This window comes from Heptranchias perlo, chromosome 9, assembly GCF_035084215.1.
Source record: "Heptranchias perlo isolate sHepPer1 chromosome 9, sHepPer1.hap1, whole genome shotgun sequence".
Lineage (NCBI taxonomy): Eukaryota > Metazoa > Chordata > Chondrichthyes > Hexanchiformes > Hexanchidae > Heptranchias > Heptranchias perlo.
The window spans coordinates 60,145,818-60,434,175 of record NC_090333.1 but is presented as its reverse complement, the minus strand read 5'-3'; the positions used below and the strand labels follow the sequence as shown (position 1 = coordinate 60,434,175).

The following is a 288,358-nucleotide window of genomic DNA, read 5'->3' as shown; positions in this document are numbered from 1 at the left end:
ACACAATGTAATGCCATCGGTGCATCATTAACACAACCTTTGTTCCCTCTTAGTAGCATGCCAAATAAAGGTGTGCAACATATAGGAATGGAGGTTTTAATATGACCCAAAAATGAGTTATGACAAAATACTTTGGTGATGTGGAGCAAATACATTTTCATCATTTGAAAAACTATCAGTAAATTAGGATTGTGAATATATTGAGGAATATACTGTTTTACTGAGGAAGAGTATCTTACTACACATATTTTAAAACATTTACAAATTATAGTTTGATGAATTAATATTTTATTTATTTATTGTGGTGATAATGATCCTTTTGTAGGTTGAAGACTTTCAGAAGTGCCTTAATTCTAGATCAGTTTCTGTAGAAGATCAACAACGGGTAATGTATTTGCTAGTCAATTTTGAATATGCCTACATAAAAAGTAGTGTTGGAATAATAATAAGCATTTTGGTAGTCACAACACAAAGACTATTTGCCAAAACTTGCTTATTAATATATTTCTGAATTGTACATAATATTTTCATTCTATGTAAAATATCAGAATTGATATTTTCATAAAATACACTGCAATATTATATGAATCATAAGTTTATATTATATTATTAAATTGTTACTATAAACAATTATAATTCAGTTACAAGTATACTTATGTTAATTTAAATTTAATGATAATGTCTCCTATTTAAAATACATTTGTTCTTAGCAATGCATGCCAAAGCACATGGAAAAAACAGTACTAAAAGAAGTCTACCAATATGCATATTACATTTATTTGATAACATAATAAAGGTAAATAAAGAGCCACAAGATTTAAGTTAGGGTCCATAATAGTCCCAACAGCTATAGTGGTGGATGTGAGGGTGGAAAGGACAGTAGGACAGTTTGTCGGCCTATGAACATAATCTAAACACATTACATAACTGGCAAATGGAAATGAGAATTATAGTCTGTATCATAAGTGCAATTTTTAATTGTGAATTTCCACTTTACAGGAATTTAAGGAACTGAGAGATGGCCAGGACAAACTAGAAAGGATCTATATTGCAACTAAAGAAGAGCACCGCAGTCTGCAGCAGCGCCGCTATCTGGACAAAAATACCACTGTTGGCGAGTTTGACCCAGATAGGTTAGATTTAATAAAATGGGATTTGACACTTGTAGCAAAATTCAGATTTATGCTCCTTAATGGGTTAATTATGATTTTGACAGAATTTAGAAATCATTGTAAATATTACTGCGATATTGATCATTTTTCTTATTGTGAAGAAACATCATTTCCAAGTTTATTTAAGTAACAGGAATTTTGAACCAATGTGTTTATGAATATTGCAAATTAATATAAAATATTAATTTAGGTGAAGATCACGGTTAAAATAGATTTGAATATAGTAGTTTTCCACTTATACTTGAACAGGCAATTTATTTGTCATGTAACTGAATGCAGTAACAGTTCTGCTATAGAGAAATTACTACTTGATATTCAAAATATGAGCACTAATCTTTCATTGTTTACCCTATATCAGGAATGAAGTATCTCACATAAATCAGTGGAAACCAGTGTCTCCACTAATTTTCTCACCTCGCTATCTCCTCCAGCTGGGGTTTGGTTGACTCCTTGTTGTGGTACAAATTCACAGGGGCTGGACACCAAACTGTATGTTGCCCAAGTAGCCATTTTTATGTAAGCGAAGACAGTAACTGTCATAAGGGTACTTGATCGCGTGGGGATGAGCATCATAACTAAATGTATTTTTGCTCTCAGCGAACACCAAAGGGGTTATAGGGAATCTGGCCAATTTTATGCTCCCTAACTAGGGCCAAATGTTGTACCCTTATCCCCATCCTAACTAAGGTCAGATAACTAAGCACAGACCTTGGACTGAACCTGGAACTTTCCAGATTTGTAGGACTCAGCCATTCACTTTAACCAGCAGAACCATCAGGGAGCAACTATATATGTTTATTCAAATCTCTCACTGTAAGTTGCAAGAAATATAAAGTCTTCAATTTTAATTCCAGTCAAAGATTTAGTACAAGATAAAATGCATAAAGTCAAATTTCATTTGTATAAACCCAATCAATCAATATTTCTGTTCTTGATAATTGAACCGTTTACTATAAACATTTTTGGAAATTATCCACAGAGCAGTTATTTTAATATTAAAATCAACGTTGTCTCTAAATTTACAGTTTTTGGAGCAACATGTGAAATTATATTTTGCATATCAGACTGGGCTATGGGTTCAAATCCAGACCATTCTGATACTGTTGAAAGTCTCTCTGCTTGTAAAGTTCCTATATGAAAGTCACAATCCAGAACCTAATAGGCATAATTGCACAGCACAAAACTACCCCATAATTGTCAGCCTTACTCAGAAAGGCCAAAGGGTGACTGATGAGAAAAACATCACACTGGTGCAGTAGAGGCTGCTTGTCTGAAGGTGGGGCTGAAGCACATTGTTGGAGCAGAGTGCAGTCAGTTTTCCTCTGCATTTAACTGTCCTGAATGTACCATTCCTCAGAACTAATATTCCTCACTTGATGAGCATAAAATTCACAATTTAAAAATATATTCTTTTATCTTTTTCTTTTTCTCCAGAGAAATTGAAGGAGAAATATTTAGAATAGGAATGCAACTGGAAAATATAAAAGAGAAAATTGATGAAGACATTTGCAATCAATCAAGCCCACTCAATTCTATCTTTATGTCTACTCCACTCTCCACCCCTGAGTCCCTGTCTTCTGAGCATGCAGTTTATTCTGAGGTAAACAGTGTATTATTGAATCTGTTGCTCTTTAAAAGGTGAGGTAGTAACATACCCAAATTCACACACTATTGCAAATGTGGCCTCACAAATCATCTATATAAGGTTAGGATAACTTGGTTTAACTTATAATTAAAACATCTTTGTGATCCATCCTGTTATTGAATAGAAAGAAACAGGTTTGGCACTGTAATGAGAGAGTTAATAATTTATTAAAGAACTGATCCAAACTAGATGGGTTCAGTGACATTGTCATCATTCCTTACTGTCTTATGTTATAATCATAGAAGAACCATAATGTTTGTAGCACAAAACGAGGCCATGCAGCCCATTGTGTCTGTGCCAGCTCTTTGTCAGAGCAATCCAAAACCAATCCCATTGCTTTGAACCATAGACATTTATAGCGCAGACGGAGGCCTTGGTGCCCAAGAGAGAGGCCATTCTTTTGTGCCCTTTCATACTCATGACAGTTCATTATGGTAAAGACGTGTGATGTATAGTTTTGTCCTTAAATTTTAACTTTAATAATTAAAAGTGAGCATATTTGTGAATCCTAAATTAAAGATCTGATTTTCACTGTTGACTAACAAAATATCTGATTAACACCGTCAGTTTCTGAAGCATTCAAAATTTCCCATAAAGTGTTAAAAATATCAAAACAATCCATTCATCATATAAGACTTGGAAAGCAAGTGGATTGTCAAAATTACAATAATAATGTGAAAAAAGTAAAATTATTACATTTGAATGAATACTGTAAAACTTAAAGCAGCCTTGCATTTCAAATATTAGAAACAACGCCAAAAAGGCTTGTAGGTTTGTGCTACAATTGTATCTTATTCTTAAATTTGAGTAACTGTGTCTTTAAAATGCCATTTTCTGTACAAATTATCAGCCTTCTGACCATTTCCTCTGTATTAAAGAGTCCCATGGCTGCCGTTACTCAGGAGGGACTGAGGGTGGGACTAGAGGCCAGCTCAGTCAGTTACAAAAGTGTTGTAACACAGGATAGTTTTCAGGTGGAAGTGATGCCAAAGCAGAACAGTAAACCACCCTTACTAGAAGATAGATACAACCACATCCCACAGAGGTAAGAAGTAGTTTTTTTTTTCTAAGAGCAAAATTTAATTTGTTACAGGACCATGGTCATTAGCAGAAAAGGTTAAGGAGCAGTCAATTGAAGAAATCCTTTTAAAATGCCAAAAAAATAAGAAAATAATTATCTGAACCCTAATAAAGTCACATCTATGATACAGTTAACTAACTGATAGTGAAATTGCTTTCTCAGATAAATGAGACAAAAGTGACATAGCAAAATTTCTATAGAGATTGTTTGCTGGCTGCTTTATTTTATTAAGCCTCTGCCTTCCCACCTCTCTCAGTTCACATGCAGTTCAGTTTCCTGACAGAGACCTGAACAAATGTTCCAAGATCCCAGCACAGTTACAAGACAAACTAACCAGACATTGCTGTGTGCCAGTAGCATCTATATACACAAAAGAAGATGAAGGTTGTAGAACAATCTCAGAACCAGTGACAAATGCTAATGAAAACCAAATAGAGCAGGATCCTCGAACACTTGAACTGTGAGTAAAATGCACAGCCGTAAATTTGCATTTTTATAGTTTTAGAAAGTGTTATATATTTGCAAAGGAACGTTAGTACATAGAATTACATAAAATTTACAGCACAGAAACAGGCCATTCGGCCCAACTAGTCTGTGCCGGTGTTTATGCTCCACATGAATCGGGATACACTTAAATCCTGATAATCATGAATACATCAATGAAAATGTCCCCCTGCGAAGCCAAAACCTCCTTATACAGCTCCACTGTTAGGTATAGGCAATACTTTATACCCTTGGGAATTTTCCAATTTGGTCGGTTCTCCTTTACATAGAATTCCTTTACATAGAGTTACATAGAACGTAGAGCACAGAAATAGGCCATTTGGCCCAACAGGTCCATGTCAGTGTTTGTGCTCGACACGAGCCTCCTCCCTCCATACTTCATCTAACCCTATGAGCATATCCTTCTATTCCTTTCTCCCTCATGTGTTTATCTAGTTTCCCCTTAAATGCATCTATGCTAGTCACCTCAACTACTCCTTGTGGCAGCGAGTTCCACATTCTCACCACTCTCTCGGTAAAGAAATTTCTCCTGAATTCCCCATTGGATTTATTAGTGACTATCTTATATTTATGGCCTCCAGTTCTGATCTCCTCCGCAAGTACCCACACTCTTTTTCATCCATTTGTCATTAGAATTAATTACGCCTGCCGTAATTATCAAAAACACCATGTTTTTAGTCCTTTGGAGTTTTTTTTAACGAAGTCAGCATTAAATTAATGCTATAAATTTATGTTAATTAAATGAATGTATTAAATTTATATTTAGACAGTAAATATTTAAACACCTTACTTCTAATTCAATGAAAAGTTATTTGTTGTTTGTTATATTTTTGTAATTTTGTATCCTCTTGGAATTATCCTATATAAATAGTTTAATGACACCATTCCTACAAGTGCAAGCTACAGTCTACTCTTAATTCAAAGTTGCTTAATTCATGTTATTTGATGATATAATTTTTGCATTAAATTCCCACTTTGCTGTGTTATTTACATTGGATTTATATTCAATAACTTTGAATTATCAGGAGTAGACTGTAACACTAAAATCCCCAGGGATGCAGGAACTGGTTAATCACATTCAAAAAGTCATAATTTGGAAAAATAAAAGTTTAGATTTTAACCTCATACTGCCTCTGGATGAGCTAGAAAGTACAATTTTCTTTTGGTACAAAATTGGATGAAGGTTAAAGTTCCTGTGTGACATTTACAACTGAAGGTGCCTTAAGAAAAATAGATGAAAGTAGAAGGATACCGGACCACAGATTTTAAAAGTAGCATTATATTCCAATGTCTGCAGTAGGAAAATATACAGGTCCCCTGTGGCCCAAAAGCCCCGATGTATAAAAAAATAGTTACAATTAAAAAGTATCTGCAGGGACCACTTTCAGAAGCAATTCATTCTATAGGTAATCTTGCTGAATATCTAAGTACTGTAAAAATCATGTTAATTAATCTTTCTTTGTCTGTTATAGGCAATCTCCTATATTATCAACAAAAGCACCATCAACCCTGACTGAGAATAACCTTCATTCTTCTGCTTATCCACCTGATTTATCCATGAATGAAACATTAGAATTACACAGCACTTCATTCCAGGGACAGGAATTATTGAATGAACTTAAGGTGTGCATGCCATGGAATGCCATTTATTCATTAGTTACTCGCATGCCCTGAGCACACAGGGTAAACTGAGCAATCCTGTGCTCCCAGTGTGGTACCTTGCTCAAAGGCCGTATAGGTCAGAGACAATACAGTAGTGATAATTTACCAATCTGTGTTGTTTTCAAGGGAGGCCACTGCTAGGAGCGTGGTAGTGCAGAATTTACCCTAGAATGTAATGGTGAATTCAGGAAAAATTAGATCCTCTAATGACTTTTACGTGTTGACTATTCTTGGCATGTTCATTTGCTAAGAATGTTGCTAAAAAGGACCTTTGGGAGGCAATGTTGCCCTGTAAAGCAAGCATCTTAAACATGACATCAGAGGCCCAAAGCGCACGGAAGTCTGTGAATTCTAGGGCATGCAACACATGTAAATTATTAAATAAAAAGAGAAAAATCTGGAAATAGCAGGTGAGGCAGCATTTGTGAAGAGAATAGACAAGTTAACATTTCAGGTGTAGACTCTTCATCTGAACTGGAAGATATGGATGAACACCAACTATGACCAAGAAAGTGGTAGGTGACCTGTTCTTAAGATTAGGTGCTGCTCTGAAGCAGCCATTAGATGGTGTAAAAGACCAACATGGGATGAGTGTCCCTTTGATTTTTTTTCCTCTATATGGAAAAGCACCCGGCCTTTGTTCATTGTCTTCACATTGTGTTATAGTTGAACTTAGTAATGTGGTGAGTCAAACCTGTGTTCTACATGCGAACATACAAATTAAGAGCAAGAGTAGGCCATTTGGCCCCTCGAGCCTGCTCTGCCATTTGATAAGATTGTGGCTGATCTGATTACTTTCCCGTCTACTTATTATAACTTTTGACTCCCTTATTAATCAGGAATCTATCTAACTCAGCCTTTAAAATATTCAATGACCCTGCCTCCACTGCTCTCTGGGGAAGGGAGTTCCACAGACTCACGACCCTCTGAGAGAAAAAAATTCACCTCATCTCCGTCTTATATGGGAGACCCCTTATTTATAAACTGTGGCCCCTGGTTCTAGTCTCTCCCACAAGGGGCAACATCCTCTCAGCACCTACCATTTCTAGCCCCCTCAGGATCTTATATGTTTCAATAAGATCACCTCTCATTATTCTAAATTCTAGTCTATACAGGCCCAACTTGTCCAACATTTCCTCATAAGATAACCCCCTCATCCCAGGAATCAGTTGAGTAAACCTTCTCTGAACTGCCTCCAAAGCAATTATGTCCTTTCTTAAATAAGGAGACCAAAACTACACACAATATTCTAGATGTGGTCTCACCAATGCCCTGTACAACTGTAGCAAAACATCTCTACTTCTATATTCCATTCCCCTTGCAATAAATGACAACATTCCATTTGCCTTCCTAATCACTTGCTGTACCTGCATACTGACTTTTTTTGATTCATGTACTAGGACACCCAGATCTCTCTGTACCTCAGAGTTCTGCAATCTCTCCATTTAAATAATATACTGCTTTTCTATACCTCCTGCCAAAGTGGACAAGCCACATTTTCCCACATTATACTCCATCTACCAAATTTTTGCCCACTCCTTTAACCTATCTATATCCCTTTGCAGACTCCTTATGTCCTCTTCACAACATACTTTCCTACCTACCTTTGTGTCATCAACAAATTTAGCAACCATACATTCGCTCCCTTCGTCCAAGTCATTGATATAGATTGTAAATAGTTGAGGCCCAAGCACTGATCCCTGTGGCACTCCACTCGTTATATCTTGCCAACCTGAAAATGACCCATTTATGCCTATTCTGTGTTTCCTGTTAGCTCACCAATCCTTTATCCATGCTAATATGATACCCCCTACACCATGAGCTCTTATTTTGTGTAGTAGCCTTTGATGTGGCACCTTGTCAAAAGCCTTCTGGAAATCCAAGTACACCACATCCACAGGATCCCCTTTATCCACGTTGCTTGTTACTTCCTCAAAGAATTCTAATAAATTAGTCAAACCACGATTTCTCTTTCACAAAGCCGTGTTGACTCCACCTGATTGCATTGAGATTTTCTAAGTGCCCTGCTATAACCTCCTTAATAATAGATTCTAGCATTTTCCCTATGACAGATGTTAAGTTAACTGGCCTGTTGTTTCCTGCTTTCTGTCTCCCTCCTTTCTTGAATAGAGGGGTTATATTTGCTATTTTCCATTCTGATGGGACCCTTCCAGAATCTAGGGAATTTTGGAAAATTAATACCAATGCATCTACTATCTCTGCAGCAACTTCTTTTAAGACCCTAGGATGAAGTCCATCAGGACCTGGGGACTTGGCAGCTTTTAGTTCTAATATTTTTTTCAGAACCCTTTCCCTGGTGATTGTAAATATTTTAAGTTCCTCCCACCCTTTCACCTCTTGATTCACAATTATTTCTGGCATGTTATTTGTATCCTCTACAGTGAAGACGGATGCAAAATAACTGTTCAATTCATCCACCATTTCCTTATTCTCCATTATTAATTCGCCAGGCTCACTCTTTAGAGGACCAATGCTCACTTTACTTACTCTTTTCCTTTTTAAATACCTGTAGAAACTCTTACTATCTGTTTTTATTTTTCTAGCTAGCTTTCTCTCGAACTCTAATTTCTCCTTCCTTATTATTCTTTTAGTCATTCTTTGCTGTTTTTTATATTCTGTCCAATTTTCTGACCTGCCACTAATCTTCGCGGAATTGTATGCTTTTTCTTTCAATTTGATACTATCTTTAACTTCCTTAGTTAGCCACGGATGGTACGTCCTTCCCGTAGAGTCTTTCTTTCTCACTGGAATGTATCTTTGCTGAGTGTTATGAAATATCTCATTAAATGTCTGCCACTGAATCTCTACTGACCTATCCCTTAACCTAAGTTCCCAGTTCACTTTAGCCAGCTCTGTCTTCATGCCCTCATAATTGCCCTTATTTAAGTTTAAAACACTAGTCTTAGACTTACTCCTCTCCCTCAAACTGAATGTGAAATTCAATCATATTGTGATCATTGCTACCTAAAGGCTCCCTTACAATGAGGTCATTAATTAATCCTGTCGCATTACACATTACCAGATCTAGAATAGCCTGCTCTCCGGTTGGCTCTAGAACGTGCTGCTCTAAGAAACTGTCCCGAAAGGACTCTATGAACTCATTTTCCAGGCTACCTTTGCCAATCAGATTCTTCCAATCTATATGTAGATTAAAATCACCCATGATTATCGCTGTTCCTTTCTCGCAAATCCCCATTATTTGTTCCTGTATACCCTGTCCTAAAGTGTGGTTACTATTAGGGGGCCTATAAACTACTTCCACAAAAGACTTCTTGCCTTTACTATTTCTTATTTCTACCCAAACTGATTCTACATCTTGGTTTTTACAACTAAGGTAATTTCTCTCTTACACTCATGTCATCCTTAATTAACAGAGCTACCCCTCCACCTCTTCCTAGTTTTCTGTCCTTCTGTAATGTCAAGTATCCTTGAATATTCAGGCTCCAGCCTTTGTCATCTTGCAGCCATGTCTCTGTAATGGCTATCAGATCGTACATATTTATTTCTATTTGAGCTGTCAATTCATCCATTTTGTTATGAATGCTATGCACATTCAGATACAAAGCCTTTAATGCTGTCTTTTTACTATTTTTACAATTTTTTTGATTCGTTCATGGGATGTGGACAGCGCTGGCGAGGCCAGCATTTATTGCCTATCCCTAATTGCCCTTGAGAAGGTGGTGGTGAGCCGCCTTCTTGAACCGCTGCAGTCCGTGTGGTGAAGGTTCTCCCACAGTGCTGTTAGGAAGGGAGTTCCAGGATTTTGACCCAGTGACGATGAAGGAACGGCGATATATTTCCAAGTCGGGATGATGTGTGACTTGGAGGGGAACGTGCAGGTGGTGTTGTTCCCATGTGCCTGCTGCCCTTGTCCTTCTAGATGGTAGAGGTCGTGGGTTTGGGAGGTGCTGTCGAAGAAGCCTTGGCGAGTTGCTGCAGTGCATCCTGTGGATGGTACGCACTGCAGCCACAGTGCGCCAGTGGTGAAGGGAGTGAATGTTTAGGGTGGTGGATGGGGTGCCAATCAAGCAGGCTGCTTTGTCCTGGATGGTGTCGAGCTTCTTGAGTGTTGTTGGAGCTGCACTGATCCAGGCAAGTAGAGAGTATTCCACCACACTCCTGACTTGTGCCTTGTAGATGGTGGAAAGGATTTGTGGAGTCAGGAGGTGAGTCACTCGCCGCAGAATATCCAGCCTCTGACCGGCTCTTGTAGCCACATTATTTATATGGCTGGTCCAGTTAAGTTTCTGGTCAATGGTGACCCCCAGGATGTTGATGGTGGGGGATTCGGCGATGGTAGTGCCGTTGAATGTCAAGGGGAGGTGGTTAGACTCTCTCTTGTTGGAGATGGTCATTACCTGGCACTTGTCTGGCACAAATGTTACTTGCCATTCATCAGCCCATGTCTGGATGTTGTCCAGGTCTTGCTGCATGCGGGCATGGACTGCTTCATTATCTGAGGGGTTGCGAATGGAACTGAACACTGTGCTATCATCAGCAAATATCCCCATTTCTGACCTTATGATGGAGGGAAGGTTATTGATGAAGCAGCTGAAGATGGTTGGGCCAAGGAGGAACACCTGCAGCAATGTCCTGGGGCTGAGATGATTGGCCTCCAACAACCACTACCATCTTCCTTTGTGCTAGGTATGACTCCAGCCACTGGAGAGTTTTCCCCTGATTCCCATTGACTTCAGTTTTACTACGGCTCCTTGATGCCACACTTGGTCAAATGCTGCCTTGATGTCAAGGGCAGTCACTCCCACCTCACCTCTGGAATTCAGCTCTTTTGCCCACGTTTGGACCAAGGCTGTAATGAGGTCTGGAGCCGAGTGGTCCTGGCAGAACCCAAACTGAGCATCGGTGAGCAGGTTATTGGTCAGTAAGTGCCGCTTGAAAGCACTATCGACGACACCTTCCATCACTTTGCTGATGATTGCGAGTAGACTGGGGCGGTAATTGGCCGGATTGGATTTGTCCTGCTTTTTGTGTACAGGACATACCTGGGCAATTTTCCACATTGTCTGGTAGATGCCAGTGTTGTAGCTGTACTGGAACAATTTGGCTAGAGGCGCGGCTAGTTCTGGAGCACAAGTCTTCAGACCTACAGCCGGGATGTTGTCGGGGCCCATAGCCTTTGCTGTATCCAGTGCACTCAGCCGTTTCTTGATATCACGTGGAGTGAATCGAATTGGCTGAAGACTGACTTCTGTGATGGTGGGGATATCGGGAGGAGGCTGAGATGGATCATCCACTCGGCACTTCTGGCTGAAGATGGTTGCAAATGCTTCAGCCTTCTTTTGCACTCACGTACTGGACTCCACCATCATTGAGGATGGGGATGTTTACAGAGCCTCCTCCTCCCGTTAGTTGTTTAATTGTCCACCACCGTTCACGACTGAATGAGGCAGGACTACAGAGCTTTGATCTGATCCGTTGGTTGTGGAATTGCTTAGCTTTGTCTATAGCATGTTGCTTCTGCTGTTTAGCATGCATGTAGTCCTGAGTTGTAGCTTCACCAGGTTGGCACCTCATTTTGAGGTACGCCTGGTGCTGCTCCTGGCATGCGCTTCTACACTCCTCATTGAACCAAGGTTGATCCCCTGGCTTGTTGGTAATGGTAGAGTGAGGAATATGCCGGGCCATGAGGTTACAGATTGTGGTGGAATACAATTCAGCTGCTGCTGATGGCCCACAGCGCCTCACGGATGCCCAGTTTTGAGCTGCTAGATCTGTTCCGAATCTATCCCATTTAGCATGGTGATAGTGCTACACAACACATTGGATGGTGTCCCCAGTGCGAAGACGGGACTTCGTCTCCATGAGGACTGTGCGGTGGTCACTCCTACTAATACAGTCATGGACAGATGCCTCTGCGACAGGTAGATTGGTGAGGATGAGGTCAAATAGGTTTTCCCCTCGTGTTGGTTCGCTCACCACCTGCCGCAGGCCCAGTCTGGCAGCTATGTCCTTCAGGACTCAGCCAGCTCGGTCAGTCGTGGTGCTACCGAGCCACTCTTGGTAATGGACATTGAAGTCCCCCACCCAGAGTACATTCAGTGCCCTTGCTACCCTCAGTGCTTCCTCCAAGTGGTGCTCAACATGGAGGAGGACTGATTCATCAGCTGAGGGAGGACAGTAGGTTGTAATCAGCAGGAGATTTCCTTGCCCATGTTTGACCTGATGCCATGAGATTTCAAGGGATCCGGAGTCAATGTTGAGGACTCCCAGGGCCACTCCCTCCTGACTGTATATCCACTGTACCGCCACCTCTGGTGGGTCTGTCCTGCCGGTGGGACAGGACATACCCAGGGATGGTGATGGAAGAGTCTGGGACGTTGGCTGAAAGGTATGATTCTGTGAGCATGGCTGTGTCAGGCTGTTGCTTGACTAGTCTGTAGGACAGCTCTCCCAATTTTGGCACAAGTCCCCAAATATTAGTGAGGAGGACTTTGCAGGGTCGACTGGGCTTGGTTTGCCTTTGTCGTTTCCAGTGCCTAGTGGTTCGATGCCGGGTGGTCCGTCCAGTTTCATTCTTATAATGACTTTTTTTAGCGAGATCGTACAACTGAGTGGCTTGCTAGGCCATTTCGGAGGGCAATTAAGAATCAACCACATTGCTGTGGTTTCTAGCCTTATCTGCCGGCGCACTCTTAAGTTTGCATGCTCTGTCCCTTCTTGCCACTCTCTGATTATCATTTTCCCTATTGCTACCTTGCTTCATGCCTTGTCTTCTTTCTTTAATTTATCGCATCTTCCCTTAATTGATCCCTCGCCCCCACTATTTAGTTTAAAGCTCTTTCTATCGCCCTAGTTATACGATTCGCCAGAACACTGGCCCCAGCACGGTTCAGATGAAGCCCGTCCCAACGGTACAGCTCCCATTTTCTCCAGTACTGGTGCCAGTGCCCCATGAATCGAAACCCATTTCTCCCACACCAATCATTGAGCCACGAATTTAACTCTCTAATCTTATTTACCCTCTTCCCTCATCCTACCTATGTCGTTGGTACCTACGTGGACCACAACATCTGGATCCGCCCCCTCCCACTGCAAGTTCCTCTCCAGCCCAGAGCAGATGTCCCGAACCCTAGTACCGGGCAGGCAACACAGCCTTCTGGATTCTCGTTCTCGGCTGTAGAGATGTGTGTCTATCCCCCTGACTATACTGTCCCACTACTACCACTACATTCCTACTAACTCCCCCCGCTTGAATGGCATCCTGTACCATGGTGCCACGGTCAGTTTGCTCATCCACTCTGCAGCCCCTGCTTTCGTCCATACAGGCTGCAAGCACCTCAAACCTGTTGGACAATTGCAAAGGCTGAGGCTCCTCCACTTCCACCTTCTCGACCCCCTTACCTGCCTTGCTCGCATTCACACCCTCCTATCCCTGACCATTGACCAATTCAGACAACCCTATCCTAAGGGGTGTGTCCACCTCCTGGAAACGAGTGTCCAGGTATCTTTCCCCCTCCCTGATGTGTCGCAGTGTCTGCAGCTCAACCTCCAGTTCAGTGACTCTGAGCTGAAGCTCCTCAAGCCGCAGACACTTACTGCAGACGTGTTTGCCCCCGATCACACTGGCGTCCAGGAGCTCCCACATTCTGCGGTCGCTACACATCACCTGCCCTGCCATCTTTATTATGTGTTAATTCATTTATTTTTCTTCTTAATTAAATTTCTAATTTATAAACCCTACTACTCCCAATAAGCTTTACAACTACTAGTAAACCTTCTACTACGACTAAAACCTTACAATTACTAAGTTACACTTGTTTTGAAAGTTGAACGAGTCAAATACTCACCAACCAATCACGTGTTTCCCTCTGACGTTTGGATTTTTCTCAGAACGTGGTGGGTGGGTTCTGACTGGCAGCGACTGAACTCCCGCTTTCTCCGCGCTGTTTATATCCCCGCTCTGGTCTCGCTCTTTCCCACTGCTAGCCATGTACCGTGCTAGGGTTGCCAACTCTGGTTGAACGTATTCCTGGAGGTTTCATGACCTGACTTCCCGCCTTCAACCGCCACATCCCCATGCTGCTGCCATTGGTCGCCCCACACGTCCATCCTTGTGGCGCGCTGCCTTCCCATGGCAATTGGAAAGTACCCAATTCTTACCCGATTGGATGATGCTCGACTGTCAGTTAAACAGCTTTTTTTCCCATCTCCAATATTTTTATAACTAATTATTGAAAATGTTCAAAGAAAATCAAAAAAATGCACAATTTGTTTTAATGCCCCAGTGATCTTTCTTGCTCCTGTATTGCTTGCAGCAGAGTCCAGGAGATTAATCTTTAAATTCTGGAGACCCCAGGACAATCCCTGAAGGGTTGGCAACCCTATACCATGCTGAGATTAGAAAGTTACCACTTGGCAAATCCATGTCCTATCATTGTCTGACACAATACATTCGTAAATCCAACTTGATCTGCTACCAGCTTGACTCTTCTCTTTAAACTTTTAACCTTAAAAGCAGGGGTCACTACATTTGTTATGACATTTGTTGGGGTTGTATTCTGTAGAGTTTAGAAGGTTAAGGGGTGATCTGATTGAAGTTTATAAGATATTAAGGGGAACAGATGGGGTGGATAGAGAGAAACTATTTCCGCTGGTTGGGGATTCTAGGAGTAGGGGGCACAGTCTAAAAATTAGAGCCAGACCTTTCAGGAGTGAGATTAGAAAACATTTCTACACACAAAGGGTGGTAGAAGTTTTGAACTCTCTTCCGCAAACGGCAATTGATGCTAGCTCAATTGCTAAATTTAAATCTGAGATAGATAGCTTTTTGGCAACCAAAGGTATTAAGGGATATGGGCCAAAGGCAGGTATATGGAGTTAGATCACAGATCAGCCATGATCTTATCAAATGGCGGAGCAGGCACAAGGGGCTGAATGGCCTACTCCTGTTCCTATGTTCCTAGAACCATACAGAGTTCTGGATAGTATGTGGATTAATCAAGTACAGTTTATGTAGATAAAAAAATCATGATTTACAATAATCCTGTCCTCAATGTACAATCAAATCTCAGTAGCAATTGCTTGTCAGCCTTGAATTGATTAAGTTTCAAAATCAATGCCATATTAGTTACAATTCTCTATTCAGGCATGAACTACTTTAAAATGCAAAGCTTTTTGTTTCTAAAATAAAATGCATTTCAAATTAATTTTGTGCTTAACCAATGTATGGTTTTGTATATTCCATTCATAGCAGCAGATTCTTTCGCCAGACAGTGGGATTGCTGGATTAGAAGGTAGCAGACCCACCACAGCTACACGAACACTGGATTCTGAACAACCACAAACAGAAAGGTATTTATAGAGTTCACTAAGAAAATGCATCTCCATGTGCATTATAGATTCAGATCTATAATCCTTGACACAGTTACTCCAGATTAATGCATTTAAACAGAGTAACCAATTATAAAAATTGGAAGAGATCTATTACACCAGATTTCTGCCCTTTCAATTTTCTGGTCGCATTTTGTATTGGAGTCCGGAGTGCTGACCAGTTTGCAGTTCATTGTATTATAATTGGGCCCTGATGATGTAATTTAGACAGCCACGCAATTTCTTTGTATAATGTCTTAGTCACCTACCTGCCCATATAAAATGGCCGTTCGATGCTACTGGGGACGTACTATTTGTGAAAGTGCATTTAAAAAGCCCCATGATAAGATTTGTAGCATTGTTTTGATGCTGTTCCTGAATTTATTTCTTGCTTTTTGTTGTATCTTTCTTCTTTCCACATTCTGCTTTAGGAGGATTTGTGATAAGTGTTCTGGCATTGTCATTTTTTTGTTGTGCCCACCGTATAGGGACAATGCGTTTCCCAGTGGGAGTTCCTCTTATGTTTTTTTTAGAAGAGAAAGATTAGCAATTTGGGATACCAGGCAGAGGCAGACTGTGCTCACCTATCATTTATAAGCAGAGGTACAATTACCTGCTAATGACCACATAGAACTGGCTACGCAAACTCTGGACCAGGAACCAGTCTAATGCAGTAATAGTGAGCTACAGCCTCAAGTCCTCCTCCTTCCAAACATCCTGCAATGTTATCCTATAAATGCAATACTGAACTCTGACAATGTATTTTATACTTGATGTTAAAAATCAATCCCAATTGTGTTATATGCTGTTTGAAATTCAGCGTATCGTACATATGCATAGTGCATAGAATCATAGAAAGTTAAGGCACAGAAGGAGGCCATTCGGCCCATCATGTCCATGCCAGCCGAAAAAGAGCTTTCCAGCTTAATCCGGCTTTCCAGCACTTGGTCCGTAGCCCTGTGGGTTATGGCACTTCAAGTGCACATCCAAGTACTTTTTAAATGAGTTGAGGGTTTCTACCTCTACCAACTATTCAGGCAGTGAGTTCCAGACCCCCACCACCCTCTGGGTGAAAAAATTTCTCCTCAGCTCCCCTCTAATCCTTCTACCAATTACTTTAAATCTATGCCCCCTTGTCACTAACCCCTCTGCTAAGGGAAATAGGTCCTTCCTATCTACTCTATCTAGGCTCCTCATAATTTTATACATCTCAATTAAATCATCCCTGAGCCTCCTCTGTTCCAATGAAAACAACCCCAGCCTATCCAATCTTTCCTCATAGCTAAAATTCTCCAGTCCTGGCAACATCCTCGTAAATCTCCTCTGTACCATCTCTAGTGCAATCACATCTTTCCTATAATGTGGTGACCAGAACTGTACGCAGTACTCTAGCTGTGGCCTAACTAGTGTTTTATACAGTTCTAGCATAACCTCCCTGCTCTGATATTCTATGCCTTGGCTAATAAAGGAAAGCATCTTATATATTTTTGCTGCATTGCTGCAATTTTCTTCATGAGCCATTTTGACACATAACATGATTATATAAACAAAAAACTTTATTTATAGTATCAGGTACATTGGGCCTGGCACTGGGAGCTCACTAGGAGGGACAGGACAATATAGAATTGAATCCATATTTTTAACAAAGCTTTTGTTTTCTTTGACTGTCCTGGAGGTCTAGATTCTTAAAGAGTCCCCTTCAAATTGACACACTTTCCTGCTTTCTTATATATGGAAAACTCCCATTATTGTATTAGAAGTAACCAGATGGATTTTTTTTTGTTGAATTCATGTCCTGATCAAGGTGATAGGCGTTAATGTTGGGAATGGAACTTCTCTCCCTAGTTTTAGTATTCAGATCAAACAGTACAGTGGATATCCTAGAAAATTTGAAGGGACTGAAACCCCCTGGGCCTACGTCAAGCCCAAAATGGTCAGAGCACTCGCAGTGTGCGCCAGAAGCCAGATGACCGAGACTCGTCTGAAATTGGGCCTCTGATCTCGGGCCTCATCTGAGTAATTCACCAATTTGGTGACGCTGGCAGTGGTGAGTCCTGTGTTGGGGGTGGGGGGGGCGAAGAGAAGGGAAGGCGATCGGGAGGGGAGCAAGCATGGCAGGCAGCAGCCCACATTAGTGCTGTGGAGCCATGAGCAACACAATAAGGTAAGTTAAAAAGAAAAAGCTTACTTTTTTATTGCCAGCCTGCAGCAGTCCTTTAAAACGACCACTGGTTAGGCCGCAGAAAGAGCCAGAAAAACTAAGCGGCACATGATCTGCTCAGTTTCTGACCAATTTCAGAGAGGGGTCCTTAAACAGGCATTAATTATATAGAATTTACAGCACAGAAACAGGCCATTTGGCCCAACTGGTCTATGCCAGCGTTTATGCTCCACACGAGCTCCTCCCATCCTACTTCATCCAATCCTATAAGTGTATCCTTCTATTCCTTTCTCCCTCATGTACTTATCTAGCATCCCCTTAAATGCATCCGTACTTAATTAACATATGCAAGGGGTCTAATGCCTGTTGAAGGTGGTCGCCAGAGACACCTGAATATCACCTGAGCATGTGGCATTGGACGTATTTCAGGCATCCTTGGGGTGTAGAACATAGCCCTGCAAAATTGGACGTTTTTGCCCAGTTCTGCACCTGAGAAAGGAACAAAACAAGGTCTAAATTCACCCTTAGTTTGTTTAATCTGTGACTTATTAGGTTTCTTAATATAATGACATCTTCTAAATAAATGGTTAAAAAAAATCTGTAACTTAGAATGAAAAGCAAAATACAGCGGATGGTGGAAATCTGAAATAAAAACAAAATGCTGGAGAAGCTCAGCAAGTCAGGCAGCATTTGCCTGACTTGCTGAGCTTCTCCAGCATTTTCTGTAACTTAGAATGTTTCTTGTAAGTATTGTAATGACAGACTAAGGCTGTAGTCCTTACCTATGCACCAGAGAGGTTGTTTCCTTTGAACAATTTTAACTGATTAGTGTGAAAGTATTTTTCTGTTTTCTTTCTTCCGATAATCCGTACCTTGTACACTGAGGAACTGATCATGTTTGTAATGTGGAAGGTACCTTCCCATTTAGACAACCAGCTATCCTCTCCGTCTGTGAAACGGAGTACCATCACCTTGTCTTCAATCCATTTTGATACTGACAAAGGGTAAAACACATTGAACAATGATGTTTTGTAGATATACCTCAAAGTGATACTCACCTTCAATGAGTAGAATAAATGGGAGGTCTAAATTAGTACATTTGAGCTGTCAAAGTTTTAAATAGTACAGTATTAATTACATGCAAACACATTTTCTTTTTTTAAATGACTTTTTGAAACTCTATTCAGATACTCAAGCTTTTGTGAAAGAATGACCTCCTTTAAGACAAAATCGCATAATGCAAACAGGGAGTCTTCATCCTCTTACACAAGTGAAAATATAATTGAAGAGGATAATAACAAATTACAGCAGTTACTCCAGCTGGCTGATCCATCTGGCTGTACCATTCCATTCAACTGGCTTGAGCCCGTCATTGGTGTAGCTGATCCTGCAGTACAACAAGGTAATTGGGCAAAAGGAGACAGCGTTCACTTTTAAGATAATGGCAGTCAAACGTGGACTATTTTTTGAAGCATTGTGAAATATTCTGTTTGCTGATGCTTTCTGGTATATAGTTTGAATCATTCAAATTAATTACATATGTATCACAGTCTTATCTACAACAGAAGTGAAACCTCAGAAAATCTTGACTGTGGATGTATCAAAATGGCACTTTAGCATGCTGTGCCAAGAAAGCTGTATAACCTGAGTGGATAATGTCAAATCATTAACTTTGCCTATTAATTATTAATTTCTAGTACAATACAATGCCAACAAAATTCAGGTATGTTTTACAATGTGTAACTGGATTAATAAAAATACATTACTTCAAACTACAGACATAACTGCACTTTTTCTTTTATACTATAAAGTGTTAGCTTACAGAGAAAGTTACAGAGATTACATATGACAATTACTGTTAATTTTTAACATTAATATTGTACACGTACAGCAAAATAAATGTGACTAGTTCATGTCACAAATTAGCTTCTTTATTGCATCAGCAAGTATGCAGATACTGGCTATTTGTGTTATTTTAGTCTTCTCTATGGTAACTTACTAAATACTAATCCCTCTTGTGTTCAGAAGAGCTTCTTATGGTTTTGCACCTTAAAGAGTGAGCTTCATCATTACTGTAAAGAAGTGGTGAAAAAATCATTTCCACTACTAGAGTAGGGTAGGCAGAAATTTTAAAGTAGATTGTCTGAGTAGCCACCCAATTCAGGAATAGTGTGCAGTGTAGAGTGATCAAAAAGAGGAACGGGAAAGAAAATAAATGTCCTAAGAATATTGAAAAACTAATGAATTTTCACGTACCTTATGTACTTCAACCTCAAGTGGCAACCTTGAAGCAAGACCTTCTTCAGCACTATATTAGTTCTCACATTAACAAGTCTATTATATTCTATTATTGGTAACCAAGTTTCGTATAATATATTTAAATTATTATTATAGGAGATGCTTTACTGGACCTGGACATTCTACCCGAGAGCTCAGATGATCACATACCGCTACCAATCCCTCGACAGTGTAAACCTAAAGCGTTTCTACAGCAGACTAACTGCGGCACAAAAGAAAATGAAGATTTATCTCAACCATGGTCTACAAGAAAGTAAGTGGAAGATTGTATCTAAATTTAAAATAAATCAAGATAAATTAAATGTACTTATGAGCAAATACATTTTGTATTATGCCAGTTAAATAAAAATATAAACCATTTTAATTTTAATTTTTATAAGCATTCCTCGGTTAGTGAATCAGTAGTCTGGTCGGAGACTTCAAGCAACAATTGTATTAATGTGGGAAATTTTAAATACTTAATTAACTGGAAATATATATCTGTATAATTAATCCTCTGCTTCTTGTGATCTTCAAATAATTAGTCCATATTGAATGATTACACTTAAATACAGATAAGCAAGATTGAAGCATTTTTCTGTTAGATTCGGTTACCAAAATGCAACATCAAAATTCTAGTTACAATTATTGTTTAATGTATTTTAATGCATATAAAAGCTATCTGCAAAACTGGAGTAGACAGACATGTATCCTTTCTGATTTGTATAGCCCTTAGTAACAAGACACACAGAATAACAAATATATTGCAAATGTCAATTTATCTATGGAATGCTTAAATGAGTTTGAATGCAGCGTTTTTTGAAGAAGCATTGAACTTGATGGGACATGTTATGCATGGTGCAGTCCAATATGTGTATGTCTGAGTAGCTATTTTTATGTGCATCTTCCCAGATTAACAACTTTCTTAAATTGTACAGAAGTCCCCAGAATTTAACCCGGTTGCTAAATAGGGCTTCAAAATGCAGAACACTCCATGTTGCGGGGGGGAGGGGGGTGTGCGCGGATGGGGGGAGATAAGGAAACAACTGGGATGTGTAATTAGACTACCAAAAGGTATTTGAAAAGTTCCACACTTAAAATTAATAGTTAAGCTCAAAGCTGTGGGGATTCAGGGCAAAACTTGGGAATGAATAAAAAATTGGCTGGAGTGTAGAAAACAACAGTGGAGTAATGTCAGGTTGGAGTGGGCGGAGAACTGAATGGGGTGTTGAAGTGGGCAGGTGCAAAAAGGAGTCTCCAAAGTTTAAAGATTTTCAATTATACAGAAAACATACAGTATCTTTAAGGAGGTAATGCAGTTAGTGTACTTATGTAAATAGATTTATTGATCTACTTATTCTTTTCCTTTAGTGAAGAAATCCTAGAGCTGCAATATGAAGTCTCAAAACTCAAGCAAAAGCTAGAGGAAAGTCTTTCTAAGTTATCCAATGAACCTAAGACAAAAGAGATCTCTGAAACTCTATCACAGGAACAAAGATATAGGACCACATCATGTCGTAGAAAGAAAGCTTCATCTACAAGGTAAAATTGTTATTAATATTTCAGTGCTTCTATGAAAAATATGGGTCTGTGTGAGAAATCCCTGGGTTAAGATTCTTGATGCACAAGGTGTTGTATCATTGGTGGCTGCTGGTGAATGTTTTGATTATGGGATTCATTTTTTATATTAAGATTTTTACACTTATTTTACATTTAAAACATTTTCCTTCTAACAGTAGAAGCATGGAGGATGTTAAATTAACCACCAATAGTTTAAAAGGCCATAAAAGAAGGCATTGTACCTGGCTAAGAGCAGATGATGATGCTTCAGATTATGAACTAAGTGAGTGTTTGAAAATCTTACATATTATCATATACACATGTGGATTGGTCACACTGTAGTTATTTTCCCAACATAAATTATTTGTATCATGAGGATTACGTACCTTATTTCTCATTAAAATATTTGTAATGCAAAAATGTGATGATATTTTAGCAGAATCCATTGATTTCATAAACTGAATTGCTAATTCGTACTTATCATACTGGAGATATGCACTTTTAAAAACATAGGGCCCAAAATTCTGTTTTTTTTGGGGGGGGGCAAAAGTGGTGTAGTTCTGGTGTAAGGGACTAGAATTTGGGGCACAAGTCAGATATGCCACAGTTACACCCGTTCTAAAATATACACTAAATTTCAGTAGGAGTAGCTGGTGGTAGAAGATACCTGCCCCAAAAGTGGACAGGATAATGAGAGCAAAATCAGTTGTCCCAGAAATTCCCCTATTAGCACCTGAATTGCACCTGATTTAAGTTAAGACTGCAGAAAAGGGGGGTAAGTTACCCACATGATTCAAGGCTGAGATAGATAGATTTCTGGACTCTAAGGAAATCAAGGGATATGGGGATCGGGCAGGAAAGTGGAGTTGAGCCATGTTCTGATTGAATGGCAGAGCAGGTTCGAGGGGCTGTATGGCCTACTCCTGCTCCTGTTTCTTATGTTCTTATGATTTGTCAAACCAGGAAGTGGTTGAGTTCACAAGCTTTGAGTGTCCATAAACTTTGTCTGAAACATCAGCTTTGACTAAAGCAATTAGAAAAATCTTTTCTCAGCTGTACAAATAAGAAAGGATTGTGCAAGCTGCCTTTCAACAGTTTCAGGCAGGGAACTCTTTTGCTTCCCACCTTTGTATCATGGAGTCCTTACCATGAAATTCACTATTGTCAGAATGATTCGACTCGACTCCAGTTGGATATAGTGATACTTTATTAACTTCACACAAGGATCAACACATGCAAGTGTGTAAGTTTTAGTTAACAGTACAAAACAAGAATTATATTACCCGTTCCGTTCTGGGTACAAAGTGTGTCCGCTTCTCGCTCCTCTTCTACATTAACAAAGTCTCACAACACCTCTTCCGCCCCCCCACCCTGTTATGCCCCAAAAGAACAGAACTGCAGCAAAATACATCCAATCAAGTATTTTCCCAAATACTCCCTATGATTTACCCAATCATATGGATAACACGTGCTTGTCCAGATGGGACAGTGCCTTGTGACCCCCTTATCCCTCCTTATTCTTAGCACAATGTTTCTCAGTTCCTGCAGTTGATGAATCATCCTATAGGTCTTGAAGCTAATGGGAGTTAGAATCATAGAAAGTTACAGCACAGAAGGAGGCCATTCGGCTCATCGTGTCTGTGCTGGCCGTAAAAGAGCTATCCAGCTTAATCCCACTTTCCAGCACTTGGTCTGTAGCCCTGTAGGTTACGGCATTTAAGTGCACATCCGAGTTCTAATTGAAGGAGTGGAGATGCCATTATGGTCCCCTCCCCTAATTTGCAATAACAGGATACTAATGGCTGTTAGTCATCCTGTAGCTGCAGTAAGTTAATTCAAAAGCAGTCTATTTGGTGACACAGAAGTTCGAGCTAAAGCCTTGACTATTTAACCCTTTCGAGCCTGGTACCCCTAAATACCCTCTAAACTAATATTTCCTTACACTCTGGACATTCCGTATATTTCCTTTCAATGGAGGCAGAACAGTTGCAAGAGAAAGAAAGAAAGAAAGAAGTACACAGAATAACACTACACCAATCAGGAGTTATCCTTCCATCAGAGTCTACAGACCATACTGCTCCCTCAATGAACAGAACCCCAAATATACGATTCTGCAGTCTGACTTCTTTAGTGCCTCTGCTCCTCACTGTCAGATCCTCCTTTTACCTCTGACTCCTCCAGATCCCTCATGTTGTGTCTCACCCAGTGAAAAATCCTTGTCAGAACTATCTACATCTCCCTGGATAGATTTCTCTGGGTTGGTGAGTACGGCAGAAAGGGTGAATGATGGCTTTGGTGGTAATGTAGCTGGTTGGTCAAAGGTGGAAAACGACTTGCCTCTTTCATCCCTCTCCTCCTCAGTGGCATCTCTCTTTGGGTTATCTGGAGGAAAAATGAAGAGATATTGTAATGTTATGCAGTGATTGTGACAGTTCCTCTTTAGGTTTTAAAGCTCTCCAATCATGTTTCTGATTACTATGTTTACACTCCCAAACCACTATACAAACTTGCAGCTGCCACCGGCTCTCCTACATCTCCTTCCCCAATATGGCTGCAGGACCGTCAGCGCTTCTTCCTCATGAGGTATCATATTGTTCAGGTGCCCACCACCCATGGCCTGAGATTTCCAGCAGCTATGGGCTACCTTTTCCTGTGAGAGAGAAAAGACAAGAGTGTTGCAGTGAAGGCTGGGCAGTCTTTTGTTATATAGTGATACTTTATTAACTTCACACAAGGATCAACACATGCAAGTGTGTAAGTTTTAGTTAACAGTACAACAGTTTGACATAATCAGGTTATTTGAGGGGCAAAAATCAAGAAAGGACAGGTGTTGTGAGTTAGGGAGGCTTTGCTTATGCATTGCACACTGTGAGGGGAGGTGCATTTGTAGGTAGCAGATAACATAGGATAGGAGAAGGGATCAGAGTAGTATCCTAGAGCACTGTGTGGGTAATGAAAGATGGAGTGCCACACATATAAAGATACTCCACGGAAGGGTTAGGGGGAGCCGGTCGCTTACCTTGGTCATTCTGGTGAGGTTGTTGAGCTTCTTCCAACAGTCAAGGAGGTGGCGATCACTGCCACTGCAACTTCCTCCACAAAGTGTGCATGACATTTTTCATGGGTTTCCTGCCCTGCCGCCGAACAGCTCCTCCCTCCTGCTTCATATCTCTGTAAAGAGGGCATCCAGCTCAGACTCCCTGAAATTATCTGCCCTTCTCTTAGTTCAGGCTGTCATTACTGTCTTCCAGATTTCTTGCTTCCTGCAGTGCTGCCAGTTCCCCTTTGAGCAGCAGCAGGCTTTATAATCCTGCTGCTGTATAGATGTCCATCTCTCCCACCATGGCAGCCATTCACGGCCTCGGAGTCGGACTTCCATCCATCACTGAAGCACTCTGCCTCGGTTCCAATGGCGCCATCGAAATATCGTGCTCGCAATTCACATTTCAAAAATGCCACTGCATGCATTGGGGACTGTATGCCAATCTATCAACTGGGATTGCAATATAGGAATATACAGATTCTGTCATAGAATTGAAACTTCAAGGTAATGGAAGCATGTAGTGTCACCTTGTGCTTTGCTTAGGTCCATATCCCCATTGCAGCATTGAACCTTCATATTCACACATAACGTATGACCAACATAACATGTGACTGAATATGTAGAAATAAAGCACTATATCCCTCAATACATATAACTTAAAAGTTACTTTTTATAATCTCATATATACGAGTAGTAAATTGTACTTTGTTTTAATATAGGCAGCGAAATGGAGGATCTTTTGTTTTCTGACACACAAATATCTGTGCGCACAAAAAAAAATTTATTAGAGACACCAAGAACAGTTCATCATAGACGAAGTTACTCCGAAGGCCACGAATCAAACAGGACCTGGTTAAAAGGTTCACATAAAGGTAATATTTATTCATAACTCACCAACAGTGAGCCTTAAATTGTAAATAACAAAGGATAATGAATAAAGTAGAAATAATGAAAAGTATTCCATTTTAATGATATAGTATATTTAGTATACAACAAAAACTGCTATTTTATTGACTGTTTATGGAGAAGCAGTTAAGTGAGGAACTAAACCATTCCACTGAATGGATGATAAATAAAAGTCCACATAACTGCTAGCTGAAAAAAATATTTTGCAAAAGAACAGAACAGTAATGGATACATTAATAAAATAGTGGGGAAAGTGTGTACGCAAATTGCAGCAGCTGTTTTATATTTATTGATTTATCTATCTAACACAGTACATTACTTTTGTAGATGTTGTAGTTTAGCTGTAAAGCTGCATGCCTGTGAAACATGTGAATGTGGCTGGCATATGCCACAAGCTGGTGTCAATACACTTGTGAGCCCTGATTTTAACTCTGGACGTGGGGCAAGCATCAGACTCATCTGGCTCTTTGACATGAGGCCTGGGCCATTTTAACTCTTGGGCCTAGTTTCAATAGGTTAGGTCTGACTCCCGCCTGAACATGGCACCAAAGCTCCTCCTGGTCCACAAACAAAACTTTAAAAAATAAAACTAACTTACCTTTTCGGCTTTCTTCTGGGCTTGCTGCTCCTTGGTGCCGGATTTCCCTGATAAGGTCAGCACCAGGTGCCAACCTCATTGCTGCAGGTTAAAATGTCGTATTAGCCTTGAGATCTTGACTTTTGACCAAGGAGGTCCTTGCCTGCCTGGGGCAAGGGCCTCACATGTTACCTGAAATGCACCTGTTACAATGGCGTGGTGCACGTTCACAGCGTGGATCCGATGAGTGCCATGCTGACTATATTTTAACCCCCGCATGCCCCATTCTCCTCAGGTATGGGGAGGTTAAAATCGGAGCTGAGATTAATACTGGTTTCTGTTGCCATTTTCTAAAAAGTACTGGAATATACGTTTCATCTGGCAAGCCCAAGTCAACTAATATGCCTTTAACTTTAGGTTTCTATCAAACAAAAGGGAGTTAATGTTAGGAAATAAGCTAATGTTGAATAATGTTATTGATAGTTGGATGAGTAACATCTTAATTGGCATCCATCGAATGTATTCAATGTACTTGGTTCAGATCGCTGAATCAAGTTATCTAATTCACATCTAAACATAGGCAAAACTGACAAAGAATGGCTGACTATTTAGCGTAGGAAATGCAGTTTTCTTTAAAAATGGGGCTTCATTTCAGTATTGTTTCAAAAGATTTAGAATGACATTTCTGTGGCTGAATTTACCTGAGTGAGTCAGTCTGAAGCCAGCAGAGAGACTGCACTAAGTCAGTCACTCTGCAATAGTGTTTTGCCATGTAAGAAGTGAACAAGCATGACTACATTTAGAGATAGCCAAAAGAGAAGCATCTTTGTCGCTTTAATATATTGAGGAAAATAGTAAAGCATGAATAGATTGTTTTGTATGGAATTCTGTTCATTTACCTGTTTTATCTAAATAAATTGTCTCTTGGTTTATAGCCTGATCTTCTGTCTGATAGGTTGTTTAATCATTACGCCTACTGAAGGTAGCACATGGTACATTTCAATAAGCCAAAGTACAGTGGCAAAGATTCTCTGATCAATTCCTGGATCTAGCTATCATTTTTCTGGATATTGAGTAGGTAAAAGCACACTTCAGTTCATAGGGAACACAAAGTCTTAAGGGAGTGTTTGGATATGCTGAACCCAAGTAGAATATCTAGCATAAAAACACAAAATACAACAGGGCTATCAGTCATGGTCTTGACATTGGTGCTGGTATGACTTTTCTGACTTGACATTACTCTAACCACCAGCATCTTCTAACCACTGAATTTATACTAAAAATTATGCATGCTGATAAAAAATACTTTTTTACTTCATAGGTGTTGATAAATTACACCCACAAATCAAATTTAGAACATCTTTATGATATCAACACCCTTGTGTGTTCCGCATGCACTTTATGTAAAAATAAGCAAAAGACATAATAGATTGTAAAACAATATTTTTGATGAATTGTTGTGCTTGTTAAAGGATGTGGAGATGCCGGTGATGGACTGGGGTTGACAATTGTAAACAATTTTACAACACCAAGTTATAGTCCAGCAATTTTATTTTAAATTCACAAGCTTTCGGAGATTTTCTCCTTCCTCAGGCAAATGTTTCAAGATCTCCTTGAAGCCTACGCATTTATACATGTTAGTGCTGGAGGATAGAACACCTTTCCTCTTTTAACTGTTAACATCCAGCATTCTCATACCAGAGTACAGCTTCCTGTACTGTACCTCAACAATGTACCTTAACATCAATCTCGGAAGAGCACCTACGCACCACCATAAAATACATTTATGTAATATTTCTATTTCCCATTCTGCCCATCTTCTCAGAGAGGGTGAAAATATAAAACCATTTAGTGATGAATTGTGGGCAGTTTTGAGCTGAGAGTTGAGAAGTGGCTTAAGACTAGCCAAACTCATTTCATTTAGAACATTTCTAGCTGGCAGACAAAGTAGACTTTCGTCCTATCAGTCAGAGCTGGATACAAACTCAGATTTCAAAGGTGAAAAGGCAATGTTGTAATCTATTGGAACAGATTCCAGCACAATTTTATGATGGAGTGATTATTAATATTTCATTTAACAAAGCAAACTATCTCAATGGTTTTTTTGTATCAACAGGCTTATACTCATCATCAAATGGACAGAATTTGCATAGAAGGAAAACGAATACTTGTTTTATGTGCAATGAGAATGCACCTTGTAGTGAGTACGAGAAAGAATAACCTCGTTAATATATGAACACTACCAATAAGTAGAATTTGATATATCACAACTCTTTGTGGCTATTTAGCAGCAGAAGTGGGATTATTGCTTTTTAACAAAAAACCATGAATTTAAGGAGGAATCAAGTGATCAGATTCTTGAAGAATTTGTTTTAATTTGGATTAACTGCATGAATGTTGAATATTTATTCATTCTTTAGATTTGCTACTTTCTTTATTAAAAATATTTTACGCATGTTCCTGTCATGCCCAGCTTGCTTGAAATATGCCACATGCAACATCAACTTACACTCGTATAGCATCTTTAAGCAACATTTCCCTCGGAGCATCACAGGCGAGGAGGAAGATGGAAATTTTGGGCACTGAGAGCAGCGTTAGCAGAAATGACCAAAGATCCGGCCAGAGATAGGTCTAAGAGCTATTTAGCAATGAAGCAAGGCAGAGGGATTTTTGAGAAGAATTCCAGATAATAGGGCCATAATGGCTGATGGCTCGGCTATAGATTATGGAGCAGAGGGAGGTGGGGGGAACACAGAGTAATCCAGACTCAGAAGCAAAAGGTGTTAGCTGAGATGTAAGATTGTAGGAGGTTGCAGAGCTATGGTAGAGTGAACCCGAGGTAACAATTGCCTCCTATTTTACAGTAACCCTGTGGCTGGAATTTGAACAGTATTCTCATTAAGTAGCCTACTTAAATATCACATATGCTTGTTAGACCAACTTCTTGCAGGTTAAAATGATCAATTCAATATTTTTACAATGAAATGATTAACAAAAATATGTAAGGTATATACTACTCTGTACAAAATGTTACAGTATACAGAATCCATTGAAGTTTATGTCTGCTTTGACCACGTTTCCTTCCGTAGAAAATAATCTGCAATCTACTGACACAAAGGCGTAAATTTTAACCCCCAAGAACAGGTAGATTGGGGGGCGGGTGGGGCAATACAAATACTCAGTTTTCAGAGCGGGACCACATCCCGGCTCCAACGCACCTACTTCCGGGTTTGACCCAGACGCGTTTGGATGCGCGTGCGCTTCTGACACCTGGAAGAGGCGGCGGGCCGATATTTAAAGGGCCAGTTTAGGCATTTAAACCACTTAGGAAGATTAACTTTTTGTGTATTGAGTTACACAAACTATTTTAACTTCTCCTGAACGTGTCTCCTGTGGCTTCTGAAACACACCATGGAAATGGAGGTGAGTTGCAGCCGACCCTCATTTGGACCTTTAAACCAGTGATTGACACGTAAATAAAAGGTGAGTTTTTGCAGCAAGGCAATCAGTTCTCTCAGACAAACCTTTGGCTCGGAGTTCTTTATGTTTGGACTGAGATTTCTTTGTTCACACTGAGAATTCTTGTGTTCAGACATCTTTACCTACATTTTGGATCCCCTCAAACTGACAACATCAGGTTGAGAGACGCAATGGATTTATTCTATAGTACATCTGAGGATGGGGCACATCACTATCCATGACAGACACGGCGTGCAGTTCTGGGAGTTGCAGGTCCACAAGACAGATGTGCGCCACAAGGACCTGCAGAAGAGCAGAGAGAGGACCAATGGAGGGACCGAGGTTGCAGGAGGCACTACCCACGTAATAGGGTGTACAGGCAGAGGCTGAGCTTCCTGGACCTCTATGAGGAGCAGTGTCTACACAGGTTCAGATTGAGTCGCAAGATGGTTGCAGACATCTGCATGCTTCTTCATGCAGGACTGCTTCCAGCTGGGCCTGGTGGCGACACATTGCCCATGGTACTAAAAGTAACCACTGCCCTCAATTTCTTCGCCCCCACATCCTTCCAGGGCGTCACCAGTGACATCTCCAGGGGCTCTCAGTTGTCTGCACGTAAGTGTATATGACAGGTCATGGATGGCTTTTTTGCCAGGGCATAAGAACATAAGAATTAGGAGCAGAAGTAGGCCATATGGCCCCTTGAGCCTGCTCCGCCATTCAGTAAGATCATGGCTGATCTTCGACCTCAATTCCACTTTCCCGCCCGATTCCCATATTTCTTGATTCCCCTAGACCCCAAAAGTCTATCTCTCTCAGCCTTGAATATACTCAGCATTCACAGCCCTTTGGGGTAGAGAATTCCAAAGATTCACAACCCTCTGAGTGAAGAAATTCCTCCTCATCTCAGTCTTAAATGGCCGACCCCTTATCCTGAGACTATGCCCCATAGTTCTAGACTCTCCAGCCAGGGGAAACAACCTCTCAGCATCCACCCTGTCAAGCCCCCTCATAATCATATATGTTTCTATGAGATCTCGTTCTTCTAAACTCCAGAGAATATATGCCCATTCTACTCAATCTCTCCATATAGGACAATCCTCTCATCCCAGGAATCAATCTAGTGAACCTTTGTCGGACCGCCTCCAAGGCAGGTATATCCTTCCTTAGATAAGGAGACCAAAACTGTGCACAGTACTCCAGGTGCGGTCTCACCAAAGCCCTGTACAATTGTAGCAAGACTTCCTTACTCTTGTACTCCAGCGTCCTTGCAATAAAGGACAACATTCCATTTGCCTTCCTAATTGCTTGTTGTACCTGCATGCTAACTTTCTGTGTTACTTGTACGAGGATACCCAGATCTCTCTGAACACCAACATTTAATAGTTTCTCACCATTTAAAAAATATTCTGTTTTCCTATTCTTCCTACCAAAGTGAATGACCTCACACTTCCCCACATTATACTCCATCTGCCACCTCTTGCCCATTCACTTATCCTGTCTATATCCCTTTGCAGACTCTTTGTGTCCTCCTCACAGCTTACTATCCCGGCTATCTTTGTATCGTCAGCAAACTTGGATATATTACACTCAGTCCCTTCAACTAAGTCATTAATATAGATTGTATTATTAATATAGATCCGACTACATCAACTTCCCCTGCGACGACATCAACCAGACTGACAGGGCAGTGGGTTTCAACTCTCTGGCTGGCTTCCCATGGGTACAGGGCGCAATTGATTGCACACACACACAACAATCCGAGGACCTGCACATGAGCCAGAACTATTCATCAACTGAAAGGGATATCACTCCATCAATGCTCAGCTGATTTGCGACCACTAGAAGAGATTTCTGCAGGTGTGTGCCAAATTCCCTGGCAGCTGCCGTAATTCCTTCATTTTGCACGTGTCCAACATCCCAGCCCTCTTCCACGCACAAGACAGACTTAAGGGCTGGCTCCTTGGAGACAAGGGATACGCCCAGACGTGGCTCATGACACCTATGAGAAACCCCATCAACGAGGCACAGCAGCGGTACAACGACAGTCACATCACCACTAGGTCTGTCGTTGAACAAGCCATAGGAATGCTGAAGATACCTGGATCGATCTGGGGAAGCCCTTCAGAACTCATCAGTGAGGATGTGCGGAATAATAGTCGTGTGTTGCGTCCCGCACTACATCGATCAGCAGAGAGGGTTACAGGTAGAGGACCTCGAATGCGCTCATGAAGCATCCTCATTTGCTGACAACATTGAAGAAGACAAGGAGGAGGGAGGAGGAGGATGAGAAGAAGGAGGAGGAGGATAATAATGAAGATGATGATGATGACGACGATGGGCAACCTATCACCAGAGCAGCGGCTGCTCGTGATGCCGGGGAGTCACTCGTATTGAACAGGTTCGCATAATGAGATCTGCAAACTGAAGATAGTGAACTACTCAGATCGCTGGAACAACCACCAACACTGGCCCCCTTCCCCCTCCTCCACTTGCACAAAACAGTCCTTTAACCACGTATTCACCCACTGTTAACACGCCCAATGGGTGGCATCAAGTCTTGGCATTCATGATGAAGCACATGAAAGCGCGCTTTCACAAAAGGGACTCAAGAATGGACTAGACATGGCAATGGTGGTGAGAATCATAACATTTAACATGCATGTAAGAGAAACCAAATATAAATGAAAAACATGACATTGTGACAGACACCCTTGTGCATACCCTCGGTGATTACAAAACTTTAGCCTTCCTCTTCCTAGCGCTTCTACATAGTTCCTCCCCTGTGGCTTCAGCAGAGGTAGTGGCATGTTGCTCAGGTCCCTGCCCCGACTGCTGAGATGCTCTCGGCCTATAACCTCTGGGTTTTGGAGCCCATGAGGGCCTCACCAAAGACTGCTCCACCTGCGCCTGTGCAGGGGCAGACTCAGCCATCGGGAGAGGAGGCAGCATTATGGGTACTGGTTGAGGGAGGGGGGCAACGGGTGAGGCATGGGAACGCTTTGAGTGGAGTTCCCACTTCCATGTCCCCTTTTACCATCATCTCTCTCCTGGGCCAGCGCAACATCACTCCTACCTCTCTGCTGGACAACAGCTTGGAGCACATCTGTGACGCATTCCAAGGGCATGGCTAAAGTATCTGTCTGCCTGTTTAAGGCGGCAGACATGTTGGCATCCTGAGTCCGCACGGCTGTTATCATGGCCTGAATGGACTCATTTGTGAGCCGTGCTTGAAGTTCAATGGAGGCTGCCATTCTCTCCATCACAGACATTCCCGCACTTACCTGTGCCACCATTGTACTAATGCTAGAGGTGGACACCTCCATCCTCTCCGCCATTGTGAAGAGTCTCGTACCTCGCAAAGGTGCAGCTGTACCTCTATCATTCTCATTCTCAACGATGGCCCCCGGGGTTCAGCATCTGCATCCAGCTGAGCAGAGTTTGGAGAGGAGTGTGCCCCCCGACACGGACTCTCCACAGCTGTCCCTGCTACCAGTGTCAGCAGGTGACAACCCAACTACCTGCCTAACAGGACCAACCAAAGTGCGAGTATCTGCGCTGATGCATGGCTGTTTATGATGTGATGGTATGCCTTCAGAGGAATGGAGTTCCTTTGAGGAATCACCCTCTTCCATGGCGCGTGCCTCTTCATCGATCCCTGTAAGAGAACATAAAGCGATATTAACAATTGTCCCAGAAGTTATTTTGCAATGAGCATACTGAGGTGTGCAACAGGTTAATCATTGATAACATCAATTCATGATGTGAAGGATATTAAAGTTCTGTCACCAGCCGTTTGTGGGTAGCCAGTCTCGCCATCTCCGACAGCCAGGCATTCAACCGTGCGACTGAGCTCCAAGGCCTCCTCCTCTGCCTCTGTCAGGGGCACTATTTGTGGTGGCCCCCTCCAGCCATACTCCTCTCCCGTGCATTTAGCGTTCTCTTCTACAAGGGGAGAAAGAACAGATGCAAGAGTGAGTGAAGGTGACATGGTCACCCAATGGATGCATTGCTTTGGGTGAGGCTGCCAATGAAAGAGATGCATCAGAGGGTGAGTATCAGACAGATTCATCACATTGCATCAGAATTGGGGTGAGTGGGTTAACAAATGGGGAGGTGAGGAAGTGCACAGAAAGTGAAGGTAAGTTGATAATGAGACTTCAAGAGAAGAGTCGTTAAAGTGGGATGCTGCCTTACTACTTTGGTGCTCCATATCTGCAAATTCCTCCTTTCTCCCTCAAAATCCATGGTTGCAATGACCCTTTAAATATTCCAGTTCCAAGCACGTCATTCGGGTGCACGGTACGCCTGCTGCATAGCTTGGAGATGCAAAACCCGGAAGTTACATTAAGGGCCTTCAATTGAGTCATGATTGTTCGAGCAAACACATGCAAATTTTTTTGGGTTTCCCACATGACTATTCACCCCCCTGCTGAGTTCCTGCCACCATGTTAAAATTATGCCCAAACAGTCCAATAACCTGTATACCAGCATCTTTCGATTCTGTGATGTCTTCCTTTATAAGAATAGTATTACAAAGCTTCTTCATCCTGACTTACATTTTTAGATTACCTTCTTACTCAAGGCCTCTCATATCTTAGTCAATCTCATGAACGAGTCAACTTTCCATATTTTCAAGAGTGTCTCGAGATCCTGGCCTTGAGATCCTGGTAATGTGCCAGGGAGAAGGAACAGCAAATCCTTTCTGGTAATTATTTTAGCTACGGGAACTTATCCGATGCCTCCATAAGAACTCATCAGTCATCACATCAGTCCTCAATTACGTTTATAATATTAAGCAGATTTATTACACAATGAACAAGTGAATAATCTAAAAATAATATAATACAATTATCTATTTACAATAGATAGTGTATTATCTAACTCCTTGAATGGAAAAAAATAAAAGTTATAGTTCATTGCTAAGCTATACTTTGATATTATATAACTTTTTTATATATACATATATATATATATATATATATATATGATCCTTTTCTTTTTTGTAACCTTTTCTGACTACTAGAACTAGCTAGCTACCTTACTTTTGCCTGTGAAGATTCCAATCAATTCCGTTACTTTCCACTAACTCAGCTTGATGAACAGATCTGGGGGTGAGATTGGTCTTCGGCTGTAGTTCAAAATGGTTGGTAACAAATCGGCAGCTTTTTTTACACCAACAGCCCCCCGCACAATTTTCTTTTCCATCAGAAGCTCCGACCACAAATTTTTAATCCTCCTTAGATATGCAAATTGTGCCAGCAGACTAAAGAGTTGTCAGTCTTAACACCTCTGTACAAGAGAAGGATAAACTTAGCGAACTCTTAGAATTAATAATTTTAAATAAAATTAATGAGCAATTAGAAATGCGTAGATTTGTTAAAGGCAAGTTGTGTTTGGCAAATTTAATAGAGTGTTTTGAAGAAGTGACTGGTTATATAGACATTTCTTTGTTGTTACAGCATGGAATGTTTTGTCACAGGAAATAATTGAGGCATCTTTAAAGGGACGCAGAGGAAGATATAGCGCTATGGGAAGAAGCATGGCAGTGGTATTAGTTTTGGGTTGGTCTAGCACAGACACAATGGGCCAAGCAGCCTGCTTCTGCGCTATGAACTTCTCTAACTGACTGCCATGGCTTACTTGGTCTTTCATAAGTGATACTCAGATTCAAAAATAATTGGCTGTCATACATTTAACTGAACAAATCACACAGTTTAGAAACATAGAAAATAGGAGCAGGAGTAGGCCATTTGACCCTTCGAGCCTGCTCTGCCATTCAATATGATCATGGCTGATCCTCTATCTCAATACCATATTCCAGCTCTCTCCCCATACCCCTTGATGCCTTTCGTGTCCAGAAATCTATCTATCCCCTTCTTAAATGTATTCAGTGACTTGGCCTCCACAGCCTTCTGTGGTAGAGAATTCCACAGGTTCACCACCCTCTGAGTAAAGAAATTTCTCCTCATCTGAGTCCTAAATGTCCTACCTCGTATCCTGAAACTGTGAGCCATTGTTCTAGACCCCCAGCCAGGGGAAACATCCTCCCTGCATCCAGTCTGTCTAGCCCTGTCAGAATTTTATACGTTTCAATGAGATCCCCTCTCATTCTTCTAAATTCGAGTGAATACAGGCCTAGTCGACCCAATCTCTTCTCATAAGACAGTCCTGCCATCCCAGGAATCAGTCTGGTGAGCCTTCGCAGCACTCCCTCTATGGCAAGTATATCCTTTCTTAGTTAAGGAGACCAAAACTGCACACAATACTCCAGGTGTGGTCTCACCAAGGCCCTGTATAATTGCAGAAAGACATCCTTGCTCCTGTGCTCAAATCCTCTTGCAATGAAGGCCAACATACTATTTGCCTTCCTAACTGCTTGCTGCACCTGCATGTTTGCTTTCAGTGACTGGTGTACAAGGACACCCAGGTCCCTTTGTACATCAACATTTCCCAATCTATCTCCATTTAAATAATACTCTGCCTTTCTGTTTTTCCTTCCGAAGTGGATAACTTCACATTTATCCACATTATACTGCATCTGCCATGTACTTGCCCACTCACTCAACTTGTCTAAATTGCCTTGAAGCCTCTTTGCATCCTCCTCACAACTCACGATCTCACTTAGTTTTGTGTCATCAGCAAACATGGAAATATTACATTTGGTTCCCTCATCCAAATCATTGATATATATTGTGAATAGCTGGGGCTCGAGCACTGATCCCTGCGGTACCCCACTAGTCACCGCCTGCCACCCCAAAAAAGACCCATTTATTCCTACTCTCTGTTTCCTGTCTGTTGACCAATTTTCAATCCATGTCAGTATATTACCCCCAATCCCATGTGCTTTAATTTTGCACACTAACTTATTAAGTGGGACTTTATCAAAGGCCTTCTGAAAATCCAAATACACCACATCCACTGGTTCTCCCTTATCTATTCTACCAGTTACATCCTCAAAAAACTCCAGTAGGTTTGTCAAACATGATTTCCCTTTCATAAATCCATGTCGACTTTGTCTAATCCCGTTGATATTTCCTAAGTGTCCTATTATCACATTCTTTATAATAGACTCTAGCATTTTCCCTACTACTGATGTTAGACTAACCGGTCTGTAGTTCCCTGTTTTCTCTCCCTCCTTTTTTAAATAGTGGAGTTACGTTTGCCACTCTCCAATCTACAGGAACTGTTCCATAATCTATAGAATTTTGGACGGTGACATCCAATGCATCCACTATTTCCATGACTACCTTTTTTAGTACACTGGGATGCAGATTATCAGGCCCTGGGGATTTATCGGCTTTCAGTCCCATTAATTTCTCCAGGACTTTTTTTACTAATACTAATTTCCTTTAATTCCTCCTTCTCACCAGGTTCCTTAGCATTTCTGGGAAGTTATTTGTGTCCTCTTCCGTGAAGACAGAACCAAAGTATTTGTTTAATTGCTCTGCTATTTCCTTGTCCCCCAATATAAATTCTCCCATTTCTGACTGTAAGGGACCTACATTTGTCTTCACTAATCTTTTTCTTTTTACATACTTGTAGAAGCTTTTACGGTCCACTTTTACGTTCCTTGCAAGTTTACTCCCATACTCTATTTTTCCCCTCTTAATCAATCTCTTGGTCCTTTTTTGCTGAATCCTCAGGCTTGCTACTTTTTCTGGCAACTTTATATGACTCCTCTTTGGATCTAATACTATCCTTAATTTCTTTTGTTAGCCATGGTTGGGCCGTTTTTCCTTTTGTGTTTTTGCGCCAGAAAGGAATGTATAACTGTTGCAATTCATGCATTTGTTCTTAAATGTTAGCCATTGCCTATCCACCGTCATGCCTTTTAATGAAGCTCCCCAATCTATCATAGCCAACTCACTCCTCATACCTTCGCTGTTTCCTTTGTTTAGATTTAGGACCCTAGTTTCGGATTGGACTACTTCACTTCCCATCTTAATTAAGAATTCTATCATGTTATGATCACTCTTCCCTAAAGGACCCCGCACAACAAGATTATTAATTAACCCCTTCTCAGTTTGTGTTTGTCCGAAAGTAGCTTTGTTCCTCCCTCAAAGCCTACAGTTCAAACTGTCTTTGTAACACTTGTATTGGAATTCGGCTGGGGCAGGGTTTGTTTTTTTAAAAAACTGCAGCTGGCTTTAAAATCCCTATGTATTGTGATTGGATTTAAAGGGACAGCCACCGAGCCAAACCTAGACTAACATAAATACTACACTTTTGACACATTGACATGCTCAGAAGGATAAAATCAACTATATCTGTCAACCTAGTCCAGTTTTAAAGATACTTTTCCCCAAACTTGATTAAATCGAATATCGAATTACAAAAAGAAAAATAAATTGCAAATGCTGGAAATCAAATAAAAACAGAAATTGCTAAAAATACACATCATGGCTGCCAAAGACACACCCTATACATTACCCTACAAAAGCACTTATTTCTCTTTAGGGGCTTGCAGTTTCTTTCAGTTTTCAGTTCTGAACAAGGGTTTTTTTGTTTACGGATACTAATTGCCCCGCTGTGTATTTCCAGCATTTTCTGTTTTTATATCAAACTAATAATACCATTTTTCCAACAATAAGACCAATCCTAAACATAATTTATAGTGAAGCTTTATTTTCTCAGCTAGTTTGAGTTCAACTAGCCTTGTACTTCAAGAAGTTAATTCACAACAGTGAGAACTTTCATACCAGTATGATTGAGAAACAAACCAAAACTTCAGATATAAACATAATTAAGACAATGATGATACAGTCTGAAAGATTCAATTAAAAGAAGGACTCAGATAAATATTCAACACGTGTTCTTAAATACAACTAACAGTGTTGATGGCTATTTGCACTGCAGCTGGCATAATGATTAGAAATCCACAAACTGACATGAACCACAAGTCAAATTAAATTTCTAAAACTGATTTACACTGATGCTTGTTTAGCTCCCTACGTTTACACTACTTAATCTGGCTCCCCTGTAGACCCATGAGTAACATGGTGTATGATTCTACCACTGAGAAAGAACGAATTTAAGGAATTAATGAATATTCAACAGTCGAGTTAATTTATGTTGGGAAAAATTAAATTTAGAGCTATTTCATTCTGTTGAAATGATCCATTGAACAATATTAGGATTATTCAGAGAGATGACTTGGAGACACCATCTACTCATTCTGTTACTCTTACATCTTTTACTACACAGAACTCCTCTCTGAGAGATCTTCACGACAAGGTAGACATGGACTCACTTCTACTGTTGGAATTTCATCTACTGCAGCAAACAAATACACTAAAATGTTAGCATCCATTTCTCCAATAAGGTGAGTGTTACTGGATGATGAATAAACAGTATGATTAGTTTTATTTTCATAAAGCCACTTGAAATTGAAAACTCAAATTGAAGTTGGAGAATCAACAAAATGTTTAGAATGCTGATAAGTCAATTGTATTCCTTTAGCTCATTTCAAAAATTAATTTACTCCATGAACAAACTTTTCTACCAGACTTTTGTGAACCTTGCTCTTTGTGACTTTGTGACTCTTTGTTTCTTTTAGGTATGATGCCATTGAGTATCCACCAATATCAGGTGTCTCCAGAATTTACTATTCACCTACGTATGAAATAGTCAAAATAGGATCACAGTGTTTACCCAACCAAATCTGTAGCACTAAGTCTTTGCTGAGAAATAGCATTGATAATAGCACCGGTAATCCACAGGTAAGCACCCTACTGAACTAGAATGGAATACGAGATATGAGACTACTTAGCATTAAAAAGTTTCCCTCTGTTCAGTCAACTCTATAAATATGCTTCGTGTCTTCACTGAGGAGGCGTCCAAACCCACAATGCTTTTACCCATAGAAGTATGAGTATCCTGAGTTTTCTAGTTCAGTTTATGATCAAGAGGCAATCAAGAGGTGACCAATTTAAATTGGATCATGAACGTACTCAATTATTAGTCTGGGGTATCCGATGAGCAATGTGGCAGTAATCACTAGCCTCGATGATACTTCCTGGTCTTGCTGCTGATGCTGTTCTCCCTCACCTCTGGCAATGCTACTGCTGCTTCTGGGTCAAAAGTTGCGGGTATGGCCAACCATTGTAGGGACAGGTTCAAAGGTACGCATAGAGTCAGGGTCAGGAGGAATGGGTGATCACCCCTTCTTAACAAATTCTGCTTTAACCACTGTCCTTTAATGTTCTGAGTTAAGCTGGGTAATAATGGGAAGGCATTGATTGGAGAGAAAATCATCCCTTGACTATTCTCAAGTGTCTTCTAGCAACTTGTTCAGAGTGATATTAGTAGATGCCTAGGAGCAGGCCTTCTAACTACCCTCTTAGCCACAATAGGTATCAGAAGTAGGTTGACAAGGGGCAAAAAAGGACAGGAAATATTCACACCCAAAAACGAAACCAGATCAGTGCATGAACTTCATTTATCTCATATTTCATGAATGAGATTTGGGAAAGTAATCCACTCAACATGGATTTGATTTTAACGTCAGTTAATTTAATGTATCTGTCTTTCGAAACTATTCACCCTTGTAATACAGCTACATTTGTATATTGGGCTTAACCAGGAAAAATATACCCTTGTTACAATAAGGGCTCTGACTTGGGTGTAGCATCTCAAACACAACAGCAACCCTCCTGTTTCCTCAGACTTGCAGTGAACAGTGCGTTACCTTAAATTTTCTTTTGACCCCGGATCAGCACTTCAGAACTTCAGCATTAAATCATCTACTTGGGTAGAGCTGGAGTAATTCAGTAGGATGTCTGTGTGATACTCTATAAAAGAAGTTCTGTGCTGAATTGTGCTGCAATCTGTGAATTCAGGTAAAAGAAAATATAATTCTAAACAGCATTCACAAACTCCAAGCTTTAATCATTGATCATACTAAATGAGATAAGGTTGTGCTGCAACTTCTGATTCAATTTCTATCTCACACTAGATTATTCTGCACTGTTTCTCTGAAATACAGCATGGACACCACTGTACAGATTTCAGAAACTTTGTTTTACTTTGCAAATAAAACAAGCCCCTCATCAAGACATTTTGTTTCACATGGGGTATAACTATTTTAAAATAAGCTTAAAGGCTTGTGGAAATTATCCAGTATTATTTATTAGGTGACCCTTTATGGGCAACTCAAAGGGGGTAAATTTGGATAGCACCTACAAAGCTGCTGATGTCATTCAGTAGAACCATCAGCCAGAAGAGATATGAAATTTGACAGGTAAATCTTAGATGAAATGATTTGGTGCTGATCAAAAGGTTCATCCTCTTCTTAGAGCACAACTGGATCACAGTCTTGAGATACATAAGAGGATAGCAAGTGTGGAGCTAGGCTACCTCCCTTCATTCTTCAAATTATCTGCCACATACCAAATATACTTCTACATATTTGTCATATTTGAGGAAACTTGTGTAGTGCTGCTATTGCAAAGGGAGACAGATTGACAAAATTAAAAATGTATATAAAAGATAATACTGTACTTTTTCTAGGCAAACAAACTGGTAAACAGTCTCAGGGGAAGGGTCATTAAATAATGCAGGAAGTCGGTGAATCATTTGGATAACTCAGTGCCATCATGATCTCAAAAGGGATTATACCTTCACCAATCTATTTTGATCACTTGAAGAATGAGGAAGACCCCAGCAAGGGAAGTTATATCTTGTCCTGAATGTTGAGAATACTATTAAAATATTTTGAAGTATGGTCATTAGTTTTCAAAAATAGTCAGGTAACATCATGCAGAAAGCCATCCAAAAATATTTGGATAATATCAGGCACTGAATTAACTCAAGTATTGATTGTTGATTTGTGGAATTATAACTAAATTTAGTATTATGAATATTTCAAACTATCTTAACTGGCAATGTTTTCTAAACCCAGATTTCACATTTAAACATGACTTTGGACAGAGCAGTAGAGGCTGCCAATAGCATGAAGAAAACTACAAGGAGGATGGTTAAGATCTTGTCTGCTGACTTGGCCAAAGCTGAGTACTATAAATACTTGTATGATTTCTAATAATTTCCTAGTATCGTAGATTAGCCCAGTCTAGTGGGGTGCAATATTAAATATCAGAATCTTGTAATGTCCAGAATAGGAACAAATTGTTTTTTCTTGCGGAACAGATTCGAGGGGCTGAATGGCTTACTCCTATGTTAACTGATGCACTAATTTGCAATATTCAGGGCTACAATTAGACAATTGTTTTGAACATTTTCATCATTGTTCCAGTTGTTCTCAATAACCTTTTGAGCCGTAATACAAAACTTTTCAACATGTGTCTTGGACTTATTGAACACCAATAAACAGAGGTGGCTCATCAGGTCAGACAAGTGAGGCATTGCCTCACCTAGACTTCGAGTGGAAGTTGTAGTTGTGTCTCAGACTCGGAGCAACTGACAGTTCTGTTTGTTTCTTGGACTCTGAGTGGTTGATGGTTCCCCCTTTGATGATCAAGTAGCTCCCGGTACAGTCGTTTCTTTTTTTTTGCCGTTTTATCACAAAACTGCCTGAAAATGACAGGCAGATTTCCGGCTTGTGTCCTGGACTGTGCACAAAGGGCCCGTTACCATCGTAACAAGATGGTTTGATTAGGCATGCATAGCTTATATCTCACCTGTCAAAAAGATCACCAGCCATCACTGTCAGTAATGAAGAAGACAACTCTAAACATACCCATGTAAATTAATACCATTACCTTCCTTGCTAGAAAGCTCACCCTTGACCTCTTCAACTAATGCCCCATTTCTTAACCTCCCTTCCTCTCAAAGGTCACTGGATACATAATCACCACTTGGATTTGTGCTCATCTCTCCCATCTCTTGTGTTCAAATGTTTTCAGTCAGATTTCTGCCCTCTCCATAGCACAAAGATTGCCCTGATCAATGATCCTCTGTGATTGTAATTAGAGAGCGTTATCCCTCCTTGTCCTCCCCAACCCCTCCATTTGACACGGTCGACTATGCCATCTTTCTCCTCCTCTTTACAGTGTATCTCCGTTGTACCACCCTCACTTGATTCTACTCCTTCTTGTCCCATCATAGCCTGAACATCTCATGCAATGGCTTCTCAACACACAGTCACCTTGAGAGTGCACTCAAGCTCCATCCTTAGTGTCCTCTTATTCGTCATCTGCATCACCACCACCACCTCTGACTCCACGACCATCACAGGACACCAGAGCACTACAGTGTGAGTTTAATCTTTAAAATAGTGAGCAGCTTTAGGAGGCCTCTTTAGAATCTCAGTCCCAAGGTGCAGTAAATATACCAAATTTTATATAAAAACTAAAGAGAGAAACAAGATTATTTTTATACAGTATCTGTGATGAAAATAAATTAAAAGATTTTTCAGGAAGAAAATAATCAAGGAAGGTTGTGCAGAATGCTGCATTGAGATTCCTCACCTTAAATTGTACTACATAGAGAGGTCCTTACATCCAGTGATACTCTACACTTAGTATTCAGTGAGGCAAAAGATATTGAGGCACTGTTACAAAACTCAGTTGTGAATGTTTCTCATTTCCTTTGTGTAAAAATGCTCTGGTTAGAAGCATTTGCTGCAAAACAATTTGTTTGACATGTTCATCTATTAACATGTTAATACTTGAAGATTATTCTATATATTTGTTTTTGTCAGACTTGTTTTGAAATAAACAATTTTGGTAAAGTTTGTCATTTAATAATATCCAGTCTGTTTCTTTTTTTCTGTGCCATATCAGTAATAACTGGTCATAGAATTATTAAGAACAAGGGAAAAAAGTGGAAGGACGTTATACATTATGCCTTGAAGGTGATAGCATTACCTTAATTCCTATGGTGGCACATGAATATTAGAAGCAGTTCATACATTTTCAACACAAGTAGGTCTGCACTCAGGTACTGTCCCCTCCTCTTCAAATCTGCCATCATCAACCCCTCCTCAAAAAACCCACTCTTGACCCCTCTGTTCTTGCAAAGTACCGTCCCATCTCCAAGCTCACTTTCCCCTCCAAAGTCCTTGAATTTGTTGTCACTTCCCAAATCCGTGCCCATTTTTCCGCAACTCCAAGTTTGAATCCCTCAAATCAGGTTTTCGCCCCTGCCACAGTACTGAAACGGCCCTTATCAAAGTCACAAATGACATCCTATGTGACTGTGACGGTGGTAAACTATCCCTCCTCACCCTTCTCAACCTGTCTGCAGCCTTTGACACGGTTAACCACGCCATCCTCCTCCAACGACTCTCTTCCATCGTTCAGCTGGATGGGACTGCGCTCACCTGGTTCCATTTTTATCTATCCTGTTGTAGCCAGAGAATCACCTGCAGTGGCTTCTCTTCCCACTCCCACACTGTTACCTCTGGTGTCCCCCAAGGATCGATCCTTGGCCCTCACCTATTTCTCATCTACAGGCTGTCCCTCAGCAACATCATCCAAAATCACATCAAGCTCTACATCACCAGCACCTCTCTCGACCCCTCCACAGACTCTGATTTGTCACATTGCTTGTCGAACATCCAGTACTGGATGAGCAAAAATTTCCTCCAACTAAATATTGGGCAGACTGAAGCCATTGTTTTCAGTCCCCACCACAAACTCTGTTCCCTAGCCACTGACTCCATCCCTCTCCCTGGCCTCTGTCTGAGGCTAAACCAGACCTTTCACAACCTAGGCATCCTACTTGACCCTGAGATGAACTTCTGCCCCATATCCACACCATCACCAAGACTGCCTACTTCCACCTCCGTAATATCGCCCGTCTCTGCCCCTGCCTCAGCTCATCCGCTGCTGAAACCCTCATTCATGCCTTTGTTACCTCTAGACTTGACTATTCCAATGCTCTCCTGGCCGGCCTCCCATCTTTCACCCTCCATAAACTTGAGCTCATCCGAAACTCTGCAGCCTGTATCCTAACTCGCACCAAGTCCCGTTCACCCATCACCCCTGTGCTCACTGACCTACATTGGCTCCCAGTCCAGGAACGCCTCGATTTTAAAATTCTCATCCTTGTTTTCAAATCCCTCCATGGCCTTGCCCCTCCCTATCTCTGTAACTTCCTCTAGCCTTATAACCCACCGAGATCTCTGCGCTCCTCCAATTCTTGCCTCTTGCGCATCCCCGATTTTAATCGCTCCACCATTGGCAGCGTGCCCTCAGCTGCCTAGGCCCTAAGCTCTGGAATTCCCTCCCTAAACCTCTCCACCTCTCTACCTCTCTCTCCTCCTTTAAGATGCTCTTTAAAACCTACCTCTTTGACCACGGTTTTGGTTACCTGTCCTAATATCTCCTTATGTGGCTTGGTGTCAAATTTTGTTTGATAACGCTCCTATGAAGCGCCTTGGGATGTTTTACTAGGTTAAAGGTGCTATATAAATGCAAGTTGTTGCTGTTGTTGTACTCTGCTACTGGTTCTGGTATTATTGCTCTGCCTTTATTGAAACAAGTACCTCATATTTCTTCGCCAGTTTCCCCTGGAATCACTAGCCTAGTTTTTCTGATGTGAATGCAGTTTGAACTTAAATGGTTATAAGTGCTTTTTAGACAGATTCAATTGAAGTGGGCTTTTTGCAAGCAATTTTATGAGGTCAGCTCATCAGCATAACCCCAGGTGCAGATTTGAACATTTGCAGGAAACACACTTGTGATGGGAGCAGAAAATAGTGTATAAGTGAAATTTAAATGAATGGGGACAATTAAAAGGGAGAGAACAGGGTGACACAAATTCTGAAAGCCAAGGCTGAAGGGAGCGAAAAAAGCGTGGAAGCAAAAATGAAGTAACAGAAAACCCTATGGGAATCTGAGCGGGGAGTCAGAAGAGAGTAAAGTTGAAAGCAGCAAGAGAGGGGAGGACCCAGGGGAAATTTACAATACAAATTGTACAAATAGTTGTTCAAGAACAAATGAAAGGGAAAAGCATAGAGCAGCAGAAAGAAAGTGTACTTTAGGCACTACAGATAAAGTGAAAACTAGAAGGCGTAAGGCGATTAACCTAGCATCAAAGCTGAAGGACAGGCTAGGGTGTGTGGCCCAACCAAGAGTTCTATATACAAATGCACGGAGTATAAGGAATAAATTAAATGAACTACAGGTTCAAATTCAAATTGGATAGTATGACACGATAGCTATTACTGAGACATGGCTGCAGGATGGTCAGGATTGGGAACTAAATATACCAGGTTATAAGGTCTAAAGGAGAGATAGGGAAAATGGAAGAGGGGGAGGAGTATCCTTAGTGATTAGAGATGAAATCACTTCAATGATAAAGGAGGATATAACGAGAGGTAAGCAGCCAACAGAGACCTTATGGATTGAATTGAGAAATAGGAAAGAATCTAAGACTGTAGTGGGAGTTGTGTGTAGGACCCCTGGCAGCAGCTCTGAAGTGCTGGATTGTATAAATGCATAGATTAGACAAATATGTAATAAAGGCATAGTGGTCTTAAGGGGGACTTTAGCCTTCACATAGATTGGGAAAAGCAGACTAGCAACTGTCAGAAAGGTAGTGAATTTCTTGAGTGTGTCCGGGATAGTTTTCTACAGCAGTATGTCCTAGAGGCAACAAGGGGGCAAGCCATACTAGATTTAGTAATGAGTAATGAACCAGATTTAGTTAACAGCTTAACTGTGCGTGAACATCTATCCAATAGCGATCATAACATGATCGAGTTCAATGTAGTGTTTGAAAGGGAAAAAAGTGAATCAGCTGCTAAGATTCTAGACTTGGGTAAGGCCGACTTCAATGGGATGAGACAGACTGTCCACAGTAAACTGGGCAAATCTGTTAATGAGTAAAACGACTGATGATCAGTGCGAAATGTTTAAAGAAACATTTAACGTGATACAGAATCGGTTTATACCCCTGAGGGCAAGAACCCTACTTGCCAAAAAAAAACAGCCATGGACAACTAAAGAGGTAAGGGACAGTATAAGACATAAGGAAAGGGCATACAAAAAGGCAAAAAATGGCACAGATCCTGGTGAATGGGAAAGATACAAAGATCAACAAAGGGTCACAAAACAGATAGTAAGAGCTTCAAAAAGAGAGTATGAAAAGAAACTCACAAGGGATATCAAAACCAATATGAAGAACTTTTATAGTTATATTAGGAAAAAGAGGGTGGTCAGGAGCAGTGTTGCCCTTTTAAAAACTGAAAGTGGGGATATTGTCATTGATAATGGAGAAATGGTGGACATGTTGAATAATTACTTTGCGTCAGTATTTACAGTAGAAAAAGAGGATAGCATGCCGGAAATCCCAAGAAAACTAACATTGAATCGGAGACAGGGACTCAATAAAATTAACATAACTAAAACAACAGTAATGAAGAAAATAATAGCACTAAAGAGAAACAAATCCCCAGGACCAGATGGTTTCCATCCCAGGATTTTAAACGAAGTAAGTGAGAACATTGCAGATGCCCTAACTATAATCTTTCAAAGTTCTCTAAATTCAGGAACCGTCCCTCTAGATTGGAAAATTGCACATGTCACTCCGCTTTTTAAGAAAGGAGAGAGAGGGAAACCAGGGAATTATAGACCAGTTAGCCTAACATCTGTTGTGGGGAAAATGCTGGAGTCTATAATTAAGGATAGGGTGACTGAACACCTCGAGAATTTTCAGTTAATCAGAGAGAGCCAGCATGGATTTGTGAAAGGTAGGTCATGCCTGACAAACCTGATTGAATTTTTTGAAAAGGTGACTAAAGTAATGGACAGGGAAATGTCAATGGATGTTATTTATATGGACTTCCAGAAGGCATTTGATAAAGTCCCACATAAGAGACTGTTAGCTAAGATAGAAGCCCATGGAATTGAGGGAAAAGTACGGACTTGGTTAGTAAGTTGGCTGAGCGAAAGGCGACAGAGAGTAGGGATAATGGGTAGGTACTCACATTGGCAGAATATGACTAGTGGTGTCCTGCAGGGATCTGTCTTGGGGCCTCAATTATTCACAATATTTAATAACGACTTAGATGAAGGCATAGAAAGTCTCATATCTAAGTTTGCCGATGACACAAAGATTGGTGGCATCGTAAGCAGTGTGGATGAAAACATAAAATTACAAAGGGCATCGATAGATTAGGTGAATGGGCAAAACTGTGGCAAATGTAATTGAATGTAGGCAAATGTGAGGTCATCCACTTTGGACCAAAAAAGGATAGAACAGGGTACTTTCTAAATGGTAAAAAGTTAAAAACAGTGGATGTCCAAAGGGACTTAGGGGTTCAGGTACATAGATCATTGAAGTGTCATGAACAGGTGCAGAAATAATCAATAAGGCTAATGGAATGCTGGCCTTTATATCTAGAGGACTAGAGTACACAGGGGCAGAAGTTATGCTGCAGCAATACAAAACCCTGGTTAGACCGCACCTGGAGTACTGTGAGCAGTTCTGGGCACCGCACCTTCGGAAGGACATATTGGCCTTGAAGGGAATGCAGCGTAGGTTTACTAGAATGATACCCGGACTTCAAGGGTTAAGTTATGAGGAGAGATTACACAAATTGGGGTTGTATTCTCTGGAGTTTAGAAGGTTAAGGGGTGATCTGATCGAAGTTTATAAGACATTAAGGGGAACAGATAGGGTGGATAGAGAGCAACTATTTCCACTGGTTGGGGATTCTAGGACTAGAGGGCACAGTCTAAAAATTAGAGCCAGACCTTTCAGGAGTGAGATTAGAAAACATTTCTACCCACAAAGGGTTGTAGAAGTTTGGAACTCTCTTCCGCAAATGGCAATTGATGCTAGCTCAATTGCTAATTTTAAATCTGAGATAGATAGCTTTTTGCCAACCAAAGGTATTAAGGGATATGGGCCAAAGGCAGGTATATGGAGTTAGATCACAGATCAGCCATGATCTTATCAAATGGCGGAACGGGCTTGAGGGGCTGAATGGCCTACTCCTGTTCTTATGTTCCTGTACTTGCCTATGTGCAGGCAAGTACTGATGCAATCCAGTATCTGACACCCCCCCACCCCCCCCAGTTTGATGACACGGTGGAGGTGGTGCTGCTTGAGGTGGTTGTGGGAAAGTTTGCCCTTTTTGCCACTCCGTGGTACCATCCTTATAGGTCAGCATTACAGCCTGCCTGAAAGAGGCAGCTGACTGGTACTGTCGCTGTCTATGCAGAAGTCTTAACCGCAGATGCACAGCTCTCCATCTGGTTCTTTGCCAACCAGGACCTTGTGAAGTCAGTTCCCTGCAGTTGTTGCCAGGTAAGTACAATTATACTGCAGGTATGGTTTATAGCTTGTTGGCAGTGTGGCTAATCATACTTTGTTGGCTGTTGATTACCCTGGCAGTACTATTGAAACCATGGCATTACTGTGATTAAGGTGTTTGCAAGGAAGCATCCAACATTATGGTTAGTCAGACATTCATACATCTTACTGATGCCAGCTTCTTTTTGGAATAGGAACCTCCACATGCACCAGTTATCTGCCAAAGTGAGGTATGTGTACTTTTGTCTCTAGGGTGTACAGGTACGAGGTCACAGAACACCTCTCAAGCAGTCTGACTTGCCTCACATTCTTCCATTGGTCATTCTCTTCCAAATACCTCAGATGTGGGATTCTTGCTGGGAAACCTCTTGAAGCCAGAAATAATGCTGGGGGCAAAAAAATTAGAACAATTGGCACTAAAACTTAGTGGAACCCAAGTGCCAACAGAAAAAAAAGTTAAGGCATGGCTGAAATAAACTTACCTTAACGTTACTTAGCATTACCTCGTAACTGTGGACACCCATTTTATGTGGTCACAACTACAAATGGTTGTCCTGTATGATCACATATTGGGAAATAGCGTGCAGGATGTCCCCATCCCAAAATTATTATTTAAATGAAGCTCTCGCTTGGTTGAGGTGGGTGCTTCTTACATCATCGTTCCCTGCTCACGTGACGTAAAGTTGGCGGAGATCCTGTGTTACAGAGCATCGTACACTTTTCCGATTGGGATTTGCCTGCTTTACATCTGGAAATTGAACAGACATGACCGTGACACCTGGGGAGGTCCAGTTACACATGTGCTAGCAACACTCAGTTGCTTGCCATTCTCTGTGTGAGCCTAAACTGAGGGTTTGCATGTTATTTGACTTTTGAGACCCACCCTGTCTGTCCCACACGCTTTCCAGCAGGAATCATTGGAAAACAATCAGGAATGAGAACCCTGCTGGGTAGTGACTTCCTTCTCGTTATTTGATTTACCAGCTTCATTTATTTAAAGATCAGAACAGACTGTATCTTTTAATCAGAAGATCAAATAGGTTAATTTCAATGAATGAATTAGCACCATCATGCTTTGATGTAAAAGAAATAGTTTAATCTATGGTCTAGACTTTATAAGTGGCCCAGTCATGCAAATTGATCATATCTGTCAGGATATGCAACATTGTATGTTGGGATATCAGTTCAATAATTCTAAATATGTATGAAATGTGGTGACGTGTGTCCAGAAAACTACTTCAAAAAGGAGCTTAGCAGAAGCCTGGAATCCAGCACATAAAAGGTTGAAACAACAACAACTTGCATTTATATAGCGCCTTTAAGGTAGGAAATCATCCCAAGGTGTTCGTAACAAGAGTCAAGTTCTTCTAATATTCTGCTGCTTGAAAAGCCAACAGGCTGTATTTCATTCCCAGCTTCAGTGTTAAGCTAGCTGTGATATCAACTTGGTTACAGAAAATTGTACACAAAGGCAAAACCAACCGAATTTCATAGAATTGTACAGAAAAGTCCATTCGGCTTAGTGCACCCTTGTCAGCTCTCCGATAGAACCATCCATTTAGGTCCATTACCCTACCTTTTCCCCATACCATTTTAAATTTAACTTTAAAAAAAATATTTATCCACTTCCCTTTTAAAAGATATTGGCCCGGAATTTGCTCCTAAAACAACAGAAAGCTGAACAGTGCTCACCGTTATTTAAGGGCATATGGAAGAGCAACTTCCAGCGAGTGCACATACACAGTCAAACATGCAAATCCGGAAGTTGCTCCAAGGGATTCCCTGCTCATTTGAAAGCTGCACAGGAATGACAGCTCGCCGGTGAAATGAATGGACCAGCGCAAAGTTGCTGCACTGCCCAGCTGGAAATGAACTAATCTACATAGAAAAAGGTATGCTGGGGTTTTTTTAGGTCTAAACTAACTTTTAACGGCATGGTAAGTCTTAATGACTGCCAAACAACCTCTCTGGCACTGAAAATTAACTTTTAAAAATGTGGGTCTCATTCCTTCTGATTTTAATTGTTGTTGGAGATTAATAAAAAAAAATTCAATTTTTATATCTTTATATCTCTTTCTCTAACTGATTCTACATTCAATTAACTGTTATAGCTTTCACTTCCTGGTTCTGGCTTGTCAAGGATGCTTCAACCTGATTGGTTGAGGGGACAGAGCGCTCCTTTCCCCGCTCACAGATTCCCGGGAGAGGATGCTGCACTTTTTGCAACTCACCATTAGAGGAAGTTCCCGCACTAAAGTCCATGGATCGTTTGTGGGCAAATTTAAATCTAATGAGTGGCGGGTGCCATTTGTTCATCACTCAGAGCAAATGCTGGGCCATTAAGGATTTTGTTTCCACCACTGTTACTGATAAGGCATTCCATATCCTAACAACCCTGTGCATAAAAAAATTGCCATCAGAAACTAAGATTTTAATCAAAATTAAAGGTGACATTTAATGTTTCATCCAAAGATATTACTACAAAGGTCAAATGACCCCTTGTACATTTTCTTGTTCTATGTATGTTTCTGCCAAATTTCTGTGCTTCCTATTAGTAACTGCAAATTAATTTATTATTTGCTCCAGTCTGTATACCTCTGGTCTGTGTGTATTATCTATCATTTTAAGGACAGTTTGGTAGTGCAGCATACGAATACTAAATCCAGTAAGCAGATAACTAAAAACAGGGTAATTGTTAATCCTCAAATACTTAGCTCTGCTAAGGGAAGATTAAGAAAAGTTGGAGACCAGGTCACTTACGGGAACCACTGATATACTATATAATTAATCAGGATACTAGGCAGCTATCTGTGAATTTCAAAACTTTAATTTAAGCAAGGAAATCAGATGACATCCTAAGTGATTCTTCTGAAATCTCTACACCACATATCTTTTGATAGGACCATTTAGGATGACACTGCGCAAGATGGCTTTCTAGAACAGGTTTTTGAATGCTTATGGTGTATAATTAAATGATCATTACCAGCATTTTGAGAAGGGGAAATTATTTTTTGAAAGGAGGAATTAATTTAGTTAGCAGAACAAGGCATCCCTATTGGAACTTATTGGAAAAAATTATACATGAATGCTGAAAATTTGAAAAGGTAACAGGTTGTGTAGATAATTATAGCTCAAGACATGAATCACCACTCATACTTGCTTGAAAAATAGCACTGCAATTACAAAGACTGAACAGAGGATGGTGCAGCAATCCTTCCAACATCATCTGAAACATCCGATATCTAGTTAAAGTCCGACCGAAATAGTCCGTGTTGATTTTTTATATATATATGTGTGTGTTTGTGTTGTAGCCATACAAACTTTAGAGTGGGACTTAATAGCAAAACCTGGGAAAAAAGTAATGTTACTTTTTAAAAAGATGCAAAAAAGTGCAAGAATCATTTTTAAAGATTTAAAAAGTACCCTTAACTAAAATAAACCTATTATTTTGTACAAGAACAGTATCAGAATTCAGACTTATTAAGTTACAGATCAACTCATCCCACACAAAAAGCCCTGAGGAAGTTTTGTAACCAAGTCCTCTTGACTTCCAACAATAGTTTGTAGTGAATGAAAACAATAGCACCTGTAATTACATTACACTTACGTACTTTCTTCAGTCAAATCAAGACAATACATTTTGTGCTCTAATATGTCTCATTACATATCAGATTACTGTAATTTTAAAGATGCCTATCATTAAATGAATGCATTTATTCATGAGACTAATAATTCTGTTGTCAATAGATTCTATACTGATCTATCCCACCTGCTCAATGGATTTTGTGTCATCTAGGCCAGGAGTTGAGTTCCGGTTATCACTCCTAAACTCTGATATTACATCTCCAAGCCAACAAGACCTATTGGTCATTTAATTATACACCACAAGCATTCAGAAAGAGTAAAGAGAGCCATCTTACGCAGTACCATTGTACACTGTGCATCACATACATAATTTTACAAACAAGGGATTAGAATGTAGCCATGTAGTAGTTTCACAAGAAACAGAAGCACCTAGTTCTCTTGGAAATTTTGCTTCAAGTAATGTTGTTTACTCGAATGAATGAAATTCATTTAAATATTTTATTGCATATTGCAGAACACCGTGGAGCTCCTTCACATTATAACAGAAAATATGAGAACTGTAAGCATTAAGTACACGAACAAGTATTAAGGCAGCATGTCTTTCCACAAATTTCACATTAAAATGGACTCCATAAATTTCTATGCACAAAAATCTAAATTTGAACCTGTTCACAGTCCTTTAAATCAATGACATCTTGCATTATAATTGACAGCAGATAATCCACCGACAATGCACATTTAACATTTATCAGAAAGTTAAAAAATTTACTGAGATTATATACCTACTTAGAAATGTAAGTTTAATCTTTTTTTCTCCCAAATTCTCCCCTCCTTTCCTGAGTGGTGGCTCATGCTGGGGGTAGCACTCACCAACCACTGGTACAGTACTTCATTCAAGGGGCTATGCTTCATTGGTGATACCAGACAGCAAGTGTCTTCAGGCTTTGACCACAGAGAGCAGACACAACCAAGCCCGGCCCTCTCCTCACATGCTTCTACATATGTAGACTCTCCTGCAATGAAGGTAAGGAGATCACTTGATGACAATCAGGTGGGAACCCTGTTTAAATTTTCCAATTTCCTGGTCCGAGGTAGTTCAGACCAATTGCTGTACTTCCTAGTGCCTTTCCAGCTGAGATTAGCAAACTCAACATTGACCAGAAATTGAACCTGGCGTGTTACTGGTCTTTGTGGCTCAGTATAACACTGGCTGATGCATTTACCCATGGAGCCATTGAAAGTGCAGTAATTTGAGTTGAACAGAAATATTCATAAAATAAATCCAAATCTTATGTTTGGCCACATTTCCAGACATTTATCTAAGATTAGGAAATGCTAATCTCAGTGGGCCAATTTCAGTGGGATGAGAACCGGGTAAATTGGAACCAAAGATTGCCAGGCAAAACTGTAATTGAACAATGGGCGGCCTTTAAGGATGAGATGGATCGGGTACAGTCTAGGTACATTCCCACAAGGGAGAAAGGTAGGGCAACTAAGGCCAGAGCTCTCTGGATGACAAAAGAGATAGAAAGTAAGATGAAGCAGAAAAAAGGGGAGTATGACAGATGTCAGATTGATAACACAAGTGAGAACCAGGCTGAATATAGAAAGTTCAGAGGGGAAGTGAAAAAGGAAATAAGAGGGGCAAAGAGAGAGTATGAGACTAGACTGGTAGCCAACATAAAAGGGAATCCAGAAGTCTTCTACAGGCATGTGAACAGTAAACAGGCAGTAAGAGGAGGGGTGGGGCTGATTAGGGACCAAAAAGGAGATCTACTCATGGAGGCAGAGGGCATGGCTGAGGAACTAAATGAGTACTTTGCATCTGTCTTTACCAAGGAAGAAGATGCTGCCAGAGTCTCAGTAAAAGAAGATGTAGTTGAGATACTGGATGGGCTAAAAATTGATAAAGAGGAGGTACTGGAAAAGCTAGCTGTACTCAAAGTAGATAAGTCACCCGGTCCGGATGGTTGCTGAGGGAAGTAAGGGTGGAAAGTGTGGAGGTACTAGCCATAATCTTCCAAACATCCTTAGATATGTGGACGGTGCCAGAGGACTGGAGAATTGCGAATGTTATACCCTTGTTCAAAAAAGGGTCAAAGGATAAACCCAACAACTACAGGCCAGTCAGTTTAACCTCAGTGGTGGGGAAACTTTTGGAAACGATAATCCTGGACAGAATTAGCAGTCACTTGGACAAGCGTGGATTGATTAGGGAAAGCCGCACGGATTTGTTAAAGGCAAATCGTGTTTAACTAACTTGATAGAGTTTTTTGATGAGGTAACACAGAGGGTAGATGAGGGTAATGCAGTTGATGTGGTGTATCTGGACTTTCAAAAAACCTTTGATGAAGTGCCACATAATAGGCTTATCATCAAGAATGAAGCCCATGGAATAAAAGGGGCAGTAGCAGCATGGATACAGAATTGGCTAAGTAACAGAAAACAGAGAGTAGTGGTGAACGGTTGTTTTTCGGACTGGAGGGAGGAGTACAGTGGTGTTCCCCAGGGGTCGGTATTAGGACCACTGCTTTTCTTAATATATATTAATGACTTGGACTTGGGTGTACAGGGCACAATTTCCAAATTTCCAAATGACACAAAATTTGGAAGGGTAGTGAACAGTGAGGAGGATAGTAACAGACTTCAAGAGGATATAGACAGGCTGGTGGCATGGGCGGACATGTGGCAGATGAAATTTAATGCAGAAAAATGTGAGATGATACATTTCAGTAGAAAGACTGAGGAGAGGCAAAATAAACTAGAGGGCACAATTCTAAAAGTGGTACAGGAACAGGGAGATCTGGGGGTATATGTACATAAATCGTTGAAGGTGGCAGGGCAGGTTTAGAAAGCAGTTTAAAAAGCATGCAGGATCCTGGGCTTTATAAATAGAGTCATAGAGTACAAAAGCAAGGAAGTCATGATGAACCTTTATAAAACATTGGTTTGGCCACAACTGGAGTAGTATGTCCAGTTCTGGGCACCGCACTTTAGGAAAGATGTGAAGGCTTTAGAGAGAGTGCAGAAGATTTTACTAGAATGATTCTATGGATGAGGGTCTTTAGTTATGTGGATAGACTGGAGAAGCTGGGGTTGTTCTTGGAACAGAGAAGGTTGCGAGGACATGTGATAGAGGTATTCAAAATCATGGAGGGTCTAGACAGAGTAGATAGAGAGAAACTGATCCCGTTGGTGGATGGAAGGGTCAAGCACCAGAGGACATAGATTTAAGGTGATATGAGGAAAAACTTTTTTACACAGCGAGCGGTTAGGATCTGGAATGCACTGCCAGAGGGCATGGTGGAGGCCGATTCAATCATGGCATTCAAAAGGAAACTGGATAAGTACTTGAAAGGAAAAAATTTGCAAGGCTACAGGGATAGGCGAGGGAGTGGGACTAGCTGGATTGCTCTTGCATAGAGCCAGCGTGGATTCGACGGGCTGAATGGCCTCCTTCCATGCTGTAACCTTTCTATGATTCTAAACGGAATGCATTGTCATATATCTGCCATCCTACTTTAACCACATTAATTTAAATACTCTGTAAACTCAGTGCTATTGAATTTGAATGAGAGTCCCTCTGATAAGCAGTAATTTATACACTAAACATTTTAGAGCTATTGTTTTTTTATGTCCCCTTCATCATTCTTGTGCACTTTGCTAAACTTCTGTCTAAATCAGAAGTCAAGATCTGAGGCAGAATAACCTCATTATGTACAGATGGGATTTTAGAAACCATAATCTAAAGGGAAACGAGTAACTAAGGGATATTTGTTTTGAACAGTTTCTATAAATCCCCAGCAACCACTGGTCTTAGACTACATCCTATAAAAGAAAAATAGGAAAATTGCAGGAAATTGGTTACAGAATTTACAAAACAGCATCCTATTATTGCCCAACAAAGGCTTTACAAACTTAATGGAAACAACTTAATGACATCTTTTGCAATTTTTGTTTCAAAAGCCCTTTACATACTAAATATACAGAGGTTTTCCATTGTTTTACAATTATAGAAATGCAAATTAACATCTTTATAAGAACACTCAATTAGATTAAAGCGTTTCAGTTACTTAGCTCATTTTCACACTGATCACAGCAAAACCATACATCCTGACATATATGAGAGCAAAAGGTTATGATAAAGTTGTACAAGACAATGGTTAGAGCTACTGTTTTTTTGTGTCCCCTCTATCACTCTTGTGCACTTTGCTAAATTTCTGTCTAAACCAGAAGTACAAGATCTGAGGCAGAATAACCTCAACAAGTACAGATGGGATTTTTATAACGAGGCACCTAGAAATACACACTGTACTGTGAATCTTTGCAATTCTCTACCCCAGAGGGCTGGGGATGCTCAGTTGTTGAGTACAAGGCTGAGATCGATAGATTTTTGGACTCTAGGGGAATCAAGGGATATGGGGATCGGGCAGGAAAGTGGAGTTGAGGTCGAAGATCAACCATAATCTTATTGAATGGCGGAGCAGGCTCAAGGGGCCGTATGGCCTACTCCTGCTCCTATTTCTTATGAGAAACTGTAGTCAGGTGTCAGCCTTGGCTATGATAAATGTAAGGAATCTTACAACACCAGGTTATAGTCCAACAGTTTTATTTGAAAATCACAAGCTTTCGGAGCTTTTGTCCTTCGTCAAGTGTGTGAAGGTTTGATGGAAACCTTCACACACCTGATGAAGGACGAAAGCTCTGAAAGCTTGTGATTTTCAAATAAAACTGTTGGACTATAACCTGGTGTTGTAAGATTCCTTACATTTGTCCACCCCAGTCCATCATCGGCATCTCCACATCTTGGCTATGATAGCACTCTTGCCTCTCTGAGTCAGAGGGTTATGAGTCACCTGGGCAGAATTATAGAAGATGACAAGGACATGGCAGAAGAGTTGAACAAATTCTTCGCAACTGTTTTTAACTGAGTGGGTTGGATCTCTCCCTTGTACATCAGATAAAACTAAAACTTGAATGGGTTGCTTACACATCTTGAGGGAAATGGTGCAATATAAATTAAAGGGGCTCAAGATGGAAAAAGTACCAGGGCCAGATTTAATTTATCTTAAGGTACTGAAGGAAATGCCTGAGGTTGTTAGTGATGCCCTAGTAAATATTTTCAACTGTTCACTCCAGGACTTGAGCACATAATCTCAGCTGACACTCCAGTGTAGTACTGGGGATGTGCTGCACTGTCAAAAGTGTAAAAGATCTCCTAGCTCTACTCAAAGAAGAGCAGGGGCATTCTCCTGCTGTCCTGGTCAATATTTATCCCTCAACCAACACCGTTTATCTCATTGCTGTTTGTGGGACCTTGCGGTATGCAAATTGGCTGCCACATTTCCTTACAACAGTGACTACAACTTAAAAGTACCTCATTGACTGCGAAGCGCCGTATAAATACAAGCTCTTTCTTTATGAGGAGAGACTTGAGATACTGGGACTATTTCCGCTGGCGCAGAGAAAGCTAAGAGGAGATTTAATAGGTTTTTCAAATTATATAGGGCTTTGATACGATAAATAGGGAAAGACTATTTCCTCTGGTTGGGAAAGTCAGTGATGTAGGAACATCAGTTTAAAATAATCAGTAAGACACAGAGGAATGGGATTAGGACAATTTTTTTTTAAACCATAGAGAGAACATGGAATACTTTGCCACGGGGAGTAGTTGAGGCAGAGACCAGTGCATCTTTTAAGGGAAGAGATAAACATTTGAAGCAGAGAAAGATACCAAGAGAGGAAGATAGATCTGCTGCTATGTAATCAAATCACTACAATAAACAATAAAGGGAAGTTAGCGGTGATGGTAGATTTCAATTATCCACTTATAAAGTGGACAAACTAAGGACAAACACAAGAGACAAGAACCATCCGGGAACAATTAATGATGTAATCAATGATTGCTTCTTAATTTAGCATGTGAAGACCAGCACAGAGGGGATAATAACTTAGCTTTAATGTTCACTAATAAGCCACAGTTGATAGGTGACACAAGAACATCTTGCTGATTCATACCAATCCATTATAAGATTTAAAATATAAGACTATAGAAATTTAGGAATAATAGTATTAATGATGGTAAATTTTCAAAAGACTCAGTTTACAGAAATAAATGGGAGAAGGAGCTGGATGAGGATTATTACAACGTGCAAAAGAAATGGGACTTTTTTTTAAAAAAAGAGTAGTGTATGATTAGAGAAAGTCACAATGGGACTTAGTAGGCTTTTTAAGGACTTTAATTAGGCAACTTTCACTTAAAAATGAGTAATAATCTTTTGGATAGAAGTATAAAAAGCAGTTAACATTAACAAAAAGAAATGACAGAAACTAAAATTAATCTAGCAAGAATAGTAGAATATAGTGAAAAATAATGAGAAAGCATTTTTTTTGCTTATGTTAGGAGTCAGAGGTCAGTTGGAGAACGAATAGGACTGTTACAGAGTCACATGGACAGAATTATAGAAGATGACAAGGACATGGCGGAAGAGGTGAACAAATTCTTCGCATCTGTTTTTAACTGAGTGGGTTGGATCTTCCCCTTGTAAATCAGATAAAACTAAAACTTGAATGGGTTGCTTGCACGTCTTGAGAGAAATGATGCAATATAAATTAATGGGGCTTAGGATGGAGCAAGCACTAGGGCCAGATTTAATTTATCCTAGGGTACTGAAGAAAAGAGCGAGGTTGTTAGTGATGCCCTAGTAAATATATTCAATAGTTCACAGGGAACAGGGGAAATGCCAGGTGATTGAATATGGTACCCTTATTTAAAAAAAGGATTAAAATCACAACCTGGTAGCTATAGACTGGTGAGTTTAACCTCAGTGGTGGGGAAATTAATGGAAAGCATCATTAAAGATGCTATTGAGATTCACCTGGAACACTCTGGCTTGATAGGGGATACTGAACAGAAAACAGAGATTATGTTTGATAAACCTGATCCAGTTTTTTGGAAGAAGCCACTGGAATGGTAAGATCAGAGAGATCCAGTAGATGTCATGTACTAAGATTTCCAAAAAGCTTTTCAATAAAGCACCACGAGGGATTCTGTGCTAAATTTAAGTCTTATGTTATCAATGATGATATTGCAACATTGATCACAAAAAAATTGGCCAAAGGACCATATACAAAGGGTAGTTTTAAATGTGGCCACTTCCCAATGGGGTCTGGTCACTAATGGGTTAGCCCAGGCTTCAGCACTGGGTCCCCTCCTGTTTATTATGTTTCTTAATGACCTGGAGCAGGTAATAGATAGTAGTTAATTTATTTACAGATGATAAATTGTGTGGTAGAGTCATAGCCTTAGAAGTAAATAGATTACAACTGGATTTGGATAGATTAAGGAAATGGGCCCAAGATTGGTAAATATCCTGCAATGTTTGCAAGTGTGCAGTAATGCACATGGGTGCACATTGAGTATATTGTTTAAACTGTTATACTCTATATCTAAAGTTGACAGTAGAAGGGAGGTTGGAGTGATCCCTAAAGGTTCAAGCGCAGTGTCAGGTGGCTGTAGCCAAAGTGAACAGGGTCCTGGGCTATATTGCCCAGATGGTTCCGTACAAAACTGGGGTCATGACATTAGGGTTATATAATGCTTTGGTGAGATCTCATTGGGAGTATGGTGTACATTTTTGGTCCCCCCCCACCACCACCACCTCAAGAAGGTGCTGGAGAGGTGTAGATTTATTCAGGATCTGATTCAGGGCACCAATAATATACAAGTAAATAGATTATTTGAGGTAATGGGGCCAGGTGGAACTAGGGGCCACCCATTTAATTTGAGAAAGCAATGAGGGAGGTTGGATGTGAGAAAGTTTTATTTTTCTCAGTATTCCAGAGGTTGTAGTGAGGTCCGACTCTTTTCACTCCTTCAAGGTGTTAGACGCATTTTTGGAAAACTATGAGATTGTGGCAGGAAGAAAGATTTTGGGTAATAACCAGCACCTTGGGGTCTTCTGGGGCTTACCTGATCACTTATGAGGGGATGGAGAGGAATTTTTGACAAAGGCTCCTTGAATTAACTACAGGTTTTTTTTTAAATTTTGCTGCTTTTTGGAGGTGGGGGGGGAGGAAAAAGAGTGGGGAGACAAGAATAAGTCCCATAAGAAGTGGGACAAGTGCATATGAGCTTGATGGCCTTTTAAGAACATAAGAAATAGGAGCAGGAGTAGGCCAATCGGCCCCGCGAGCCTGCTCCGCCATTCAATAAGATCATGGCTGATCTGATCCTAACCTCAAATCTAAATTCATGTCCAATTTCCTGCCCGCTCCCCGTAACCCCTAATTCCCTTTACTTCTAGGAAACTGTCTATTTCTGTTTTAAATTTATTTAATGATGTAGCTTCCACAGCTTCCTGGGGCAGCAAATTCCACAGACCTACTACCCTCTGAGTGAAGAAGTTTCTCCTCATCTCAGTTTTGAAAGAGCAGCCCCTTATTTTAAGATTATGCCCCCTAGTTCTAGTTTCACCCATCCTTGGGAACATCCTTACCGCATCCACCCGATCAAGCCCCTTCACAATCTTATATGTTTCAATAAGATCGCCTCTCATTCTTCTGAACTCCAATGAGTAGAGTCCCAATCCACTCAACCTCTCCTCATATGTCCACCCCCTCATCCCCGGGATTAACCGAGTGAACCTTCTTTGTACTGCCTCGAGAGCAAGTATGTCTTTTCTTAAGTATGGACACCAAAACTGTATGCAGTATTCCAGGTGCGGTCTCACCAATACCTTATATAACTGCAGCAATACCTCCCTGTTTTTATATTCTATCCCCCTAGCAATAAAAGCCAACATTCCATTGGCCTTCTTGATCACCTGCTGCACCTGCAAACTAACTTTTTGATTTTCTTGCACTAGGACCACCAGATCCCTTTGTACTGTAGTACTTTCCAGTTTCTCGCCATTAAGATAATAACTTGCTCTCCGATTTTTCCTGCCAAAGTGCATAACCTCACACTTTCCAATATTGTATTGCATCTGCCAAATCTCCGCCCACTCACCCAGCCTGTCTATATCCCCTTGTAGGTTTTTTATGTCCTCCTCACTCTCTACTTTCCCTCCCATCTTTGTATCATCTGCAAACTTTGATATGTTACACTCGGTCCCCTCCTCCAAATCATTAATATAGATTGTAAAGAGTTGGGGACCCAGCACCGACCCCTGCGGAACATCACTGGCTACAGGTTGCCAGTCCGAGAATGTACTATTTATCCCAACTCTCTGCTTCCTGTTAGATAACCAATCCTCCACCCATGCCAGAATATTACCCCCAATCCAGTGACACCTTGTCGAATGCCTTCTGGAAGTCCAAATACACTACGTCCACTGGTTCCCCTTTATCCACCCTGTACGTTATATCCTCAAAGAACTCAAGCAAATTTGTCAGACATGACTTCCCCTTTGACAAATTTGCTCGAGTTCTTTGAGGATATAACGTACAGGGTGGATAAAGGGGAACCAGTGGACGTAGTGTATTTGGACTTCCAGAAGGCATTCGACAAGGTGCCACATGAGTACAAGGTGTACTCATCCTGAGTACACAACGTACAAAGATATGGAGAAACCAGGGCAGTAGGAACAGTTTTGGATTACTCTAGCAAAGGGCCAGTACAGATATTAGCTAAATTGCCACCTTCTTTGTTGTGAACATCTCCAGTTTTATGATTTAGCAAGTAAAGCTAGAGAACAAGCTACGCCTGTACTGTGTTACATACTATGCACTTCTTCAGCTTTATACCTAAACAAGCCTATTTATTTATTATGCACGCCTGCAATCATGATTCTCAGTTTTGAGTAAGGAGTAGTGGTTTACTTGTGGTCGAAGATTGAAAAAAAACAAAATGAAAGTTTAAATACTTTGTGCTCCTGAACCAGCCATGACAAGTAGAGCAGCAAATAGTCTTTAAACACACTATTGGTGGCAGCAACATTTTAAATCCTGTCTGAATGCAGAGCTGAAAGCAACAGCCCCCTCCTGCCATTTGTCTAAATATTTTGCACACTATCATTTATTTTAAAATGTGAGACTGCTGATAAAATGCAGGTCTAACATAAAAACGTTTCTCCCAGGCCGTGCAATGGTTTCCAACGGAGACAGACAAGCAACATGCTTTTTCCCCATTGCTGCCCTCAAACCAACCAGGAAGAGGTGCTTATAATCAGATTGGTCCTTATAAAGAGCCTCTGGTGAATTTTCTTTAAATTTTCCTTCTCAATCTATAAAAATGATTCATCCATTTTGCAACTTCCCCAAACACTGCTGAGATAAAGAACTCAGTGTGCAGGAAATGCAGTCACAAATCCATGTCACACCACTCCCTGGAACAGTATATTAGCTCACTAATGTGCTCTGTGGTGCTGCTCAATTAACATTTCCAGTCAACAGAAATGTACCCTTCCTAAATGTACCCTTCCTAAATATCTCATTAGATAGTTGAAAGTGGACACAACGTATTTTATTCAATTGTTCAGGTTCAGTTTCACAGAAGGTGCTCATGTTATTACAATAACACACAACGTCTATGTAGTTTTTAGTTTATTAGCTAGTCAGAAGACATGTATTGGATTCAAAACATTTTATACTTTGCACAACAAAATGTGAAGATCATCCTTAACACATTCCCATTTCTAACTGTTAAACAAAAAAAGGCAGTTGGAATAGGCCTATGCATATAGTTTCAACACCTATAGGTAGAATTTCCTCCTGCCCTGCCCTGCCCCCCAACCCCTTATTTTGCTTGTACACTAGTGTCATGTTGGCACAGCTCAGAAAAAGACTGTATATTCTGGACAGTACATAAATGGATTAATGCCTAAAGGATGCAATGTGCATTGTATTATACATATACCTCATGGTACAACTTTATAGATTCCAGGTAATATTGTAGCTCATGAGCATTCCTATTATGCTGGTGTTGTGCTGAAATAACATTTTGAATTGCAACCAGTTCTAAATGTGTTTACTTGGCAGGGTTGCATACTTTAAATCATTTTTTTAAATGTATACTGGTTTATTCCAAAATAAACTTCAAAGTTTCGACAAGGACTTAAGGCTTTTGCAAAAACATTTATATTGCAACAGCATTACACAGAATTTGTTTTTTTTAATAACCAAGTAAAGTTGCAAATTTAACAATTTTATTCAAGACCCATGTTAGACATAAATATATATATTGGACAATATATTCAAAACACTGCTATAAAATGTACAAGAACTACAATCAACATAAATCTCAGAAAAGAATCCCATATAGTGATCACTTTAAAAATACACATGCATTACTAATGTTAGCCAGAGTTATGAATTAGAGTATGACATCCTTTTGTGTACAATCCATGGCAGTAGGTCTAAAGTAGAAATACTTTATGCCAATTTTGACTCTTCCAAAGCCTTAATTTACAGTATTAATATTTTAATTACATTAGGAACTGTGCACTGGTCAAATAAAAGCTGTGTTCCCATTTAACAAAATATTTTAGGCAAACAAGATGAATTGCACAGATTCTTATTGTGTTAAATCCGTGTCTTTCATGTTAACTGAAGTCTATACAAGTAGCTGGTTTTAATTCATACGTGGCACTTTCATTTGTTCAATTTCTTCAGATCATCTAGTAGTCTTGTGGGTGTAAGAATATGAGTTGACCCTTAGGGATAAATATATAAGTTAGTTTCAGTAACTGCGTGTGATACCCTATGTACTTTGGTTTAAAACTTTATTACACTTTAACCATACCCAGATTATTTTCCCGCTCTTGCAAAAATATTCACTATATATTTGCTTTATGCTTAAATTAGGTCACAATGGATCAAAGATAAAAGCTATAATTTTACTGTCAACACTAGGATAAAGCAAATAAAAACAGAAAATGTTGGAAACACTCAGGGCAGGCAGCATCTGTAACTTCATATGCATATGCTTGAGCTGCTGAGCGTTTCCAGCATTTTCTGTTTTTATTTCAGATTTCCAGCAGCCGCAGTATTTTGCTTTTGTACTAGAATAAAGCAACTACCTAAGTACGGAAGGTAAAACTGCTGTTGAATAAGAGATTTTAAAGTACTTACCAACAATTACTTCATAAGACTTATTGGCCCGAGAAACTTCATATGCACAGCGCATCTCAGAGTAAGTTACACCTCCTATTATGAATATAATTAGTTTTAAACCACTTCTGCGGTCATCTTGGAGATTGCTTTTGTTCCCCTGACGAGCACTAAGCAGGAAAGAATAGTTAACATCTGGTGCACGAATACATGATTTTTTTTGGTCTAGAACTTAACAGTTTGAAGAAATTAGGAAGTTCTGTTTGCAGACTTTTCTAGAATGCAGAAAGATTCTGGAGTATAACATTCTGAATAGTTGAAGGTACTCATCACAAAATACCCTTCGACCTATTGAGGTCAATCAAATCCACAGCAGATTATATGTTTCCCCTTATAACAGGAAAGGCATTTATCTATCCAGATTTTTTTTTAAATGTATAAGATTAAATTTCCAAATCAAGATATTGTAAAGCCCAACTTCACTACGAAGAGGCACATGCCCAACTCCTGAGCATTAGCTCAAAATCACCAATGAGAGAGATCGGGGAAGAAGGAAGGGCACTACACACTTCTTGGAACATTTCCACCCCAGCCCATTAAAGGCCATGGACACATCCTGTCAAAGATGGTCAACAGAACAGCTACACTTTGAAATGTCGAGAGGTTTCTTTTGTCCATATATTCTAACGGTTTCGTTAGAATTCTTGCATCACTGAATTGCAAAATTTCAGTCCAAAAATATTACGTAATAAAATTCTGTCCAAAAGTTCTTTGGCAAACTTCCAATTCCCCTTTCATTAAAAAAAACACATAACTAATCCATCACAATGCATCGGCAGCCATTTTAAAATAGATACATCTGAAACAATAACATATAATCGTTAAATAGATGGGGCAATAAAAAGTGTTATAACATTTTCTTTGTCACTAACGCACCTTGCTGAAGGCTAAATTTATAGGAACATTTGATAAATTTGTAAGTAACAATTTGCTTTCTTTTCATGTCTTTTGTTAAATCTTTTTCAGCAACTTCAATAAAGTTAACAGCTTAATTGTTAAAGAAAATCCATACCTTACAGCTCCTGAACCATTCCAAGCAGCACTACAGCCTGAGCAATGTGGCCAATCCTGGGAATCAAGCTTGTTTGCAATGGAATCCTGTACAAAAAAAACTCAACTTAAATACTGTTGTAACGTGAATGATGAAATAGTGTTCAATGTTCTTAGATTCCAAACAGACACTAAAATATATGGTAAAAGCAACTGGAATGGTTAGATAGGTATAGTACAGATTAGGATTGCTATTTGCAACACAAGTATACAACTTTATCTTGAACTATTGACTGTTTGAAAATTAACATAGGACCAGGATCAGGCCATTCGGCCCATCGTACCTGCAGTGCCATTTTGTTAGCCGTGACAGCTCTTCATCTTGTTTTTAACCTCAATTCCCTTGCCTTTTTTTATATCCCTTAATACCCTTACTTCCCAAAAAAACATTTACCTCCCTTTTAAGTATTCTGCATCTATGGCCTTTTAGTCAGTGCACTCCACATTCTCACAATGTTTTGTCTGATATTTTTTTCATAGATTTGTTTTTAACCAGCTTCATTTTAAGTATTAAGTTATGCCCCCTTATTCTGATTCCCCTACCAATGCCTTTCAATGCTTTAAACACCCCCATAGGATCTCTCCTTAACCTCCTCTTTTCTAGACAATTTAACACAAGTTTATCCAGGTCCCATTGAATCTAAATCCCTTCATCCTGGTGAATCATTGCTGGACTCCCTCCATGTCAGTACAAGAATGTTATCAATTGGAAAAATGCTATGTTGACAAGATAAACTTAAGCTATCTATGTATCTAATTTTGTTGGTACATCCCTTGGACCTTAAATTTGCCATTCTTGCAGCAGAGCGAAAAACACAACAATGAGGTGAAAATAATTACAAATTCTATCTTGCACCAAGTTACAATTAAAAGTATTACTGCAGATCATCTTTTGGAAAATTTCAAATCTACATGAAAATGATTTGTGGTAGTTAAAATATATTGCTTCCAGAGAGACTGAGACTAAAAACTGATGGGCAACTTCTCCCCTCTCCCCCAAGACACTAACTCTCTAGAACCGTGGTCATTGAAGAGATAGGAAAGACCAGACTGCCTTTGGCCTTACTCAGATCAGTCATGGATCTGCCAAAAAAATTGGCAGGCAAGATGCAAAGCCTCATCCTTGGTGTCCATTTTACCTTTGAGAAATTTAGACAACCCACTCCAAAACTGGACAGTCCAGTTCAAAACCAGGCAGATAGCAACTCTATCTACAATCCACACGTGGATACAGTTCCTATTTAAATTACGATTTACGTCCAAGTTTCATTGTTCCAATTTCTTACTTTAGACAGAATACACAATGAGGATTCCTTGATTGGAACAATATTCTTCTTATGACACTGATCATAACTTACTTACAACTGAGTTGATAGAATCATAGAATATTACAGCACAGGAGGCCATTTGGCCATCGTGCCTGTACCAGCTCTTTCAAAGAGCTATCCAATTAGTCCCACTCTCCTGCTCTTTTCCCAATGCCCTGCAATTTCTTCCCCTTCAAGTATTTATCCAATTCCCTTTTGAAAGTTACCAGAGTTATCTGGTTTGTTCTACTCAGAACATAAATCATGTCCCCCCCCCACCCCCAAGCTTCTGTGTACATATTCTCTTCCTCTATTAATATATTGTAAACAATTTTACAACACCAAGTTATAGTCCAGCAATTTTATTTTAAATTCACAAGCTTTCGGAGACTTCCTCCTTCCTCAGGTAAATGTTTAAAATAAAATTGCTGGACTATAACTTGGTGTTGTAAAATTGTTTACAATTGTCAACCCCAGTCCATCAACGGCATCTCCACATCATGTCTATTAATATACTTTCTGGTAGCTGCCCCAATGGCTCAGTGAGTAAAAGTACCAGTATAGGACTGTGCCATTCGGACCAGAAATCTCCCAGTTTCTGTCTCCAGTCTGTGCTGAGTTAGCTGATCTCAGCTAGGGCAGCATTATAGATGCTACAATTGGCCTCAACATCTTTTGGGCTAGGAAGAGAAAAAGCATCAGTCATAGTTCCTGTTTTTTAAATCACTGTCCAGTGAATGCTGCTGGAAAGTGGCTGTCGGGTGAGGGCAGGATCAGGCTCAGCTGTGAAGCCCCTACAATCTGCTGACACTATCTAGGCTTACATTTCGTCCCTTCCTTAACTTGCATTTCTATAGTATCTGATCACATTTCTCAGAACATCTTAAAGTGCTTTAATATACTTCCAATAGCAGTCACTGAATGTAGCCATTTTGCACACATCAACATCCTACGAACAACAAATGAGAAGAATGACCAGTTCATCTGTTGGATTATGTTGGTTGAGGGAGGAACATAGGTCAGGTCAGCTCCCTGCTCTTCCTCAAATAGTGCAATGGGATCGTTAACATCCACCTGAATAGGGAGGCTTGGTTTAACTGAAGGATGGCAACTTTTTGACAATGCAGGACTCCTTCAGTACTGTACATGGATATGGGTCTAGTCCTGGAGTGCAACTCAAACCCCACCCAATCCAATTCAATTCACATGAAAGAAAATAGGAAAGCAAAAAACCCACTGTCCAATGGAATCTAATCTAATAACAATTGCATGTATATATATATATATATATATATCTATCAAGACACACAATTTTGCCTTGACTCATGAGCGACATGGTAAGCCCTCAAAATATTCAGTACTTCTCACAAATTATTGCTCAAGTATGTTAGGTTGATGAAATGTGAAATGACCTGGCTGCAATTCTGAAGATTCTATTGAATGTTGGTGTTCAGCGAGACTTGGATCTCCTTGTACAAGAAACACAAAAAGTTAGCATGCAGGTACAGCAAGCAATTAGGAAGGCAAATGGCATGTTGGCCTTTATTGCAAGGGGGTTGGAATGCAAGAGTAAGGAAGTTTTACTACAGTTGTACAAGGCATTGGTGAGATCTCACCTGGAGTACTGCATACAGTTTTGGTCTTCTTATCTAAGGAAGGATATACTTGCCTTAGAGGCAGAGCAACGAAGGTTCACTAGATTAATTCCTGGGATGAGAGGGTTGTCCTATGAAGAGAAGTTGAATGGGCCTATACTCTCTCGAGTTTAGAAGAATGAGAGGTGATCTCATTGAAACACAAGATTATGAGGGGGCTTGACAGGGTAGATGCTGAGAGATTGTTTCCCCTGGTTGGAGAGTCTAGAACTAGAGGGCATAGTCGCAGGATAAGGGGTCAGCCAATCAAGACTGAAATGAGGAGGAATTTCTTCACACAGAGGGTTGTGAATCTTTGGAATTCTCTACCCCAGTTGGCTGTGGATGCTGAGTCATTGAATATATTCAAGGCTGAGATGGATAGATTTTTGGACTCTAGGGGAATCAAGGGATATGGGGATCATGCGGGAAAGTGGAGTTGAGGTCTAAGATCAGCCATGATCTGATTGAATGGCGGAGCAGGCTCAAGGGGCCGTATGGCCTATTCCTGCTCCTATTTCTTATTCAAATACATGACATTGTATAAATGTCACAAAAAGCACTTTAGAGACAGTGTTTCAAATATTTCCGTTTCAGTGTGTCCCAAGACTGCCCCAAGGCTTAACAACCTTAATCAGAGAAATTTGACAAAACCCTTTTAGAAACTGCTTTCAACACAGTTGCCATTTCAGAAGCCAAAAGAAAAATCACCTGTCAAGTGTATCAATTTTATTTCCTGTAAATATTTTCCCCAAATTGCAACTGCACAGATTGAACTAATACATGACAGATTGAGGCTACAGTGAGCATTATTCCAGGATCACATGTGGTTTAAATATCAACGTGCCAAGTTACTTACGGTCATATTAGTACCATTAACCCACCATTCTGGAAGGGCTTAAACAACGTGATAATTCTGAATTATCAAAATAATAAGTGTTTTTGGTAATATTCGTTATTTGAAGTTTCTTGGTTTTTGAAGGGGAACTTCATGCTAGGAGGTAGTTGGCAGAGCCCAGATACTTTCACCAAAAGGCAGTCGTTGCAGATCACCTCATAGACAGTTAAAAGCACCACAGGAACAGGACAGCTACATACTTTCTTGGCCAAGGAATGTTGAGTGGCACAAATGGAAAGGAAAAGAACAGAGAATGGATTGGAATGGAGTGAATGTTTTAAAAAAAACATTGAACTAAATAATTTGATGGAAGAGAACTAGAACCTTTAACTAAAACCCTTGTGAACAATTTCTTTCCATGTAAATCCACTCAACCTATCATCCCCTTTCTACAAGATCTTTGTGCCAACAGTACACAGTCTATAAGCAGATTAACAAAAGAGGCATTCTCAGGCCGCAAACTAGAAGAGTGGGGTATGATTTGACTGAATATTTCTCTGCAATAAGCTGTCAGAACCCAGTTCTGGAATAGTGTTTTTGGGTTTGGGATTCCAAGCAAAGAGACAGGACCTTCTTTTCTCTCTTGTGATTACTCCCAATGCACCTTTACTTTTCCTTGGAAATTGCGTGTGTTCATCCTATCCATAAGAAAGTGATCCCACTTACCGTCCAATTAACGTATCATAGTAGGTACAAGCACAGGAGGAGGCCATTCGGCCCATCATGCCTTTTCTTTGAAAGAGCTTTCCAATTAGTCCCATTCCCTTGCTCTTTCCCATAGCCCTGTAAATTTTTTTCTTCAAGTATTTATCCAATTCCCTTTTGAAAGTTACTACTGAATCTGCTTCCACCACCCTTTCAGGCAGTGCATTCCACATCATTACAACTTGTTGCTTAAAGAAGTGTTTCCTCATGCTGCCTCTGGCTCTTTTCCTGATCACCTTAAATATCTGTCCTCTGGTTACCCACCTTTCTGCCACTGGAAACAGTTTCTCCTTATTTACTCTATCAAAACTGTTCATTATCTTGGACACCTCTATCAAATCTCCCCTTAACCTTCTCTGTTCTAAGGAGAATAACCCCAGCTTCTCCAGTCTCTCCACATAACTGAAGTCGCTCATCCCTGGAACCATTCTAGTAAATCTCTTTTGCAAATTCTCTAAGGCCTTGACATCCTTCCTAAAGTGTGGTGCCCAGAAATGAACACAGTACTCCAGCTGAGGCCTAACCAGTATCTTATAAAAGTATAACAGCCTTGCTTTTGTACTCAATGCCTCTAGTAATAAAACCCAGGGTTCCATATGCTTTTTTAACAGTCTTCTCAACTTGTCCTGTCACCTTCAAAGATTTGTGTATGTGCAACCCCAGGTCTCTCTGTTCCTGCACCCCATTTAAAATTGTACCATTTAGTTTATATTGCCTCTCCTCATTCTTCCTAGCAAAATGCATCACTTCACACTTCTCGAAGTTAAATTTCATCTGCCATGTATCTGCCCATTTCACCAGTCTGTCTATGTCCTTCTGAAGTCTGTTACTATTCTCCACATTGTTAACTACATTTTCAAATTTCGTGTCATCTGCAAACTTTGAAATTATACCCTCTAGACCCAAGTCCGGGTCATTAATATATATCAAAAAAAGCACTGGTCCTTATACTGACCCCTGGGGAACATCACTGTATACTTTCCTTCAATCTGAAAAACAACCGTTCACCACTACTCTCTGCTTTCTGTCCTCTAGCCAATTTTGTATCCACGCTGCCACTTACCCTTTATTTCCAGGGGCTTTAATTTTGCTAGCAAGTCTATTATGTGGTACTTTATCAAATGCCTTTTGAAAGTCCATATACGCAACATCAACCACACCACCTTCATTAACCATCCCTGTTATTTTATCAAAGAACTCCATCAAGTTAGTCAAACTCGATTTTCCTTTAACAAATCCGTGCTGACTTTCATTTATTAGCCCATAATTTTCCAAGTGCCAAGTAATTTTGTCCCAGATCATTGTCTCTAAAAGTTTCCCCACCACCGATGTTAGGCTAACTGGCCTATAATTGCCGAGTTTATCCCTCTCCCCTTTTTTGAACAGGAGTGTAACATTTGCAATCCTCCAGTCCTCCGGCACCGTCCACATATTGGAGGATTGGGAGATTGCGGCCAGAGCCTCCGCAATTTCCACCCATACTGCCCTCAGTAACCTAGGATGAATCCCATCTGGACTGGGTGACTTTTCTACTTTGAGTACTGCCAATCTAAAGTACCCCCTCTTTATCTGCTTTTATTCTATTCAATATCACTACTACCTCCTCCTTTACTGCTACAATGGCAGTATCCTCTTCTCTAATGAAGACGGATGCAAAGTATTCATGTAGCACTTCAGCCATGCCCTCTGCCTCCACAAGAAGATCTCCTTTATTGTGCCGAATCGGTCCCACCTTTCCTATGACCACCATTTTACTATTTTAATGTTTATCGAAGACTTTTGGGTTCCCATTTATGTTAGCTGCCAATCTATTCTCATACTCTCCCTTTGCCCCTCTTATTCCCTTTTTTAGATCTCCTCTGTGCTTTCTGTATTCAGCCTGGTCCTCTACTGTATTATGAACCTTATATTCATCATAAGCCTCCTTTTTCTGTTTCATTTTATTTTCTATATCTTTAGTCATCCAGGGAGTTCTAGCTTTGGATGCCCTTCTTTTCCCCTTGTAGGGATGTGTCAACTCTGTACCTGAACCAACTCCTCCTTGAAGGTCTCCCATTGTTCAATGACTGTTTTGCCTACCAATTTTTGATTCCAATCCACCTGGGCAAGATTCCCTTTTAACTCACTGAAATTTGCCCTCCACCAGTTAAGCATTTTCACATTTGATTGTTCTTTGTCCTTTACCATAACTATTCTAAACCTAATGATATTATGATCTTACATCTGTACTTTGTAAATCCATGAAAGCTGCTATTAACTCTCAAATTATCCATCCTCTTGTAATTCCTGGTTACATGCACAATAGTCAAATTGGTTTTCAGCATGGCTGTTCTACTGATGATCATCTTGCCTATATTATTTAGCTTTGGAACTTCAATCTTGCACACTTTGGTGAATCATCGGTCATTGCCAAAGCTTTGATGGGGGCTAGCACTGCACACTTCTAAACAAGTTATCAATTATTCTCTCACCAAAACTATGTTCACGGTTATCTAGATACCTCTCAAATCACTCTCTCTGTGTTGTAGTAGAGAGACACCCCTCAGATTCTTTTCTACCAATCCAAGAGTTTCCAAGAGCTCCGCACTCTCTCCCAGGAGTTCACGGATTATTAAGAATGACCAACCATTCAATCTTATCCACTAGTTTGCTGATAATTCCACGCCTCATTCATTAACTTCTCTCAGATTGCATGTCCTTACTGCACACAGCCTCTATTCCTCCTTGATCTCTTCAAGGAGGCAACAGCAATCTCATAGCTTTCGATTCTGGTAAGATCATTAATTGGTCACTGTTGCTTAATATCTCAAGTCCAAACAACCCCAACCCATGATTAGTTTTGACAACCTTGAACTCACTAACTCCTGGGATCTGAAATAGAATTCCCACATCTCTCACTGAAGCTTGGTTACAGTTTCATGCCAAATGCTTTCTTCCTTCTCTCAGCAATTATTAGCTCTCACATTCAAGACAACATCTCTATCTTGGAAAGCTTCAACATCTGTCTGCGACCCCTGGATAAGATACAGGACAAAGCTTCTTGTCTGACATGTGATCCTCTCTGTAGCCTCCAATGTGCATTTCTCTTTTTGTTGCAACTGTTCTTGTCTCCCTTTTATTGATAATGAAATTCATTAAGACAATCAACATGAAAGACCCAATACATTGCAATAGGGTGCAATATTACTTTCCATTTAAGGGAATCGGGGAAACTAAATTCAGTACCTAAGACTAACTAAAGAACCTGTGGGAAGGGAGGGAAAGAAAGAGAAAAGAAATTTTAAAAAAGCAAGGGAAAGAAAATATTTATAATGCCTGCAAGATTATTAGCAATTAAAAATTTAATTTAATTATTGATTTATGTGCTAATTGAAGAAAATGGCATCTGTAGCTGCTTCACTAGCTTCATGAAACTATTTGTCCTAATAGCATGGAAAAGCAAGACAATGATGCTTTTCAACATAAGTTCTGTCACTGTATTGTATGTTTGTAAATAAAATGAAAGAAAGGTTTGTCAAACTCTAATTCTTGAACACTGCATCTTTGACTAAGATAAGCGTTTATATCCAAGCGAGTTCAATGCTATGAAATATACCAACACGCTCAACTAAGGGAAAAATATTATGCATTTATACTTTGGTTAATATTACCTCCATGACATCTTTAATGAACGGAGTCCATCTGGAAAGCTGGTAGCTCTCCTCATCACTGCGATCTTTCCGCAAAGGCTTACGTTGCTGGGCATTCGACTGGAAATATACATGCATTAGACGAGCAACACTTTAAACAAATTTTCATAGCATCACAATCACAATTTTCATTGTAAACAGTTTTCAACATACTTATTGTATGCTACGTTTCATTTCAAAACATATTGGCCCATCTGTGCAAAAGAAAAAATTAAAAAGATGGAAGAATGTTAATGGCAGTGAAATGCGTCTGTCAATTTAAAGTTGACCATCAACACTTTCTCCAGGACAAGAAAACAGTTCTAACGATTTTTAAAAATTACTGTAGTGACAAGACCTGCTTGAGTTCCAGTCTGTAGTCCATCTAAAACCAAACGTAAAAATATTAAGCAATTTAAACTCTTTAACTTACAGAGAGGATGGGTACATCAAGAAATTTCCAATTTTCAATGATGTCACGGTCATTTATAATCTTGCCGTGGTGGATCAGCTTCATAAGATTCTCTTCCGTAGTGCCTTTAACAGAAAAAAAACACATCAGATACCTTGATGTTAATTTTTCTTTTGTGATTTTTGAAACATTATTTTTAGGAGCATCAATTTTTTTTTCAAAGTTACGCAGTATCAGTGATCATACCATGGAATTCCATCAATTTTATTTTCCAAACACGAGACCTACAACACACTTACACACACACCATTTGTTCCAACTTCCAACAGTGCAGAAAGCTTGAATATGCCAGACATCCATTAAAAGAGTTTCTGTATGTGCCAAGCCAAGCTGCTAGATAGAAGCACATTATTTCAGAGTATTGTATAACCAGCAGTTGGAAGTTCTGGGGAAGAGGCTGGGGAAAGAGTAGGAATGGATCTACAAACCTGACAAGATTCATAAAATTAACCATCACCTTTATTTTGCAGAAAATCAAATGAATTCAAGCTTACAGTTAACACCAAAAATATTATTTTACTTCCCTGAATAGGGTAAAAGGGATAGGACATTGTCTATGGCATGCAAACCAGTTATTTCAAATTTCTGACATGCTAAAATGGGAAGTTTTAATGAAATTCAAAACTTTAATGATCCAAGACTCAGGCCATAGGGACAGAATATGAAAGCTTAAGACCCTTGTTGCATAGTTTTAGTAGCTTTCTCTAAAAGGGCCTAATTGTCCCATTATTAGTTGCTTCAAGAAAGAGAACAGAATTCTTCCAAATTTGCACGATTAGGTCAGGTTCAAACCAGTATACAAACTTTAACTAATAATAGTTGGGCAACAGCATGTGACTGCACATCTTTTAAAAAAATCATAAAAGGAATAGGGTCATTAATAAACCTTCATTTTCTTTTTGTCTGGTTGTAAACTGACACAACAAAGCAATGCCACCTTATACTTCTAGATTAGTGGAAATTTCTCACTTACATAGATTATATGATTAACAAAATCTTCCTTTTGTGTATCTCAGGCTAAGAGTATTATTGATTGATGGATGGATATTTGGACACCAAGGGAATCAAGGGATATGGGGATAGGACGGGAAAGTGGAGTCGAGGTAGAAGATCAGCCATGATCTTAGCGAATGGTGGAGCAGGCTCGAGAGCCCGTATGGCCTACACGCCTGCTCCTATTATGTTGTTCTTATTTTGTACTCAGTAGTGAAAAACTACAGGAATTCCTGTATTTTACCGGGGAAATTACCTCTATAAGGGCACAGGAAAGAAAGAAAGCTGGTAGAAACATCAGTCTGTCTCAATTCAAATCACAGAACTCAAAATGATGAGTCCAATCTCTCCCATCCCTACTTAACAGATCTTAATTTAAGATGATAAGTGCTGTTGTATTGGTTTCAGCTATATTCCTTGAGCAGGGAGCTCTGAAAGATTTTCTTGCAATACCAAGGAAAAGTTCACGTTACATTGCAAACTTTTGCATTTTTTTGCACCATGACTGCAGCTTTGATTAAACCCATGCCAAAATTTATTATAGCACCAACTGGCTTGAGTGACAAAATTAAGTCACTATATCACCAATCACATCATTATATTGGTTTCTTGCAAAACACTTGAATGTGGCAAATTGCACCCCTTTAATAAGGCCCAGCAGCTTGCTAAAAAGAACAAAATCTGTGGAAAACATCCCATTCATACAAACCTATTTACAGGTGTATCTTTAACTTGTAAAATTGCAATCTTTCGCATGACTGGATTCACATGAAGGAGCAAAATGAGTACCAGATACTTAACGCATGTCGCATTTACTGTACCATTTACATAGAAGATATAGAGTAAGATGATCCTTAATTTGTCATAATTTCCGATAGACTTATCCAGCAAAATGGGCAGAATGATTCTCATGGGGTCCTTAATTTTTTGCCTTTGTGCATCGGTTCCAATGGCTAGGTCCTTAAGAAAAGAGACATTTACTTACTAATAACAAAAATCAATACCAAACAAATTCTTGAACTAGTTACTTATTTTGGTAACTTAGGCTGGAAACCTGTCTCAATCTTTTAATTGGCAAAAAAACATTTTTATGATACATCACAAAGCAAATTATAGTTTAATGTCCAGCGTATGGAAGCTCAAAAAATATTGTTTACCTGTTCAGCCTTGCACAGTTTTTCTACTAGCCCGTGGAAATGCTTCATACAATCTTCAGCTAAAGTCAGGTGGAGTGTTTGCTACAGAGGGGGAAAAAAAAGAGAGACCACAAGCTAACAGCTTACTGTTAAAGCAAACACCTTAAATATAAATCAGATTTAAACAAAACCCCCATTAAATCACTCTCCAAACTTCAAGTTCAGCTGTTTTATAGTGACATCAAGGACAGCCCCCTCACCCATTCACAGTAGGGCAGCTCACTGTAAAAATATCCCAGTCATCATGTTTTTTTTCTTTATGTCATTTCATTAATATAACAGAAAATACACTGCAGAGCAATTTGATATTTGTATGTGGGATAGGAATACCAGTATTGTTAACAATGTAGACAGTTTGCTAAGATTTACATTGATATTATATCAATATGGCCTCACTATGCTGCCATATCAGAATTACTCTCTCCTCCACAACTTAACATCTCAGAAATTCCCACAACAATGGGGCTAAAATCAATTGCACTGTGCCTTCCACCATAGAGACAGGATATCTGATCTTACTAAAAAGTAGCAAGTCTAGAAAACTCTAAGATGGCACTCTTGTGAAATAAAATATTCTTGTTAACCTGCCATATAATCATTAAACACAGAACTTTAATAACACAAACATAATACATTAATAGCTGATGCTTGAAATACAGAACAACCTATTCTTTCAGCTCTGTTTATTCTGCAAGTTTTAGCTGTTGCAGCAGAGTGCTAGCTCAACTTGACCCACTCGTTCAACTTTCAGCCTTCAGCCTTCAGCCATCACAGCTGCTCCCTGGAATTCTCCCCCAAAGTCGTCCACCTTGCCTCGACTTTCCAAATCTTCAAAAGCACCCCCACCCCTCACATTTGGGACATTTCACTACATTAAGTGCAAGATTTTTCCCCCCAAAATATGCAACTTAATCACACAGGAAAAAGTTTTTATTTTTAGAATTACAGCATGGGTGCAAATTACAATGAATTAAAGACTGATAATGGATGCAGACATTGAGGAAATATGCAGTGCAAATACATTAACCCTCTATCTGAAACACAATTTCACAATAATATTATACAATGCATAGAAGTCAATGCAACATTCTTTTATACCTTGCTCTTTTGTTTTCGGTAGTTAGGCAACTTTTTCATCATTTGAGATAAAGTACTTATGGAAACCTGTAAGATAAAAATAATTCCAGAAAAAAAAAAGCAAGCATTATTAAATGAGTTTTCATTTTAAGACTGAGAAACTATAGCTACCCACGTTCAGAGGTTGGCTGATGTACTTTACATTGCTGCACCTTTTGGGGGCTTATGATGAGAATGCAATTCAGCAGTTGGAATAAAAGGATCTTTACTTCACAAAATAGTTATGGATGAGGAAGGTCATTCAGCCTATCTTAGTTCATCCATTCATATTAAAGTCCTGTTTCAGCATCTAATTGTTTCTTGAAATATTCTAGGATTTTCACCTCCATTACTATCTGGAAATCAATTCCATACATGGGAATATTATCATCTAATATTCTAGATCTAATTTTTCCATTTCCTTACCTAGCTTATATACCTCTAAGATCATCTCTCAAATACCTGCTTCCCAGGCTGAAAGTTTCTCAAGTCTTTCCTCATTGTTGACACCTTAGACACAAGGGATCAGCTTTGTGGCTCTTCTCTGCACTGTCTCTAATACTTCAATTTCTCCCTTGTGCCTTAGCAGCCAGAAGCTGGACACGATACTCAAGGTGTGTTCTGACCAGAGCGCTGTACAGTTGATCAAACATTCCACTAACTTGTATTCCACTGTTTGGGATATGGGCTTCAACAATCTATTGGCTTGGTTGATTGCTGCTCTGCATTAGTAGAGCATTGAGTCTAATAAAGCTCTTGGGTCTCTTTCAGCTTCATTCTTACACATACTTCAAGAATGGTGTTGAAATAGGTATCTCTTATCTTTCCTTCCTATATGTAGTACTTTACAATTGTTCGTATTAAACTGGTACAAAAAGTAAGCAAAAAGGCTAATGGAATGTTGGCCTTTATCTCAAGGGGATTGGAATTCAAAAGTGAGGAACTGATGCTTGAGTCGTACAGAGCCTTGTTCAGACCCATCTGGAGTATTGCGTTCAGTTTTGGACCCCGAATGTCAGGAAAAATATATTGGCCTTATTGAATTCCTTATAATTTTAAAATTCTAGTGAATGATACCGGGGATTAAGGGATTGAAGTATAAGGACAGGTTGAAGGAACTTGGCTTATATTCCCTTGAGTTTAGAAAGTTGAGGGGTGATCAAATAGAGGTGTTTAAAATTATAAGGAATTCAATAGGGTAGACACAGAAACTATTTTCTCTGGTGGGGGAAATCCAGAAGAGGAGGGGATAATTTTAAAACAAGGATGGAACCTACAAAAGGTGTTGAGATATTTCCCTCTCCTTTCATTGCTCCAAAAGCAGTTGAACCAGGAGCCTTTGCTCAGATGGAGGAGGGATAATTGTCTGGAAATACTAGATGCAGAGATTCCCACAGCAGATGGGATCTACCTTCAGACTTCGAATGCTTGCCTTGATCCAGGGACAACAGGTGAGAACACACACTTGTCCGAATTAGAGGCTGTAATTGCTCTGCCAGTCAAGCTGGCAATGGTGGAGAAATTAAAATGGAAGCCTGTGACCAGCCCTCAATATCGGGTTTCCTATCAGTGTAACTCTGGAGAATCTAACGGTGTGCAGCTCACTGAATACTCGTTAAATAAAATGTGCATAAATACTTACTTTTCCTTCTGTTGTCTTGTTGCTTTTGGAAAGTTCCTTTACCAACTTGGGTATTTTTCTATTTTAAAAAAAGGTAATAGAATGCTTACTGTGTCAAAATAATTTGTCTTTAGCATTTGACCCTGCTACACCCAAACTGGGATTAATGTAATCAAATTGCAGGCTAATCCAAGTGGAATCACAGAGAGCTGTTACAGTCATAAATTTTAATAACTTGATTACTAATCAATGATTAACTACTTAAAAGCAACATCTTCATGAAAAATTACTTCACTTGCAAGCGACATTGTGACAACTGATGCACTGTTCTTTCCAAAACCAAAAAAGGTCTCCAATGCTTTAACTCAACTTTTGTTGTGATGGTTACTGTATTTCACATTATTGGCTGTTATTGTAATTTATCAGCTAATGTCCTGAAGAATAAATATTTAATCACCTTAATCTTTCTTTCAGTGTTACAGTACAACTTCAGCTTGAGGCTTAACAGCTCTAGGATTAAAATCTCTATAAACTTCAGGTTAGCAGTTATCAGGTAATCTATACCACAACAACAAAGACAGATCTGATCAGGTTTTAAAATAGTGGCTACTTCAGCATCTTGGCAGAGAAAAGTCATTACAATGACCGACCAGAACCAAATTACTGCAGCTAATTGTACTTTATAATAGCCCATCAATCAACCAGCCAGCCAGCTAAAATCCCTCAATTAAAGTGATCTGGAATCTATGCTAACTGCTGTCTTCCACAGAGTACAGCATTACATCAGCTGTTGTAGACTTTACAATTTTGCAAAAAGTATTAAAGCAGATTTCTTCTTCCCTGGTCATACCATTTATGGTGGAGATGCCAAATGACTTGCTTTTAGCTGGTCACATGGCGGCCTGTAAAAACAGCCCCTTTGATTTCCTCCTTAGTGGCAACTGGGCTCCTGTGGCTGAGACCAAGAGGTCAGTAATATGGGAGGGAGAGGGGTGAAAGAGGAATAAGTCAAACTTGCATTTCTCTCTCTCCCTTCATCCCAAAAAGCATGTTGCGCTCTAATGCACCATTTTTGTCATAGTTTTTATTTTAAACTGCAAAAGCAAATTTGTCTTAGTAAACCATTCAAAACAATACTTACAATCCTCTCCAGTCAACAAAGGCAACCTGCTCCAAGTTCTTCACCAATTATTGATTTATTTACGCTAATATGCTTAACTGCAGGGTGGCTGTCATTCTAATTTTTCTTTACATCTCTGTGGGAAAGTGCCCCCTTTCACCTGACATGACAACAGCAATTGGGAAGTCACAATGCGGAGACTCCACGCAGAAAGCCATGGCCTACCACAGCGTTGGTGCTCCAGCCCCATTTATGGGTTTTAAAAGAGCACTAGATCTCCTGTGTTATTGCTCATAGTAAGTCAGATGATGTGCTATTTAGTGGGATAGGAATATTATACGATAAAATGGGCAATGCATTATTCTGTTGCTAAGGTACAGCTGTGTCCCTTTAAGGCATCAATGTTAATTGTTGTTAAGTAAATAAAGCTGGTTAATTAGGGCTTAATTGTTTGGTGAGTGAACTTTGCAGACTGGAAAGCAAGTTTCAGGCCCCAGTTCAACAAATGGCTTTCTTTATTTAAAAAAATACAGATTTTGCAACAAACGACATACTAGATGAAAGATTTTATATATACCAAATTAAAAAGGTACACAAGCCCAGACTTTCTATGTGCTTTTGTTGACAGTAAATAATTAAAATATAAATATGTAAGTTTAAAAACTTCTGATAGCAAATCTTTAAAGATTCAAATTCAGCTCATGAACAAATCTGAGACTACCTTAGAAAATATCACGAAAAGTGCACAAGTACAAGGGATATCCTTGAAGAAGAGGTTCTCTGGCACTGAGGGAATGACAACAATTGGGAATAGGCCAGAGATTGTGGTGCACTAAACTGCAGTTCAGTGAGTCACTCCCATTACATTATCTGAAAGTTGGTTTTAATTACATTTATATAATTACATAAACACACATATTCAACTTTACTGCACAAACGTTAACATAGGGGGTCACTGTTGGAAGTAGTTTTGTTTAACTTAAAGGTAGGCTGAGGAGAAAAAGGACATATATGTGGCTGATGTAAAGTTAACTGAGAAAATCCCTATTAAGTGTTTGCATATTGCTGAAGACTAGGAACGTTCTCTGCTGTTACAGAACTAAAGTCATCACTTGCCAATTGTTTCATCAAGTTTCTTTCGTCGAAAACCAAATTTTGCAAATTATATTTTGCTACATGAACTTCCTTCACAATTTATAAACAGTATCACAGCAAAAGCCTTGGTTAAATAGTGCCGTGGGGCTTTGTGGCAGACAGCTCTAATACAGCATCAGGGGCAGTCAGCTCCAAAGGGGTAATAATGTTCATACATTTTTTTACATCATTGTATAGACCATGAAGAGAGAAGATATTTGTAATGTTTTAACATTTCAAACTCATAATAGAAGAGGCTTGTACATACTCGACAACTTCAGCAATATGTAAATGCCGCAATTTTACCCAGAGTCCGTCATCCTCATCCAAAAGACCCTCTTTGGATGTGGATTCATCCTTTGTTTGATACCTATTAAAATTAAAACGAAAACAGGATTTAATGTCATTCCTTTACCATAGAACAAAAACTGATTGCATTGTAATTCAGAGAACCACATTCTCCCAATGAATCAGCAAGTTTACCAGTACATAGCTACATTTGATAGATGTCAGGTGAGGAATGGATCAGACTTAGTTGTGATGTCCCATGTGATCACCTAACTACCAACTTTCATGGCCAAGTATCACATATGAATAAGCCTTGTGATTTTATGCTTTAAACCCCATAATTACCCACTATCCCAAAATATGTCCAAAATTAAGGTTACATAGAAATTAAAGTACAGAAGCAAGCCATTCAGCCCAACTGGTCTATGCTGATGTTTATGCTCCATACAAGCATCCTCCCACCCTACTTCGTCTGCTCCGATCAGTATACCCTTCTAATCCTTTCTCCCTCATGTACATATCCAGCTTTCCCTTAAATGCATCTATTATATTCACCTTCAACTCCTCCATGTGGTAGCAAGTTCCACATTCTCTGGGTAAAGAAGGTTCTTCTGAATTCCTTATTGGATTTATTCATTTTTATTGGCTTTCTCCCAATACTTAACATGTTCATGGCACAAGGCAATTTCCATAAGCAATACCTTTATGTCTTGGTCAACATTTATCCTTCAACCAATATCACAAACAGATTAACTGGTCATTTACCTCATTGCGATTTGTGGGACCTCGCTGTGTGCAAATTGGCTGCCACTTTTCCCTACATAACAGTAACACTTCAAAAGTAATTCACTGGCTGTGAAGCACTTTGGGACATTGTGAGGATGTGAAAGGCACTATGCAAATGTTAAACCTGATTAACCGATAAACATCAACATTGGCACACTGCAACTTCTCACTGATACAAGAAGTATTTCATCTCTCTGAGCCAACAGGTAGCACTGACATTTACCATTGTTTCAGTGCATGTGTCACACTCAGACAGTGAAACAAAGTTTTATTGCAGAGGAGGTGCTGAGGAAGAAGCTGATGTCAGTTCCTTTTAGCATTATACTTTGTGACAGTTGCTTATTAACTTAAAAATATTTTATTTGTTCTTTCCCTATTTTTCCATGATTAAATCTGAGGCTGTGACAACAAAAACATGTGTTTTATTTTTGACCAGAAAAACCTTTTGAATGGAATTGATGAAAAAATAAAACTCAAACCTATACGTACCACAGATACCTGTGAATTGTATCCATGTGATTTATGTCAATTAGTGTTAATTGTATTCAGGTGGTGTGTATCAATTGGGAACTCTCTTGTATCCATTTATAAGAAAGCTGATCTAGGGTGTAATGTGGAGCCTTGTGAATAAAGGCTCGGAAGCAACTGAAGACTATGCTCTAGTATTCTAACTTTCGCCACCCAGCTATCCCATATACAACGGGTACCAAAGAGAGAAAAGAATCCTAGGAACTATAGTTCAGCAAAAGTCAACACACTGAGGAGGGGAGGGAGGAAAATTGGTAGGCCTGGAGTTTCCACATGTTTTCCACCCAGATATCAGTGCAATCTGGGCGTAATCAAATGAAATAGCATGAAAGATCACAGAATTTAAAACATGAGTTACACCCATAACCATTTACGCTCAAATTTCTACGATCTTTTATGCTGTTGAAAAGTCAATTCGTCAGAAGCAGTCCCCGCCCACAAAACTGGCTACAGCCCCAGGCCGGCACGGCAGGTTTCCGCTGATTGAGCCCGTTTAGGGGTGTTCATCACATTGCGCCTAAAATTTCGGCTGCACAGGCATCCCTGGTCACATTAATCCGTCATTAATGACCTGCAGCTGCAGTGACCAGCAGTCAATTGAAGCCTCACTCAGGTCTGTTTCTCTTATTGATGCTACAACTACTTTAAATTCAGTTTAAGTGAGTTCAAATTCAGTCAATTGATCTGTCCTTGGTACATAAGACCTGTGACCAGTCAATTGAAACCACTGATTGCCCTATTTCTTCAGCTGCAGCAATTATTTGAACACATTTTCAGTTTAAATTAGTTTAATTCAGAAATCTTGAGGCCCCATTGGCCATGTTCCAGTTAATAATCGGTTACCATCGATAATGTTGCTTAATTGCGCTGATTCATGGGAGATTTTACGTTCGGGCTTATGCAAATGAGTTTGAGCAGAAATTTGGACGTAACTTCACTACGGCAAAAATGGCACAGCGCCCAACGCAATCCTTGGCCATTTTCCCAACTGTGTCCCTAGCGGAAACTCCAGCCCGTAATATTTTCGTAACAATTATTTTGTGCTTTTCTCCTCCGCTCCTCCCCCCTCCCCAAGATGTTTGTATCAGAGCAGTACTGTATTAAAAAGCTTCTACAATTCTTACCTATAAACATCATTTTCAATTGGAACTAGGTCATATACCATGGCCTGAAAGGTTAGCTCATGCAAGATAGTCGACACTGGATCAAAGCCACGGTCAACGATCAAAAGCTGTGACTGTGTTTTTCCCTGAAATGTTACACGTCACAAAAGAGTTATTAACATATAATATAAATGCACCTGCAGATAAATAATCAGCAAGTACCACCCGCCACCCCCAACCCTTAAATTTCAAACCGCCTTAGTACAGGACTCATTGTGTGATTCTGTACATCATCCAGTCCTGATCAGCTCTATTGCACCTTGTGCAACGTCACACTATCACAACCATATTTAAAGTGGAACAAGTGGCAACGAGAGAGTACGGCAGTCCGCTTTCACACACTCATCAGATCAGTTGGTGTACTGTTGGGATGTCACCCATGACAGAATGTGAAAGAAGTAGACATGTTTATGCTCATACCATTTGTGGTTCTGCTGGGGAAAGGTCTGAATGATGGGGACACTATGGCTCATCTACAGTTAAGACAAAGTAAGTTTGGGTGGTCATTTGGAGTTAGGCAAAGGTTGTGGAGCCAAACCACACTGAAACTATGGTAGCACCAGCCTCAGTGGTAAGCTCAGCCCACATAGCACTAAAGGCTCATCAGATCCCAAGTTGCTACAATGACGCCAGACTGCACAAACCTTTGCATGCAAGGGAGCTGATATGCTGCAAGAGACAGTCAACCAATAAGCTTGTCCCAGCATTCTTACCATTTAGCACAGTGAGCAAATGAAAACTTTCAGACTGAATCACAATTGAGTACCTACAGAGTAGATAGAGAGAATCTTTTCCCATTGGCAGAAGGGTTAAGAACCAGAGGACATAGTCCCCTCAAAGAAAAAGGGTGGCACTGCCAAATCTAGAGCCCCCTGGTTGTCTAGAATTTACAGGGCAAGATAATGAAGAAAAAGAAAGCTTATGACTGTCACAGAAAACTAAATACTGCAGAAAGCCTAGAGGAGTATGGAAAGTACAGGGATGACAAAGGAAATAAGGAGAGCAAAGAGAGGGCATGAAAATATTTGCTAGTAAGATTAAAGAAAACCCAAAGATGTTTTATCAGTACATTAAGAACAAGAGGATAGCTAAGGAAAAGGTGGGACCTATCAGGGATGATAAGGGTAACTTGTTTGTAGAAGCAGAGGATGTGGGTAGGGTTTTAAATGAATATTTTGTCTCCGTATTCACAAGGGAAAGGGATGATCCGGACATAGTAGTTAAAGAGGAGAGGTGTGAAATATTGGATAAGGTAAACGAGAGGGGAAGTACTAGAGGGACTGGAATCCTTGAAAGCTGATAAATCACCAGGGCCGGATGGATTGTTTCCTAGACTATCGAAGGAAGCCAGGGAGGAAATAGCGGATGCTCTGAGGATCATTCTCCAATCCTCACTAGATACAGCGGAGGTACTGGAGGACTGGAAGATTGCAAACGTAATACCATTGTTTAAAACGGGTACGAGGGAAAGGCCGAACAATTATAGGCTGGTCAGTCTTACCTCGGTGGTGGGCAAACTATTAGATTCGATACTGAAAGATAGGATAAACTGTCACTTGGAAAGACATGGTTTAATCAGGGATAGTCAGCATGGATTTGTTCAGGGAAGGTCATGCCTTACAAACCCGATTAAATTATTTGAGGAAGTGACAAGGAGGATTGATGAGGGTAGTGCAGTGGATGTTGTCTACATGGATTTTAGTAAGGCATTTGACAAGATCTCACATGGCAGACTGGTCAGAAAGATAAAAGCCCACAGGATACATGGAAATGTGGCGAATTGGATCCAAATTTGGCTCAGTAACAGGAAACAAAGGGTAAAAGTCGATGGATGTCTTTGAGAATGGAAATCTGTTCCCAGTGGTGTGCCACAGGGCTCAGTGTTGGGTCCCTTGCTGTTTGTGGTATATATTAATGATTTGGACTTGAATGTAGGGGGCATGATTAGCAAATTTGTAGACGACACAAAAATTGGCCGTGTGGTTGATAGTGAAGAGGATAGCTGTAGACTCCAAGAAGATATCAATGAGTGGGTGGAAAAGTGGCAAATGGAGTTCAACCCAGAGAAGTGTGAGGTAATGCACTTAGGGAGGGCTAGCAGTAAAAGGGAATACGCAGTAAACAGGAATGTATTGAGAGGTAGAGGAAGTGAGAGACATTGGAGTGCATGTGCACAGGTCCCTGATGGTGGCAGTACAGGTAGATGAAGTTGTGAAGAAGGAATACGGAATGCTCTCCATTATTAGCCAAGGTATAGAATACAAAAAAGCAGGGATGTAATGATGGAAACTGTATAAAACGCTGGTAAGGCCATAGCTGGAGTATTGTGCGCAGTTCTGATCACCACATTACAGGAAGGACGTAATTGCTCTGGAGAGAGTGCAGAGAAGATTTACAAGAATGTTGCCAGGGCTTGAAAATTGCAGATACGAGGAGAGATTGGATAGGCTGGGGTTGTTTTCCTTGCAGCAGAGGAGGCTGAGGGGAGACTTGATTGAGGTGTACAAAATTATAAGGGGCCTAGATAGAGTAGACAGGAAGTACCTGTTCCCCCTAGCAGAGAGTTCAAGAACTCGAGGACGCAGATTTAAGCTGATTGGCGGAAGGATTAGAGGGGACATGAGGAAAAACTTTTTTACCCAGAGGGTGGTGAGTGTATGGAATTCGCTGCCCAAATTGGTGGCAGAGGCAGGGACAATCAACTCTTTTAAAAAGTACCTGGACCTGCACCTAAAGTGCTGTAGGGCTACGGACCTGGTGCTGGAAGGTGGGATTAGAATGGGCACCTGGTTGTACTTTGAGCCGCGCGGACACGATGGGCCGAATGGCCCCCTTCTGTGCTGTATCTTTTCTATGGTTCTATAGATTTAAGGTGATTGGCAAAAAAACCAAAGGTGGCATGAGAAAAAAAACTTTTTTTACACGAGTGGTTAGGATCTGGAATGCACTGCCAGAGGGGGCGGTGGAGGCAGATTCAATCCTTCAAAAGGGAACTGGATAAGTACTTGAAAGGAAAAAATTTGCAGGGCTACGGGGATAGGGCAGGGGTGTGGGACTAGCTGGATTGCTCTTGCATAGAGCCGGCATGGATTCAATGGGCCGAATGGCTTCCTTCTGTGCTGTAAAAAAAAATTAAGTTCTACACATTCCCTACCTTTATATTGCATTGCTCATCTATTTTGTAATGTACTGCCAGCTTTTCCTCTACCAGATGTGCAAGACACTCTGCATTATTTCCAGTGGCCCTGGACACAACAACAAAAACATCAGGATGGAAGTAAAAAGAAATTGTGATCCATTTCACCTTCCAACTTTGACAGAAATTAGTCATGAATTAGAAGTCATCACAGAAGCTTACATATAATTAGAACCAAATTATTAATAAAGTTTCATCTTTGATTAATCAATTCTTGTTGGGCAAATAACACTCAGCCACTACATTTTGTTCCAATGGCCTGGAACACCCTAATACCAAAATAATGCCAATGCAAGTCTGCACAAGAAAACAGCTACAGATGAAACCACCAATGGAGGAGTCAAACAATGCTGAATCCTTAAACAAAAACAAAATACAAGATGGACAGCAAGTCAGTCAGCAACTGAAAGAGAAAGACCATGTTTGGGTGTTTTGCCCAATTATATTATAACTAAGTTATAATTTAAGTGAACCTTCATTTTTTTTTTAAATGCAAACCATCTTAAATTTTATTTTTAATTCAATTTTCCGGTATTCTTGGTCTTTCTTTAGGGTCGATTTTAACTTTTGGTGGTGACGAAAAGCAATCTCTAACAGATAGGCTGCCCACCATACATTTACAATTTGTGGTCAACAAATGAGAAACTATCACTTAAGCACTAATTGGATGCTTTAATGGGGGCACTTTAGGGTCTTTTTGGATCGATGAATTAAGTTGAGCTGAATTGGCTTCCTCATCCATATTTATCTTGTGAACTAACAATCTGTGGTCAACAAATAGGAACCAAGTCAAATAGTTGATTATAATCCATGTTCTATTCGAAAATATCTGCAATAAAAGCATGAACAAGTTTTAAAGTTCAAACTTTTAGTAAGAAAGGTACTTAACTACAGGTATTACACATAATGAAACTGTATAACTTTGAGTTAAATCTGCTCCTCCGTAAGCTTCACAGGAACGGCATCTCGCCCGCTGACTCACCATTCAAATAAATGGAATGGCCTGAAGTTCCTGCACTGACCTGGATACGAACTAATCTCGCCAAAAAGAGATTTTTTAATTTTAATTTTTTTTTACTTTTTCTTTGTCTCTTTCATCTCTGACTCTTAATTCAATATTTCTTACCCTCTCTTTATTTCGCTTTCTGTACCTGATTTGACATTGGATTTACTATTCTAACTTACACTTCCTGGTTCAGTCTCTTCGCTGCTCATCAGATGCTTTAATCTGATTGGTCAAGGGGAAAGACAGTTGCTTGCCCCGTTCACACAGGTCCCAGATGCACTGTAGAGGAAGCCGTTTTTGGATTCAGCTCCCCATGAGAGGAACTTGCCACAAAAAGAACCAAGTTTATGGGTAAGTGCAAGTCTAACGAGTGGCGGACGCCATTTGTTCGCCACTCAGAGGAAAATCCAGGCCATTGTAACATATTTTGAATCAAGTTGTTGCAATAGAACTTTGCTGGTTTCAGATAGTCCAAATTAAATGTGTGGCCATAGAATAAATTTCGGAATCACCATCACACACAAAAAACACTGGGAACTAAGTTTTGATAGTGCAATTCATTCATCAGCTCTTTAATCAAGTAAAACAAAGAGTTCATCTACACTCTAAAAATGTCAAAATGGACCTGTAATCATTTCCACGTTCCTTTCTGTATCGCACTCCAGGATTTTCATCCAAAGTTGCACACAGTGTCACAATTTTCTCTGCCACCATCTCCATCACAGAATTTTTATCTGTTGATGTTGGACTATAAATAGAGTGAAATGCATCAGGAATGTCAAAGGTGAACACCTGGTTGAGGATAGAAGAGAAGGAAATTTTAACAGGTAAGCCTAATGATTTTGATATCACTTGCATCGACGACCAAGTTAAGGAGCTTAAAACCAATATATGTCCAAGGCTGGATGCTATATACCAGAGGATGCTAAGTGAGACTAGGCATGAATTCTACAAAGTGCTAACAGTCAACATGGAAGACTCAATGTATACAGGGGAGGTCCCATTCAATTGGAATCAAGCCAATGTGGCACTTATTTTCAAGAAAGACAATGAAACCACCCCAGTAATTACAAACCCATTAGACTTTCATCAGTAACTGGCAAAATAATGGAATTGATTACTAGGAACAAATTTAGTGATTACACATATGAGCATAAAATATAAGTGGCAGCCAACATAGTTTCAGAATCGGCAGATCCTACTCAAATATTTTTGCGTATTTTTTACCCTTCTTATTCTAGATTTTTTGGCTTCCATCTTTTTGATTACTCTCATAGGTGAGTCCCAACACCTTCTGACCTTGAAAGTATTTTCATTAGCCCCAATATCTGCCCAGGATAATGTACAAAAAGATCTTTGTTTATTATTTTAGCTACTGGTATTACCCAATGCCTCCAAAAGACCTTCCTCCCATCTGCAAAAAGAGCGGAGCGTAACATCAGACTTTGACTATCGAGCAAATTTAGTTAACAAGAGATAAACAAACAAATAAATAAATAATAGTAGTCTAGAAATTTAGAAATGCTATCTAACCTCACGATAGGAAAATAAATGTTTGTAACTTTATAATAAATTACTGTCCTTTTGAATTAACATTTTATTTATATGTTGATTATTTTCTTCTATTTTTCACCACTTTGGGAATTACATTGGAATACCTAAGTTTCTCTTGGATTTGAACAACTCAATTTATTTAAATAGTCCTGAAAACAATAGCCAGGGCTTCCTTATCTAACCATCAGCACAGAATAATGCACAGTGCCCACTGCCATGGCAGCAGTCAGAATGCCCTCTTTTACACCAGTCTACCGTACCCCTAGTATTTGCCGATATTACCTGCTACAAACCCTGGCTCATGACCCCTATTAACGGCATCTAGTGGCAGCTTTTAAGAAAGAAATATTCTCAGGCTATGGGTGTCACCGGAGAGAATGGCATTTATTGCCCATCCCTAGTTGCCCTTGAGAAGGTGGTGATAAGTCATCTTCTTTAAGCTTTGATACCATTGTGTGGCTTGCTCGGCACTTCAGGGTCAACCACATTGGTGTGGGACTGGGGTCTCATGTAGGCCAGACCGGGTAAGGACGGCTGGTTTCCTTCCCTAAAGGACATTAGTGAACCTGTTGGGTTTTTACAACAATCCGTTAGCTTCATGGTCACTTTTACTGGTACCAACTTTTTATTTCCAGATTTTTAAAACTGAATTCAAATTCTCAAATGGTCATAGTGGTTTATTAGTCCAGGCCTCTAGGTTACTATTTTTTTTATTCATTCGTGGGATGTGCGCATCGCTGGCAAGGCCAGCATTTATTGCCCATCCCTAAACGCCCTTGAGAAGATGGTGGTGAGCCGCCTTCTTGAACCGCTGCAGTCCGTGTGGTGAAGGTTCTCCCACAGTGCTGTTAGGTAGGGAGTTCCAGGATTTTGACCCAGCGACGATGAAGGGACAGCGATATATTTCCAAGTCAGGATGGTGTGTGACTTGGAGGGGAACGTGCAGGTGGTGTTGTTCCCATGCGTCTGCTGCCCTTGTCCTTCTAAGGTGGTAGAGATCGGGGGTTTTTGAGGTGCTGTTGAAGAAGCCTTGGTGAGTTGCTGCAGTGCATCTTGTAGATGGTACACACTGTAGCCACGGTGCGCTGGTGGTGGAGGGAGTGAATGTTTAAGGTGGTGGTGGATAGTTCAGTAACAACCACTACCATACTCATGCAGAAGATATAATGAATTGCATACCTCCATCATGCATTATTGAGCACACCACAGCCATGCTGAATCAATGTTTCAGATGCTTTGTTAGGTTGGAGGGGGTGTCCTTCAGTACAGTCCAGCCCAAGTATCAAATATTACCACGATGTGCTGCGTTCTCCGCAATCTCTTCACGTGAAGAGATATTCACATGGAGGCACCACAGCAGGAGCCCTTTGATGAACAGGTGGAGGATATCACTGTGAAGCCTGAAGAAGCAGAGGATGCAGTGGAGAAGACCTTTGGCATCTGCAAGAGCCATATAGCATCCCTTGATAGAGGCTTGCACTTTGTTATATCTTTCTTCTGCTGCTGTCACTGGATACCACAGAAGGGTTATGCGCCAGGGTTGCAATGGGTCAAGCAGCAGCCCTGCGTGCCTCCTTTTTGCCTTAAATTAATAAAAATTCCCAACATTACCAAAACCACCATCTATATACTGAAGGCACAAGACTACCTCTGCAATGTCAATGTTGTTCCCCCACCCCAAAATGAAACTACTGTCAGTGAAGGTGCTAAGTCACACAAACAATTTTCCTTTTCCAATATTTTCAATAGCATCTCCCAAACCCGCGACCTCTACCACTTAGAAAGACAAGGGCAGCCGACGCATGGGAACACCATCACCTCCAAGTGACACATCATCCTGACTTGGACATATATCGCCATTCCTTCATCGTCGCTGGATCAAAATCCTGGAATTCCCTACCTAATAGCACAGTGGGAGCACCTTCACCACATGGACTGTAGCGGTTCAAGGCAGCAGCTCACGACCACCTTTTTACGGGCAGCTAGGAATGGGCAATAAATGTTGGTCTTGCCAGCGACGCTCACACCCCAAGAATGAATTCTTAAAAATATGTATAATTTATACCACTTAGCCTGCTTAATCAACTACTACATCTAGCTGCTCTCCCATACCTGCAGTCCATGAGGTGGCTGGTAGCCGTGAGTGTGAGACAGACTCGTGGGCCTCAGGTGGCTCTTCACCTCTTTGAGCATGCCATCACCACCCCCCCCAACCCACCCACCCACCCCCCCCCGGCCAGCTGGCCCTACTTCACGCTGCAGCACTTCTACAAGTGCGGAGACAGCCTGCCCCTGCCCAGAACCCGCCACTTGGGATGTCATCAGAGTGGCTGCCTGGACTGGTTTGGATCCATTGCTATCATGAGAGGGAGCTGCATCATCTCTGGCACTCCACTCTTACTCCTACATGTGGTCTCCATGTCACTGTGCCCACTAATCTGTAAGGCAACAGACACCATTGCAGCAATGACACTGGTGAAGCCCCTATTAATGGCATTTATCATTTGGCAAGCTGTCCAAGGAGCAGGTAACACTACAGTCCAAACTGTATGGCAACAACAACAACCTGCATTTATATTGTGCCTTTAATGTAGTAAAACTTCCCAAAGCACTCCACAGGAGCGTAATCAGACAAAAATTGACACCAAGCCAGAGAAGGAGACATTAGGACAGGTGACCAAAAGTTTGGTCAAAGGCTTCTTATGCAGGGAAAAGAATTGTGAACTGGGAAAAGAGGTAGGTTTTAAGGAGCATCTTAATGGAGGAGAGAGAGATAGAGAAGCGGAGAGGTTCGGGGAGGGAACTCATGAGCTTACGGCCTAAGCAGCTTAAGGCACGGCCAATAATGGTGGGGCAAAGAAAGTTGGGGATGCACAAGAGACATTAATGAGGGATGTAAAGACTAGCATTATGGCCTCTGCTGTGGGGAGATGTACTGCAGACGACTCTGGAGGTGTTATGTGCCTCCGAGGCTGACTGCACAGTTCTGTTCCCTGCATAAGAATATCATATTGTTGACTCCTCCACACTGGTCACCACGTGATGAAAACTTATAGGAAAGTCCCCAAATGACTAACAGTCAAGTTCAGCAAGCATTCTTTTTTTTTAAATTGGGGATCTGAGGATACAGCACCTGCCCTCATCAGCTGCAACTAGATGGAAGATGATCCCCTGAACAGTGGCAAACTAGGAAGTGATGAGTGCATTGTAATGTACATCCATGGGAAGTTGCAAAGATAGGGAAGGATTCTGTGGGTTGCAGAGAAAAGTGCAGCACACACTTTGTTGGTTATGTCCATTAAAATGACATTTGAGGGCAGCCCTTCAAGTTGCCACTTCGTGTGAGGTCATGAAAATTTTCCTGTACCCGGGTCAGTTTGACAGTACTTACAACCCCTGCCACTTTGGGCCACAGCTTCCTATGCCCCAAGTTCATCACGTGGAAAAAGGGCTTCTCTTTTTATTTGCACCTCTTGTGACATTAGGTGAACTCATCATCAAAACTACAGAGGTGAGTGGGGTGCTTCTGTTTCCTCTCCTATTGCTGTCTGCCATCTTCAAAAGCTGTAAATTGAACTTTTCCAGATGGAGCCAAAAATAATGGGCATCCCTTTAAAGTTGCTAGAGGCCTTTAAGGCTTTTAGCAGCACAACAGCTTCCCACCTCCTTACTAAGCGAGCGCACATGGACGCAAGTCCTGCCTGGTGCTCTCCGACCCCATGCTCATTGCCTAAATTAAGCAACAGAGGCAGGTTCAGGCACTTCTGTTTCACGTAGGTAGGGCAATACCAAGGACAGAGAGGAACATGTTCAGGCAATTGGAAAGGTGGTGGGGGGGGGGGGGGGAAAGGAAGATCGGGGCCATAGTTACACTGGAAGTGTGGTGGGCCACATGCTTATCATCACTTAAACTGCAGGAATACCCAACATTCCACAGCTTGTATAATGGAAACTGTGGCAACAATTGCAGGGATTGCCCCTCATCTCTTCTGGAGAAATTAAAGGTTGTGGATATGCATTGACACTCCCTGTTTCTAAATCTAATTGTCTAATTTTTTTGAAGTTGATTATATGGTTGTCATAATTACACAAAGGCATTCTTCCCTCCCTTTGTTCCCCAACTCACGGAGGCACTCTTCTTCAACTCCCTCAAAATGGCACTGTTCCGCTTGTTCCCCTTTAGTTTATGCTGGCACCTCCTCTTCCTCCCCCTCCTTCTACCCCCACCCGCACCCCTCCCCTCCCCAATCAATTCACATTCACATTCTCCAGATTCCCTCCAAGATGCTGCTCCTGGGCTCTTCTCACCCCTTCCAGCTACCTCCTATTGCTGCTCCAGTGATCAAAGGTCACTGCACATTCCTGATGTTTTGAGAATTCCCACCTATGGCATTCAATCTCTTGGAGCAACAACAGACTATAGAAACCAGACACAGCACTGAAGGGTGAAACCAGAAGCTGCACTGGGGAGTGGGGGAAAGCTGGAAGCTGGAGCACTGCTGATCTTTGTCCACAAAGGCAGACGAAAAGACACCGCCCTGAAAACGTGGGCAACTGACAGGCATCTCAGCCTCAGGCAGATTTCACAATACATCTCTCGATACAGAATTTCACACACATCATTAAACTAATTGCTTTGTTTTCATAATCTTTTATGACATTTTCTGTCAACTATAACGCCTTTCACATACAATGCTAATATTTAATAAAGCAGTCATAGAACTGGAAATCAAACAATAGAATCCTAGAAGAGCATTGTTATTGTGAATAATATTTCAATTATAACTGAAATGAGTTTATTCCTAAATAATTTGCATTTCAATGTACCTTATTTTGTCTCCTACAAATTAATTCACTTCAGCCACAAGAGCTAATCTTTGATCTTTATAATTTAGTAGAATTTCCTTTTAGGAATCACATTACTTGACAAATTGTCCCAAGTCAGTTAGTGCCAATCATTCTTGCATCTGTCAACTCACTCGAAACCAGTGATGTACAGAATCAAGCAAAAGAGCAGTTGGCTCTCTCAAGCACACCCATTTTCAGAAGCACCCATGCTCTATTTTGTGACTTTTGATTATTAATCTGTTGAAGCAGCTTCCAATTGATGCATTAAAAATTATTCCCTTCCTCCTTCCAATTTTGTGTGGCAATTTTTCTTTGTAGGGTTAAAAATACCCTACTGAATAGCTACTTCAAAAACGCCATTGGGCAGAGACTTAGGAAAGAGAAATAACAGGTCACTTTCCCTTCCCAAGCAGAGAGGATGATGTGCAGCAAAGTACCTTTTAAAAATCCGTTGAATGTTTCATTTGAGGAAACAAGTTGGCAGACAGATTGATGATACAACAAAAATCACCCCCCCCCCCATCTAGATGTCCCATGAGATTAAAGTGAAAAGAACATTCATAGGATCATTGTAACTGAGATCCCTGTGAAACGTGGTGTTACCACCCACCACTTCAGAATCTGACGGTGCAATATTCAATTTATGGCAGCATTTTATTTTGATGATAGTGTAAAGGATCCACAGCTAAAATGTGAAACACAGGGAAAGAATACATCACAAATAAACAGCAAAAATATTAGATGTTGATACAACAAAGGTTCCCAATTATTTAAATAGCAAAATATTTTCTCACGATTTGAGCCTCTACTTCCTTGAAACACTGAACTGCTGCTATTCAAAGCTAGAACTGAGATATCCGGGAAGAATTCAGTTTTAGTACTTGAATGGCAGTTACTTCAAGATTTCTGTAAGCTTACCTCAGAAAATAATAGGCCGGAATTTGCTGACAAAATAATGACGAGTTAAAGGTGCACGCCATTATTAGAGTGTAAAAAACCCAGCAATTTGTGGCGAGGAAGAGATAAGTCATAAGTTGCGAATTGGCACAAATTGCTGAACGATTTGCCGTTAGCCTCGCACAAATTGGATCGCACCGTCAACCTCCCCATGAGTTTCAAGAAATTGCTAGATTAAACTCGCCGCAGAAAGTTAGGGCTGGTACTTCACGATGTAAGGACCCTTTTAGTGACGAGATTTATGTTCTTGCAATGCCACTCAACCTCGGAGGACTAGAAAGGGAACAACAGAAACTGTGGAGTCTCATTCCTGCAGGTAGTAAATCGTTCCTAGAGGTTTTATTAAATTTGATTTTTTTTTTCTTACTTTTCCCTCTGTCTCTTTTTTCCTCCCTCCTAAGCCAATCTTTTTTTCCCCTCTCTTTATTTCTCTTTCTGTATCTAATTTGACTAATTCACCATATTTCCTTCTCAGTCCTTCAGTCTATTTCTTTCTCGATCCTTAAATTTAATTGGTTAGGGAGATATAGACTATTGGTCCCGTCATTCACCAAGGTCCTAGGTACCCTGTTAACCTCCCCTGCGCCGTTATCAACTCATAATTCCAGCAATTTGCGGCGCGAAATTAATTGTAGCTGAAGGGTGAGGGAAAATCCAACTCATTGCGCACTAGCAAATTCTTGGCCATTAACTGCAGGTCATCTTAAAAGGACAGTTCCAGGATGAGGCCTGACAATGGCCTGATCTCCAATGTGTGAAAAATACATTGCTGTAATGTTAAATTTAGCTTTCCTCACTAAGATTATTGTCATCCATCCTGCCACATTCCTTTCACAATTCGGATTGCAATCTCTTAAATGTGCGCTCTCACATCCTATCCCAGCACTGCCATTTCCCTAAGGAAACTGCTGCTTCCCTCCCCAATACTTCCACTCAATGTAACGAGGCTGTCACCACTTCCTTTTCATCCAAATAAACTTAGTGCCAAAGCAGCCATATGTAGCTCCGGATCCCAAACACTAGAGGTTTGTCTTTTCTCCTAGAAGACAGGCCAAGCTTGAATCCTGATCTTGGCTAATGTTCATACTTACACCTCCTGCATTGAATGAGTTTGCTAGTCTCTGTCAGGTTGGCCGCAGAAGGGAAGACAAAATGGCTTTTCCTCCTCATTGACATGTTAGATTAAAATTAGGTGATCACAGAATATGAAAGGCAGGGCTAATTATTCTGGAAAACAATTAATGGGTTTGGGGTCTTCTGGGACTTATCTGCTCACTTTTGAGGGATTGAACAGATACTTCCTGAATTGACTACAGGTCTCTTGTGTTTTTTCTTATCTTTCCCAAGGAGGTGTGTGTGGGGTGGAGGGGGGGGGGGTGGTGGTTGGTGAGGAAGGTTCAATGGGATGAGAAAAAAATGAGGCAGATACACATAGCCCTGATGGCTTCTTGGCATCCTGGATACATAAGAAGCAACAATCAGATCTATCCAATTAGCCAACCAAGTAGCAACACTGACAGTAACTGGAGCTGTTCACAGATTGGAGTACACTCTGTATTAATTGAGATAAGTCTTGTGCACAGGAAAGCAAATATCATGGCAAAATTAAATGGCCACATAAATAAATGAAAAGGCAGAAATGTTTAGTGGAATGTACAAGGGCTAAAAGATAAGTAAATGGCACAGAAAGTCTTGAATGCAGCACCACTCAAATTATAACTTTAATGCCTTTCTCGTTATTGACTCTACTGAATGTGTTGTGCTTCCAAATGCATACTCAAACCAAACAAGCAGGTGCAAATGAACAAATATGCAACAAATCTGAAGTATGTGGGTTAATTGAAGTATGAGAAAAACCAGTAAATTTGCATTAATGTAAGCCCTTTAGGAAGATTTTCACAATGCGTTACTCATCTTGTATGTAACCTAGCTGCCTTGTTGCTGTTCTTGGGTAAAAAGTGAATGGTTGAGAGCAGTGAAACAACCAAACAGCAAAAACAAGAACAAAACAGACTTGTTTATAGAGTGCTGCAATAAACACCACAAATTTGAACGCAAGCTATTTAGCACAAAAAATATTTTTAGCACAAAAAATATTTTTAAAGTACCTGAGATTCATATGAAAGAAAAGAAATGTTAACTTCTTTGCAACTTTTAATGGCTTTTGAGCACGTTGTCTTTAACTGAGTAAAGAGGTTATCGGGACAATCTAGAATTTAAAAAAAGGTTATTTCAACAAAACTGTTTATCAGCCATTCTGCACTTCAGAGATGAATACATTTCTTCCTTAATATGAAGATGATTAAACTAGGAATGTCAATATATTGAGGCAGTGGCACAGAATATGTCTATACCCACAGTTACATACATTGACTCTGCAGCAGCAAGTACTGAACAGAGACGAAATTATTTCTTCTCACTCTGAGGAGGTTTACATTAAAAAATGCCCAGCCACCCTGGGAGATTGGCTATGGAGTAGCACTGGCAGCGGCCTTTGCAAGAAGAGGTAAATTCAGCAATGAAAGGCTCTCAGTGCAGAGCCTTTCTAGATGGGAGCACAGATTGGAGATAGAGCTTTAACACTGAGGCCCAGAGTACAATACAGCTACCCTGCAAGTGCCCTGCTTTGGCATTTTTCTAACTAGAGTCATCCAGGAGAACAAGATACCCAAGATTTGAAGCAAAGCAAAGCAGCTTGCCAAAACTCAAGAACGACCATCAACTTGCAGCAAGTTACTGCCCCATCTCTTTGCTAAACTGCAGGTACAAAATACTTGAAAGGCTTATCCTTCAAAGAACTGTCCTCACTGTTGACGATGTCCTAAGTGTAGGTCAAACAGGTTTCAGACCAAACCACTGTAAAATGCTGGCACTACCACCTACATCAAGAACGTCTTCCAGACCAGGCAGAAGACAGGTTCCAGTATTCCTGGTTCTTACTACTGCATGTGACATGATCTAACATACAGGCCTACTGTACAAGCTGTCATTGGTCCTACTACAATGGGTTGTCACGGCTGTGGAACTTCTGCTGTTAGGGCTTTGGTTCCAAGTTTCACTTGAACAAAAAAAAACAGCTCCTGGAAGTCCCAAAATAACTGGCTACCTCAGGACTCAATTCCAGCACTGACACCTTTCAGCCTCTTCACAAATAACCTTCCCAACACCACTGCCAGTCATTTTATTTATGCAGACAACATCTGTCTGGCAGTCCAGGACCAGGATTTCAGTCACCTAGAAGAAGTCCTGAATGCTGACATGCGAGAGATGGCCAATACTGCAAAAGATGGAGACTTAAACCAAGAGCCAAAAAGACAGTTTCCAGCTGATCCATCTAAACCACACAAAGGCCAACAAACAACTCAACATCTTCCTGAATGGACACAGCTGTATCCAGCTGTTAGACTTTATTTTCAAGGAACATTTTACCAAGACCTCGTTCAAAAGAAACTACCTGATCAGCAAACTAGCTGGTTCAACCTGGGGAAACAATGTACAGGCACGAAGAAACTCTTGGCTTGCCTTGTGTTATTCTGCAGCTCAGTATTGCTCCCCAGTGTGGCTCAGCTCTTCTCACACAGGACCAGTAGGCACTCAACTGAATGAAACCATATGTATAATAAAAGGTACGGTGAGACCAACCAACCTGGCCTGGCTGCCGGTCCCGTACAACATCGACTCTCCATGACATCAGGCAACAGGTCGCCTTGCAGAATCTGCTCCTCAAGATGCAGGCTATGCTTCTATTTAAATGTATTAATTCCACCAAACCACCGCCTTAGCTCAAGGCACCCCGCGTGGACAATTCTTTAAGGGTCCTAGATGTCACATTCAAATGGCGTTCTAGGTGGCAAGAACGAGCTTCAAACATAGCCTATGCCTATTTAGTGACAGTCCAGCCCCCTGGTTTTGACCTTCTACACTATCTGTGGGTAAAGCTGAATCGCTTCAGATGTGGAATGATCAGACGCACTGCAAATGACTATAAGTAGGGCCTTTGTGACTCCCCACTTTGCCACAGTGGCCAGTTAGAAGATGTAGGCCATGTACTTGCAGGCTGCACCCATCAGCATGGGCGGCTTGGTCTCCTAATGGACTTGCACAAAGTCCTTCACTCAGCTATTGAATGGTTAGAACACTTAGATTAACACGGCTGACTTGACAGGCTACATAAATGCAACCGCGATAAAAAAAACTAAGGCTCAATCCTCCAATCTGTACTCCTGTCTATCAAGGCTCGTATTGGGAGCTGAACTGAAGTCAATATATTAACACCGCAGCAAATAAAACTGTATGCTTTATTCTAACAAAACTAAATGAGGCTCAAAAAACCAGGGTAAGTCCTTTTCATTGTCAAAATTCTGGGAAAAAAATACATTATATCTTTTATACAAAGACTATAAAAACATTTATTATCATTTACCCTTAATACAAATCACTGTAGGTGTCAGCCAAACCTTTAGAGCTCATTTTTATTCAGAAGAAAATGCACTAAATGGTACATCTTGCTTATCAATATTTCCTTTTCAAATTCATTCAAAATCTCAAGGTCTATAGAATTGAATTCACAAACCTCACTTTTATTCCAGTGCTGCTCATACCCTTCTGTCAACCTATTTATTTTAATCCATGTTCCCATTTCTTTGCATATATAGGTATACCAAGTTGCTTATAACAACAGATCTTGGTGTTCTGATTTAGGATTTATCCACCAATGAGACAGCAACTCAAGAAAATCACCCTTTCCAAACCACCAGGCCCAAAAAATTCAAACATTAAACCAGTACTGACTTGCCCAGGCTTTGAAGGTGGCAGTTTGAACATGCCTGGGTGAAGGCACATACAATGTATCACCCTTATTTAAAAAGGGTAGTAGGCAGAAGGCTGGAAATTATAGACCAGTTAGCCTAACATCTGTGGTGGGTAAAATTTTGGAGTCTATTATTAAGGAGACAGTAGCGGAACATTTGGATAAACATAATTTAATAGGACAAAGTCAGCATGGCTTTACGAAGGGGAAGTCATGTCTGACAAATTTGCGAGAGTTCTTTGAGGACATAACGTACAGGGTGGATAAAGGGGAACCAGTGGACGTAGTGTATTTAGTCTTCCAGAAGGCATTCGACAAGGTGCCACATAAAAGATTATTGCTCAAGATAAAGAATCACTGGATTGGGGGTAATATTCTGGCATGGGTGGAGGATTGGTTATCTAACAGGAAGCAGAGAGTTGGGATAAATGGTTCATTCTCGGACTGGCAACCAGTAGCCAGTGGTGTTCCGCAGGGGTCGGTGCTGGGTCCCCAACTCTTTACAATCTATATTAACGATTTGGAGGAGGGGACCGAGTGTAACATATCAAAGTTTGCAGATGATGCAAAGATGGGAGGGAAAGTAGAGAGTGAGGAGGACATAAAAAACCTACAAGGGGATGTAGACAGACTGGGTGAGTAGGGGGAGATTTGGCAGATGCAATACAATATTGGAAAATGTGAGGTTATGCACTTTGGCAGGAAAAATCAGAGAGCAAGTTATTATCTTAATGGCGAGAAACTGGAAAGTACTGCAGTACAAAGGGATTTGGGGGTCCTAGTGCAAGAAAATCAAAATGTTAGTATGCAGGTGATCAAGAAGGCCAACGGAATGTTGGCTTTTATTGCTAGGGGGATAGAATATAAAAACAGGGAGGTATTGCTGCAGTTATATAAGGTATTGGTGAGACCGCACCTGGAATACTGCATACAGTTTTGGTGTCCATATTTAAGAAAAGACATACTTGCTCTCGAGGCAGTACAAAGAAGGTTCACTCGGTTAATCCCGGGGATGAGGGGGTGGACATATGAGGAGAGGTTGAGTAGATTGGGACTCTACTCATTGGAGTTCAGAAGAATGAGAGGCGATCTTATTGAAACATATAAGATTGTGAAGGGGCTTGATCGGGTGGATGCGATGAGGATGTTCCCAAGGATGGGTGAAACTAGAACTAGGGGGCATAATCTTAGAATAAGGGGCTGCTCTTTCAAAACTGAGATGAGGAGAAACTTCTTCACTCAGAGGGTAGTAGGTCTGTGGAATTTGCTGCCCCAGGAAGCTATGGATGCTACATCATTAAATAAATTTAAAACAGAAATAGACAGTTTCCTAGAAGTAAAGGGAATTAGGGGTTACGGGAAGCGGGCAGGAAATTGGACATGAATTTAGATTTGAGGTTAGGATCAGATCAGCCATGATCTTATTGAATGGCGGAGCAGGCTCGAGGGGCCGATTGGCCTACTCCTGCTCCTATTTCTTATGTTCTTATTTCTTATATTCTTATGTAATGTAGCGCTGCAATTGTTTTAGAAAGGAAGCACATTGGATAACAATGAAGCTACTTACAGTCAGTGAAGTAAACGAAGGCCGCTTTATACTTGTAAGAACACTTCTTTCTGAAGTCACTTATCAGCGCATCTACCGACTGAAAAGTAAAAGAATACATGATGTAGCAAACATTATCCTTCAAGTAGTTCACAAATATTTACTCAAATGCATTTTCCCTCATTTATAATTAAATGCTGCAAGGCGCAACAAATTTGTTTTGTTTTTGGGGTTGGAACAAGTATTTGATCTAATTTTAATATAACCATATGTTTTCATATGTATTCAGGGAATATGGGTCAGCTCTAGAAATAAAAGTATTGCATCTAGCATACATCCACAGAGGATCACACCACATAAAGACATCATATGGCTATAGGGCAGAAAACCGTGACAGTAGTTATTTGAGCTGATCTTTTAACCATGCTGACTGATTCAAATATCTTAATTAAATGTGAACCAATTAACAGTTCCATTGATTAGACAGTCGGAAAAACTGCTAATCAACAACCAGGGACCGCCACAAAATAAATATCGCTGAATTTTATTTCAAAGCCATCATTCAAGAACCAGCAAGTACTAGAAAAACCAAATAATTCCTTCAAAAACAAATTTGCTCAACTCCTTTAAGTTGTTACGTTCAAAGCAATCACTAAACTTACCCAACTTAGAAAATCATTAACTGGACGTACAAATATTTTTCTCTCCTGCCCAATTCCTAGCACAGACATACTCTGATCAAAAGGGAAAACTGGTAGTTGTACTCTATTTAAAAAGTTATTGCTTCAATATAACCACACTGTTAAAATGCTGCTTTATGTAGGCAACATAATTTACAGAAATATCTGTAATACTTTTGAAAATTCAATATTAACTATGGTACATATGGGCAGATTCTTTTGCTTAGTCCAATAGACCACAGCTATCAGTAATAATGGTCATGGTCATCTTGAGATACTAAGTTAGCTTTGAACCACAAGAGAAACATTTTCTAGTGGGCAGGTAGAATATGGGAGCTTGGCGAGTGCTGGAATTCAGACAGAGAAACAAATGCAAAAAGCAACAAACCAATTTGAAAATATGGCTGCAAATTTAGCACATGAATAAAGTGCTTATTTGGGAAGAGAGGTTAAGGAAAAGAAAGAACCTTATTCAGAAGCGTTTGAGGACTGGTACACAGAATTTAAAAAAATACTTTAGCTATAGATCAAGACCAAACAAAGATTGCTAGAAGTGGAAAATTCAAAATCATTCCGGTGACTACTTAAAACACAAACAGACCAATGAAAGACATTTTTAAAAATCTGGCACATTGCAACTGTCCTCACAATTCACCATGTCAAGTCCTAGATCTCATCATGGAGAGGTGCTAAGTTCCCCACAGGGTGGCAGATAAGGAGAACCACATTCACCACACCCTGTAGCCTCCCTTGCACACCTCCTAGCAGCTTGAGATAGACTTGCAGAGGCAAAGACATAGGAGAAAACCATCAACCATAGATGATGCAAGACACAAGCAGAAGATATAAAATGGGTGCACCATTCGACCTGTGACTACATTTCCATCATGCCATCCATTTGTAAATCAGTAACTTGGTTGGGAGACAAAAGAGATAAAAGAAATTATTTCAAGAAGTGGCTTTGTATAGGCTTGCTTTGTGAAAATATACAAAGTGTTAATAATCAAGATACCAGAAAATGTGGAGAGCTAATTTGGAGAAAGCCTATGTTAACTTCCAATTAGAGCCTTAGAAAAGTATTAGCAATTACACCGTGCAAACAATGAGGCATGATGCTTCTAAAGAAAATGGGACAAGTCACAAAACTACAGCCAGTCATTGGACACAACAAAATCATACTTCATTTCACCGTCTCCTGTAATGTAGAAATGCACATACTGAACAACTCTTCCAAAACATGACAAAAGATTCTAAACGATATAAGCTTGTTCTGCATGTCAAGATATTTTTGTATTAAACACCGAACAGTATTAAGCAAAGAGCATCAGCTTCACCAAAGCTACAGAGTAGAGATTGCATTTAGATGAACAACTGATGAGGGTTAGTACACAAAAGGATGAAGACAATTTTCTCTTTTCCATCTATGATCTTACAACACAATTGTAGAAACACTTTCTTCCTCCCCCCCACCAAAGTAGAAATTAAAATGTTCAGAAGAGGCAGTGAGAAGAAATCTTACGAGTTATATTTTTATAATACTGTACTAGAACCACACTCTACTCAGAGTTTTTCTAACTTATCCTGAAAACTATACCTTTTCTGTTGGAGTAATGAAGTAGATAGCCTTCAAGTTTGGAACTGGCTCACGGTTCTTGTGCAGGTCTTCAACAACTGTGAACAGAAACATTCAGACTACAGATCATGATTCTAGAAAAATCAAATGTAATATTTACGTCATGAGCAGATTTACAATTGTGTGCCAACACAAGTCTGTTGACACTTACTGTGGGAGCTTGCACATGAAAAATGGCCGCTTGGGAGAGGTACCAGATGGCTCTCAGTGCCCAAAGAGTCACCAGCTCCAGGAGAGCAGAGGAGAAGGACTAGAATTAATGAATATGCACCCATAATATTAACTCCACACACAGAATCAAAACAAAGGGATGCAAAGAGAATTTTATATTTGTATTCCCACATACATGGTGTAAACAGAACATACAACTCAGAATAATGGAACAAACAATTTCATTCATAAGGATAGACCAACTCATCACGAGTTATTAGATCATTTAAAGGAATAAAATGGACATCCACTGCATATCTTAAGTGGGAAAGAACATTTATGGATCAATTTGTTTCCCCTCATGTTTGTGATGAAAAGAAGTTTAATCATATAGACTTTTATTTTTAACCACAGACATCAACCAGACAACTGTTTAGAAAAAGCAACATTCACATACCTGGGAGAAAAGCAGAAGGGCATTTATATAGCATCAGGAACATCTCAAAGCGATTTTTATACAATTAATTACTATGAAGTGCAGTGACTTGCTACGTAGACAAATGTGGCAGCCATTTTGCACAAGCAAGGTCCCAAAAACAGCAATGAGATGAACGACTAATTAATCTAATTTTGTTGATGTTGATTGAGGGAAAAACATTGGCCAGAACATAGGGAGAATTCTCTGCTCCTCTTTGAATACTGCCACCACTGGAACAGGCAGACTGATCTAAAATTCCATCTGAAGGACGGCACCTCTGACAATGCAGCACTCCCTCAGTATTGCACAAGAGCATCAGCTTAGATTATGTTTGCAAAAATGTGACTTATTAAATTCAAACAAACATACTTCTGGCATAAAACCGATTATTACGTCTACCTATGAGTTAGTCCAGTATACTTCACTTGCAAGTGACACGGCCAGAATCACTTGTAGGATAGAAACAGCATCAGAATGTTTCAATATGCACCTAAGGAGATCTAATTTAGTCAGCAAGATGCACAATATAGCACTGTCTTTGTATTGCTACTCTAATTTGGCTTTGTTCAATCTTTTAAAATTTAGGATAGTTTTATAAAGAAAGACAGACGCTGACAGATTAAGGTCTTCCATTTGGGTAGATTCCAATGGAATATAAATGGGTCACAGCATTGTGTTATAAAAGTAACATCCTTAATTCAGGCACTGATCCTCCTGATCTACAAAATCTGACATCTAGTTTGATAATGGGTTTCAATTATTATGGGCGTTATCTTGGACCACTGTTTCTTTAAATTTTAAAAAAGTTTAACATTTTAAAGTTTAAATTTAGATCTTTAACAAATTAAATTAAATGTAATTAAATTTTAATTAAATATCCTACTGAAAATACAAGTTGTTCTCCCCCCCCCCACCAACCATGGCAAAAGAAATTGCAAATCTTAAACTACAACTTTAAAGGATTATTAAACTGTTGGTCCAGTTCAGTTTTTCTTGTCATCAGCAAAAGGGCACAGGAAAAATGTGAAGTACTTCAGAAGCGAGGAGTCAGTAAAGCTGAGAGAGCAGCCAAATATAAAGGGAAAATGGTTCCTTTAACTTTCACTTCCTAAGTAAAATGAGTGAATTAAAGAAATGAATATGGTAGAACAACTCGTAACGAGTGAAATTACAAATTGGGAAAATATAAATAAAATCATGAGCAGAGGAAGGTAATAAAGCAAATCCTAAAAACAGCTGTCATATGTCCCCTTTAGTGTAATAGGTGGGCTTACAATAAACCGACAACTAAAATAAAGAAAATACAAGATTATTCGCCATCAGTCATCACCGGATAATAGAAGGTGTTCTTAAAGCAGGTACATACCAGTGATACCCTCAGTCATAAGACTGGACATCTTGCAGCAGGATGAAAGAAGCTTTGTGGTATAATGGTCCAAAATAAGTATCTGCAAGTGAAAAGTGGCACTTGAGGCAATACAGTTTACTGAACTTTCAGTTGGTTAACAGTTGAACATAGGAACAGGAGGCCATTTAGCCCCTCAAGCCTGTTCTGTGACCTAATTCCACATACCCGCCTTAGTCCCATATCCCTTAATACTTTTGGTTAACAAAAATCTATCAATCTCAGATTTAAAATTAACAACTAAGCTAGCATCAACTGCTGTTTGTGGAAGAGAGTTCCAAACTTCTACCACCCTTTGCGTGTAGAAGTGTTTCCTAACTTCACTCCAAAAAGTCCTGGATCTAATTTTTAGGCTATGTCCCCTCGTCCTAGACTCCCCAGCCAGCAGAAATAGTTTCTCTCTGTCTACCCTATCAGTTCCCCTTAATATCTTGATAACTTCGATCAAATCACTCCTTAATCTTCTAAATTCCAGGGAATACAACCTTAGTTTGTATAATCTCTCCTTGTAATTTAACCCTTGGAGTCCAGGTATCATTCTAGTAAATCTACGCTGCACTCCCTCCAAGGCCAAAATGTTCTTCCTAAAGTATTGTGCCCAGAACTGAACACAGAGTACTCCAGGTGTGGTCTAACCAGGGCTTTGTATAGATGTAGCATAACTTCTATCCCCTTGCATTCTAGTCCTCTAGATATAAAGGCCAGCATTCCATTAGTCTTTCTGATTATTTTCTGTTCCTGTCTATGACATTTTAATGATCTATGTACATGGACCCCCAAGTCTCTTTGGACTTCCATTGTTCCGAGCTTTTTACCATTTAGAAAGTACTTTGATCTATCTTTTTTAGGTGGGGGGGGGGGGGGGGGGAGATGACAAAATGTGCTGCATTTTAACCAATTTTAGTTACAAAGATACACCATTGCTAGGACTGATTCAAAGTGATTACTTACATTTCAAGTTTAAAAAGTGCATTCGCAATGTTAATATTCCCAATGCTGAATCTCTTATAAAATCTGAATGTTTAATATATCACTCACATGAAAGGAGGCATAAATTATAACATTTTGAATAGGGAATAAAGGAGGTGTAAAAAAGAAAGTTTAAGGATGACATTTGTAAGAAACAACCTCACTAGCGATGTGCCAATCAATAGGTAAGTAGTGTCTCACCAAGGTTTCAAGAACATTGCATTAGAGGGTGTAATGTTCAAACCGAGTTATCATCTCCAGTCAGACTCGTTTATGCCTGGTTCATTAAACCAAACTTCTCGGGATCCACACAATTTTTTTACTGACAAACTGGTTCCATTATAAATGTTCCGGATAATTCAAAAACCTTGCACTCCAAATCAGAACTAAATTAACTGAATGCCAACAGCAAATCTCCATTTTTCTCTCTGCTCATTAAACTAAATCAGCTGCGTGTTAGACTGATTTGCTGCCCATTAACAGACATGCCTATCATTCCGCTGTCTTGCAATTTCTGGCATCTAATTTCCTGCCCAGACTATGTGATAATGAGCCCAGTGCGGTACAAAATATTCTATTCTATGGGCCTGGTTCCTTTTTGTTTTGAACCCTGAATCAGTAGAGCGTTCAGGGGAAAATAATCCAGAACTGTCGCCCACTCCATCTTCAGTAACCTTTTGTGATGCCTTTCAATCTTTGGTTATGTGCAGCAACACCCATGCCCTAACAATAGCCATTTCACTAACAATGTTAAATTTATGGATAGTCAAAGTGGCCAACAATCATGATAGATCAACATAAAATATATTTTCATCAAGCTGCTGGGAGAAGCATTAGAGACAATTGAAACTTGATTGCAGTGTAAGCTTGTCAAGATTCTAACAGCTACTAGGAAAAGTATAAACCTTGCATTTTCATAGCACCTTTCATTTGAAACATCCCAAAGCAGTTCACATAATGAATTTGTTTTTGAAGTGCAATAACTTTTATTCAGGTAACTAGACCATGGTGCAATAAAGTTATACAGTTTAAACTACTGCAGGCTATGTGTCTCTGAACACCCACAACCTGTTAGTCTGCCAACAACTGCTGGCTAGCTTTTTGGTGTGCAGGTTTACTTTTAAAAAAAATTAACATTCCTTTCCTTTATATATTATTTTTTAAATTGGTGTCAAATTAATCCAGACATTTGCAATCCATGGCAAATTTGGGTACTCCAAATATATTTGGATATATCAAGACTGACTGTGTACTTTACTGGGGTTGGATAAATTGGTGATGATTCCTACAGTTTCACAGTTGAGTAGTTCCTTCTCCAATGCCACATTTGATGGGCTTTCAATGCTCAGTCTCAATACTGTCTCTTTTGATATGTTGTTGGTACACACAGGGTGGACAGTATTAAGTGCACTTAAGATACATCAGTTCATCCACAATATAATGGCTTGCATTAATTAGTTTTAAAAATGCACAGGGTTTCCTGCGAGAACATGGAGCTTCCTGTCCCTCGTTTTATCTCCCTCTGGACCAACTTTAACCACAAATCTTCTACCTCCAAAAAGGGAAGAACAGACAGCCTGTTCCCAGTGCTGCTCTCGGCTACTCATCACAAGGTGTGTGCAAGAGTGGCCCAGAGGAAATCATTTTCCCCTCCCCATTCAACACAATGGACATTTAGAATATAAGCAGTGTTAGGGGAATTGAATAGGAATTCCATCAGTTCTTGGTGTCACACGTTGGGCGTCATATCAGAATCAACAAACATTACATTTTCAAGACATCAATTACTTTTTTTTTTAATTAAAAAAGTGGTAAATTATTCATCAAACATGTTCGAAACATTAAATCAGATTCATGAAAGCAGTTTGCTTTAATCAAGTACTTGCCATACCTTCCATTCTCCTTCTTTCATGCAGTCATCTATCACATATTTCTTGATCTCTGCAAGAAAAAATTGCAATTGGAAACTTTCTTCACTCAAATAGAAATGTAATTCACTAGTTAAGTTCTTGACTATAGCAAGTCCTCTGCTGCTTTTAAATGCATTTTCTGTATCATTTATGAGTATTTATATACAATTTGTATAAAGTAGCATTTCAAATATCTTGAATTATAGCCTAGTCCTCATCTCTATATGATCACTTTTAACGCAAGTCTTTCAGTTGCGCACTGTATACTTGCATTGCCCGGCACATGGCAAATCACACCTGAAATGGCTAGTTCCAATGCAGTTTAAAAGATTATTTTGGATATCTGTTTATTAATGTACCCAGTGATGATCATAATGGCTACCTACTGAAAATGTTTAGGTCTACAAAAATGCAAAAACCATTTTGCAATTTATCACAATGTTTACCTAATTTAACTTTGTGCAGAAGAGCTTCTCTTGTCTCAAAGGGTTAAATTCCCTACCCTTGAAAATAACTTGAGATTAGATATTTCTGGGGAAATTCAGAGTAAGGGGTAAACATGAAAATTATTCATGAGTGAGTTAGAGCTAATAGCAGAGTAAGTGATGTGCTATATTCTACATTTACCCTATGCAAACATTAGTTTAAAGTTTGTGCTCATTGGTTACAAAAGACATTGGATTTTTTTCATATTTCTCAATTACAATTAATCATGGAAAGATTAATCAATATCATGTTTTAAATGATAACGCAAATGCTATAAATCACAGTATTTAGTGACCACATTCTGTTCTGAATTTTCTTTTAACATCCATTCTGCCTTTTCTCCTTTCTGAAATACTTGACAGCCACAGGGCTAAAATTTCTCAATAGCACAAAGACTTTCTATATACTGTATCATATTTATATGATGACAGCCTAATCTATTTAACCTAAATTCTATTTAAGGGATTCGCAATCTGACAGACAATGAAAATGGGGTGTGGCAGAGAAAAGTAATTTCTAATTACTATTCCATGACCATGCAGACACTGCGACAACGGATGAACGGACACCGCGCAACAATCGCCAGACAGGAGGGTTCCCTCCCAGTCGGGGAACACTTCAGCAGTCAAGGACATTCAGCCACCGACCTTCGAGTAAGCGTACTCCAAGGCGGCCTTCGAGACACACGACAACGCAAAATCGTCGAGCAGAAATTGATAGCCAAGTTCCGCACCCATGAGGACGGCCTCAACCGGGATCTTGGGTTCATGTCACGCTACACGTAACCCCACCAGCGAACAAAAGTTATCTGTTTTTAATATAACGGGTCATTTGCTGTCTTTCTCTTCCTTCCGGATGTTTCTATGTTTCTGCCTCTCTCTGTTTTTTTTTGGTTGTTTGTATATTCGGTGGTCCTGTAGGTAACACCTCTCTGTCTGAACACTTTGATTGCCTTGGCAACGGGCAGTTGGAAAGATTATCTGTAATCACCAGGTATTGTTCTGTAATTTATAAATGCGAAAGGTTCGAGGATTTCTTGACATTCACCTGAGGAAGGAGGAAGCCTCCGAAAGCTTGTGATTTTCAAATAAAATTGTTGGACTATAACTTGGTGTTATAAAATTGTTTACAATTGTCAACCCCAGTCCATCACCGGCATCTCCACATCATGACCATAAAACACCATTTTACTTCACTAATGTAATTCACACACCAGTGATACATCAGCAGATTTTCTTACCTGCATAATTTACTTTTCAGATGGGAAAACAGAAGTTTGAACAGGTGCACTCTAATATAATTAATCTTTTGACTACTGCTTAATTACTTCCTAAGAAACGTCAACTAAAAGAAACACAATGTCGCAATATTGACATTTTGCTGTTCACTTCCTAATTATTGGAGATAGGACATTATTTTTTTTAAATGGTCATTGATATCTCCCTCACTTCCAGGTTTGTCACAAAAGAAGCCAGCTGGATTATTGCTGGGCAGGTAATCAACTTACAATCATTAATATCGAAGCTGCACATTTACATTTTTAAGTTCATGTGTAAATCAATTAAACACAACCCATAGCAGACATCTCCCTTCCAGTAATCCTACCCAAGAGTAACCCATCTGAATATTTCTTTTAAGGAGGCATATTTTACATTTGAATAAACTTTTAATCCAGATGGAGACGTAGCCTTGAATTTGAATCAATACACCAAATGTATTTCCCAAATAAGCAAAACTAGATTAACAAAAAAGGAAAGAAAACCAACTGCCTTCGTGGACAGTGACTCATTGCTTTGTTTCTCTCTAATGAAAGGTGCAATATACCTACAGTGCACAAAACTATGTGATAATACCCCAGGTGTACAAAGGCGTGTGATAATATCCCTACACCGTACAAAAAGGTGTAATAATATCCCTACATTGTTCAAAAAGGTATGATAACATGTAAAATGCACAGAAAGTTGTGATAATATCCCAAGTGTACAAAGCCATGCTAATATCCCTGCAGTGCACAAAAGATGAGATTCCAGACCATTAAATCTGCAGATGATAAAATATATGCAAGTGTCGGCAAAACAAACACATTTGGTAAACTGAAAGATGATTTATATAAATGAATGGGCTCATAAATGGCTGCTGTAATTTAATGTGGAGAAGTGCTGTGTTGTGCACATGGGGCTAGACAACTCAAGGCATGTCCACTTCATACATGGATACTCAAGAAAAGTTCGAGCAGGAAAGGGCTTGGGGTAGTCATTGGCCAGTCACCAAAAAGCAATATGAGGTAGCTCTATCAAAAGCAAATAGAGTTATGGAAGTATTGCTGGGTCAATAAAGTACAAATCTTATGTCTTACAAGGCTTTCATACAACCCCACTTGTTTGGCACATTCATACTTGGATTATATCAAGTTTTGGTCCTTACATCTAGTTATGGATAGCGAGTTCTAGAGAGGGTGAAGAGCAGCCAGTGAAGTTGATAATAAAACTTACATCTCTTGGAAAGGCTTGGATAATTAGTTATTCGTGTTAGAGAAATGTAGACTCAGTGGGATATGATTGCAGTTTTAAAAATTATGAAAATCAATTTGGATAAGATATTCAAAACGTATAGTGATAGTACAACTAGAGGACACACCGACAAAATGGATTAGCAAGTAGTCAAACTGGCTGTCAAGAAGTTTATTTTCTCAGGCGGTTGTTACCCTGTGGAACAGGACGAGGTAACTACACATGTACTTCAGTCTTCTAGTAAATCGGACTTGATAAGCCCATGAGGAAGGACAACATTAGGGCACGTCAGGATGTGAGTCTAAGTTAGCTTCACCTAGATGTGCACGAGTCTTCAGGAACTTGTTTAACTGTCTTGTGGAGTTGCAGAGTAATATGCCAGAGCTTTCTTGAAACTGGCCACACGCTGGAGCTAGATTAATTAGTATTTGAGAGTGCCGTACGGTGATTGCTCCATCTAGTTGACTGACTGATGCCTGGTAGTCTTTTCTTTTAGTGTATTTCAAAAGAAAGTCACCTGTTATCCCCAAAGTGCAATTTTCAATTTTTTTTTTAAATCAATTTTTCTGATAAAGCTATATTACAAACTTAAAATCCATGCTCATTTGTACTATATATGGCAAATTTCCCATTCTACAGTCAGGCTAAATCTCCTTTTGGTATTTTTAAAACTGTTAACCACATTTTATTTTTGGTTACCTAGAAGTTGTTGTATCAACTTATAAAGAGTCAGCTGGACACTCAAAGCAAAAAGTAGCACTTGACTTATGTACAATAGCTTAGATACGTTTTCTGATCTAAATTTGTAGCATCTATTATTATATTGCCACCTCAACCTATTAATATCATCTTCACAACTGACAGCAGTCTCTATAGACAGATGGTATATTTCATATCTTAATACAAAAATCAAGTTATCAGAATTGCTTCTCTGTTGAAGTCATGTTTGGTGGTCTCTACATACAGATGCCTTTAGCTTCCAATGTTAGTGGAAAAGTTTATGTAACAAAACTGTACTGAACAGAACAATGGATTTTACAGGGTACAATTGATCAAAAGCATCGCGGAAGCACTCAATAAGATGACAATTCATGTTAAATACATTACTGCTTTGTAAAAACATAATTGCATAATTTGCACGTGATATATTCATAACATTTAACGTGCCTGCCAAGATGGAAAGAGTGTCGTTAAAAAAAGTCCAATATGTATCCTGGTGCTTTAACACTGGAGCTGTACAGGATATTTCTAGGTTAATTCACGTGACAGTAAGAAGTGGCTGACTGCATTAGACACAGTAAAGGCTTATGGATCCTGACAATAAGAACATAAGAAATAGGAGCAGGAGTAGGCCAATCGGCCGCTCGAGCCTGCTCCGCCATTTAAAAGATCATGGCTGATCTGATCCTAACCTCAAATCTAAAATCATGTCCAATTTCCTGCCCGCTCCCCGTAACCCCTAATTCCCTTTACTTCTAGGAAACTGTCTATTTCTGTTTTAAATTTATTTAATGATGTAGCTTCCACAGCTTCCTGGGGCAGCAAATTCCACAGACCTACTACCCTCTGAGTGAAGAAGTTTCTCCTCATCTCAGTTTTGAAAGAGCAGCCCCTTATTCTAAGATTATGCCCCCTAGTTCTAGTTTCACCCATCCTTGGGAACATCCTTACCGCATCCACCTGATCAAGCCCCTTCACAATCTTATGTTTCAATAAGATCGCCTCTCATTCTTCTGAACTCCAATGAGTAGAGTCCCAATCCACTCAACCTCTCCTCATATGTCCACCCCCTCATCCCCGGGATTAACCGAGTGAACCTTCTTTGTACTGCCTCGAGAGCAAGTATGTCTTTTCTTAAATATGGACACCAAAACTGTATGCAGTATTCCAGGTGCGGTCTCACCAATACCTTATATAACTGCAGCAATACCTCCCTGTTTTTATATTCTATCCCCCTAGCAATAAAAGCCAACATTCCGTTGGCCTTCTTGATCACCTGCTGCACCTGCATACTAACTTTTTGATTTTCTTGCACTAGGACCCCCAGATCCCTTTGTACTGCAGTACTTTCCAGTTTCGCGCCATTAAGATAATAACTTGCTCTGATTTTTCCTGCCAAAGTGCATAACCTCACATTTTCCAATATTGTATTGCATCTGACAAATCTCCGCCCACTCACCCAGCCTGTCTATATCCCCTTGTAGGTTTTTTTATGTCCTCCTCACTCTCTACTTTCCCTCCCATCTTTATATCATCTGCAAACTTTGATATGTTACACTCGGTCCCCTCCTCCAAATCGTTAATATAGATTGTAAAGTGTTGGGGACCCAGCACCGACCCCTGCGGAACACCACTGGCTACTGGTTGCCAGTCCGAGAATGAACCATTTATCCCAACTCTCTGCTTCCTCCACCCATGCCAGAATATTACCCCCAATCCAGTGATTCTTTATCTTGAGCAATAATCTTTTATGTGGCACCTTGTCGAATGCCTTCCGGAAGTCTAAATACACTACGTCCACTGGTTCCCCTTTATCCACCCTGTACGTTATGTCCTCGAAGAATTCAAGCAAATTTGTCAGACATGACTTCCCCTTCGTAAAGCCATGCTGACTTTGTCCTATTAAATTCTGTTTATCCAAATGTTCCGCTACTGTCTCCTTAATAATAGACTCCAAAATTTTACCCACCACAGATGTTAGGCTAACTGGTCTATAATTTCCAGCCTTCTGCCTACTACCCTTTTTAAATAAGGGTGTTACATTAGCAGTTTTCCAATCTGCCGGGACCTTTGCCGAGTCCAGAGAATTTTGGAAAATTATTACCAAAGCATCCACAATCCCTACTGCCACTTCCCTCAAGACCCTAGGATGTAAGCCATCAGGTCCTGGGGATTTATCCGCCTTGAGTCCCATTAATTTACTGAGTACCAATTCCTTAGTGATTTTAATCGTATTTAGCTCCTCCCCCGCCTTGAGCCCCCTGTTTGTCCAGTGTTGGGATATTCTTAGTGTCCTGGCTGTAGTGCTAACACTCTGTCCGCCATAACTAGCCACTCCTGGCCAAACTATTCCAGTTCAGTTATGACACTGGCATCTACCAGACAATGTGGAAGTTTGCCGAGGTATGTCCTAGCCACAAAAATCAGGATAAATCCAACCGAGTCAATTACCATTCTATCGGTCTCCTCTCAATCATCAGTAAAGTGATGAAAGGATTGAGCCATCAAATAACACCTACTCACCAATAACCTGCTCGCCAATGCTCAGTTCTGGTCCTATCAGAACCAGTTAGCTCTTGACCTCGTCACAACCTCGATCCAGACACAAGCGCAAGAGCTGAATGCCAGAGGAGAGATGTAAGTCGCTGAACTCTACATCAGGGCAGCATTCGACTGAGTATAGCACCAAGGAGCCCTAGCAAAGCTGAAGTCAATGGGGGAGGGGGGGGTTCAAAGAGAAAATCCTCTAGCAGTTGGAGTCATGCTGACTCAAAGGAAGATGGTGGAGGTTGTTGCAGGATAATCATCACAGGCCCAGGACATCGCTGCAGGAGTTCCTCAAGACAGCATCATTAGTTCATTATTGGCTGCTTCACCAATAACTTTCCCTCCATCATAAGGTCAGGAGTGAGGCTGCTCACTGATGATTCTACAGTGTTCAGCTCCATTTGTGACTCCTCCAGTAAGGAAACACCCATTTCAGATTACAGCAGGACTTGGGCAACATCCATCATTGGACTGACAAGTGGCAGGTGTCATTCATGCCACGTAAGTGCCAGATAATGACCATCTCCAACAAGAAAAGGTCTAACCACCTCCCTCTGATCTTCAACAGCATCACCATTGCCAAGTCACCCACCATCAACATCTTGGAGGTCACCACTGACCAGAATCTTAACCATATACATCATGGTTATAACAACAAGGCAGGGACTGGGTATTCTGCAACAAGTGGCTCACAATCTGACCCCTCAAATCCTCTCCAGCATCTGCAAGACACAAGTTAGGGGTGTGACTGAACATTGACCACTGGCCTGGATGGGTGCAGCTGCATCAATACTTATGTAGCTCAGCGCCATCCAGGACACAGCAGTCTACTTAATCGACACCCCTGCCACTGGATTCAATATGCACCCCCCATGACCACCAGCACACTCACTGCAGTTGTACTATTTACAGGATGCACAGCAGCAACTCATCAGCACCTCCCAGCCCTGCAACCTGTACAACCAACAAGGGCAAAAGCAGCAAAATCACAGGAACACTGTCACCCCCGAATGCTTCTCCCAATCCTCCATGCCCTGACTTGAAAATATATTGTTGTTCCTTTCTCATTGGGTCAAAATTCCCTACCTAATACCATTGTGGGAGCACCAACACAAAGACTGCAGCTGTTTGAGAAGATCCACCTTCCCAGGGCAACTAGTTATGGGCAATAAAAGCAGCTTTTGCCAGCGTTGCCCACATCCCGAGAAAAAAATGTTTTTAAGCGAACACTTGTTTAGACTTTTGAATTTTTTTTGCTTTCTTTTGTTCTGTCAATTTTCTCCCTTGCTCCAATCCTCTTCTACTATAGTGTAATTTCAGTTACAAGGTGCCTTCCAGAACCTCATCCAAGTTGTAATTATGAGAGTCTAGACAGTGTGTCTTCATGCTATTCAACATAGGGTGCAGTACAAGACAAGCCTGACACTATCTTGGCCCGACAGGTCCATTGTGTGCATTTCCTATAGTGTTACTAGCATAAACCCTGACCAAATTTCCAGGCTCCAATTTGGATCCAACCCCAATGTACTCGGACTTAAGACCAGCAATTCACTGACTACACTGGCTGAGGGGAGAGGGATTGACAAAACTTTCGCAGTATGTTTAACAACTACTCGACCGAGTTTCAGTGCTGTGCTTGTGCACACGGCGCTCTGCCTGGATACAGGGCTGTCAGTCAGAAATGCAAATCCACCATTAACACACCCAACTTTTTGGGGGTTTTTTTGCAGCTGACCAGAGTCGGGATTTTCCAACTTGTGGGGGATAGCTATTTTTTACACCAAATGCTGATTTTAAAAAAGGGATGGTCTGTCTAACATTGTGCAGAATTTTCTTTTAATGTGCTACACACTCCCCCCTCTCCCCTCCCTCGCCTTAAAGTGACCCTTCGTTATCTTCAGACACAAAAAACAAGAACTTTTTTTCAATTCACTGATACAAATCCCAGCCCAGCCCAGCTTCCCTCCCTCGGGCCGGGCTGAGTGACGGGATCCTCCCGCCGAATGCTCGACTTACACACCGACATTTTTTCCCTCCCCCGCCCCCCAACCTGTTGCCTCCGATCGGCCACTTCCGCGTCAGTCCCGCGGGGTCCCGGCGGAGGGAGAGCCGCCAGCTGCAGCCAAACTTGCAGCAAAACCGGGCAGGGAGCGGCAAAGGGTCCCGGAGCTCCGCCGCCGCTTGGTCCCCGCTATCAACTTACTTTGCCACAACACTCTCTTCAGGCTGTGCTCCGCAGTTGCCATCTTTACTCTCCCGGACAACTCCTCCAATGACGTGAGGCTCAGCGAATAGCAGACTTCAACCCGGCGGCTCCAGCCAGCTTTCAGTGAATGACACTGAACCCACAGGCGCAGCAAACACCAAACCAGGACCTGTGGGGAATGACACTGAACCCACAGGCGCTGCAAACAGCAAACCAGGACCTGTGGGGAATGACACTGAACCCACAGGCGCTGCAAACAGCAAACCAGGACCTGTGGGGAATGACACTGAACCCACAGGCGCTGCAAACAGCAAACCAGGACCTGTGGGGAATGACACTGAACCCACAGGCGCTGCAAACACCAAACCAGGACCTGTGGGGAGTGACACTGAACCCACAGGCACTGCAAACAGCAAACCAGGACCTGTGGGGAATGAAACTGAACCCACAGGCGCTGCAAACACCAAACCAGGACCTGTGGGGAATGACACTGAACCCACAGGCGCTGCAAACACCAAACCAGGACCTGTGGGGAGTGACACTGAACCCACAGGCACTGCAAACAGCAAACCAGGACCTGTGGGGAGTGACACTGAACCCACAGGCACTGCAAACACCAAACCAGGACCTGTGGGGAGTGAGACTGAACCCACAGGCACTGCAAACTGCAAACCAGGACCTGTGGGGAATGACACTGAACCCACAGGCACTGCAAACAGCAAACCAGGACCTGTGGGGAATGACACTGAACCCACAGGCACTGCAAACAGCAAACCAGGACCTGTGGGGAGTGAGACTGAACCCACAGGCGCTGCAAACTGCAAACCAGGACCTGTGGGGAATGACACTGAACCCACAGGCGCTGCAAACACCAAACCAGGACCTGTGGGGAGTGACACTGAACCCACAGGCACTGCAAACACCAAACCAGGACCTGTGGGGACTGACACTGAACCCACAGGCACTGCAAACAGCAAACCAGGACCTGTGGGGAGTGAGACTGAACCCACAGACACTGCAAACAGCAAACCAGGACCTGTGGGGAGTGACACTGAACCCACAGGCACTGCAAACAGCAAACCAGGACCTGTAGGGACTGACACTGAACCCACAGGCACTGCAAACAGCAAACCAGGACCTGTGGGGAGTGAGACTGAACCCACAGGCGCTGCAAACTGCAAACCAGGACCTGTGGGGAATGACACTGAACCCACAGGCGCTGCAAACACCAAACCAGGACCTGTGGGGAGTGACACTGAACCCACAGGCACTGCAAACAGCAAACCAGGACCTGTGGGGAGTGAGACTGAACCCACAGGCACTGCAAACAGCAAACCAGGACCTGTGGGGAGTGAGACTGAACCCACAGACACTGCAAACAGCAAACCAGGACCTGTGGGGAATGACACTGAACCCACAGGCGCTGCAAACTGCAAACCAGGACCTGTGGGGAATGACACTGAACCCACAGGCGCTGCAAACACCAAACCAGGACCTGTGGGGACTGACACTGAACCCACAGGCACTGCAAACACCAAACCAGGACCTGTGGGGAGTGAGACTGAACCCACAGACACCAAACAGCAAACCAGGACCTGTGGGGAATGACACTAAACCCACAGACACTGCAAACAGCAAACCAGGACCTGTGGGGAGTGAGACTGAACCCACAGGCGCTGCAAACATCAAACCAGGACCTGTGGGGAGTGAGACTGAACCCACAGGCACTGCAAACAGCAAACCAGGACCTGTGGGGAGTGAGACTGAACCCACAGGCGCTGCAAACAGCAAACCAGGACCTGTGGGGAATGACACTGAACCCACAGACACTGCAAACACCAAACCAGGACCTGTGGGGAGTGAGACTGAACCCACAGGCACTGCAAACAGCAAACCAGGACCTGTGGGGAATGACACTGAACCCACAGGCACTGCAAACAGCAAACCAGGACCTGTGGGGAATGACACTGAACCCACAGGCACTGCAAACAGCAAACCAGGACCTGTGGGGAATGACACTAAACCCACAGGCACTGCAAACACCAAACCAGGACCTGTGGGGAATGACACTGAACCCACAGGCACTGCAAACACCAAACCAGGACCTGTGGGGAATGACACTGAACCCACAGGCACTGCAAACAGCAAACCAGGACCTGTGGGGAGTGAGACTGAACCCACAGGCACTGCAAACAGCAAACCAGGACCTGTGGGGACTGACACTGAACCCACAGGCACTGCAAACACCAAACCAGGACCTGTGGGGACTGACACTGAACCCACAGGCACTGCAAACACCAAACCAGGACCTGTGGGGACTGACACTGAACCCACAGCAGCTGCAAACATCAAACCAGGACCTGTGGGGAATGACACTGAACCCACAGGCACTGCAAACAGCAAACCAGGACCTGTGGGGAGTGAGACTGAATCCACAGGCACTGCAAACACCAAACCAGGACCTGTGGGGAGTGACACTGAACCCACAGGCACTGCAAACAGCAAACCAGGACCTGTGGGGAATGAGACTGAACCCACAGGCACTGCAAACAGCAAACCAGGACCTGTGGGGAATGACACTGAACCCACAGGCACTGCAAACAGCAAACCAGGTCCTGTGGGGAATGACACTGAACCCACAGGCACTGCAAACAGCAAACCAGGACCTGTGGGGAATGACACTGAACCCACAGGCGCTGCAAACACCAAACCAGGACCTGACACTGAACCCACAGACACTATTGGATAATTTTGGAAAAGCATTTGAAAATGAAGAAAATAAAAGGAAAATGTGCTTTCAGTATATAGCCCCAACTGAAGACCTAGGACCTCATTCTGTTTACAATTTCTGTGATTCTGCCTAAAATATTCTGGGTGCAGTTGCTATACAAACTGATTCTAGTTTAATCAGGCCTCGAAGTTTGTTTGGTAGAAATGATTTCTGCAACAAACGTACCTGAAATACTACTTCACAATATATCCCTTTTAATAGATTTCATTACCATTGTTTGATTTTATTTTCCTGTTTTTCCCCTTTTCCTTCCCTCCCTTCCTTCCCTGAAGATGGTGACTAAGGTACAGTTCCCTGAGCACCAGTAAGCTTCTGGTACCTTGCTCAAGTGGCTATTCTTCGTATGTGAGCCTAGACAGTGAGTGCCGATAAATCGCTCACAGTGGAGCAGATAGTGCCCTCAGATACACCAAGAATTTCTCCAGGGTTCTCCTGATCGGCTGCCATAACTTCAGTGGAAGATCAGCGGAAACCTCGGATAGACACCTAAATGGGGTTTCCGCCAATCTTCAGCCGAGCTTACAGTGGCCAATCGAGAGAACCCCCAAGGAAATTCTCAACACTAGTGTCCACACTTTGAGCTTCCCTACACTTTCCACCAAGGGGTCACTGGATAGCGATCAGGAGTGGAAACCCTGGCTGATTTTTCCTCTCCCTAGCTCAGGGGCATTCAAGCTAATTGTAACACCCTGATCACTGCTCCAACTGAAACCAACTAATTCAGCACAAATTCTTTTTTCTTCCCTTTATCTCAGGATCACTTTCTGTTATGTGTGTATGTTTTAAAGTTGAGCTTGGAGCATTATGACAGAATGTTAGTAAGAATGGTGTAGAAATAAAGCACTCTTGCAAATATCCCTTTTGCTTTTAAATCAAATATACTACTGATTATTCTGGGTAAAATGTCAAGAATGCTGTATGAATAAGGTGCCACACATATCCATCCAGTAGACATTTGTTGTAAAGTACAAATGGTTGTCCCACGAAGCACATTCGGAAGCACAAAACATAGCACTTTTTTAGTTGAAGGTTATATCAGTGGCCGATCTTAACCTGGTGAGCAGCACTGAAACTTTAGTTGGTGAATTAGAGCTGTTTCAATTGTACCACTGGGGAAACTCAACAACTTATGCCTCTATGGCCTCTCCTTTCTGCATCTCCTTGACGTCTTCCAACTCTACAGCCCCCACTCCTCTAAACTCTCCGTTCCTCTGACCTCTTATGCATTCTCCCCCTTTGCCCCATGATTGGCGCCCCTGCTTTCATTTCTATAGATTCCACTATCTGAAATTCCCTCCCTAAACCTCTCCGTCTCTCTATTCCTCTCTCCTTCTTTAAGACCCTTTTAAAAACCCACCACTTTTGGTTACCTCTCCTAACTCACCTTTGGCTTGGCTTCCTAACACTTCTGTGAAGTGCCTTGGGATGTTTTTCTAGCATTAAAGGAACTAAAATAAATGCAGCATGTAGGCTTCCGAAATAAAAGAGAATTATTGACGATCAGTACCACAGGTGTAAAAACATCACTGCTTTTTAAAGAGGTTGTGAAATTAGATATGGTCAGGCTATATACAAATTCAACATCCCTTGTTTTGTCACAGACTAACATTAAATTACATTTTTGTTTTTTTTAAGCATTTATGTTCCACTCTCAAGAAATCATTCTAAAAACTAGATCCTCATTGTCATAACGTAAAAACAAAAACAAATTGCATGTTGTACATTTATCAGTGACTTGATGCCAAAATTCTTGCTGTGCACTCTGCATCCTAAAAGGATCCTAAATCTTTTTAATGAAGGTTAACATACTAAACTCTTCCCTGAGGCTATTTTTAAGTTTATTGAAAAAGGCATAATGAATTCTATGAGAGTAATGGTTTTCCAAAATAATCAAATGGGCCTTGAAAATGACTTATTCCTCCCTTAGAAATGGTAAAAGAGACTCTTTTAGAGGCCAATGTAGCACATGCTTTAAATATTATCTACTCAATGGAAGTAGGTTACTGCAATGTGATAGTAAAATTATCTGTGTAATTATACTTTATCATAGAGATTAGAACTAGAGACCACTCCTACATAGAGACATTGGAAAAGGAGTAGGCCACTCAGACCCTCAAGCCATTCAGTTTAGATCTGATCTGTACCTCAACTCCATTTACACACCTTTTCCCCATATCCCTTGATGCCCTTACCTAACAAAAATCTATTGATGTCAGTCTTGAAAATTACAATTGACCCAGCATCCACAGCCTTTTGGGGAAGAGAGTTACAAATTTCCACTACGATTTGTGTGAAAAAATGCTTCCTGATTGAATCATTTTAAAGACTTCGACTAGATCATCTTTCAACCTTCTAAGCTTAAGGAAATACAAACCAAGTTTATGCAACCTCTCCTCATAATTTAACTCTTTAAGCCATGGTATCAATCTGGTGAATCTGTACCGTACCCCCTCCAAGGCCAATATATCTTTCCTGAGGTTCGGTGCCCAAAACTGGATGCATAACTAAAGCATTACTTCCTCACTTTTGTATTCCAACCTCCTTAAGATAAAGGCCAACATTCTATTAGCCTTTTTGATTATTTTCTGTACCCTAGATTTTAGTGATTTCTGTGCATGGACACCTAAATCCCTTTACTCCTCCACAGTGCCTAAGAAAATATTCTGATCTGTCTTACTTGAGATCCAAGGTGGCTGACCTCACGCTTCCCCACATAGAACTCCATCAGCCATAGTTATGCCTATTCACGTAGTCTGTCTCTATTTATAAAATATATAGCCATCTTCTTACTCAGACATTTTAATTTAATTGACTTATCAATTAAGTAGTTTGTGTGAACACAGTTGAGAAGGCAGTGGAATTATTTAGGTACAACATTTTAAATCTAATTTCTTGTAAGAATTACCCCTGCAAGATAAACTTTGCAGACACTGCATTACGTTTCATTGCGTATTCTCTCAGCATTTTCATTGGTAAAGCTCAACTGAACTGATCCCGTCAAAATTTGATTTCCAGCACAATCCCAGCCACATGTTACCTATCCGTGTTTGTAACTAAGAGCCCAGTAATGTGCCAGATAGGCTTTGCCGCTGTGATTTGTCATTATGCTTGCTGTGGTGTATTCTAATTACTTGTTCAGGAAATTTAGGAGTAAGTTAGCAACTGCGAGATTGACGCACAAAGTCGATCTGTGTACATTTAATAGTAGATCAACAATAGAGACGAGGCTTTGGAGAGTATTTCTTGGTGTACTCTCCATGACTACATAATATTTTCAAACTGGCCTATTTTCCTATAGTGACTGAACCAATATCAGTAGGCTGGAAGTGGTCCATCTGCTGCCATTTTAGTAAGATGTACCATTGGACTGGAGTTAGGAAACAGCTGAAACGTGTACTGGCTGTCAGCCATGGACGGTTCACTATGGGTACGGCCAGGTAACAGTGCATGAGGTAAAGTTCAATGGTGCACTGGGTGAGTCATTGCAAACCCATGGGAGCATGGATTGCATTTGTTCTCTTCCACCTTCTGGCTATGTAAAGGAACAACAAGAGAGGACAACGGCAGTATCCCATAGACAGGAAGCAGGGACACATCCAAATGAAGCAGAAGGTGAGCCTAGAACCATGGGTAAGAGGCAGCAGCCAAGATATGAGTACTATTTATTTGGGGAGGAAATTAGTGCTAATATATTTATTCAAGTTTCTCTATTCTGTTTATTTTCTCAACCTATTCCAAGAGAACCAGACTCAGACATTGAATTTTTAGAAAAAGTCTGAAGCTAGGACCCTGGTAGAGCAGTATGTCAGCTCTCCATTCCGGGCGGCATCTATTCTCAGGAATTTCAGGTTCATCTAGAATTTAAATGATCTGATAACTGAACATAAAGCATTAGTCCAAAAAGGGAAGGATAAGTCTGAAAAGGGAAGGACCTGGAGTTCCACATATTGGGAACTTTCAGACATCTGGAGGTCACACAAGCTGGTAGCCCCGCCACCTACGACAGTTGGGGTAGTCCTGAGCAACATTTTAATAGGAGTTGGCTTGTCAATATTTATTTCAGCAACCATTCTTTTAGTCTGCCTGAAAGACATAGGAACATAGGAACAATAGGATCAGGAGTAGGCCATTGAGCCCCTCAAGCCTGTTCTGCTATTCAGTGAGATCATAGTTGATCTGTAACCTAATTCCATATACCCGCCATAGCACCATATCCCTTGATACCTTTGGTTAACAAAAATCTATTAATCTCTGATTTAAAATTAACAATTGAGCTAGCATCTACCACTGTTTGCAGAAGAAAGTTCCAAACTTCTACCACCCTTTGCCTGTAGAAGTGTTTCCTAACTTCACTCCTGCAAGTCCTGGCTCTAATTTTTAGGCTATGTTCCCTAGTCCTAGACTCCCCAGCCAGAGGAAATAGTTTCTTTCTAACTACCCTATCAGTTCCCCTTAATATCTTGAAAACTTCAATCAAGCCATCCCTTAACCTTCCAAATTCCAGGGAATACAACCTAGTTTGCGTAATCTCGCCTCGTAATTTAACCTTTGGAGTCCAGATATTATTCTAGTAAATCTACGCTTCAAGGCCAATATATCCTTCCTAAGGTGTGGTGCCCAGAACTGAACACAGTACTCTAGGTGTGGTCTAACTAGGGCTTTGTATAGCTGTAGCATTACTTCTATTCCTTTGTATTCCAGTCCTCTAGGTATAACGGCCAGCATTCCATTAGCCTTTTTAATTATTTTCTGTACCTGTCCATGACATTTTAATGATCTAAGTACATGGACCCCTAGGTCTCTTGGGACCTCCACTGTTCTGAGCTTTTTACCATTTAGAACGTGCTCTGATCTATCCTTTTTAGGTCCAAAGTTGATGACCTCACATTTGCCTACATTTAAATCCATTTGCCCATTCACATAAGCTATCAATATCTCTCTGTAATTTTATGCTTCCATCTACACTGCTTACAATGCTGCCTATCTTTGTGTCATCGGCAAATTTGGATATGTGGCTCTCTATCCCGCCATCTAAGTCATTAATCAATAAAGTAAATAGTTGAGGCCTCAATACAAATCCCTGTGGGACACCATTAGTCACAGCCTGCCAATTTGAGTACATGCTCATTATCCCTACTCTCTGTCTCCTGCCGCTCAGCCAATTTCCTAACCAGGTCAATAATTTGCCCTCAATTCCACGAGCTTCATCTTTGCCTAACAATCTCTAATGAGGGACTTTATTGAATGCCTTCTGGAAGTCCAGGTAAATAACATCCGTAGACATTCCCCTGTCCACTACTTTAGTCACCTCTTCAAAAAATTCAGTCAGGTTTGTCAGGCATGTGCTACCCTTTACAAATCCATGCTGGCTCTGTCTGATCAGCTGGAAATTTTCAAGGTGTTCAGTCACTCTATCCTTAAATATAGACTCTAGTAATTTCCCAACAACAGATGTTAGGCTAACTGGTCTATAAGTCCATGGTTTCCCTCTCTCACCTTTCTTAAATAGCAGAGTGACATGTGCAATTTTCCAATCTAAAGGAACAGTTCCTGACTCGAGAGAACTTTGGAAGATTATAGTTAGGGCATCTGCAATGTTCTTATCTACTTCCTTTAAAAGCCTGGGATGAAAACCATCTGGTCCTGGTGATTTGTCACTCTTTAGTGCCATTAATTTCTTCATTACTGTTAATTTGCTTACATTAATTATGGTGAGTCCCCGTCCCTGATTCAAAATTAGTTTCCTTTGGGTGTCCGGCATGCTGCCCTCTTTCTCTACCGTAAATACTGATGCAAAATAATTATTTAACATGTCCGCCATTTCCTCATTTTCTTTATCCCCATTATCAGTTTTTAAGGGGCCCATATTGCTCTTGATCACCCTCTTTTTCCTAACATAATTGTAAAAAATTTTTGTGTTGATTTTGATATCTCTTACAAGTTTCTTTTCATGCTTCCTTTTTGTAGCTCTTCCTTTCTGTTTTGTCATCCTCTGCTGTTCGTTGTATCTCTCCCAGTTGCCAGGATCTGTGCTATTTTTTGGGTTTTTTGTATGCTTTTTCTTTTAGTTTTTTGTTGTCCTTTACCTCTTTTGAGATCCATGGCTTTTTTTTTGGCAAGTAGAGCTCTTGCCCCTTAGGGGTATAAGTCGGTTCTGTATCACGTTAAATTCTTTTTTGAACACCTCCCGCCATTCTTCTGTCATTTTACCCATTAACAGATTTGCCCAGTTTACCGTGGACAGTCTCTGTTTCATCTCGTTGAAGTCAGCCTTACCTAAATTTAGAATCTTCGTAGCTGTTACGAGTTTCTCCCTTTCAAACACAACGTTGAACTCGATCATATTATGATTGATATTAGATAAATATTCACGCACCGTTAGGCTGTTAATGAAATCTGGCTCATTACTCATTATTACATCTAATATGGCCTGTCCCCTTGTTGGGTCTAGGACATATTGTTGCAGAAAGCTATCTTGAACACACTCAAGAAATTCACTACCTTTCTGACATGAGCTCGTCTGCTTGTCCCAATCTATATGAAAGTTAAAATCCCCCATTAAAACCACTCCACCTTTGCTACATGCTTGTCTAATCTCTGCATTTATAGATTCTGCCACTTCACAGCGGCTGCCAGGGGGTTTATACACAACTCCCACTGTAGTCTTAAATCCTTTTCTCTTTCTTAATTCTACCCAAAAAGTCTCCACTGCCTGCTTACCTCTCACTATATCCTCTCTTATCATTGAAGTAATTTCATCCTTACTCACTAAGGCTAGTCCTCCCCCTCTACCAGATTCCCTATCCTTCCTGTAGACCTTATAACCTGGTATATTCAGTTCCCAGTCCTGACCGTTTTACAGCCATGTCTCAGTAATGGCTGCCATGTCTCACCCTCACACACACATCATTTAGCCTGACATCGGTCGTCAGGAAAATGCTGGAATCCATTATTAAGGAAGTGGTAACAGGGCACTTAGAAAATCGTAATATGACTAGGCAGAGTCAACATGGTTTTATGAAAGGGAAATCGTGTTTGACAAACTTATTAGAGTTTTTTGAGAATGTAACCAGCAGGGTAGATAAAGGGAACCAGTGGATGTCGTATATTTGGATTTTCAAAAGGCATTTGATAAGGTGCCACATAAAAGGTTGTTACACAAGGTATGGGTTCATGGGTTGGGGTAATATATTAGCATGGATAGAGGATTGACTAAAGGACAGAAAACAGAGTAGGGATAAACAGATCATTCTCAGGTTGGCAGTCTGTAACTGGTGGGGTGCCGCAAGGATCGGTGCTTGGGCCTCAGCTATTTACAATCTATATTAATGACTTAGATGAACGGACCGAGTGTAATGTATCCAAGTTTGCTGACGATACAAAGGTAGGTGGCAAAGCAAGCTGTGAGGAGGATACAAAGAGTCTGCAAAGGGAAATAGACAGATTAAGAGAGTGGGCAAGAATGTGGCAGATGGAGTATAATGTGGGAACATGTGAGGTTATTCACTTTGGTAGGAAGAATAGGAAAAACAGAATATTTTTTAAATGGTGAGAAACTATTAAATGTTGTTGTTCAGAGAGACTTGGGTGTCCTCGTACAAGAAACACAAAAAGTTAGTATGCGGGTACACCAGGCAATTAGGAAAGTGAGACCTCACCTGGAGTACTGCATGCAGTTTTGGTCTCCTTATCTATGGAAGGATATACTTGCCTTGGAGGCGGTGCAACCAAGATTCACTAGATTAATTCCTGGGATGAGAGGGTTGTCCTATGAAGAGAGATTGAGTAGAATGGGCCTATACTCTCTGGAGTTTAGAAGACTGAGCGGTAATCTCATTGAAACACATAAGATTATGAGGGGGCTTGATAGGGTAGATGCTGAGAGATTGTTTCCCCTGGCTAGAGAGTCTAGAACTAGGGGGCATAGTCTCAGGATAAGGGGTCGGCAATTCAAGACTGAGATGAGGAGGAATTTCTTCACGTAGAGAGTTGTGAATCTTTAGAATTCTCTACTCCAGAGGGCTGTGGATGCTGAGTCATTGAATATATTCAAGGCTGAGATCGATAGATTTTTGGATTCTAGGAGAATCAAGGGATATGGGGATCGGGCGGGAAAGTGGAGTTGAGGTCGAAGATCAGCCATGATCTGACTGAATGGCTCAAGGGGTCATATGGCCTACTCCTGCTCCTATTTCTTATGTTCTTATCATGCTGCTCTCCACAGTCTCCTCACGTGGCAGCTCCAATGCTGAAGGGGTGAACGAGGAGGGTGGGGGTTTGCTGTTGCCAAATCAAAAAGAGGAGAAAAAGTGCAAGTGGGAAATAAGAATGAAAAACAAGTGGAGAAAGAGATGAAAGTGAGAGAGGTGAAAAACAAAAGTGAGAGCAAGGGGAGACGAGCAGCAAGATATGAAAGTAAGAGAGGAGAGAGATGAAAGTGAAAACCAAAGATGAAGGGCTAGAGATGAAAGGGAGGCAGAGAGCAAAACAGAAGTGGAGTCAAGGAGAAGCAGAAATAGAGGAAGTGATGGAGAGGAGGGAGTTGAGATGAAAGGGGTGGAGTGTGAGACAGAAGTGGAGGAGTTGAGAACAACTTAAAGTGAAGTAGGAGGAGCGTATGCAAAATAGAAGTGAAGGAGAGCAAAAGAAACATTTTGTTTTGCAGTCTTAACACTACCGGTATCCTTAACTAGAGGGGCACTGAAGACTAAGTTTTTTTTGGGTGGGGCTCAGCCAACAAACGTTTGAGAACTGCTGAATCTGATAGTTTATCTTCAGATTTATTGTCAAGAATGACAATTGGCTTGAGTGAGCTTTGAGCAAAGGTGGGCTTAAACCACAACAATCAAACCTCAGTTTGCTCCAGAGCTTCGGGATTTTGCTCCAACAAAATGAGATGTGCCCATCCCCTGTGAAGGTTGCAGGACTGAAATCAGGTAAACAGCTCCAACACGGGCCTGCAGTCTGTCATTGGTCAGGGTGGAATAAAAGAGGCGGTGTCAGAGCTCAGGATTTATAGCCATTTCCAGCTGTAAGAGAGCTCCGTAGAAAGTGACATCTAGATTCTGTTTATCCACGGTGAAACTGTACGCCGCCTTTCCACAAATCTGGTTACAGTCTGATGGTGGATAAATCTATCAAACAATGGGAATAAGAGGACTGACATACGTGCTGCTAACCTGCATTGCGAACGTAAGTTAAAGCAAGTGCGCATCAAAAAAATACGTTTCAAGTTTCGATCAATAGTTACTTTGCCAACTGTCCAATTGGTAGTTTCTGACAATACTTTTGTAATATGTGATCAAATTCAATTAACTCCGCTATTAATGTCCAAGCATGTTTTTTTCTTTAAAGAAAGACCTTTAAGCACTTTAAATATAAATTTATTAATGGGTTTAGTGGATGTCTGGTACACTTGACTATCAAAAAAGAACCTGTTCGGCAGTGAGGGGACAGATGCTGAACATTAGAACACTGGCTCTTTCAAAGGCTGTCAGCGTCTCCCAACCTTGCGCTCTGAATCAATAGAGAGATTCAAAGAGAAAATATGAAATAGAAATGTGATATTTATGCCCTAGTCCAAAGCCGGTGACGAGATGAAAACTTGCGAAAAAAGACTGTGCCATCCTGTTGTCACAGTTCTACACACTAGTTTTCTGTCTGAGTGACGGGGAATTTCAGGAGTATAATTGATTATAATTGTTAATGAAGTAAAAGGAACACGATATACCATTGATCTGCCTTGGGCTGATCTTTACAGTTACTGTACTTGTTACTAGTTTAAACGTTCCTTGATGTGACTGGAAAATTAAAGTAACATGTAATAAACCTTTATTCTATTCAAAATTTGTTTTTTTCAGATGTCCTCGGCAAGCACGGGTAAGGCTATTCTTCCTTCAAAGGATAAATATAGTTATTGCTTCTTGAAGGAGATGAGTTTATATATATTTGTAAATGCGTTGCATGAAACCACGCTCGGGCCGCAAACGAAAAATGCCCGTGGTGCATTTTAAAGAAAAAAAGCTTAAGTGCTGAAAGAAAAGGGACGCGGAAATGTATATGGTCATCAAAATGTTACACCCAATTATACACACACATATAATATATTATATTTTATATATATACATACATATACACACATAGACTAATTATAAACTATATTATATGTATATATACATTTACACACATATACTATATTATATAATACATATACATGTACACACGCGCGCACAGACATTACATAAACACCATAAATAACCTGTCCCCTTTCCTTTTAAGATTTCACCATGACGCTTTACACCGTGACATCCAGGACTATTTCAGTTCGCTGGAGCAGATACGTGGGAGCACATTCCTACAAGCTTTCTGCAACCTCCAATGCAGCTACGGGACAGCCAGTGTTTGTTAACTTCAACAACCGATTTATTATCGGTACCGTCGCCTCCTTGTTACCTGCAACTCTGTACAATGTCAAAGTAGAGGTTCTTGACTGGAACGGGAATGTACTAGCCCAAGCTCAAACACAACAGCTAACAAGTGAGTTCTGCCAATCTACATTTCACAGCTGCTAATGCATCAACATAGGTTTTCAGTGTCACTTATTTTATCGCAATGATAATCTTAAGAGGTCCCTTTAATTTTTTCTAATGAAATCAAGTCAGTATTGAGTCCAGAAATTATAGCTTGTGATGTTAATGTACAAACCATTAATGTGTTGGTGTGACTTTCTTCTGTTCCTTTATTTAATTGAGGTATTAACCTGATTATATTAAACAGGTTAGTAGCTTTACTAGAATAGCAGAAAGGAGATGTAATTCAAAGATATTAAAATTCTACCCGTTTAAATAGCAAATAGTAATTTCTAGGCCATGACATCTTATTCATTATCAAAACCCTGGAAATATACCGTGAGATATTGAAATAAAAACAGAAAATGCTGGAAATACTCAGCAAGTCAGGCAGCATCTGTGGAGAAAGAAACAGAGTTAACGTTTCAGGTCGAATGACCTTTCATCAGAACTGGAAGAAGTTAGAGATTTAACAGTTTTTAAGCAAGTACAGAGCAAAGTTGGAGAAGGTGAAGGGGAGGGGAGGAAAGAACATAAGGGAAGGTCTGTGATAGGGTGGAGGGCAAGAATGATTAAATGACAAAAGGGATGAGGGTGGTAATGGGACAAGTAAAGAAACAAAAGATGGGTCTAGGGAAGCTGTAAATGGCAACAGTAGGACCATTACCAGCACCTGCTATCCGAAAAAATGGGAGCAGTGGTTATGATCTGAAGTTATTGAAATCAATGTTGAGTCGGGAAGGTTGTAAAGTGCCTAATTGAAAGATCAGGTGCTGTTCTCAAGCTTCTGTTGAGCTTTATTGGAATAGTGTAAGAGGCCAAGGACAGAGAGGTCAGAGTGGGAGTGGGACGGAGAATTAAAATGGCAAGTGACCAGAAGGTAAGGATCACGCTTGAGGACTGAATGGAGGTGTTCAGCAAAGCAATAACCCAATCTGTGTTTGGTCTCCCCAGTGTAGAGGAGGTCGCATTGTGAGCAGCGATTACAGTATATTAAATTGAAAGAAGTACAAGTAAATCACTATTTCACCTGGAAGGAGTGTTTGGGGTCCTGGATGGTAGGAAGGGAAAAGGTGAAAGGACAGGTGTTCCATTGGGAAGGTGCACGCACGGGAAGGTGCCTTGGGAAGGAGAGCGGGTTTTGGGGGTGATGGAAGAATGGACCAGGATGTCGCGGAGGGAATGGTCCCTTTGGAATCTGAAAGGGGAGGGGGAGGGGAAGGGAAGATGTGTTTGGTGGTGGGATCGCGCTGGAGGTGGCGGAAGTGGCGGAGGATGATACGTTGAATGTGGAGGCTGGTGGGGTGGAAGGTGAGGACAAGGGGGACTCTATTGTGGTTCTGAGAGGGAGGGAAGAAGTGCAGGAAATGGAACGGACACGGTCGAGGGTCTTTTGTTCTTTCCTCCCGTCCCCTTCCTCCCCCACTATGCCTGGTTCTATACTTGCTTAAAAACTGTTAAATCTTTAACTTCTTCCAATTCTGACGAAAGGTCATCGGCCTGAAACATTAACTCTATTTCTTTCTCCACAGATGCTGCCTCACTCGCTGAGTATTTCCAGCATTTTCTGTTTTTATTTCAGATTTCCAGCATCTGCAGTATTTTGCTTTTGATTACCGTGAGATACTAATGATTGAACCCTTAATCCATTCTGTTGAATTCCTCTCTCTGTGATGTTAGTGGAGGTATTCATTAATTTATTTTAAAAGGGCTAAGGCCTCCACTAAAATAGGGCAGAGGGGAATTTCAGACTAATATATTAAACATTCATGCACTACTATTCTTTTTGGTATATATTAATGACTTGGACTTGGGTGTACGGGTCACAATTTCAAAATTTGCAGATGACACAAAACTTGGAAGTGTAGTAAACAATGAGGAGGATAGACTTCAAGAGGACATAGACAGGCTGGTGGACTGGGCGGACACATGGCAGTTGAAATTTAATGCAGAGGAGTGCGAAGTGAAACATTTTGGCAGGAAGAACAAGGAGAGGTAATATAAACTAAATGTTACAATTCTAAAGTGGGTGCAGGAACAGAGAGATCTGGGGGTATAAGAACATAAGAACATAAGAAATAGGTGCAGGAGTAAGCCACATGGCCCCTCCAGCCTGCTCCATCATTCAATCAGATCGTGGCTGATCTTCGACCTCAACTCCACTTTCCCCCCCGATCCCCATATCCCTTGATTCCCCTAGAGTCCAAAAATCTATCCATCTCAGCCTTGAATATATTCAATGACTCAGCATCCACAGCCCTCTAGAGTAGAGAATTCCAAAGATTCACAACCCTCTGCATGAAGAAATTCCTCCTCATCTCAGTCTTGAATGGCCGACCCCTTATCCTGCGACTATAAGAACATAGGAACAGGAGTATGCCATTCAGCCCCTCGTGCCTGCTCCGCCATTTGATAAGAACATGGCTGATCTGTAATCTAGCTCCATATACCTGCCTTTGACCCATATCCCTTAATACCTTTGGTTAACAAAAAGCTATCCATCTCACATTTAAATTTAGCAATTGAGCTAGTATCAATTGCCGTTTGCAGAAGAGAGTTCCAAACTTCTACCACCCTTTGTGTGTAGAAATGTTTTCTAATCAAACTCCTGAAAGGTCTGGCTCTAATTTTTAGACTGTGCCCCCTACTTCTAGAATCCCCAATCAGTGGAAATAGTTTCTCTCTATCCACCCTATCCGTTCCCCTTAATATCTTATAAACTTCGATCAGATCACCCCTTAACCTTCGAAACTCCAGAGAATACAACCCCAATTTGTGTAATCTCTCCTCGTAACTTAATCCTTGAAGTCCGGGAATCATTCTAGTAAACCTATGCTGCACTCCCTCCAAGGCCAATATGTCCTTCCGAAAGTGCAGTGCCCAGAACTGCTCACAGTACTCCAGATGCGGTCTAACCAGGGTTTTGTATAGCGGCAGCATAACTTCTGCCCCCTTGTACTCTAGTCCTCTAGATATAAAGGCCAGCATTCCATTAGCCTTTTTGATTATTTTCTGCACCTGTTCATGACACTTCAATGATCTATGTCCCTGAACCTCTAAGTCCCTTTGGACATCCACTGTTTTTATCTTTTTACCATTTAGAAAGTACCCTGTTCTATCCTTTTTTGATCCAAAGTGGATGACCTCACATTTGTCTACATTGAATTCCATCTGCCACAGTTTTGCCCATTCACCTAATCGATCAATATCCCTTTGTAATTTTATGTTTTCATCTACACTGCTTACACTGCCACCAATCTTTGTGTCATCGGCAAACTTAGATATGAGACTTTCTATGCCTTCATCTAAGTCGTTAATAAATATTGTGAATAATTGAGGCCCCAAGACAGATCCCTGTGGGATTCCACTAGTCACATCCTGCCAATGTGAATACTTACCCATTATCCCTACTCTCTGTCGTCTTTCACTCCCTAGCTCTATGGGTATATGTGCACAAATCTTTGAAGGTGGTAGGACAGGTTGAGAAAGTGGTTGAAAAATCATACGGGATCCTGGGCTTTATAAATAGCAGCATAGAGTACAAAAGCAAGGAAGTTATGATGAACCTTTATAAAATACTGGTTCGGTCACAACTGCAGTATTGTGTCCAATTCTGGGCACCGCACTTTAGGAAGGATGTGAAAGTCTTAGAGACGGTGCAGAAAAGATTTACTAGAATGGTTCCAGGGATGAGGGACTTCAGTTAGTTGGATGGACTGGAAAAGCTGCGGTTCTTCTTCTTAGAGCAGAGAAGGTTGAGAGGAGATTTGATAGAAGTGTTCAAAATCATGAAGTGTTTAGATAAAGTAAATAAAGAGAAACTGTTCCTATTGATGGAAGGGTCGAGAACCAGAGGACACAGATCTAAGGTGATTGGCAAAAGAACCAAAGGTGACATGAGGAAAAAAATTTTTACGCAGCAAGTAGTTGTGATCTGGAATGTGCTGCCGGAAAGGGTGGTGGAAGCCGATTCAATCGTGGCTCTCAAAAAGGAATTGAATAAATAATTGAAGGGAAAAAAATTGCAGGGCTACAGGGAAAGAGCAGCGGAATGGGACTAACTGGATTGCTCTTACAAAGAGCCGGCATGGGCTTGATGGGCCGAATGGCCTCCTTCTGTGCTGTAACTGGTCTATGATTCTATTCTACAGTGTAATTTCATGGCCCTAGTGATTATACCTATTTAAAACAGAGCTTTTTGACCAAGCTTTTAGCCACCTCTCCTAATATTTCCTTCTTTGGTGCAGAGTTCATTTTTGTCTGATTACACTGCTCTGAAGCGCCTTGGAATTTTTCTACGTTAGAAGCACTATATAAATGCAAATTGTGGTTGTTGTTGTTGTTTATTGGCTGATAGTAAAAGGCAGGAATAAATAGCCACGCAAGGCTATAGCTTGGATTGCATAAAAGTTCCCTACATATAATGTTGTAGTTATATTGCAAGTAACATTTTAAAACAGTTCAAGTTAAGTAGTCAGGTGAAAGTACAGATCTACACGTGGACTTAAATGCATGTGTCTGCTCACCAACCTGCAACTGTGCTGGTAAAATTTTTAATGTTAGTAAAGAACACTCTACTGTCCACTCTTTAAAAACATAAAGGGATCCAACTGACCATTTGGAATTTTTAAACTTTAATTTGAAAGGTTTCTATGTTTTCTTCACACAGTTGCAATTAAGGTGTCAGCCTTGGCTCCATTGGTAGCACATTCGTCTCTGAATCATGGGATCAACACCCCCTCCAGACACTTGAGCACATAATCCAAGCTGAGACTTCAGTGCTGTACTGAGGGAGTGCTGCACTGTTGGAGGTGCTGTCCTTTGGAGTTAAAATGAGGCCCTGTCTTCTCTCTCCGGTGGATATATAAGGTGTTCTGCCAATATTTAAGAATGAGTTAAAATTTCATTACCCACGCGCCCCCCCCGCCCATATATTTGTGGCTTGTTAATTGTGTCCTAGAATCATAGAATCATACAGCACAAAAGGAGGCCATTCGGCCCATCATGACTCTACCGGCTCTTTGAAAGAGCTATCCAATAGTCCCACTACTCTGCTCTTTCCCCATAGCCCTGCAAATGTTGCCTTTTCAAATATATATCTTTTGAAAGTTACTATTGAATCTGCTTCCACCATTCTTTCGGGCAGTGCATTTCTGATCATAACAACTCGCTGCATAAAAAAAATCTTCTCATCTCCCCCCCTGGTTCTTTTGCTAATTATCTTAAATCTGTGTCCTCTGGTTACTGACCGTCCTGCCAGTGGAAACAGTTTCTCCTTAATTACTGTATCAAAATCGCTCATAATTTTGAACACCTCCATTAAATCTCCCCTTAACCTTCTCTGCTCTAAGGAGAACAATTCCAGCTTCTCTAGTCGCTCTGCATAACTGAAGTCCCTCATCCTGTGATCACAGTTTAATTAGATAACCTGGATTATCTGTGCCTTTCAGCATTTAAAGGCCTGGATTATATCCCCTCTAACACATATCAGAGAATCAGACATGCACTGCCCAAGATTTTAAGACCAAATGGTCAGAAAATTGTGGGCAGTGAATAGTCAAACTTCCAAGTATAGTCGCAGTGGGTGAGACTCAAAGTCAGGAAATTACCTATTATGTACACTCTAATATTAGGTTTTGTTTCAGCATCAAACTGGGTGAACTGAAAATGGCCATCCAATTTCCTTGGACCTGCTGCAGTTCAATGGTCACTGACTGTGATCACTGGCAGAACGTAACACATTAAAATGATGCAAACAAATGATTGCGAACAAGTTTTAATTAAATTGAGGCAAGCTTGTTATTGAAAGTGAATTGATATTTATCATTTATACAACCAAATATTTTGGAGAAAACATTCTGAATTAACTATGATTTTGTTTTATAGCTCCTGATGTCCCTTTGAACATAAACGCTTATTCAAAGACTAGCAGTAGCATTACTGTGAATTGGTCAGCAGTTCCCAAAGCCACTGGCTATGTCTTGAAAGCAAAAGCTGGCAATTTGATTATTGAAACCACTGTCAACGATTCATCAGGCACCCTGACAGGGTTACAGCCGTATACTTTATATACCATTTCTGTACAATCTTCCAATGCTGGAGGAAACAGTCAACCATCGCTACCTGTAGAAACAAGAACAGGTATATTCATAGAACCTTCAGTAGGGTGGAATGACAAAAAGAATGCCTATTGTTTTGCAAACCATTGCTGACTCAAGGGTTTCCGCTCAAAATAAAATATACGAGCAGCTCCCATACACTTCTACAGTGTAAATGGTAGCTGACCGTGGAAACTGAGGTCTGCTTTATAGCAATATGAAGACTTACACTTATTTTGACAGTTACATTCCAAACCCTTCTTTGAAAGCTGATTTTTTTCATATTTAAGTAGTTTATAGTGTAAAAAAACCAAAAGAACAAAATTAGTTTGGATTTGAAACCCCAATAGGCATTTACAATAATAAAGATTCATAATAATCTGCTTCATTGTTTTCATATATAAAAATCTTTAATTGTACATACTGAGTGACTCATAAGTTCAATACATCCTAATTTTAAAAAAAATTGTAAACATACATACCATGACTATATAAAATTATAACTTCAGGAATATAGACTGGGGAAGAGGGGTGAGACACTTAGAACAAAGTGATAGAAATGGAAAGGCATCAAAGCATCTTAAAAAGCTCTTCAGTAAAAGAAGAAATTAATTTTAAGTTATTATTTAATTCATGAGGATCAGTTGTATCAAATCCCAAGTATTGTTATATAATGACAGATGATTAGCACTGTCTAGTAATTCAACTCCTAAGTACAATGTTATGTGTTCACAGTTTTAGCTGCACCTGTCATCCACTCAACTTCACCAAATTCTAATACCATAATGGTCAGTTTGGAGCCTGTGTCCCACGCAATGAAATACAGCTTCATTATCATCAGGTCAGATGGTGTGGGAAACAAGATTAAAAAGACCATAACCTCCACCAATGTAACGTTCACTGACCTGGACCCAGGTACTTGGTACACTATAAAAGCACATGCTTTGGATGCCAATGGTATACCTGGAGATGACAAGATGAAAGAACAAATAACAAGTAAGAGATAAACAATTCTATTTAAAAATGCTTATCAGGATTTACTGATCAGTAACTGTATAATCGATTGTCTATAAACTAATGTAAGATTTATGTTTATTTTAATTCTGAGCAATTTTTACAATGATGGAATTTTTTTTTTAAATGTAGTCTTTGGAAGTAGAAGCTCAATAAATTCTTATAGTTTAGTGTGCTAAATTATTCTTTCAAAGGAAATGCCACAAAATGATATTAACATCTTTTGTAGCTATCATGCTAAATAGGCACTGAGTGAATTTGGAAATATGCTAATTTAACGTGATTCAAAAATATGAATGATTTTACAGATACCAAACAATCTGGAAAGAGAAGCCAAAAAGACAATAAACTATTTCACTGAAATTATTGTCAACAGGTTTTCAGAAATTGCAGTGTAATTTGAACAATTTCTTTATTTTAGGACCACTTGCTCCACAATCTGTGCGAGCAGTTCTTACCAGTGATTCAATGGGCACATTTCTAGAGGTTGTTGTTACATGGAATGCCTCAGAAGGCTCAACATATTACATTGCTTCACCCATTGAAAAATCTCGGAAAGTAGTCCAGAACTGCACATCACGATCCACATCCTGCATCATCTCTCCAATCCAGTGTGGCATACAGTACAATGTCACTGTAGTCGCCTTTAACGAAGCAGGTTCATCTGACCCTGCAAATCCTATAGAGTTTACGAGCGGTAAGTACCAGAGTTAAGTAAAAGCGAGTCGCTAACCATTTATAACTCAACTTTGATTCCATTGACATTCAATCTTTTCTTTCATATTTTGAGCTACTGCGTATTTTGACTTTTAACTTCTAAGCATTTACTGTGTTGGCTCTTTGTGAAACTGCCTAATTTATGCTATTCAAAATTATAGTCATAAGGAAGCAAACATTTAACAAAACAAATAATATAACAAAGAATTTAACCTGTTTTCTTTTCATTGCTCCCTTTTTTCCCTTCTCAGTTGGCCTGCTGCATCAGTAGGGCTGGAATATCACAGCCATGGACATTTCTACAAATGAAGAATAGGAGGGTGCTCAGCTGACAAATCTCTGGGGAAGAATAACTCACTGATACCAGCATGAAATTAGATACCCTGAATTCCACCTTAAAGAAGTCACTTCTTGACCATTACTAGTCTCAAAGAGATAGTAATGTTGCAATTCAGATGATGGCCAAAGAGTCACCTCTTCAAAGTGGAGCTCTGACCCTTGGATGCAGATGTGTCTCATTAGAATGAATCAGGGGCCTTAGAACGTATATTAGGTTATACAAAAACTTGGGTTCACCCTTGTCATACTCAATCATTTTGTACTTTCAGAAGAAGGGTTAATTTTGTTCTTATTGCATTCACTTCCAACTGACCCTGTTGCTATGCCACCTCATATACAAAATCAAACAAACATGATGATAACCAGAATATTTCATTTTAAAGAGAGGCTTTTGAACTCTTCTCCTCCCACTGAATTTCCATAGTTGACATCAGTGGTACTCTTTGGTTGACTCACTAGCAAGCATCCTACACTGGGGTTGGAGGTTGCCTAAAATTCCTATCACCACCAACTTTAGCAAAAAAAAAGTAGACTCAAATAAAAAGTAGGAAATACTGCCTTTTACTTAAGTTTAACTTATTTTAAACTAAGATTAGTGAAGACAGAAAATTCATCCCCTGGGTATACAAAGAAAATGGGTGACCAGTTTTCCCTTTTTTCCACGGATAAGCTCACTGAGATTGGGCAAATGTGGTCTCTGTTGGAAAGCAAAGTGAAAATAATAGTTGAGGTCAGTGCCCTTGCTATGTTAAGAGTGCTGCCACAGGGAAAGTATATTAAGTAATTCTGCCCAGTTAAAATGCAATCAGGGTCCTGTTGAGGAATTAGGACCCCGATTAGCAGTTATGCACGATGCTCCTACCTGAGTCTAGTGGGCACCTCATCCACCACCAAAACCAGTGGCATTAAAATTGGAGATTGGCGGGAATGAAGTGGGAGATGGAGCCACTCCATTTTAACTGCTCACCCACTCCATTCCCGCCTAGTGGGAAGAGTAAAAATTCCCTCCTTTGTTATTTAGATGGAATCTATAGGAAATATAAGTCTTTGAGTTATCAAAGCAATATGCATTGCTTCTCTATTGAAACAATTTGTGTAGTTTTAAAATGACTTATTAACTTTGCTTTTTTTTTTGTAGTGCCTTGTAGTCCATTTGACATTACAATTCAGGAGATCCAATCTGGTAATCTGACAGTGTCCTGGTCCCCATCCCCCCTGACTGATTACTACACCACTTTTGTGAAAAGAGATGATGGCCTCGAAGTTATGTGCAACACTTCACTAACAAGCTGTTATTTCCAGTCAGAATGTGGATTCATTTACTTTATCAGTGTTTTTTCATATAACAAAGCTGGACAGAGTCCTCCAGGCATCGTTTTAAATTATACAACAGGCAAGTATTACATTGGCAGTTAATTTCAACTGGGGAATTTCAGCAAATTCTCCAAGTCCTACCATTCCAATGTATTCTACAACTGAACTGGTCAAACAATTTGACAACCACTGTTGGTAATATTTAATATTAGCAGCATATAATAACACAATTAATTATAATCCCATTGCTTTACATATTTTTGCATTTTTTTTATGTCACTGGCCCATTCCTGATGGGCTGAGATGCAACTCATAAATCAGCTCAGGAGAAAGAGCCTCTGCAACGGTCATATTCGAACCATGCAGATGTGAAATCGCAATTCGATCCTGTCATTGAAGAAAGGCACTTCCGTAATGTACTGTATATGATGGGGAATATTCATTGAAACCCAAGGCCGATTTTAACCTGACTTGCCTGGCGGAAACGGGGCAGTAGAGGAGTTGAAATCGCTGTGCACCATTTACCACCCCATTACCGCTCCACTGCCATATTTACTGGGGCCTTCCGCTGGGTGGCCCAGGCGCCCACCTGAATATCGGTGCTATGAATTACGTAAGACCCCAATGCAATTTAGAGGGCAACTGGGCAGAATACGCGGTGTGCATGCTGTGCACGCTCCGCCCAGTTCAACCAAGTGGTTAAGAGGAAGTGATCCCAAAAACGTAAGCAAAGAATTATTTCTGTGGGGCCAGGAGGAGCAGGAGTGGACCTACCTGGCTGCCAGCTGGGTCAGCTGCAGTGATATTGTGCTGGCCCCGAGCTAGCAAGCTGAAGTGGGACATCTGCAGATTGCCAGTGACACGGTAATAAGGCCTGGCTCTCGAAATGGACCAGGCCTCGTGCCAGTAAGAGCGGGTGGGCATTCCACCTTTTGCCTGCCTATTCTATGCCTGGAGTTAAAATCTACTCCCCCCCTCCCCAATATCTACAGATGCTCTTGTACTGTCGGCGCACTCTACCAATTGACACCCTGTACCTGTAAACATGACTAGTTTTGGAAAGGTTGTTGCTGTTGCGCGTATTAAAAGGTTTATTCTTTGTGTCCTAGCACCATGTTGTCCAGAACATGTTAAAGCCTTGTTTGTCTCAAGTGATACTATTGAGGTGAAATGGAATCCAGTTCGTGGAGCTGAAATGTATGAAACAAAAGCACAAGACGCAAGCTCAGTGGTGTTCTGTAATGACACTTCCACAATCTGTACGTTGTCTGGATTGAAATGCAACACGATCTACAATGTTACTATATATTCTTATAGTGATATCAGGGGGTTCAACTACTCATGTCAGAAAAGGTCAATCACAACAGGTAAAACTACAAATGGTTTGTGTGCATGTCACCTATCAAACATTTAGCTGGGCTCCAATTCATTGAAGGAACAATTGCTGCAATAAATAGAATATAATTCCTATTTCACACAGTGCTATATAATATGGTTAATATAAAATCGAGAGGTGAACTAGAATAAAAGTAGTGATTATGGTTATTGCCTTTGAACATATACTGATATTAAAAACTATAAATTTATTATTCTTTTAATTAGTAATCACTGAAGCAAAGCTTATTGAATTTGAAATTTACCTGAATAATAGTTTGAAATTGCGATTTTTTTTTAAACAGGACCATGCAGTCCCAGCATTCTGAATATCACAAAAGTGTCTCCATCTGCCGTTATTGTAGCATGGCAACCAAATAACCACGATGCCATGTACAAGGTGTTTGCTTTCGGAGAGGCTGGGGTCAGGTCCTGCAATAGCTCAGGGTATTCTTGTGAAATCGCAAACCTCCCCTGTGGAGCTACCTTCTCTGTAAGTGCAGTGGCCACAGCTCCAGAAGGGCAGAGCTTACCCAGCTACAGCCTACCATTAGAAACAGGTAAAGACATATCCATCTGTTAAGAAGATTTATTTAATTTGAAGCATTTTCTACTGAAATGGTCTCAGACACTATGCAAAATAATTGCTGAACATTCCATCCACTCCATGATGGCTCAGTTGGTTTACACAGTTACTAAACCATACAAGCCAGGAGTGTCTCAGGTTCATAATCCTGGTCTGTACTGAGTTAACTGATCTCAGGAGTGCGACATTTGGCCTCAGCACAAAATCAGCCAAGATCAGGTGTCAGCCTTGGCTCGGTGTTTCCTCTGAGTAAGAAGGTCTTGGGTTCAAGCCCCACTCCAGGATTTGTGACACTCCATTGCAGTACTAAGGGAATTCTGTCTTTTGGATAGAACACTAAACTGAGGTTCTGTCCACCTTCTCAGGTGGAGATAAAAGATCCCATGGCACTATTCAAAGAGCCGGGAAGTTCTCCCAGTATCCTGGCCAACATTTATCTCTCAACTAACATCACTAAAACCATTTAATTGGTCATTTATCTCCTTGCTATGTGTGAGACCTTGCTGTAAAGAAATTGGTTGCTGTGTTTCCCTACATTACAACACTTCAAAAGTATTTTATTGGCTGTGAAGCGCTTTGGAACATCCTGAGATCATTAAAGTGCTATATAACTCCAAGTTCTTTCTATCTAACAGGCCCTACCTGAGAAATACTATGTGGATATCGGGTGAGGACAGAACCGTCCAATGCTCCCACACTCGAGTTAAATAACCTGTTAAAGCTCACATGTGAATAATGGCTCCTTGAGTTTGGTGACTGACACTGGTGCCTCAGCAAGGAGTCAACCCTTGCAGGAGGGAAGGGGAGGGGAGAAAATTGGTACTGATAAGAAGGAAAAAAATGCATACAAATTGGTAAAAAATATATCCCAAGAGGGTCAGATAAACTTGGAACCACAGTATATATGAGAATTTCTCAAATTTTGAATGTGTTCACTTGCTTTAATCTGAGCAGTTCAATGATTAATTGCACTTCCCAGAAATTATTTTCATGGGTTTATGCTTACTTTTTAGGAGGTTTGTTACTAGTGTGATTTTGTCAATAAAGTGTCTTGATAATCCTCTACTTTCAGTGTCATTTTTATGACCATTTAAAGTAAGCTAATCTGGGTCAAAATGTGTGGGGTCAAAAACAGTATTTAAATTTTTAAATTTTGTCATGACCTTTTCTTATTTTCTTATAACCTGACTTCATAACTTCATAACTTTTCTTTAAGAATTACTGGATAGGAATTTCTTGGGATGAATATTATGGGGGAAAAGATTCAGAAATGAAAAATTACATATTTAGCAGTAAATCCTTTATTTTCCTTCCAAGCACCCTGCTGTCCTAACAGCTTCGCAGTCACACAGATTACACAGTCAATGACCAATGTTAGCTGGACTGCTGCAATTGGAGCACAATCATATACCACAGTCCTGGAATCATCTAAAGGACAGGCTAAATGCCACACAGGAGAAACCCATTGCCTTCTTGGATGTATAACTTGCAGCACCAACTATACAGTGTCTTTAAGCGCTATTAGTGAAACTGGAATGATGTCAGTGTGCAACTATCGAGGGTATTCATCCAGTAAGTAAAGAACAAAGAGATTTAATTTATATAAATAATACTATTCTGTTATTTTCAAGCTTCATTCTCTATATAGATATGTGTCATTTATCAAGCAGTGAATCTTAAGATCATATCCGATCAGGTGGCTTCATTAAGATTGAACTTGAAGATGCTTTAATTGCAGTTATTTTTAGTGCAGTTCTAACCCTGATATCATGAGCTGAATTTTCCCCCCTTACGCCTGACGAAAATGGGTCAGTAGCGTCCCAAAAATGGGAGGCAATCACCTCTTGACCCGTTGCCACCGCTACTGTGGCCGCGGCTATGCTCACTGGGCCCTTGTAATCAGGCGGTAGGCCCATTTAAAATGGCAATTGGGATCCTCGGACATCAACAGGACCTCAATTGCCATTCTTGGCCTGATCTGGTGAACCGTGCAAGCTCCGACCAGCATCAGGTGGCAGTGTGGCTGAAGAAGACCCGAAAGGCAAGCACCCCTTCATTTTTGTGGGGCAGGAAGGATGAGTGCTCATCCTGGCCCCACAAAGCCTGGACTGCTACCGCGATAGATTTTTGGATCCTTTGTTTTAATATGTTCTTAAAACCAGCTAACTTAACATCAAATACAAGGAACTGTTATGTATAGTTAATTGTTTATAAGGCCAATGTCCTTAATGAACATTTATTTATATTTTATATTAGGTGGTTGCTGTCCATCTGCAGTTAAACTTTACAGATTAGGGAGCAATGCATTAAGGGTTTACTGGCATGCCACTGCTGGCTCTGTGAATTACATTGTAAACGTTACCAGCGACAATGCAAACTTCACCTGCTCCCCAACATCTGGGGACACTTACTGTGACGTACGGGAGATTTACTGCGGGGACATTTACACCGTCATCGTTTCTCCCGTTTCCATAGATGGATCAATAGTCACGTTCTGTCCGATGAAAATGTATTCAGGTAAAATTATATTGTGATTAGAAATCAGAAGTCAGTTGAAATTGTGTTCAGTTACTGTATCCTATTCAAAATTCTCAGAAATCCTGTACAATGTCAGTATTATGAAGGTTCAGGCAGACAAAAGCTCAATTTTAAAACTTATATGATTTTTTTCCCTAGTCTCCTGTTCTATGAATTCAGGTGCAATGGGTAAGAACTATTTTCTACTTTTAGTTAATTACTGAATCAAGTTTCCACCCATAAATTAATTAAAATAACATTTTATTCAATAGATTGTGTCAATATTTGTATTTATTGCTTTTTTGAAATATTATTAACAACCAGTTTCTTTATTTATTCAGTAATTTATCGAGGGAAGAGGAGCTTATCTTATAATGAAGCATAGAAGGGCAAGGTGAAAGTTCCGTTGTATACGCAAATAATTGGTTGGCATTTTACATGTTTTTCTGTATCACACGGTATTACAATACTTTCTAACACATGTTTCTTTTACCAGGATTACAGATCAACAATATCATTTTTTTCCAACAGAAGTCAATGAGAAATAACTTTCCTCACATTCCACTTAAGTTAGACAACATTATGAGAAAACTGCTTTATGATTATTCTGAAAATCATTTTCTTGATCATTTTTTTCAATACTGGAAACTAGTCCGTTGATTTGAAAAACTGCCAATAAGTTTAAGCAGGTCCTTATTTTTAATCAAGAATAAAGATAAAATTACATAATTATCATAGTATCATAGTAGGTACAGCACAAGAGTTGCTGTGACATTTGCACATAAATAAAGGTGAGTGCTATTAGCCTCGGTGTTATTTCAACACCAAATTTTGGGCCCATATTGGTGACACTTATAATTAGAACCCGAATAACTGCAACAACCTATAAAACTGACTGTTTATTCCCCGATGGTTTGAAAGCACTGCCCGGTGTAGTACAAAGCCACACAGACCAGGATAATCCCAGGCATGAGTTCCAAGTCACTTACAATTACACTTTCAAATTTCCTATTGTCTAGCCTTTGGCATTCCATTCACCATGACATTTCTGCAGCTCTCCATCTGCTCAATCACACCCTCACCTCCACCTTTGATGCCCATGTCCTCATTAAAACCATTATTCTCTCTCACCCTGGTCGTTCACCCTGGTACGGCCTTCATCTCCGCTCCCTTAAGTTCAAGGGACGCAGACTTGAACGTTTATGCCGGACAACTGGTTTAGCTATTCATCGCCAGATCTGACTGGATCACATAAAGCACTAGCGGGTCCCGCTGTCCTCTTCCAAAATCGCTCACTATTCCAGGATCGTCCTGGAATGCAAAGATAACCCCCAGCTTCTCTTCTCCATTACAAACCGTCTTCTTAAACCCCTCTCCTCTGCCCCCTCCACCCTCACCTACAACGAAAAGCTTATGGACTTCTTTGTCACGAAGATTGAGGCCATCTGTTTAGCTGCCTCTGCCGCTTCCCCCCTTCCCCTAGCCCACCAAGCCAAATTTCCCCTATGGTTCCCCCCTGCCCTAGCCCTGAACTCGCATCTTTCTCTAGTTTCATTCATGCCTTCTCCGAGCTCATCTTAACCATGAGACCCACCTCCTGCTCCCTCGACCCTATTCCCACTAAAATGCTGACCACTCAAGTTCCCTTCTTGGCCCACATGTTAGCTGATATTGTCAACGGTTCCCTCTCCTCAGGTACAGTCCTCCTCCCCTTCAAATCTGCTGACCACACCCATCCTCAAAAAACCCACCCTTAACCCCTCTGCCCTTGCAAACTACCACCCCAGCTCCAACCTCCCTTTCCTCTCCAAAGTCTTTGAACCTGTTGTCGCCTCCCAATTCGGTGCCCTCCTTTCCTTCAACTCCATGTTTGTATCCCTCCAATCAGGTTTCTGCCCTTGCCACAGTACTCAAACGGCCCTTATCAAAGTTACAAATGACATCCTATGTGACCATGGTAAAGTATCCCTCCTCATCTTCTCGACCTGTCTGCAGCCTTTGACACAGTTGATCACACTATCCTGCTCCAGCGCCTCTCCTCCGTCATCCAGCTGGGTGGGACTGCGCTCGCCTGGTTCCATTCTTATCTATCCAGTCATAGCCAGAGAGCCACCTGCAACGGTTTCTCTTCCCGCTCCCGCACCGTTATCTCTGGAGTCCCCCAAGGATCTATCCTTGGTCCCCTTCTAATTCTCATCTACATTCTGTCCATCGGTGCCATCAACCGAAAACACAACATCAGATTTCACACGTACACTGACGACACCCAGTTCTACCTCACAACCACCTCTCTCAACCCCTCCACTGTCTCTCATTTGTATTGGATAAGCAAAAATTTCCTCCAAATAAATATTGGGAAGACCGAAGCCATTGACTTTGGTCCCTGCCGCAAACTCCGTTCCCTAGCCACCAACTCCATCCCGTTCCCTGGCCACTGTCTGAGGCTGAACTAGACTGCTCGCAGCCTTGATGTCCTATTTGACCCTGAGATGAGCTTCCGACCGTATATCCGCTCCATCACCAAGACCGCCGACTTCCACCCCCGTAAAATCTGGACTATTCCAATGGCGTCGCCCTCCCTATCTCTGTAACCTCTTCCAGTCCTACAACCCTCCGAGATCTCTGCACTCCTCCAATTCTTGCCTCTTGTGCATCCCCGATTTTAATTGCTCCACCATTGGTGGCTGTGCCTTCAGCTGTCGAGGCTCTAAGCTCTGGAATTCCCTCCCTAAATCAGTCTGCCTCTCTACCTCTCTCTCCTTTAAGATGCTCCTTAAAACCTACCTCTTTTGGTCACCTGTCCTCATATCTCCTTATGTAGCTCAGTGTCAAATTTTGTTTGATATCGCTCCTGTGAAGCGCCTTGGGATGGTTTACTACGTTAAAGGCGTTATATAAATTCAGGTTGTTGTTGTTGATCATAGCTGTATACATACATAGCTGATGTCAGCTGAGGTAGCAATAGGCGCACTACAGTTGGTCTCAGTGCCTCATGGCAGGGGAGGACAAAAGTTGTCCAGACTTCCTGCTCCTGCTGCATGAGTGTGGACATTTTGTTGAGCACAGGATCGGGCTCGGCTTTGATGCTTCCATTTCCCCAGGTTGAATAGCTCACTCTCCTGCAAGAAAAACAGCCATTTGGGTTAGATACTGAAGAGCCACCATGTCCAGGAAACCATACACCAGCAAGAGGCAATGCCTTCAGGAGAGGAGAGGAGAAAATTGGGGAAATATACGACTTATACCATAACTACAAAACAGAACCAGGATCTAGGAACACAAATGACTTGTGCATTATACATTGTATCATGGCAGGTACAGCACAGGAGGAGCCATTCGGCCCTTTGTGCCTCTGCCGGCTCTTTGAAAGAGCTATCTAATTAGTCCCATTCCCCTGTTCTTTCCCCATAGCCCTGTAAATGTTTTCCTTCAAGTATTTATCCAACTCCCTTTCGTAGGTTACTGTTGAATTTTGTTCCACCACCCTTTCAGCTGGGGCATTCCAGATCATTACAACTCGCTGCATAAAAAAATGTTTCCTCATGTCCCCTCTGACTCTTTTCCTGATCACCTTAAATCTGTGTCCTCTGGTTACCGACCCTTCTGCCACTGGAAACAGTTTCCCCTTATTTACTCTATCAAAATCGTTCATGATTTTAAAACAGCTATCAAATCTCCTCTTAACCTTCTCTGTTCTAAGGCGAACAATCCCAGCTTCTCTAATCTCTCTACATAACTGAAGTTCCTCATCCCTGGTACCATTCTAGTAAATATCTTCTGCACCCTCGCTAAGGCCTTGACATCCTTCCTAAAGTGAAGCTTAGAATTGAACACAATACTCCAGCTGAGGCCTAACCAGTGTTTTATAAAGGTTTAGCATAACTTCCTTGCTTTTGTACTCTATGCCTCCATTAATAAAGCCCAGGATCCCATATTTTTTTTAACAGCCTTCTCAACTTGCCCTGTCACCTTCATAGATTTGTGCACATATACCCCCAGGTCTCTCTGTTCCTGCACCCTCTTTAAAATTGTACCATTTAGTTTATATTGCCTCATGTATCACTTCACAATTCTCTGCGTTAAATTTCATCTGCTATGTGTCTGCCCATTTCACCAGTTTGTCTATGTCCTCCTGAATTAATATTAACAAAAAAGATTCATGACATTAACTATATATATGTCAGTAAAATAACAGTGGTACTGACTAAAATAGTGAAAACAATATATGAAGATGATACAAAATAATTTTTCTGTATCTTGTTTAAATGTACTTTATAATATCTGTATAAATTAAGTAATATCTGAAGACAGCATGAAGAAGGAAAGATGAATAATGATCATTGGAAAACAATGAATTTTTCTTGTTGTGCATGTGATATTAAAAATAAAAGCAAACTTAGATGTACCTCTCTATTATGTGCAGTTATAATTTCTGTAGTTTGTGAACCCATGGATTGTTTAGAATTTAGTCATCTCTGTGCTGCACAAAAGTGGATCAATCAACCACTTCTGAAGCCACTTTAGCATAATATCTAATCATTATTATGGGTATAAATGTCATATCTTGATTACTGAACAATGATAGAATATAATATGAGATGGTAACTACACTGCCATATTCCTGGTATAAGTAAGTAAAATAGTGGGCACCTGCAACCTTTGGCAATCAAAATACAAAACAAGGACACAATGGGCCAACTCTTCTGGGGCAAGTAACTTTTCCATTTTGGCAAGCTGGGAAACATAGAATTTGCCAGACTAAAATATATTTATCCAGCCATTTTCAATCTTTCTTTCTCTGTGTCGTCTGCCCTGAGCTGGTCTTTCTTAATCTGGAACTCTTCCTACCTGACTGATTAGTTCCTCTTCTATAGGAACTCGTCTCCTTAAATTAAAGTTCAAGTTCAAATGTTAGTTTTTGATGACTTAGAATTTAATTCGAGTAAATTCTAAACAGTACCCCATTGATCAAAGAACTGGTTGAAACATTTTGACAGTACAATTCAGGGGTCTATCTTTGGCCCGAGTGTGCACTTCACGAAAATCGGTATCGACAGTAATCTGCCTTCTGTCCTAAAACATCATGGACCAGAATTTGCTGTAACCGGTGAATGAATGGTGCTCGCTGTTAGTTAGACTTGTCCTTGCCCGTTTAATCGCTATGATATTTTGCGCCGCAAGTTACTGGAAGTGGGAGATGGAAATGGCCCGGCGCCCTCTACAAGGCATCTGGGATCTGAGCGAACAGGGCAAGCAACTGTGTATCTCCTTAACTAATCAAGATTGAAGGATTGTGAAATTAACAGCGTAAGGACTGAAAAGGAAGTGTACGACAGAATGGGTGAATTGAATGTCAAATCAGGTACAGAAAGAGAAATAAAGAGACCAAAAGAAAAATTGGATTGAGAGAGAAAAAAGAAAAAGTTAAAAAAAAGTTTAATTTCAATTTTTAAAAAATCTCCAACAATTAAAACACGAAGGATTAAGACTCCACCCTTGTAATGGTTCATTTTCAGTGCCGGAGAGGTTAACTGGCAGTAATTAACACTTATCACATCGTCAAAAGAGCACTTAGACTTGAAATGACTTGATTTAACTTTATGTGGCAAGTTTACTTTGTATCTACTGCACAAATACAGCAACTTCACACCGCTCAAAGCATTTCAATGTGAGTCAGGCAGTGAGATGCCGTTTTCACGACGCTAACGGTGGAGCGGCACATCTCGGACAGCAACTTTTTGATTTCAGCAATAACTGCGCACTTGCCCTCACGTGAAATTGCCGTGGCATTTGCGCATAAATAACAGTGAGCGCTATTAGTCTCACCGTTATTTTGACAGCAAATTTTGGGCACATATTGGTGACACTTATAATTAGAATCGGAATAATTACAACAACCTATAAAACTGACTGTTTGAAAGCACTGCCCGGTATAGTACAAAGGCACACAGACCAGGATAGTCTCAGGCTTGATCATAGCTATATACTTACTTAGCTGATGTCATGATGTGGAGATGCCGGTGATGGACTGGTGTTGACAATTGTAAACAATTTTACAACACCAAGTTATAGTCCAACGATTTTATTTGAAATCTACAAGCTTCTTTAGCTGAAATCTATTAGCTGATGTCAATTGAGGTAATAATAGGTGCACTACAATTGTCCTCAGTGCCCCTGGGCAGGGGAGTTTCTGTTCCTGCTGTATCAGTGGACATCGTGTTGAGCACAGGATCGGGCTCAGCTTTGATGCTTCCATCTCCCCAGGTTGAATAGCTTGCTCACACTCACTCTCCCACACAAGAAACAGCCATTTCGGTTAGATACTGAAGAGCTACCATGTCCAGGAAATCATACACCAGCAAGAGGTAGTGCCTTCAGGAGAGGAAAGGAGAAAATTGGGGAAATATACCACTTATCCCATAACTACAAAACAGAACCAGGATCTGATTGTGCATTATATATAGTATCATGGTAGGTACAGCACAGGAGGTGGCCATTTAGCCCACTCTTTGGAAGTGGCCGACTCTTTGGAAGAGTTATCCAATTAGACCCCATCTCTTTCCTATGGCCCGGTACCTTTTATCCCTCAAGCATTTATCCAATTCCCTTTTGAAACTTACTATTGAATCAGCTTCCACTACCCTTTCAGGCAGTGCATTCCAGATCATTACAACTCACTGCGTAAAAAAATGTTTCCTCATGTCACCTCTGGCTCTTTTCCTGATCACCTTAAATCTGTGTCCTCTGGTTGCTGCCCCTTCTGCCACTGGAAACAGTTTCTCCCTATTTACTCTATCAAAACCGTTCCTGATTTTGAACACCTCTATCAAATCACCCCTTAACCTTCTCTGATCTAAAGAGAACAACCCCAGCTTCTCCAGTCTCTCCACATAACTGAAGTTCCTCATCCCTGATACCTTGCTAGTAACTCTCTTTTGCACCCTCTCTAAGGCCTTGACATCCTTCCTAAAGTGTGGTGCCCAGAATTGAACACAATACTCCAGTTGAGGTCTAACCAGTGTCTTATGAAGGTTTAGCATAACTTCTTTGCTTTTGTACTCAATGCCTCTATTAATAAAGCCCAGGATCCCATATGCTTTTTTAACAGCCTTCTCAACTTGTCCTGCCACCTTCAAAGATTTATGTATGTGAACCCCCAAGTCTCTCTGTTCCTGCACCCTCTTTAAAATTGTATCATTTAGTTTATATTGGCTCCTCATTTCTCCTACTAAAATGCATCACTTCACACTTCTCTAAGTTAAATTTCATGGGGTCAATTTTACAATGGCGGCGGGTTGGCAGCAGGGGGGGTGAAGGTGCGCATGGCAAACCTGCATGAACCAAACTTATCGTTTCTGAAGCGATCGCATGTTGATTGCTGATGATTAATGCCCTCTCAGGGTTTCGCGCCCAGCAGCCAGCCTGATTGACAGTCTGGCTGTCGTCAGGAGCTGCAACGCGGGGGGCGGGGGCGAGAAAGAGAGAGACCGAGACGTCATCCAGCGCTGGACTGGAAGACCGGGGTGGGGGGAGAATGGAAGATCTAGGGGGAGAATGGAAGACTGGGGGGAGGGGAGAGGGGAAGATCGGGGGGGGGAGAGGGGACAATCTGGGGGGGGAGAGGGGAAGATCGGGGTGGAGAGGGGGAGGGGAAGATCAGAGGGAGTGGGGAAGATCGGGAAGACATTGAGGGGGTGAAGAGTGGGACATCGGAGAGGGAGACATCGGACATCGGAACAGGGTGCAAAGGTAGTTTAATTTTGTGTTTTCACTTCTGTCTATGGTTTTTATTTAATTTATTTAGTTTCTTGTTCCCTGATCCGGCCCTTCATGCCTGGTTTCAGCAGGCGTGAATCAGAAGTGGTGGGCAAGCCACCCAGGTAAGTTAAAAATCGTTCTAATCACTTCACATGTCACAGGTAAAGTGCCTTAAGTACCTCAATGAGATACATTTGGCTCTTTAACTGTCATCCCGCCAACTTTAATTGTCAGCAGGACTTCCGTTTTCGGGTCGCCCGCGCACACACAGATGGGTCCCTGGGAAACTCGGAAGTTGGTGGGTTGGAGCCGGCTTCCGAACCTGAATGGGATTTACGCGATTTTTGGAGCCCCCCTGCCCTCAACGCACCTACAATTGCCTCCTAAAATTAAGCCCCATGTGTCTGCCCATTCCACCAGTCTGTCTGTGTCCCCCTGAAGTCTGTTACTATCCTCCGCATTGTTTACAGCATTTCCGAGTTTCATGTCATCTGCAAACTTTGAAATAATACCCTCTTGTCATTAATACATATCAAAAAGAGCAGTGGTCCTAATCCTGACCCCTGGGGAACACTACTTCCCTCCAGTCTTAAAAACAACCATTCACCACTACTCTCTGCTTTCTGCCCCTTAGCCAATTTTGTATCCATGCTGCCACTGTCCCTTTAAACCCATGGGCTTTAATTTTGCTAACAAGTCTATTAGAAATCTATATATACAACATCAACTGCACTACCCTCATCAATTCTCTCCGTTACTTCATCAAAGAACTTTATCAAGTTAGTCAAACACGATTTTCCTTTAACAAATCCGTGCTGACTTTCATTTATTAGCCTATGCTTTTCCAAGTGCCACTTAATTTTGTCCTGGATTATTGTCTCTAATAGATTCCCCACCACCAACGTTAGGCTGACTGGCCTGTAATTGTCGGGTTTATCCCTCTCCCCTTTTTTAAACAGGGGTGTGACATTCGCAATCCTCCAGTCCTCCAACACCATCCCCATATCTAAGGAGGATTGGAAGATTGTGGCCAGAGCCTCCGCAATCTTCACCCTTACTTCCCTCAGTAACCACGGATGCATCCCATCTGGACCAGGTGACTTTTCTACTTTGAGTACTGCCAATCTTTTAAATACCTCTGCTTTATCTATTTTTATCCGATCCAATATCTCTACTACCTCCTCCTTTACTCCTACCATGGCAGCATCCTCTTCTTTAGTGAAGACGGATGTGAAGTATTTATTTAGTACCTCAGCCATGCCCTCTGCCTCCACAAGAAGATCTCCTTTATTGTCCCTAATCGGTCCCACACTTCCTTTGACTACCCTTTTGCTATTTATATGTTTATAAAAGACTTTTGGGTTCCCTTTTATGTTAGCCGCTAATCTATTCTCAGACTCTCTCTTTGCCTCTCATTCCTTTTTGAGATCTCCTCTGTACTTTCTGTATTCAGTCTGGTTCTCTACTGTATTTTGAACCTTACATTCATCATAAGCCTCCTTTTTCTGTTTCATTTTAATCTCTATATCTTTAGTCATCCAGGGAGTTCTGGCTAATTATTAATTAGTCTTATTCTTATACCCCTGTAATATTCAGATGGCCTAAACCATAACTTAAGAAGTTGTGCTTTGCTGCTGGGGATTTATGTTACATTAATTTTTAATGACTATATTGTTAATTTTAAATCTGAGATTGATAGATTTTTGTTAACCAAAGGTGTTAAGGGATATGGGGCTAAGGCGGGTATATGGAGTTAGGTCACAGATCAGCCATGATCTCATTGAATGGCGGAACAGGCTCAAGGGGCTAAATGGCCTACTCCTGTTCCTATGTTCCTAAATAAGTCATAAAATAAACCACAAATAAATAAAGTCATAAAAATAAATACAAGAAAATGGTTATTTGCAATTGTATTTGGAATAACCCTAGTGTCTTATAAAGAACATCTTTCACCACAAGTACTACTTTTGAAGTTCATTCACTGAGAAACCAAGATGAAGGAGCAAGGCCTAGATTGCAACAACTTTCATTTGTACAGCACTTTTAATGTAAGTTACTTCACAGAGGAGAAATGGACGGTGAACAGTAAAAGATATTGTGGAGGTCACTGAAGGTATAGTTGAAGAGGTGGGTTTTGAAAGGGCTTTTGAAAGTGAGTGAAAGCCCGGTTCGGATGGATGTAAAAGATCCTATGGCACTTTTTCAAAGATGAGCAGGGAGTTTTTCCAGTGTCCTGGCCAGTGTTCATTCATCAAATACCACCATCAAAACAGATTGGAATTGATTCCCTCTGTTCCCGCATTGCCTGAAGAAATGCAGTGGGGCAGGACTTCCACCCACCCTTTGTTTGTACCCCTTGACCCTGGCCTCAGTTCCTGGGGTCAGGGACATTTAAATACTTCAAGCAGACACCAGTGCCATTTATGGTGCAGCTGGGAGGGAGAGGAGGACAATCACTGTGGTGATAGATAGGTTCTCTGTGCAATCAATTTTAGTAGGTAAACTGGGCATTTAAAATAAAAGCCCCCCCGCCACTTTAGAAATGCTTGACACCAGTGTTGCTGGGACCCAAATGATGAGAAATATATTGTATGATATATTTCTGTCTTTTGCATGCCATCATTATATGCTTGTCCACATATGGGCAGGTGTATTATGCACCCACCCTGACATCAAACAGAAAATTTAACGGATTGAAGAGAGGTGAGGGGGGAGGGGGGAAGACATGGCATAACTGGGTCTCTTCTGAAATTCCACCCAGCCTTTTCCAGTCTGCTACTGGGGACATCAGCAATATAAGTCAATCAGCTGTCTATACATGTATTGTGGGGTAGTCCAAAACTAAGGGCCATACACATAAGATAGTCACTAATAAATCCAATAGGGAATTCAGGAGAAACTTCTTTACTCAGAGAGTGGTGAGAATGTGGAACTTGCAACCACATGGAGTGGTTGAGGTGAATAGCATAGATGCATTTAAGGGAAAGCTAGTGAAGTAAATGAGGGAGAAAGGAATATGGTGATAGGATGAGATGAAGTAAGGTGGGAGGAGGCTCGTGTGGCGCATAAGCATGGCATAGGCCAGTTGGGCCGAATGGCCTGTTTCTGTGCTGTAAAATTCTATGTAATTCTATGTATTATTCTTGTTTTCTCAAACAAGCAATTTTACCTCCGTCTGTATGGACAACTGCCAGCAGCTTAAGGGGCCACTGTATTTTTGCAGAGCGGCAGGATTCCCAAAGGCCTAGGTTGCATCCACTGTGGCCCAACATGCTCCCTACATAAATCAGAATGGATTCCACTCTATCAATTCAAAGCTCGTACGTAGCCATGAGCACTGCATTATGCAAGAAAAAGCAGCAGTATCCTCCTGGGCAATCAAGGCTACCCTCTACAGCCCTGATTTATCCCAGCTAAGGACACAAACTGAAAACAGGTATTTTGATACCCATTCTTCCACGTGAGTCGTAATAGAGCACACTATTGGCATATTGAAACGTGCTTGGACAGGCCTACCCAGCTAAGGTGCCAAGAATCATGGTAAGCTGATGCATGCTACACAACTTTGCCTTACACGGAGGCATCACCATAAGAGACCTTGGGGGAGAAAGGCAGCCAACTGCTTCAAGAAAGCTGATCAGAGAAGTACAAGGAGCCTGAAGAGGCTAAGAATTAAATCCTGTTGCCAGCTACAAGGTCTCATAGCTTCTCCTAGTAGTGAATAATCTATCCACTGCATAACAATCCTGTTATTATCTTCCCCATGTCCTCCACTAATATGCCTTAACCTATAATGCCTGAAAAGAGGCCAGGAGTCAATTTTGGAACGCTATCTTTTTTTAATACACACACATATAAAAGGGTGCGAGGGGGGGAGATGGAGAACTGGGAGATGTAATAGGTTAAACACGGGAACCTGGGTTGAAAGTGTTCTCAATCTGGAGGTTATGTGAAAAGAGTAAAATTCCTAGTGAGCTGGACTCCTAAAACTAACTCTGTTTTAGCACTAATTGGCAATCTCATTAAGACATACCACAGGATGGCTGGTGCGGGAGATGAGAAAGATTATACTGGTGAAGTGAGGTGGTGACACGATGGCGAGGCACATCGCTGGGACAGAGTAGGTGGAGTTTTAATGTACATCTAACCATACTATAGCTGATCAGGGAGTTGACATTGGTTCATCAAAATTGACAATAGAAAATGTTTGATTGCCCTGCATGATGACCCTTAACTTGATATGTATAAAATTCCTAAAAATGTTTAAAAAGTATATGTGTATGTTTGTGTGTGTGCGCGAGAATGTGTGTGCGTGAGAATGTGTGTGCATGAGAATGTGTGTGCGCGCGTGCATGCGTGTATGTTACATCGAATTACTGTCTGTAATCACCAAGCATTGTTCTGTGAATTATAAATGCGATTTCATTTCGAGGATTTCATTTCCACATCGTTCACCTGAGGAAGGAGGTAACCTCCGAAAGCTTGTGAATTTAAAATAAAATTGCTGGACTATAACTTGGTGTTGTAAAATTGTTTACAATTGTCAACCCCAGTCCATCACCGGCATCTCCACATCATAGAATGTAAGCACAGAAACAGGCCTTTCAGCCCAACAGGTCCATGCCGGTGTTTATGCTCCACACGAGTCTCCTCCCGCGCTACTTCTTCTAACCCCTATCAGCATATCCTTTTGTTCCTTTCTCCCTCATGTGTTTATCTAGCTTCCTCTTAAATGCATCTATGCTAGTCGCCTCAACTACTCCTTGTGGTAGCAAGTTCCATATTCTAACCACTCTCTGGGTAAAGAAATTTTTCCTAAATTCCCTATTGGATTTATTAGTGACTATCTTATATTTATGGCCCTTAGTTCTGGTCTCCCCTGCAAGTGGAAACATCTGCTCCATGTCTACCCTATCAAACCCTTTTGTAATCTTAAAGACCTCGTAAAGATCAGGTCACCTCTCAATCTACACGTATGTGTAGTATGTGTGTGTGTAGATATATATCTATGCTTTTGGGAAAAAGAGCAGTGAAAGGAAGTATACCCCAATCTAATCCAGGAAACAGCAGACCCATTAGTCTTACATCAAAAATAGGCAAAATAATAGAATCAATTATCGAGAACTAGCCTGAAGTTGACCTGTATGACAATGAACGAACAAATATCAGCCAATATGGCTTTGGAAAGGAAAAATCCTACCTGACGAAACTCATTGACTTTTTTGAGGAAGTGTCTTCCAAAAGGACTGTGGAAAAACTGATGACAAGATAAATGTGGACTTCCAGGAAACCTTTGACAAAATTCCCCATAAAAAACCGATACGTAAGAGTGAAACAGTGAAAATCCAAAGTAAAATCTAGACACGGATAAAAAATTGGCTGAATGGTAGGAAGCAGTGAGTACTTGTTAGGGGACTGTTGTCAAAAGGGGGAAAGAACTGAGGGGAGTGCCCAAAGATAGGTATTGGGACTCCCACTGTTTCACAAGAGTATATAAGATAGTAAATAGTACAGAAAAGGGAAATCCAGAGCATTACTTCCAGGTAGGTCATGGCAGTAGGACAATGGAGTAGAATCATAGAATCATATAAAAGGGTGCGAGGGGGGGAGATGGAAAACTGGGAGATGTAATAGGTTAAACACGGGAACCTGGGTTGAAAGTTTTCACAATCTGTAAGTTATGTGAAAAGAGTAAAATTCCTAGTGAGCTAGACTCCTAAAACTAACTCTGTTTTAGCACTAATTGGCAATCTCATTAAGACATACCACAGGATGGCTGGTGTGGGAGATAAGAAAGGTTATACTGGTGAAGTGACACGATGGCAAGGCACATCGCTGGGACAGAATAGGTGGAGTTTTACTGCACAGAAGGAGGCCACTTGGCCCATCAAGTCTGTACTGGCTCTTTGGAAGAGTAATCCAGTTAGTCCCATTCACCTGCTCTTTCCCCATAGTCCTGCAAATTGTTTCCCTTCAAATATTTATTCAATTCCTTTTTGAAAGCCACGATTGAATCTGCATCCACCACCCTTTCAGACAATGCATTCCAGATCATAACTATTCGCTGAATAAAAAAGATTTTCCTCATGTCGCTTTTGGTTCTTTTGCCAATCACCTTAAATCTGTGTCCCCTGATTCTCGACTCTTCCACCAATGGGAACAGTTTCTCTTTATTTACTTTATCTAAACCCTTCATGATTTTGAACACTTCTATCAAATATCCTCTCAGCCTTCTCTGCTCTAAGTGAACAACCCCAGATTCTCCAGTCTCTCCACATAACTGAAGTTCCTCATCCCTGGAACCATTCTAGTAAATCTTTTCTGCACCGTCTCTAAGGCCTTCACATCCTTCCTAAAGTGCGGTGACCAGAATTGGACACAATACTCCAGTTGTGGCCGAACCAATGTTTTATAAATGTTCAACATAACTTCCTTGCTTTGGTACTCTGCCTCTCAGGATCCCGTATGCTTTCTCAACCTGTCCTGCCACCTTCAAAGATTTGTGCACATATACCCACAGGTCTCTCTGTTCTTGCACCCCCATTAGAATTGTACATTTAGTTTATATTGCCTCTCCCTGCTCTTCCTGCCAAAATGTATCACTTTGCACTTCTCTGCATTAAATTTCATCTGCCATGTGTCCGCCCATTCCACCAGCCTGTCTATGTTCTCTTGAAGTCTGTTATTATCCTCCTCACTGTACTACACTTTCAAGTTTTGTGTCATCTGCAAATTTGGAAATTGTGCCCTGTCCACCCAAGTCCAAGTCATTAATATATATAAAAAAAACAGCGCTCCTAGTACTGACCCCTGGGGAACACCACTGTACACCTTCCTCCAGTCCGGAAAACAACCGTTCACTGCTACTCTCTGTTTCCTGTCACTTAGCCAATTTCATATCCATGCTGCCACTGCCCCTTTTATTCCTTGGGCTTCAATTTTGCTGACAAGCCTATTATGTGGCACTTTATCAAACACCTTTTGAAAGTCCATATACACAACATCAATTACATTGCCCTCATCAACCCTCTCTGTTTCTTGATCAAAAAACTCAATCAAGTTAGTCAAACCCAATTTTCCCTTAACATATCCATGCTGGATTTCCTTTATGAATCCACACTTGTCCAAGTGACTACTAATTTTGTCCCGGATTATCGTTTCTAAAAGCTTCCCCACCACCGAGGTTAAACTGACTGGCCTGTAGTTGCTAGGTTTATCCTTACACCCTTTTTTTGAACAAGGGTGTAACATCTCCAGTCCTCTGGCACCGTCCTGTATCTAAGGAGGATTAGAAGATTATGGCCAGCACCTCTGCAATTTCCACCCTTACTTCCCTCAGCAACCTAGGATACATCCCATCCGGACCAGGTGACTTATCTACTTTAAGCATAGCCAATCTTTCCAGTACCTCCTCTTTATCAATTTTCACCCCATCCAGTATCTCAACTAACTCCCCTTTTGCTGTGACTTTGGTAGCATCTTCTTCCTTGGTAAAGACAGATGCAAAGTACTCATTTAGTACCTCAGCTATGCCCACTTCCTCCATGCATAGATCTCCTTTTTGGTCCCTAATCGGCCCCACCCCTCCTCTTACTACCCGTTTATTATTTATATGCCTATGTAAGACTTTTGTATTCCCTTTTATACTTGATTCCCATACTCTCTCTTTGCCCCTCTTATTTCCTTTTTCACTTCTCTGTACTTTTTATACTCAGCCTGATTCTCACTTGTGTTATCAACCTGACATAGAATCATAGAATCATAGAAAAGATACAGCACAGAAGGGGGCCATTCGGCCCATCGTGCCCGCGCCGGCTCGAAAAACAACCAGGTGCCCATTCTAATCCCACCTTCCAGCACCCGGTCCGTGGCCCTGCAGCTTACAGCACTTTAGATGCAGGTCCAGGTACTTTTTAAAAGAGTTGAGGGTCCCTGCCTCTACCACCAATTCGGGCAGCGAATTCCATACACCCACCACCCTCTGGGTAAAAAAGATTTTCCTCATGTCCCCTCTAATCCTTCAGCCAATCAGCTTAAATCTATATCCTCTAGTTCTTGAACTCTCCGCTAGGGGAAACAGGTATTTCCTGCCTACTCTATCTGGGCCGCTCATAATTTTGTACACAAGTCTCCCCTCAGCCTCCTCTGCTCCAAGGAGTGGACATCAGTCATATGCCCCCTTTTTCTGCTTCGTCTTACTCTATGTCTCTTTCATCATCCAGGGAGCTCTGGCTTTTGGAATGTACCTAGACTGTACCCAAACCATCTCCTCTTTAAAGGCTGCCCATTGTACGTTTACAGTTTTGCCTGCCAATCTTTGATTCCAATTTACCCGGGCCAGTTCTGTTCTCAACCCACTGAAATTGGCCCTCCTCCAATTAAGTATTTTTGCTCTAGATTGCTCCCAGAGTATAGGATCAAACTGGTCAAAAGGTGGATTTAGGTCAGATGTCAGGAAGAATTTGTTCATGCAATGAATAATCAACACTTGGAAAGAACACTGGCTGCAGTAGTCAAGGTAAACACCTTAGAGACACCCAAGAGCCTGGTGGATGCTGTGATGGAAGGATTGAAGGTATTTCTTTCTGGATGGAAGAGCTAAAATGGGCAGCAAGGCTTTCCTCTATATTTATTTTATGATCTTGTGATCATAGGGAGGATACCATTGCCCTTGAGATCATACAGAACTGAACAATGAGGATAATTCTAGCTATCAGGAATTTAAGTTATCAGGAAAGGTTGAGGATATTGAGCTTGTTTTCTTTGGTAAAGAGCAGACTTCAAGGTCATTTGATTGAAGTTTTCAAGATTATGAGGGGAATTGACAAAATTGATTAAAAAGAAAATGTTTGCTGTGATGATGGATTCAAATACCAAGTTTAAAAGTTAGTAAGTTAGGAATAAAATGGGGAAACAGGCATAACCTGATCATCCAACCTGAAAGAGTTGTGGAGTAAACTACCAAGAAAGACCATTGAAACAAACAGTAAAAATGGATTCAAGAGATATTTCTGGAAAGAAAAATAATTGAGGGATATGGTGAGAAGGCAAGTAGCTGGTGTTGCTCTCTAGAAAAGGGAGGGGTTGGCTGGGACTATTGGCATTTTCCTATACTAAAGAACTCATATTTTTATGAAGGGATCAGTTCTATTAAAGGACAAAGAGAAAGGTGACTCATTGTCCTAGATTTTGAAGACGTGAACAGTGTCTTTAAAGTTAATTAGGCCAGATCGTGTATCTTATTTTCCGTAATTTTGTAATGATCAATACCACAAGTGACTCAAAGCCTGAAGTATTGTTATCATTGGCCTAAATTAAATTATCTCCTCCCACGGGAGATTCCATTAGTATAATAAATCCTTTTTATTAAAAAAATGAATACTCCAGGATGAATCTCTAATGGCCTCCTCAAGTTACATTCTTAAAATAATAGCTTTGTAAACATGATAGATTAGCTGGATTCTAAGATGCATGTAAAGAAATGGAAAGTGTTGAAAGTGTGGCTTTTGTGCAAAATGGTAGAGAGAGGTAGATGTGTTGGACAAACACACAGCATTATTTAAAAGGAGTTTGTTGATGGAAAATCATAGAGGAAAAACATTCGTTGATAAATTGATAATGGAGTATTTTACAGCAGTGAGCACTGGAAATTCAATCTGAGTAGTCTAGGATGGTTGGTAAAGATTGGGAAGAGGTAATGGAGACAAAGGACAGAGGTACCATAGTGAAGAGTAATTAGTGGGATGGACATTTACATAGGAACATAGGAACAGGAGTAGGCCATTCAGCCCCTCGTGCCTGCTCCGCCATTTGATAAGATCATGGCTGATCTGTGATCTAACTCCATATACCTGCCTTTGGCCCATATCCCTTAATACCTTTGGTTGCCAAAAAGCTATCTATCTCAGATTTAAATTTAGCAATTGAGCTAGTATCAATTGCTGTTTGCGGAAGAGAGTTCCAAACTTCTACAACCCTTTGTGTGTAGAAATGTTTTCTAATCTCACTCCTGAAAGGTCTGGCTCTAATTTTTAGACTGTGCCCCCTACTCCTAAAATCCCCAACCAGCGGAAATAGTTTCTCTCTATCCACCCTATCTGTTCCCCTTAATATCTTATAAACTTCGATCAGATCACCCCTTAACCTTCGAAACTCCAGAGAATACAACCCCAATTTGTGTAATCTCTCCTCGTAACTTAACCCTTGAAGTCCGGGTATCATTCTAGTCCGGGTATCATTCTAGGCCTTGAGGAGTTGGCAGAGAAGGACGGGCAACATCAAGAGTAAGGAAGATAGGAAGGTGGCAAGGAGCTATAAATGGAACTCTAATTAAATTGCTGAGAAACAATATCAATGGTGGGAAGTAACTGTGGCGAACGATTTCATTATTAGAAACATAGATAGAAAAGAATAGTGAAGGATAAGTTTAGTTGCACGTAGGGAGCAGCATTGCTTAAACAAAGGAAGAATCTGACAGTTATCAAAAAAGTTGACTGAATTTGAACAAGAGATAACACTAGAATCAATTTTGATGGAAACCTGTGATACCTTGGGAATTAAATTAATAATTTATTCAACCAGTGGGCGAAAATAAAGAAATTGCGTGGTATTACTGCATCAACTAAGGGCCGTAGTAGAGAAAGGGAGTCTGTTAATCATGGGAATTTCACGATGTTGCGAAAGGGTACCAGGGAAGAGGCAATACTTTATAATTACTATTTAACCTAAGGAAATGGTAAATATGGAGGTTGGGGGCTGCCTGAGTACTAGTGATCATTAATACTCTTCAATTCAGTATTATGGGGTTGGTGCAAATAATAAACTAGGTGGTGATTTTATCCCTGCCTGCCCGGCAGAAATCAGGCGGGTGGGCAGTTAAAAATACTCAAGTTATTTTCCAGTTTGGCCCATTTTTTTCAGTGTTTAATGATAGGTGGGGGGAGGGGAAGAGAGAAGGACCAGGCAGGATCTGTGCAAGCAGTTAGGGAGTGCTGCCTTGCACGGGCCCAAGAGGGAGAGGAAAATTTTTCAAAACAAATTTTATCTCGTTGCAGGTAGAATTGGGGCTGCCTGCATTCCAATGATGCAGCTTCTCAAGACTGCCTTCTTTTCAGCATGAGACCCTACCAGATGGGAGCCTGCCTTCAATATAATAATTACCCCAGGCTGGAAACACGGCTGGGGTCAGTGGCACATCTTCATGGCGGATGGAGACCCTGCCCCGACCCATCCCCTCCCTTCCTCCCGGAGATGTGCCCCAATCAAGGAGAGGTGGAAAGCCTAGACTGATAATTCTGCACTTCATTCTTACTGACTTCTATTTCCTGTTGATTTTTTGAAACAAACAATCTCCAGTTCAGAGGTGATGCAAAACACCATTATTGGCTGAACAACATGACTGGAAAAGAGAATTGTAGTGAAAGCCATAAAGGCCAGATTTAACCGTTTTGTTTGAATATGGTGCAGGGCTGCAACCAGTCCTCCGCTATGGGCAGTAATGTGTGTTGCAATGGAGAAAAGAAGCAGAGCAAGCACTAGTTACAGGATTATGCCCAACCTTGGAAAAGGAGTTTCAGATAATAGGAAAGACATTGCAGAATAATTTTAATGATATATATGATGGTTATCCAGCCTTATTATAACTTCACACAATTGAAACGAGGGAACAGGAAGAACGTGAGACAGTATCGTTATAATGGAAACATGATCTTCTCCACCTTCATTACAACATAGTCCTCGAGAATCAAATATTTTCTGGCTTATAATGAGGTGCATATCCTGTAACATGGCAAAAAAATGCAATGTTAAACAACTAAGAGACAAAGTCCAGCTTGCTGATGTAATAGCTGAGAACCATATAATGAGAGTGGGGTGTATTTGCACTAATTATGACACATAAACATTAGTTCAAAGAACAATTTGATGATTTTTAGCTGGCAAAGTTACATTACATGAAAAATTACATGATTGCCACCCATGTTGTAATTATTTGTGTTTTGCAATATTGTAGCGGGGTGTCAGCGCAGATGGACTGAATACTTTTCAAATTTGGTTCCTAGTCTCAGCATCAAACATTTCCAGGGCAGGAATTGTGTGGACTAGATGTAAAGTTGCCTCTACTCTGCTCTAACAACATGCCTTGACTCCAAACTTTATTGCATGATTTTTCTTTTTACTGTTTTAACCATTATTGTAGTCCCTTCGATTTTGTACCAATTAATGCTGAATTATGGGCAGTTTTGTTCTGTGGAATCAGTCTCATCGGGAACTGAGTTGAGATTCATTTCTTGTAGGACCTTTGTGACTGTTAGTGAGAAGCGACCTTCATCCCTGCAGTTTGAGCAGGAGTTAAACACAGATGCAGCAAGGACGATGATGCCATCTAGTCCTCCTGCTATAATGTTTCAAATGCTTAGTCAGAAAATCATATTACAACACCCTGTAGAATTAAAAAGTTTCCTTTTTCATTGAATCTTTTAACGGACATGCATAACTCGCTACACCAGTACAGGTTGTAAGGCATGATCCTACCTTTCTTAACAGATGGCAGTGAAACATGGGCCGAAACAATACTTGTGAAGTGGCAGAAATTGCCTACTTGAGATGCATCCTAGGCATATCTTGGATCCTAGAGCTTAGAAGCAATATGAAAGAAATTTGTGCTAAGCAAATTGTTTCTTTTTAATAGTCTGCCAGATGTCTGACACACATAGAAACCTATCACTGCACCAGAGAGTCTCCAAAGCGAGCTGCTGAGAAGTCCATGCTCGTAGAGTTTCCCTGATATGGAGTGCACACTCTTTCCCCATAAGGCCACACCCTACTTGCTCAAGTCCAGAAAGCTTAAGCGCAAGTTAGAAAATGCCACGGCTCAGGGACCCCCATGTATGCACAAGGGTACTCCTGGAGTTCAACCTGCTAAACCCACAGTTTACCAGCACAGAGCACTGGTACACTTCCTACTGCTTGTCAAGCCAGGACCACCTTATTTATTAGGGCATTGGCTTGCAAGCTTATCTAGAGCAGTAGAACCGAGCCACCAAAGATAGGTCTACACCTCAACAACTATAACTTGCCTTTATATAACGCCTTTAATGTAGTAAAATGTCCCAAGACGCTTCACAGGAGCGTTATCAAACAAAATTTGACACCGAGCCACTTAAAGAGATATTAGGACAGGTGACAGGTTTTAAGGAGCGTTTTAAAGGAGGAGAAAGAGGCAGAGAGGCAGCGAGGGAATTTCAGAACTTAGGACCTAGGCAGCTGAAGGCTCGGCCACCAATGGCAAGAGGCAAGAATTGGAGGAGCTCAGAAATCTTGGAGGGTTGTAGGGCTGGGGGTGGCTACAGGGATAGGGAGGAGTGAGGCCATGGAGGGATTTGAACATAAGGATGAGAATTTTAAATTCGAGGTGTTGCCGGAGTGGGAGCCAATATAGGTCAACGAGCACTGGGGTGATGGGTGAACAGGACCATAAGTCAGATTGTCAATCGTCAATAGCGCCAATGGGAGACTGCAGATGTGCCTGGCTTATTATCGAGTCTGCCACTGAAAGTCAATATGGCTCAGTGGTAGTACTTAAGAGTTCAAGACCACCCCAGGACCTGGGCACATAGATCTAGGTTGACACTTCAGTGCTGTTTGTGAGACCTTGCTGTGTACAAATTGGCTGCCGTATTTACCTGCAAAACAAAAGTGATTGTACTTCGAAAGTAACTTATTGACTCATCTGTTAATTTGGTCTTGAAAATCCTGGGGTCATATCATTATTTTCTTTTTTACAAACTCATGGAAGAGTTATAAGGGCTAACTGGCCAATCAGTTTCTGCTGGTGAGGAGCAACTCTCATAGGGAGCTAGGCTGGAAAATCTTGGACCTGCAGCACCTAATTTTCCATCCGTTTAAATTAATTAAATGAATGAATGAATGAAAAGTCAGGGGCTGTGGGCCAGCACTCACTGCGATTTCTATTTTGGACCGTTCAATTGAGAAATATTCACGTGTAATTACTGTAGTATGCTGTGTTTAATCATTAAATACTGTGCTTAGCCATAAAGAGATATAAATATAGAAGCCAAAATCATAATTATTCCTCTTCAGTAGTAAGCACTCACTTGGAGTGCATTCACACTGCAGCTCCCAGTCTAAGACCATTAACAGCAGTTTGGGTTTCAGCCAGACAGAACCCAAACTTATTGCTTGGCTTCTACTTGGCTGGAACTTTAACTCTACTATGTAGAAAGAAAGAAAGAACTTGCATTTATATAGGGCCATTCACAACCTCAGGACATCCCAAAGCGCTTCACAGCCAATTAAGTACTTTTAAAGTGTAGTGTAATGATTTGTAGGCAAACGGCAATAAAATAAATGACAAGATAATCTGCTTTCTGGTAATGTTGGTTGAGGGATGAATGCCAGGACACCATGAGGATTCCCCTATTCTTCTTTGAAAAGTGCCAGGGGCGTTTTACATCCACCCAAGAAAGCAGAAAGGGCTACGGTTTAATATCTCATCTGAAAGACTGCACCTCTGACAATGCAGCACTCCCTTAGTACTGCACTGAAGTGTCAATTTACATAATATGCTCATGTCTTAAATTCATGACCTTCTGACTCAGGCAAAAGTGCTACCACTGAGGCAAGGCTGACATTATAGGAGAGAGTCTGTGTCTGCTTGGGTACATGCAAGCCCAGAGCTGTCTCTCAAAAATTAGAAATTTAAATGTTTAAATTAAGGTAATATAGAATCATAGAAACACAGAATTTTACAGTGCGGAAGGAGGCCATTCAGCCCATCACGCCTGTGTCAGCTCTCTGAAACAACTATCCACTTAGTCCCATTCCATTGTCCTTTCCCCATACACTTCGAATCTTTTATAGGTGCAACAAACCCCTTCCCAAGCACTTTGCAAACCAGGTTTGGCACTGGATTTACTCTACATGTGGTTTCAAACAGAAGAGATATGAGAATAATCCCTCCACCACCACCCCAGGAATCTCAGTCAAGAATCAGGTCAAGCCCTGACTCCAGAATTACACCTGTACCTTAACATCAGTGCATAGCTGGAATCACTGCCCCAACATAAAACTGCAGTGTAATTGCTGACATTTTATGGTCATAAAAAGATATTAAATAAGAAGATTGAATTTCAGGAACATGTATAATAAATGGATCACGCAAGCTACAGATGTCAGTGTCTTAACATTGCTTCTTCCTTCTGTTTAACAGCCTACAGGTATAAGGATCAGATAGTTTCAACAAACAAATCAGTGTTTCTTTGAATTAGCTGCAAGGTGGAGCTTCCTCATTCTGACGTTTACTTATGAAAGCAATATGTGGCTTTAGGGACCTATTAGCTAACTGGGTCAAGTTAACAAAGCAACATTTTCAAATTCAGTCTTTATCAAATTTTCCATAATACAATTAGAATCTAAACAGGAGTAAGGATTGTTGAAAACTGAGAAGTGATAAGAATATTATTGATTAGTGAAATTCTGGAATGCTCCTACAATAAACCTGATTAATGAATAAACACTGAGACTGTCGATCTTTTCTGTGTATAATGTACCATGTCAGAGAGCTACCCCAAAGGTATGTATTGAACTAAACCGACAAGGTTCCATAGTTTGATCCCCACTTGGCGTTAAATTAGCTGATCTCAGCCTGGGTAGTTTTAGGGTGCTACAACTAGTCTCAGAGCCCCTGTGCTAGGAAGATGAAAAATCACCCAGAGTTCCTACTTTTTAAAAACATTGTTACTGAGATGTATGCAATGTTGGCAAGATGCCATTTATTGTCCAACCAAAGTTGCCCTGAGAAGTTGGTGGTAGGACTTCTACTCAAACCTTCTACTCAAGCTGCAATTCTTCCGATGATGATGTTCACACAATAGTGTTAGGTAGGGACTTCCAGGTTTTGACCAAGCAATAATGAAGGATCAGCAGCATGTGTCCAAGTCAAAGTGGTGACCTGGAGGGAAACGTAAAGGTGATGGTGCTCCCATAATATTCCTGTTCTTGTCCTTCTCAATGATAGAGATTACAGGGCTGGGAGGTATTGTTCATGTAAGCCTGGTGAATAGATAGTACATACTGCAGCTACTTGTGTTTACAATCCAGTGACTCCTGCTGCAAAGTGTGTGTGTGTGTGTGTGTGAGGAGGTGTGTGAGGGTGTGTGAGGGTGTGTGTGTGAGGGTTTGTGTTGGTGTGTGGGGGTGTGTGAGGGTGTATGGAGTGTGTGAGGAGGTGTGTGTTGGTGTGTGGGGGTGTGTGAGGGTGTGTGGAGTGTGTGTGGGGGTGTGTGTTGGTGTGTGGGGGTGTGTGAGGGTGTGTGGAGTGTGTGTATGGGGGTGTGTGTTGGTGTGTGGGGGTGTGTGAGGGTGTGTGTGTGAGGGTGTGTGTTGGTGTGTGGGGGTGTGTGAGGGTGTGTGGAGTGTGTGAGGAGGTGTGTGGGGGTGTGTGAGGGTGTGTGGAGTGTGTGTATGGGGGTGTGTGTGGGAGTGTGTGTTGGTGCGTGGGGGTATGGGGGTGTGTGTGTTATTGAAGGACTGTTGCCACTTGTGAAGCTTACTCCAGCATGAGTCGGTGCCTTCAGGAGAGGACTGGAGAAACAAGGGAGAAGATTGGAATTTCTATTAAAAGACCAAAAAATGTTCAAAACTATTTGGATGCACTAAAGGTATTGTAGATTTCTGAGCAACTTGTCTGATTTCTGTAGCAAAAACTCCAGACATGAGAAGAATTCAAATGTCAGGCAAAGAACATAAAATGTATGTGAACAATGTTTTTTTATATATTTCTAGCCCAATCCCTCCCTCCATTGTGTGCTGGGGTATATTTCTGTCAAGCTATAAGATCAAAAGCCATGGACATTTCTTGCAGAATCATGTACAGTGCAGCACAGAAACAGATTATACAGCCCATTAAACCTGTGCTGGTGTTCATCACCACGGGTCACAAAGTCTAATCCGACTCTCCTGTTACCTCCCATATCCTTTAATATTCCTCTTTCAAACACTATCTAATTCCCTTCTAAAAGAATTTATGTATTCTGCTTAAACAATGTGTTGTGGAAGAGAATTCCTAAATCTAACTACCATCTGTGTAAAGAAGTTTTATCTAACATCCCCTTTAATTCTTCTTGTGATTGTTTTAAACTTATGCCCTTTTGTTACTGTCTTGTTGACCAGTGGAAACAATCTATCACTATATACCTTATTGTAGGTTCCTAACTGTAGTTGGGCGTTCCCAGCCCTCCCATCTCTCTTTCCTCTATCCTCCTGTTTCCGCAACCCCTCCCCCACAATCCCAGTGCAAGGCATTGCCAGGGGGCTGCTCGAGCCATGCGAATGGCCTAGGCCAGGAAACTGCAGCAGAGTCCTACCCCTGAAGGTGCAGTGCACCTCTAGTATGCCGTGCTGAGGATCCCAGATAATCCCAGATCCCGATAATTCTGCACTCTGCTTGTACCACTTCAAAACTGGTACATTGTTGGAACAAAATGATACATTTCATAGGAACATAGGAACAGGAGTAGGCCATTCAGCCCCTCGTGCCTGCTCCGCCATTTGATAAGATCATGGCTGATCTGTGATCTAACTCCATATACCTGCTTTTGGCCCATATCCCTTAATACCTTTGGTTGCCAAAAAGCTTTCTATCTCAGATTTAAATTTAGCAATTGAGATAGTATCAATTGCCGTTTGCGGAAGAGAGTTCCAAACTTCTACCACCCTTTGTGTGCAGAAATGTTTTCTAATCTCGCTCCTGAAAGGTCTGGCTCTAATTTTTAGACTGTGCCCCCTACTCCTAAAATCCCCAACCAGCGGAAATAATTTCTCTCGATCCACCCTATCTGTTCCCCTTAATATCTTATAAACTTCGATCAGATCACTTCTTAACCTTCTAAACTCTAGAGAATACAACCTCAATTTGTGTAATCTCTCCTCGTAACTTAACCCTTGAAGTCCGGGTATCATTCTAGTAAACCTATGCTACACTCCCTCCAAGGCCAATATGTCCTTCCGAAGGTGCGGTGCCCAGAACTGCTCACAGTACTCCAGGTGCGGTCTAACCAGGGTTTTGCTTAGCTGCAGCATAACTTCTGCCCCCTTGTACTCTCGTCCTCTAGATATAAAGGCCAACATTCAATTTGCCTTCTTGATTATTTTCTGCACCTGTTCATGACACTTCAATGATCTATGTATCTGAACCCCTAAGTCCCTTTGGACATCCATTGTTTTTAACTTTTTACCATTTAGAAAGTACCCTGTTCTATCCTTTTTTGATCCAAAGTGGATGACCTCACATTTGTCTACATAGAATTCCATTTGCCACAGTTTTGCCCATTCAATGTGGTTGGCAACATCACAGAAGGAAAATGGTTTGCTAAACAATTTTCAAGGCACATGAAGCTCCTTTATAAAAGGTAGCCACCTAAGGGATGAAGTTACATTATCCTTACATTTAAAAAAATATGTAAACAAAAATAAAGCACACCATTCCTTTAACTAAGCAGAAATAAAAATAAACAAAAGAAAATCTCAAGACTTTATTAAAATGAATAGATAACAGGTGTGGATTTCACTAAATCAAGGACAGGCTTTAGTTTTCAGTCCTTTATCTACCTTGGGAAACCAGGTCATAGATTATTGCAGATTACAAGTGACCTGACATCCAGGTATTCTCCAGTTTAGATTCACTATTATATTTTACTTCTCACCTCTTCTGCTGCCCACCTATATTCTCAACATTCTCAACTCTTGCATCCTTTTACCTGGCTACCACTTCAGCCCATTTTCCACCCTGCCATTTCTTTGCAGTTCACCTCACCAAGAAAGCCTTCCTTCCGCTCTTCTGTGTCCCCGACTCCATCATTTTGCTGGTGCTTGTGACTTTACAGTGGGCCTCATTGCTGTCTCCTCACCCCCTGAGCCAGTGAAGATTGCTTCGTCCTTGGCTATGCTACTATTTTGATTCCAGACCTCGTGCTTCTGCGCCAGGCAGCTGAGCTGTACAAAGTCCAGACATATGATATGTGGATTGTTAACCATTTTGGGGAGCTGCAAAATGGGGCTTTATAAAACTCAGTTCATCCTCTGTAGAAATAAGCCTTCCAGAAACTCAGTATTAAACGGCATACAAAAAACCCCCTATATTTTCATTTAGTAAACAAAGGAAAACTGGGTTGTTCCACAGAACATCTGGTGATGCCATCTATGGCATAATACCAAGCTCATCATACTCATGAGGCACGTTTAAGTTACTTGTTTGTGACTTTGTTGCTCCAATGAGGAATAAACGAAACATGTCTTTATCCAGAGAGTGGTTAGAATGTGGAACTCGCTACTACATGGAGTAGTTGAGGCGAATAGCACAGATGTATTTAAGGGGACGCTCGATAAGTACATGAGGGAGAAAGGAATAGAAGGTTATGCTGATAGAGTTAGATAAAGTAGGGTGGGCGGAGGCTCGTGTGGAGCACAAACATCTGCATAGACCAGTTGGGCCGAATGGCATGCTTCTGTGCTGTAAATTCTAAGTAATTCTGTGCACAAGGTATGATGTCAGCCTCATTCATGTGATAAAATGGCATTACACCTTTATATGTCAAGTATTCTTTCTATATAACAGTGGTATGATTGCTTGGGGCTAATAATCACCTAACACCTGAGGTAGCAATGAGGCTTGGTCCAAAATTCCTAGTGGATTCTTTTATGAGGCAACATGAGTATCTTCCTCCCAGTTTTTCTCTCCTGGATTGTAGAAAATCTCACTTGACCTGTTCCGTCGGTAACAAATCAGCTGTAACTTCATTTCCATCTCATCTACATGCCTTGAATAGGCCTAAATATTCTACCATGGTAGGATCACCATCAGAAGTGCATTGGTGCTGCTCTTTTGCCCACCGGGTCTCTCCCAGGAGATGGCTGCTGCTATTTGGGGAGCACTGAGGATCATGATGCTTAGTTGCAACATAACTGAATGGGACAGACTGGACAACCAGCTGATTTTATTCTGTCCTCATATGTTCGTATGGAGGCTGGGGTGTGGGTGGGTTCCAGAATCCTCCAGAATGATGCCTGATAAGCCTGTCCTCCCTGTGTTGCTCCTCCTCATCATCCTCCAGATCTCCCTGTTCAAAGCACAGGTATTGGGGGATCCCTAATGGAAATACCATTGTGACTGAGGGTACAAAAAAAATTGCACTCCATGGCATCAGCAGCCATGCTGAGCCTATTAGCAAGCTGGAGAGAAAAAAAGCACCCAAAAGAATTCTTCAGCAGCAAAATTTGAGCAAGGACACAATCCTGATAGCCTTTAACAGTACCTCTGCCTGCCTGTTGCTGCCTAGCAACCAACAATGTCTCTTTTACACAGGTGTTGTTTATTTTAGGTAGGGGAGAGAAATCCACCGCTGGACACCTGCACCCCATTTAAGTGCAATATGCTTGCGGTGGGCACGATTGCGTTGGTCACTGTGGAACCACCCACAATGCGGACGGAGGGAAATTAGAAGGGGCTTCTTTTTGACACAGGCACAAACCCAATCTCCTCACCTGCCCACTAAGAGACCACCCGAAATTGGGCGGTAAATAAAAGGGAAATCTTCAAGCCTCCCTTGTCGGAAAGAAATTGTTTCTAAGCGTAACCAATGTTTGTTGCTGTATATCACAGATCAATGTGGTGAACATGAAAACCACGAAGATCAGAGTTCACACACCGGACTGAACTTTCCATGATGGACGCATATGGGGCATGTCCATTCCTGACAATGGTCTTGGCTCAACTTACCTCTTAACAACCATGAGTTAAATACATGAACAAATACAATTTGGCTTCATCTAGATCATATATGTAAGCAATGGCCAATTTAGTCCTCCCCCCCCCAGCTTTGAAACAGTTAAAAGACCAGCAGCACCCTTCTGTCCTCATCAGAAAAAGGGTAGAGGAAATGAAGTGGGACTGCCCTTTCAGTCAAATAATTACTTCTTTTTGGAAATAAATGTTATAAAAGAAGAATTCGGACTTGATTTGGAGCCGCACAAATCCATTCCTCCTGTTTGAAAGTAGTAAAGTGATAGTTAAGAGGCGATCTTATTGAAACATATAAGATTGTGAAGGGGCTTGATCGGGTGGATGCGGTAAGGATGTTCCCAAGGATGGGTGAAACTAGAACGAGGGGGCATAATCTTAGAATAAGGGGCTGCTCCTTCAAAACTGAGATGAGGAGAAACTTCTTCACTCAGAGGGTAGTAGGTCTGTGGAATTTGCTGCCCCAGGAAGCTGTGGAAGCTACATCATTAAATAAATTTAAAACAGAAATAGACAGTTTCCTAGAAGTAAAGGGAATTAGGGGTTACGGGGAGCGGGCAGGAAATTGGACATGATTTTAGATTTGAGGTTAGGACCAGATCAGCCATGATCTTATTGAATGGCGGAGCAGGCTCGAGGGGCCGATTGGCCTACTCCTGCTCCTATTTCTTATGTTCTTATGTTCTTAAGTTTGTGCACACCTTCAAATGATTTTTGATTATTAAAATATTGGGTTTTAAAAGTTGACAGAAAAGTATAACCAAAAATTATGACAACAGGAAGTGAGGTTTTTAGACAGTGTGTGCTCTACATAAGATTTCTGATAATAGATAGATATAATATCTGTGCATGAATGCAAATCAAGACATTTTGATTTTATGCCCAATTTTGTGAATACCCACATGGAGGATAATATTGTGACCATAATGATTTGGTCAATAGGGCTATGGCCTGATGAGAGCATCAATACTGGTCAATTCCATTAATTGTGCAATGCATGGAATACTGCACACAACACACAGAAGGATGCATTCAGCTTTGAGGTGACAGTCAGTCATAAAACTCATGCAATAGTGCTGACTTTGACCTCTGACCCACTGAAGCTGGGAACTGTACACTGTGAAAATGATGCACATATATTAATCCAACAGGTCTGATATCTATTTCTGTATTTGCATGCAGCAGGCAGATAAAACGTCGCTTATAATTAGACTTGTTTACAGTCTGATTGGTTATAGAATCATGGAATGATACAGCACAGAAAGAGGCCATTCAGCCCATCGTGCCTGTGCCGGCTCTTTGAAAGAGCTATCCAATTAGTCCCACTCCCCTGATTTTTCCCCATAGCCCTGCAAATTTTTTTCACTGCAATCATTTATCCAATTCGCTTTTGAAAATTATAATTGAACCTGCTTCCACCACCCTTTCAGGCAGTGCATTCCAGATCATAACAACTTGCTGTGTAAAAATTTTTTCCCTCATGCTGTCTCTGGTTCTTTTGCCAATTACCTTAAATATGTGTCCTCTGGTTACCGATCCTTCTGCCACTGGAAACAGTTCCTCCTTATTTACTCTATCAAAACCATTCATGATTTTGAACACCTCTAACGAATCTCCCCTTAACCTTCTCTGTTCTAAGGAGAGCAGCCCCAGATTCTCTAGTCTCTACATGTAACTGAAGTTCCTCATCCCTGGTATCATTCTAATAAATCTCTTCTGCACACTACTCCAGCTGGGGCCTAACAAATGTTTTATAAAGGTTTAGCATAACTTCCTTGCTTTTGTACTCTACGCCCCTATTTATAAAGCACAGGGTCCCTTGTGCATTTTTAACAGCCTTCTCAACTTGTCCTGCCACCATCAAAGACTTGTGTATTTGGAAAAATATGGATTAATAAAAACCAGCATGGATTTGTTAAAGGAAAATCGTGTTTGACTAACTTAATGAAGTAATGGAGAGGGTTAATGAGGGTAGTGCGGTTGATGTTGTGTATATGGACTTTCAAAAGGCATTTGATAAAGTACCACATAATAGATTTGCTAGCATAATTGAAGCCCAAAGGATTAAAGGGGCAGTGGCTGCATGGATATAAAATTGGCTAAGGGACAGAAAGCAGAGAGTAGTGGTGAACGGTTGTTTTTCAGACTGGAGGGAATATACAGTGGTGTTCCCCACTGCTCTTTTGATATATAGTAATAACCTGGACTTGGTACACAGGGCATAATTTCAAAGTTTGCAGATGACATAAAACTCAGAAATGTAGTAAACAGTGAGGAGGATAGTAACAGACTTCAGGAGACATAGACAGACTGGTGTAATGGCTAATAAGCAGTGCAATAAAGGCCTTTACCTCATGATCCAGCCCTTCTCGCCCCCTTTTCACTAACGAGATTCATGAGCCCCAGGAAGCCGCCGCTGGAGGTGTTAAATTTAAAGTTAAGTCAAATTCAATTTAAAAAGACCTACTTAATGTTTCACAAGAATGTTAATTGATGCTTAAAATCCTACCCACCTGAATTAATTAAGGTCCCAACTGCGGTGCGTAGGTTACTCGCAGACATCCAAACGCACCAGCTTGCGGTCGAACTCCAAAAATCAAATATTTTAACTACCTGCCACCACTCCATCCATTCTTGGCGGTTAAAATTCCTCCCATGGAGAATTGAATGTAATATGAAGGGATAGAATCAGAGGCATGGAGCAGGGAGTGTGAAATAGAAAATAATTAATAATTAATCTGTTATTATTCTTAATGAATCAAAATCTTAAAGTTCACACATTCTTTCTTGTTATATTGTAACAACATGTAAAAAATTGCAGGCATGAGTCCAACAACCAGTGCATGAAACAGTTTGTGCCAATTAATTTTGTCCCATATTAATGTCTCTAAAAATTTTCCCACCACTGTCGTTAGGCTGACTGGCCTGTAGTTGCCGCGTTTAATCCTCGCCCCTTTTTTGAACAGGGGTGTAACATTTGCAATCCTGCAGACCTCTGGCACCACTCCCATGATGTGGAGATGCCGGTGATGGACTGGGGTGGACAAATGTAAGGAATCTTACAACACCAGGTTATAGTCCAACAAATTTATTTTAAAATCACAAGCTTTCGGAGATTATCCCCTTCGTCAGATGAATGAGTGAATAGGTTCTCAAATCGCATATCTTATACTATGTTGGGACAGCATCACACCAATCAAAAGGTGTCGTTGTTATTCAAACAGGCCAGTCATGGAGAACAGCACGTCCCAGTACACTGGATATACATTGTGTCGATTACACAGGCAGGCAGAAAGAAACTCAAAATGGCAGAGAGAGAGAGAGAGAGAGAATATTAAAAAACATATAATTTTTTCCCCCCTTTTTGCTGGTGGGGTTACGTGTAGCGTGACATGAACCCAAGATCCCGGTTGAGGCCATCCTCATGGGTGCGGAACTTGGCTATCAACTTCTGCTCGACGATTTTGCGTTGTCATGTGTCTCGAAGGCCGCCTTGGAGAACGCTTACCCGAAGATCGGTGGCTGAATGTCCTTGACTGCTAAAGTATTCCCCGACTGGGAGGGAACCCTCCTGTCTGGCGATTGTTGCGCGGTGTCCGTTCATCCGTTGTCGCAGTGTCTGCATGGTCTCGCCAATGTACCATGCTCAGGGGCATCCTTTCCTGCAACGTATGAGGTAGACTACGTTGCAGGAAAGGATGCCCCGGAGCATGGTACATTGGCGAGATCATGCAGACACTGCGACAACAGATGAACGGACACCGCGCAACAATCGCCAGACAGGAGGGTTCCCTCCCAGTCGGGGAACACTTTAGCAGTCAAGGACATTCAGCCACCGATCTTCGGGTAAGCGTTCTCCAAGGCGGCCTTCGAGACACACGACAACGCAAAATCGTCGAGCAGAAGTTGATAGCCAAGTTCCGCACCCATGAGGACGGCCTCAACCGGGATCTTGGGTTCATGTCACGCTACACGTGACCCCACCAGCAAAAAGGGGGAAAAAAATTATATGTTTTTTAATATTCTCTCTCTCTCTCTCTCTCTCTGCCATTTTGAGTTTCTTTCTGCCTGCCTGTGTAATCGACACAATGTATATCCAGTGTACTGGGACGTGCTGTTCTCCGTGACTGGCCTGTTTGAATAACAACGACACCTTTTGATTGGTGTGATGCTGTCCCAACATAGTATAAGATATGCGATTTGAGAACCTTTTCACTCATTCATCTGACGAAGGGGATAATCTCTGAAAGCTTGTGATTTTAAAATAAATTTGTTGGACTATAACCTGGTGTTGTAAGATTCCTTACATTTGACCACTCCCATGTCCGAGGAAGATTGGAAGATTGTGGCCAGAGCCTCTGCAATTTCCAGCATTATTTCCCTCAACAACCTGGGATGCATCCCATTTGGACCGGATGACTTTTCTACTTTGACTGGCACAACAAACTGTTTCATGAACTAGTTGTTAGACTCATGCCTGCAATTTTCTACATGGTGCTACAATATAACAAGAAAGAATGTGTGAACTTTAAGATTTTGATTCATTAAGAATAATAACAGATTAATTATTAATTATTTTCTATTTCACACTCCCTGCTCCATGCCTCTGATTCTATCCCTTCATATTACATTCAATTCTCCATGGGAGGAATTTTAACCACCAAAAATGGATGGAGTGGGGGCAGGTAGTTAAAATATTTGATTTTTGGAGTTCGACCGCAAGCTGGTGCGTTTGGATGTCTGCGAGTAACCTACGCACCGCAGTCGGGACCTTAATTAATTCAGGCGGGTAGGATTTTAAGCATCAATTAACGTTCTTGTGAAACATTAAGTAGGTCTTTTTAAATTGAATTTGACTTAACTTTAAATTTAACACCTCCAGCAGGGGCTTCCTGGGGCTCATGAATCTCGTTAGTGAAAAGGGGGCGAGAAGGGCTGGATCATGAGGTAAGGGCCTTTATTGCACTGCTTATTAGCCAGGAGGAGCAAGAGTGTTTCCTCCAGATCCAACAAGTTTAGCTGCCGTGATCGGACACCCGCGATTGGCCAATCCCCCCCCTCCCCAATGTCCGAGACCCTCTCGATGTCCGAGCCCCCCCCCCACAATGTCTGAGACCCCCCCCTACTATCCGACTTCTCACCTACCTAACGATGTCCGGCTTCTCACTTCCCCAACGATGGTCGACTGCTCACTTCCCTCCCACCCCACGATCGCTCCACCCATCCAACCCTGAAAGATCCTGATCTCTCCCCGAGCACCCCCATCCAACCACCAAAGATCTCGATCTCTCCCTGACCCCCCCATACAAACGCCAAAGATTCCAATCTCTCTCTGACACCCCCCCCCCATACAAACCCCGAAGACTCCGATCTCTCCCCGACTGACATGCAGCCAGCCTGTCAATCTGGCTGGCTGCTGGGTGCGAAACCCGGAAATAAATTTTTATCCTTTAATTAAGTTGCGATCGCGGATTCCGACCTGCCAACTTCACTTCCGAGTTTCACGCTAAATTTACCCATTGTTCCTGTCCTAGCTCCAAGTTAAAATGCAGGCCCACGTCTCTCTCTTTTGTCTTTGATTCTATCCCTTCATTTATGTCTTTGATGGCTCCAATTGTTCTGATGCCCTAAAATCCTCACTCACCCCTGATGGCCCTCATGTCTGAGCGCCCCATAAGATTGCTGCTTCTTATGCCTAATGACTTTCATATCTTTTAGTCCTTGATCCTTAGGCTAGGGAGGAAAATCAAAAGGGCAATCCATCATCTGTGTCTCTCCTGACATTCAGCACTAGCAGAAGCCAGAGAGCTGATTTATTATCGATATATTTTTGGCCAGAGAATGATATGTGGCCTGGAAGACCTAAGGAAAGTGGAACAAATAAAGTATATTACAAATAATTGAAGAGAGAATGACTAAGTTTACCAGAACTTACTAACCAAATGATGTAGGGTCGTTAACATTTTGTTTGTTCCAGAAGATTGGCAGTAATGGGCTTACATCAGTTTTCTTAAATATGGATTGAATTGGAATTAATTCACAATCAGTTAAGAACAATGGCTTGCTTCAACATATTGAGGATCACGTCAGACCAAATAAGGTAATGAAAGATGCTTAAATTCTGGTATCCAAATGATGGGCACTTGGCGCACAGTAAACACTTGCTGATGGGCAGATTATTGATTTATCTCTGATCTCTCCCTCAAAGATGTGCCTTCAACTCCCCTTCCATGTACCTCCAAGGTTTCCCTCCTGATCTCCTGATATATATCCATGCATCCATCTGCACTTCTTCCCTTCAGCAATATACACGGATGCACACTGAGGGAAGCAGAGGAAGAATACATGAAGATTCATGAGAAGGCTCCCTGAGAAATGCAAAGGAAGAGATACTTGCATATATACATAATCTATTAGCAGACTAATTTTTCTAAATATACATCACACCATGAATTGTTTTTAGAATGTGGTGACTGTTATTATGTGGGCAAATGCACAGCCATTCTGTATCAACCTTTTCCTGCAGTAAACAGCAATAAAGTGAATCACCAGCTAATCGGTTTGTGATAGTTTTAGTTGAGTGAAAAATCTTGGCCAGAACTCCCTGCTGTTTTTCAAGTAGTGCAATGGGATTAAAGGGACGCTAGATAAGTTCATGAGGAAGAAAGGAATAGAAGGATATGTTGATAGGGTTAGATGAAGTAGGGTGGAAGGAAGCTCATATGGAGCATAAATTCCAGCATAGACCAGTTGGGCTGAATGGCCTGTTTCTGTGCTGTAAATGACAGAGCTTTGATTTTACCTCTCATTCTCCTATAATGCAGCACACCCTCAGAATCGTACTAGAATATCAGCCTAGATTATATATTCAAGTTCTGGTATAGGCCTTAAACCCTTTAATCAACCTTCTGACCAGAGGAAAGAGTGCTATTAACTGAGGCAAGCTGGTGCGGGGATTAGAAAGCATAAGAGATCTAAGGAGAGGTGTGAGGACATTAAAAATATCAGGTGGATTAGATATGAAGATCATTAAGCATGAGGGCCACCAGGGCAAGGAAGATCAGTGACAATTGTAGAAAGAAAAATCGAAGGTAGAAAATAGGGGGCATGGTGTGTGGGGCAATAGAAAATCAGATCAGACGTCATTGTCTGTTGTTTTTATCGAAATGAACTAAATCTTAGGGTTTGAATGCTACTTCCTATTACTTCAATACCTAAAGGTACATGCACTACATTAAGGTTGAGCAACAAAAGGGCGTGTTAGAGCTTTGACATTTAAATAACTGAGAACCACTAAAAATATCCAGTTACATCTATTACCATAGAATGTTACAGCACAGAAATGGCCCATTTAGCCCATCAAGCCTATACCCATATTTTCTCCATGCTTTCAGTCTAATCCCCCTCTTGTGCTTGCTCCCATGCCTTTTAATATTCATCTTTTGCAAGCAACTATCTAATTCCCTTTAAAAAAAAATTCTGGATTCTGGTTCAGCAACTTGTGGCAGACAATTCCACCTTCTCACTTTTACACTCTCAATGTGAAGAATTTTTTTTTGGCTTTTCGATTATCTTAAATTTGTGCCTTTTCATTACTGTCACAGTGACCAGTGGAAGCAATCTATCGCTATTTACCTTATCATAACCCTTCTATCAGGTTACCCCTTGAACTTCTCAGCTCCAGTGAAAAAACCCTAACTTCTCAAACCTCTCTCCATAACTGTAACCCAGGGATGAAGAGTTACTGTTATGTGGAGAGTCTTGAGAAGTCTTTCGTTATTCCTATGATTATTACATTTGCAAGGGTAATGCAGGTATCTGAGTATGTAAAACTTGTCAAGCAAGCAATAGCAAAGGTCACGGTGGATACTGAATAGAAATGATTTATGTCATATAACGGCCTCTGGTCTTGGATGGGGAGTTTCTAAAGAGGTGGGTCCCAAAAAGTTTTCTGACGCTCTGATTGGTTCATGGGAGCGGTGTTGGTGATAATTTCCTTCTCCAAACTCTTCAAAAGAATCATCTTGTCCTTTGGGGGTTCATTCGTATTCAAACACCTATGATCCCAGCTTGTTTTTGAGCTCCATGTAAAAATATGCAATGGAGTTTGTAAATACGCTGAGAATATGCTTAATATTAACAACTCTGCATCAGGTAAATTGTTTTCTTTAAGACACTGTGCTGACAGTAAAATTTATAAAATCGTGTATGTTTTAGTGAACGTTTATTGGAAAGTTGCAATCACCATGTAAGTGTTAATTGCTAAAGCGATAATTAATTTAAAGATTGTTGTTTTTCTTTTTCCCTGCAGGTGTCATATTGCCAGTCCGGTGAGTTTAAATATCTAATACGACTTTATTGAATAGAACAGTAAAACTACGGTATCTCTCTGAACGCTTTGTTCCTCATTAGCAAATTCAGTTCAGATCCAGTTGTCTAAATTGGGATTTAAGGGTATTGTTTTTGCAATAGTTGTTTGTTTAAAATTTAGTGAGACTGAGAGAATCCCATTACACAGAGCATGGGAAGTATTGCAGAAATGCACATCTTTGTAGGTTTTGTTTTTTAAACACTATTATTGAGAATGCTTAAATACACCTCGCCTGTCCTTGATGTGGTATTTCAAGTGATCCTTCCTGTTCCTTTCAAGAATCTTTGTCTTGCCGTGTCTGTAGACAGACCTCCTCTGAGTATTACTGCGTTTATCATTTGTTGAAAGAAGCCATGTTCAGAATTCAACTCGGACACACACACTTCAAATAAAAATACTTCTTATCTCCATTGGGTCTCCGGAAAAACTAGCAGAACAAATTCCATTGCTTGAGAGATGCCTATTTTAAATGAACCAATAGAGGTGACCCTGGGTCGCCCCAATGTCACTAACAGAAAGGCAACTGCACAAGTGCCTCCCTCAAACTGAGTAGGCTCCACTAACATAATTGAACATAGAATCTAATGAAACGAAAATAAACTCTCTTTCTAATCCCTAGTTATATTTAAATTTGGCTTCGGCTCAAGTACATAACAGTAAATTGGCTACAACAGTAACAGGGACATCACAGCTTCACAGAGTTTTCGGTAGATTAAACAAGGTTAGAATAAGCATGGTTTAACTTTTTTTAAACGACCTATTTCCGCAGGTGTGTTTATTTAAACTTCCTTGTGATTAAGATAGAGTTTAAATATAATTTTTAACATAATTTCTACCACTAATTTCTTTCCATTTTACGCAATGCCACCGTACACTAGAGCCAGGTGAAATCGATAGGGAAAACAGTAACGATTAAATTAAACATCATTTTATTTTACTTGTAATCTATGCAGTCTGAATACAATCAGAGCCGGATAAAGAATTCTTGGGGCTCTGGGCCCCTTCGCACCCCCCGCAAAACCCGCCCCCATCCATTAAAACACAATCTTGTAGTAAAAGCATGAAGAAATAGACCGGTAGATTGTTTACACACTGCATTAATAATACAGCAAATCATATTACAATATACTACACTGAAATTAAACTGGTCCGGCAGTCGAATGCAGTTTTTTTTCGCGTTCTAGTGAGCTTTACCGCGGTCCTGTTTTTGGTTCCTTAGGCCCCCTGTGTTATTCTGTCCCTGAATACAATAATTACATTCTGGATAATATAACTTCTGGTATGGAATGAGCACCAGTAATTTGTCTATTTTTAAATAAAGTAAGTCACATACGTGAATGCTCCGTATACACCTAATTGATTTAACTGTCTTTGATTTAGTGATTTTTAAATTATATTTCAAACGCAATTGATAACAAGATTCGTATCCATTGTTTGCAATAATTCTCCGGGGCTTGGCGTCAATGAAGTAATAGGAAGAATCTACCAGCTGTGCCCCTCTCTTCCCCCAGCCCCCTTTTAAAATGTTACCAATGTAATATGGACAAAAGTCGTGAAACAAAAAAAAGAGAATGCTGCAAACACTCAAGAGGGCAGGTTGCATTTGGACAGACAAGTCAACGTTTTGTCAAAAGGTCTCAACCAAACAAGGCATGAAATGGCTGGCACAGACATTCTTTATAAATGGAGTTATATTGCCACCTACTGTTGAGCACGTCGTTTTTAAGAATAATAATGTTGGCTCCTCGTGCATTGATGATATGAGAATAGGAACTGCTCTTTTAAAATAGTTGGTGCTATTAATAGATAACGTTTATGGTTTTTTTGAATATCTCCGTCGCTATTTTAGCAGAGGTATTAATCTATTTAAAATGTGAGTTAAACGCTGAATTAAAATAGCAACGGAATGTCAGTCACTCCAATGCTTTGTTTACCACTAATAGCAAGTGATTTTCCTAGTTGCAATTGCTTTTTATATCTTTCGATCATTACCAAATAATGTTAATTTGCTCACTGGGAATAAAATTCTGTCCTATAGGCTTAAATTCAATAACTGTAAAACAGCAAACAGTATGCAATAAAATGATCTCAATTATAACATGATGGGTAACAGAACCAAATTTATAGGAAACATTGCCTCTCTTACACTGGCCCATGAAAGGAATCAGCTGAAAGTCAATGTCACAGACTTCTGGAATAGAGAAATATTGGGGTAGATTTTCAACTTGCTGTTGGGGCATGAAATCAATGGAAATGAAAATCGACGGTTTTTATAATGATCCACAACACCAGTTTTATGCCTGAGCGCCAAGTTGAAAATCTACCCCATTATATTTAATACAATCAAATTTTCACAAGATTATTACTTTACACTTGGGGGGAAGAAAAGGATGTTTGGGTGCTGCAATGTTTAAACACTGCTTTTCAACTCTTGGAATAAAAGCATCCAATGCTGGAATATCTATATGTTTTATGTGTTAATGCTTTTATTTCAGATTTCCAGCTCCTGCAGTTTTTTTTCCCCCTATTTTTATTTCTACTCCGGGTCCTAATTTAAATCGGGCCCAGAAAGAGAGTGAAATTATTTATTACAGTGATTCTTATTATTTAAAGGAGGAGGCTCCTCCATACACATTGCCATAGTTTTTTAGTAAAAAATCTTGTTATCCCAGCCACATGGTCAACATTGGCTTGGGATGTATAGGGAGTGTTTGTCGTGATGCCTAAGGCTGTATGGGACTAGCTGGGTGGACTAGTTGGTCTTTTCCTGTCTGACACTTCCACATGTTTGTATCTGGAGTAGTGTAATATCAATCTTGTGTACTGGTTTCTAATTGTCAGTCAGGACTGATGAGAGAAATATCAGATGAAAGTAAGAAAAAAAGCTGACAATATATTTAGAGTGTTTGGAATTAGGTTTCAGGACAATTCTATCCTCTTGCAAAGTGCCCAGAGCCTAAACCTCTATGAACAATAGACTAAAGACAAACTCATTAACGGGGAAATTTGATGCACAAGGCTGAAAGGATGGCTTAATATGGGAATGAAAGGATGGGAACCTGCGGAAGACCCTTCCAGACCAGCATGCAAGAAACATAAGAAATAGGAGCAGAAGTAGGCCACATGGCCCCTCGAGCCTGCTCCGCCATTCAATAAGATCATGGCTGATCTTCTACCTCAACTCCACTTCCCTGCCTGATCCTCATATCCCTTGATTCCCTTAGAGTCCAAAAATCTATCGATCTCATCCTTGAATATACTCAATAACTCAGCATCCACAGCCCTCTGGGGTAGAGAATTCCAAGGATTCACAACCCTCTAAGTGAAGAAATTCCTCTTCATCTTAGTCCTAAATGGCCGACTCCTTATCCTGAGACTATACCCCATGGTTCTAGACTCTCCAGCCAAGGGAAGCAGCCTCTCAGCATCTACCCTGTCAAGCCCTCTCAGAATCTTATATATTTCAATAACATCACCCCTCATTCTTCTAAATTCCAGAGGGTATAGGCCCATTCTACTCAATCTCTCCTCATAGGACAAACCCTCTCATCCCAGGAATCAATCTAGTGAACCTTCCTTAGGTAAGGAGACCAAAACAGTACACAGTACTCCAGGTGTGATCTCACCAAAGCCCTGTACAATTACACCAAGACTTGCCTACTCTTGTACTCCCAAACCTTGCAATAAAGGCCAACATACCATTTGCCTTCCTAATTGCTCGCAGTACCTGCGTGTTAACTTTGAGTTTCGTGTACAAGGACACCCAAATCCCTCTGAACATCAACATTTAAAAGTTTCTCACCATTTAAAAAAAAATCTGTTTTTCTATTCCTAACAAAGTGAATAATTTCACATTTCTCACATTATATTCCATCTTCCACCTTCTTGCCCACTCACTCAACCTGTCTATATCTCTTTTCAGACTGTGTGTGTCCTCCTCACAGCTTACTTTCCCACCTAGTGTTGTATCATCATCAAACTTGGATACATTACACTCAATCCCTTCATCTAAGTCATTAATATAGATTGTAAATAACTGAGGCCCAAGCACTGATCCTTGCAGCACGCCGCTAGTCACAGCCTGCCAACTTGAAAATGACCCGTTTATTCCTACTCTCTGTTTTCTGTCTTCAATCTTCTTTCCATGCCAATGAATTACCCCCAACCTCATGAGCCCTTATATTGTGTAACAACCTTTTGTGTGGCACCTTATCGAATGCCTTCTGAAAATCCAAATATATTAAATCCACTGGTTCCCTTTGTTCACCCTGTTAGTTACATCCTCAAAAAACTCCAGTAGATTCGTCAAACACGATTTCCCTTTCATAAAACCATGTTGACTCTGCCTAATCATATTATGATTTTCTAAGTGCCCCATTACTACGTCCTTAATAATGAATTCCAGCATTTTCCTGATGACTGATGTCAGGCTAACTGGCCTGTAGTTCCCTGTTTTCTCTCTCCCTCCTTTCTTGAATAGCTGTGTTACATTTGCTACCTTCCAATCCACTGGGACCGTTCTAGAATCTAGGGAATTTTGGAAGATCACAACCAATGCATCCACTATCTCTGCAGCCACCTCTTTTAGTACCCTAGGATGTAAGCCATCAGGCCATGCAATGTGGAGATAGCTGACATGCAAACTCTTAGAGATCTAGGGCTCAATTTTGAAATGGTGGCAGGTTGGCAGTGGGGAGGTGAAGGTGCGCGTGGCAAACCCGAATTTAAAAAAACCTTACCTTTTCCAATGCAATCGTGATGTAATTGAGGGTGATTAAAGTTGTTTCCGGGTTTTGCGCCTGGCAGCCTGCCTGATCGACAGGCTAGCTGCCGACAAGAGCTGCAATGCCGAGGGTGGGTGGGGGATGGGAGAGAAAAAGAGGGAGCGAGACGTCATCAGGTGCTGGAACTGAGAGTGGAGGCCGCTGAAGATCGGGGATGTGGGGAGAGAGAGAGAGAGTAGGAGATCGGGGGGGGGGGGGGGGGAACAGAGAGAGAGTGGGAGATCGGTGGGGGAGAGAGAGTGGGAGATCGGGGGGGAGAGAGAGAGTGGGAGATCGGGGGGGAGAGAGAGAGAGAGAGTGGGAGATCGGGGGGGAGAGAGAGAGAGAGAGGGAGATCGGGGGGGAGAAAGAGAGTGGGAGATCGGGGGGGAGAGAGAGAGTGGGAGATCGGGGGGGAGAGAGAGAGTGGGAGATCGGGGGGGAGAGAGAGAGTGGGAGATCGGGGGGGAGAGAGAGAGTGGAAGATCGGGGGAGAGAGGGAGAGAGTGGGAGATCGGGGCAGAGAGGGAGAGAGTGGGAGATCGGGGCGGAGAGAGAGAGAGTGGGAGATCGGGGGGGGAGAGAGAGAGAGAGAGAGAGAGTGGGAGATCGGGGGGAGAGAGAGTGGGAGATCGGGGAGAGAGAGAGAGAGAGATCGGGGAGAGAGAGAGAGAGAGAGTGGGAGGTCGGGGGGAGACCGAGAGAGAGAGAGTGGGAGATCAGGGGAGAGCGAGAGAGAGAGAGTGGGAGATCGGGGGGGGGGGGGAGAGAGAGAGGGAGATCGGGGGGGAGAGCAAGAGAGGGAGATCGGGGTGGGATTCATCGGGGGGGAGGGGGAACATCAGGGAAGGGAAATTGGACATCGGAGCAGGGTGGAAAGGTAGGTTTATTTTGTTTTTTAACTTTTGCAATGGTTTTTTATTTAATTTATTTCGTTTATTTTTGCCTGATCTGGCCCTTCATGTCTGGTTTCACCAGGCGTGAATCGGCAGCCATGGGAAAGCCACCCAGGTAAATTTTAAATCATTTTAATTATCTACTACGTCAGAAATAAAGTACCTTGAGTACCTCAATGAGGTACATTTGGTTCTTTAACTACTTCCGCATTCGTGAGGCGCGCGGACAGACACGTCTGTGGGGAACCCGGAAGTCAGCTGGTTGGGGCTGGCTTCCTTACCCGCTCAGGATTTCCCCGATTTTCGCAGCCCCCCCACCCCCAACCCCAATGCACCCACAATTTCCTTTGAAAATCGGGGCCCTGGTGTTAGACATAATAATGAAAATATTTGAGACAATGAAGGGAGGAAGAAATAGGATCTGGCCTCTTACCTTTGCACCTGAAAGTGGGCTTGCTGGAGTTCTAGACAGCTGGTGTGACGTGTACCCTCCTGCTGTGATCAAGTACTCTGCAATGTGATAGACCAGATGAGGTTATCAGCTGTTCCAGGACACAAGGGTGATGAAGGAGATCAAAAATAGCGGGAGGTTCGAGTGGAGCTTCTTTGAAGATATCCGTGGGACTGATCTACCAGAATAAGTGTTCACAAAAATTCTGTTTGACTTAGATTTTTTTTTGTTGAAAGAGCAACTGGAAAGGAAATCACTGAAGATCAAATAAATATGGAGCTCTCACATGAAGAAATGAGCATCGATCACTAGCAATCCCAGCGTCCTTAGGAAGAAATGGGCTTCTATCCTCAATTCTGGGAAGAGCAGCTAAACTGTTGCACAGAAGTCATTAAACTAACCTCTTGATAACAATACTAAACCATATTGGCTACAAAGCAACCATTTGTACAAAGGAGATTCTGAATTTATGTCAGCAGACTCTTGGGTAATTTATCAAACATTAGTCCATTTAAGAGTATTGTTCACTGACCGTAACAGAAATTCTGAAGATTGTGCTTTGAATGTACAAACGGGAGGACCCCATATTGATAACAAGAATCCTCAATAGTAAACTGGGGAAACCTTTATGGTATGACTTGATAAAGATGTGGAAGTACAATTAAACATCTAAAGGAAGTGTACCTTGTCTGAAAGAGACATGATCACCAAACAGTGCACCATCTTGAACTTGACGATTTAAAGGCATTGATTGATTTCTTAGCCTAAGAGTGGAATCAAATCTCATGGCTTCTTTGATGATATGAAGAGTTAATTTTGTAAATCAATTTGCTGTAAAAGTGGTTAGGACATTTTGATGGCTCATGATTATAACAAAGTGACTAACTTTCTTAGTGACCCTTGGCCCTGGTGACTCGGAAGAGGTGTGTATTATCTCTCTGCAGCTCAGGTTCCTCCCTGAGCTGAAGGTCTGGAACTGTAGCGGATCACGAAAGCAAGAATCTGAGATTCTCAGCAAGGAGATCATGTTGGTCCAGCCAGACCTGAAGCAGTCACTAAGTGCAAAAGAGCATAAAGAGTTAAGCATTATAAAGGATTTCAATACTAAAATTTTGATGCCAATCAAAGTTGTTCCCACTGTGAAATCAGTTCAGACACTAGTGTTACTGCTGTTGATTGAGTCAGTCAGTAACTTTCTTCAATCAGCAAAGTCAGAGGCATCATTACTGGGGAATGGAACAGATTTTCCATTTTTGGTATCCAGTGTCAGTATCAAGCACTTCCAGGTGAAGTAAAGTTCAACCAATATTTAGAGTAAAACTCCCATTATTCTGCCCTAACAATCGACTTGAACCCCCAGCCTCTGAAGACGACCCCTGACTATACCAGTGTGAACTTCTGCATTCTCCACTTCAATGTATCTTTGTAGACTTTGAGTAAACTATGGACAACTTTGTGCTATGGGTCCATATCCACTTGGAAATAAGTTGAGCCTGAACATGGAGGGGGGCATGAAGAATGAAGTAATGTCTGTTTGATCTAGCTCAATGATATTGTTTCTAATGAAATTACTTGTCAAATACTCACAAAGCCATCACTTCCAACATTCAACAACAATCTTCTTGTGGGGACTTAGAGACTTAGCTATAATGGGAGATTGTGTAAATTTGGGTTATATTTCCTAGAGATGAAGTGATTAAGGGGTGATCTGACTATGGTGTTTAAAATAACTGGCAGAGTAGATGGAGAATGACTCAAGCCAATTTAAAGCAAATCCAGAAAATACACACAAAGGAATGTCAGAATATGGCATGTTCCAAAGCATACAAATGCAGAATCAATTGAGGTGTTTAAATTGGATATAGATATTATTTTGGGAGTGAGAGTATTAAAAGATAAAGATGAATGGGCCGGGAATTAAGATTTTTTAAAAATAACACCGGAACTGCAAAATACGCTTTGTTAAAGAAAAGCTCATATTTTTATCGATATGTCTGAGGTAACATTTATGCGTAAGCTGTCCTTTTTGTGAAAGCTAGGTGGAATAATTAATTTAACTTGTGGCCAAATCCAATGTTTCAGTATTAATAATGGTTATCGTCCGTGTGATGTGAAAATGACTGTGTGAGCCGTGCCATAAAAAGACATAAGAGATTTCTGCATTGTTTTCACAGGATTTGCCATCACAGAAATATCGTCAGACGCCGCATCCAAATTAAAAGTGTCATGGACACCATACCCTAATGTTAATACTTATGTTCTTGACCTAAGGATTGTGAATAATACCAGACATCTACCATTCACCGTCATCGTACCTCCCTTTATCAACACAAAAAAATTTCAAAGGCTGAGAGCAGGAGTGCTCTATAATGTGACAGTCGTAGCTTTTAGACATTTTACTGTAGCCGCTACTGCATGGCGAACAGGAAGAACAGGTAAGATGATCCTTAATGGAGACAAAGGTTGGAATTCCTCCTCCCTTTCCACGCGCCAGCTTGAATCAGTGTGCAGCACTCTTGTGTTTAGGTCAGAAAGTTTTGGGTACAAGTCCCACACCAAGCTTGTATTTCAGATTGACACTGCAGTGCAATGCTAAGGGTGTGTTGCAGTCTTGTAGATGCTATCTTACTGGATTAGACATTATACCAAGATTCCATCTGTCTGTTCCGATGGCTGAGGTGGACACTGAAGATCATATGGCACTATTCAAAGAAGGGCAGAGTGTCCTCCCGCTGTCCTGCCAACATTCTTCTCTCAATCACTATCACCAAAAGAACAGATTAACTGATAATGCATCTCATTGCTGTTTGTGGGATGTTGCGACCATATTGCTTATATGAGAACAGGGTTGGTATTATTAATTAATTTATTGTGTGACGTGCTATGAAATGTTTTGATTTGGCCCAAAACAGATAGGAGGGAGAATTCCACTCAAGATTCCCCCAATAGTTGGTTAGAGTTCTTAGTTCATTGTCTGGTGTGGTGAGGCCTGCTAATTATGAGCTGACAGTCTTGCTTACAGTAACCAATGCTGCTTACTAAAGCCTGCCCAAAACAATTCAGTGCTGCTCCATACATGCCAATTCAAAAAACTAGCAAAAACTCTTTGGGGACAATTTTAATCTAACCCGCCCGTCGGGAAACTGATAATGTCGGGTGCTGGTTTTACACCCCACCCAATTTTACTCTCCCTTGAAGTCAATTGAGTAATATTGGCTGGGGTGTAAAACTGGAGCTCCAGGGAATCCCATGGGTTTCCCACCCGGCAAGTTAGGTTAAAATTATCCCTTTGTTTCTATCCCCTAGTGTTACCTATCATCTTCAATAATAAAGAGGGTAGACAGACAGGCAGCACTCTGCCACCCTGCAACAATTCTCCCTCCACGTTGACCTTTGTTCCTATGAGAAAGTGCCTGGCTAACACTTGGCTCTTTTCCCAATGCTTTGTACCATCTTACCAAAATGAGTTTTGTAACTTTGTAATTTATATGTGCCAACCGAGAGCTGCAATGAGAATTGTAAAGTGGTATCAGATGAGTTGTGCTGTGTACTTGTCTACTAGATTACTGAAAGTAGTATATTTAAATGGGTATCATCATTCATAATTGCTATCCTCACTGCACAATAAAGAAATTTCTCACAGGAAATAAGATGTTGGTATGTACCATCATTTACAGTAATACTTTAGGGCATCAATTGGAATTTAATACTGTTTGAGCATGAGACAATCCAGCAATGCAGTTGTTGATATACTAATATGTGATAAGATACACATTTATCTTCACCATTCCCAACACACGACGAATTACTCAATTTCAGGCAGATGGAGCAGATTGCAGGCTATGTGTTTACTAACAGGGAGCAAAATTGGAGGAGAAGTCAATAAACACTACAATAGCAACCAGATGTAGAGTGGAATTGGCAAAGGCCCATCATTAACTGCCTACTGCATTGTGTGGAGGGAAGAAAATAAGTTCAGAGGGTAACATTCCATTGCACTACATTTGGTAATAATGTTTGAGCGATATTTGCCTCATATGTAGAATTGTTTCTATTTCCGTTAGTGGAAAATCTCATTGTGACTGGGAAATACCGTACATTTATTTTAAATTTCTAGTTCCAGAAAAAAAATGACATTTCTTTTCATAAACACAGTTGTTAACAATCCCATTTTGTTTTTCATTCCTGAAGTGCCGAGGAGGCCACATTTGCTCAGCCTAAAATCTAATTCAAGTTCAGTAATCACTGCTGAATGGACTAAAGTACTGGGAGCAAATCGGTACCTTCTGAATGTGAAATCCAACACTGAAAACTATAATGTGACATTTTACAACAGCAAAGGAATTGTCACGGGTTTGGAGCCGTCCACTCTCTACAGCATTGCCATCTTTGCTGCAAATTCTGCTGGTGTTGGAGGTGCTAGCAAAATAAGAAACGTTGTCACTTGTAAGTAGCCTTTCTTGTTGTCTACATACCACTGTAAAACTTCCTTTTATAGAATCAGATCTGGAGGGAATGCTGCAAGTCAGATTTGGACCTATTTATGTTTGATTTGGCGTACAATCGAAATATTTCATTTTAAAACTGCTTTCGAATGTTGATGGAGAATGGGTATATTTGGTCCTAATGTGACAATATGCGAGCCTAGAAATTCTGTTTTTGGCGTGGAATTAGTGTTGTCTGGATGGGGAGAGGAATTTTGCATCTTCCCTCCTCCCCCCACCCCCCCCCCCACCCATTCCCCCATTGTGATGTCACCTTTGGCGGTGGGAAATTCTGCCAGATCTGCCTGTTGTACGGCCGGCGGTAAGTACACCTGAATAAAGCAAGTATACTTTTCATCAGAGGCTGTAAATGGGCCCCTATAATGCTGCATCCAAATGGCAATCGATTCCAGTGAGATCGATTGCCACTAGGAGATTGGCAAATCACTAAGAGCAACATCGAAGAAAATTACCAAAGTTTGAAACGTAGGCCATCCGGTCATGCTGAAAGCCCTCTGGCTGTGCAGTGTGGGTGCCCACCCTGAAATTTAAATGATCCTGCCCCCTAGGTTTGGGACAGGGTCAAAGTGATGGCAAATAGGTGGGCCACTGGACTTCCAGAGGTGGAGTAGGACTTCGGGAATTTCAATCTCCTATTCTTTGGTTTCCACCGAAGCAGCCTTACACTTGCTTCAGGTGGGTGTGCTGCTCGCCCATATACAGGCCTGACTGAATATCGCATCAGGTGGGCCTTGGGCACCAGTGGGGCAGTCGAGGCACCCTCCCCCCCACCCCCGACCCCCAATTTTCAACTGCCGGTCGCCTGTTTTTCAGGTTCAAAACAGCAGGCCGTGAGTTGAATTTGTCACCCATTGTCACCAGACTAACATTTAGCTAAGTGATGTTAAACATCAACTAAACTTCGGATTACAGCCAATTTAGTGGAACAATGCTAGACTTGCTTATTAACTACCATATCTACTCACATCTAAGATGAGAAATTTGGATCACTATTTTGCTATTGAAAGTGGGGGGAAAAGTCTTCCACTCTTCCTCCTATGTTCCCAGTTTCTCTCTGCACCCCTTTCTCTTTCTCTAATACCCAATTCTTCTTGCCCTCTTTATCTCACTGGAATCGATTGCCATTTGGATACAGCATTGTAGGGGCCCACTTACGGCCTCTGATGAAAAGTATACTTGCTTTCTTCCTCAATAGATAAGCAATGGCAAACATTAAAAAAAAATTTCAATATTCCCAACAAATATACATTCCATAAAGAAATAAAAACTCCACGGGAAAATTGGTTCATTGGTGTCTAACTAAAGAAGTTAAGGATAGCATTAGATTGAAAGAAGAGGCTTATAATGTTGCGAAGAAGAGTAGTAAGCCTGAGGATTGGGAGAGTTTTAGAAACCAGCAAAGGATGACCAAAAATTGATAAAAAGGGAGAAAATAGAATATGAAAGTAAACTAACAAGAAATATAAAAACCGATAGTAAGAGCTACAAGTATGTAAAAAGGAAGAGAGTAGTAAAAGTAAACTTTGGTCCTTTAGAGGCTGAGACAGGAGAAATTATAATGGGGAATCAGGAAATGGCAGAGCTGTTCAACAAATATTTTATATCTGTCTTCACAATAGAAGACACAAAAATCATACCTGAAATAGTGGGGAACCAAGGGGCTAATGAGATTGAGGAACTTAAAGTAATTAATATTAGTAAAGAAAAAGTATTGGAGAAATAAATGGGACTAAAAACCGACAAATCCCCTGGACCTGATGGCCTAGGTCCGAGGGTTCTAAAAGAAGTGGCTGCAGAGATAGTGGATGCATTGGTTGTGATCTTCCAAAATTCCCTAGATTCTAGAACGGTCCCAGCGGATTGGAAGGTAACAAATGTAACCCCACTATTCAAGAAAGGAGGGGGAGAGAAAACAGAGAACTGCAGGCCAGTTAGCCTGACATCAGTCATCTGGGAAAATGCTGGAATCTATTATTAAGGAAGTGGTAACAGGGCACTTAGAAAATCATAATATGATTAGGCTGAGCCAACACGGTTTTATGAAAGGGAAATCGTTTTTGACAAATCTATTAGTTTTTCGAGGATGTAACTAGCAGGGTAGATAAAGGGGAACCAGTCGAAAAGGTGCCACATAAAAGGTTGTTATGCAAGATAAGGGCTCATGGGGTTGGGGGTAATATATTAGCATGGATAGAGGATTGATTAATTGTCAGAAAACAGAGAGTAGGAATAAATGGTTCATTTTCAGGTTGGCAGACTGTAACTAGTGGGGTGCCACAAGGATCAGTGCTTGGGCCTCAGCTGTTTACGATCTATATTAATGACTTAGATGAAGGGACTCAGTGTAATGTATCCAAGTTGCCCACGATACAAAGCTAGGTGGGAAAGTAAGTTGTGGGAGGATACAAAGGGATATAGACAGGTTAGGTGAGTGGGCAAGAAGGTGGCAGATGGAGTATAATGTGGGGAAATGTGAGGTTATTCACTTTGGTAGGAAGAATAGTAAAACAGAATATTTTTTAAATGATGAGAAACTATTAAATGTTGGTGTTCAGAGTCATTTAGGTGTCCTGGTACAAGAAACACAAAAAGTTAGTATGCAGGTACAGCAAGCAACAGAAAGGCAAATGTCATGTTGGCCTTTATTGCAAGTGGGTTGGAGTACAAGAGTAAGGAAGTCTTACTACAATTGTACAGGGCTTTGGTGAGACCTCATCTGGAGTACTGTGTACAGTTTTGGTCTCCTTATCTAAGGCGGTGCAACAAAGGTTCACTAGATTGATTCCTGAGATGAGATGGTTGTCCTATGAGGAGAGATTGAGTAGAATGCGCCTATACTCTCTGCAGTTTAGAAGAATGAGAGGTAATCTCATTGAAACATAAAAGATTCTGAGGGGGCTTGACAGGGTAGATACTGAGAGGTTGTTTCCCATGGCTGGAGAGTCTAGAAGAAGGGGGCATAGTCTCAGGATAAGGGGTCGGCCATTTAAAACTGAGATGAGGAGCAATTTCTTCACTCAGAGGGTTGTGAATCTTTGGAATTCTTTACCCCAGAGGGCTGTGGATGCTGAGTCGTTGAATATGTTCAAGGCTGAGATAGATAGAGAGATTTTTGGACTCTAGGGGAATCAATGGATATGGGGATTGGGCAGGAAAATGGAGTTGAGGTCGAAGATCAGCCATGATCTTATTGAATGGCGGAGCAGGCTCGAGGGGCCGTATGGCCTATTCCTGCTCCTATTTCTTATGTTCTTATGTTCCTGCTTCCAGTCCCCTTTTGCCCTCAACCTTCTACCCTCTGTCTTTCTGCTTCTGGTCTTCCTCTGCTCTTCCTCGCTCTGATCCTAGTTTCTCCCTGCCCTCTAGGAGTTCACTCCATTAGCCATTGTAGTTCCATAAATAGGATATACTTTAATATATGCACTGACTTTTCCAAGCACTGCTGCTGCTCCACACCAACAGAATTGAAGAACAGGAGACCATGAGAAGAGAGAGGGTGGGGAGACTGGAAGTGAGAGAGAGAATCTTCAGGCAAAAGAGGAAGAAACAGAGAAAAAGGAAGACTGGGAGTTAGAGAGATGGAGAATGAGAAAGGGCAGAGGTAGATCAGGGGTCAGAAAGAGGAAGTCTGGTATGGAGAGAGAGAGAGAACAGCAAGAGACTGAGAGTCAGAGAAGGGAGAACTTAGTATTAAAACGAGAGCTTCTGCAGAACTTTGAATTTCCTGCTGTATGAAGATAGGACAGCTGCTGTTTGCAGTTTTTTTGGCTGGAATATGTCTATGTAATCAGTTATAACAGGATTTCCCAGGTCCCAGTGACACTGTAGTTGCAGACTGCAGCCAGTAGGTGGTAGTATAGCCGCACTCAAACACTATCATTGGGCAGGATTTTAACTGCCAAGTCCGGGTGGGTTCGGGGCGGGGGGAGGGCAAACAAAATTGCATTTTTATGGAGCGGAAGGAATCCCAGCTCCAACCCACCAAAAACCGTGTATGACCCAGATGCATCTGGGCGTGCACGCGCATCAGGAAGCTGGAAGTCCCGCTGGCAATTGTATATTTTGTGTATTGAGGCAGGGACACTATTTTAACCCTACCTCAACGTGTTTCCCATGGTGTCTGAAAGGCGCCATGGAAACGAAGGTGGATTGCAGCCGAATTGCAAAATCCCTGTTTGACAGATGGGGATTAAAGGTGAGTTTTTGCAGCAGGGCAATCTGTTCTCTCAGACAAACCTTTGGCTGGGAGTTCTTTGTGTTTAGACTGAGATTTCTTTGTTAACACTAAGAATTCTTGTGTTCAGACATACTTACATATTTTTTGGACCCCCTCAAACTGACATCAGGATGGGAGGTGCAACGGTTGCATTCACCAGTACACCTGAGGAGGAGGAACATCAGCATCCCCACCAGGCATGGGGTGCAGTTCCTGCACTTGCAGCTCCACAGGATACAGGTGTGCCATAGGGACCTGCACAAGAGCACAGAGGGGAACAACCGAGGGCCCAACTTCGCAGGAGGAACTACCCGCATGAGAGGGTCTACAGACAGAGGCTCAGCTTCCTGGACCTCTCTGAGGAGCAATGTCAACGAAGGCTCAGAGTGAGTCGCCAGGTGGTCACACACATCTGCGCGCTTCTTCGTGCAGAGCTGCTCCCGGCTGGGCCTGGTGGCGACGCATTGCCCATGGCAGTTAAAGTCACCACTGCCCTCAACTTCTTCGCCTCCGAATCCTTCTAGTGTATATGACAGGTGATGGATGGCTTGTTTGCCAGGGCATCCCAATACATCAACTTTCCCATGGACAACCTTAGCCAGACTGAGAGGGCAGTGGGTTTCCACTCTCTGGCTGGCTTCCCACAGGTACAGGGTGTAATTTATTGCACACACGTGGCAATCCGAGGACCTCCACATGAGCCAGGACTGTTCATCAACCGAAACGGATATCACTTCATCAATGTGCAACTTGTTTGCGACCACCGGAAAAGATTTCTGCAGGTGTGTGCCAAATTCCCTGGCAGCTGCCATGAATCCTTCATTCTGCGAGAATCCAACATCCCGGCCCCCTTCCACTCACCTCGCAGACTTAAGGGCTGGCTCCTTGGAGACAAGTGATACCCCCTGCAGACGTAGCTCATGACACCTTTGAGAAACCCCACCAGCGAGGCACAGCAGCGGTACAACGACAGTCACATCACCACCAGGTGTGTAATTGAGCAAGCCATGGGACGGCTCAAGATGCGGTTTCGGTGCCTGGGTCGATCTGGGGGATCCCTTCAGTACACACCAGCGAGAGTGGGTAGAATTATGGTCGTCTGTTGCGTCCTGCATAACATCGCTCAACAGAGAGGGTTACCAGTGCATGAGGGCCCATTCCTTCATGAAGCATCCACATCTGCCATTAACATTGCAGAGGAGGAGTTGGAGGAGGAGTCGGAGGAGGCGGCGGAGGAGGAGGAGGAGGAACCCATCGGCAGAGCAGCAGCTCACCTGGCTGCTTGTCATGCCAGGGAAGCACGAATATTTGACAGGTTCTCTTAAGGAAATATGCAAAGTGAGGATGGTCTAAGTGAGGATGTTCTATGGCCACCTGGAAGGAACGTGGCCAACACAAGACCCCCCCCCCCCCCTGACCCCACACAAAACATTCCTACAACCACCGTAAACAGACCCACCAGGTGGCATCGAGGCTCGTCGTTCACGATGAAGCACATGAAAGGGCGCTTTCACCAAAGGGACCCAAGAATGGGCAAGATGTGGCACTGTTGTTGAGAATCATAACATTTAATGTGCATGGAGCAATGAGAAACATGACAATCTGTCAAACACTCTTGTGCATACCCTTAGTGATTACAAAGACTTCGCCTTTTGCTTCCTACTACTTCTATGTGGTGCATCCCCTGTGGCTGCAGTGAGGTAGTGGCAGGTTGCTCATGTTCATGCCGTGATAGCTGAGATGCTTTGGGCCTGTGCCCTCTGGGTTTTGGAGCCCGTGAAGGCCCCGCCAAAGACTGCTGCACCCATATCTGTGCAGGGGCAGACTCGGCCACCTGGAGAGGAGGTGGGCGCACTGCGAGTACTGGTTGAGGGGGGGGCAACGGGTGAGACGTGGGAGCACTTTGAGTGGCGTCCCCACTTCCATGTTCCCTTTTGCCATCATCCCTCTCCTGGGCCAGGCCACATCACTCCTACCACCCTGCTGGGCAACAGTTTGGAGGACATGTGTAATGCCTTGTAAAGCCACTGCTAAAGTATCTGTCTGCCTGTATAAGACAGCAGAATGTTGTTCACCCTCAGTCCACACGGCCATTGTCAGGGCCTGAATGGACTCATTTGTGAGCCGTGTTTGAAGCTCAATGGAGGTTAGCCTTCTCTCCATCGCAGACATTCCTGCACTTACCTGCGCCACCAGTCCACTAATGCAGGAGGTGGAATCCTCCACCCTCGCCGTTATTGTGGAGAGTGTGCGTGGCACCTGAACCAGTACCTTCCAGTGCTGCTGTTCCTTGATCATTCTCCTTTTAAAGAATGGCCCCCGGGGTTCAGCATCTGCGTCCAGCTGAGCAGAACCTGGAGTGGAGTGCGCCCACCAATGCGGGCTCTCCACAGCTGCCCCTACCACCAGTGTCAGCTTGTGCTCACTTTTGTGTGTTGACTCACCAGGTAACAACACAACTAACTCACTACTAGGACCCACCGAGGTGTGAGTATCTGCGCTGGTGCACGGCTCACTAAGATGTGACAGTGTGCCCTCAGAGGCCGGGAGCTCCTCTGGAAAATCGCCCTCTTCCATCACTTCAGTTCTTGAAGGTCTTGGAAGAGGACACAAGGCAATATTAAGAATCATCACAGATATGATGTTGTGATGAGCATACTGAGGTGTGCAACATGTCAATCATTAATAACATCAACTCATGTTGTGTGTGATGAAGGTTAAAGTTCTGTCACCAGATGTTTGTGGGGTGCCAGTCTCTGCATCCCCGAGGGACAGGCACTCGACCGTGCGGGTAAGTTCCAAGGTCTCCTCCTCTGCCTGTGTGACGACCACTATTTGTTGTGGCCCCCATCCAGTCCTCGTCCTCTCCTGTGCATTCTGAGCTCTCGTCTTCTACAAGGGGAGAAAGTACAGATGTGTGAGTGAGTGAGGGTGAAGCGGTCAGCTGATGGATGAATTGCTTTGGTTGAGGCTGACTGTGAAGGAGATGCATCAAAGGGTGAGTATGAGACAGACATCACATTGGATCAGGATTGGGGTGAGTGGTAGTGGGGGGGTCACAAATGGGGAGATGAGGAAGTGCTCAGAATGTGAAGGTAAATTGATGATGAGTGGGTGTGAGGAGTGATGTGATGAAATGTGCTTCACGGGGCAGAATGTGAGGGGCGGTGGTGATGGGCACCACAGAATGCAGGAGAATCAGTAAGTGTGCTCACTTTTGCTGATCTGGTTAGGTCATTGAAGCGCTTCCTGCACTGGACCCAACTATGGGAGATGCTGCCGTTGCTGATCACCACCTCTGCCACCTCGAGCCAGGCTCTCTTGGTGGTGCAGGCAGGGCGCTTCCTCTTGTCCTCTGGGTAAAATATTTCCCTCCTCCTCCTCACCCCGGCCAGCAGCACGTCAAGTGAGGAGTCACTAAATTTGGGGGCAGGCTTGCTGCTATGATGCTCCATTATTTGCAAATCCTCCTTTCTCTAACAAAAGCCATTGCATCAATGGTCCTTTAAATAGTCCACCTGACAGCAGGTCATGCGGGTGCGCAGTCCGCCCACTGCGCAGCTTTCAGACAGCAAACCAGGAAGCCACTAATTAGGTCGCTATTGCTTGGGGAAAGGTAGGGATTTTTTTGGGGGGTTTCCCACGCGCCCATTGACCCGCCCCCCCGCCCGCTGCTGACATCCTGCCAGCATATTAAAATCCTGGCCATTGTATCTGTTGACAAACTATGAGCAATTGCCACAGGAGATTTGCTAGTAATATATAAATTTTGTGAAGTGTCACCTTTTTAAATGGTCATTTTACAATTCTGCATTTTTTGTATTTTTGGGAGTAGTTGTCATGGCTGACAATAATGGACATTAGTTTCTCACTTGAATAAAATACAATTGTTCCATAACTGATAATAGGATTTATTTACTGGCTAATACATGAAAGCTTCTATATATTAACATACCTTGAGAGTTAAACTTACTTTTGTTTTCATTTACAGTGGTGCAGCCTCCATCTAATATCAAAGTCACAGCTCTTAATCAAAGTACAATCAGATTAGATTGGGATCCAGTGACCGAAGCATTCAAATATGAAATAACTGTGCATAAGAATTACACAGAAAGTTCTGATTTAAAAACTACAAGAACATTTACTAATTCCTTTGTGCTAAATGATCTTGCACTATGTGCCAATTACACCATCACCTTAAAGTCATTGAATGATTTTAACCTGCGTGGGGAAAGCACTTCTATTTATTACACAACTGAAAGTAAGTAAGACATGTAAGATGGTCTGTACTGTCTAACCAAATGAAACAATTGCAAAGTGAAACTTGGTAAATAGAGGACTTTATTTTTCAATCATATTTTTGTCCATTTTTTAAAGTTATGGTCTATTCCTTTTAGACTCCCCAGGGTAGATTTTCCTAATCCTTACCCCCCTGGGTAGCCCCCAGTTACCAGAACAAAAAAGTTAGGAAAAGAAGATCTGAAGACCCAGTAGATTGGGTCTCAGCTCCTGTTATGTTCTCCCAGGATTTCTGGGGTTTTCCTGGGTGTTGTGTAGCACCAGAGGGAGGCAGGAAAGGGGCTTTCCTGGCCTGCCATTTCATTTCTCAGAGTGCTCGCTGGCTAGACACTCCAAGGCAAGAGCACCCATATAACAAGGCACTGCGGTCACTCCAATCGGAATTTTCTCCTTTCTGAGCTCTGTCAGCAGCTGCAGACCTGCGAGCTTCCCTCACCATTCCTGGCCTTAGCGCCAGTGCCAAGCCCTGCCAGGAATGGGCCTGCACCAGGGGTGACCTTGGGTCTTGCAAATGCCTGGAGCAGGAAATCCCAACAATCCTAGGACTAGACAGGAGCAGCACACTTCCAGTGAACTATCTAGCACTGGGGCCAACAAGGGAAGGGCAGGAAAATGTGTTATCATTTGTCATGCACCATTTCCCAGCTGAGGGAATGAGTTGGCAACTTGCTGCAGGCCTTTTCTATTGCTGCCCTTCAATAAGATGGAGCAATTTGATTTTTCATTCTCCTTGTTGGGAATCCCTGTTTGGAACAGTTCCCCGATGATCTCTTTGCTGTCAATATCTTGTCATATGGCAAACTATAGGTGTGAGACTTGTCCAACCATTAGATGACACAACACATGGGTATCCCAACTCATTGTGGAACCAAACTACCTTTGAATTCATGGTTTAATTTTTAATGGTAATATTAAATGATCTCATTAGTTAACAAGTTACAAAGAAATCCGGTAGCCCCAACCCAGCTGTGTTTCTTCTTCTTCTTCTTCATAGTAAATTCTTTTTTTCTGCCCAGTCTATTCCTATTCCCCTGCATTAACCATGATGTGGAGATGCCGGTGATGGACTGCGGTTGACAAATGTAAGGAATCTTACAACACCAGGTTATAGGCTATAACCTGGTGTTGTAAGATTCCCTGCATTAACAGGATAGGAAAATCTAGCCAGGTTCCAATAACATTGTTGATATCTGAGATGTAAGTTTGAAGGTGAGGGAAGCACTGCCTTCCCTTGCTTTTCAAGTTTTTTTTCCCCCCTCTTCATGTGTGACTGAAGATTTGAATAGTGGTGAGTTGACTACAGCAGTCATCAGAGTTCAGCCTGATCCTGCTGTCAGCTGGTGGCCTAATGCAGGTACTTCCACAGCGGTCACTACATAGCCAGTGGATACTGGCAAAGCTTCACCTATATTTGAATGTAGATTGATAGACTGGTAGATTGAGACTTGGATTTCTTAATCGGAAGGCCAGCACTTTAGATTTGTACAATATATTTTGTTTCATTTCCTGTCATTGAATTTTCATTTCTGATTAAATTAATATACAGTAAATTTCTTCTCTACAGGGATAAAACCAGTACAAAATGTGAAGACGCTTTACGACTGTGCTGCAGATTCAGTGGCAGTGTCGTGGAACAGCAACCTTGGTGCCACAATTTATCGAGCAGTTGCTAGAAGCACTAGTGGTGTGATTCAGTATTGCACTACATCAACAGTAACTTGCCAAATACCTGGCCTGGAATGCAGCGAAAACTACTCTGTAACTGTTATAGCACAGACCGACACATGCAACAGCAGTGGAAGTTTACCTGTTACATTTGAAACTGGTACGTTTACATTCATAGCCAGAAAACTGTTGTGCTGAATTATTACACTACATTCATATGAAAGGGACTAAGTTGTAAAATTCAGTGTAATATTGGCAGGGAGTTCCAAAAGCTACAGTTAAACGCCTGAAGCTAGAGCAGGACTGCGTCTTCATACATCATCTTAAAGAGGATACATAGGAAGATAGGGACAAGAGTAGGCCGTTCAGCCTCTCGAGCCTGTTTTGCCATTGAATTCGATCATGGCTTGTTCTGTACCTCAGCTCCATTTACCTGCCTTTGCTTCACATCCCTTGACTAACAAAAATCTATCTATCAGTCCTAAAGGTTTAAGGGAGGAGAATATATCTGATCTAATATTAAGTAGTAAGTGTGAGATGGTAGAATATTTGTATCCTGGGAAGCAGTTGAAGCATTTGAGTACTAGTAATCATAATACCATTGAATTCAACATGGGCTAGATAATGAAATTAATATACTGAATTTCAAAAGAGCAATGAGAGAAGAAATGGAAATATACATTTAGAAATAAAACTGAACTTTATTGCTAAACATAAAATGGAATATTTTAGATATATATATATGCTGACAAGGTAGTAAATTAATAAAGGTAGAAGAATAAGATAATAATTTGGAGAGTAAACTTGAACTTGAATGGTTAAATAGGGAGGTTGGGATAAGCATAAGGAATAAAACAAAACATTTCAAGTGATTGAAGCAAACGAGGACGGATAAAGATTGGCAATTATAAAAGTGAAGTAAATGATAAACTCTACATTTAGGTTTGCTGAAAACAACTGAGAGTTATTCATGAGTAATTACTAAAAAGTACCAGGCCAGTATTAGCTGTTCCCATGCTAGACGTAGCCTGTCCCAAGAATTAGGTAAGGTGTAACTCTTAAGTGGGGAATATTTGTATTTCTCATCGTTGTATATAATACGTTTTACATCCATATACAAACACTATGGAAATTTGGAGCCCTTTTCAGTAATTGTCTTTATTTGTGCATAGTGCATTGCGCAAGAGGATTTGAAATCTTAATGATTTAAGCAAAGTACATTTGTGCTGGGTTGATGATCAGTATTATCTGATACAAGTAACAAGAAACTTTAACTTTCTATTAACATTTGCAGTTTAATTAAACATGTTTATTATACCTTATTTAATCATACGTTCTTCTTCCATTCTTTGTGATACTTGTAGTACCCTGCACTCCTCAGAATTTCCAAGTAGCTCGTGACTGCCATAGTAACAGTGTGTGGGCTTCCTGGAGTGTGAGCAGAGGTGCTTTCTTGTACAAGGTAACTGCCCTGGCATCTGATGGGACAACTGACGAGTGCAACACCAGGGGAATCTCCTGTCTCTTTACATTTTTCAAGTGTGGACTAGAGTATGAACTGAAAGTTGTGTCAATATCAAGGGACTGGTGCAAAAGCAACGTAAGTGACCCCGCTACAATACGCACAGGTACGTGGTCCAATATAATCAAACGCAGCTCGAATAAAGCTCAGGTTTTCTTATTATGGGAAGTTATTTCACACTTGGTCAGGTTATTATGCTTTGTTAACAATTTGTTAAATGTATTAACTAGCATTTTTTTTTCATGTGGGGTTGATATTCCCCCTGGTTCCCCCTCTCTTTGATGTACAAGTATTACTGGGCTGTACATCTTCTATAGTCATCAGGATGTGTGGACAACTTGCATTTAGATCTCCACTAATGCCCCTATTCAGACGGCTTTGAGAAGATATACAATTGTGGTTTAGCATTGATTATCCAAAATATTCAGTAAACTACTAACAAGTCCAAATGAGTCATAATTGATAAAAGTCTGTAATAGGTTAATAACCCTTCATAAGAAATGTTCGATGTACAAACAAGGCTGATTGATTGGCAAATTTTGCTTGTTTTGATTCTCTCCTGCCACTTTTAATATCAGCATTTCTATTTGTGCCTTATTCATTAAATTAGGAGATTCAACATAAGTTTTCCGTCTAAATCAGAAGCTTTTCAGTATCCTGTTCTTAAGCACTCAATTCTTTTGCAGTCAGGCCCTCAGATAACTTAGTGATGATACAATTCATAAAACCAAGTTGCCATGATCCAGTCAGCAGGAAATGTCACTTGTGTCTGCTAGGAATCACTTGATACGCAGGTTACTAAATGAACACAAATGGCACACCGTTAGCTCAGAATACAAGAAATTCTGTTATTAACACTGGTGTAGTCATTAACAATTTCAATCAGCAAACCAAGCTGATCTCATATCAAATGATCCCTGTGTTATATCTTGAAGTTCAGCATGATCTGAACTCTGATTAAGATGACCCACTGTCCATTATGTATATTGTAAACAATTTTACAACACCAAGTTATAGTCCAACGATTTTATTTGAAATCTACAAGCTTTCGGAGGCTTCCTCCTTCCTCAGGTAAATGTTTACCTGAGGAAGGAGGAAGCCTCCGAAAGCTTGTAGATTTCAAATAAAATTGTTGGACTATAACTTGGTGTTGTAAAATTGTTTACAATTGTCAACCCCAGTCCATCACCGGCATCTCCACATTATGTATATGAAACAGTTACCATCAGAGCTGACAACATTGGATAATTGCTTGGTATGTGGTTTTTATTCGTACGCCATATATCTCAGGCCAAAAGCATAAAAATGGCTAAAGACGGCAAGCTGCATCCCTTTTTTTAGGGCATTGGAGGTTGAGGTTTAGCACACCAATGATATTTTGGCGAGTGGCAAAGTGGCCATTAGGTGTAGATCTTCACTGTGCGATAGTGTAAAACTGGTGATAGCGAATTGGCAGCCCATCATACATCTTAATGGACTTCAGTGGAAATAAAAATGAGGAGAGATGTAAAATGGGCTGCTGACTCGCTTTCACCCGTTTTATACAATCGCACAAATTCAAAATCTACCCCATGAATAGTGTGTTAAGTGGAGCATTTACAGTGGAGAATAATTACTTATTCCACAAGTAAGAAACAATCTTGTTATTTGGAAGTGATGAGGTACTGTGAGCAGTTCTGGGCACCGCACCTTCGGAAGGACATATTGGCCTTGGAGGGAGTGCAATGTAGGTTTACTAGAATGATACCCGGACTTCAAGGGTTAAGTTACGAGGAGAGATTACACAAATTGGGGTTGTATTCCCTAGAGTTTCGAAGGTTAAGGGGTGATCTGATTGAAGTTTATAAGATATTAAGGGGAACAGATAGGGTGGATAGAGAAAAACTATTTCCGCTGGTTGGGGATTTTAGGAGTAGGGGGCACAGTCTAAAAATTAGAGCCAGACCTTTCAGGAGCGAGATTAGAAAACATTTCTACACACAAAGGGTTGTAGAAGTTTGGAACTCTATTCCACAAACGGCAATTGATACTAGCTCAATTGCTAAATTTAAATCTGAGATAGATAGTTTTTTGGCAACCAAAGGTATTAAGGGATATGGGCCAAAAGCAGGTATATGGAGTTAGATCACAGATCAGCCATGATCTTATCAAATGGCAGAGCAGGCACGAGGGTCTGAATGGCCTACTCCTGTTCCTATGTTCCTAAATTGTGCAAACCATGCAGATAATCTTCACTATGAAATAAAGTGGATGTTCTCTGTTCTGTTCTGTGTATACCATATTCTGTGATTTGTGTGTACCATATTCTGTGCATATCATATTCTGTGATTTGTGTATACCATATTCTAACTTTGTGTTGCCAATGGGCAGCCTCCTCCACCAGGAGTACATATTGTAATTCTGGGCACATACAATGCATGATTTTCTGATTATTTAAAGTAATGGTGAGAAAATCGTGCACAGTGAGGACCCGAATTTCTGATATGTTCTCCTGGCAGGAGTGTGATGTCAGGAAATTACCCATTATATGCAAGGAAGGATTTATTTAAAATTAAAATAACTCCTTTTAGATTGTGCTTTGTATTTAGTTTTGTTAGGGATCGCAAGCACAACAGGAGCATTAATATTCTGTCATATCATAAGAGCTAGCCTCTGTCAAGACAGAACTGATGGATATACCAAGAGAGGGATTAAGTTAGACTTGTACCAATTACCAAGTGGATAATTGCACCCCTACGACATGGTACTGAACTGCACTAATGAAAAAGGTCTCGGGTTTCATCCCAGGTCTATACTGAGTGAACTGTTCTCAACTGGGTATGTGAGCACTTTGAATTAACCTCAGGATGGTTAACATCAGGCAAGGGTTCATGCTCCTGATCGACTCTGCACAGCCCACCACTAAATGGGCTGGGAAAAAACTCCCTGTCCACACCCACACATGACTGGCCACTTGGGTGAGGTAGTGGAGAGCAGCTGGTCACTGTGGATCCATACACAGCATGACTCAGGAAAAGAGGGAAAATGTTGAGGAGGAGCAAGGAAAGAGAGATTATATATGAGGCAGGAAGTGAGAGATTATTAGGATGGTATTCTGTTATTTACAAGCACAGTAATGGACTCACCTATTTTATATTCTTTGCAGCCCCTTGTATACCCCAGAACGTAAAAGCTTTCACTGAGTGTTTGTCCAACGTTTTAACGATATCATGGGAATTGGCATTCGGAGCCTTGTCATATGAGACGGAGGTAGTGGGAACTAATGGAAACAAATACAACTGCAGCTCTTCTACAACCAGCTGTGCCATCCCCGGGCTACCTTGTGGGATAGGTTTCATAGTATTTGTTATTGCTTTTGACAATGAATGCAACAGCGGCAGATCTTACTACGATATTACGGAAACAGGTAGAATGCATCACTTTATTTACTTTTTTGCATTTAATTAGTAGTTTATTTTCAGTATTTGCAATTGATGTCTTAAAGGGACTACCTGGTAACACAAATCCTCTTAAATGTCATGAAAGCAAAAGACTCCCATTAGCGCAGGATTCTAATGTGATACTGACAAGGTGCTGCTCAAGAGAGTTGGTAGTTTGGGGCCATCAAAGATGGTGGAAAAAAGTTGCAAGGTTTTAGTGATAAAAGTCTACATAAAAATTAGGATTTGAATGGCTATTTAAATGCTCCAAAAAGGGCAGATAAGGCAGAAAATCAGGTCAACTGCATCACTGGTAGATTTGCATTGCTGAGGAGAGATTTCCTTCTACTGTGTTAAAGGGACTGTTTCCGTTCTACCATGTGTAAAGAAAATATAGACAATTGGTTGTTAAATCATTAGGAAGGTGCTTCTCCCTCCAGGTTAATTGCTACTACAAAGTGTAATGTTGAAACTTTAAAAAAACAGGGAGGCTTTGTGCTTCCTTTTGGTCACCTCTTTGTTCCAAATGGCACCTGTGTTACTATTAAATAACTTTTTGCATTGGAATAGACCTGTCTGTCATTTGTTCTTGTGACAATGGTGCAAACTGAGGAGGAGTGAAGGAAGATTTTTTTTACTATTCAGTACTGCAAATTATGCACACAAAGCAATTGACCCAATTCCCCCTGTTTTGATTCTTGTTTCCAATCTCTATTAGGGATGAGCATTGCAATTTTTTTTTGAATGGTAATTCAGATTTGCAAAGTTTGCATGGCTTGATTCAGAACTGAAAAATTAAAAATTGTTGATTTTCGCTGGGGAGAGCTTTTAATGTGCCACCTACATGTAAAGGAAATGGATGAATGACCCACCCCAATCCCCCTCACCCCAATGTCCCAAAGAAACAAGCATCATAGAAATATTGCCATTAGTTTGTGATGGAAATTAAATGGTTTGGACACACACAGTTACAGAACATTGATATATATTAACTTTCATGGTAGGCTAGTGGCTATATTTCTATATTGTGAGATGTGTTAGTCACACTTCAAGTGTCCCACTAACACACATGCAAATTTCTGTGTCACACTTAATGAGTGTGCCTCCTGGTTCCATGTTAAGACTCTGCTGCCAATGCTGGCATGTGCCAGCCCTGCTCCCGATCGACTCACATTCCCCCTCCCAGAGTCATCTGTGAGACTCGGCTGGCGTCTGAGCCAATCAGGTGCCTTAACGCAGATCACCGGAATTATGATGATGAGGCCCAATTTAGGATGGTACTTGGGCCTCCCTGTTCTAGCGCACCCGTTTTTGGGCACTGATGAATTTAGGCCCCCATATTACTACTTAGAGAACAAAACAGCGTGTAAATCAGAATTATCTGGCGTTTGAGAGTAGTTTGTGAACAGCTTACATTTCAAAAGGGCATTAACATCCTGTTGAGGATAGGTAAGTGTGTGATTTAGATAACAGTTATTAGCGATGGTGACTGCATTATCCAAGATAGTAGTGAACTATGAGTCTGACAACATCTTTACAATAATACTGCTAATGAAGTATAAATTTTTAAAGTGTTGAAATCTGAATGGCGTTGATTGGAACACATAGCAACATATGGGTTGTAAGTCAAAGATTTCTGGCAATACATCTTTAAATCACTTGTCAAGGGCAAGATTTGATGCTGTCTTAGCATCTTTCCAGCATGCATGGCTCTGATTATTTATAGTCATTTCTGTCATTACTAAACAATAAAAACATGCTATATGATTATTGCATTTAGAAAAGATTATTATTTACAATTTCATTTAGCAGAGACTGTGGTATATGATCACATTTAGCAGAGACTGTGATATATGATCACATTTAGCAGAGACTGTGGTATATGATCACATTTAGCAGAGACTATGATATATGATCACATTTAGCAGAGACTATGATAGATGATCACATTTAGCAGAGATTGCGATATATGATTACATTTAGCAGGGATTGTGATAAACAATTAAATTCAGTAGAGACTGTAATATATAATGATTACATTTAGCAGAGATTATCTAACACTGCAGTGTAATAGTCCAGAGGAAAATTTCAATAAACTACTTTACATCATTCTAAACAAATAATTGTCCTCTTCTCCAGCACCCTGCACCCCACAGAATGTTCATACTCAGGTGGACTGTGACACAAACACAGCGGTTGTTATATGGAACAAGTATGATGGCGCAATCAGCCATATGGTCTCTGCTAATGGAAGTGATGGGTCTCATCATTTGTGTACAGCAATAGATACAAACTGCCAGCTGTCAGACCTGAAGTGTGGCCAAGTATATGTTGCAACTGTCATTGCTTCAAATTACATATGCAACAGTTCTCAAAGCTCTCTTGTTAATATTGAGACAGGTAATTTTGTATTGTAATAGATAAGTTAAAGATTAAGTTGTGCATCATGCATTAACTATTGAGGAACACTGGAACTTTTCATATTGTAAGTTGTTATGTTAGAGATCCATCTATTTGTGAAGCGCCTTGGGACGTTTTACTACGTTAAAAGTGCTATATAAATGCAAGTAGTTGTTGTTTTGTGATCAGAGAGCAATTTATTAGCCACTTTTCCAAAAAGAATACTTTGACAAAATTCTGAGCACCTCAGTACATTACTAACTTTAAACAAGATTCTTTATGCAGAAGCTTTGGAAATAGCATTGATTTTATTTGATTTAAATCACAAAACATTACCAAGTTTCTTTTCTTTTAGAAATTCTAACTCACCCACTGAAATCTGGAATATTAACAAAACTTTCATTGTTTGCACTAACCAGTGTGAGCTGTGAAGATGGTATGCCATAGATGCAAGTTCATTGGAAAATGTTTGATATGTCCAGCCATTTAGCTTGGGATCTTTAAAGGCCACTAAATAAACATAAAACCATCAGCTTATCTGGGTATAGGCTGGATTTTTATCCAAATTGCATCTAAAAAGTGTTTCCATTTATAATAGAAAAGCATTTTATTTGACAAAAAAAATTATATCTGTACACAATAGTCACAGACAAAGTAAAATATCCATAGATAACATAGAATATCATTCCTAGAGGGTGCTTGTTACAAAGGAAGTTCCTTATTGTCAATTTTATCAATTATTTTTGTCCAAGTCAGCATAATATCCTGTTCTGTAAACTACTTTAGGCAAAAGGTACTTTATAAAGCCACAGCATCTCCACCTCCAGTTCCTCCAGTGTTATATTGAGTTAATTTCTTTCACCCTTAACCTGCTCCTGTTGTTTTGAATCAAAACTGAGGTTTTCAAAATGATCCAAAGACTCCTACAAGGTTTCTCCAACACAAGCCTGGGGAATAAGGAAAAGCTGCATCCAGTGTACCCTCTTCAAGAAATCCACCACAATTAAAAGTTTAACCCTAAGGCAGATCCATAGAAGAGGATGCAGCAATCTTTCTGATTTGGAGACACATTCTCCTCAATCTGACAGAACTAATGTAAATCTGTTTAAAATGTTAATCCATATCAGCTCTAATCATTCATTAATAATAGCTCTCCATAGCCCCTTGGCAGCATTTAATAGAAACTGCGTTGATTCCCAACTCTAATAGAACTTAAACCATTTACAATTTATATCTTCTCTGCAAAGAAACTTTGATGTATAAAATCTGCAATTTTGTACTTTGCTAGGTCCATGCATTCCCCAGAACATCGATGCTCATTTTAACTGCAGCAGTAATTCTGCCTTGATGTCATGGCACGAGAGCCAAGGTGCACTTGCTTACACTGCAATGCTGGAGGGAAGTGATGGAACTAACTTTTCATGCAATGCAACTGATAATAACTGTGAAATCTCTGATATAAAATGCGGCCTGATGTATAACTTTTCTGTGGTAGCCATAAATGACATATGCAACCATATCAAAACATCAGAAATTCAGCTTTATTCAGGTAAACTATTTTTAATCTTATTGATGAAAGTAATGTGCATATTTAGCAAATTATTTGAGACACTTTTCTCCATAAAATAGTAATGTTATCCTTACCTGTTTGGTCTGATAAAGGATAATGTGAATTGAGGAAACTTGAAAGAATCTTTAAAAAGCCTGGTTACTATATTCATGTTTTATAGCACAAGTCCTCTATTTTAATAGTGAAATTGACATTTTCATTCAATATTTAGCATTTATTGTATAAAGATTATTTTCAGGATCTGTTCTTTTAATGTTATTTATTTTATTTACTAATTTTTGTGATTATTGCAGTAATAGAAAATCAAAGATCTTTATTTTCAGTTTTTCCTGATTCTTGCCAATAATTTTCTAGATTTTAAAATGATTTGTAATCACTTTTCACCGATTTCTTGCCTGAAAATTGACAGACTTGCCAATCCACACAGCTTCCAAAAATTCTACAGTTTTTATGAGCACATTTGCCCAGATTGTTCTGACCATGACAATGGAGAAGCATTCTAACGTGGTGTTATCCTACTATTAGCCCTAGCCATAGAGGAGCCTCGTAGTTTGTACTCTAATGGCCAAGGAAGTTACAATCACAGTAAACAACTGTGGTCACTCATTGGGATGCCACTCCAGAGATCCAAAAGCTCTTTTGATTCAGTGTGATTTTTTTTCACTGGTATGCTGTATGTGTGGGTGATCATGTACAAGCTCCAGAGACTACTTCATGGATGGGAGAGGCTAGTTCTCCTTAATACTGTCGAGTGAGGAGAGGAGAGGAGAAGGCGTGAAATCATTGATAGGGTCACCGTCAATCGAGAGCTCTGCGAGACTAGGTCATCCGTGCCGCCTTGTGAAAAAGGAGAGGAAGTGTGTCACAATATTAGAGGCCGCAGTTATCGGGTTCACAGATGAGTTTGTATAGTAGCTGAGCTTTGCCAATATTGATTTGATAAATAACTAGAACTACAATGGATAATAACTCTGTAACATGCCTAGCAATATATATAAGAATGCTAATGTGCGTCAGTTTATTTAAGATGCAAGGAAACATTGCCCAATTACGTAACTGCACAAAAATTTTGTAAGTCATATAAGCGTATTGATAATTACATCTTCAGTGTATGCAAGTTTACTTTTCTCTGGATTTTCTAACATTTTCCTTCTCTTGTAGGTCCATGTGTTCCAAAAAATGTTACTGCTCATTTGAATTGTACTAGCAATACAGCAATAGTATCATGGGGATTGAGCCATGGTGCAACATCCTACATTGCCATTGCAGAAGGAAATGATGGACACAAAACATGCACCACAACAGACTTATATTGCACATTTGAAAAACTGCATTGTGCAGAAACCTATGCCATAAATGTGAAGGCCTTGTATAGCAATTGTGCCAGTTCAGCAAGCTTACCCTTTCAGATTCAAACAGGTAAACTTCTCGCTCATCATAACAAGTAGAAACCATGCTCAATAACTAAAATGCAACAGCCTCTAGATTTTCGTTGTATACAAGATTTCTGTTCTTGTAGATTAGATGAAAAAACTGTACGTTAATTATTGGAGTGTTGCGCTATTATGTTCATAACGTATACATTTTTGAAAAAGAAACCATTACCAACTTTAATCTTGAAATCAGGATATTTAAGGTGACTGTAGTGCTCCAGGTAACTTTTCATAGCTCTTCTTTCCCTACGTACATCCTTCTCAAACAAAGGTCAGCATGTTTTTCAGATTTCTGATTGTCTGGCACCTTATTTAAATTGGCTGCAACACCTCAATTATTCTGATCTCTGTCCCACTGGGCAGTGCAGAAAAAAGGACAAACACTTGAATAAGCTATCTAACAGTGAAGATGAGGAAACCAACTTGGATTCTGATTTCAGCTTGACTCTGTCCCCCTAAATCTACTGTTTTCCGAAAATATCAAATATGTCACTTAGCACATTTCAATCTTGTGGTCCATCTTTAAAAATGCTTTTCTTCCTTCAGGCCTTCCTTATTTTCATTTCTTTTTCTTTTCTTTCTTACATGGTTTTTCCTGTGTGTTTGTGTGGGACTATTTTCATCTTCAGGTGTGAAACAGTTCTATTCTGGTTTTCACTCTTTAACATCCATCAGAATCTCAAGTGCTAATAGTACTCAATGTTTGTGCCTTAGCTTTATTTGCAAATGATTCAGAGTTTTCCGGTGCAAACTCTGTGGGGTCTAGGAATGGTACCTTTTGGTATCAGATGAAAATTGCATATAAATCAAACTTAAAGGGATGGGGACAATTAAAGGGGAGTGTCACATGGAGGGGGACAAAAATTTAGAAAACTTCTGCAGAGCATTAAAAGTTATCTCAACCCACCAGCAACACTTGTCAAGGCTGAAGGGCCATTAGATTAATAAATGGCAGGCCAGGATGAAAGGATGAATCTGCAGACACGTGATAGTACAGCCCAGCACTTGGCCTCCTCTTTGATGGATGCTGAAGTTGAGGTACTGCTGCATGAGATACTTGTGAGGAAGGTTTCCCTCTGTGCCACTCCATACCATCCCATAGCAGCATGCCTGCAGGAAGGTGCAGCCCAGTTTCAGGCTGCAGCTGACTGTTATTATCCCTGCACATGTCCAAGCTCTATGCTGCTGGTGTCCTTGCAGCAGATGTCAGAGCTTGGCATCCTCCCTTCTGTTGATCTAGACTCTGATAAGGCAGTTTACCACAGTCATCCCCAGGTGGGTTAGCCAGGGCCCGCAGAAATGATTGGTGACATCTTGGCAGGTGTGACTAAACGGGCAACGCTGGCTCCTGATCACCCTGACATGCCTTCTTGGTTAAGTTAGTTTAATACAGATTAGTGCAGGATATTGGCATAGTGTCAGGTAACTCTATGATTTGAACCCATATATAAGGAAATCAGACTGGGCAGAAGGGGCTGTCCTCATACAGAAACCTGCCACTGTCTCTGATTTGTCATGCTACTTGTCTGACATCCAATACTGGATGAGCAGAAATTTCCTCCAATTAGATATTGGGAAGACCGAAGCCATTAACGTCGGCCCATGCTACGAACTCCGTTCCCTAGCCACCAACTCCAGCCCCCTCCCTGGCCACTGTCTGAGGCTGAACCAGACTGTTCGCTACCTCAGCGTCCTATTTGATCCTGAGCTGAGCTTCTGACCCCCTATCCTCTCCATTACCAAGACCACCAACTTCCACCTCCATAATATTGCCTGGCTCCAACCTGCCTCAGCCCTTTCTGCTGCTGAAGCACTCATCCACCCCTGTGCTCACTGACCTACATTGGCTCCCAGTCCACCAACACCTCAGATTTAAAATTCTCATCCTCGTGTTGAAATCCATCCCTGGTCTCGCCCCTCCCTATTTCTGTAACCTCCTCCAGCCCTAACACTCTCCCTATCTCTGTAACCTCCTCCAGTCCGACAACCCTCCCTATCTCTGTAACCTCCTCCAGCCCGACAACCCTTCCTATCTCTGTAACCTCCCCCAGCCCTACAACTCTGAGAACTCTGCATTCTTCCAATTCTGGCCTCTTGTGCATCCCCGATTTCCTTTGCCCCACTATTGGCAGCCATGCTGTCAAGGCCCTAAGCTCTGGAATTCCCTCCCTAAACCTCTCTGCCTCACTCTCCTCCTTTAAGACGCTATTTAAAACCTACCTCTTTGACCAAACTTTTGGTCACCTGTCCTAATATCTCCTTATGTAGCTCCATGTCAAATTCTGTCTCATAACGCTCCTTTGAAGCACCTTGGGACATTTTACTACATTAAAGGCGCTATATAAATACAAGTTATTGTTTTTACTGTGAACCTGAAGTAAGTTTTTTAGATTATTTGGAATTAAAATGTATCTTTCATTTTCCTCTCCTTGTAGCTCCCTGCGTTCCGCAGAATGTGAATGCTCACCTGGAATGTGACGCAAACACCGCTTTAGTGTCATGGAATTCTAGCCCTGGGGCGGTGTCATACATAGCAACAGCTGAAGGGAGCAATGGGCTGACACGCTTATGTAACACACAACAAGTTACGTGCGAGATCAAAGATTTACCATGTGGCCAGGAGTATTCTGTAACTGTGAGAGCGGTCGATGAAAACTGTGAGAGTAAACAAAGCAATAGCCAGGCAGTGATTCCAAATACAGACTTAAATTTAGGTAAAGTGTTCTAGACCAAAGTGTACCTGTGAGATCTTACGCTATTATTTATTTGCCACTGATTAACTTTAGGAAATATTCAAATATATTACGGTGAAAATGTTTTACCTTTTTAGAAACATGGAAAGTCATCATATTCTGTATTTTGGTTACTTCCTGAATTTATTTGCACCATTTTTTTCCCTCTGCATGTTGAATTAAATCAGAATGCCTTCCATGGAATGTTACTGGCGATTTGAACTGTGAGAATAATGCCCTAGTAGTGTCCTGGTCAGCCAGTGACATAGCAGGATCACACATCGTTACTGCAGAAGGAAGTTACGGGCATTTCACTTCACTCAATACCACAGAAACAAGCTGGAAAATCACAAACCTGCAATGTGGCCAGAAGTATAACGTAATCATAAAAGCAGCCAGTAATGTATGCAGAGGCTCCCCAGGCTCACATTTTTGGACGAAGACAGGTACTAATGATGTTCATTAGCTGTTGGCTTTGATAATACAAAAAACTTACTTTGTCAAACATATAATCACTGCTCTGGTTGAACATGAGCCTTGAGGATCTGGTAAATGCAGCAAATTCTTCTGTCAACACTGCTCTTTTGTGCATTGTTCCCCCTCACCCAGTTTTTTTCTCTGCCAAAGGGATTGGGTCTTGCTAGGAGATGGCATCAGCAGCGACACCCCCCACCAGTGCCTCAGCCAAATGATCATTTTTCATCTGTGGGCATAGGTAGTGAGTATCAGCAGGGACTTCAACCATCACAGTTGACCCTAATCCTCTCCTTATTCATGGTCATACTGCACAGCACAAGTTACTAGAGAGCAATATGTTAACTGTATGATTTATATCAATGTGTTAATTGTATTCAGGTGGTGGGTATGAATTGGGGACTCTCTTGTATACTTTTTATAGGAGAGCTTAGCTAGGGTGTGGTGTTTGTTTGTTTAAGGGGAATCTCTGTGAATAAAAACTTGGAAACAACTAAAGACCAGGCTTTAGTATTCTATCCTTCACCACATGGCTATCCAATTTTAACACAATAGCGGGGTCCCTGGTTAATTCCCCCCCCCCCCCCCCCCGAGACCAATTGCAGCTCCACAACTGCGGTGCTGTTGCCCTGGCTGAGATTAGCCAGCCATTGTTGGGCAACAATCAATAAAGCTAACAGAGTGCTGAGCTGTAATGCCAGATCAGTAGAGTACAAGTCCGAGGCCATCACACTGAAATTGTATAGCACTCTGGTTGGACCCCACCTTGAGTACTCCATTCAGTTCAAGTCACAAGGGAAACATCCAAGTCCTGGAGATGGAGCCGAGAAGGACCATGCCTATGAGGTTAACCCCTATTGTCAGCAAACTGAGTTGTAAGGAAAGACTAGAAAAACTCAATCTGTTCAACTTTGAAAGGAAGCAAATGAGACCTTCTAGAGGTATGTAAGTTGCTAGGCAGAATAGAAAAGGTAAATCGGAACGGTATTTTAAAGTAAGCAGTGGCTGAAGAACAAGCGAATGTTGGTAGAAACTGGTAAAATTGTTATTATTGGTAGAAACTGGTAAAGTTGTTGTTATTGGTAGAAACTGGTAAAGTTGTTGTTATTGGTAGAAACTGGTAAAAGGCAAGTTGAGAACTGATGCCAGGAAGTACTTCTTCACACACAGTGATCAAGATCTGGAAATGTCTGGATATGGTAGTTGAGGCAGAGCTGAACTTATTTTTGTAATCTTTGTGAACCAGGAACCTTCCTTGTCTGTGTGGCTCAGTACCACAGTAGATGGTGCATTTACCCAGCAAGCCCTTGTGGGATCTGTAGCTCTGCCCTTTCTGACCACTGTTTGTTCCAACATTGAAAATAAATCCTGATGCCAGTTATCGCCCTACTCTCCTTGCACACACAGTTTTTCTAGTTTTCTCACTCCACATGTTCTCCAGCAGCTGGGAGATGGTTCCTCTGTGTCATGTGCTTCTCCACCAGTGCCATTTTGGTGTGCTTATAGCAGCAAGAATGTAATTTCCCACAAAACCCTATCATTGTGATTTTTTGAATACAATGGTACAATAGAGAAGGATTTTTGAGTGGATCCAAACTGAGGCAAGTCAATTCAAGGAAAAAGCAGCCATGGGTTTGAATTGTCTGGTTATGAATAAGTATAGTAACTGCGTACATGCAGAACTGAACTCATACTGAAGACATTTTCACCGCAAATTATGATTTGCTTATTTTAATTTTAATTAATTTTTTCCTTCCCTCTTTCTCTCTGTCCTTGTAGCTCCCTGCGTTCCACAGAATGTGAATGCTCACCTGGACTGTGCCACAAACACTGCTTCAGTGTCATGGAATTCCAGCCCTGGGGTGGTTTCATACATAGCAACAGCTGAAGGGAGCAATGGCCTGACGCGCTCATGTAACACAAGACAAGCTAACTGCGAGATCAAAGATTTACCACGTGGCCAGGAGTATTCAATAACAGTGACAGCTTTTAATGAAAAGTGTAGCAGCAACCAAAGCTCTGCTGTCAACCTTGAAAGAGGTATGTCACCGTAGACTAAAAGTATTCCTGTGAGATTAGTTACATTTTACATCTAGATATTTTTCTCGGGTTCAGCATCTCAGACCAGTCCCATAGGCGAGTCCCCACTCTCTACGACCTGATGTGCACTTTTCTCAGTCCCACATCTAGATAACTTGTGAACCTAGAAATCAACAGAAAATCCTTTTTACTGTATTTTGGCTTCTAGTTATATAACACGTGCCCTCACATGATCCTCCTTTGCTTTGGAAGGTGGTAGATTAAATACTCCACTAGACTATAGCTTAGGGCTGTAAACTGACATAGATTTATTAAACAGTGAATGGTTACGTGAATAAAAGCAATTATACTGTAGATTTACAGTGGTTAAAGGCTTAACTATCCTTCCTTGGACAATAGAAAAATATCAAACAGTTGCATCTGCTGTATTGAACTGTAATGCACATAGGACCAGGCACAAGGTCTGTGAACATTAACCTTTTACATGGTGGTTTGTTGCTGACCATTCATGGTGTCGTCTCTTCTGCCTATCCATCTCTCTGTGACGGCTTCAGATGGGCCACCCAATTTGAACATGACAGGCTGAGAAATATTTTTCAAAAATTGACAGGGAATGGCAAAAATGAAATTTGTGTCTCTTAAACTCAAAAGGCCCTGCCACACAAACATATATACCCTAAATAAAACTCAAGATGCTACTATTTGAACTTAATGGTTCAGCCTCTCCCTCGGACACTTGACCTAACACACTGGGAGTGATTTTAGAGGGCAATTGCGGGTGCGTTGGGGGTGGGGGGCTCCGAAAATCGCAGAAACCCCGTTTGGGTTCAGAAGCCAGCTCCAACCCGCTGACTTCCGAGTTTCCCAGGGATCCACCTGTGTGTGCGCGGGCGACCCGAAAACGGAAGTCCCGCCAGCAATTAAAGCCGGTGGGATGACAGTTAAAGAGCCAAATGTACCTCATTGAGGTACTTAAGGCACTTAACCTGTGACATATGAAGTGATTAGAATGATTTTTAATAGCTTGCCCACCGCTTCTGATTCACGCCTGGTGAAACTAGGCATGAAGGGCTGGAAAAGGAACAAGAAACTAAATTGAAAAACCATGGACAGAAGTGAAAACACTAAATGAACCTACCTTTGCACCCTGCTCCGATGTCTCCCGCTCCGATGGACCCCTCTTCAACCCCCCGATCTTCCCCTCTCTTCCCCCCCCCAATCTTCCCCCCTCTCTCACCCCCCAATCTTCCCCTCTCCCCTGATCTTCTCCTACCCCCGATCTTCCCCTCCCCCCCACCCCCGATCTTCCCCTCTTCTCTTCATCCCTGATCTTCTCCTCTTCTCCTCCCAACCCCCCCCCCCCGTCTTCCAGTCCAGCGCCGGATGACGTCTTGCTCTCTCTCTTTCTCTCCCCCCCCTCCCCCCCTCGCCCCCTCGCGTTGCAGCTCCTGACAGCAGCCAGCCTGTCAATCAGGCTGGCTGGCGGGCGCAAAGCCCCGAGAGGACGTTAATCATCAGCAATCAACGTGCGATTGAGTCGGAAACAGTAAGTTTTGTTCATGCGGGTTTGCCACGCGCACTTTCACCCCGCCGCCCCCACTGCCAGTCCACTACCATTGTAAAATCGAGCCCACTGTATATATTCTGGGGCTATTGTATCAAAACAAGCTGTGTCCTTTTCTGTGAGTGAACCTGGTTTTTAACCCCAGCATGGTAGAAAGAAACCAAAATAATGATGTATCATAGCACTATTTATTACTTGCCATGTGCCCAGAGAGTAAACAGATGCTTATTTTAAAAAAAAGTTTCCATACATTTACTTTTGACATATTCCGAATTATTAAGATACTTGTGTAACTTTAGGATTTAGCAATCAAAACTTATGTTCTCTTTTTCCCTTAAATTGACAGCACCATCTCCCCCGCAGATTACCTCTGGCTATCCAAAATGTCACTTTAACAGTCTCTCAGTATCATGGGCTCAAAGTGATGGAGCAACATCATACTCTGCAATAGCAGAAACAAGTGATGGGCATATAGCCTCCTGCAACACACAAAACACCGAGTGTGAATTTACACAGCTGCGTTGTGGCCACACATATTCAATAACAGTGAAAGCAGCAAACGGCAACTGCAATAGCTCACAATCCTCCAGCCTGCAGCTTGATACAGGTAATTAACTTCTTGTTAATTTTAAATGTGTTTGAGTAGAAGAAGTAAAGTCAATTTAGAAAATTAAAATGAGACCAAACCCACACTGTTTTTATGAAAAGTTCTTGATGAGCTTTTTGTTTGCTTATGGAAAGAGAAGAGCTGAAACAGATGTCAATTTTGACAGAATGATATCACATGCATGTATCAACACATTTCAATACAATTGGCAATATTGAATAAATATAGGAAATGCTGGGAAAACAGAGGAAAGGTAGGTTAATATTCTGATAGAGGCCCTTTGCTTAGCACTTGCAAAAGTAAGCAAAACAAGAGATAAATGTCACGGGCCAAATATGCTAAATACTAGTATTCTATTTGGATCAAACCATAAACTGTAAAGAGCAAAGATCAAGCAGTTTTACAACTTCATCTGAAGCACAAGATATATTAGATACATACTTGAAACCCAGCCCATCGATATTTTACAGAGTTGGTTGCTTCTTTAATTTTCAGGGCTTCTGTTGCTGGCTTTCCTGGTACCTCACATCAGGGACTAGGCTTCAGTAATTGAACTTATTTTAAATGAACTACTGTTATATGCTTGATCACAATTGCAATTTTATTGTGTTTGACCTTATTGGCAGTTGCAGGGCAATGACAGATATGCTTAAAAACCCATATCCTGTAGATTTTAACTCCTGTTAAGCTTCTGAAAACAAGCTTTTGTTCACTAACCAAACTGTCACTCTGTTTGTTATCTTATCACTCCAGACTTTGTAATGGAGAGGATATGAAGTCGGAAGCTCAGATCGAGATCAGATAGGATGCCAAGGTTGCGAACAGTCTGGTTCAGCTTGATACAATGGCCAGGGAGGGGGACGGAGTCAGTTGGAAGGGTACAGAGTTTGTGGCAGGACCAAAGACGATGACTTCGGTCTTCCCAGTGACAATACCGAGGCAGTGGAAAGGTCGAGAGAGGTGGTAGAGAGGTAGACTGGACGTCATCGGAATACATGTGGAAACTGACTCCATAACTAAGGCAGCATGTAGATGAGGAAGAGAAGGGGGTGAAGGATAGATCCTTGGGGGACCCCAGAGGTAACAGTGCAGGAGCTGGAAGAGGCACCATAGCTAAAGGTGCTCTGGCTATAATCAGATGAGTAAGTGGAACCAAGCAAAGGCAGTCCCACTGGGTGGAAAAAGGAGGAGAGGTGTTGGAGGAAGATGGTGTGGTCGACCATATCAAATGCCGCTGAGCGGTCAAGGATGAGGAGAGATAAAACAGTACTTTATTACAAGAATTCTCTGCCCAACCCCCAATACAAACTGTTTAAAAACCTGCTTATATAATCTCTATCTAAGAGAAGAAATTCCTAATTTTCCTAGTGAGAAAACAATGTACTACAAAGCTGTCATGTTTGGTCTCCCACCCAAAAAAATCGCACTCATGCCATAGAAATACAATTCTGGCATTGTGTTGAGCAGTATCCACACAATGGATGTTCATCCTGTCACTCTAACTTTGAGGGGAAATGTAAGGCTGGAATTGTTCTGGCTGGAAGTCTAAACATGCTGGATCCTTGACTTCACACTAGAAAAATAGGAAATTTTAGTTTATCCACTTATGGAAAGGACCTTCATAATTTACTTGAGAGTTTGTTTCTCATGAATTATAAGAAACCTTCCTCATTCTATGAATAAATGTATTTACAAAATGCAAATCAAACACACAGTTTTAATAGAGAAATATGAGCTCCAGGAAGTGCAGCTAAAATGATATAAATTTGATCTCTCCCAACCACCTGTCCTGAATATGTTGACTGCCGCTCATGTATGGTTCCACTTGTGCTGGGTGCACTTTGCTACCTGACCTAGGTGACCATTCTCCATATATGAGCTCTGACATTGAATGTTGGCCGACTGTTCGACCGCAATAGCACTCCCGTGGCAACTAGTTGAGATCAGCTAACTCAGCATAGAAATCAAAGGTAGGACCTTCTGATCTCTATGGCTCAGATATGCACTCCCTCTATAAAACAAAACTGGAGTAGTCACAGCAGTAACATTACGATGCATCGGCACACATTCTATGTCTTTAATGACACGAAAAACTTGGCTCATTTTCCAATTCAGTTCAAGTTTTATATCTCACTGATTTATAAACTATATTTTGTTTAGTAGCAGATATTAAGTACACAGAGGTTTTTGTTTTATCTTTGGCACATCTTTGTGATAAAATATAATCTGATTTTCTTCATTGATACTTTTCAGCACCTTGCGCACCACAGGATGTCGAGGCCCATCTGAACTGCGCAGCTGGTATTGCATTGGTTTCATGGAACCAGAGCAATGGAGCAGTGCTATACATTGCAACTGCAGAGGGAATCAATGGCCACAAAGAATCATGCAGCACAACAAACTGGAGCTGCAAAATGTCCGACCTACGGTGTGCTCAGACATACACTATAACTGTAATCGCACAAGGCAACTCATGTGACAGCAAACCAAGCCCCAGCTTTGACATCAACACAGGTGCTTTTCAATTTATGGGTCTCACAAGATTAACATTCTGGTGAATAAATCCTTTGACAAGAGCCGAATGAATATCTTGATAAAGATGGGATACATATGGGTGATCAAATACTCTACAAAATAAGTAGTTCCTGTGCTGCTGAGAAATAGTATCAGTGGAATGCAAGCGATAATCAAGGTTGATTAATATATATTAATGTTAAATTGATATCATAGAATTGAGCTAGATTGCTATAAAAGATCAAAGAAAAATTTCAAAGGGTTTTTATCTTCCCTGGAAGTTTTACTTGTGGTTAATTACCTCCTTTAGGTGATAAATGAACAGATTGTACATAGTCCTTGGAAGGAATTGTTCACTAGGCCCTGAAATACAGCGACTATATCAGAACTATGGAAATAGAAAGTGAAGGATAGAACTCCAATTGGTTCACCAATTATGTCCTTTGAGTAGCTCAGCCATATGGACCAGGAAAAAACAGTTCCAAGCCTTGGTCTGGCTGAGTTAGGTAATCTCAGCTGGGGTGGTAGTTGTGGTAATTAATTGGTCTCAATGACCTTGGATTAGAAAGCTGAAAATCAGCTGAAGGTCGCACTTCTGATCTCTGTCCAGTGATATCTGCTGGATACTTCAACGGCACCTCCCTCCCCTGCGACCTCTACCGCCAAGAAGAACAAGAGCAATAGTGTCATGAGAACACTGTCACTTCCAAGTTCCCCTCCAAGTCACACATCAATCTGACTTGGACATACATTGCCTCTCTTCCTTAATCATTGCTGAAATTCCCTGCCTAATACCATTGCGGGAGTATCATCACAACAAGATCTGCGGAGGTTCAGCCTTCTCGGAGCAACTAGGGATGGGCAGTAAATGCAACTTTCAGCCACATCGAGGGAACAATTTTTTAAAAATGTACATGCACATCACATAAGGACAGGAACAGCTCAGTCAAATAACCTGCTGACGCTCACCATCAAGGCTCATATATGACCACTGGCCAATTGAGTGAGGTACCAGAAGGTGACCAGCACCTGTACAACCAGATCCCAGCAAAAAAATCAGCACCTTCAGGAAGGGAGGGGGGATAGAAATTGGTGAGTGAGAGAAAAAAATGGAAGGCAAAATGGGTCCATTCTTTGCTTGCATGGCCCACGGTTCTTGCTCAGTGAACTTAGGTACAATTTTCAGATATATCACGTAACAGCCAATCTTTCAACAGTCTAATAATGTTTTCCATCCAGCTCAAGCACTCAGTCAATATGAGTAAGTAAACAATATTAACAGAAAGCAAAGAAGCAGAAAAAATACAGTTTACAGGCCCAACTCTAGCTAAGGGGCAAGGCATACAATTCCCACAAATCTACCTTCTCAATATCCGAAAGGCCCACCAGCAAAGGGTTGGGGACTAGTTAGTTGGTGCCACTGTGCCAGGCAATGTGGTACAAAGCATTGGCTCTGCAGGGGTATAGTATCTTAGTGGTTATGTTACTGGACTAGTAATCCAGAGGCATGGACTAATAATCCAGAGAATTTAAATTCAAATCCCACCACGGCAGTTTGAGAATTTGAATCCATTTTAAAAAGAAATTTGGAAATAAAGAGTTGGTTTCAGTAAAGATGACCATGAAGCTGTTGAATTGTCATAAAACCCCAACTGGTTCACTAATGTCTTTTAGGGAAGGAAACCTGCTGTCCTTATCTGGTCTGGCCCCAATGTAACTCCAGTCCCACACCAACATGGTTGACTCTTAACTGGCCTCTGAAGCGGCCTAGCAAGCTCAGTTATATCAACACCATCTCAGGACAACTAGGGATGGGCAATAAATGACAGCCTTGCCAGTAATGTCCACATCCCTGTGATAGATACAAAGTACCCCATATTAATGTACAGTAATTACTGTGGAATTTGGGCATTATAATTTGAAATTTATGCACCCTGAGGAAAACAGCAAGTTTACAATTGGAATGGAGGAGCTCTGAGCTTTTGAAGGGAGGACCCAAACACAAGAAACCTACATCAGATCAGGAACAGGTCCAATCATTCTAACCCATTCTCTAACAGGCCTTTAAGGCATAACTCCATCCTGTTTAAACCATATTCAATGAGGAATATTTCAGATTTATATTAATGAGATTTATGGATATGTTTCCAGAACCATGTACCCCACAGAGTGTTGACGCTGCACTGGACTGCACTACTAACATTGCCTTGGTGTCCTGGAATTTCAGTAATAGTACAAGACTATACACTGCAACCGCAGCAGCCAGAGATGGACATCAGTACTCATGTAGCACACCAGATACATGGTGTGAAATCACTGATCTGCACTGTGATGAGTGGTACAATGTGACAGTGACAGCGCATAATGACAATTGCAATAGTTTACAAAGCTTGGAAAAAGAAATCAAAGCAGGTAAGTTTGTGGACTGAGTGGTTTTATATTTACTTAGATGATGAGTCAGTTTGCTTTCCGTATGTATGCCCTTCTTGAGATTTTTTGTATAATTGAAAATACTGTTCCATTCAGAGGCAAGGGCCTAGAAATTGATAGGCCCAAAGGCATGCGTGATATTGGGCCTCAGGCCTCATTTAAATGAGACCGGCCAACTGATGCAGCGAATCGGCATTAGATTTTGGACTGCTGGCCCAGTGCCAGCTGCATTCAGGCCAGACCTAAAACAGGTGTAAGGCCCTTTGCATATGCAAAGGGCCTTACACCTGTTTTAGGAGCCTCTTTTTCTGCCTTTACCAATAAGGCAGGTGGCGCACTTCCAGCGTGGAATGTGCGCGCGCATCCCGCCCGCCATATTGGACGCTTTGGCGTTTGTTTTCCATCTATAAAATGTGCGCGCTGTCAACTAATTTCTGGGCCAAAGTACTTTCAACGTTCTTTCAAAGTATTACAACTAGTCCTAGTCTAAAAGAATTAACTGGCCAGGTTAGAATATTACGAGTAAAATATTTAACTGCGTCTGCCATTAGTTAGACTTGCCCTTGCATGTTTAAGTTTTTAAAATTTTTATGCTTGGCAAGTTGCTGAAAGTGTGAGCTGATAACGGTGCAGTGAGGGAAACAGGGCATCTGGGACCTGAGTGAACAGGGCAGAAAACTGTGTATCTCCTTAACCAATCAGATTGAAGGATTGTGAAATTAACAGCGTAGGGGTTGAGAAGGAAGTGTAAGTTTGAATGGGTGAATTCAACGTCAAATCAGGAGCAGAAAGAGAGGGAAAGAAAGATTGGATTAAGAGTGAGAGAGAAAAAAAAGAGACCGAAAGGAAAATTTTAAAAAAGAATTAATTTAAAATTTGATATTTTTAAAATCTCCAACAACAATTAAAACCTGAAGGAATGAGACTCCACACTTGAAATAGTTAATCTTCAGTGTCAGATAGGTTGATTGGCAGTAATTAACGCTTATCACGTCATTAAAAGGGTACTTAGATTGAAATGAACAAGACCTAACTTTCTGTGGCAAGTTTAGTTCTAATTTACCACACAAGCACAGGAACTTCACGCTGTTCAGTGCATTTCAGTGGTGAGTCAGACAGCGAGATGCTGTTTTCACTAAGCTAACGGGGCATCTCAGACAGCAACTTTTGGATTTCTGCGTTTAACCACGCATCTGGCCCTCACCTGAAGTTGCTGCAGCATTTGCATATAATTAACGGTGAGCACCATTAGCCTCACTGTTATTTTGACAGCAAATTATGGCCCATTAATAAAAAATTCAGAAATATGGAAAAATGTTTAGTAAAAGGAACAGATACTTAAAAAAAATGTAATGTAAACATAGCAAATGAAACCCTGCCAAAGCTTGTCTGCCTTTAAGAACTCTGCATTTGCAGGTTATGGAGGCTGCTGCAATGAGTGGAATGTCCAGTCCCCTCTGTGTATAGTTACCGTTTCTGTGCAAGATCTGCAAACATGACGCAACAGATAGTAATGTTTGCTGCCGACTTGCTTTAAAACAGATTTAGACAGACAGATATAGTGGAATTTTTACTCAATCACCTTTGGGCAGTCAGGGAGAAACTCTGTAGAGCTTTCCTTGAAGTAACTAAATATGTTAGGAGAAACCCACGGATGGGAGAGCGGGCCCTGGACTGCTGCATTTTGTGTGCTGCAGTACTTGTACCCATTTCATACCATATCTCATTACGGCCCCAGATTTGAGGCAGCAATATTTAAATGAACACCTAACACAATTATGTGGGATTTACCCCTGTTTTTTTTTCTTCTTTAGTGCCCATTTGGAATTGGAGCAAGGAATATTAAAGGCTAGCAAAAGTGTGGGATTAAACTAGGTGGCTCATGTGGAGAAAGCACCACAGGTTTAATGGGCCAAGTGGCCTGTTTCTGTTCTGTAATAATATTCTATGATCCTAAGGAAGCTTCATGAGTGATGTCCTGAGGCTGGTCAGTAAAGCTGCCAATTGAGCCTGTTACTGCGCCTCCCCCCACCCCTCCCCTTTGAAACTAGCTTCATGCAAAACTCAACAGAAAGGTTCTTTCAGACCTCCTCACATCTGAATGTTTGCAGGGAGCATCTGAAATGGGATAATGGCTCCCTTATTGTCCCAGATCATGATGGGTAACGGTTTCAGTGACTGCTCATTGACGCTCAGTTGAGCTTATTGGCATCCCAATCCCCTCTTTATCCCAGCAGCTCCCGTTTGTAGCTGTGAGGTGAGTTTTAAACATCTGTGACCTCACATCAATTTTAAAGCAACACTTTAACATAAATTATATCCAAATCCTTACCATAGAAAAATGGTCAAAAACCCCAAAACATGACATGTGGACATTAGAATTTATAATGGAAAAAATTGATACAAAACAGTGACTGAAATATGACGACCGGAAGTAAGGTTTTGTAGACAGGAAATGCATGCATATGCAAGATTTTTAATATATTATATTTTTGTGACAATTTTTGTTGGGGGGGTCAATTATTTCTAAGTTAAAAGCAGGATTGTGGAGACTTACTTGCATGTTAGTTCTCTTGGCTATTAACAAAACATATAAATAACATACAACAGATCCATCTAGACTGCCAACATAAATGAAAGTCAGATCAGCATCTTGCCATCCTTCAGATGCCAACTTCAGTGCTCAAACATAATTCACTAGGTTAGTACTGGTCAGGATTTGAAGCTACTTTTGGACTGGAGCAAATCAAATTTGTTTGTACAGCGAAAGTACGTCCCCTTATCTGACACACCATGCGATGTTACCTGTGATCGTGTGGATGCAAAAAAAATTAACTGGTTCTTATTGCAAATATTATTAACCGTTTTTGATAACTTCCTTTTATGACGCATTGCATTATCTAGTACCGTGTGACCCAATCAACCCAACTGCTTACTTGGACTGTGATGTTAATGCTATTGAGGTTTTCTGGGATAACAGTGATGGAGCAGCATCATATGTTGTGATAGCAGAAAATAGTGATGGATTGACACAGTCATGTAACACAACGGACACAAATTGTGAGCTCACAAACTTACAATGTGGCCAGATATACAACATATCTATAATAGGGCTCAACGAACAGTGCAACACTTTACGACCTTCCAAGGCTATTGCAGCAATTGAAACAGGTAAAAGTATTTTGTTACTGACCTTAGTTTATGAATTTAATTCATTCCAGTTTCATTTTAATGTCATACTTTAAAAAAATGTTAATCTATGTAACGACCGTACTTGGGAGTCATATTAATGTTGCTAAATCTAGCACTCAATATTCAACTGCAACTCTCATCTTTTTGCAAGTTGTGCATTCATTCCTACAGTAACATCTGATTTTTCTAGACATTCTGAAAGAAAAGTTCTTCTATATTGCACCCTACAGGATTCAGCGGACTGTTCTTTACATTTCAATTTAACAATTCCACAGCCAAGCATTGAACAAAGTCTTAACAAGTTGTTTCTTGCAAACAGTGACAATTCCATTATTTTCCTGCCAGTACTTTATGGCTAGGTGCAATCCAGAGTATTGACGCCATCTACGTTTGGGGTCCATCTACATTTGCAAACCGATTCACTCACAAATTTACACATAACAAAATGAGAAGGAAGTAAAGGTTTAGTGCATGGGCAAATGTATGTTACACTTGATAGTTTCCCATATGTAACCATTGTATCAAATTGGCATAAATATCATTCATAAAAAAACTAACAAATCAATCTAAATCACCATTGAATACAGGTAGACCAGCTGCCAATGAACAAGCAGCAAGGAGGTAGGACAGCTCCAATCAGCAAACAACATCTGCAAAGTGAACCAATCCCCACTCCACTTAATAAACAGCTGAGAAACAACTACCAACCAGCAATGAGCAAGCACCAAAAAAAATCAGTCAATTAAATTATTCAGTGGATTTTTTCAAACTAGTTTCATCTTGATTTCTGACTCAGCTAATTTTATAGCCACACAAATAACTTTTATATCATAAGAAACAATACAAAAGAAACATTAATGACAGTTATAACTTAAAACACAAAAAAACCTGAAAAAGATATTAAATGTATCCAAAAAGTCAGCCATTGTATCTTAGAAATGCCTTCAAGAAGTTTTTTTCTGCAAGGATCTTCCTCTATTTCTGTTGTCTTGGGCTTGAATTCTGCTTGGGGTTGCCAACTCTGGTTGGACATATTCCTGAAGGTTTCATCACATGACCTTCTGCCTCCAACTGCCCCATCTCCAATATTTTGTATCACTAATAAACGAAAGTGTTCAAAGAAAATGAAAAATCATTTTTTTTAATGTCCCTATGGTTTTTCTCCCAGTTTGCTCGCAGCAGTGTCCAGGAGATTAATCTTTAATTCTTGGAGACTTCAGGACAGTCCTGGAGGGTTGGCAACCCTAGTTCTACTGCATTGCCAAGTTTGCACCATGTAACTGGACCATACTTGAATGAAGAGGCTTAACCAAGTAGTGGAGCTCCAGAATGCACCAGTATCAGTTCCTCTGATGCTCTACAACTTCCAGAGTGCAACCTAAGGCTATTATCTTTTACTGGAGCTACTGATGAGCTAGCACTCATCACCAAGGTGTGGCCAACAGGCAGGAATTCACGGCACACTCAATCATTTTATGTCAATCATAAAAAAATTCTGGTGCTTTAAAGGCATACCTGTCTTTCTGAGTGGACAAACAAAAAATCTTTCACTGATACAGCTTTTTGATTGGGAATCAAATCCAGGAGAAATAAATCTCTCAGACCAGCTGCTATTTGCCTTCGCCCTCCCCCCCCCCCCCCCATATTATTAGACAAGCACTTCTCTTGAGGTCTAGTGGTTTTCATTTTAAAATTCTGTACTCATTGTGTTGCTGTGTTCCACTTCCTAGCTGCCTCTGTTCCACTTGCAATGTTCTACCTCCTGACCCCTTGCCCACCATATTGTGTGCCGCTGCACAGCTGAGAATGGGATCATGCCCAAGGTTAAACACTGCTATCTAGATCCCAGACTATCCATGAGCAAAGGCCACCGCAAATCATCTCATTTTAATTAATATTTAGAGAAACATAACTTTAATAATCATAAACATTGTGTGTGATCCATTTATAAAATAGCAAATTTAGACAGTGATTGATTGACAGTTGATCATTGACAGAAATTTTCAGTGTACAGAATGGAAATTAATCTTTTTTTTCCCTGCCATTGCTTAATAATGTGCAGTTCCCTGTGCTCCGGTACTTGTTAATGCTCGTGTGGATTGTGCTTTGGATCTGGCATCATTGGAGTGGATGAAAAGTGATGGAGCTGATTCATACATTGCGTTTTTGGAGATGAAAAGTGGAGACAGACTGTCATGCAACACAACAGACTCGAGCTGTGCAATCTCCGATCTCCCATGTGGAGAGGATTATTCAGTGACTATAGTGGCACAGGCTGGTCACTGCAGCAGCTTACACACTTCGGGGTTGGAAATTCATTCAGGTATTTAATTTCAAAGCCAATTTGACTATTAAAATAATGAAAATCTAAATAAGTTAAGGGTAAGTTGCAGTGTTTATTTGTGCTTTATGCAAAAATAAATGCTATTGAGTCAAGTAATCCATGATGCGAAGGGCACAATTATTAGCTTCAAAATTATTTTGGTTAATAGTGTAAATTGCTAATCACTAAGCTACTTCTGTTTATTATTTACATTTTTGTAATTTCTTAATTTTGGACACATACAGGTTTAGAATCTAGTGAAATAATTCAGAGTAGCGCAAGGATTGGCATCAGGCTCCAACCTTATCACTGGAGGTTGAATTATTCAGATGGGTCAGGGGAAGCAGTGTGGAATGATTAGATGGGGGAGTGAGAAAGCAACTGCCCTAAAATTAGACTCACTGTCTTGCAATCCACATGGGAGATTAATTTCCTGAACTTCACAAATATTTCAGCACCACCGCAAAATTGTTTATAGAACAGTACATGTTCATCTTCCACACGCTTATGTTTTACCATCTCAGTTACTCTAATTAATCATTCAAGTGTCACCTGACACATGCCTGAGTTTCCACTTCTTTCACTAACAGTGGGCTAGATTCCCATCTTTACCCCTGAGCATCAATTTCAACGAAAGGAAAATCAGGCCGGTTCTGTTACCGATCGGTTATCCTCACCACCAGACTTTCCTATCTGCGCTTTGCCCAGGTGATGCTTAACGCCCAGGTAAAGACGAAGATCTACCCCAATATGTCAGTGATGTGCTGTGAGGACCAATAAGAAGAACAAGGTGGATGCAGAACAAAAATCCATACTGATTCCCAAAGGCCTTCCTTTGAATCATATAGAGTTCTGATATTGTTTTAATTACAAACAATTCTGAGTAACAGTTTTGCTCAAATAGAGATGAGATTTTAAGGATAGCATTATAACTGGTCATCATTCCAATATTGTGGCTTTTTTTTGGTCACTGAGAAACATGTCCTGTGATTAAATTCATCAAAGATGTGACAGAATATTGGCAGATCGATAATGGTCAAAGATACTAAGAGGAACACAGACAGTTGGAAAGATATAGAGAGGGGGGAGGTCAGAAAAAGTCAATACTGATAAGAGAAAGAAAGTTAGAGATTTGGAACCATAGAGAGAGATAAAGGAATAAAAAAAGCAATGAAGATATATTGGAAGGGATGTAGAAAATGTAAGAAAACAATAACATGTAAAGATAACAATAAAGAACATTTTGGGAACAGGAAAAGGCCATTTGGTCCAACAAACCCCTCACCTTTTTTGATTGATCTTTGCCATCTTGTGATAATTGTTTATCCTCTTTTCTACCAGAAACATAGCTAGTTGTCTCTTGAGCCTGTTTTGTATTATTTGCTGTAGTTGACAGGGCCCTCGACTGTGTCCGTCCCATTTCCCGCACTTCTGCCCTCACCCCTTCCCCTCCCTTCCAGAACCATGATAGGGTTCCCCTTGTCCTCACCTTCCACCCCCCCTGCCACCACATTCAATGCATCATCCTCCGCCATTTCTGCCACCTCCAGCGCGATCCTACCACCAAACACATCTTCCCCTCCCCTCACCTTTCAGCATTCTGAAAGGACTGCTCCGTCCGCGACACCCTAGTCCACTCTTCCATCACCCCCAACACCCGCTTTCCTCCCCACGGCACCTTCCCGTGTGAGCACAAGAGATGCAACACCTGCCCTTTCACCTCCTCCCTTCCCATCATCCAGGGCCCCAACACTTCTTCCAGGTGAAACAGTGGTTTACTTGTATTTCTTTCAATTTAATATACTGTATTTGCTGCTCACAATGCGATCTCCTCAACATTGGAGAGACCAAATGCAGATCGGGTTATCGCTTTGCTGAACACCTCCGCTCAGTCCGCAAGCATGCCCCTGACCTGCCAATCGCTTGTCATTTTAATTCCACATCCCACTCCTACTCTGACCTCTCTGTCCTCGGCCTCTTACACTGTTCCAATGAAGCTCAACAGAAGCATGAGGAACAGCCCACCTCATCTTTCAATTAGGCTCTTTACAACCTTCCAGACTCAAAATTGATTTCAATAACTTCAGATCATAACCACTGCTCCCAATTTTATTTTGTGTGGGACTGCAGCTGCTGGTAATGCTTCTGCTGTTGCCATTTACAGCTCTCTTAGACCCATCTTTTGTTTCTTAACTTGTCCCATTACCTCCCCCGCTTTTCAAATGTAGTGCTACCAGTTAACCAGTAAAAGTAGCTGGTTCAGAAACTAGTGAAGGGCCCCATGAATCAAATTCACTTCACAGTCCATGTTAGGATTCAAATGAAATCCCTCTAAATGGGATCTCAAAACTCTAGAGCCAGTAAGGTGCTCACCATTTGTTGTTTATTCTGACTTTGTCTTCAGAGTACTTCATTAGAACTTCTGTACACTGATGACACAACTCATGACATTTATTTTTCTGTTTTTTTTCCCAACCAAGTGCCATGTCCCCCTCAGAATGTGGAAGCCTATATTGAGAATAATACTGCCTTGATATCATGGGAGCTGAGTAATCGCACAGTATCATATACAGTAACAGCAGAGGGGAGTGATGGACACACCACCACCTGTACCACGTCTGAAATAAATTGTCAGATCCCAGCTCTTCACTGTAGTCAAACGTATACCATCACCGCACAAGCCTTTGATGATAATTGCAACAGCAAACAAAGTTCCAGTTATGATATTGGGACAGGTAATGAATTACATATTACTTTTAATGCTTGTAACATCTTACATCTTACATTGCATCGTTTGTAGAATGCTATTTTTGAGTCCTTTGAAAGCCTGTAAAAAAGAGGAATGGCTTATGAGGAGCTGGTAAAGATGGATTCTCTGTTACTGAGAAGGTAATAGCTTTTATATGAAAGGCTGTGGACTAATAGAGATTTTTTAAGAGAGTTGTATTGCGTGAGTGCATTATGTAAAATGTTGCAGAATAATTAACCTTTCTATTCGCTACATTTTATGAATATAATGTTTTGGAGTGTGAGTGTGGACTTATTACTTAATATAAACTTTAAAGCACTTTTATCTTGAGAATTCCAATGAGAACTAGACCAAACTTACCAAAGTTGGTTTCTGTTAGACTTCTAGCAGCTGTTAGAGGGATGATGTTCTTTATTCCGTCAAGTCCTCTTCATAAGTAACAGTTATAACCATAACCAAAGGAGTATGAGTGCTTCTTGTGTGCTGGATCTAAAAGACATAATGATACAGCTCCTGAAATTCAAATTATGTTCAGAAAATGTTTGAGCAGACTCCTCCTGGGAAAGTTGGGAGCAGCTCGAACAGAGACTTCACTCGGATGAATAGTAGCTGTGGCAGCAGATGCTATTGCTTTTGTCTGAACTTTTCCCAAGTGATATTGTCAGTATTTCCCTAGTTTGAACTAATATTTTAATAGTACTGCTGATCATCAAACAAGATGATGTAATGACAATGCTACTATTACATATATCTTTGTTTCCAAACTGGGCTGGCTAATGAGATTATTTCATGAGATGATGCAGAGTGTTTAGTATTCAGAATCCAGGGACAGTCAGTGCAATGATGCACTGAGCTGGTACACCAACTGTGATGTGGTGGGATATGGATGCCTGCCCATAATTTTCTGAATTTACAATCTTGCCCACATCACTGTAGGGAGATGCTAAGACGATGCTGGCCTTTTTCCTCATTGTGGTGGGAGGAGGGAAAATTGAAGAGATGGTTATCACTGGGATATTCTCTACTGAATGCCATTTTATGTGGCATTGATAGAGACCTACCTACCTATCCTCATGGCCACAGTTCCTTAACAATGTGGAAAGCTCAATAGAGATGTTTAGATTCAAAAAGGGTTTCACACACCAGCAAAATAGTCCTCTGGCACTGAATAATGAAATGAGTGGATAGTTTGTTCAAAGTCAAAGTGATTATCATTTTATTTTAATTATGTGATCAGCATGATGTATTCCATTTATTTGTCAATATATTTTATCATAGTATCTCTTCAGGTATTCATGAAATTATACTTTTCCTTTTACACAGCACCGTGCGCCCCAGAGGAAATAATTGCGAATGTGGACTGTAATTCTAATCGAGTAGTAGTGTCATGGGGACGGATTAATGGGGCGATTTCATACGGTGTAACTGCAGAAGGAAGTGACGGACATACACACACACACAACACAACAGAGACACGCCATGAAATGTTGGATTTACATTGTGGACAGCCCTATACAATAACCATAACAACATTGAGTTATGGCTGGAATGACATTGCAAGTACCTCTGTCCAAATCCAAACCGGTAATGCTATTTCTCCTTAAATAATATCCACTATGGAAATAGTTTTACATTCATTTGTTATTATACTTACAGGACAGAGAGAGGATTGATATTTATTTATATTTTCTAACTAGCACCGTGCATTCCTGAGAATCTAACAGCTGAGCTGAACTGTGATTCGAACGCGGTCTCCTTCTCGTGGGATGACACCGATGGAGCAAAGTTATACACTGTGACTGCCCGAGATAGTCAAAGAGTCACAGCTTTATTCAATACAAGTGATACAAAGGCTCAAATCCCACACCTACAGTGTGGTGAATATTATACAATCTCTGTTCTAGCAACAGACAATATCTGTAAAAGTCCCCAGAGTGCAGTGGTGAATGTACATGCAGGTAACACTCATTTCCATAAAGCATTTTGTGACACCTTAACAAATGAAGTGTTGCATTCCACAGGCAGTATTTAAATGCTATGTGTTTTTAACTTATGCTCTTGAATAAATGGGTCTCTGTGCATAATGCAGGATAAATTGCATAACTCTTGTTAGAGAGTCCACAGCTGGAGTTACTCTTTATGTTGCTGATATCTTTGGTCTGACAAAGCTACAGGAATGCATGGTATTTCTGTATCCTCTTTAACCTGTTACACTTCCAGTGATCCAATGGAAACATGGCTTGGTGTATTAAAGAGGTCCTGGATAACGGAGCTAACATTTCCCAAAGCTGCATGAATACGACTGACAATATTTTCTCAGTTATGGGGTAGCATTCTCCAAAAGAAATGACGAATCTTATTATCGGTGGTACCCACCTGGACAAACACTTCACTAAATTTTGTAGTCAGCCAAAATTGCTTTGAAGCTTGAGTCACATAATCGTAATTCTCTGCTGCCTGTGTCGTTGCTTACAAAGCCATGATCTCCATGTGAGAACTAGGTAGGACAGTACTCCTATACCCGAGGACCAGCCTTCTAACATTTCAAACAAATAGCCTGCCTAATATTTTGATCTTCTGGAGTTACTGGCACCACAGTACTCATGTATTCTGTGAATCTTACAAATTCAACAAAGGAAATGCCAGTTAATGGCATATTAACTGTAATTTTGAGGATGTTCAATCAAATGATTTGTCATAGTGCTTTATTACTGTAATGGGCCGGATTTTGCTTTGAGCGGCGAACGAAGGACACCAGCTGTTCGTTAGACTTGCACTTGCCCATAGACTTTCTATGAGCTTTTGCACGGCAAGTTCCTGGAAATTAGACAGCCGTTCAGCGCGGCGCCCTCTACAGGGCATGTGGGACCTGTGTGAACAGGGCAAGCAGCTGTGTATCTCCTTAACCAATCAGATTGAAGAATCGTTACTAGCAGCACAGAGATTGAACAGAGATTGAACCAGGAAGTGTAGATTAGAATTGTGAATTCAATGTCAAATCAGGTACAGAAAGCAAAATAGAGAGGCTAAAAAAGATTGAATCAAGAGACAGAGATAAAAGAGACAGAAAGAAAAAGTAACAAAAAAAATTATTTAATTTTTTTTTTAAATGTCCAATAATAATTAAAATCTGAAGGAATGAGGCTCCACACTTGTTAAAGCTAATTTTCAGTGCCAGAGAGGTTGTTTGGCAGTAATTAAGACTTACCACACCGTTAAATGGATACTTAGACTTGAAATGACTAGATGTAACTTTTGTTGACGATTTTAGTTCGTATCTATCAGGTCAGTACAGAAACTTCACGCCATTCAATTAAATGGGGAGCCAGACCGTGAGATGCCGTTTTCATGCAGCTTACGGAGGGAGAATGCATCTCGGAAAGAACTCCCGGATTTCCGCGTTTAACTGCGCATATGCGGTCGTCGGAAGTTACTGTCCGATTTGCACATGAATAGCTCACCATTATTTTTACAGCAAAATCTAGCCCAATATGTTTATATTATTTCCCTAATCCAAATTGGCATTTATTCCTGTGATTCTTCTGTTCATGTCAATGAAGTGACTAATGTCACTCTAACTGGCGTGGAAAGTTTCATACTTAACTCTTTCCAGACCATAGCACTCCATCTTGGTTCAGTCATCCCTGCAGTTCTGCTGTCTTTTACATAGAATTAAACGGAATTTACAGCACAGAAATGAGCCATTCAGTCAGTGCTTATGCTCCTCCTGCCACTTTTCTTTTCGATAAGTCTGAAATATCCCAAAGCAACTTTGTCTCCTCATTAATCCTTAAAATCCACTGATTGAGCTAATAGACATAACTTTATTGAAAAGAAGTGTCATCTGCTGTCGTCTTGCCATTTCTGGTTCCTGTAAAAGTTGTTTCTCAAAACTTCTGCAAATCTCCTTTTCAACCCAATAATCTAGATCTTGTTGAAGAATCTGCCTTGATTTTATTAGTACTATTATTGTTGCTCCTCTAAACTTTCTTTTCTCATTCCTCCTAAGGCACCATCCCACTGCTCTTTCTCCTTCCTGCATTCTGAACTGTCTCCCCCTCTAACTCATTCTTTCCCAGCAACATTAAACTGTGGACCTTTTTATCCCGGTCAGTCTCTCTCTTCTCCTAAAATCTGTGTGTTTTTAAAATCCAATCTTGGCATCATTTATCTTGTCTACTGTCTTATTGTTTTGAACCGTCGGTCATGTCCATTATCATAGATAATCTAACAACTTGTATTCTTGTATTAAAATCTCTATTGCACTCTACCCAGTAATTAATCTGCAATACTGGTCCAAAGGAAACAAGCCTGAGTGTTCTTGACAATGTCTGGATTCACAGGAGAAAAGACATGAGTTATTGCCTTATTGTTGGTATTTGGTTGATAAGCAACTCAGCCAAACTTGTAGCCGACCAAAGATTCCTGAAGCCCGAGTCACATAATTGGAACTGAATTCCTTCAGTTCTCCAAATGCTGTAGCTGTACTTACAAACCATGTAATGATCTTCACAAGGTAAATATGTGAAATAAATTACAGCACATTTTTACTACATGGAAGTTCAGCAAACAGTGCACACAAGGCCTATTCCCACAATTAAAGTACTAACCCTCTAATTATCCGAACATTTGCTCGATGTGCAAATCAAATGTGCAGGGTCAGAATTTCAACTGTTATTTTGATATTGTGACATTCCTCATTGCCTGTGATTTCAGAAATTGCAATTTAAAGAAAACTCAATTTATTTCACACAGAGTCTTCATTTTTTAAACATTTCGATGACCTATTTTAGACATTATAGTTTATTACCATTACACAAACCAGTAAGCAAAATCCTTGAATTAAATGTGAACAGGGAATTAAGTACATCAGTGTTGAAATGAGAGATAATGTGTTTTGTTTTTAACATTTTTTATTAATTTTCTCTCCAGTCCCTTGCCCCCCTCAATCTGCTAAAGCTGATCTGGATTGTGCTAATAACATTATCTCATTGCACTGGGACCAGAGTAAAGGAGCAGAGTCATACATTGTCACAGCTAAAGGAGGTGATAGTTACAAATCTTCATACAACACAACTAACACAAGCTATGAAGTGAAAGAGGTAGAATGTGGAGAGACATTGACTATGAATGTGGCAGCAATGAATGAGAAATGCACCAGTTCCATAGGTTCAAGTGTTACAACTGACACAGGTAAAGATAGTTTGTTCTTACAATACGTTCAGTGCCGAGACAAAGACCCCGATTTTCAAATGGAATTGCGGGTGCGTTGGGAGCAGGGGGGGCTGCAAAAATTGGGAAAATCCCGAGCAGGTGAGGAAACCGGCCCCAACCCGCCGACTTCTGGGTTTCCCACAGACGCGCCTGTGTGCGTGCGTGCTTCCCGAATGCAGAAGCCCCGCCAGCAATTAAAGCCAGCGGGATGATAGTTAAAGAACCAAATGTACCTATTTGAGGTACTTAAGGTACTTTATTTCTGACATAGTAGGTAGTTAAAACGATTTTAAACTTTCCTGGGCGGCTTTCCCATGGCTTCCGATTCACGCCTGGCCGGATCAAGCAAAAATAAAGTAAATAAATTAAATAAAAAACCATTGCACAAAGTTTAAAAAATGAAATGAACCTACCTTTCCACTGGTGTCACCTGCATCCCCCTGCTCTGATGTCTGATGTCCCTCTCAGCCCCCGATGTCCCCCCTCTCCGACGTCTCTCTCTGCTCCCGATGTCTCCCTCTCTGCCCCCCCGGATCTCCCCTCACCGTTCCCCCTTGATCTTCCCCTCCCTCCTCTCCCCCTCCCCGGATCTCCCCCTCTCTCCCTCCCCCCAATCTTCCTCTCACTCTCCCTACCCCCAATCTTCCCCTCCCTCCCCCGATCTTTCTCTCCCTCCCCCCAATCTTCCTCTCCCTCCGCCCGCCCCCCCCCGATCTTCAGTGCCCTCCACTCTCTGTTCCAGCACCAGATGACGTCTCGCTCTCCCTCTTTTTCTCTTTCCACCCCCCCCCCTCCCCGCCCACCTCGGCGTTGCAGCTCCTGTCAGCAGCCAGCCTGTCAATCAGGCTGGCTGCCGGGCGCGAATCCTGGAAACAACTTTAATCACCATCAATTACATTACAATCTCATCGGGAAAGATAAGTTTTTTTTATATTCGGGTTTGCCACACGCACCTTCACCCCCCCCGCTGCCAACCCGCCACCATTTCAAAATTGAGCCCAAAGTATCTTCATACTTTTTGTCACTTAATACAACTAGTCACGACTGAGCAATTAAACAATAATATTCCTGTCCTGCCCCGTCCCCAGTTCACACACACGATCAAAATTAGAAATGATCTGATCAACAGATAAAGTTTGCAAATTATATTTCATGTTTAATAAAGTGCCGCACGGTAGGCTTGTCATCAAGATTGCGGCCCATGGAATAAAGGGGGCAGGAGCAACATGGATACAGAATTGGCTAAGGGACAGGAAACAGAGTAGTGGTGAACGGTTGTTTTTCGGACCGAAGGGAGGTGCACAGTGGTGTTCCCCAGGGGTTGGTGCTGGGACCACTGCTTTTCTTGATATATATTAATGACTTGGACTTAGGTGTACAGGGCAAATTTCAAAATTTGCAGATGACACGAAACTTGGAAGAGTAGTGAACAGTGAGGAGGATAGTGATAGACTTCAAGAGGATATAGACAGGCTAGTGGCATGGGTGGACACGTGGCAGATTAAATTTAACGCAGAAAAATGCAAAGTGATACATTTCGGTAGGAAGAACAAGGAGAGGCAATATAAACTAGAGGGCACAATTCTAAAAGGGGTACAGGAACAGAGAGATCTGGGGGTATATGTGCACAAGTCGTTGAAGGTGGCAGGGCAGGTTGAGAAAGCGGTTAACAAAGCATACGGGATCCTGGGCTTTATAAATAGAGGCACAGAGTACAAAAGTATGGAAGTCATGATGAACCTTTATAAAACACTGGTTCGGCTACAACTGGAGTATTGTGTCCAGTTCTGGGCACTGCACTTTAGGAAAGATCTGAAGACCTTAGAGAGGTTGCAGAAGAGATTTACCAGAATGATTGCAGGGATGAGGGACTTCAGTTATGTGGATAGACTGGAGAAGGTTCTTCTTGGGGTTGTTCTCCTTGGAACAGAGAAGGTTGCGAGGAGATTTGATGGAGGTATGCAAAATCATGAAGGGTCTAGACAGAGTAGATAGAGAGAAACTGTTTCCATTGGCAGAAGGGTCAAGAACCAGAGGACATAGATTTGAAGTGATTGGCAAAAGAACCAAAGGTGATATGAAGAAAAACTTTTTTACACAGTGGTTGGGATCTGGAATACACTGCCTAAGAGGGTGGTGGAGGCAGATTCAATTATGGCTTTCAAAAGGGAACTGGATAAGTACTTGAAAGGAAAAAATTTGGAGGGGTATGGGGATATGGCGGGGGAGTGGGACTAGCTAGATTGCTCTTGCATTGAGCCTGCATGGACTCGATGGGCGGAATGGCCTCCTTCCGTGCTGTAACCTTTCTATGATTCTATGTACATTAATATCAACTACAGAAGGAAAAATGAATGGGAACAGTTAGAATGCTCAATGCTATCATAACATAATGACATAACATCCTATTGTTTTAGTCTGATACTCACTTGTTAAGGCTGTCATGGTCCAGAATTAATGCAACTCTATAAGAGCTATCAAATACTTTTACATTTATGGTATTTATTGTCAATTAATTGATACACTACGTATACTTTAATTTTCTGTTTGCTTTCCACCTGTTAGAATGAAAAGTTGCTATCGAATTGTTATTTAGTAAATTATTTAGTGAATTAATTTGTCCATTTATTCATTTCAAATTACACTGACGGTTGATTCTGTCATCCTACATCCATTTTCAATTTCAATTTTTTTTCAGTCCCTTGCGACCCACAGAATGTAGATGTAAGACTGGATTGTAACCTAAATACTGCTTTGGTGTCGTGGGACTATAGTAAAGGTGCACTCTGGTACACTGCCATTGCTGAAGGACCCAATGGGAACATCCAGTCGTGCAGAACATCAGAAACATCATGTAGAACGCCCATGTTACTGTGTGGCCAGTTATATTCTGTATATGTCATTGCATCTGACAGCACATGCAACCAATCTCAGAGCTCAATAGTTGAAATTCAAACAGGTAACTCCTTGTCTTACTGACATACTGTACTACGTAGACCAAACAAATAAGCTTCCAGCATGTTTTATTTATCAATATAGCACAGCACTATATTAAGTTAGCAAGCTGTACAGAATATTAAAAAACTATATTTAGCATTGGTGCAGTATTGTGTGTACAATGCATGTGCAAACTGCTGGAAATCGGTATGAAGTTTTGATGATGTAATGTAGTCAAATAACATTTATCTCCAATGCAATCAAATCAACCTCTTTTGTTCATATCACATTGCTTTTCTTCAAGTAATATGATTCAATGTTGGAAACCAATTGTTCACTGATTTGGACAACATTCCAACCAGCAAGAAACCAAAACCTCAAGCAATGTAAAGAATATTTAGTTTGTATGATATTGTTACACATTCGGGCTTTGCTGCTTAGGTTCAGTGGTGTCAGTTAATCCTGAAAACAGATCCAATATTCTTTACATTTTAGAGTTGACTCACACTGCCCAATATCCACTTGGAACCATAGAACTATTCAGTACAGAAGGAGGCCATTTAGCCTATTGTGTGTGAGCCAGCTCTTTGATAGAACAATACAAAACTAATTCCATGGTTTTGCTCTCTCCTCATAGCCCCATATCTTTCCTTGCTTCTAATATTTTTGAGTTTTTCCATAAAGGATGCAATGGCCTCAGCTTCAATCATTACCTGTGGCAAAAAATTCCAAGCCCCATCGACTCACTGTGAAAAGAATGTCTCCTAACCTCTATCCACACACTCCGAGTGATAAATTTAAATTAATGACCCCTCATCACTGTCTCCCCAACTAGAGGAAATAATGTTTCTCTATTCATCTATCAGAACTCTTAATTTTAAAAACCTCTTATTAAATCCCCCTTAACTTTCTCGCCTTTAGCAAAAATAGTCTCTGTGTCTCATATCTCTCCTGATAATTATAGTTTCCCAACCCTGGCATAATTGTGGTGAATCTATGCTCAATGGCTTTAATGTCCTTTCTATAATGGGTCACCAAAACTGCAGCTGGTACTCCAACTGTGGCCTAACCAATATTTTATATAAATTCATCAGCACTTCTTTACCCTTGCACTTTACGCTCCTGTTTATAAAATCTAAATTGCTATTGGTCTTTTTTATGGCTTTATCTACCGGCAGTCCTTCATTGATTGTAAAGCACTTAGGGATGTCCTGAGGTCGTGAAAAGCACGATAGAAATGCAAGTCTTTTTTCTTTAGCAGTCGGACTTTCAGGGAATTATTTATTTGAACCTCTAGAGGTCTCTGTTTTCCACACTCTTCAGTTTCTTTTCATTAAGTGCCAGCTCCCATTCCTTCATTTTTCTCCCAAAATGTATTGCCTCACACTTATCAACTTTAAATTATATCTGCCAGCTGCCTGCTCATTCTGCTAGCCTGTCAGTGTCTTCCTGAAATCTTCAACAGTCTTCCTTGCTATTTGCCATACCTCCAACTTTTCTCTCCTCAACATATTTTGAGATTGTGTTCACTATGCTCAAGAGCAAATCACCTATATTTACTGAGAACAAAAGTCCACCCAGCACTGACTCCTAGGGTACACCACTTCCAACCCTTCTCCACTCCGAGCAACACCCACTTACCCTGACTTGCCTTACCTTGTTTCCTGTCCATCAACCGACTTTCTATCCATGCTGCTACATTTCCTCTTGTGCCATATTACTGAACTTTTCTAACAACCATCTTTTGAGGCACCTTGTTAAACATCTTCTGAAAATCCATATACACTATATTAACTGCATTCGCTTTATGTATCCAATCAGTCGCTGCATCAAAAAGCTCTATTGAATTTGTCGAGCATGATATACCTTTCACAAACCCGTTCTGGATGTTCCTGATTAACCCAGGTATGCACTTGATAGGACCCCAATTGCCATATTAAAAGGGGCCCACCACCTGAAACAGGCAGACTCTTGGCTCACCCAATGCTAGGCCCCTGTGAAAGTGGCAATGGCCAATTGTCGGCATTAACGAGACGGTAAATTTACTGACCTCATTTTGAAGCCATTACGGTCCCATTAACAGCAATTTTGGCAAGTTAAAATCTACCCCATGATCTTTCAGTTTTTGATATTTCATTGTTCCTGCACATAACTAATTTCCATGGTAACAGAAAGAATGGCTTTTAAACTTTAAACATTTTCAAATGCTATTTGTCAATTCACATTCTTGAATTCCAGTAAAAAGCTGACTGTGCCTTTATCCATCTTGTTTCTCTGATATCTTCAGCCCCTTGCAGTCCTCAGAATGTAAGTGCTTATTTGGACTGTCCAACACACACAACGTCAGTATTGTGGGAGCAGAGTGATGGTGCAATGTTCTATATCGCAATTGCAGAAGGAATGGAAGGAGACAGATATCCATGCAATGCAACAGAAACAAGCTGTGAGATCATAGACCTCCCTTGTGGCCAGATATACAGTATAACTATATTAGCAATGGATGAAATTTGTACCAGTTTACCAAGTCCAGCTTTTGAAATACAAACAGGTAAAACCTTGGTTCTCTTTTTATGACAATAAACAGAATAAAGTCATTAAAAGATAGGAAAAATTCAAATTGACAGTGTTACAAAATCAATAAACACCACCTCACATTTTGTCCATTGATAACTGCTACAGTTATTCTTTGTTACAAAGTCAAGTATCCCGCAGTTAATCCTATTAGATACTGATCAAAGTTTCAGTCCCTCTCATACATGTTGCATAGCTTGTATTGTTGCAGTAATGCTTGATACCATGTAGTTTTTAGACATATATATGCAGCATTAAATCTACAACAGTTTAAGGATTCCATTCTGTGCTTTCTCCTTTCTGCAGTGCCTTGTATCCCACAGAATGTGGTAGCTCACATGAACTGTGAAAGTAATAATGTTTCCGTGTTTTGGGATCCCAGCAATGGCACAGAGTCATACATTGTAACAGCAGAAGGAAGCAATGGCCATAGGGCCTCATGCAATGCAACAGATACTGAATGTGAGATCACAGATGTGTATTGTGGACGGAACTACTATATAACTGTACAGGCAATCCGCATGCAATGTAACAGCTCACAAAGCTCTGCTTTTACAATTAAAACAGGTGATTCTAGAGTTCAGAAGAATTTAGAATAAGAAATTCTAAGATATACACACGTTAGTTGGAATATTGTCATTTTTGTATCTTATAAACAGTTATGTGAATCAGTATTTTTCCAGTAGGTGATGTTTATGAATTTTCTTCTTGCAGTACCATGTGTCCCACAGAATGTTGATGCGCACGTGGACTGTGATGCTGGATTTATGGCAGTCTCATGGGAGTTAAGTGAAGGTGCGATATCATACACTGCGACTGCAGAAGGAAGCAAAGTGCAACAATGCAGCGTTAATGATACATTATGTGATATCACTGACCTGTACTGTGGAGAGACCTACACTATAACAGTTCATGCACAGGATGACTCATGTGACAGTGCTGAAAGTCCTTCCATCACAATGAAAACAGGTAACTGCAGAGACATTTCTAATGTGAATAAAGCCTTGGATTGAGCTTACAGCAATGTATGTATTTTCCTCCCCAATGTGGTCATTATTTGAGCATCAGTCATAGGTACCTTCCAGTAAAATCAGACAAAGGACCAAGATCAGGAACACTATTTGACTAACTACACTTATCACTACCATGTAGACTACTAAAACACACATTTTAAGCCCACAGGTCCTGCAAAGGATCTGATTCTTGTATTGCTGCAGTTATGCTGATTTTGTATTGCATTTTTGTTATCGAAGCAGGCCCGACACAAAATGTGCTGCACAAAACCCCATTGCTAATCACATCAGCACAGTTCTGTGATTTAAAATTAGCAGCACAGTGTACATTTTTCAGTACATGGAATCATACAGCACAGAAGGAGCCCATTCAGCCTATTTTGACTCTTTGAAGGAGCTGTCCAATTAGTCCCACTCCCCTGCTCTTTCCCCACAGCCCTGCAATTTTCTCCCCTTCAAGTATTTATCCAATTCCTTTTTGAAAGTTACTATTGAATCTGCTTCCACAACTCTTTCCGGCAGTGCATTCCAGATCATAATAACTTGTTATATATCATAATTCATGAATTCCCCTACACAATAATCCATGCAACCAGTGAAGACATGGCTCCCCATTAACATTGCTGTGGAAATAGAGCTGATTCTGTATCCTTCACTGTGGCATAAAAATGACCACTGGCTGTGGGATTTGCTGCTGCTGTTTTTATTTACAGCTTTTTTTGTTCTTTTTGTTGATATGTCCTATTGTTTTAATACACACCTTTCATTTGTGCCATGGATGCTATGTGTCCATTTTTTTCCTGTAAAGCGCTCTGACATCTTTACATGAGGAGTGCTATAGAAATGTAAGCTGTTGTGGTGGTGTTACTGACCTTTACTGAATTCATGCACTAGTGTTGACCTGTTTTATACAGCACTACATAGATTAGGCTGTGGTGTAATAGTTCCACAACAGCAAGTATTTTTGACTGCACTCAGGAGGAGTGGAAGTCATTAAAGTAAGTGCCCAAATGAGAAGTTTAAAAATATATTATTTTGAAGGGAAGAATATGGATTTGAGTTGGATAAAACCCTGTCCTGTGGCAGGGTTCAATATTCAAAATGTTTCCTTCCACATAAATACACAGACAGCCTAAAGTGCTTCATCGCCTCTTCATTTTTCAGGTTGACTGGCCCTGAAAGGGAAACATTGACCTGCCCACATTTTGACTGGCATGGTCCCTCCAAGTGCTAGTGCTAATCACGGGGAAATACAATTGAGTATTAATCCACATTCAAACCCTTTATTTGTTCCTCTGTATCAGGCACCATGCATTAACTAGCATGGAGAGCAGAGAAAGGCTGCCCATATAACAGTTTACAAAGGCCTAAACTGCACACTGCAACACATGTCAAAATAGTAATATCAAAACTGGTATCAATGGTGAAAGTCAACTTCAGTCTTTATGCACAATAATGCTTTCCTATTAAAAAAAAACTATTGTCAAAAGAGGAACTTCCTGCTTTAAAAAGAGCCTGGATTTTCCTTAGTAACTCTTCCATCAGTTGGAGTTAAGTATATGTTATTAAAAGAAAATTAAATACTTTTCAGAAGCACAAAGATAATTACAGTGATTTCTGATTTTTAACATTTTGGATTGTAGATACTTCTTGCCCTGTAACAGCCAGTCTGTGTTTCTGTATTTTTCAGCCCCATGTGCGCCCCAGTATGTTTATACCAGTCTAGACTGTGACACCAAGGGTACATCAGTGACATGGGAGAAGAGTGATGGTGCAGTGTGGTACGTTACAACAGCAGAAGGACAAGACGGACACATAACAATGTGTAACACAACAGAGACACACTGTCATTTCCTAAATCTGCACTGCAGTCAATCATATTTCATAACTGTAAAAGCGATGGATGGTTATTGTCAGAGTATAAACACTTCCATTTTTGAAACGGAAACAGGTAAAATTCCTAAAGAACTTTGTGATGTGTGGGAAATGTTACACTGGCACAGTAGGAAGTGCTGTTCTGAGGTATAGGAAGGTAACTTTGATAGTCTAGGAAGTCATGGGGTCACTCCTGTACTATAGGAATGGTGGCTGATCACAGGACAATTAATACATCCCCAATGAAGAAATGCCTTATTGCTTCTCAGATCCAACATGAGTGGTAGTTTTGCAATGTTCTGCTCCCAGTGCGGAGCCTCACTAGTCAGAAGCATGGCCTGTGAAATTAGCTGTGGAGGTCTGTATGCCCAGTTGGTTCTGCTGCAAATTTAGCAATGAGATTGCTTAAAAACTTTTGTGAGGCAGTGCTGCCATGTTCTTCCTGGGCCACCGCCACTTGCTTCTCCTCACCTCTGCGCTCTGCCTCAACCAATGCAACTCATCATGCTCACTGCATCCTCTGGGATGTTTCTGGCTGTGTTGGTGCTTGCAGACTTTAGTGAGAGGAAAGCAGGGTGCTGTGTGGTGCTGCCTTGTTCTGGGCTGCTGGCAATGCTGATGGGCTGCTCTTCCTGACCAGCAACTGCTCGCCGCTGCCTCCTGCCATCCTCTGGGGAGGGTACCTTGGAGGTGCAACAATGCAGTGCTCCACATCTCTTTGCCAGCCACCAAGCTGGTGGTAATGTCATTCTGCCACTTGCCCACAGATTCCATTTCCTGCCTCCCTACTGAGCTTTCTATCCTGCTGTTTTCAGCTGTCTTCCTTCCCCCTCTATTGCTCTTGCAAAAAGCTGAAAACTTGTTAAAAGCATTTTGAGTATTTAAAAAGGCTCAATCATTTTATTTTACCCCCCTATGCAGCTACTTCCCTTTAAATTTTGCATCCCTTTCATTTTGAGCAGCAGGGTGCTGGCTTGACTTCTCTTGTCCTGGTCCCGCAGTGTTAAGCTCCCTGTGCAAAGAACCAGTGGTGCAGGGAGGTAGCTTATGTAAATGATATTCGTGAGCTGGGCTCACTTCATCCAATGAGTCTGGCTCCCCACTCTGATGTCATGCATAGCAGCCAGCACGATCCGGTTCCAGCAGCTCTTCCACCAGGGCAGCAAAATCGCCCCCATTGACTATTGTGAAAGCCTAAAAGAACTTGGATCCTTCAATATTGAAAAGAGGTGAACGAGAGAGGCCTGATAGATACATATAAGATATGAAATGGGTGCACTATTTTCAGTTAAATCACAAGAGAAGGACAGAAGGACATAGGTAGCAACAAATAAAAGGCAAGCACAGGACTGCTGTTAGGAAGCACTTCTTTGCCCAAAGAGTGATCAATATCTGCAGTGATCCTTTAGGAAGGATCGTGGAAACATTCAGGAGACCCTGAAATAATTCAGGAGACCATCAGATATTGTGATAGGTGGAACCGTGGGTTTCTATGGAAGGATGAGGATGTTGGACCCAACACCCTCCCTCAACTGTATTTATCTTTGTGATATTCCATAGATATTTTATCAGTTTAAAATAACATAATTACAAAATGTACACCTAACCTTTGTCACACACATCAAACAAAATAAATGAAAGACATCTGCTAATCTCAAATGTTCACTCAGGTTGGACAATTCAATTGATTTATAATACTCTAGTGACGAACAGTACCAGGATCAGAATATTTTTTCAGGTGCACTTCCTCCTTGAATTGGTGATTTTCTCAAAACTGGTGAAACTCTCCATTGGACTAAGGGCCTAATCAGGAATTACAGTCCATGTTGAATTCAAACTCACTGATTGGGAATCTAGTTACTTCACGGTTATTGGGGTTCTATTCAATAGGTATTTATTTTCTGAGATTGGTATCAAAGAAAACCTTTGGAACTCTGCACTGCTATCACTAATTCATGATATCTCATTTCTCTTTCCTCCCTCCCCAAAGTACCATGCCCCCCTCACAATGTTCAAGCTGATTGCGACATTGTCACTGCCTTTGTAACATGGGAGCCGAGTAATCGCACAGTGTCATATACTGCAACAGCAGAAAGGAGTGATGGACACACAGCCACCTGTACCACGTCTGAAACAAACTGTCTAATCCCAGATCTTCACTGCAGCCAAATATATAACATCACTGTACTCGCTTTTGGTGAAAACTGCAACAGCATCCAAAGCTCCAGTTATGAAATTCGGACAGGTAATAAAGAAAGAAAGAACTTGCATTTTTATAACACCTTTCATCTTCTCAAAACATCTCGAGACACTTCACAATCAAGAGATTACTTTTGAAGTGCAGTTGTTGTTTTGTAGGCAAACTGAGCAGCCAATTTATACACAGCAAGGTCTCACAAACAGCCATTGAAGTGGATGAAATGTTATTCTGTTTTGATGGTGTTGGTTGAGGGATGAATGCTGGTGAGGCAACACCCAGCTCTTCTTCAAAAGAATGCTGTGGGATCTTTCAACCAGAACAGATATGACCCTGGTTGAAAGCCTCATTGGAAAGACAGCACATGGGCAACTACCTCAGTACTGCAATGACTGATCAGCTGAGATTACATGCTCAACTCCTACAGCTTTCTGACTCTGAAGGCAGAGTCCTACCAACTGAGCCAAACTGACGCACAATATCAGCATCCGTTTCACGCTTTGTAATTCCTTGCATATATATTTGACTCTTTGGGCTGAAATTTCAGGCCTCCGGCCTTGTGGAAGCAAGGCCCTAGTGTCCTGCAAATGATGAGAGATGACCCACCACCCCATTGCCGTGGTTGCTGTGGCTGTGGCACTGCTGCCCCGGGCCTACCGCTGGGCAGTTGAAGCAGCCCTGAGTTGTGCGGTGGGCACATTTGAAGTGCTAATCGGGTTCCTTTGATGTACTTAGGATCCTGACTGCCATTTTTGGACTGAGCTGGGTTGAGTGTGTGTCATGCTCGCTCCGACCAGCATCAGGTAGCGGTCCAGCTGACCAGCATCAAGTGGATCCCGAAGGTGAGTGCTCCTTCAGGCTCCACAAACCCAATGTGGGTCGCTGCCACTTTGGCCCACCTCTTCTGCAAATCGGGGCTCCCCCAGTAACCTACCTTCCTCCAGCCCAGATATTGCAGGGTCCTGAACTGATGGGCTGCCCCGGTGCGTAGGGGTTCTGGCTGGAACCCACTGGCCCAATGCAAATAAGATGCCTTGCTCAAAATGGATAAGCGGGACCACCAATTGGCTGGTTGGTGAATTCCTTCGGCCAGCAGCCCAGATTCCGCACTGGGAACAACCGCTGCTCTGTGTAATGCTATCTTAAGGACATACAAAAAGCATGTAATAAAAGGGGCATTCAAGGGCTGTTTTATATGGGTTTTCTATTAGTGAAATAGCCAGAGGTAGTGAGCATTAGAAGGACTTACAAAATAATGTCTTGTATCAGTACAAAGAGAGAGACTTGTCTGTTACAGCCACCCACTGGACTGGCCCAATTGGCTGTAATTCAGAAGTGCCTACTTCATCAAGGATCTGAGCCAAAACTAAATCTGGACATAGAATCACTGTCCTACCAACCTAAATGAACAGCACATGTACCAGCCTGCTGCCCTGGAGTTTCCAGCCTTCAGTGGGGTTCCAGGGTGCTACTGTAGACAGTGGTAGGAGGGCAGCCCCATGATCCACTGATTTCATCCCCGTTCAGCCTCCACACGGCAACCTTCTCTGGTCACTGTGGATGCCAGCAATAAACTAAGGATTTCAGGATCATCATCCTTTTATGCCCATCTGGCTTCATTAATACAAAGATTCAACATTCAGAGAAAACAGTTGAAGACTTAGGAGTCAGACTATAGTGATTCAGAATTCCGAGCTGGAATTTGTTGGCCCTAATACATAACAGCTGGATTAAGTAGTCACAATGTGGAATATAAAGGTGACTGCTTTATCAAGGTTATTTACGTTCTATGAGCTATTGACAAGGACCATTTGTCCAAAAGGTTTTCTCACGTTAACCTTGTGGATATTAATGTTTATTTTCCTTTTCTACAGCACCGTGTGCCCCAGATGAAATAATTGCAAATGTGGATTGTAATTCTAATCGACTAGTAGTATCATGGGGACGGTCTAATGGGGCTATGTCATATGATATAACTGCAGAAGGAAGTGATGGACATACACATTCACACAACGCAACAGAGACACGCTATGAAGTGCTGGATTTACACTGTGGACAGTCCTATAACATAACTGTAACAACACTGAGTTACAGCCGGAATGGCATTTCAAGTACTTCTGTCCAAATTCAAACTGGTAATGCTATTTCTCCTTAAATAATATCCACAATGGAAATAGTTTTACATTAGTTTATTATGATATTTATGAGAAAGAGAGATGATTGATATTCATTTGTATTTTCTAACTAGCACCGTGCATTCCTGAGAATCTAACAGCTGAGCTGAACTGTGATTCAAATGTGGTCTCCTTCTCATGGGATGACACCGATGGAGCAAAGTTATACACTGTGACCGCCCGAGATAGTCAACAAGTCACAGCTTTATTCAACACAAGCGATACAAAGGCTCAAATCCCACATCTGCAGTGTGGTGAATATTATACAATCTCTGTTCTAGCAACAGACAACATCTGTAAAAGTCCCCAAAGTGCAGTGGTGAATGTACATGCAGGTATCACTCATTTCCACAAAACATTGTGTGGTATTTTAACAAATGAAGTCTTTTGTTCCACAGGTAGTAATTAAATGCGGGGCGGGGGATTTTCATCTCGCTACCATCTCGAATTTGGTTGCTAATGGTCAAGGTGTAAAGGTCAGGAAATCCAGCAGAAATCAGTCCCACCAGATCTCCCTTTGTTTAAGCCCTGCTCGATCTTCAGGTTTGGTCTGGGGCGGGCGTCTGAAGCTCCTGCCTAAAGCAGTTGGGAGCTTTATTACTGTATACTTAAGGATTGAGGAAATGCTCTACAATGTTTTCAGGCCCATGGGCATGCTGTGCTGTTACGCTACAGAATTAATGCAGCTCTTCATTTACGGTGAATTAATGGATTCACTCTTTACACTTTAATTTTCTGTTCACTTGCCTGTGTTTTTAGAATGATAAGGAGCAGTAGAATTATTGATTATTTAGTAAATTCATCCATCCTTTTATTTATTTGAACTTGCACTGATGGTTGATTCTATCGTCTTACATCCATTTTCAATTTCAATTTTTTTTCAGTTGCTTGCGACCCACAGAATGTAGATGTAAGACTGGATTGTAACCTAAATACTGCTTTGGTGTCGTGGGACTATAGTAAAGGTGCACTCTGGTACACTGCCATTGCTGAAGGACCCAATGGGAACATCCAGTTGTGCAGAACATCAGAAACATCATGTAGAACACCCATGTTACTGTGTGGCCAGTTATATTCTGTATATGTCATAGCATCTGATAACACATGCAACCAATCACAGAGTTCAATAGTTGAAATTCAAACAGGTAACTCTTTATTTCACTGATATGGCATATGGACCAAACAAAAGTAGTAATCTAGCATGTTTTATGAACCAGTATAGTACTGCAGTGTATTGACTTATAAGACTATGCAAATAGTATCAGTAACCCCTGGGTGTCTCTGTTTATCCACACCGTTCAGTGTCTTCCATTAATTGTGTACTCTCAATCCTTATTTTTCTCCAATGATGTATTACCTCACACTTATCCATAATACATTGCATCTGGCAACTATCTGCCCTTTTCCCTAACCTGCTTATGTCTTCATGGCGCTCTTTGCAGTCCTCCTCACTGTTTGCCAAACCTCTTACTTTTGCATCAACAATAAATTTGATAAGTCCAAAACACCCAAATATGCAAAGAACAAAAGTGGACCCAGCATTGACCTCTGGGTGTGCCACTTCCAACACTTCTCCAATGCAATCAATACCATGTACACTACCTCTTTGTTTCCTGTCAGTCAAACAACTTTCTATCCATGTTGCAACATTTCCTCTTACACTATATGCGTGAATTTTTCTAAGAAATCTCTTCTGAGACACTTTATCAAACACCTTCTGAAAATCCACATACATTACATCCACTAAGATACGAAAGTACAAATCTATCCAAACAATCATTTCTTCAAAAAACTCTATTAAATCTATCAAATATAACTTGCCTTTAACAAATCCATGCTGATGTTCCTTGATTAACCCATGCATTTTTAAAGGCTCACTAATTTTATCTCAAATTATTGGTTCTAAGAGTTTACCCACAATTGACATTAGACTAACTGGTCTATAGTTAACCAGGTTTACCTTTCTTGAACAGTATATGATAAGTAACCCAGGGAATATAACAAGGTGACCTCCTTGATGTACGAACTGGATACTGTATCTTTCACGCATGCCCTCACATGCGCTTTGCTGATCTTTCCGTAAATAGATGGTTTAGTGAGCCGAGGTCGAAATTAATCATTAGGCTGTTTTATTTCTCAGAGGGCAAGTGAACATGGAATGCAATAGTTATGATTGGACTCAATAGAATTATTGTGCTAGTGAAGGGAACCTTGTTAAAAGCAGCAGACGATTTACATAGTCAGCGGATAAGATCTTTTAGTTTCTGATATTTCACTTTTCCTGCATATAGCACCTTTCCACGGCAACAGAATGAAAGGCTTTCAGACTTTACGTTCAACTTTTTCAAATACTACTTGTAAATGCATATTCTTGAATTCCAGTAAAAAGCTGACTGTGCCTTTATCCATCTTGTTTCTCTGATATCTTCAGCTCCTTGCAGTCCCCAGAATGTAAGTGCTTATTTGCACTGTGCAACACAAACAACGTCAGTATTTTGGGACCAGAGTGACGGTGCAATGTTCTATACCGCAATTGCAGAAGGAATGGAAGGAGACAGGTATCCATGCAATGCAACAGAAACAAGCTGTGAGATCACAGACCTCCCGTGTGGCCAGATATACAGTATAACTATATTAGCAATGGATGGGAATTGTACCAGTTTACCAAGTCCAGCTTTTGAAATTCAAACAGGTAAAATCTTGGTTCTCCTTTTATGAAAATAAACACAATAAAATCCCTAGAAGACGGGAAAAATTAGATTTGACATAGTGTTACAAAACTGTACATCAATAATGTACAAAACTGTACATTGATAATTGCTACAGTTATTCTTTGTTATAAACTCAAGTATCCAGCAGTTAATCCTATCAGATACTGATCAAAGTTTGAATGCCTCTCACATGTTGTTTGGCTCATATTAATGCAAGAAACCATCAGGAAATCGGTACAAACCAGGGGTCATGCCCTTACCTATTAAACCATCTGGGAATCAACACACACTAGGAATCAGTGCCTTTCTCCAGTGAACTCACAGAGCGAGACTTCACTTTAAAAAAAGGACAACTTCTTTGAATTTGTGGCACTTGTTTTTGGAGTGCTGTAGTGTTTGTTGGTTCAATGAGCTGAGAGTTGGTTGTTGTTTATGTATCTTCACACTCTTGGAGAACAGTATAAAGTGGTGGAAGGATTCACAGACTGATTAACAGTCTATCAAGCAGAGCACATGGCCGTAACCATCTTTATACCAACCGATAGGGTGGTTAGTCCTATACAACGGTTTTATGGGATCTCACAACTCATAAGATGAGGGGCAGCCACCCACACCTACTGAATGTGAGTATCCCACTGGATGTCAACACAGAATTCGGAGCATGGGCTCTGATCTCTGCTCGGCAGGACTGTCTGGATTAGATTTGAAATCATGCATCTCCTGACTCAGAGGCGGGAATCCTACCACTAATCCAAATGCATGCTCCTGAGAGTTAGATAACCAGATATTATAACATTTTATTGTAAGATTAATGTACCAAGTTTACTGACTGAAACAATTTTTGCTCCATCTATTACAATACACCTGAAATCAGGGCGAAGGTCCTTTGTTTAATACCAGGAAATATCTCTTCTAATCACTGCCTTGCCCATGTAACCCAAATTCCCTACGTGTCCACTGGCATGCACATTTTGGCTACCGATCAGGACCTGAGCCCATTACTTGTATCTCCTTTTTTTTGCCTCGTGGCCTCTCGAGCCCTTTTCTCCTTTCTAATCCATTTCCAGTCACCCAGTCCTCCTTTAAGACCCTCCTTAAAAGTTACATCATCAACCAAGCTTTTGGTCAGTCAGTTTAATAGCTCCTTCTTTGGCTCGGCATTCATTTTTTTCTTTACTTCTCTATGAAGCACCTTGGGACATTTTCTGCATGCCAAAAGCAATATATAAATGCAAATAGTTGTTCTTTTTCTTCTTGTAAGATTTGATATCATACACTTTTTAGACATAGATATGCAACATTAAATCTACAATGGTATAAGGATTCCATTCTGTGCTTTCTCCTTTCTGCAGTGCCTTGTATCCCACAGAATGTGGTAGCTCACATGAACTGTGAAAGTAATAATGTTTCCGTGTTTTGGGATCCCAGTAATGGCACAGAATCATACATTGTAACAGCAGAAGGAAGCAATGGCCATAGGGCCTCATGCAATGCAACAGATACTGAATGTGAGATCGCAGATGTGTATTGTGGACAGAACTACTATATAACTGTACAGGCAATCGACATGCAATGTAACAGCTCACAAAGCTCTGCTTTTACAATTAAAACAGGTAATTCTACACAAGAATTTAGAATAAGAAATTCTAAAATATACACACATTAGTTGGAATATTGTCATTTTTGTATCTTATAGACAGTTATGTGAATCAGTATTTTTCCAGTAGGTGATGTTTATGAATTTTCTTCTTGCAGTACCATGTGTCCCACAGAATGTTGATGCTCACGTGGACTGTGATGTTGGATTTATGGCAGTCTCATGGGAGTTAAGTGAAGGTGCGATATCATACACTGCGACTGCAGAAGGAAGCAATGTGCAACAATGCAGCGCTAATGATACATTGTGTGATATCACTGACCTGTACTGTGGAGAGACCTACGCTATAACAGTTCATGCACAGGATGACTCATGTGACAGTGCTGAAAGTCCTTCCATCACAATGAAAACAGGTAACTGAAGAGAAGTGCAATTTCCCTTATCACTAATTTCTGTATCAATCTCACTAACCCTGATTTCTGCACTGTCCAAAATATTGCTCACGAGAAAAACAATCAAATACATTTGCATGAAGATTTCAGTTAGAAAACAATTCTATAAAGTTTAGAAGCTACTGGACAAGTGCTCTTCATCTGGTCTTTCTGCTCTTTTCAGTATCGTGCATCCCACAGAATCTCGATGTCCAGCTGGACTGTAATACAAACGATGCTTCTGTGTCATGGACCCACACTAAAGGTGCAGTGTCATATTCTGCAACAGCAGAAGGAAGTGATGGGGACACGGTATCATGTGATACAGTCAACAGAGAGTGTCAAATAAATGATCTACATTGTGGACAGATGTATAATTTAACTGTAGCAGCACTGGATGGTGTATGTGACAGTTCACAAAGCTCTAAATTTGAATTCAGTTCTGGTAAGTCTTTGGTATGGAATAGGATGATTTAAAACTGGCACCGCTAATTAAACACAACAATTTCACTTATATAGAACCTTCCACATAAAATATCCCCAAACACTTCATTGTGACAGAGATTTGGAAACTGAACAGGGATTAGGTGAAGCATTAGAAGTCATGTCTGAAGGCAAGGTGTAAGAGGTAACTTTTAAGGAGTATTTTGAAGATAAGTAGAGAGTTAGCAAGTCAGAACTACCTAGAAAGCGAATTACAGACAGCAAGTCTATGAAGGCTGAAGGCTCTGTCTCCAATGGTGGATCGGAACGAGTGGGTGGGAGGGAAGGGGGGCTAAGGAAACACAAAATAATCGAGAATCAGAAGAGCAGGGGGTGAAAACTGGGATCAAGAACTAGAGATGTTTTCTGAAGTAGGATGGAGAGAGGCCATGAACGGATTTGAAATGAATTTTTATGGGGTTAGGGAGACATCTGAGGACAGAGTTGATAGGAGCACTGTGCGAGATGGAGTTTTGTAGGATGGAGTGCAGGATGGCCTCGAGGAGAGTGGTGGTGAAGTCGATAATATGCTTGGTAGAGGCCTGCTGTCTAAATAAAATTGTTTGACTGTAATGCCTTTTCTTTGAAATGGTCATCCAGTGGCTTTTTGATACGATTTATGTGGTAATGTCATGTGCTTAGAAACAATGCATCAAACATGAATGTCATTCTCCTTTATAAACAATGGGGCTGATTTTTGGGATGGCCGAGCGGGTGCGTTGGGGGCGGGGGTGCTCCGAAAATGGTGGCATCCCAGAGTGGGTTCGGAGCCCGGCTCCAACTCGCTCACTTCCGGGTTCCCCAATGACGCGTTAGGGTGCACGTGCAGCTGCCGCATGTGGGACTCCCACCAGCAATTAAAGCCTGCGGGATGATAATTTAGATTCTTATATAGCTAGCTGAGGCACTTGACAGACCTCATTGAGTGGAGATTTTGGCAGGGGTCCAATTTTGAAGGATCCTCAGCGTGTTTCCTGTGCTGTGGGAAACAGTCCCTGCTGGAGCAGATGAGTTTCAGCCAGCAGCCAGTGGGAGATGCAAAGGATTTTTTGACAGTTGGGGGAAATACCTAATTTATTCAGACAAAGTTTTGGCTGCAACCCCTTTATCTTTCCACTCAAAATTATTAATTTATACCCTAAACTCTGATGTGCAAACACATTTACCTACTTTGCAGACCCCCTCAAACTCACACCGTCAGGATGGGGGGCACCATGGCTGCATTCATCACTTCATCCGAGGACAGGCAACATCACCAGCTTCGCCAGGCACGCCGTCCACCTCCGTCACGTGGCGCTCCACAACACAGTGCTGCGCCACAGGCAACTGCACAAAATAGTCGTGCAACTACACATACACCCACTTTAGGGTGACCCAATGGGTGGCATCAAGTGTGGGTGTTCATGGTGAACCTCATGAAAGGGACTTCTTACACAAGCCAGTCAAGAATGGCCAAGATGTGGCAGTAGTGGTGACAATATAGTATTTAATGTGAGTTGAACAAAAATCAAATATAAATAAAAAAACATGACAAACCGTCAAACACCCTTACGCTTCCTACTACTCCTACATGGTGCTTCCACTGTGGCTGCAGTACAGGTAGTGGCAGGTTGCTCTTGTTCATGCCCTAACCGATTAGAGGCTTTGGGCTGACGCCCTCTGAGTTTCGGTGCCCATGAGGGCCCCTCCAAAGACTGCTCCACCTGCACCTGTGCAGGGGCAGACTCGACCACCTGGAGAGGAGGCAGCATTGTGGGTACTGGTCGAGAGGGGGCAACGGATGAGACATGGAAGCGCTTTGAGTGGCGTCTCCACTTCCATGTCCCCTTTCGCCATCATCCCTGTCCTGGACCAGGCCCACATCACTTCTACCACCCTGCTGGGCCACAGTTTGGAAGACGTGTGTGAAGCCTTGTAAGGGAAGTGCTAGTGTATCTGCCTGCCTGTTTAAGGCGGCAGAAAGTTGTTCACCCTGAGTCCGAAGGGCCGTTGTCAGGGCCTCAATGGACTCATTGTTGAGTCGTGCTTGAAGCTCGATATAAGGCTAGCCTTCCCTCTATCGCAGACATTCCTGCACTTACCCGCGACACTATCTCAGAGATCCCCTCACGTCCCTGTGACAGTATCTCGGAGATCCCCTCCTGTACCTGTGCCACCATTCCACTCATGCAGGAGTTGGACTCCTCCATCCTCTGCGCGATTGTGGAGAGTGCGCGTGGCACCTGTTCCAGCACCTCGCAAACGTGCTGCTGCCCCTCGATCATTCTCTTTTTAAAAGATGGCCCCCAGGGTTCAGCATCTGTGTCCAGCTGAGCAGAGCCTGGAGAAGAATGCTCCCACCGAGGTGGGCTCTCCACAGCTGCCCCTGCCACCAGTGTCTGCTCGTGCTCACGTGTGTGGTGACCCACCATGTGCAACCCCAACTAAGTGAGGACGGGGACCCACCGAGGTGTGTGTATCCGCGCTGGTGGATGGCTCGCTCAGATGTGACGATGCCCCCTCAGAGAACAGAAGGCAATATCAAGCATGATGACAGATCTTGAGGTGCTGAAGATGGCAAGGCATGTTAACATCATTTGCTGTTGTGAGTGCTGAATGTTGAAGTCCTGTCACCAGCCGTTTGTCGGGTGGCAGTCTCGGCGTCCCCGATGGACAGGCACTCGAGGGTGCAGCTCAATTCAAGAGCCTCCTGCTCCGCGTCTGTGAGGACGACCAGATGTTGCGGCCCCCACTCCGGTCTTCGACCTCTCCCGTGCATTCTGGGCTCTCTTCTCCTATAACGGGAGAAAGTAGAGAGGCGTGAGTGAGGGATGGTGACATGGCCAACCACTGAATGCATTGGTTTGGGTGAGGCTGACCGTGAAAGAGATGAATCAGAGGGTTAGTATGAGACAGAGCCATGACATTGTATGAGGATTGGGTTGAGTGGTAGTGGTGGGATGAGTATTGGGGAGGTGAGTAAGTGCAGGTAAGTTGAGGATGAGCTTTGAGTGGGTGTGAGGAGTGATGTGATAGAGTAGTGTTGGCAGTGCAGAAGGAGTTGTGGGGTGGGGGCGGTGATGTGGAAGACGGAGTGTAGGAGAATGAGTAAGTTTACTCACTTTGGCTGACCTAGTTAGGTCATTGAAGCACTTACTGCACTGTATCTAGGTGCGGGAGACGTTGCTGCTGCTGCTGACCTCCTCTGCCACCTCAAGCCGGGCCTTCTTGGTGGCAGAGGCAGGCCACTTCCTCCCATCCGCCGGGTAGAAGATCTCTCTCCTCCTCCTCACCCCATCCAGTAAGACCTGGAGTGAGGCATCATTAAACCTGGGGGCTGCCTTTCCCCTGGGCTGCTCCATGGTGCTGTGTGGTTCTTTGCTGCAGGATCAGTCATTGGAGGACTGCCCCTTTAAATAGGGCTCCTCCAGCTGACAGCCTGTGATGTGGGTGCGCAGTCTGCCCACTGCGCAGGTTTCCGACGGGAAACCCGGAAGCCACGGTAAGTGGCTTCAATTTACCCGCGATCACATGGGGAACGGACGGATTTTACTGGGCGGGTTACCCACATGCCCAGTCGCCCCCTCGCTGCCAACCCGCCTCCCGGGTAATATCGGGGCCAATGGGTCTAATTTCTTCTCTGTTGTGCTGGTGTTCAGATTTACTGACTTCATGCACCAAGATAACCGTCTGGAATTTCCTCGGGTTCTCCCTTTTGGCCGGTGCAACTTTAGCAGAAGTTCGACAGAAATCCCCTACACGGGATCTATCCGAAGTTTCCTCACATTTTCCCATGAAGTTACGATGGCTGACCGGGAGAACCTTCAAGGAAATTCCCAGCAAATTTCTTGTTTAATATTACGCGGCGTAAAAATCTCCATTAAACTTACAAAATATTTAGATTGAGCTGCAGTGTAAGTAGTTCCACAACAACAGATAGTTGTGAGTGCAGTGAGCAGGAATGGTCAACAAGTGGCCCTAGGGAAATATTTGCACCTTTCTGTCAGCTACATTCCATGTGTCATCCAATATGAGCGTACAGAAGGACTTTAAATACAACAGCCGAAAGTGTATCCACAGAAACACAAGTCGAATGAGTAAAGTGTAAATGCTGAATGGTGAAAGTCCTCCTTGAGCTTTATACACAATGATGGTTGCAGAGATTTTAGCTGGAATTCTCTGTGAAACCAGCGCCATGTTTGAATGAAACTAAGCCATTTATTTTCAAAAGCGAACGACATCCCGCAGATGCAGATCCTATCCAACAGGTACAATGTACTTTATGCATGTGAGGATAAAGATTTAGGTTGCGGGGAGGTCAGCCAGAATGCTATCCATGGCACCGTGGAGCAGGAGGCACCCCAAGGGGGGAGGAGCAGAATAGAAAGGTGGTAGTCATAGAGGATCCTATAATTAGGGGGATAGATAGCATCCTCTGCAGTCACAACCGAGAGTCCAGTAGGGTATATTGCCTACCTGGTGCAAAGGTAAAGGATATCTCAGAGCAATTAGAGAGGAACTTGGAAAGGGAGGGGGAAGATCCATTTGTCGTGGTCCATGTTGGAACCAATGACATAGGGAAGAAAAGGGAGGAGATTCCGCTAAGAGAATATCAGAAGTTAGGAACTAAATTAATAAGCAGGGCCTCATGGGTGGTAATCTCAGGATTACTACCTGAGCCACGTGCTAATTGGCATCGGGATGGACAGATCAGGAAGGTGACTGCATGGCTGAAAGAGTGGTGTGGGAAGGAGGGGTTCCACTTCATGGGACACTGGCACCAGTACTGGGGCAGGAAGGAGCTGTACCGTTGGGATGGGCTCCACCTAAACTGGAATGGGACTAGTGTCCTCGCGAAAAAAATAAATAGGGCTGTTAATAGGACTTTAAACTAGTAAGTCGGGGTGGGGGTTGTGATCTGGGGATGATAACATAAGTCCGAAGAAAAAAAAATACGAAATGAGAGTAAAGGTCAGACCAAATTAAGGAATAAGGGTAACATAAACGGTCAGGGAACAAATACGGTTGTAGAACATAAGTGCAAAATGACTGTTAAAAACAAGTCATTCATCTGACGAAGGAGATAATCTCCGAAAGCTTGTGATTTTAAAATAAATTTGTTGGACTATAACCTGGTGTTGTAAGATTCCTTACATTTGTTAAAAACAAAGGGAGGGGAACAATTACTAAAAACAACTTAAATTGCCCGTACAGCCAAGTGCACAGCATCCGAAACAAAACACGGGAACTGGAGGCAATAATTCATAGCGAGGAGCCAGATGTGGTAGGGATAACTGGAACATGGCTACATGAGGAACAAGACTGGCAGTTAAATATTGCTGGATATAATGTATTTAGAAAGGATAGGGAGGGAAAAAGATGGGGGAGTGAGGTAACTGTATTAATTAGTGACAACATAATGGCAATAGAAAAAAGGGACATTGGTAACATTCAAATAGAAACAGAATCCGTATGGATTGAGACAAAGGATAAGAAGGGATCAATCATGTTAATAGGTATATTCTAGAGACCATGGAAGAGAAATGGAGGATGAAATATGTGGACAAATCTATGAAATTAATAAAAAAACATTGAATAATAATCATGGGAGATTTCAGCTACCACCAAATAAACTGGCAAGAGGTAGAGAAAAGAAAAAAAGGGAATGGAGTTTTTACAGTGATTCCTTTCTTACCCAGTATGTAAAAAGCCCAACAAGCTGGATCTAGTAACAGGAAATGAACCAGACCAGATAAGAAAAATAAGCAAAGGGGAACATCTAGGCAGCTGCGATCATAGCATATTGAGATTTAAAATAACAATTGAGAAAGACAAACCAAAGACCAAATTAACAAATTGGAATAAGGCTAATTTTGAGGGGATGAGAATGGAACTATGGCAGGTAAACAGGGGAAAAAATTTGACAGACAAAGAAATAGAACAGCAGTGGGTAATATTTAAAACGGTGATCAATAGTGTACAGGAGAAATATAGTTCTCTAAAAAGCATGAACAAACTAGCCAATAATGAAATACCATGGATGAATAAAGAGATAAGAGTAAAATTGAAACTAAGGCGTGCTCTAAGTATGTGGACAATAAAGGAGAGGATGACAAAAGGAAATACGAAGAGGTTAGGAAAGAAGTCAAAAAAAAACTAGGAAAGCAAAGAGGGACTATGAGATTAAATTATCAAGGAATATAAAAAGAAATAGTAAAGTATCCTACAGACACATAAATAACAAGAATAATCACAATAGGGATAGGACCACTAATGAATGCAGAAGATTAACTCACAGGTAACGACAGCGAAATGGCAGAAATATTGAATAGCTACTTTGCCTCAGTATTTACCGGGGAGACTAATAAGGTGGGCAGGACATTAGAAGAAGCGATCGAAAAAGATATTAGAACATTTAAGATAGAAAGGGGGGGACATAATTGATGAACTAATCAAACTTAAGGAAGATAAGACCCCTAGTAGGGATGGATTGCATCCGCGAATATTAAAAGAAGTTAGGGAGGAGATAGCAGAGGCACTATTACATATATATAATAATTCACTAGAAAAGGGAATAGTGTCAGAGGACCGACAGACAGCTAATGTTATTTCTATATTTAAAAGGGGACATAGAACAAGTCCAGGGAACTATAGACCAGTTATCATAATGTTGGTGGTAGGAAAGATAATTCAATCATTACTCATTATGTAATAGAAAGACATCTAGAGAAAAAAATTAAATAAAGAATAGTCAGCACGGATAACAGAAGGGAAAGTCATGCTCGACCAAACTTATTGAATTCTCTGAAGTAGTAACAGATAGAGTAGACAAGGGCAATGTAGTAAATCTAATATATTTGCAAAACAGAGAACAGAGAGTAGGGGCTAAAGGAGTTACTTAGACTGACAAAAGGTGAGAAGTGGGTGTTCCACAGGGATTGGTGTTGGTACCATTGTTGTTCACAATTTACATTAATGATTTGGATTCAGGAATCAGAAGTGTAATTTCAAAATTTGCGGACAACACCAAAATGGGGGGTGTAGTTAATACAAAGGAAGAATGCGTCAAAGTGCAAGAGGACATTAATAAACTTGCAGAATGGGTGTGTAATTGTCAAATGAATTTCAATATAGATAAGTGTGAGGTGGTGCATTTTGGTAGGAAGAATAAGGAGGCATCATACCGCTTGGATAATAAATGGGATAGAGGAACAAATGGATCTAGGGGTACAGATACACAAATGACCAAAAGTAGCGATGCAAGTTAATAAGGCCATAAAATAGGCAAATCAAGCACTAGGGTTCATTTCTGGAGGGATAGAATTAAAAAACAAAGAAGTTATGTTAAACTTGTATAGAACCTTGGTTAGACCATACTTGGAGTATTGTGCACAGTTCTGGTTTCCATATTATAGAAAGGACATGGAAGCATTGGAGAGGGTGCAAAAAAGATTCACAAGGATGTTACCAGAACTAATAGGAAACCCTTATCAGGAAAGGCTGAACAGGCGGGGACTCTTTTCTCTAGAAAAGAGAATGCTGAGGGGTGACCTTATAGGGGTCTTTAAGACAATGATAGGGTTTGGATAGGGTAGACATAGAGAAAACGTTTCCACTAGTGGGGGAGTCCAAATTGGAGGTCATAAGTATAAAATAGTGGGTAATAAATCCAATAGGGAATTCAGGAGAAACCTCTTTACCCAGAGAGTGATTAGAATGTGGAATGCGCTTCCGCAAGGAGTAGTTGAGGCGACTAGCATAGATACATTTAAGGGGAAGCTAGATAAACACATGAGGGCGAAAGGAATAAAAGGGTATCCTGATGGGGTTAGATGAAGTAGGGAGGGAGGAGGCTCGTGTGGAGTTAACGCCGGCATCGACCAGTAGGGCCGAATGTCCTGTTTCTGTGCTGAAGTTTTGATTTAACTTGATGTAACCTCCTGTTTATAAAAACCCAGGATTTTCCTTAGTAAATATTCCAACAGGTGCAGTCAAATATGTTAGAGGATTTTATTTATTGAAAGAAAATATCTGAATAAATTAAATATTGTTCAGAAGCAAAAAATAATTACAGTGATTTATGATTTTGAACATTTTGGATTAAAGATGTTTCTTGCCCTGTAACAGCAAGTCTGTGTTTCTGTATTTTTCAGCCCCATGTGCGCCCCAGTATATTTACACCAATCTAGACTGTGACACCAAGAGTACGTCAGTGTCATGGGAGAAGAGTGATGGTGCGGTGTGGTACGTTACAACAGCAGAAGGACAAGATGGACACATAACAATGTGTAACAGAACAGAGACACACTGTCATTTCCTAGATCTGCACTGCAGTCAAACATATTTCATAACTGTAAAAGCGATGGATGGTTATTGTCAGAGTATAAACACTTCCATTTTTGAAACTGAAACAGGTAAAATTTCTAAAGAACTTTGTGATGTGTGGGAAACATTACACTTGTGCAGTAGGAAGTGCTGTTCCGAGGGTTGAGATCCAGGAAGGTCACAATTGTAATTTAGGAGGTTATGGGGACACTTAGCTTACCCTCTGTGGTGACCTCATTCAAGAGATTTTGAATGGGTTTCTATCCAGCTACTAACATTAATACTTTATATTAGGGACTACAAGGCTCTCTTTCTAGGATGGAAGAAGAAATTTTCCCTTTCCTTACACAATGAGGCAGCCTCTCGAGAGCCAAGCAAACAAACTTGTGAAACCTACCCGTGGACTAAAGGCCCAATCAGGAATTACAGTCCATGTTGAATTCAAATTCAGTGTCTCTGAATGGGAATCTAATTCTTCCACGGTTATTAGGGTTCTCCACTTGGGTGTTTATTTTCTGAGTTTGGAATCAAAGGAAATCATTGGAACTCTGCACTGATATCACTAATTCATGACATCTCATTTCTCTTTTCCCCCCTCCCCAAAGTACCATGCCCCCCTCAGAATGTTCAAGCTGATTGTGAGATTGTCACTGCCTTTGTAACATGGGAGCCGAGTAATCGCACAGTGTCATACACTGCAACAGCAGAAGGGAGTGATGGACACACAGCCACCTGTACCACGTCTGAAACAAACTGTCTAATCCCAGATCTTCACTGCGGCCAAATATATAACATCGCTGTAGTCGCTTTTGGTGAAAATTGCAGTAGTTTCCAAGGCTCCAGTTATGAGATTCAGACAGGTAATATAGAAAGAAAGAACCTGCATTTATATAACACCTTTCATCTCCTCAGGACATATCAACACACTTCACAATCAAGAGATTACTTTTGAAGTGAAGTCATTCTCATTATGTAGGAAAATTGAGCAGCCAATTTACACACAGCAAGGACTCATAAACAGCCATTGAACTGAATTACAAGTTAATCTGTTTTGATGGTGTTAGTAAGGGACAACTCCCTGGTGAGACAACGCCTGGCTCTTCAAAAAATGTGCTGTGGGATCTTTCAACTGGAACAGAAATGACAGATGCAGGTTTAAAGTATTATTGGACTGCATTGACCTATCAACCGAGTCCTACAAGTTGCAGATTTTTAATTGCCCACTCACCTAGTTACCAATGGATGGGTAGGGTTAAAAATTGACCCCAATATTGAGTTATAGTATTAGTATAGAGAAAGGCACCTGTCTGTTTCAGCCACCCACTGGACCGACCCAATTAGTCGTAATTCAGAAGTGCCTACTTTGATATGAATCTGTGCCAAAACTAAACCTGGACACAGAATCACTGTCCTACCAACCTAAATGAACAGCACATGTACCAGCCTGATGTCCTGGATCTTCCATCCTTCAGTGGGGTTCCAGGGTGCTACTGTAGACAGTGGCAGGAGTGCAGCCCCATGATCCACTGATTTCATCCCCGTTGAGCCTCCACACGGTAACCATCACCAGTCACCATGGATACCAGCAATAAAGTAAGGATTTCAGGATCATCATTGTTCTATCCCATCTGGCATCATTGATACAAAGGTTCAACATTCAGAGAAAGCAGTTGGAGACTTGAGAGTCAAACTGGCTACAGACCATAGTGACGTGGAGTCCTGAGCTGGAATTTGTTGGCCCTAAAACATAACAGCTGGATTGAGTAGTCACAATGTGGAATATAAAGGTGACTGCTTTATCAAGATTATTTACGTTCTATGAGCTGTTGACAAGGTCCATTTGACCAAGGTTTTCTCACATTAACCTTGTGGATATTAATGTTTATTTTTCCTTTTCTACAGCACCCTGTGCCCCAGATGAAATATTTGCGAATGTGGACTGTAATTCTAATCAAGTAGTAGTATCATGGGGACGGTCCCTTGGGGCTATGTCATTTGATATAACTGCAGAAGGAAGTGATGGACATACACATTCACACAACACAACAGAGACACGCTATGAAGTGCTGGATTTACATTGTGGACAGTCCTATAACATAACTGTAACAACACTGAGTTATAGTCGGAATGGCATTTCAAGTACTTCTGTCCAAATCCAAACCGGTAATGCTATTTCTCCTTAAATAATATCCACTATGGAAATAGTTTTACATTAGTTTACTGTGATATTTATGAGAAAGAGAGATGATTGATATTCATTTGTGTTTTCCAACTAGCACCGTGCATTCCTGAGAATCTAACAGCTGAGCTGAACTGTGATTCGAATGCGGTCTCCTTCTCATGGGATGACACCGATGGAGCAAAGTTATACACTGTGTCCGCTCGAGATAGTCAACAAGTCACAGCTTTATTCAACACAAGCGATACAAAGGCTCAAATCCCACATCTGCAGTGTGGTGAATTTTATACAATCTCTGTTGTAGCAACGGACAACATCTGTAAAAGTCCCCAGAGTGCAGTGGTGAATGTACATGCAGGTATCACTTATTTCCACAAGACATTGTGTGGCATTTTAACAAATGAAGTCTTTTGTTCCACAGGCAGTAATTAAATGTGTGTTTTTTCGGCATAATGTCAGCAATAATGGGATCAAGGAAAACGAGTGGGAACAGTTAAAACTGCTCAGTCAATGCGGGAAGATAATGACAAAACATCCTATTATTTTAGTCAGTGCCACTAGCAGATGAGTGATGCACAGACTAGAATCAGTGCTATCACTAACTGTTTGGAATAATCCTGCAAACAACATACTTAAGTTACACGATTGCATTTTGAAGAGCAATTTAATTTCTTCATGTGGGTGAGGCTCCAGTTAGTTACTTGTTATGGCTATTATGGTACAGAATTAATGGTGCTCTACGTTTATGGTGTTTATTTTTGTGAATTAATGGATACACTTTTTGCTTTAATTTCCTATTCTGTTTCCTGTGTTTTTACAATGACAAGGTGCAGTGGAATTATTGACTATTTAGTAAATTCATCCATCCTTTTATTTATTTGAACTTACACTGATGGTTGATTCTATTATCTTACATCGACTTTAAATTTTTTGGTTTTTTACAGTCCCTTGCAACCCACAGAATGTAGATGTAAGACTGGATTGTAACCTAAATACTGCTTTGGTGTCGTGGGACTATAGTAAAGGTGCACTCTGGTACACTGCCATTACTGAAGGACCCAATGGGAACATCCAGTCGTGCAGAACATCAGACACATCATGTAGAACGCCCATGTTACTGTGTGGCCAGTTATATTCTGTATATGTCATTGCATCTGACAGCACATGCAACCAATCTCAGAGCTCAATAGTTGAAATTCAAACAGGTAATTCCTTGTTTTACTGACATACTGTACTACGTAGACCAAAAAAATAAGCTTCCAGCATTTTTTGTTAACTAATATATTACTGCAGTGTGTTGACTTATAATACTATGCAAAAAGTATCAGTTACCTCCGTCGTCTTTGTTCATCCACATTATTAACTGTCTTCCATTGTGTACTCTCAATCCTTATTTTTCTCCAAAAATGTATTACTTATCCATAATAAATTGCATCTTGCAGCTGTCTGCCCAATCTCCTAAGCTATTTAAGTTTGCATGGAGTCATTTTCCAAACCGCTTACTTTTGTATCAACAACACATCAGGTAACTCCAAAGCACCCATATATACGGAGAACAAAAGTGGACCCAGCACTGACCTCTGGGTGTGCCACTTCCAACGCTTCTCCAATGCAATCAATACCATGTACACTAGCTCTTTGTTTCCTCTTTGGTCAGTCAACCAACCTTCTATCCATGTTGCTACATTTCCACTCACACCATAACCCAGAGGCATCTTATCAAACACCTTCTGAAAATTCACATCCATTACATCCACTAAGATATTTATATACGAAAATTATGGCAGAAAAAGACCAGCTGGCCCACACATGGCGGCAGGAGCATCGTGACTGGATGCCTCATAAAAAAACCCCACTCCCCGCGCCCCCCCCCCGCCGCCGGTCTGCCCCATCGCCCACAGCCAGGTAATCTGCTGGGAGAGGGAAAAAAGAGAAAAATCCAGGGCCAATAAGGGAAAGAATTCTCTGGAAAATTCCTCTCAGACACCCTGAGGCAATCAAAACCAGTCCAGGAGATCACATGGACCAGGTGATATCATTAAAACCACTTACTATCGGATGCGATCTCTCCACCAGTCAAGAACTGGTCCAGCTCCCGTTTGAAGGCGTGCAGAGAGTCAAATTCCCTGAATTCCCTTTATCTATACAATCAGTAATTTCTTCAAAAAACTATTCAATTTACAAAAATCACTTGACTTTAACAAAACCGTGCTGCCTGTCCTTGATTAAACCATGCATTTTAAATGCTCACCAATTTTATCTCAAATTATGGATTCTAAGAGTTTGCCCACATTTGACATTAGACCAACTGGTCTCTAGTTAATCAGGTTTATCTTCCTTGTAAAATATATGATGGTGTAAACCAGGTAATGTAAAAACACCACCTCCTTAAATTATGCACTGGATACTATATCTTTCACGCGTGCCCTCACGTGCGCTTTGCTGATCTTTCAGTAAGTAGACAGTTTAGTGAGCTAAGGTCAGAATTAATCATTAGGCTGTTTTATTTCTCGGAGAGCAAGTGAACATGGAATGCAATAGAGATGATTGGACTCACTTAATAGAATTATCGTGCTAATGAAGGGGACATTGTTCAAAGCAGCAGACAATTTACATAGTCACCAGATAAGATCATTTAGATTCTGATATTTCACTTTTCCTGCACGTAGCACCTTTTCATGGCAACAGAATGAAAAGCTTTCAGACTTTATGTTAACATTTTTCAAATGCTACTTGTAAATGCACATTCTTGAATTCCAGTAAAAAGCTAACTGTGCCTTTATCCATCTTGTTTCTCTGATATCTTCAGCCCCTTGCAGTCCTCAGAATGTAAGTGCATATTTGGACTGTGCAACACACACAACATCAGTATTGTGGGAGCAGAGTGACGGCGCAATGTTCTACACCGCAATTGCAGAAGGAATGGAAGGAGACAGGTATCCATGTAATGCGACAGAAACAAGCTGTGAGATCACAGACCTCCCATGTGGCCAGATATACAGTATAACTATATTAGCAATGGATGGGAATTGTACCAGTTTACCAAGTCCAGCTTTTGAAATACAAACAGGTAAAACCTTAGTTCTCTTTTTATGAAAGTAAACAGAACAAAGTCCATAAAAGACAGGATAAATTTAAATTGACATAGCATTACAAAACTGTATATTAATGAGCACCACCTCACATTTTCTACATTGATAATTGCTACAGTTATTCATTGTTACAAACTCAGGTATCCCGCAGTTAATCCTATCAGATACCGATCAAAGTTTGAGTCCCTCTCATACATGTTGCATAGCTTGTATTGTTGCAGTAATGCTTGATCTCATGCAGCTTTTAGACATCTGTATGCAGCATTAAATCTACAACAGTTTAAGGATTCCATACTGTGCTTTCTCCTTTCTGCAGTGCCTTGTATCCCACAGAATGTGGTAGCTCACATGAACTGTGAAAGTAATAATGTTTCCGTGTTTTGGGATCCCAGTAATGGCACAGAATCATACATTGTAACAGCAGAAGGAAGCAATGGCCATAGGGCCTCATGCAATGCAACAGATACTGAATGTGAGATCACAGATGTGTATTGTGGACGGAACTACTATATAACTGTACAGGCAATCCGCATGCAATGTAACAGCTCACACAGCTCTGCTTTTACAATTAAAACAGGTAATTCTACACAAGAATTTAGAATAAGAAATTCTAAAATATACACACGTTAGTTGGAATATTATCATTTTTGTATCTTATAGACAGTGATGTGACTCAGTAATTTTCCAGTAGGTGATATTTATGAATTTTCTTCTTGCAGTACCATGTGTCCCACAGAATGTTGATGCTCATGTGGACTGTGATGCTGGATTTATGTCAGTCTCATGGGAGTTAAGTGAAGGTGCGACATCATACACTGCGACTGCAGAAGGAAGCAATGTGCAACAATGCAGCGCTAATGATACATTGTGTGAAATCACTGACCTGTACTGTGGAGAGACCTACACTATAACAGTTCATGCACAGGATGACTCATGTGACAGTGCTGAAAATCCTTCCGTCACAATGAAAACAGGTAACTGAAGACAAGTGCAATTTCCCTTATCACTAATTTCTGTATCAATCTCACTAACCCTGATTTCTGCACTGTCCAAAATATTGCTTGCTGGAAAAACTGTCAAATACATTTGCATGAAGATTTCAGTTAGAAAACAATTCTATAAAGTTTAGCAGCTACTGGACAAGTGCTCTTCATCTGGTCTTTCTGCTCTTTTCAGTATCATGCATCCCACAGAATCTCGATGTCCAGCTGGACTGTAACACAAACGATGCTTCTGTGTCATGGACCCACACTAAAGGTGCAGTGTCATATTCTGCAACAGCAGAAGGAAGCGATGGGGACACGGTATCATGTGATACAGCCAACAGAGAGTGTCAAATAAATGATCTACATTGTGGACAGATGTATAATTTAACTGTAACAGCACTGGATGGTGTATGTGACAGTTCACAAAGCTCTAAATTTGAATTCAGTTCTGGTAAGTCTTTGGTATGGAATAGGATGATTTAAAACTGGCACCACTAATTAAACACAACAATTTCACTTACAAAAGAACCTTCCACATAAAATATCCCCAAACACTTCATTGTGACAGGGGATTTGGATACTGAACAAGAATTGCGTGAAGCAATAGAAGTCGTGTCTGAAGGCAAGGCGTAAGAGGTAACTTTTAAGAAGCATTTTGAAAATAAGTAGAGAGTTAGCAAGTCAGAGCTATCTAGAAAGAGAATTACAGGCAGCAAGTCTATGAAGGCTGAAGGCTTTGTCTCCAATGGTGGATCGGAACGAGTGGGTGGGAGGGAAGGGGGGCTAAGGAAACACAAAATAATCGTGAATCAGAAGAGCCGGGGGTGAAAACTGGGATCAAGAACTAGAGATGTTTTCTGAATTAGGATGAAGTGAGGTCATCAACGATTTGAAATCAACGTTTTGGGGGATGGGGAAGATACCGGAGGACAGAGCTGACAGGAGCACAATGTGAGCTGGAGTTTTGTAGGATGGAGTGCAGGATGGCCTCGAGGAGAGTGGTGGTGAAGTTGATAATATGCTTGGTAGAAGCCTACTGTCTAAATAAAATTATTTGACTGTGATGCATTTTCATTGAAATGGTCATCCAGTGGCTTTTTGATACGATTTATGCGGTAATGTCATGTGCTTAGAAACAAATGAGGAAAAGTGCATCAAACATGAATATATTCTCCTTTATAAACAATGGGTCTAATTTCCTCCCTGTTGTGCTGGTGTTCAGATTTACTGACTTCATATACCAAGATAACCGCCGGGAATTTCCTCGGGGGTTCTCCCTATTTGCCGGTACAACATTGGCAGAAGTTCGACAGAAACCCCATGCACAGGGTCTGTTTGAGGTTTCCACACATTTCCCCTGAAGTTGCAATGGCTGATCGGAAGAACCTTCAAGCAAACTCCCGGCAAATTTGTTGTTTAATATTACTCGGTTCCAGACCTCATATAGCCTTGGTCCAAACATGGACAAAAGAGCTTAATTCCAGAGGTGAGGTGAGAGTGACTGCCCTTGACATCAAGGCAGCATTTGACTGAGTGTGGCACCAAGGAGCCCTAGTAAAATTGAAGTCAATGGGAATCAGGCGGAAAACTCCCCAGTGGCTGGAGTCATACCCAGCACAAAGGAAGATGGTAGTGGTTGTTGGAGGCCAATCATCTCAGCCCCAGGACATTGCTGCAGGAGTTCCTCAGGGCAGTGTCCTAGGCTCAACCATCTTCAGCTGCTTCATCAATGACCTTCCCTCCATCATAAGGTCAGAAATGGGGATGTTCGCTGATGATTGCACAGTGTTCAGTTCCATTCGCAAACCCTCAGATAATGAAGCAGTCCAAGCCCGCATGCAGCAAGACCTGGACAACATCCAGGCTTGGGCTCATAAGTGGCAAGTAACATTGATGCCAGACAAGTGCCAGGCAATGACCATCTCCAACAAGAGAGAGTCTAACTACCTCACCTTGATATTCAACAGCATTACCGTCGCCAAATCCCCCACCATCTACATCCTGGGGGTCACCATTGGCCAGAAACTTAACTGGACCAGCCATGTAAATACTGTGGCTACAAGAGCAGGTCAGAGGCTGGGTATTCTGTGGCGAGTGACTCACCTCCTGACTCCCCACAGCCTTTCCACCATCTACAAGGCACAAGTCAGGAGTGTGATGGAATACTCTCCACTTGCCTGGATGAGTGCAGCTCCAACAACACTCAAGAAGCTCGACACCATCCAGGACAAATCAGCCCACTTGATTGGCACCCCATCCACCACCTAAACATTCACTCCATTCACCACCGGCGCACTGTGGCTGCAGTGTGTCCCATCCACACGATGCACTGCAGCAACTCGCCAAGGCTTCTACCTCCCAAACCCGTGACCTCTGCCACCTAGAAGGACAAGAGCAGCAGGCACACGGGAACAACACCACCTTCACGTTCCCCTCCAAATCACACACCATCCCGACTTGGAAATATATTGCCGTTCCTTCATCGTCACTGGGTCAAAATCCTGGAACTCCCTAACAGCACTGTGGGAGAACCTTCACCACACAGACCGCAGCGGTTCAAGAAGGCGGCTCACCACCACCTTCTCAAGGGCAATTAGGGATGGGCAATAAATGCTGGCCTCGGCAGCGATGCCCACATCCCATGAATGAATAAAAAAAACCTCCATTAAACTCACAAAATATTTAGATTGAGCTGCAGTGTAAGTAGTTCCACAACAACAAAAGTTATGAGTGCAGTGAGCAGGAAGGGACAGTCAACAAGTGGAAGATATAAAAAGAAATAGTAAAGTATTATACAGACACATAAAAATAATCAGAATAGGGATAGGACCACTAAGGAATGCACAAGATAAACTCACAGGTAACAATAGCGAAATGGCAGAAATATTGAATAGATACTTTGCCTCAGTATTTACCAGGGAGACTAATATGGTGGGCAGGACATTAAAAGAAGAGATCTAAAAACATATTAAAACATTTAAGATAGAAAGCGGGGGGAGATCGTTGATAAACTAATCAATGTTAAGGCGGATAAAATCCCTGGTCCAGATGGATTGCTTCAGTGAATATTAAAAGAAGTTAGGGAGGAGATAGCTGAGGCACTATTACATATATATAAAAATTCATTAGAAAAGGGAATAGTGTCAGAGGACTGGCAGACAGCTAATGTTATTCCTATATTTAAAAGGGGAGATAGAACACGTCCAGGGAACAATAGACCAGTTAGCTTAATGTCGGTGGTAGAAAAGATAATGGAATCATTACTCAAAGAGTTAATAGAAAGACAGCTAGAGAACAAAAATTAAATAAAGAATAGTCAGCACAGATCTCAGAAGGGAAAGTTATGCTTGACCAAACTTATTGAATTCTATGAAGAAGTAACAAAGAGTAGACAAGGACAACGTAGTGGATGTAATATATTTGGATTTTCAAAATTCCTTCGATAAGGTAGCACATTGTAGACTCATGGATAAGGTCAGAGCATGTGGAGTCAGTGGACAAGTAGCAGAATGAATAGAAAGCTGGCTACAAAACAGAAAAGAGAGTGGGGGCTAAAGGTAGAATCATAGAATCATAGAAGTTTACAACATGGAAACAGGCCCTTCGGCCCAACATGTCCATGTCGCCCAGTTTATACCACTAAGCTAGTCCCAATTGCCTGCACTTGGCCCATATCCCTCTATACCCATCTTACCCATGTAACTGTCCAAATGCTTTTTAAAAGACAAAATTGTACCCGCCTCTACTACTGCCTCTGGCAGCTCGTTCCAGACACTCACCACCCAGTTACTTAGACTGACAAAAGGTGAGACGTGGGTGTTCCACAGGGATTGGTGTTGGTACTACTGTTGCTCACAATTTATGTTAATGATTTGGATTTGGGAATCGGAAGTACAATTTCAAAATATGAGGACAACACCATGCGTCAAAATGCAAGTGGACATTAATAAACTTGCAGAATGGACGTGCAATTGTCAAATGAATTTCAATATAGATAATTGTGAGGTGGTGCATTTTGGTAGAAAGAATAAGGAGGCTACATATTGCTCGGATAATAAACAGGATAAAGGAACAAAGGGATCTAGGGGTACAGATACACAAATCACTAAAATAGCGACACAGGTTAATAAGGCCATAAAAAAGGCAAATCAAGAACGAGGGTCCAATTCTATAGGGATAGAATTGAAAAGCAAAGAAGTTATGTTAAACTTTTATAGGACCTTGTTTAGACCACTCTTGGAGTATTGGGTACAGTTCTGGTCTCCATATTATAGAAAGGATATAGAGGCATTGGAGAGGATGCAAAAAGTACTCACAATGGTGATACCAGAACTGAGAGGATAGCCTTGTCAGGAAAGGCTGAATAGGCTGGGGCTCTTTTCTCCAGAAAAGAGAGGGCTGAGGGGTGACCTTATAGGGGTCTTTAAGATAATGATAGGGTTTGGATAGGGTAGACATAGAGAAAATGTTTCCACTTGTGGGGAGTCCAAAATTGGAGGGCATAAGAATGAAATAGTTGGTAATAAATCCAATAGGGAATACAGGAGAAACTTCTTTACCCAGAGAGTGGTTAGAATGTGGAACAAGGAGTATTTGAGGCAAATAGCATGGATGTATTTAAGGGGAAGCTAGATAAACACATAAGGGAGAAAGGAATAAAAGGCTATCTTGATACGGTTAGATGAAGTAGGGAGGGAAGAGGCTCGTGTGGAGCATAAAGACAAGCATAGATTAGTAGGGCCAAATGGCCTGTTTCTGTGCTTTGGCTTTGATCTAACTTGATGTACCCTCCTGTTGATAAAAACCCAGGATTTTCCTTAGTAACTAATCCAACAGGTGCAGTCAAATATATTAGAGGATTTTATTTATTGAAAGAAAATATCTGAACAAATTAAATATTGTTCAGAAGCAAAGAATAATTACAATGACTTCTGGTTTTGAACATTTTGGATTGAAGATATTTCTTGCCCAGTAACAGCAAGTCTGTGTTTCTGTATTTTTCAGCCCCATGTGCACCCCAGTATATTTACACCAATCTGGACTGTGACACCAAGAGTACGTCAGTGTCATGGGAGAAGAGTGATGGTGCAGTGTGGTACGTTACAACAGCAGAAGGACAAGACGGACACATAACAATGTGTAACACAACAGAGACACACTGTCATTTCCTAGATCTGCACTGCAGTCAAACATATTTCATAACTGTAAAAGCGATGGATGGTTATTGTCAGAGTATAAACACTTCCATTTTTGAAACTGAAACAGGTAAAATTTCTAAAGAACTTTGTGATGTGTGGGAAACATTACACTGGCTCGGTAGGAAGTGCTGTTCTGAGGGTTGAGATCCAGGAAGGTCACAATGGTAATTTAGGAGGTTATGGGGACACTTAGCTTCCCCTCTGTGGTGACCTCATTCAACAGAGATTTTGAATGGGTTTCTATCCAGATGCTAACATTAATACTTTATATTAGGGACTACAAGGCTCTATTTCTAGGATGGAAGAAGAGATTTTCCCCTTCTTCCCTTCCACTATGAGGCAGCCTCTCGAGAGCCAAGCAAACAAACTGGTGAAACTCAGCATTGGACAAAGGGCCCATTCAGGAATTACAGTGCATGTTGAATTCAAATTCAGTGTCTCTGAATGGGAATCTAATTCTTCCACGGTTATTAGGGTTCTCCACTTGGGTGTTTATTTTCTGAGTTTGGAATCAAAGGAAATCATTGGAACTCTGCACTGATATCACTAATTCATGACATCTCATTTCTCTTTCCTCCCCCCCCAAAGTACCATGCCCCCCTCAGAATGTTCAAGCTGATTGTGAGATTGTCACTGCCTTTGTAACATGGGAGCCGAGTAATCGCACAGTGTCATATACTGCAACAGCAGAAGGGAGTGATGGACACACAGCCACCTGTACCACGTCAGAAACAAACTGTCTAATCCCAGATCTTCACTGCAGCCAAATATATAACATCGCTGTAGTCGCTTTTGGTGAAAACTGCAGTAGTTTCCAAGGCTCCAGTTGTGAGATTCGGACAGGTAATGTAAAAAAGAAAGAACCTGCATTTATATAACACCTTTCATCTCCTCAGGACATCTCAAGGCACTTCACAATCAAGAGATTACTTTTGAAGTGCAGTCATTGTCGTTATGTAGGAAAATTGAGCTGCCAATTTACACACAGCAAAGTCTCATAAACAGTCACTGAACTGAATTACAAGTTAATCTGTTTTGATGGTGTTAGTAAGGGACAACTCCCTGGTGAGACAACGCCTGGCTCTTCAAAAAATGTGCTGTGGGATCTTTCAACTGGAACAGAAATGACAGACGCAGGTTTAAACCCTTATTGAAAAGACAGCACTTGGACAACCAGCCCTGCCTCAGTATTGCATTGACCTATCAACTGAGTCATACAACTTTCTGACTAGCTGATTTTTAATTGCCCACTCACCTAGTTACCAACGGATGGGTAAGGTTAAAAATTGACCCCAATATTGAGTTATAGTATTAGTATAGAGAGAGGCACCTGTCTGTTTCAGCCACCCACTGGACCGACCCAATTGGTCGTAATTCAGAAGTGCCTACTTTAATAATAATCTGTGCCAAAACTAAACCTGGACACAGAATCACTGTCCTGCCAACCTAAATGAATAGCACATGTACCAGCCTGCTGTCCAGGAGCTTCCATCCTTCAGTGGGGTTCCAGGGTGCTACTGTGGACAGCGGCATGAGTACAGCCCCATGATCCATTGATTTCATCCCCGTTCAGCCTCCACACAGTAACCTTCACCAGTCACTGCGGATACCAGCAATAAACAAAGGATTTCAGAATCATCATCCTTCTATCCCATCTGGCAGCATTGATACAAAGGTTCAACATTCAGAGAAAACAGTTGGAGAGTTGAGAATCGAACTGGCTGCTGACCATAGTGACCTAGAATTCCGAGCTGGAATTTGTTGGCCCTAAAACATAACAGCTGAATCGAGTGGTCACAATGTGGAATATAAAGGTGACTGCTTTATCGAGGTTAATTACGTTCTATGAGCTGTTGACAAGGACCATTTGTCCAAAAAGTTTTCTCACATTAACCTTATGGATATTAATGTTTATTTTTCCTTTTCTACAGCACCCTGTGCCCCAGATGAAATAATTGCGAATGTGGACTGTAATTCTAATCGAGTAGAAGTATCATGGGGACGGTCTAATGGGGCTATGTCATATGATATAACTGCAGAAGGAAGTGATGGACATACACATTCACACAACGCAACAGAGACACGCTATGAAATGCTGGATTTACACTGTGGACAGTCCTATAACATAACTGTGACAACACTGAGTTATAGTCGGAATGGCATTTCAAGTACTTCTGTCCAAATCCAAACCGGTAATGCTATTAATCCTTAAATAATATCCATTTTGGAAATAGTTTTACATTAATTTATTGTGATATTTATGAGAAAGAGAGATGATTGATATTTATTTGTATTTTCTAACTAGCACCGTGCACTCCTGAGAATCTAACAGCTGAGCTGAACTGTGATTCGAACGCGGTCTCCTTCTCATGGGATGACACCGATGGAGCAAAGTTATACACTGTGACCGCTCGAGATAGTCAACAAGTCGCAGCTTTATTCAACACAAGCGATACAAAGGCTCAAATCCCACATCTGCAGTGTGGTGAATTTTATACAATCTCTGTTCTCGCAATGGACAACATCTGTAAAAGTCCCCAAAGTGCAGTGGTGAATGTACATGCAGGTATCACTTATTTCCACAAGACATTGTGTGGCATTTTAATAAATGAAGTCTTTTGTTCCACAGGCAGTATTTAAATGTGGGGCGGGGATTTTCAGCTTGCTACCATCTCGAATTTGGTTGCTAATGGACAAGGTATAAAGGTCAGGAAATCCAGCAGAAATATTCTTTTGTTCCACAGGCACTATTTAAACGTAGAAACATAGAAAATAGGAGCAAGAGTAGGTCATTCAGCCCTTTGGGCCTGCTCCGCCATTCAAAATGATCATGGCTGATCGTCTAACTCAGTACCCTGTTCCCGCTTTTTCCCCATATCCCTTGATCCCTTTAGCATTAAAAAATATATCTATCTCCTTCTTGAATACATCCAATGACTTGGCCTCCACTATCTTCTGTGGTAGAGAATTCTACAGGTTCACCACCCTCTGAGTGAAGAATTAACTTCCCTGGCACTTTTTTTTAACTAATACTGGTTCCCTTCAGTTCCTCCCTCTCAGTAGACCCTTGGTTCCCTAACATTTCTGGGAGGTTATTTGTGTCCTCCTTTGTGAAGGCAGAACCAAAGTATGTGTTTAATTGTTCTGCCATTTCTTTGTTCCCCATTATAATTTCCCCCATTTCTGACTGTAAGGGACCTACATTTGTCTTCACTAATTTTTTTCTCTTGACATATTTATAGAAGCTTTTACCGTCAGTTTTTATGTTCCCTGCTAGTTTACTCTCATATTTAAATGTGTGTTTTTTAATGTTTTTAATTATGGTCTTGTTAAATGGGTCTCTGTGCATGGTGCAGGTTATATAGTCGAACTCCTATTAGAGACCACAGCTGGAGTTACTCTTTATGTCGTTGATGTATTTGGTCTGACAACTCAGCAATAGGAATACGCTAGAAGTAAAGGGAATTAGGGGTTACGGGGAGCGGGCAGGAAATTGGACATGAATTTAGATTTGAGGTTAGGATCAGATCAGCCATGATCTTATTGAATGGCAGAGCAGGCTCAAGGGGCCGATTGGCCTACTCCTGCTCCTATTTCTTATGTTCTTATGTTGATTTTGTATCCTCTTTAATCTAAAATGTTTTCACTGATCCAGGTTCTGGATAAAGTTGCTAACATTTTCCAAAACTGTATGGAGAGTTCCAGCAATATTTTCCCAACTTCTAGGCTAAGCACACTGCCCCCCCCCCCCTTCACCTTCACCTCAACCCAAAGGAAATGACAAATGTAATTATTGGGATACCCACCTTGACAAATACTAAATTTTAGTGTTAGCCAAAAATTCTGGAATCCTGAGTCACATCCTGCACAGCCGGGTACTTAGGAAGTGGCTATTGAACTCACTCTCATCCTAGTGAACATCCTTGGGGCTTCATGTGAAGGAAGGAGGAAGCCAAATGTAATGAAAATATATAAAAAGTGGTCTAAAGATAACCCATCTGAAAGACTAAGTTGCTGGAATGGCCTTCCCAATAGGTATATCCCTGTTCTGCACAATAATAGAGGAGGAAGAGGTGCAGCAGATGCAAGAGGCACAATGGGAGAAGCCAGCACGTGTCTTTTTATACTCGCGCTATCACTCCTATTGGTGATGGTGCACTTGCACTTGTTTTGCACCAGTTTTTATGTTCCGGCATGTGGAAATGAGCTCCACAGGAAATTTGGGTGTTAGTTCCCATTGACCAGCTCAGTGTAGAAACTGATGTAAGTTTCGGCATAATGTCAGCGTCAATGAGATCGAAGAAAAATGAATGGGAACTATTAAAATGGCCCAGTCAATGCTGGCAGATAATGACAAAACATCCTATTGTTTTAGTCAGTGCCAGTAATTGATGAGTGATGCACAGACTACACCCTTTATTCTGTAATTTCCTATTCTGTTTCCTGTGTTTTTACAATGACAAGGTGAGTGGAATTATTGACTATTTAGTAAATTCATCCATCCTTTTAATTATTTGAACTTACACTGATGGTTGATTCTATTGTCTTACATTCATTTTAAATTTTTTGGTGTTTTTCAGTCCCTTGCAACCCACAGAATGTAGATGTAAGACTGGATTGTAACCTAAATACTGCTTTGGTGTCGTGGGACTATAGTAAAGGTGCACTCTGGTACACTGCCATTACTGAAGGACCCAATGGGAACATCCAGTCGTGCAGAACATCAGAAACATCATGTAGAACGCCCATGTTACTGTGTGGCCAGTTATATTCTGTATATGTCATTGCATCTGACAGCACATGCAACCAATCTCAGAGCTCAATAGTTGAAATTCAAACAGGTAATTCCTTGTTTTACTGACATACTGTACTACGTAGACCAAAAAAATAAGCTTCCAGCATTTTTTGTTAACTAGTATAGTACTGCAGTGTGTTGACTTATAATACTATGCAAAAAGTATCAGTTACCCCAGGTGTCTCTGTTCATCCACATTATTCACTGTCTTCCATTATGTACTCTCAATCCTTATTTTCCCACCAAAATGTATTACTTATCCATAATAAATTGCATCTGGCACCTGTCAGCCCATCCGCATAAGCTCTTTAAGTCTTCAGGGAGTCCTTTGCAGTCTTCCTAGCTGTTTGCCAAACCTCTTAGCAGATGTGTTGATGATACTAAAGTAAGTCCAAAGCATCCATATATACGGAGGACAAAAGTGGACCCAGCACTGACCTCTGGGTGTGCCACTTCCAACGCTTCTCCAATGCAACCAATACCATGTACACTAGCTCTTTGTTTCTTTTCAGTCAACCAGTTTTCTATCCATGTTGCTACATTTCCTCTTACACCATATGTCTGAATTTTTTCTAACAAGCCTCTTATGAGACACCTTATCAAACACCTTCTGAAAATTCACATCCACTAAATCCACTAAAATATTTATATATGAAAATGACATCAGGAAATGACCAGCTGGCCCATCAAGCCTGCCCCACACATGATGGCTGGAGCATCGTGACTGGACGCTTCCTACTAACCCTCTGCCCCAACTCACCACACCTCTCCCCCTCCCCCCACCCCCAACATCGTCCCACAGCCAAGTAATCTGCTGGGAGAGGAAAAAAAAGAGAAAAACCCAGGGCCAATAAGGGAAAAAATACCCTGGAAAATACCTTTCTGACCCCCTCAAGCTATCGAAATCAGTCCAGGAGATCACATGGACCATGTGATATCTGTAAAACCACTCACCCATCGGATGCGATCTCTGCCCCAGTCAAGAACCGGTCCAGCTCCCGTTTGAATGCGTGCAGAGTGTCAAATTTGCTGAATTCCCTTTATCTATACAATCAGTCATTTCTTGAAAAAACTGTTAAAGGCAAGTCATAGTTGTAAATTTAACAAAACCATGCTGCCTGTCCTCGAATAAACCATGCATTTCTAAATGCTCACCAATTTTACCTCAAATTATGGATTCTAAGAGTCTGCCCACAATTGACATTAGACTAACTGGTCTCTAGTTAATTAGGTTTATCTTTCTTGTACAATATATGATAGTGTAACCCAGAAAATGTAACAAGGTGACCTCCTTAACTTACGAACTGGATACTATATCTTTCACACGTGCCCTCACATACGCTTTGCTGATCTTTCAGTAAGTAGACAGTTTAGTGAGCCGAGGTCAGAATTAATCATTGCACTGTTTTATCTCTCAGAGGGCAAGTGAACATGGAAAGCAATAGTGATGATTGGACTCACTTAATAGAATTATCGTGCTAATGAAGGGGACATTGTTCAAAGCAGCAGACAATTTACATAGTCACCAGATAAGATCATTTAGATTCTGATATTTCACTTTTCCTGCACGTAGCACCTTTTCATGGCAACAGAATGAAAAGCTTTCAGACTTTATGTTAACATTTTTCAAATGCTACTTGTAAATGCACATTCTTGAATTCCAGTAAAAAGCTGACTGTGCCTTTATCCATCTTGTTTCTCTGATATCTTCAGCCCCTTGCAGTCCTCAGAATGTAAGTGCTTATTTGGACTGTACAACACAAACAACGTCAGTATTGTGGGAGCAGAGTGACGGCGCAATGTTCTATACCGCAATTGCAGAAGGAATGGAAGGAGACAGGTATCCATGCAATGCAACAGAAACAAACTGTGAGATCACAGACCTCCCTTGTGGCCAGATATACAGTATAACTATATTAGCAATGGATGAGAATTGTACCAGTTTACCAAGTCCAGCTTTTGAAATACAAACAGGTAAAACCTTGGTTTTCTTTTTATGAAAATAAACAGAAAAAAGTAATTAAAAGACAGGAAAATTTAAAATTGACAGTGTCACAAAACTGTATATCAATAAGCACCACCTCACACTTTGTACATTGATAATTGCTACAGTTATTCTTTGTTACAAACTCAAGCATCCAGCAGTTAATCCTATCGATACAGATCAAAGCTCGTACTGACGCAGTAATGCTTGATATTATGCAGCTTTTAGACATTTGTATGCAGCATTAAATCGACAAAGTGTTTTCTCCTTTCTGCAGCGCCTTGTATCCCACAGAACGTGGTAGCTCACATAAACTGTGAAAGTAATAATGTTTCTGTGTTTTGGGATCCCAGTAATGGCACAGAGTCATACATTGTAACAGGAGAAGGAAGCAATGGCCATAGGGCCTCATGCAATGCCACAAACACTGAATGTGAGATCACAGATGTGTATTGTGGACGGAACTACTATATAACTGTACAGGCAATCCGCATGCAATGTAACAGCTCACACAGCTCTGCTTTTACAATTAAAACAGGTAATTCTGCACGAGAATCTAGAATTAGTTGGAATATTGTCATTTTTGTATCTTATAGACAGTTATGCGACTCAGTATTTTTCCAGTAGGTGATGTTTATGAATTTTCTTCTTGCAGTACCATGTGTCCCACAGAAAGTTGATGCTCATGTGGACTGTGATGCTGGATTTATGGCAGTCTCATGGGAGTTAAGTGAAGGTGCGATATCATACACTGCGACTGCAGAAGGAAGCAATGTGCAACAATGCAGCACTAATGATACATTGTGTGATATCACTGACCTGTGCTGTGGAGAGACCTACACTATAACAGTTCATGCACAGGATGACTCATGTGACAGTGCTGAAAGTCCTTCCATCATAATGAAAACAGGTAACTGAAGAGAAGTGCAATTTCCCTTATCACTAATTTCTGTATCAATCTCACGAACAATGATTTCTGCATTGTTCAAAATTTTGCTCATCAGAAAATCTATCAAATACATTTGCATGAAGATTTCCGTTAGAAAACAATTCTATAAAGTTTAGAAGCTACTGGACAAGTGCTCTTCATCTGGTCTTTCTGCTCTTTTCAGTATCATGCATCCCACAGAATCTCGATGTCCAGCTGGACTGTAACACAAACGATGCTTCTGTGTCATGGACCCACACTAAAGGTGCAGTGTCATATTCTGCAACAGCAGAAGGAAGCGATGGGGACACGGTATCATGTGATACAGCCAACAGAGAGTGTCAAATAAATGATCTACAGTGTGGACAGATGTATAATTTAACTGTAGCAGCACTGGATGGTGTATGTGACAGTTCACAAAGCTCTAAATTTGAATTAAGTTCTGGTAAGTCTTTGGTATGGAAGAGGATGATTTAAAACTGGCACCACTAATTAAACACAACAATTTCACTTATAAAAGAACTTTCCACATAAAATATCCCCAAACACTTCATTGTGACAGAGGATTTGGATACTGAACAGGAATTGGGTGAAGCATTAGAAGTCATGTCTGAAGGCAAGGTGTAAGAGGTAACTTTTAAGGAGCCCTTTGAAGATAAGTAGAGAGTTAGCAAGTCAGAGCTATTTAGAAAGCGAATTACAGACAGCAAGTCTATGAAGGCTGAAGGCTTTGTCTCCAATGGTGGATCGGAACGAGTGGGTGGGAGGGAAGGGGGGCTAAGGAAACACAAAGTAATCGAGAATCAGAAGAGCAGGGGGTGAAAACTGGGATCAAGAACTAGAGATGTTTTCTGAAGTAGGATGGAGTGAGGTCATCAATGGATTTGAAATCAATGTTTTGGGGGATGGGGAGACACCGGAGGACAGGGCTGACAGGAGCACTGTGCGAGATGGAATTTTGTAGGATGGAATGCAGGATGGCCTCGAGGAGAGTGGTGGTGAAGTCGATAATATGCTTGGCAGAGGCCTGCTGTCTAAATAAAATTATTTGGCTGTAATGCCTTTTCATTGATGTGGTCATCTAGTGCTTTTTGATACAATTTATGCTTAGAAACAAATGAGGAAAGGTGCATCAAACATGAATATATTCTCCTTTATAAACAATGGGTCTAATTTCCTCCCGGTTGTGCTGGTTTCAGATTTACTGACTTCATGCACCAAGATAACCACCAGGAATTTCCTCAGGGGTTCTCCCTATTGGCCGGTGCAACTTTGGCAGAAGTTCTACAGAAACCCCGTGCACAGGGTCTATCCAAGGGTTCCATGCATTTCCCCGAAGTTGCAATGGCTGATCGGAAGAACCTTCGAGAAAATTCCCGGAAAATTTCTTGTTGAATATTACACAGCATAAAAATCTCCATTAAATTCACAAAATATTTAGATTGAGCTGCAGTGTAAGTAGTTCCACGACAACAGAAAGTCGTGAGTGCAGTGAGCAGGAATGGTCAACAAGTGGCCCTATGGAAATATTTGCACCTTCATGTCAGCTATGTTCCATGAGTCATCCAATATAAGAGCAGAGAAGGATTGTAAATACAACAGCCGAAAGTGTAACCATAGAAACACAAGTCAAATGAGTAAAGTGTAAATGCTGAATGGTGAAAGTGCGCCTTGATCTTTATACACAATGATGGTTGCAGAGATTTTAGTTGGAATTCTCTGTGAGACCAGCGCCATATTTGAATGAGATTAAGACATTTATTTTCAAAAGAAAAACTTCCTGTTGATAAAAATCCAGGATTTTCTTTAGTAACTATTCCAACAGGTGCAGTCAAATATGTTAGGGGATTTCCTTTATTGAAAGAAAATATCTGAATGAATTAAATATTGTTCAGAAGCACAAAATAATGACAGTGACTTCTGGTTTTGAACATCTTGGATTGAAGATATTTCTTGTCCTGTGACAGCCGGTCTGTGTTTCTGTATTTTTCAGCCCCATGTGCACCCCAATATATTTACACCAATCTAGACTGTGACACCAAGAGTACGTCCGTGTCATGGGAGAAGAGTGATGGTGCGGTGTGGTACGTTACAACAGCAGAAGGACAAGACGGACACATAACAATGTGTAACACAACAGAGACAAGCTGTCATTTCCTAGATCTGCACTGCAGTCAATCATATTTCATAACTGTAAAAGCGATGGATGGTTATTGTCAGAGTATAAACACTTCCATCTTTGAAACTGAAACAGGTAAAATTTCTAAAGAACCTTGTGATGTGTGGGAAATGTTAGCTGCCGCAGTAGGAAGTGCTGTTATGAGGTTTGAGATAAAGGATGTTCACACTGGTAATTTAGGTTATAGGGACACTTGTTTTCCATTCTAGAAACATAGAAACATAGAAAATAGGAGCAAGAGTAGGCCATTCGGCCCTTTGGGCCTACTCCGCCATTCAAAATGATCATGGCTGATCGTCTAACTCAGTACCCTGTGCCTGCTTTTTCCCCATATCCCTTGATCCCTTTAGCATTAAGAAATATATCTATCTCCTTCTTGAATACATCTAATGACTTGGCCTCCACTGCCTTTTGTTGTAGAGAATTCCACAGGTTCACCACCCTCTGAGTGAAGAAATTTCTCCTCATCTCGGTTCTAAATTGCATACCCCGTATCCTGAGACTGTGACCCCTGGTTCTGGTCTCCCCAGCCATTGGGTACATCCTCCCTGCATCTAGTCTGTCTAGTCCTGTTAGAATTTTATATGTTTTGATGAGATCACCTCTCATTCTTCTAAACTCTAGTGAATATAGGCCTAGTTGACCCAATCTCTCCTCATACGTCAGTCCTGCCATCCCAGGAATCAGTCTGGTAAACCTTCGTTGCACTCCCTCCATGGCAAGGACATCCTTCCTCAGATAAGGAGACCAAAACTGCACACACTACTCCAGATGTGGTCTCACCAAGGCCCTGTATAACTGCAATGATGTGGAGATGCCGGTGATGGACTGGGGTGGACAAATGTAAGGAATCTTACAACACCAGGTTATAGTCCAACAAATTTATTTTAAAATCACAAGCTTTCGGAGATTATCCCCTTCGTCAGGTGAATGAGTGAAAAGGTTCTCAAATCGCATATCTTATACTAGGCTGGGACAGCATCACACCAATCAAAAGGTGTCGTTGATGTTCAAACAGGCCAGTCACGGAGAACAGCACGTCCCAGTACACTGGATATACATTGTGTCAATTACACAGACAGACAGAAAGAAACCCAAATGGCAGGGAGAGAGAGAGAGAGAGAATATTAAAAACATAACTTTTTTTTCCCCTTTTTGCTGGTGGGGTTACGTGTAGCGTGACATGAACCCAAGATCCCGGTTGAGGCCGTCCTCATGGGTGTGGAACTTGGCTATCAACTTCTGCTCGACGATTTTGCGTTGTCGTGTGTCTCGAAGGCCGCCTTGGAGAACGCTTACCCGAAGATCGGTGGCTGAATGTCCTTGACTGCTGAAGTGTTCTCCGACTGGGAGGGAACCCTCCTGTCTGGCGATTGTTGCGCGGTGTCTGTTCATCCGTTGTCGCAGTGTCTGCATGGTCTCGCCAATGTACCATGCTCCGGGGCATCCTTTCCTGCAACGTATGAGGTAGACAACGTTGGCCGAGTCACAGGAGTATGAACCATGTACCTGGTGGGTGGCGTCCTCTCGTGTGATGGTGGTATCCGTGTCGATGATCTGGCATGTCTTGCAGAGGTTGCCGTGGCAGGGTTGTGTGGTGTCGTGGACGCTGTTCTCCTGAAAGCTGGGTAACTTGCTGCGAACGATGGTATGTTTGAGGTTGGGTGGCTGTTTGAAGGCGAGTAGTGGAGGCGTGGGGATGGCCTTAGCAAGGTGTTCGTCGTCATCGATGACATGTTGAAGGCTGCGGAGAACATGGTGTAGTTTCTCCGCTCCGGGGAAGTACTGGACGACGAAGGGTACTCTGTTGGTTGCGTCCCGTGTTTGTCTTCTGAGGAGGTCTATGCGATTCTTCGCTGTGGCCCGTCGGAACTGT

At 41.1% G+C, this 288,358-nt stretch overlaps 8 protein-coding genes and 1 long non-coding RNA gene across 11 annotated transcripts; 7 read left to right on the top strand and 2 right to left on the bottom strand.

The window, feature by feature from the left end:
- The first annotated feature begins 38,611 nt into the window (after nt 1-38,611).
- On the top strand, nt 38,612-42,885 carry LOC137325038 (uncharacterized). The gene is made up of 3 exons (XM_067989741.1): nt 38,612-38,723; nt 38,958-39,120; nt 41,301-42,885. The coding sequence occupies exons 1-3, from the start codon at nt 38,698-38,700 to the stop codon at nt 41,436-41,438; spliced, it is 327 nt and encodes a 108-aa protein (XP_067845842.1). The 5' UTR covers nt 38,612-38,697; the 3' UTR covers nt 41,439-42,885.
- Nucleotides 42,886-62,737: 19,852 nt separating this feature from the next.
- stxbp3 (syntaxin binding protein 3) lies at nt 62,738-117,711 on the bottom strand. Its single transcript, XM_067990605.1, has 19 exons — nt 117,606-117,711; nt 109,121-109,170; nt 106,222-106,303; nt 104,189-104,265; nt 101,936-102,014; nt 97,667-97,767; nt 88,825-88,991; nt 87,152-87,242; nt 83,959-84,083; nt 81,501-81,602; nt 79,000-79,057; nt 77,340-77,405; nt 76,203-76,283; nt 75,867-76,005; nt 74,014-74,117; nt 73,563-73,661; nt 65,331-65,416; nt 64,280-64,428; nt 62,738-63,861 (listed from the first exon to the last, which is right to left on the bottom strand). The coding sequence occupies exons 1-19, from the start codon at nt 117,646-117,648 to the stop codon at nt 63,800-63,802; spliced, it is 1,761 nt and encodes a 586-aa protein (XP_067846706.1). The 5' UTR covers nt 117,649-117,711; the 3' UTR covers nt 62,738-63,799.
- On the top strand, nt 117,675-120,357 carry LOC137324914 (collagen alpha-1(I) chain-like). Its single transcript, XM_067989606.1, has 3 exons — nt 117,675-117,679; nt 117,722-119,163; nt 119,231-120,357. Exons 1-3 carry the CDS (start codon nt 117,675-117,677, stop codon nt 120,355-120,357), a joined length of 2,574 nt encoding a protein of 857 aa, XP_067845707.1.
- Nucleotides 120,358-129,543: 9,186 nt separating this feature from the next.
- LOC137325036 (fibronectin type III domain-containing protein 7-like) lies at nt 129,544-145,311 on the top strand. The gene is made up of 13 exons (XM_067989739.1): nt 129,544-129,591; nt 130,260-130,278; nt 130,678-130,935; nt 136,854-137,108; nt 137,801-138,061; nt 138,501-138,776; nt 140,274-140,528; nt 141,559-141,816; nt 142,129-142,383; nt 143,727-143,981; nt 144,666-144,926; nt 145,086-145,115; nt 145,268-145,311. The coding sequence occupies exons 1-13, from the start codon at nt 129,544-129,546 to the stop codon at nt 145,309-145,311; spliced, it is 2,475 nt and encodes an 824-aa protein (XP_067845840.1).
- Nucleotides 136,763-221,045, bottom strand: LOC137325037 (uncharacterized). 3 transcript variants are annotated; one of them, XR_010963780.1, is made up of 7 exons: nt 220,868-221,045; nt 220,188-220,298; nt 187,963-188,039; nt 139,010-139,095; nt 138,538-138,758; nt 137,971-138,028; nt 136,763-137,090 (listed from the first exon to the last, which is right to left on the bottom strand). It is a non-coding gene; the product is annotated as an uncharacterized lncRNA (long non-coding RNA). The 3 variants fall into 3 exon arrangements; XR_010963782.1 differs by lacking the exon at nt 138,538-138,758; XR_010963781.1 differs by lacking the exons at nt 138,538-138,758; nt 139,010-139,095; nt 187,963-188,039.
- A 4,036-nt stretch (nt 221,046-225,081) lies between these two features.
- On the top strand, nt 225,082-244,955 carry LOC137324913 (fibronectin type III domain-containing protein 7-like). The gene is made up of 10 exons (XM_067989604.1): nt 225,082-225,352; nt 228,275-228,541; nt 233,366-233,620; nt 234,958-235,218; nt 235,332-235,592; nt 238,567-238,827; nt 241,547-241,807; nt 243,607-243,690; nt 244,073-244,333; nt 244,663-244,955. The coding sequence occupies exons 1-10, from the start codon at nt 225,082-225,084 to the stop codon at nt 244,953-244,955; spliced, it is 2,475 nt and encodes an 824-aa protein (XP_067845705.1).
- Nucleotides 244,956-245,045: 90 nt separating this feature from the next.
- Nucleotides 245,046-254,478, top strand: LOC137324912 (fibronectin type III domain-containing protein 7-like). Its single transcript, XM_067989603.1, has 8 exons — nt 245,046-245,325; nt 247,060-247,320; nt 249,235-249,489; nt 251,316-251,576; nt 251,690-251,950; nt 252,500-252,760; nt 254,047-254,307; nt 254,465-254,478. Exons 1-8 carry the CDS (start codon nt 245,046-245,048, stop codon nt 254,476-254,478), a joined length of 1,854 nt encoding a protein of 617 aa, XP_067845704.1.
- A 1,415-nt stretch (nt 254,479-255,893) lies between these two features.
- On the top strand, nt 255,894-270,680 carry LOC137324911 (fibronectin type III domain-containing protein 7-like). Its single transcript, XM_067989602.1, has 10 exons — nt 255,894-255,939; nt 256,082-256,336; nt 256,539-256,799; nt 264,970-265,230; nt 265,747-266,001; nt 267,044-267,304; nt 267,418-267,678; nt 268,265-268,525; nt 270,130-270,390; nt 270,553-270,680. Exons 1-10 carry the CDS (start codon nt 255,894-255,896, stop codon nt 270,678-270,680), a joined length of 2,250 nt encoding a protein of 749 aa, XP_067845703.1.
- Nucleotides 270,681-270,943: 263 nt separating this feature from the next.
- LOC137324910 (fibronectin type III domain-containing protein 7-like) lies at nt 270,944-283,571 on the top strand. The gene is made up of 10 exons (XM_067989601.1): nt 270,944-270,989; nt 271,132-271,386; nt 271,589-271,849; nt 276,403-276,663; nt 277,185-277,439; nt 278,528-278,788; nt 278,902-279,162; nt 281,177-281,437; nt 283,105-283,365; nt 283,504-283,571. The coding sequence occupies exons 1-10, from the start codon at nt 270,944-270,946 to the stop codon at nt 283,569-283,571; spliced, it is 2,190 nt and encodes a 729-aa protein (XP_067845702.1).
- The last annotated feature ends 4,787 nt before the right edge of the window (nt 283,572-288,358 follow it).

What these genes read in the sequence shown, in the direction of transcription:
- LOC137325038 (XM_067989741.1), top strand. Translation starts at nt 38,698, where the DNA reads ATGTTAGCATCCATTTCTCCAATAAG. An exon ending in GCATCCATTTCTCCAATAAG is followed by an intron (nt 38,724 to 38,957) that starts GTGAGTGTTACT and finishes TGTTTCTTTTAG; the next exon opens with GTATGATGCCATTGAGTATC. An exon ending in ATAGCACCGGTAATCCACAG is followed by an intron (nt 39,121 to 41,300) that starts GTAAGCACCCTA and finishes TTCTAAACCCAG; the next exon opens with ATTTCACATTTAAACATGAC.
- stxbp3 (XM_067990605.1), bottom strand. Translation starts at nt 117,648, where the DNA reads ATGGCAACTGCGGAGCACAGCCTGAAGAGAGTGTTGTGGCAAA. An exon ending in ATGAGCAATGCAATATAAAG is followed by an intron (nt 84,084 to 87,151) that starts GTAGGGAATGTG and finishes GTAACATTTCAG; the next exon opens with GGAAAAACACAGTCACAGCT. An exon ending in CTATATCTTCTATGTAAATG is followed by an intron (nt 74,118 to 75,866) that starts GTACAGTAAATG and finishes TTTCTGTTAAAG; the next exon opens with GCACTACGGAAGAGAATCTT.
- LOC137324914 (XM_067989606.1), top strand. An exon ending in CAAACCAGGACCTGTGGGGA is followed by an intron (nt 119,164 to 119,230) that starts GTGAGACTGAAC and finishes CTAAACCCACAG; the next exon opens with ACACTGCAAACAGCAAACCA.
- LOC137325036 (XM_067989739.1), top strand. Translation starts at nt 129,544, where the DNA reads ATGGGAATAAGAGGACTGACATACGTGCTGCTAACCTGCATTGCGAAC. An exon ending in ACCTGTAGAAACAAGAACAG is followed by an intron (nt 137,109 to 137,800) that starts GTATATTCATAG and finishes ATGTGTTCACAG; the next exon opens with TTTTAGCTGCACCTGTCATC. An exon ending in CTATCGAGGGTATTCATCCA is followed by an intron (nt 143,982 to 144,665) that starts GTAAGTAAAGAA and finishes ATTTTATATTAG; the next exon opens with GTGGTTGCTGTCCATCTGCA.
- LOC137324913 (XM_067989604.1), top strand. Translation starts at nt 225,082, where the DNA reads ATGTTTCCAGAACCATGTACCCCACAGAGTGTTGACGCTGCACTGGAC. An exon ending in CTCTGTCCAAATCCAAACCG is followed by an intron (nt 235,219 to 235,331) that starts GTAATGCTATTT and finishes TTTTCTAACTAG; the next exon opens with CACCGTGCATTCCTGAGAAT. An exon ending in GATGTTCCTGATTAACCCAG is followed by an intron (nt 243,691 to 244,072) that starts GTATGCACTTGA and finishes TGATATCTTCAG; the next exon opens with CCCCTTGCAGTCCTCAGAAT.
- LOC137324912 (XM_067989603.1), top strand. Translation starts at nt 245,046, where the DNA reads ATGTTTATGAATTTTCTTCTTGCAGTACCATGTGTCCCACAGAATGTT. An exon ending in AGTGGTGAATGTACATGCAG is followed by an intron (nt 251,951 to 252,499) that starts GTATCACTCATT and finishes ATTTTTTTTCAG; the next exon opens with TTGCTTGCGACCCACAGAAT. An exon ending in AATAGTTGAAATTCAAACAG is followed by an intron (nt 252,761 to 254,046) that starts GTAACTCTTTAT and finishes TGATATCTTCAG; the next exon opens with CTCCTTGCAGTCCCCAGAAT.
- LOC137324911 (XM_067989602.1), top strand. Translation starts at nt 255,894, where the DNA reads ATGCAATGTAACAGCTCACAAAGCTCTGCTTTTACAATTAAAACAG. An exon ending in TTCTGTCCAAATCCAAACCG is followed by an intron (nt 267,305 to 267,417) that starts GTAATGCTATTT and finishes TTTTCCAACTAG; the next exon opens with CACCGTGCATTCCTGAGAAT. An exon ending in AATAGTTGAAATTCAAACAG is followed by an intron (nt 268,526 to 270,129) that starts GTAATTCCTTGT and finishes TGATATCTTCAG; the next exon opens with CCCCTTGCAGTCCTCAGAAT.
- LOC137324910 (XM_067989601.1), top strand. Translation starts at nt 270,944, where the DNA reads ATGCAATGTAACAGCTCACACAGCTCTGCTTTTACAATTAAAACAG. An exon ending in CATTTTTGAAACTGAAACAG is followed by an intron (nt 276,664 to 277,184) that starts GTAAAATTTCTA and finishes CCCCCCCCAAAG; the next exon opens with TACCATGCCCCCCTCAGAAT. An exon ending in TTCTGTCCAAATCCAAACCG is followed by an intron (nt 278,789 to 278,901) that starts GTAATGCTATTA and finishes TTTTCTAACTAG; the next exon opens with CACCGTGCACTCCTGAGAAT.